General features: G+C 42.4%; 1 protein-coding gene across 1 annotated transcript; it reads left to right on the plus strand.

Annotated features, from left to right (window-relative positions):
- Positions 1-45,807: 45,807 nt before the first annotated feature.
- Positions 45,808-216,100, plus strand: LOC126457559 (nephrin). Its single transcript, XM_050093972.1, has 19 exons — positions 45,808-45,935; positions 140,507-140,686; positions 161,412-161,564; positions 170,325-170,516; positions 171,289-171,579; positions 171,772-172,071; positions 175,787-175,920; positions 177,380-177,533; positions 179,703-179,881; positions 180,383-180,506; positions 181,270-181,548; positions 184,026-184,316; positions 184,921-185,093; positions 189,244-189,485; positions 193,514-193,695; positions 199,548-199,730; positions 203,775-203,923; positions 210,847-211,006; positions 211,363-216,100. The coding sequence occupies exons 2-19, from the start codon at positions 140,548-140,550 to the stop codon at positions 211,698-211,700; spliced, it is 3,663 nt and encodes a 1,220-aa protein (XP_049949929.1). The 5' UTR covers positions 45,808-45,935; positions 140,507-140,547; the 3' UTR covers positions 211,701-216,100.
- Positions 216,101-288,358: the final 72,258 nt, after the last annotated feature.

A 288,358-nucleotide genomic window follows, 5' to 3' on the forward strand; every position in this document is an offset into this window, starting at 1 on the left:
TCCAAATGTACGTTGACGCTATATTAAGTTTTCTAATTACTTCACTGTCTCTGTTTGCCAAAAACAGCCACTATGGTTGCCATGTAAAATGAGTATGTTACAGTCTGTAGAAAAAGAATGTAGAAAACTCAAAGATCGAAGTCAACGACACTGAGAATTTGTTTGTGTTGCTTCAGAGGCAGAAGTATTTGAGGAAATCAGGTAATGTGCTGCAGTCCCCCGAATACTTATCCACGGATCGGTCATAAGACGGATTTGTGTTGCAGCAGTGTCCACAACATTACAGGTTGTAGAAATTTGTGGTTAATAATATAATTAACTATAGTAGATGCAAAGAAATATAAGCTCTCTGTCTCTCCATCCGTTAACAAACTGACGATCTTTTTATTATATCGTACAACTTCGTGAACTACAAGCATTCGGCTGTGTATACTAACCAGCTGGAATCTGACACCCCGAACGTGTGCGCCAGGACATTATCTGGAACTAATGTTGGTGTTCCTCGAGGAGTTTAAACCTGTTTTAGCCTCACAATCGTCCGCTCCAAACGCGGAATCTTGTGAGGAGGACACTGACACAGATCATGAAGAGAAGCCTGTGACCAGCATTAATAAAGACGTATTCATCATTTGTTCTTTAAAAAAATGTATGTCCCCGGGAAACTCTCACGTATGTTCCAGACAGCGTAACTGACGCTTTGCGCGGCACGTGTGCGGACCAGAAGTTTTCCTGTTTGACGACGTTTTCTTGCACAACAATCGATTTGGTCGCGATTAATTTGAACAAGCAACTGATTTGTTGTTCCAGAGCAATCAGTTTACGGCGTTCATTTTCCCCTGCAACGATAGTATTGACAGGGGCCCTGTGGCACTTTCACTGCCCGTGTGCTGGAGATCTCCTCTATCACTTGCTTTGCTTCACAGAGAGGGCTAGCGTCCGTCGTCCGTTTCCTTGGAGGAGGAGCGGACGGCTTCTCGTATCCTGGCTGTTCCAGCGCACGATACTAACGATGGCAGCGTGGCAACCGACTAGCCGGTGCCATTCGTTCGGATCATCACATCAACAAAAGCGTCGGTTTTTCAAGTCGCTAAGTCCAGCAGCTTTTTCCATCCTCGCCATATAGAGTCGGCCAAAAAATTTATCGCCAGTAATTATGATAATCCTTTCGTACTGTGTCACATTTAATATATTTGATCTTGTCTTCCTAATTTTCCTTGTGAATTAGTGGTCACAATGTTCTGATGAGAAAGAACATTCTTTCTGTCGATGGAATGCGCAGAAGCATCGGTTGATTGCTTCGTGTATTATTTAATACGCAATGATTTGCAGGAGTCGAATATGTGTGTAGTTGTATCGCACGAAACAGGCAGCTGCACTGAAGATCGGGCCGAGCTGACTCACAGAGTCAGCTAGAGGCTGTAACGTCTCTGAAATAAACTAACTTGCCGAATTACTAATCTGAGTGTAAGGAACGGGGGAGACATACGTTGCAGGTAAATGGAGAGATTTTTCTCGGTATTTCGGTTGAGTTCCGGTAAGTGTATGCTTTATCGTAAACCTCCTCCTCTTTCTTTCTTTGCTTGTGCCGTTCTTCAAGCGGATACGCAGGGTCGGCAAAGTTAATCGGATGTGGCAATGTTAGTTGAAGGGGTGGCCGGATGCCCTTCCTGCCGCCACCCCGTACCCCCGGTAAGGAATTAGAGTACCCTAACTGTCTGCGACTAGTGTAATTCATGGAATAGTGCGAAAGTGTTCAGATGTCTGCGAGCCATGTAACTGAGGCGGGACGTGGGGACCAGCCCGGTATTCACCTAGGGGGATGTGGAAAACCGCCTAAAAAACACATCCAGGCTGGCCGGCACACCGGCCCTCGTCGTTAATCCGGTCGGGCGGAATCGATCCGGTGCCGGCGCGCCTTCCCGAGTCCAGGAAGCAGCGCGTTAACGCGCTCGTCTAACCTGGCGGGTCGTGAACCACCTCCTCTAAAGTAGCCATTCTTGTGACGTGTTTAATGTATCTGTACCTTGTGTTAACATGCCTCCTATTCAGTTTGGTAAATTCCCCTACTTCTACGAAGACATTTCCAAAGCCTTCTTTCTCTTCGTCTTCTCTCTAATAGCTCTTCTTATTTTATTTTTCCACTTAAATTACAAGGCGGTTTTTAGCACCATATTTGAAATATTACCAGTTTTTACTTCTCAAGTTTTCCAAACTTGTTTCGTTTCTCGAAATACCTGTAATTCTCTAAAAAAAATGCTGGCAATAAAGGGAACTAATATTTCAGTGAGCGGAAAATTGAAAGTTCGTGTGATAACGGAACAGTGTCTTCGCTGCGTTTCTGAGGTAGGAGGTAGAGTGAAAGTGGTGATGGAGTGTTGTGGGCTCTGTACCTGCGCACATTAGATTTTGTGATAAAATGAAGGAGTTGACAGATATATACTACGTTATAAAGGTTTCAGGGCTGCGACAGTGAACTTAACAGCCAGTTTGCGACCTCTTTTTACGATGTTCCCAGTCTATGACAGTCCTGCTCTGAGGCAAAGTCCAACTGATACACAGTAAGACCTCTATCCGGCGTAAGCGCTGTCGACAACTAGAGAATTCTCCTCAGACAAGTGAGTTGCGCTGGATGTAGGTGTGTTGGCGACTCCGAGGAACACACTCGAAGACTCTATGTAGGAACTCTCCCAGGAACTCAATCTAAGACGCGTTGCTGGTTAAGCTGCGGCGCGCTGCTTGTATACTAGTGAGCAGCGATACTAAGATAGGCAACGTTGCTCTACGTGATGTGTGACGTGAAACGTAGTTCCGCGTCGCTGGGACTTCCGCAGCGTCAGAGGTTGCTGTCGGAGTCGTTTCGACTGACCGTAAAGGCTGTGCTGCTCACTCTCCGTTGCTGTTGGGAAGTCCATCCTGCTAGGATTGCGACTCGCCCTCACCATAGTTGAAACGTCCGAAAAGCGTGGGAGTGATGCGCCTGTTAAAGAGGGTATCACTCGAGATTTGTGCCCGAGTCAGTTCCCTCCCCGTGTGTCCTGGCGACACAGGGGCGCAGCCAGCTTCTAGTGCCGGACCACTGGCCACTACACGGCCGGGCAGAGCCGCACACAGAGGCGGACGCCGCACTATATCTGCGTTAGCCGGCGCGTGCAACCTGAGTGGCTGCACGTCCGCTGCCGCCCACACGGGTTACGGCGCAGTCCGCTGCGTTACCCGCCTACCGCCGGCAGCCAGCTGCATCTGCAGCTGCCGTATAGGGTGCTTCTTCACGAATAGAGTTCCGTCGTAATCACTCATACGCATACTCTTTAATAAGCATCGTGGACAATCTATGAAGATACCCTCAGGCAGTTATAAACTACAGGCCATTAAAATTGCTAGACCACGAAGATGACGTGCTACAGACGCGAAATTTAACCGACACGAAGAAGATGCTGTGATATGCAAATGATTAGCTTTTCAGAGTATTCACACAAGGCACTTCAGCAACTTAACCTCTTGCCTGTGTTTACATTCCGCGCTGACCAGTTGCAGCTGTAGCGGCGCATCGAAAGCAAAGTACTAATTAATTGTTTGTGTATAGTGGTTTATTTAGGAACTTTAGTAGTCTTCAACCGGTGTTCTTGGTGTTTTCTGGTGAAATAATTTCAGAAGAACCTTTTGGGAACTGTTTTCAGCTTCGTTACTGTGTCATTAGACGTTTGATTCTCTTTCTGTATTAGCCTTTTGTTATATTCACATTTGTTGTTTATTAATACTGTTAATAATAGTAGTTACTTCCCTTGTAGAGTAAGTTTGTGATTATTGTAGTCAGGTTTTTCACATCTTCTTATTGTAGTAGCGGAACTTAGAAAAAGTAAAATTTTACCATGAGTGAGAAGTGTGCGCTTTGCCGTAGGTTCGTGAGTAGTGGATTGCGGTGTGAGACTTGTTAGAAGTATTTTCACTGGGGGGAATGCAGTGGGGAAGCCAGTGGGCATTCTGGTGAGATCCTCTCCTGGAACTGCAGGTTATGTAGCAGGAGTAAGTTGATAGAGGAGCAGGAGCGTAAGATCTGTGCCCTTCAGGTGCAGTTGAAAAACGCACAGGAGGAGCTAGACAGGATGAGGAGGGAGAAGGGGGTTGGGGAATGGGAGCTGGCTGTTGGCAACAGATCTGCTAGGAGAAGAAGATTTTCAGATAGTTTTACTATTGGTGTTTTCAATAGATATGACCAACTGTCAGAGTCTAGTGGAGAGGAATATCTAGTAGTTATAGATATAGGAAGTATGCAGCAGACCTCAGTAGTTACTGTGCCTAGAACAGTTGCAAAGTCTAAGAGGAAGAAGAAGGTTCTGCTGTTAGGTAGTTCTCATGGCAGAGGTGTAGGCCAGCAGTTGCAGGAAGTGCTGGGGAGTGAGTACCAGGTCACCAGCATTGTGAAACCTAATGCAGGGTGGCTCAGGTGACTGTTAACATAGGGGGGTTATGTAGGGATTTTACTAAAGAGGATCAGGTAGTGATTGTGGGTGGGGCTGGTAATAGTATTGATAGGGATGGGGTGTATAACATAGATGGTGACCTGGAAAAGATAGCCACTCAGACTGGCAACACGAATGTGCATTTCGTGGAACTGTTTCAGCGTCACGATCGGCCTCATCTTAATACAGCCGTCAGGCGTAATAACATGAGACTTGGGGGTGCGCTGATGACAGAAAGCATGGGTCACATTTCAGTGGTGTCGGTGGAGTCTATCAGCAGGACGGGTTTCACTAGACATGGCCTCCACCTCAACAGGTATGGGAAGGGGAGGTTGGCAAAGCTTATAGGTGACAGCATAGGTGGGGTTGGTGTGATCACTCATGGGAAAATTCCTGCAGTAGTGGGTGTTAGAGCTGCACCTTTTTTAGATTGAAGTCAGCTGATAGGTATTCCTGCTTAAGGGAAGTCTCTCTAACAAGGGAATCACTTTTGACAAAGCTTAGGTATCCGAGTAATGAGTAATTTCATCAAAATATACAAGGTATTAGAGATAAAGTTAGTGAACTGCTTATAGATGTTGACTCTGAAATTATTGGTATATCTGAACACTTCTTAAATAAGGAGATAATTCAGAGGATTCCTTTACCAGGATACAGGTTGGCTGGCAGCTTTTCGAGGAGCTCTTTGCGGTGTGGGGGAGTAGCCATGTATGTGAAAAACGGCATCCCTTTTGAGTCAATTGATGTTTCAAAGTACTGCACTGAAAAGGTGTTTGAATGTTGTGCAGGTGTGGTTAATTTTAACGGAGCTAAACTTCTAACTGTTGTTATTTATAGATCCCAGACTCCGACTTCACAACATTTTTGCTAAACCTAGAGGAGGTTCTTGGCTCACTTTATAGGAAATACAAAAAGTTAGTTATATGTGGTGACTTCAATATTAATTGTATAAGTGATTGTGCAAGGAAGAGGATGCTGGTAGACCTCTTTAATTCATATAATCTTATGCAAACCGTATTCTTTCCATTGAGAGTGCAAGGGAACAGTAGAACAACCATAGACAACATTTTTGTTCATTCCTCATTACTAGAAGGGCATTCTGTTAGCAAAAAGGTGAATGGCCTTTCAGATCATGATCCACAAATTTTAACTTTAAAAGATTTTTGTGCTGCAACACGTGTTAAATATAGTCATCAGCTGTTCAGGAAAGCTGATCCAGTTGCTGTAGAGACCTTTGTAAACATTATAAAGGAACAAGAGTGGCAAGATGTTTATAGCGCTAATACAGTAGACGATAAATATAATGCTTTTCTCAAGACTTTTCTCATGCTCTTTGAAAGTTTCTTGCCGTTAGAACGTTTAAAACAGGGTACTAGCACAAACAGGCAGCCTGGGTGGCTGACTAGAGGGATAAGAATATCTTGTAGAACAAAGTGGCAATTATATCAATACGTTAGAAACAGTCAAAATCTAAATGCAGCAGCCCATTACAAACAGTATTGTAAGGTGCTTAAAAATGTTATTAGGAAGGCAAAAGTACGTGGTATGCAGATAGAATAGCTAAGTCTCAGGATAAAATTAAAACCATATGGTCAGTCGTAAAGGAAGTTGCTGGTCTGCAGAGACAGGTCGAGGATATAGAATCAGTGCGTAGTGGGAATGTCCGTGTTACTGATACGTCGCATATATGTACAGTATTTAATAATCACTTTCTGAATATAGCAGGTGAAGTAAATAGAAACCTAGTCCCAACAGGGAATCATATAGCGCTCTTAGAAAAAAGTGTTCAGAGACTGAAATGCTCCTCCATGATACTGACAAGAGGGAGATTGAGTTAATAATTAAATCACTAAAGACCAAGAACTCTGATGGATATGACAGGGTATCTAGCAGAATACTGAAGTATTGTTCTATGTATGTTAGCCCAGTTCTCAGCCATATCTGTAACTTTTCCTTTAGGAGTGGTCGGTTTCCTGACCGATTAAAGTACTCGGTAGTGAAGCCACTTTATAAAAAGGGAGACATTGATAATGTTGACAATTTCAGACCTATTTCTATGCCATCGGTGTTTGCTAAAGTTATCGAGAAGGTTGTATATACAAGGTTACTGGAGCATTTAAATTCACATAATTTGCTGTCAAATGTTCAGTTTGGTTTTAGAAATGGTTTAACAACTGAAAATGCTATATTCTCTTTTCTCTGTGAGGTTTTGGACGGATTAAATAAAGGGTTGCGAACGCTAGGTGTTTTCTTTGATTTAACGAAGGCTTTTGACTGTGTTGACCACAAATATTACTGCAGAAGTTGGACCATTATGGAGTAAGGGGAGTAGCTTACAATTGGTTCGCCTCTTACTTTAAGAACAGAAAGCAGAGGGTAATTCTCCGCAATATTGAGAGTGGTAGTGATGTTCAGTCCCAATGGGGCACTGTTAAGTGGGGCGTTCCCCAAGGGTCGGTGCTGGGGCCACTGCTGTTTCTTATTTATATAAATGATATGCCTTCTAGTATTACAGGTGATTCAAAAATATTTCTGTTTGCTGATGACACCAGCTTGATAGTGAAAGATCGTGTGTGTAATATTGAAACAGTAACAAATAATGTAGTTCATGAAATAAGTTCGTGGTTTGTGGAAACTAATTTGATGCTAAATCACAGTAAGATTCAGTTTTTACAGTTTCTAACTCACAATTCAACAAGAATCGATATTTTGATCAGACAGAATAGGCATATTATAAGCGAGTCAGAACAGTTCAAGTTCCTAGGCGTTCGGATAGATAGTAAGCTGTTGTGGAAAGCCCATGTCCAGGATCTTGTTCAGAAGCTAAATGCTGCTTTATTTACCATTAGAATAGTATATGAATTAAGTGACACTTCAACACGAAAAGTAGTCTACTTCGCATATTTTCATACGCTTATGTCGTATGGTATTATTTTTTGGGATAATTCTTCTGATTCAAAAAGGGTATTTTTGGCTCAAAAACGGGCTGTTCGAGCTATATGTGGTGTAAGTTCGAGAACCTCTTGTCGACCCTTATTCAAAAATCTGGGAATTCTGACATCGCCCTCACAGTATATATTTTCTTTAATGTCGTTTGTTGGTAGCAATATTAGCCTATTCCCAAGAGTTAGCAGCTTTCACTCAGTTAATAGTAGGCAGAAATCAAATCTGCATGTAGAATGCACTTCCTTGACTCTTGTGCAGAAAGGAGTGCAGTATTCTGCTGCATCCATTTTCAATAAGCTACCATAAGAACTCAAAAATCTTAGCAGTAGTCCAAACTCTTTTAAGTCTAAACTGAAGAGTTTCCTCATGGCTCACTCCTTCTATTCTGTCGAGGAGCTCCTAGAAGAGCTAAAAAATTAAGCAAATTCCAGTGTTACATTGTTGATTTTCTTCATTTAAACTTACGACTTGTCACCTGAATATGTTTTTTTATATTTCATTTTATCTGTTTCTAATATCGTGTTATAATTTCATGTATTGATCGTTCCATGACCATGGAGACTTCTCCTTAATTTGGTACCACGGAACAATAAATAAATAAATAAATAAAGGTTGGTGCCGGTGGCGACACCTACAACGTGCTGAGATGAGGAACGTTTCCAACCGATTTCTCATACACAAATAGCAGTTGACCGGCGTTGCCTGGTGAAACGTTGTTGTAATGCCTCGTGTAAGGAGGAGAAATTCGTACCATCACGTTTCCGACTTTGATAAAGGTCGGATTGTAGCCTATCGCGATTGCGGTTTATCGTATCGCGACACTGCTGCTCGCGTTGGCCGAGATCCAATGACTGTTAGCAGAATATGGAATCAGTGGGTTCAGTAGGGTAATACGGAACGCCGTACTGGATCCCAACGGCCTCGCATCACTAGCAGTCGAGATGACAGGCATCTTGTCCGCACCGCTGTAACGGATCGTACAGCCACGTCTCGATCCCTGAGTCAACAGATGGGGACGTTTGCAATACAACAACCATCTGCACGAACAGTTCGACGACGTTCGCAGCGGCATGGACTATCAGCTCGGAGACCATGGCTGCGGTTACCCTTGACGCTGCATCACAGACAGGAGCGCCTGCGATGGTGTACTCATCGACGAACCTGGGTGCACGAATGGCAGAACGTCATTTTTCCGGATGAATCCAGGTTCTGTTTACATCATCATGATGGTCGCATCCGTGTTTGGCGACATCGCGGTGAATGCACATTGGAAGCGTGTATTCGTCATCGCCATACTGGCGTATCACCCGGCGTGATGGTATGGGGTGCCATTGGTTACACGTCTCGGTCACCTCTTGTTCGGACTGACGGCACTTTGAACAGTGGACGTTACATTTCAGATGTGTTACGACCCGTGGCTCTACCCTTCATTCAATCCCTGCGGAACCCTACATTTCAGAAGGATAATGCACGACCGCGTGTTGCAGGTCCTGTACGGGCCTTTCTGGATACAGAAAATGTTCGACTGCTGCCCTGGCCAGCACATTCTCCACATCTCTCACCAACTGAAAACGTCTGGTCAATGGTGGCCGAGGAACTGGCTAGTCACAATACGCCAGTCACTACTCTTGATGAACTGTGGTATCGTGTTGAAGCTGCATGGGCAGCTGTACCTGTACACGCCATCCAAGCTCTGTTTGACTCAATGCCCAGGCGTGTCAAAGCCGTTATTACAGCCAGAGGGCCGGCCGGAGTGCCCGTGCGGTTCTATGCGCTACAGTCTGGAGCCGAGCGATCGCTACGGTCGCAGGTTCGAATCCTGCCTCGGGCATGGATATGCGTGATGTCCTTAGGTTAGTTAGGTTTAATTAGTTCTAAGTTCTAGGAGACTGATGACCTCAGAAGTTAAGTCGCATAGTGCTCAGAGCCATTTGAACAATTTGAACAGCCACTGGTGGTTGTTCTGGGCACTGATTTCTCAGGATCTATGCACCCAAATTGCGTGAAAATGTAATCACATGTCAGTTCTAGTATAATATATCTGTCCAATGAATACCCGTTTATCATCTGCATTTCTTTTTGGTGTAGCAATTTTAATGGCCAGTAGTTTACAACGAATCACCTGCACGTCCATGTCGTGTACCTACCCATTATGACAGTCGTATCAAATAAAAGACAGCCTGAAACGGACTAATGTTAGACCGACAGTTGACATTCATATCCAATTTACTAACCATGCTTAGAAAGCTCACGATAAACTAAAAGCTTCAATTACGAACCGGCCGAACGTGGGGATTGAACCTCTCGTCTATCCTCCGTATATACAAAACCTTTATCTGGCCTGACCTTTCTTGCGCTAATGATGCCTGGATATGTGGCCCATCATTGTTCTATCATTCTCTCCAGCTGTTTGATTGTCGTGAACTACGCCTTGCCTTACGCTACGTTTACCTTCCCCCCCCCCCCCCCCTCCCCGGCCCACCCAGATACATCATTTACCACCTCATCAATTTCTCACTTCTTCTTGCCAACACTGAACACCTTAGTACAACCCAATTTAGTCACAAACACGATTCCATACATGCCATTGTTGCTCCTCTAATTCTGGAATGCTACCGCGTTTATACAGACTCCTCCCGTCAGTTATACAAACGCACAATGAAATCGCTTCGGTATTTATCCGCCTTAACTCCTATTACTCTTTCCTGTTCCAGACCGCTCTTCCCCACCTCCCTTTTCGTCTTAAGCTGTCACTTTTCTCTTAATACTAGGCTCCGGCCCATCCCAGTCCTCCGTTTCTTCTTCCCGACCGTCACCACGTACCTACTCCCATCACAAACAACACACTCACATCCTGCTACCCTACATAACCTCAATCCATTCTTTCTCATGTCAAGTCTTTCCTTTTCCAGTGCATGTGTAATTTTTTATTTCAGTATCTTACACTTACTGCACTAACTTCTTATTCACAAACAAAAAAGTCAACGGTTTCATTTTTCACATCACGACCGAATATGACCGAAAGGAACTACCAAGGAAAATTCATCTGATATGACTCTGCTGGAATTGAACAGCCATTCAGAAACTCAGGTATTACAACATCCTCGACAATAACCAGTTATACTTCATGATACTTTAACGTTTGAACGAATTAACTTCACTAATCACTGTTTAAGTCAGACTGTCAACGAGGGCGCTTCTTTGCACGTTGTAAAGTTATGTCGGTTGCTATGTTACTATTAAGTGGTGAACTTCCTAAGAGCATTAAATTCAGTATAGACCCGACAACAGCAACTAGTTAGTGTAATTCCGGCAGTAATTCGATAGTGGAAGTGTTGTGGATTGGCAAGACAGCCAACCCACTATGAGAGGAAGCCGAAAGGCACGCGTTTAAGCTCACGCAGGCTGGCGTGAGGTCTGGAACAGGTCAAGGAAATGAGACTAACAAAACAACGTACGTAGCTGCTGGAATACTTAACTTTAATCCATAATTGGTGAACATCGCTCTTGACGGTAAATGTTTTACAGCATCAATAGTAACTGGTAATGGCGCCTTTCTAGGACGTAGCAAATGACGTAGCTGAAGGCTATGCTAACTATCGTCTCGGCAAATGAGAGCGTAATTTGTCAGTGAACCATCGCTAGCAAAGTCGGCTGTACAACTGGGGCGAGTGCTAGGAAGTCTCTCTCTAGACCTGCCGTGTGGCGGCGCTCGGTCTGCAACCACTGATAGTGACGACACGCGGGTCCGACGTGTACTAGCGGACCGCGGCCGATTTAAGGCTACCCACCTAGCAAGTGAGGTGTCTGGCTTCCCAATCCGCTGCAAATATTATCAGCGGAAGGCAGCAGTGTGAAATGCTAATTATAAAATCCGTCACATCACTAAATTTTGCCAGTTCCCGCAGCAAGTGACTTCATCGTAATAATAAACTGCAATGAACGCTAATGTCAGTAAGGGATGCCACAAGTATTTATGGAATTACAAAGAGAGACAGCAATCTGGTGCCACCCAGGAGTGAATGTTGTGAGTGACTACGCCGGTATGTGCGAAACAACAGTTTTGCACACACTTAGCAATAAATATTAATCAAGCATGGCGTTTACTGTATCATTCTATCTGTCTTCTTTTATAATCTCGAGATAGATTCTAATATGTGTGAAAGTGTTACCTCCCTATTATAATCTGTGAGAGTATCTCATCCACTAGACCAGCATGAACGCTTTTAATAAATCGTTCTTTGTTACCTTTTACAAGCATAGAAAACGTTTATGAGATTATTGCAATGATGTGAAATTGATGACCTATTCTTTCAAAGCCTTCAGTTGCTTAAGCAGTAGCAACAGCACCATTAAAACAGTCACTAGTTGCGGCAGTAGAACTGATTTCTATTGGGCATTGAGCATCTCTCAGGTTTTTCAGCTTGTAAGCTTATGACAAATTTAAGTGATAATCTCTTCTTCAAAGGCGCTTACTACGCACACGCGATCCACGTAAGTTGCTGCTAAGTGACGCTACTGTTCCATCGTAACAAGAACGAACTTTACCTACGAACATTGACATTCGTGTCCATTTCTGACCTTTTTACCACTCTTTGTCGTTGTCTTTTCGAGAACAAGTTAAACATGGCCATTGTCATTTTTGAGCCCTAGCTTACACTTATTTATGAGACGATGTTGCCTCTCGTGGCTTTCCATTTCTGTAATTGTCATTGCATGCAATCTGAATGTGTTAAATGCCATGTTTTGTTAATTCCCTTAATATGAACAGGCAGTCCCGTACTGAATAATCTCGGAAAAGACGCTTGAGAGGAAACGGATATCACTCTCGTGAACCAAGCCGTGCCGGACGGCCGGTCAAGTCAAAGGCAGACGCGCCTCGACCGCAGCTGACAGGCAGTTCTTCCGGCTCGTCCCAGCGACGGCTGCGTAGTGTTTGCCGCTCTTAATTGGTGCCGGGTATTACGGAATGGCAAATCAGATTTCTAGCCGGGTCACGGAAATCGAATAGAAATTACGCGTAGCTTGCCGGCAACGTAAACTCAATTTCCTCAGTCCTGTGCAATCACGAAAATGTTTCGCTGCGTTAATTCAACCGAAAACAGCGCGGATGTTACAATTAGTTGTTGTTGTTGTTGTTGTTGCTGCTGCTGCTGCTCTTGCCGTGTTTACGCCTCCGGAAAGTTTCAGGGACTTAAAAAAAGTGCGTTCAAATAATTAATTCTGCAGAAGCGTGTAATTATTTTGTCAAAGCATCGTCCTCTCATTATTCACTTCTGCGGGTGCTTGTTATTTTGAAAATTGTAATTAAATGCTATAATAAAAACGAACTGTCGTTCTTCATGTGTTACTGCTCTTCTGTATTAATAGGAAATATATGTATTCGATTTATATTCCATTCATTTCTCCTGTGGGTGCTTATATGAACAATGGCAGATGTTAGAGGAAAACCAAACTTATTTGCTCCATTTCACACGGAGAGTTGAGAATTTTAGTAAAATTCAGGGTTGACACGTCGATACATGATTTTCACATAATTACTGCAGACTGCCTAGATTCTTGGCGGTGATACATTCTTTGAAAAACAGCTTCTTACGTTTCAGGGTGAAGGTGATAACGTTTATTTTCAACATTTATGTTGCACCTAGTCTAGACTTAAAGAATACGTCTCCACTCGGAATAAGAGAACTACAGTATTCGAAGGTCGCTCGAAATGTGAAAGGAATAACAGTAATATGAATACTCACAAACCGCCACATTTTCCCATCGAACTTTCCATATGTCACCTCGATCATTGAGTCATTTGTCTATACTTCATATGAATTATAAATCGTCTGCTACCACATCGTGAGACACAATGGCTGTTAAACAAATAGCATAACAGAATCTATCGGTCTTCTAAATACGCAAGGTATCTACTCTGACTACGCGCTTCGTTGACTCGACACACTAGTTGCGTTCATAACATCTTCGTCATAGATCACAAATCTTCTAACAGTCGGCGAATGCTAAGATTTTTAATTTTGAAGAAAAAACAATACGTGAAGCTTCGAATTTCTCTTTTAAAACTATTGTTCTGAAATATCTTATTTGCCGTTTACCAGTCGTCGAGAGCTTACGAAGAAACATGGGGCACAAGTTACGGTAGGGCAAAGAAATTTTTTCTCTCGTTTTCAGTGGAACCATTCAAGCATCCATCTTAACAGATTGATGAAAAGCACAGAAAATCTAAATAAGAGGTTCTTCTTCCTTCCAAGCTGAAATGTTTCTGCTGTTCGATATAGATAAAAATAATTATTCTTCAACTGTTTTTGTCGATATATATATATATATATATATATATATATATATATATATATATATATATATATATATATATATAAATATATAAATTTTCTCCTGCTTCTGTGTTGGGTGCTTGTTGAGTACTCCTGAATCTTATTTACTCACGAATGCTTTCAGTACACCCTTTTTTTTTACTTACACGAAACTGTTCATTTTGGAGGCAGGTAACCGTGGCGTGTAATGCGAAATAAAATGAATAACTCACTCTAAATGTTAAGTTGTTCGTTCTACAAAAGTAAAAACACTGTAAGATAATGACCCAGACAACGATTTATTACTCTCGACACTTTCGTAGCGCAAATAACCAGGGTGCGAGAAATTACTGTACCGGTTTACTTATGACAAAGGCAATCTGCAGTATTACTTACATTTGCGATCAGCAGGAAGCCGTAACTTGTTTGCAAAAATCGCTGCACGTACTCAGGCTGTGTGCGATCTTTCCAGACATAATCTGACCGAAAGTATCCGGACATCTACTAGTGGGCGTTCGTGTGGTATGTGTCCACCCTTCACGTTTATGGAGCCTTGAACTTTCCTGGGCACTTTCAATGAAGTGTCTGAATGGATGTGGAGGAATGGCGTCATAGTGTTAGTCTAGAGCCGAAACCAGAAGAGGCAGTGATGTTTGACTCTGGGGACCTGGAGCGGTCGGCGTTCTAACACATACCAAAGATGTTCCACTTGATGTATTTAGATGCACGAACAGATAAAAAAGATCTCTACTGGAGGCAATGTACCCAGGTAGAATTTCGGTGCCCCTAGGTGCTCAGCACTGCCGTTCCCCCCCTCTGCCAGGTGTGCAGCTCCCAGGACGATCCCCCTCTAATGATTCCGGTGCTACGCCAGCACTAGCCTGCGTTCTGTGCGAACCTAAGTGAGCTGCAATGCTGCCCTTCCTGAGGCTCACGCGAGTTCTGCCCGGAAATCGCTTGCTTTATCCCGCTAGGCACGCCAGCCGGCCATCAAGAGAGTCGCTGCGTTTCCCCATCTCTACCTTCCTGCTAACGTCTTCATATCGCCCGTCACGAAAAACATCGTTTTTTTGTTTTGTTTTTTTTTTCTCCACGTCCCTGTCGCACTTTTGTGAACGAAAGAAGGTGCTAGTTTGAAGACATTCAGGTACTTGCAGACGGTTTTCATAATAATGTGAACACCAGTGTTCCTTACTCTTAGGTCCGTACGAAGTGTCAACGCCGATCTTTCGTGCACTGTGACTTCCGTTTGTTATTATGGTGTGACCAGGATCGCGAAGAGCAACAGACGGTATCTGCTACTACCAGTAGCGGATGTATATCGAGCCTTAATGATCACCGAACATTAAAAGAGGATTGTCAGAAAGTACGCTAGAGTTCACCTTCACGAAACGAAAAAAAGAAGTTTAGAGTTGACGCCCCGCGAACGACGTAGTCCTTAGGGAAAGAACACCTCTCGAGACTGTCAAAGATGGGTACGTAAATCGTCCGTTAACAAGCTCCACCTATAATTGTGTAATCGTGTAGTATTTCGTGATGTACACAACGTCACATATCGCTTCATTAAAGACGAATGCAACCAGACCGATATTTGATCTGGATGTCACTGGATATTACCACAACTTCTATCGGGCGACTTATCCTCGCGGGTCCTCCAGTACCCCGGCTAACCATTTGATTACACTTTATCGGTCGCTCTTGGTGTCGTTTATTTCAGAGGAGATATTTGGTCAGGGTAGATTTTGGGAGAATTTCTGAATGTTGTGTTGCCGGCATTCTACATCGCTATATCGAGAAATATTTGTTTCACCCAGCACTAAGAAAATGCTAAGCCCACTCTGTATGAATAGGTGGTGCTTCGTTGCATCACACTAATGAGAGTGGAAAAAAGTCCCTGTTCTCCCTGTAGCTATAAGCTCGTGCAGAGAAAAGTAGCCCATCTGAAGCGTGTTCATTTTGCCTCCTAGTCTAATGCATGGGTAAATAATGTTGCAAATCTTGTCTGATAAGTCACTTTAATTTGGCGGATTTATTGTGCATTCACTGTAGACGTAATAGCAACGTGAATTTTCCTTAAACTGCAGGTAAGGCAGTCAATAACGCCCCCCCCCCCCCACCCCACGTACACCCACTCCCCCACATTCGCCACCCCTAACCGTTCTCAGTTTTAACCTTCGAGTAATAACTTCAACGCAGACGGTCGCATGTCGCCACTCGACGCCCTACATGTTAAGACAGGTGCTCAAGGAAATCGAAATTTTTAGCAATTTGTCTTGCTAATTAACAATCGAATTAAGCCGGATGTTCTACCTGCTACCTATTAAATCCAACATGATCGCTTCTGTCAATTTTCTCTACATCTGATACTTGTAATTAGTCGGTTGTGTCAAATTTCTACACAAATTTCGCTTGGTGTCACAATTTTTGCAACTTGTTTAAAGATGTAGCCCCGTTATCACTTTAAACATTAGCGAACGAAACGAGAGCCATTTGAACAATTATTCTAATGAATGTTTGTGCAAAACTGCGAACATTGTGTGACGCAACATGTGCAGTTGTTTCCCACGAATTCTAAACAGGACTTCTTATGCATGCGGAATATTTGTAATACAAACAAGCGCCCTCCGCTTCGGGGCACGACCCGCGGCCAAGCCGCCCTGACATAACCGCTGCACACGAAAAAACTACACAAGCGCCAGCGACGCCAGTGAGCCTGAAACTAGTTGATTACTGGCAAGCTTGGGGTGACGTGACTGGTGACGAAATCGATACTTTAGAAGAAGAAATATCTACTAGCATCGGTATCACGATTCTTAGAGTATAGAAATCGAAACACAGTAAATTAATGTAACACAACTCAATTTATTGTTGAATTAAGATTATTTTCTAGAATTCTTTAATTAAAATGTAGTTTAAAATTACTTATTTTCCCTACTCATCCTCAGGCCTAATAGACTTTTACTGTGTTAGTTAAACACAATTTCTTGCCCTATACAAGTTCAGCATTTATCAGCCATGTACGGTTCAGACTGAAGCAGTATGACACTTCCCTATGAGCGCTAGGTACGCGTTGTGCATGCCCGACACGGAAACTAACTTCTGAACGCTCTCTTCCGTTCAATTACTATCCGGTTTTCGGAGTATAATAAACTGCTGACTTAGACAGACTGAGGTATGGCACTGTTTGTAGAAATACATTACGTCAGATACGGAAATAGATTTCTATATCTTGGTAGGTGACAGTACGTGCCATATCATTAGGCGGAGCTTTCTTTACAGTTCACGTGGACGCAGGTATCAAACAGCTTCTTCAGTGGGTGGATAATTTACTGAGGTTATCGCTTATGCTACTGTGTACTATAGTGGATTCAAAATTTCAGGAGGGGTGGGGGAGGATGGGGAAGGACAGCATTCTTTCTTGAAAGCTGTGCGGAAAAATTTAGCTGCAAATATTCGACGATTTAAGGAAAAAAACTGTGCCTCTGGTATTCACTTATAACTGGAATGAATCTTTCGTTGACACTACACAACTGTACGTGGGAACTACGTCCGTAAAATATGTTTTTACCTGTTATTTCCCGCTTCGTCTTCAGGTAAATAGGGGGGATTGTACCCTTGTGACATGTCCGTGACGGATTTCCTGTCAATAGTTCTGCCTACCTCTTTGTCTATTAGCTAAACATTCATAATTTACGGCTCACAGAAGACCGAGGCTCTGAAATGCACTGATTTTTGTTAGATGAAAGACGAAATTCATTTGACTATACTTACGTTTTTGCCCTCCGAAAAATGAGAATCTGAACCGTCCAGAGGAAAACAGTGAATGAAAAATAAAAGTAACGAAACTGGGCGATTATTTTCCGGAAGCTAACTGAAAGCAAGTAATAAGAAACACAATGTGTTTTAAGTATAGTTTCCAAACTAAATTCTCAGTTTCCGGCGGTAACCCACATACGTCGCTCTCGTGTGCAATTATATGGATACTCTGCAATTCATATTAAGTGCCTGACCGAGGCTTCATCGAACACTTCTGACACAATTTTTCTGATGTTCCACTCCCCAGTGGGGAGAGGGAAAGACAAGCGCTTAAATCTGTCCGTTCGAGCTCTGATTTCCCTAGGTTTCTTATGATGATCATTTCTCCCTATGTAGGTGAACGGCAACAAAATATTTTCGCATTCGGAGGAGAAAGTAAGTGATTGAAATATCGTGAAAAGATCTCGCCGCGAAGAAAAACGACTTTATTTAACGACTGTCACTCCAATTTGCATGTCATATGCGTGACACAATCTTTCCTTTCGCGATAATACGAAACTAGCTGCCCTTGTATGCTTTTTTCAGTGTCATCCGGCAATCCTGTGTGATAAGAATTCGCACAGCTGTATTCTCGCAGAGGACGGACAAATGTAGTGTAGGTAGAGGGTTTGTTGTATCTTGTTAGTGTTCCGCTACTGAGTAGCAGTCTTTGGTTTGCCTTCCCAAAAATTACATACTTGATGGTTGCAAGTTAAGTTGTTTGTAGTTGTTATCCATAGGTATGTAGCTCAACTGACAGCCTTTACATTTGTGTGATTTATCGTGTAGCCGAAATTTGACGGATTCCTGTTACTACTCATGTGAATGATCTCGCGGTTTTAGTTATTTAGAGTCGACCTCCACTTTTCGCACCATTCAGATATCTTGTCTGAATAATTTTGCCATTGCTTTTGATCTTCTGATGGCTTTATTTTAGGTAACTGACAACTTCATATGCAAATAATGTAAGATGGTTGCTAACATTGTCTCCTAAATCATTTATATAGAATAGCAACAGCAGAGGGCCTATAACACTTCCTCGGGCAGATATCACATCTGATTTACGGGATGACTTCCCGTGAGTTACTACGAACTAAGACGTTTCTGACAATTGATGACGAATTCAGTCGCATAACTGAGACGATACTCCATAGGCACACAATTTCATTATAAACCGCTTCTCAGGAATGGTATTAAAAGAGTTATCTAGATTTTAGAACCCTTGTTTATAGCAATCATTACTTCATGAGAATAGAGAACTGGTTGTGTTGCACAAGAACCATATTATCTGAATCCGTGCTACGTGCCATTATATCATTATCTTCTAGGTAAAGCACAGATCACACGCGTCCACAAGAAGGATAGTAGAAGTGATCCACAAAACTACCGTCCAGTATCCTTGTCGTCGATTTGTTGTAGAATCTTAGAATATATTTGGAGCTGAAACACGATGAGGTATTCTGAACAGAAAGACCTCCTCAATTCCAACAAGCGTGGATTCTAAAAACATCGATCACGTGAAACCAAACTTGCACTTTTCTGACACGACATACTGAAAGGCAGTCAGGTAGACGCAGAATTTTTTGATTTCTGAAAAGCATTTCACTCAATACTACAACTGCGCTTATTGTTAAAAGTACGGTCATGTGGAGTAGCAAGTGTAATTTGTGACTGAATTTAGGACTTTTTGGTAGGGAGGACGCAGCATGTTTTCTTGGATGGAGAGTCATCTTCAGATGTAGAAGTAACTTTAGTTGTGCCCGAAAGAAGTGCTTTGGGACCAGTCAAATTCATTTTATATATTAAAGACCTTGCAGGTAATAATAAATTAATCTCAGACTTTTTTAGATGATGATGCATTTTCTATAATGAAGTACTATCTCAAAGAAGAGCATAAATATTCAATCTTCATAAGATTTCAAACTGATGCAAAGATTGGCAACTTACTCCAAATCAGAAATGTAAAATTACACATTTCATAAAAAGTAAAAACGTAGGGTCTTATGACTATAATATCTATGAGTAATTTTTGGAATCGGCCAACTGATAAAAAAACCTGGGTGTTGGCACAATATGAAACGGACTGATCACATAGGTTCAGTCGCGGGTAAGACACGTGGTAGACTTCGGTTCATTGGAATAATAGTAGGGAAGAGTAATCAGTACACAAAAGAAATGCTTACCAATTACTTGTACGACAGGTTCTAGAATATTGCTCAAGTGTGTGAGAGTCGAACCAAATAGGATTAACATGAGATACAGAAGTATACCGATAAGGGCAGCACGAATTGTCGCAGGTTTGTTAGATCCGTGGGAAAGGTGACAGAGATACCGAAGGAACTGAACTGGAAGACGTCAAGATAGACGTAAACCATCCCGAGAACGTTTATTAATAAAGTTTCAAGAACAGGCTGTAAATTATGATTCTAGGAATATACCATAATCCCCTACCTATCGCTCACATAGGGATCGTGAGAATAAGGTTAGAATAATTACTGCATGCAGAGAGGCATTCAAACAATCTTTCTTCCCGCGCTTCGTACGTGAATGAAATGGGAAGAAACTCTAATAACTGGTACAGTGGGACGTACTCTCTGCCATGTACCTCAGGATGACTAACAGTGTATTGATGTAGATGTTGATTTAATTCATAACGTTCGAACAAATGTTGCAAGATTGTACAGCAAATCGATGCCAGTGATACTGGTCTGTAACTCAGCAGATTACTCGTATGTCCTTTCTTGGGTATAGGTGTGACCTGTACAACTTTTCCAGTTTGTAAGTACGGATCGCCAATCGCAACATAATGAAGGAGCTGTGTAAGATAAACGAAGGTTGGTAGGCATGTTTCTGCATTTGAAAGATGACGTCTATTCAGATTTCGCTACGAGAAGCTGGATGTTCCTTCCGCGATATCGCAGACGCGCCAGCGCGTTTGTGTTATGGAGGAGTAGGGGAGAGAGTGTCACGGACGTGATACAGGATCTTGGGTGGACATCACTAAAACAAAATATTTTTTCGTTATGGCGGGATGTTCTCACGAAATTTCAATCAGCAGCTTTCTCCGCCGTGTACGGAAACGTTTCATCGACTCCGATCTACATAGAAATGATCATCGTAATAAAGTAAGGGAAACTAGAGCTCGCACGGAAAGGTAGAGGTGTTCGCTTTTTTCCCGCGCTGTTCGACGTGGAATAATAGAGAATTATTGTGAAGGTGGTTCGATGAACCCTCTGCCAGGCACTTAAGTGTGATTTGTGGAGTATCTATGTAGATGTAGATGTGAAGCGAACATGTTCTGCAGGCTGTCGACATGTCTTGGCCCGCTTGCTCACGAGATCTGTCTCCAATCGAGAACAACTTGGACATCATCCGACGCCAGCTTTTAGCGTCATCCACAACCATCATTAACCGTCCCTGTATTCATCGACTAAGCGCAACGGACATGAACGCTATATCACAAACTGAAATCCGGCATTTGTTCGACACAACTCGTACACGTTTACATACTTACATTTTACATTCCGGTAGTTACACTGGTTATTAATGTTCCAGCATTTCACATTTTCAAAGGCTTTTCTCTGGCTTACATTAAAGTGTGAACTTGCAACATCAATCACTAAAGAATGTTACACACATAAATATATTCCGAAAATTTCATTAGTCTACACTAACTATTTCTTCGTGTTGGGATTTTTTTCCGTAAGTGTACATGATCGCTAAGTATGGAGTTGTTATATCAGCCTAGTCTGGAATGGGATCTAATTCATATACAATCTGGACCGAAAGACTTGCCTTTATTAAAGTGATTTGAATGGAAGTGGCTTGATAGTGTGATAACTATTTTGCAACACTAGAAATGGCTCACTGCATTCTTTAGTATTCTGGCGCTACTATCCACCTCCCCCCACATCCCCCCCCCCCCCCTCTGTTAAGTGCGAGAAAGAGAGCTGTCGTCAGACGGAAGTTGGGCAGTGTAGCGTGGAGCCCCTGCTGAGAGGTACGCAGGCGCGGGCTAACAGTTAAGTCCGGCGGATCAGCGGCGCCCGCCGATCGGCAGCATCGGCCTACCCCCAGCCACCTCGCAGCTCTTGGCGGCTCTCCACAGGACTACCCCACCTGGCGCGATATGAGAAATGCGCTCCGCGCCCGTCAGGCGGGTAAATTTAGGCAACTTTGTAGCGCTTATCCACCGGAGAAAATTACAACGAGCCGCTCTTTTCTCTACGAGATAACTCGCCCGCGTGGTTTAGCGCTAAGCCGAGGCAGTTCTTAGGATTGTAAGCTCGAGTTCGAGGCAAATTGGATTGCATAGTGCTCCAGAACGTGGACCTTTAGTTGTGTCGAAGATAAAAGACACACGCGAACCTCTGCAATTACCTTACACTGCGCTTCCTCTGTCAGTGCATGTGTAAACATAAGTCCTCAAACCCAAGATCAAGGAGAGTCTCATAGAGATTGTATCTTTTTTTAAAATTGAGCCTTATGCTAATAAAAACCCGAACAAGTGCAAGCAGGACTCGCTCACCGAGGGTCCCGTACGAACTTAAACTCTAAATGAACAGATCGATTTGAAACAGAAACATTACACAGAAAATGTTATTGAACTTATCCTCTCAACCACAAAATGGGTAGAAAAACAAAATCTACAATCATATCAGAGATCATGTTACCACGAAATTAAAAATAACAGCTGGAAAGCATAAGTTTAAGAATAAAACGACATCTGGAAATTGTCATAAACATTGCGCATTACAACAATGTCTGGCATAACTAACTAACAAAAAAATTGATTAAATTTCAAAAATTGAAATATTGTACCGAGCTGCGTACTTTACACAGACAGCAATCATGGCGAAATAGTCCCATTGTAATATATATATATATATATATATATATATATATATATATATATATATATATATACTGTAAAAGTAAGTGTATAGTGTTCGTCCCGCTAAAATTCAGAAACGAATCCTGGTGCAATCGAGGGAGTTATATGGTGTGGTAGCCCTTTATCCCCCCTCCATGAAAAAGGTTGCAGTTTTTACATGAAGGACGTGCTTTTGAAGGTACAAAGTCTGGGAAGTACCGCCTTCTCAAAATTTCTAGAGCACTCGAGAGTATTCTACAACATTCCAGAACGTTCGAGAGTATTTGATAGCATTCCACAACATTCCAGAATGTTCTGGAATGTTCAACAATGATCTTGGATGTTCTGCAATGTTCGGGAATAGTCTGGAACATTCGGGAAGATTCCAGAATATTCGAAGACATCCCAGAACATCCCAGATCACTATGGAACATCCCAAAATACTCTCAAATGTTGTGGAATGATCTGAAACATTGTGGACCATTCGAAACCTTTTTGGTATATTCTGGAATTCACCACTGCTGGGGCCACCATTTGGTAGCGGTATATAAAGCAAGATACGTCGTGGGTTCGAACGTCGGTTCCTTATCAGTGACGTAGGGAGGACCAGAAAAAGTGGTGCAGTGACAACGCCTGCTTCCAAGTGACTTCTTTTGATGTCACTGCGATCAGCACTAACAGAGATGAAATCGATTACGATTTTTTTATCCAGGGACAAGTCTATCACAGCATGAGATCATTACTACCTCTACTCAACGAATTCCATAAATTTCTGCAAGTATATTTCATCGGAAATGAAGAAACAGCAGACGAGATCAAAGCATGCTTAAAAAATCACATCATTGTTCACACATACAAAGTCTGCCACTAACAAAAAATATGACAGTTGAACTATTGAAAGACGGAACAACACCACATTTTGCTCAACAACTTTTACGAACAGGTGTAGGCACATATCCTACTGACTAGACGACCCGCCTCATTAAACTCAGCAAGGATTTATGCAACATAGCCACTGCAGAAAAAGAACTCATCGACCAAATTTATCCAAACATTGTTCACAACTGGACATTATCGAAGCCGAACTTATGCCTGGACAGTACAAAAGACGCACACTATTTTCGCCAGAATACCACTGATCTCTACTGAACTGCCATTCCAATTTAAAAGACTGCAATTTCCTCTCAAATTAGCCTAAAGTTTTACAATTATCAAAGCGCAAGGACAATTTTTAAAATATTGCGGCATCTACCTCAAAGACTCCTGCTTTTCTCACGGTTCACTAAACGTAATTTACTCCCAAGTAGGAAATTCGAAAAATTTGTTCATATATACACCGGATAACGAGATGAAAAATGTTGTTTATAAACAAGCATTGTAAATGCTTAGAATATGTTTACAATAAAAATTTTTTACCTCTTACACAAGTTGATCCTTTTATTCCAACTACAGCACAATCTCATATCAGCTCACTGAGCGAAGCCGGATACTGCAGCTAGTAAACAATACTCATATAATCGAATAAAGCAGCGTTTTCCTCTCCTAGCACAGTATATAATGTCCTTATATGACATACACGACTCAGCGGACTCAGATTAGTACAAAAAGGCTTCATTATGTGTGCAGAATTGTCCAACCATCCAGGGAATCGAGAATTTCGACAATTTTTGGCTGTTATCGGTATCGATACTGGCAGGATACCAAAATATGTGACATAAATGACCGTATCTTTTGATTGTATTGACATAGAAGCTAAGATTTTGTTCACCGCCAAAGGATCGTAGACTCCGGTATATGGCACCAATTTCAACTTGACACGTCTACTAATTCTTGAGCAAAAGGGTTTTTAACAGTTGGCAAACAGACAGACGGACGAATAACAAAGTGATCCTACAAGAGTTCCATTTTTTTCAGACTTAAGTACGGATTCCTAAAAACGACCTCCCCTTCCAGGCTGTGAATTCCCAAGGGATGCCAACCGGCTGCTGTGTCATCCCCTATCGTGTGGCGACATGCGGATGCGCTACGGAGGCGCATGTTCTCAGCACATCGATTCCCGACCATTTTGCCTACTTTTCAGACAGCGGAGCCGCTAATACTCAGTCAAGTAGCTCCTGAACTGGCATCACGGCGATGAGTGCACCCCGTACCAGTCTTTCCCCCAAGGAAAAATCTTCGCAGTACCGCGAATCGAACCCGAGTCTTCCGCATAGCAGTCATCTGAGCTCGCTTTTCAGCTAGAGGCGGACACCTGTATGCTACCGCTCTGCGTTTTTCGAGACATTGTTTATTTTAAAAAAAATGAAATGTCGTATCTAGACTTTTTGGATCACTTAGAAGGAGGAACACACATTTGATCTCATTAAAGTCATTCTGAGCGTACTGCTGCGTCATACTAAAATGAATTACCAGTTGGCTTCTGTGTCGGGATCTTCGTCCTATGTTTGTTTGACGATTTTTCTTGGCGTCCAGTGCTGGTGGCGGATGGAGCGTGAATTTTTGACAATGCTTGCCACTCGTGCTGGCGAAACGTCAGAAAAATCGCGAAAGAAACGTCGGCCGAAGAACTCGATACAGAACCGAACAGACAGTTTGTCAACAAGTAGTTAAGAAAGTCTTAACAATTGTGTACCTACTAAAATAGCGCATGTTTCGATGGTGTTGCAGTGGCCCTACTCAGGGTGCAAACTGCATTCGCCCTGAGGAAAGCGACCGAAACTTAGGTTATTTTAGTATTTTATAAAATAACCGGGCACTACACCCAAAAGTATTTTAGTGAGACACATCGGTAGCGGAAGTTTGCCTATTTATGTTTCAATGTTTCCTTTTTCTCCTGGTGATAGCATTACGTGTTTACCACGGAAAGGTTCAAATGGTTCAAATAGCTCTAAGCACTATGGGACTTAACATCTGAGGCCATCAGTCCCCTAGAACTTAGAACTACTTAAACCTAACTAACCTAAGAACATCACACACATCCATGCCCGAGGCAGGATTACGAACCTGCGACCGTAGCAGTCGATCGGCTTCAGACTGTAGCGCCCAGAACCGCACGGCCACCCCGGCCGGCATCGGATAACTAATGAAGAGGTAATGCGAGGAATCGGAGAGAAATCAAAATTGTGGGACAACTTGAGTACAGTAATGGACCCGTTGATATGGCACATCCTGCCTGAGCCATCAAGGAGTAATCAGTTTAGAAATGCATGGAAATATGCAGGGTGGGTGTAAAAGCTGTTGCGGAGGACAATGGCTAGTCTTCAGTTAGCAGCTTCGAGTATACGTAGATTTCAGTAAGATGAACAGGCTTGCACAGAATGGACTGGCTTCGAGAACTGCATCGAAACCAGTCTTCGGACAGATTGCCACAACAACCCTCTTTGTAAAGCCCATTTGCGTAGTTAAATTTTAACTAACGCATTTATTCCCATTACAGTTTAATCTCAACCTGTCCGGAGTGCACTGAAATACTTTCCCCGCATATTTTCGTAAAAATACGCAATAAAAATAAAGTATGGATTGTGCCACGCTGGTGAATTGAATTCTTTCTGACGGAATAACGCGATTAAATCTGGTAATCCTTTTCCAGCTTCACGGCAAGACGAACTTTTGATTTAAAAGCGGACACTGAAAATAGAATTCTCGGAAAAGCGCGCGGAGCAAACGAAGCCTTTTCGATTAAATACTCCTTTACCTGAAATTTCGCAGTATCAGAGATTTTCTGGTACTTTTCCGGGGCGTTTTATGCCAGCTACAAATGAGAGCTATTCGTCCAGTTAATATTCAGTTTGTTACAGTATGGACTTTCCCGTAAAATGACGTGAGCGACGCAGTGAAATTACGCTGTAATTGCTGCTTGTGGTTGAGTGAGTCGCGCTTTCACTGAAGTGGAGCACGGATTGCTGAAGTCGCTGACCGTCGATAAATTCTAAATTCTGTGAAGTGCCGAGGGGGAAGGGGGGGGGGGAGGCCGCAGGCTGTTATCACCCATTTCGTTTGCGTCAATCTGCTTATCTGAATAGTATTCGAAGGGCACGTGCGGAGGCAGTCAAATGAAAACTTAACCCTCGCCACAACGGACCCATGGAGTGGTTGCATTCAAAAGTAATCACCACACATATTAAGACATTTGTCACTCTGGGAGACGAGCCAATCAGTTCCTGTTTCACAGAACGCGGTCGGCCGCTGTCGGATCCACAACCGCACTTCCTCGCCCGTCCGAAATCGACGTCCACGCGTGTCTTCCTTCGGATCGCCAAAGATGTGAAAATCACACCGTGAAAAATCCGGGTTGTACGGAGCATGTTATGGTGTTTCCCAACAAAACCGCTGAAGTGTAGCCTTCATACGATTGGGAGCGTGGGGACGGACGTTATCGTGCAACAGGATGATTCCGTCCGACAACATTCCTGCTTGCAGTTTGTGCAGTGTGTCTTCGAGGCGCTGAGCACTGATGGTGTTTCCACGCCCGAGGAACTCGACGAGCAGACGAAACTTGCGTGATTTCCCTGGCGGAGGAGATGTTGGATGCTTTCACATTTGGCTTTGCCGTTTGCCCTGTCGGAATGTTATCGGACGAAATCACTGTGTTGCGCGGTAAGGCCGTCACCCACACTGCCGGGATATGATTCAGCGATTTGATTGGATAATACCACAATATCCTCCGTACAGCACGTATCTTTGACCTTGTGATTTTCAGATCTTTGGCAATCCGAAGAAAGTCTTGCGTGGACGTTGCTTGCCGACCCTTGTGACCGAGCGGTTCTAGGCGCTTCAGTCCGGAACCACTCGACCGCTATGGTCGAAGTTCGAATCCTGCCTCGGGTACAGATGTGTGTGATGTCCTTAGGTTGGTTAGGTTTAAGTAGTTCTAAGTCTAGAGGACTGATGGCCTAAGATTTTAAGTCCCGCCGGCCGGTGTGGCCGTGCGGTTGTAAGCGCGTCAGTTTGGAACCGCGTGACCGCTACGGTCGCAGGTTCGAATCCTGCCTCGGGCATGGATGTGTGTGATGTCCTTAGGTTAGTTAGGTTTAAGTAGTTCTAAGTTCTAGGGGACTGATGACCTCAGTAGTTAAGTCCCATAGTGCTCAGAGCCATTTGAACCATTTTTTTTGTTAAGTCCCATAGTGCTCAGCGACATTTGAACCATTTGCACGTTACTTTCAGTCGGACGAGGAAGTGCAAGAGTGTGTGCGGTTGTGGATCCGCCAGCTGCCGACTGCGTTCTGCCGAGAGGAATTGATCGTCTCGTCTTTCAGTGGGATAAAATGTCTGAAGACGTGTTATGATTACTTTTGAATGGAACCTTTCCGTGGCACCATTGTGGTGGGTATTCGGTTTTCATTTGACTGCACCTCGTACACAGTCGATTTTTCTCTCTCCGTTTGCGCGTGGAAGAGGAAAGGAAATGACGAATATTGCTACGTGGTGCACTCCGCCATGCACCATACGTTGGCTTGCGGAGTATATGTCTAAATACTGATGTAGAAGACGTGAATAACAACATTAATTCTGTTTTGACCTTTTGGAACGCCTATTTTAAAACAAACCAGTACAGATCGCAATAAATTATTTTTAATTCTGGTAACTGGCTTTGGCCTATACGACCATGTTCAGACAAAAGGCTCAAAAATATGTGATATTTCTAATGTTGTCGAGATTATTACTTGAGTTTAGTTCAAGATACATGAGGAACTACAGTTTCCTCATTCGAAATATCAGTAAATCGGCTTTTAAACCATTTTAGGGCGACGTATCTAATTCATTTAAATTTGCAAACGTATCTCTGAACGAACAGTTGCTGTGTTAATAACTGCTTCATCAACTTACGTTTTCGTTTAATAATTCTGCGGCGTTAAGAGACTCTAATTTACGTTGGACTCAGCAGTGTGTAATCTGGTTACCCAGTATAGGTCCTGAGTTTCGTTCAACGAGTCATTTATCGTTAACTTGGTCCTCTTAGTATTTCGTGAAAAATGCTCCTCATATCAAGAAAGAGAGGAAAATACGACTATGCAAGCGATAATTAACTACGAAGTAGTTTTTGTTTCTATTTATTAGCGACACACAGCGGTAGCACTGCCCGTGTCCCCAAAGATGCTTGTGCTAGCATGTACTGATCAGCATCGGTCACATCCGTAACCTCCATTACCGAGGCGTCGCGGTCTAAAATAACTAAAGTGTGAGCTGAGGTTAGATCTGTATAAATTCACTCGTGCAAAGCCCTTTCTCACTCCCTTATGTCCGTTATGGTTCTGTCACTTTGTGGTTCTGTCACTTTGTCCGTCGCCCATATGCTACTTGTTAATTTATTGGGATATTGCTCGTGACACTTCACGAAACAGCGGTTGTGATCAGAAACATATGTACACAGTCTAGCTGCCTGGTCGTACAGCACTCATTTTTTGAGGAGATGTTTTCTTGTATCACAGTTTTGAAAATACAGTCTGATAATTTTTTCAAGTACACGAAGACAGACTGTCGCAATAGTTTAAGTAAAGTCTCGTGTACTCTAAATTCATTTACTATACCACCACGCTGAAATGCAGTACTTGTCGATTGTTAAAATGTCTGTGTTAATGCAGTGTCTGCAGCTTCATTTTACAGTGTCCTTCAGACATACAAGCCTGAAGGAAAAGGCTCTGTTTGAAGGTTATAGCAGTGGTAAATATTACGAAATGGATTCGCTTTTTCTATGTACTGACAGGCGAAACTGACGATAAAGTATTTGTCTATCCCTTAGCGGGAATGGCGGAAGTGTGTGAGCGTAGGACTTGAGGACCTCGTGACATATTGAAGTTTGTATCGGTCCTGGAGGCGTGCTCGGGTAGCCGAAGTGGTTACGGCGGCCGCTCCCGATAAGCAGGAATCCGAATCACGGTCCGGCACAAATTTTCATTTGTCAAAAATAGCTGACGTCAGTACGATGCGAACTCATTCCGTAAGTTGTTGATGTAATGGCTGCCAAAAGCAGAAAAGGATATCCCCTTTTTATGGACGCTGTTATAACGTCCGCTGTGTGAGGTCGTATCCACCTGCCACAGAGTGTATGTTCGGTAACAAACCGCAATGTACAGTGTATCTTTGACTTCGTCGATAGCGCATTAGCTACCTATTATATTTAGAAGAAGGCTGTGCACAGTTACTACGTCTCGAAGTGCTGACACGCGCGTTCCTTTCTCCATTTAGCAGTCTGGGGTGTACCAGGTTGCATATGCCAATAGCCCGGTAACTGACTACCTTTTTCACAAACAAGCAAAGCTAGACACATGACAGAAATTTATACAGTGTGGCAGACGCTGCTAAGCTTTTGTGTACAACTGAGCTCCGCTTACGCGATTTCAAGGCACCGTATGGCCCAACGGCGTGTTGTCAGCGGGGAGCCGTGCGAACAACAAGCCAGCCGAGGACCCATAATTACTGGCCGGACGACCCGTGATTGGCGTGGACGTGGCCCTTAATTAAGAGCTGCTTTGACGTTGTCCATTCATACGGCAGACCGTGCCTGTCCGATAATGCGACGCCGGGGAAACTTCTGCCTCGGCTGCGGCACTCTGCAGTCAGCTTCCCACGTGACGTCTAACTGAGCCGTCGGCAGAGCACGGCAGAAGTTATCTCCAGAAGTTTACTGACACGTCGACGTCGAAATTAGAACGCGACTCACCTCTCCGAACTAGCAACTAACAGATAAGGATGTATGCGTCTGTGTTTATTTACACGTGATGAGGCTGTGCTTTGTTTCGAATGACCGGATGTCGTCGATACTGCAAACTCGGACTTCACTTCCTTCTTCGTATTTCGTTGTGAAGTGCAATCTCTTTCGAGCGAACTAAGAAACTTGACATCCTCAGAAATGTGATTGTTCGCTGCTGGACCTGGACATAACGAGTAATGTCGCGATCCGAATTTTTCGACCCAAACCCGCCTTGAGGCAAACTGATTTTGCCACTTCCCCCTTTAGATCTACTCCTTGTAAGTCATAACTTTTCTATTCTCCTATTTTGTGCTTCACACGTTTCTGCTTACTGTTTCGCCGGCCTTTTTTGCCAGAACAAAAATGAGTTCCGTCAATACAAACCCTACCGCCACTTAGGTAGGGCTTAGAGAGCTTTCATAGCACTTCTGTATATTTCTAGGACAGCATGCCGCTTTTGTTTCTGTAGTCACGCCAACTCATTGCGAGTATTTCTTTGTTGTTGTAATTTTGACCGACCTTCCGTCTTTAATGTTCTTCTTTAACCGCCTATACATTTATGCCCCCCTTCACACACACACACACACACACCACCACCACCACCTCCCCCCTAGCGCCACAATAATCACCACCACTTCTCTGGAAGCTATGTGATCTTGATTCTAATAAATCATTTATTGGGAAACCGATACAATCACAGTTTTGTGTAGTCAATAACGCAACAACCGGTTCATTCCATCTTGAGAGAGTATTTATAACAGCAGTAGTCAAATTATCATATATGGCAGAACAAATACAGCCTGAAGATAGCAGACGATGACGAAAATGGTTAGTTGGTCGTCGATTATATAAAATTGAAATTATGGCAAAGCTTTCCTAATAACTGCATCAATTTTTTGGAGTTCATAAAATACAAATGGTTTCAGTAAATCGTTCTTTTGAGGGTGTTATATCCTCGATGACCCTCTCTTGGGTGTGCTCCTGGTATGTACACTTGACGCTGTGGTCCTTGTAATTAAGCAAGTTTTCAAAAATGTATGACACCAGTAGACAATGCCGTATCCCTAGGGTCTTCAGCCTACCGTTCTCGCTCAGTTTTACCTCATCTTAAAACTCTTTTACTTTACCAGGCGGGTTTCGCTTTATTAGCTCCTAGTCGCGACTTCTTCTCTGATATATACTTGCTCGCCTACACGGCGCTTGAGCGCGAAATGCCAACTCTGGGCTCGCAACCGCAAGACGAACACATGCTACATTACGCCCTCTGCCCTATGCGACCGTATACTGCTACTATCACTGTACTGAAATGATCATTTTCACCTGGATTCCCAAAACAAATTTTATGCAACGGCGTGGAAACAGTTCAGTTGTTTTTGTGTAAAATGTATGTTTTCGTTCTAGTGTTCCATAATTTCAATAAGAATGGATTGTCAGTTATTCAGCACTGTAAGTAGATTCAGTTGGCACCCAAGGTCTAATGTTGGCGGCTTCGACTAGTATCAAAACGCACTGTGTCCCGGATTCGAACCCAGCCGCTATTTAAATTCTTAATGGCTTGGCTCTGAGCACTATGGGACTCAACATCTTACGTCATCAGTCCCCTAGAACTCAGAACTACTTAAACCTAACTAACCTAAGGACATCATACACGTCCATGCCCGAGGCAGGATTCGAACCTGCGACCGTAGCAGTCACGCGGTTCCGGACTGAAGTACCTAGAACCGCATGACCACCGCGGCCGGCGAATTCTTAATCAGCGACGGGTGCGGACTTTCGGTATACGGAGGGTGACCTTTGTTGTACGAACGGCTTTTTGAAAGAAGGCAGAGGGGCAGACATGGCTTGAGGCCAAGATTTGTCCACCTATAAAAAATGGTCGACAATGTAAAATGGCGCAAGATGTTCAAAATACTGGGAAAAATGGTTGTAAGCTATAGCGGAAGATGGATCGTATAAAAAATGCACAAGGACCAAGAGGTAACAAAGGACAGAAGACGGAGAAGGAAGAGGTCGGATTAAAAATGTGGTAATCTTTCGTCCCTACTGTTCAATCTATACCTCGAAGAAGCAATAACGTTTATAAAATTCAGGATGAAAAGATATCAGTGATAAGATTCGCTGATGACACTGCTGTGAGGGAAAACGAAGAAGAATTACAAGACATATTGAATGAAATGAAATGTCTAGTGAATACAGAATATGTATTGAGAGTAAAGTAAAAGCAGACGAAAGTAATGAGGAGTAGCAGAAATGAGACTGGCAATCAACTTAACATCAAAACCAAGAAATTAAAAAGTTCTACTACCTTGCAAGCAAAATTAAACATGACGCATGAAGCAAGCAGGACATAAAAAGCAGACTAGCACAGGCAAAGAGGGCATTCTTGGCCAAAAGAAGTCTACTACTATGAAACGTGAACCGTAAATTGAGAAATTAATTTGTGAGAATGTACATTTGGAGCACAGCAGTGAATCATGAACTGCGGAAAAACTGGAAAAGAAGGTAATCGAAGCGTTTGAGATGTGATGTTATAGAAGGATGAAGAAAATTAGGTGCAATGATAAGACGCGAGGAGGTTCTGTACACAATCGGAGAAGAAGGGAACACATGAAAATCATTGATATGAAGTAGGGACAGGGTCACAGGACATGAGTTAAGACGTCATGGGATAACTTTCATGTTACTAGAGGGAGCAGTAGAGGGTAAAAGCTGCAGAGGGATACAGAGATATAACTATATCCGACAAACAGTTGAGGATGTTGGATTGAAGTGCTACTATGAGATGATGAGGTTGGCACAGTACAGGAATTCGTGGCAGAAAACGGATAAGAGAAAAAGGGAAATCATTGCTCTCATACATTTAAATGTTAACCGATTTCTCCCTATCTATGTGTACAGCACTATTATTGTGGAAGAGTACGTGCGTCGTTGGACCAGAACTAACACCCTGGAATTACTGGCTCCCGTTTGTTTGCTGCCTTTGGTTGCGTGCAGGCCGCGGATGGGAGCTCAGCTCTTCATTTAGCTGGCGTGTGGTGCCTGTTCTTGCGTCTAGTCGAGCGTGGGCGCGCACCTCGACGCACAGTAGTCGGCGGCGAGATGCAGCGTTGCGCCTTGCGAAGGTGTCATCAGTTGGCGAGACGCGCCCCTGTGTGCGCCGCTTTGTCGCTGCATAGGAGGCGCACTCGCCGTTGGCAATCTCCTTTGGCGCTGTCGCCTGTTTGCTACTTGTTGCACCGCTCGCGTCCTGTTTGCCAGCCGTCGGTAAGGTGTGCCACGTAGAACAGGATCACAACGGAGAAGAGCGTGATGAAGAGTCTACAGGCATCTCACGCGCTTCCGACTGTCATTACTGAATATGCAGGTAGTCTCTAATACTATGCTGTCAGAATGTTTTCGACTGGCGAAGTGATACGTAGTTAAACAAAGGTACAGGAGATTGATAATATTATGCAGTACATTATTTTCTTGTCTCGAGTTCAAACACTAATGCTAAACTAAAGACTTGCTAGAATATCGTCGACGTCAAGTTCAGGAGAGATGGAGCATTATTTCGCTGTCAGAAAAGTGGGAAGAAAATCGGTCATTGGGTGCTTTGGGGAAAAAATGGAACCTCAAGCAACCTGGCCTGCGTGCTATACGAACCTCTATCGTCTCTAACAGAAGTTCATTGTGTTAAGCATTGCGTTACCTTGCTCAGTGCTAGATCATACTGACGAGCTATTATTTTGCACCGCGTGTTCCTGATGATCACAATATTTCCATTCATCTGTAAAAGGCAGTTTATAAATATCGCTAGATGAGTGTCCACTGTGGTCGTGGTATGCATTTATTCCAATCTTCTACTAGATCATCTCCTCGTTCCCCCTCTTTTTGTCCTCCTCTTTCTCTCTCTCTCTCTCTCTCTCTTTTTCTCTCTATCCATCTCCTCCTCTTCCCTTTCTCTGTCCATCTCCTCCCCCCTCTATCTGTCTCCATGTCCACTTCCCCTCCCGCCACTTTCTATCCATCTCCTCCTCCCCTCCACCCTCTCTCTCTGTTCATCATCCCACCCCAATAGGAGGTTGGTGGTTCTTACCTCACAGTATTTCTTTCCAGACAGTGAGGAGCATGTGTACAAAGTTTAGTTGAAACTGATCCAGGAGAAGTTTCTTAGCCGCTGCTTCACCCGTGTAATAATTTGCAACGTATGTTTCACATTGATTTAACATATTTCACACATATTTCACGTGTATCTCAGCGAATTTCGCCATGCAGCTTCGTTTCCACACAGCCCAGTGTGTATGAAGTCATCTCCAGAGTTATGTGTCGTATGGTGATATTATTTCGAAGATACATTCAGTGGTGTATGTGAATAGTCCGCGAAATGTGTAGCGAATAGAGTTAGTAGTCAAGAAGCGACAAATTATAGCATCATCTCTGATGCAGCAGTTACAGCGAAAATGTAGTAAGCGATTAACTTTTTTCTTTCACCATTTTGTGTAGGGTCTGAGCGAGAAAAAGTTTCCTACAGGTTTGAAATTGTGTATAAATTTTGTTGCAATTGACTAAGTGCTCCCATTCTCAAATACTGGATGAGTAAAGATTGGGTGTTTGTGCATCGTGAGTTACACTTCCTCTTCACCGCCATCCCTTTGATACATACGTATGGATTAGGATACAGTGCAAGTTTTCAGGAATTTGAAAATGTATTTATTTTTGTTGTATGATTCGTCGTCTAAGGTATGTTTCTGTGCCAAACCTGTTGTGTTTTAATGCAAGAGACGTCAGATTGGTTGGCTGATTTGGGGAAGGGGGCCAAATAGCGAGACCATCGGTGCCATCGGAGCAGGGAAGGTAGTCGACCGTGCCGTTTCAAAGGAACCATCCCAGCATTTACCTGAAGTGGTTTAGGGAAATCACGGAAAACTGATATCAGTATGGCCGGACGCGGGGTTGAACCGCCGTACTTCTGAATACTAACCCAGTTTTCTTACCACTGCGCCAGTCTGGTCGGTGCAAGAGGCGTCACTAGAAACTACAATAGCACCGTTAGTGTTTTCAAACAAGCAAACCCAGCAAACAGAACTGTTTCTACGTAACAGTAATTTGAAGGTGACTCAATGGAAAAGTTTACTTTTAAATTAAATTCCTACTAACTAGGACAATATTTCATACTAAAGTGATTGACGGCTTGTAACCTTAGATTCATAATTATCTTTTTTCTTCTGTTATCGTGTTCTGTTACACGTATTAGTTTTCGCACTTAATTATGGTACATAAAATTTGCAAGTAGTAACACCTACACCGAAGGCAGAAAATTGAATGCAGGATATTACATTAGACACACATCTTCCTATTCATCACTTTATTATTGCCGTAAATAATAATAATAATATTGTTTTTTGGACAGCGGTGCAGAACTGAGCCAATATCGGGATGCACGGCTAGCTACTGTTTCGCGAAGATCCTCACTACTGTTTCGTCGCGCTTTCAACATTTTTAGCCTGCATCACAGCGATGGAAACTGAACAAGAAAAGCGACTCAGAATATTGGCGTAACTGTCGCTTTACATGAGTGGTCGCTTCAAAGAAACTTTTATCCGAGGTCTGTTCACTGTCAACGAGTGTGGAAAATTTGCTGCCTGGAGCCGTCTCCCCTGGAAATATTGCTTTGCGCTTCCAGACGTCTGAATCATAAAAGAGGAGAGGGACTAGCTTCTTCCTCCGTTTCCCATCCACTTGCTACAGTTGCCAACGGCTGACGCAAGGACGGAAAGAAGGCATTCGTCAATTTCAATTCTCTATTGAATTTCGGCGAATTTATGTCCTGCTTCGTGACCGGAGAACAAGGAATTCGTTCTTGATCCGACAGTGTGCGGTATATTTATTCGATTTTTGCGTAGTTTAAGGTGCTCCAGTGCCTGCAAAATATTACGGCTGTATCGCTGTTTAACGAGCACGTTCGTGTCAACGCAATTACGGCGCAGGGAAGACTGGGAGCAGAAAATGACTGGCGGGTTGTGTGGGCGTAAATCCTTAACAAAATTCAAATATATTTATTAATCAGTTTCAAAAACTCCGAACGCATCCACCCGGCGACGCAAGCAAGGTATTCAGCATTCAGTTTACCAAAATGCAAATGCACACAGTAAAATAATCTGCGCCTTAGCATTTCACCAACTTGACAATAACGGTAGGAAAGAAATATTACACAAAAAATAATTTCAGAACAGTAAAATTAGAATAAGACATCAGAAAATAATCAGTCTTAATACACATACAAATGCCTGAAATATTCACAGTCAAAACTGGACGCCGTAGCTAACACTGCGCAAGCAATTAACAAGAAAGCGAAAATGAGCAATCCAGTACACTAGCCCAAGTTACTCACTGGTGGACACAATAACGAAAATAACAAAATAGTGATTGCCACTGACAAGTAATGATTAAAATTTCGCTGAACACAGCAATAGCAAACGAGATTTTTCCTACTTTAATACACTAGACCCTACAGTGACTTCGGCATAGTTAAAAATTGTGATCTCCTGGTAACTTAATTTGGCCAACCCAACCACACACGTCTGTACTACAGAACTGCACTGATCACAACCAGCATCATTTCCTTTAACTGTCGTAGTCAAAACACATCGCAGCTAACAGCATTAGACTCCTGGCCTCAGGAAACACAGGACGTGTTTCCTGAGCACACGAAGGTAAGCACTGTCCGCTGCTGCAAACCGGAACGGTGTCTCGTTTTGTCAGCATGCCACGGCTACTCCCGACTGCAAGTCCAGTAGGCTGCCTCGCTGCTTTGCTCTATGACATCCTGTTTAGCTAAGTCCAGTCAGCTGCTCTCCTCTAAAACTGCTAGCGGTGTCGCCTCGTAGCTGGCTGTCTTTTAACTGCCTCCATTCCGTCATGGCTCCACTCTGGCGGCAGCAGCGGCCACATTCAGCAAATGAGGGACCGCAGTCACGTGCAGCTCCTCCGGCCAGCCACGATCTGATATACACTGAAGCGCCAAAGAAATTGGTATAGGTTCATAAATGTTCAAATTTGTGCGAAATCTTATGGGACTTAACTGCTGAGGTCATCAGTCCCTAAGCTTACACACTACTTAACCTAAATTATCCTAAGGAGAAACACACATACCCATGCCCGAGGGAGGATTTGAATCTCCGCCAGGACCAGCCGCACAGTCCATGACTGGAGCGCCTAAGACCGCTCGGCTAATCCCTCGCGGCAAATTGGTTTAGGCATACGTATTCAAATACAGAGATATGTAAACAGGCAGAATATGGCGCTGCGGTCGGCAACGCCTATGTAAGACAACAAGTGTTTGGCGCAGTTAGATCGGTTACTGCTGCTACAATGACAGGTTATCAAGATTTAAGTGAGTTTGAACGCGGTGTTATAGTCGGCGCACGAGCGATGGCACACGGCATCTCCGAGGTAGCGATGAAGTGGGGATTTTCCCGTACGACCATTTCACGAGTGTACCGTGAATATCAGGAATCCGGTAAAACAGCAACTCTCCGGCAACGCCGAGGGCGGAAAAATATCCTGTAAGAACGGGACCGACGATGACTGAAGAGAATCGTTCAACGTGGCAGAAGTCCAACCGTTATGCAAATTGCTGCCGATTTCAATACTGGGCCATCAGGAAGTGTCAGCGTGCGAACCATTCAACGAAACATCATCGACATGGGATTTCGGAGCCGAAGACCCACTCGTGTACCCTTGATGACTGCATCTCACAAAGCTTTACGCCTCGCTTGGATCCTTGAACACCGACATTGGACTGTTGATGACTGGAAACATGTTGCCTGGTCGGACGACTCGTTTCAAATTATGTCGAACGGATGGACGTGTACGGTTATGGAGACAACCTCATGAATTGATGGGCCCTGCCTGTCATCAGGGGCTGTTCAAACTGGTGGAGGCTCTGTAATGAAGTGGGGCGTGTGCAGTTGGAGTGATATGGGAGCCCTGATACGTCTAGATACGACTCTGACAGGTGACACGTACATTTGCATCCAATCTGAGCGTTTGCATCCACTCATGTCCATTGTGCATTCCGACGGACTTGGGCATTTCCAGCAGAACAATGCGACTCTCCACACATCCAGAATTGCTCAGAGTGGCTCCAGGAACACTCTTCTGAGTTGAAACACTTGCGCTGTTCACCAAACTCCCCAGACATGAACGTTATGGAGCATATCTGGGACACTTGAAACTTGCTGTTCAGAAGAGACCTCCACCCTTTCGTATTCTTATGGATTTATGGACAGTTCTGCAGGATTCATGGTGTCAGTTCCCTCCAGCACTAATTCAGACATCAGTCGAGTCCAGGCCACGTCGTGTTGCGGCACTTCTGCGTGATCGCGGGGCCCCTACATGAATTAGGCAGGTGTACCAGTTTCTTTGGCTCTTCAGTGTAAGTGAGCACATTCGGCACGTCATGCATGACCCATTGTCGAACACAAAGACTCATCTGCTGCAGTCTATGGCGCCTGGCTCTGGCTCGAAGTTGACTTGGCGGTTCAGTTCCTAACTTCTCACTGTGACAGCACGCCTGTCCACACGTCATACTTCACGCGGCTCTTTTGCTGATGCAGGTGTGGTATTTCGTGGCAGAAGACAGCAGCAGTGGTGGCCGCAACCGCCAAGTGAGGTGCTAATACAACTGTGCCACGAGAATCGCCAGATCATGGCACACAGTATTTCTGTGCAACGTTTCAGCTATTACCACCGTCTTACCTCAGATAATTCTGCACTGTAGTTAGTATACTATGACTCTAAGACTTCTATGGTTAGGTTTCAGAGAAAAATAAACATCAAGAGTCTAATTTACATCGACGATAGGGAGTATAATGGAAAATAGACGTTTGTCGCCCTGTTTGCTACCAACACTACAGGAAGATATTTTACGTGGTGATTTCTATGAAAACCTTTTGAAGGAGAAGCAATTGTAAACTAACACAATTACGATTTTCAAGACTGATGTAATTGTTAAGACATTAAAGGAACTGAGTTTATTTGGAAGTAACACACGTTCCATGGTAAAAGACAGTCTTCCGTTTCAAGGTACAGGATGGTGCACGACTGACGAAGTATCGTTTAATCGTCCACGTTTTGTATAAATAGTTCTAAAAGTATGTAGCATTTTACTCCCCATAAAATTTTGTACCTGAAGGATCAACAATATATTCCAGATAGATTTAACATACGCTGTTTGAGACTTTCCCAACGTAATAACTGCTTTACTGGTTCACGGCCGTTGCGAAGGATAGTATTGTAGAAGCTGCACAATATTTTAACGAGACAGCTGCTGCTCATCTCCAGCTGCTTACTGACGTGTTCGTGCAGTGGCTTGCCAGTATACACGCTGGCTCGCCAGAAAAGCGCAGGCGCCAAGGGGCGGGGCTAAAACGTCATCGTAGATGAATCAAAGAGCACGGCGACATCCGATGCCCCCTGCCGAAGAAGCGGGTCACGATCTTCGTATTAGCAAAACGAGAAAAGCGCGGCCATAAATCGCGGCCCAGCCCGCGTGTGGGCAGAGTGTTGGCGCCCAGTTTAAATGTGCACGCATTAAAGCTTAAGAACAGCCAGAAGAAACGGAGAATTCCACGAGGATGATTTTTCTACCCTATGTTGGTGATTCAAGAAACATCAAATAAAATATGTCTTCCACCCTCCAGCGCGAGTGCAAACGTTGCTGGATTCTGTTAAAGGCAACCTAGATCTAAGGAGACCAGGGATATATAAAATCCCGTAACAGTGTGAGAAATCATATATTGGCCAGCCGCGTCGCACTGTTAAAGATAGATGCGTTGAAGATAGACGTCACAACAGCCAGAAAAGTCTCCTGTGGCTGAGCTTTGTCTCTATGCGGGACACAGCATGAACCACCGAGAGACAATGATCCTTTCGTCCGCTTCCGCGTACTGGAAATCCATCATTAAAGAGCTGTCGAAATACGCACTGATTTACAAACACACTGGATTTCAACTTAGCAAGGCATGGGAATCAGCATTGGTGGTACTAGGGCATTTTAGGCCACAGATGAACGATTACAAGTCAACCCAGACGGGTAATCGGAGTCTGCCCACTTAAACTGGTCGCCAACAATCAGCCCGCGCGCGCATTGGGCCGCGATTTGGGGCCACGCTTTTCCAGCGTCGCTTATACAAAGACCGTGATCGGTTTCTTCGGCAGGGGGCGTAGGATGTCGCCATGCTGTATGATTCGTTCAAATGGTTCTGAGCACTATGGAACATCTGAGGTCATCAGTCCCCTAGAACTTAGAATTACTTAAACCTAACTAACCCAAGGACATCACACACACCCATGCCCGAGGCAGGATTCGAACCTGCAACCGTAGCAGTCGCGCGGTTCCAGACCGTAGCGCCTAGAACCGCTCGGCCACCGCGGGCGGTTGTATGATTCGTCTACGATGACGTTGTAGCCCCACCCCTTTGCGCCTGCGCTTTTCTAGCGAGCCAGCGTATATACTGGCGAGTCGCTGCAGCAACACGTCAGTAAGCAGGTGTCTCGAAATACTGTGCAGCTTCCACAACACTGTCCGAAGCAATGTCCGTGAACCACTGAAGTAGATTTCATATATTACCCAGCACCTAAACGCGCATAACGTAAAATATTTACAAATGCTGCACAAAACAGAACCTCTTGTATAACAACAACAAACATTGTAGAAAATTGCGGAAGCTGCTTGTGAGCATGTTCAGTGCTCACGCCTCCATGTGCTTCTAATATCAGTCACTAGACTGAAGTACCCACCAAAAAAAGATCTAGTACTCTTAGGTACACTATCCTCGACGTAAAACACTGTCCGCTACTGAAGGTGAGCCTGAAGGCGAAGAATTCACTGGGCATTATTGTTTTCAACAGGAAGTACCGGGAATGTATACTTACAACTAATTTGGTTGCAAACAAGACACAATCGCATAACGTCGAAATTTGCGGTTATGTGCAGACATTTTCAGTACAACATACATAAAGATAGATGGGGGTAATAAACGAAATGGAACTGAAATATAAATAAAAACAAAATTCTAAATCTTTTATTTGCTACGCGTTTCGAAAATTTTCTTCATCATCAAGTGATAGTCCGGTGTTTCGCTCAGGTGCATTGCACCAGCGAAAGCAGCGATGCAGATGTATAGGCAGTCCTGTGAATCTTCGTTGCGTACTTTCCCCGAGAGCACTGCATGTGAACGTGCGTATTCACATTTGACCAGACAGACACGGAACAGGCTACTAAACATGTGTTTGTGCAGTTGCCCTGTTACTAGTCAGGAGACATGACGGATCCTTGTACCAAAATATTCTGTGAAATTTGTAGATGGAGTTCGGGTTCACGATATTTATGTGTATGAGACGCTGCTCAGCAGTCGCAATTTATTGGCCAGTCCTAATTGATCGGGAGTTGAAGAAAAGTGTACTACTTATAGGTGTAAAACTACTATAGGCCACTGCATATATGGATGTAAGCGTGTATTACGGTAGTTTGGTAGTTTTCGTAGTAGCTTTGGTCAGTTAAGGTCGTTCCTGGGTTACCTATATGTTAAGTGTGTTGAATACCTGTCTGGCTTTACCTCATAACGATCAATTTGTTTATGTATGCGATCAGTGTCTCACTAGATGTTCACATGTGTGTGAAAGCTTATGGAACTTAACTGCTAAGGGCATCAGTCCCTAAGCTTACACACTACTTAACCTAAATTATCCTAAGGACAAACACAAACACCCATGCCCGAGGGAGGACTCGAACCACCTCCGGGACTAGCCGCACACTCCATGACTGCAGCGCCTTTCTCACTAGAAAATCGGAATCGATATACCATCTAGAAACAGAGTAAGAATATACAAAGAGCTATGTAACCTATACAACAATTTTGGTCCACATAATTATCCTCCCGTCTATCACTTAAAAATAAACAGTAGTTATAGAAAACTGAAACTGTCAATGTTTAATTGAGGGTCTATTCGAAAATTGTCGATTTGTAATGTGAAACAGACGTATGTTGTAATGAAAATGTAGAAAACTTTATACATTTATTATATAGCGATAGAGAACGCAGTTTCCCCACAGGAAGGTAAAAGAGGCAGAAAACAAAAGTATATCAAACATCGCTTCAATACTTTGTCATACCTACATTAAACATGTTTCTGTTATTGATAAATAGCTTTCGCATTTGTCAGTTGTAACAGGAACTGTCAAAATGAAATTTATATTCTGTGAGGAAATAAAATACACAGTGGACTAACACTGAATGATGTGGGGTTCTAATTATGTGCAAAAGAAACGAAACGAACAAACTAAGAAAGAGAATTGGTGGTTCCCAGTTGTTCATTACACTTTCATTTGTGTTTCTTTCGATACCATTGCCACCACTACTACTGATAACCGTACCATTTACTACGTCATTTATGTAGTGTATCAAAACTACCGAACTGTAGTTTTGGCGCTGCAGTCATGGACTGTGCGCCTGGTCCCGGCGGAGGTTCGAGTCCTCCCTCGGGCATGGGTGTGTGTGTGTGTGTGTGTTTGTCCTTAGGATAATTTAGGTGAAGTAGTGTGTGAGCTTAGGGACTGATGACCTTAGCAGTTAAGTCCCATAACATTTCACACATATTTGAACTTTTTTTTTTTAGAATGGACCTCTGGTCTACTAAAAACCATGGCACCACATGTTTCAAGTGCACAACTTATTTGAGAGCTTGTGGGACAACTAAAGGACGCCTCAGCTTTCTGAAGACCCCTTCAGCGGTTGGCGCCTCTGGGAAGTACGTGGGAAGGCGTGTGGGATAGTTTTGTGGAGAAGGAAGGGGAGAGGGGAGCTCGCACGCGCTGCACGCTGCACAGCCCGGGGGCCTACGCTAGCGCCGGCCGACGCCGGCAGCGGCGGAAGTCGAACTTTAATCCAGTTAAAACTGATAGAGGCGGCCTTAAGCAGATTACGGCGCCCTGGCAGGTGCCGGCGTGCCCGCCTGCCCCCAGATACCATCTCGGCCGCCTGCGCTGCGCTGCGCCGCGCTGGCCGCTCCTCTGTACAGCGACACACCGCGACTTCCCTTCCCTCGTAGTTCCCTGTGGAACCGCCTACGCAAATAGCCACTCTCCCTGCTGGGCACGTGTTCCTGCTGTTCTCCAAATGCCCCGGAACAGCTGCGTTCTCCGTGTTCTCGTAGTGCCTTTTAACCGAGAGAGCAGGCCGGTGCTAGGCAACATTTCAAATCCCCGTCCGTTCTTACAGATGAATCGTGCAAACATCACGGACGCTTTCCATACCTTCTCCATTCCGTGCTTATGTTCCACCATTAATGGACCTCTCCGTCGCCGGGGCGTTACGCTCTAGTCTTTCTTTTTTTTCCGCTGTAATTCATTTTGCTTTTACTGTTTACTCTTGGTTGGTTATTAAACCGACTGTACCTTGTTCCTGGAGCGAATCTATGTCCCATTACTTTTACTACTGCGTTGTTGCACACTGAAAGGCCTGTTCGTATAGCGTAAAGCGTAACTCGGCAGCTTGCGAGCCGGATCGAATCTGCACCGTGGCTGGAATGGTTTTCAAGCGGTTTCCCACTCACCTTTTGTCAAATGCTCGGCTGGTCCTCGTATTCTGCCTCATGAAATGCGATACAAAAACATTTAAAATACGATCAACCAGTTAAGTTGTGGCAGCAGGAAGGGCATCCGACGGACAAGTTAAGTAAAATAAATTGATGTAAAGTAAAGCTGAAAGTGGAGATAAAGGAAAGGAAAGGGAAGGAACTGTTGATGTCAGTTGCATCGGGACTTTATGCGACGAGCGGAAATGTGTGCCGGACCGGGATTCGAAGCCGCGCTCACCTGCTTACTGGGCACTGAGCCACCCGAACATAGTGTTTGTCGCAAATGCACGAACTATCTCCGCATGGCTCCCGGTTGGCGCACACTCCCACCTAGTGCCACCTGTCCGCAGCCCCCTCCATGTCCTCCATGCTCGCTACTTTGAGATTGCCGCAGGCAGGTCGAACGTAAGTCTGCATCCGGACTGAGAATAGTCGATGTATTGCCTATCGAGGCGGATCAGTTATATGAATTCCTGGTGTGTTCTTTCGGACATGTCCGACCCATTCATATAAAACAAATTTTCCGAATCTGGGGTACAGTGGAGCCTATAGCTAAACGGGGTACACACTAACAACAAGGAACGAAAGTTGTTTTCATAATGAGAGAAAAGAGACGGTGAGCCACTGTGCAGATCCACAGCTCAACGTCCCCATCCATCATGAACGGATCAGCATGAGCGGTGTCTCATGCGCTCACTCAGTGACACACCCCTGCGGAGAGGTTCACTTTGAAGCATTTTATTTTTGCATTCCGTTCTCATCGAACGCTGTAGCTAACCAATGTATTTTCCTAATCCTGAGTTTACTTAGCAACTGCCGTTTCTCGTTCATGGGTTTGGTACATCCGCGTTACCTTTAAAGTTTACACTCATTCCCTTCTTCGAAAACGAGACTTCGAATGTCAGCAAAACGTTGCTCTTCGCGCTTTCACTGCGTGTATCGTTTCAGTGACCAGTAAGGCTACACCTAACGAGCAATACTTAACATTTTTCGTAGCTATTTACTCAAGGTTCAAATGGCTCTGAGCACTATGGGACTAAACATCTGAGGTCATCAATGCCCTATAAATTAGAACTACTTAAACTCTACTAATCTAAGGACATCACACACATCCATGCCCGAGGCAGGATTCGAAACTGTGTCCGTAGCGGTCTCGCGGTTCCAGACTGAAGCGCCTATAACCGCTCGGCCACAGTGGCCGGCTTTACTCAAGGAAGTAGAAATATTTTGTTTCACCTACAAATAGGTTCTATTTTTACTGCATAGTGTAAAATAATGTTATGATCGTGTGTTTTTATACCTTAAAGTTTTATGTAATTTTATATGATGCAACAGACCGAAAACAGGAATGTATAAAACAGGTGCGGATAAAAATCCTACGCCAAGATAGCAAATTTTCTTCATTGATTATCGGTATCGGCTAGCCATCTCCGTGTCAATATAAAATATTGTTCAGTGCGTGACAGTTATTACACATCGTCGTATTCTTAGAGGTAAGTCGCCCTAAACTCAGTAACAACATTTGATTTGTGATTAACGTTGTCAACTTACGTAAACAATTTCGATTTTTCATTTTAGGGCGACTTAGCTCTTAAGATTACGACGATGTGTAATGACTGACACACACTGAATAACATTTTAGATTCATTTGTAGATGGTTCGTCAATGAGGCGAAACCGATAATTAATAAAAAAAATTCATAATTTGACGTAGGATTTTTCCCACACAGGTTTTAAATCAACAGATCACGTTAACAGTGTCAAAGAGTAACACAGAAATTTATAAGCAAATTTCCGTCTGTTGTACACCAACGATAAAACAACCGACCACAAAACACGGTTCCTTGTTATTGAACTATTTGCAATTCAAGACACATTATTTGTGTGTAAATGTGACAAAAATAATTTTTTTTTCATCACGCCCTGAAGTTAATAGTTTTCGGTTTACATTTTCCTTAAGGTTAGAAAGTTCTAACCCTCTGTTTCTTACTCTCTTTCACCTTCTCTGTGAATTATTTCAGCTTCTGAGATGAGTAATGTGTAGCATTCCGGAGTGGCGGACGTCAAGTTGTGAGCGTGTTGTCGGTGTTGCAGTCGCGTCGCAGCAGCAGTACTTCCGCATCCTGCCGAAGGACGTGCGTGTACACGAGGGTGGCGAGGCGGTGCTGGAGTGCGAGGTCAGCAACCTGGGCGGCCGCGTCCAGTGGACCAAGGACGGCTTCGCGCTCGGTGAGTACCGCGCCATACCCTCGCTCTCCCTGTACCTTCATGTAGATGGGATCTCCGGCAAAACGCCCCACAATACGAGGTGATTTCGAAGGAGCGTGCAAAATTGGTAGGCATTTTTTGACGAGGTAAGTCACAAATAAAGTTTGACGTCCGAGAACGCATGTTAGGTGCATTCACGAAAGACAGTGCAATGAACATAGCATTCCAGTGGAAGCCATGACAACGTTCGTGCCATAGGACGTAAGTGGCTTGCAGTACCATCAAGTAGCAACGACATGACACTTCGTCCCACGAAAGCGCTTCCTCGAGCAGGGGAGGCAGTGTGTATCGCAGGGGAGCCCACATACATGTCGCCTTGCAGGTGCTGTGAAAGTACTGCGGTCGTGTGTAGACAACATATACTAATATGATCTAGTGAAAAATTGCCTCCACTGTCGTGGAGAACAGCACCATACTTTGGTGTGGAGTGTCATCGACTGAAATGTCTGTACAGGTGTCTGCATGGTAAGCTCGCTGGGCAAAATATTATTCACCCCCTAACCTAGTAAGTCTTCACAGTATGAAAAAATACAGTTTTAAAATTTTTCACGAAATTAATGTTTATTATCGTAGTAAGCAACTAATACAAGAAGAATTTGGCAAAAAGTGAGCAATCAATTGTTTTAAGGAGGTTATTTCACTTTAGACTATAATTTTCAAATTTTTCACAAGATCAGTCTTTATTGTCAGAGAAAGCGACGAACAGAAGAAAAAACTGCAAAAAAGAACACAGTGAGTTGTTTTAAGGGTATGCTTCCACTTTGGAACCACTGAGACATAGTTTCCAACCACCCACAACCTCATGTAATGTATTTGAATCTAGAGTCGCATTTGTCCTAGACAAAATCCCGCATCTCGAAACTTCCTTCAACTCACAACGACGAAAATAAATTATAGTCCTAAATAACAAGCAACAGTTGGTCTAAACTTGAATAAAGTTTTCATCGAGACTGCGTACTGCTCCAGTGGTTTCATTTCGAAACCACTCAAAAAACCAGTAGTACAAAGTCAAGTTTATTTCACAATAACGTTAGATACACACATTATCTGTCAGCGATCTCCTCAATATGGTCACTATAAAAAGTCGCATGTCACAATCTCCTACAATCACATAGCACAATCTCTGTGCCGACTGTTGCTTTGAATGCTATAAGAGACTTACAATTCACTACATTCGTAGAAGTACCTCAGCTATGTAACATGGCTAAGAACAATGGTCGTTAAAAGATAGTAACTGACGGGAGTCGAAGGGGAGTGTCACGCATTGTCACTGGCAATAGATTTCAAAACCATAGGAATTGTGTGTGTCAACGAGCGCAGATCCATCTCAGACAATTTCCGAACGAACATTCTGAGAGGTAGTGTAAGCAATGGACAGCTGGGAGTCGGGAGGCTCGCAAAACGCCATTGCTCGCTATGGCATAAAAGCCTTCACGAGGTCAAACAACACAAACTGGACATTAGCACACAGGTGCTGCACAAATATGTCCGACGAATCTTGATTTTTCGTCTGTCACAATGATGCCAGGCGTCGAATGCCCAATGAGGCGTTTAAACCGCAGTGTGTGCAAGATGCAGTTCAGGCCAGGGGTGGCTCTTTGATGTTTTGAAAGTGTTTTATTTACCAGGACTAGGGTCCACTAGTTCATGTTATCGCGAACATGAACCGTGTTTGATGAAATCTTCTCGGGTTATCAGCCGTGTCGTAACGTCGTCTTGACGGAACGTTTCGGCGAGTTTCCTACTCGTCAACATCAGGCGAAGTTGTCGACGCACCACAAGAAGACGACGCTTTGACTCGGCTGATACCCAAAAAGATTTCGCCGATCAAATTCGCCGAGAAAGCCTGCATTCCCGCATGAACCAGGATGCCTATCTCAATGTTATCGGTGACAAAGTATTGCACTTTCGTCTACATCTACATGAAGAGTGGCGGACACCGCCGTCTTCCAAAAGTGCAACAATCGTATTTACGAGACTGCGTGATACATTTTTTCGTTTGAGCACCAGTCGTGCGTTCTATGGAACCTACACTGATGCACACCTTTTTTTTTTAAAAAACACACACACACACACACACACACATTAACCAGGTTTCGATAGTTCTAAGACTATCTTCATCAGAATGGTTTAAGTTACATGAAATCACATAACTTTTGAATTTCAGTATTTTACAAAATGTGTAGATCTATCTGGAAGAGCGGGTGAAACTTAGCAGTGAAATCGACGCAGTTTGATACCTCTGCAGGATATAATCAATGAATCGCTTCAGCTAGATATGATATACGTGAAGAAGCTCGTGGACTGTCTTTCTCGACAAACTGAGGCCATTATCAAGGCTGGAGACTGTGTTTCACGGTGACTTAGCTTTTGTACAAATGTTGTGAATAAAACCGTCTATATCGGTTAATTCATTTCTTTAAACGCCGTTTCGACTATCGTCCGTCATCATATATCAAAAGGTTAGAACACGCAAAAAAAGCTTTAGTGTCGGTATTGGGAACCAATACGTATATTAATAGTAGGTATAGGTCTTTAATACTGAAACCGAACCTTGTTTTACAAGTTCTAAGCTTCTGATATCTGATGATGGCACTTGCCGGAACGGTATAACAAAGAAAATTGTTACACGATCTGGACGGTTTTATTCACGAAATCATTCACTATGATTGCTGACTCTCGAAGGAAATTAATTTATTGATTATTTTGTGTACGGTTTGAGTATAAATGAGATGGAATATAGGAAAGTGACGTTGCACTTGCACAAATGTTTTCGTTTCTCTTTTCCTTTCAGTGATAATTTCTCGAACTTTTTGAAACTCATCAACTGTATTACAAAAAGGCTGCTGGCAGCCAGTAATTGTTATTATTATATCGTCTCTATTTTTGACACAATTACGGGCCTCATACTTTCGCTTCAAAGTTTTTTTGAACTATGACGTAGTTGAAAGAAGTATTTGAATACTGAACGAGGTCATCCACAGATTTTTTAAGGTATCTTTAAAGCTTTGTATGCTTTGGATTATGTGCCATGATTATACTGTGACGTACGTAATGGGAAATTTTTAGTAAATTGTCATTTTATCATTGTAAATAAATAGCTGCGACGTTTACTACTATGACAGACGTGCTCGAAAACAGGAGGATATTAATTCAGCTACTCGTCTGCAGGGAGTCTACGAATTTCCATTTCGCGCTAAAGTGAAGATTACCAGTGTTGCGTCGGACATTCAGAATCAAATAAAAGTTCCCGCGCGTTCAGGAAGCATAATTGCGAGGCTTAGACCGTTCTACCGAAAAATCTGGGGCTCCATCCGATTAGTCGTGTAGCGAAAAATTTCGAATATTACGATTTACTTTTGTTGTGCGGAGAGTCAATTAGCGAAGTGCGGGCCCGAGGCTTTCCGCGCCAGATAGCCGCCGCATTGGCGGATTTATTCGGGGATTTGGCCGGCGGGTCGGCGAGGAGCGGCGCTGATGCCGGGCTGGCGATTAGTATGCCGGTCGCGGGCCGCGGCAGCTGGCGGCGCCAAGCTTGTTCAGCAGGCGCCCTGCCGGCCGCAGCCATAACGACACGCCTGCGAGCGCGCAGCACACACACACACACACACACACACACACACACACACAACTGGCGCGTGCCCACTGTGAACTGCGGGGTCCCCTCGTCCCTCAGGGGGCATTCGCGATGGGCCGAACCACTTTGCCAGCTGGCATGTTGTAGACGTGTTCGTTGGCTCGCGTTTCCCTGTGGGAAAGCGACAAGTGGCGGTCAACGTTTGCTCAGGTAGTGTGGGCGTACACCAATTGGCTTTCTGTGGCCTGCGGTCTCGGCTCACGAACAACGCTCGATCTATACTTCGATTAAAGTAACTCTGTGCTTGACGTTTCGGCGAGTCGAGAAGCAGGGGCCACCAATCAGCCTACCACAGCTCTCTCTAGCTATCCAGGTGCTAGCCTGGTCAGAATACATGGTCCATAAAATTCTTCAGGTTATGTGACCGGATTTTCAGTATGTAAAATCCCTTCGAATTTCGGCTACTGTTGCAAAAGGCTTTCCTCAGGCTGTTTTACTTACGGCTGAAGGAGAAAAACTTAACTTCTTCCGTACATGCTAGCGGATCAAAATTTTTTCGTAATCTGATAGGGTACTGAGAATGAAGAAGAGGGATGTAAGATGTCCTTCATTGGTATTTGCTTTATTTATGGTTATTGGTGGAAATAGACGTCCTTAATTGGAGTTTGCTTTATTTCTAACCATTGATGAAAACAAGCGAGTGAGAAACGGTCGGCAGTACTAGCGTAGCACTGTTTACTTGCTGCCTAGTACCGGCTGAGACGTGCCAGTACTCAGAAAAAAACACATGCCGAAGCGCAGATAACATCGGTCTTGCGTTATCGTGTTGAAAATTATCGTGACTGAAACCTGGGAGATACGGTGCAGCCACTGGCCATAACAGTACAGAAGTGTAACGGCTGCTGTCTAAATTAGCAGCTAAGCGAGCAAGATCTGGCAACGATTGTTTTCTTCATACATCTGCACACACCTGTCTGGCCGCACAAGTCATCCAAAATACGACGCGGCGCCACTCCCGTGCCCAGTGTGGTGGTTGGGCGCGCCACTGTCGACGTGCGTCTGCTAGCGCACCGAGGGAAGCGTAACAGCAGTCGCCGTGCTGAGAGTCCGTAGTGCGGCAGACGACGTCGCTCTGTCCTTACGGGTATTTGTCTTGCTGCGACTAAGTCCATTTCATAGCTATGTGATGTGGTTGTATGACCTTACACAGTCGATACTGCTAGTCGTGAAGGGCCGTTGTCGTCCGACATGGCCCTCTTGAACCCAGCAAGCAGATCACCTAACGATGAACAGCAGTCTCGATATGCCGCGTTCCTTCTGCTGTTGACTCCCGATGCTTGCAAGTACACTTTTAGCTTTCTTAGACAATGCGAAACACGATCTTCTCACAAACAAAGAACATTCCAATGCATATTTTTTCCTTATGCACTTAATGAAGATGGTGTTACTCCAACTCAATTTGTGAGCTTGCGCTGAAGTGCTCGTCATTTGCATATCGAAGCATCTAGTATACTAAATTCCGATTTCACGTTTCTTCCACGCCTCCTGTACCAGGACTACTCCGCAACAACACTCCCCCCACCACTGATACTTTTCGGTTCATCAGAATGGTACGAAAGTGGTGTAGCCAGCGATGGAATTATTCAAATCGTTCAAATGGCTCTGAGCACTATGGAACTTAACTTCTGAGGTCATCAGTCCCCCAGAACTTAGAACTACTTAAATCTAACTAACTTAAGGACATCACGCACATCCATGCCCGAGGCAGGATTCGAACCTGCGACCGTAGCAGTCGCGCGGTTCCCGACTGAAGCGCCTAGAACCGCTCGGCCACCGCGACCGGCTTGGGATTATTCTTCTATATGAAGTGTTGCAGTTAAATTTAGAATAATCAGGAAGTTATTGTTGATCATTAGGAAAAACTTGTGGAATTCACTGCGACTTTGTTCTATCATATTATATACATTTCATTCTCTAGCCCAGTTTTGGACCACAGTAAAAATGGTAACTTCTGAGGTCATCAGTCCCCAAGAACTTAGAACTACTTAAACCTAACTAACATACAGACCTCACACACATCCATGCCCGAGGCAGGATTCGAACCTGCGACCGTAGCGGTCGCGCGATTCCAGACTGAAGTGCCTAGAACAGCTCGGCCACCCCGCCCGGCGGACCACAGTAGAATTACCTTTCTTTCAGCTAGATACCAGGCGAGCTTAATAGTATTACAAACGGAATCCAAGTTGGGAATATTTCGGATTCCAGTTCCGGATTTTATCGTATAACCAAGGGAAACTTTGCAGAAATGTTGGAGAGAATATCGTGTTTCTAGACGCTGTCGGGATTAGCTTTTTGCGATAAAGGCTAACAGTTTCCGGAACCGTAAACTGACGGTTCTCAGCAGTGCACACGCGCAAGTCCAAGATGGTTTTTGCTGAGCTGCAGTCTGGAACCGCAAGACCTCTACGGTCGCAGGTTCGAATCCTGCCTCGGGCATGGATGCTTGTGATGTCCTTAGGTTAGTTAGGTTTAAGTAGTTCTAAGTTCTAGGGGACTAATGACCTCAGCAGTTGAGTCCCATAGTGCTCAGAGCCATTTGAACCATTTTTGTTTTTGCTGACTGAATGATATCCGCTGCTGATTTATTCATGGCGGATATCATCTGCTTGTCCATGAAGTCCAGTCGATACTCTGAACAGAGCTGGCGTTAAATTTTGATCATTGATAGAGTCTATGGGCGTAAATATACTCAGTAACTAAATTCGCTGTCGGTGGTCATTTTGCTGTATAATGCGAGGAATAAGGAAGTGTCAGTAGATGATCATTTCATGAACCGTATATGTATGCTCTGTTATCTTTTACAGTATATGGTCTGCCATCTCCTTGCGTTGTGAGAACGCTATTTTGTGGATGAACATCGGATCGCAAACCAAACAGACGTTTATACAAATATGTAGGCCTCCGCAGCCAGAGTCAGTTGTCATTAAAGTTTTCTATCGTACCGAGTCATAATGTAAAAACCTATAATAGAGGCCACTGTAATGGTGGGCGAAGTTTTATTTTCTGCAGCACAGTTTTTTACATTACGACGCGGTTCGACACTCAGACAAATTTTATGGCAGAAATATGTTGGTATGTAAACTGAAGGGGAGGGGGGAGAAAGGAAAGGGAAGGAAATAATGACTTCAGCTGCATCGGTACTCTATGCGGAATCAGCGGCGACTAGTGAATATGCGTACCAGACCGGAGCTCGCACCTGGGATCTCCTGCTTACTAGGCAGTTGCTTTAATCACTGCGCCACCCGGGCAGTGTTCTTCGCAAATGCGCGCCCATCGAGGTGAATCAATTACTTGAATGAGGTATTTGTTCTTCCTGACATGTCCGAAAGAATGGACATCACACATTCATATAAATAGATATTAGTTACTTAATTTACGAAACGTAGTAGTGATGGAATGAGATCTTCTGGCCAGGTATTTTTGCAAGTTATTACAAATGACCGTGCGGTTCTAGGCGCTACAGTCTGGAGCCGAGCGACCGCTACGGTCGCAGGTTCGAATCCTGCCTCGGGCATGGATGTGTGTGATGTCCTTAGGTTAGTTAGGTTTAATTAGTTCTAAGTTCTAGGCGATTGATGACCTCAGAAGTTAAGTCGCATAGTGCTCAAAGCCATTTTTATTACAAATGAGAGCAGCAGCTGTTTGCACAATGCTTAGACATTACTGAGAAAAAATCGGGGGAAAACGTAGGTGCCAGATTTTGTAGCTGCAGATTGGAGAAACGAATGCCGTGCCAGGAGAGGGCCATACACGGGAAGCTGTATATAGAGAGGACTTCCCAATTTGCCAGCAGGCCGTGCCGCATTAATATTTATTACAAACGCCGCGTCATGTAAAACTGATCGCTCGATTGCAGAGCGACAAATAATAAAAAACCGGACAGGAAAAAAAGAGCAACACAGCAAAAGAAGGAAAAAAACTTTGTCGTCGTCACCTTTCCAATTAGCCAATTCCGGCCATTACCGGTGCAGGCCCCTGCCCCCCCCCCCCCCCTCCCCTCCTGTTTTTCACATTTGCGCGCCGCGCCGCTGTCGAAATATCATCCAGAGAGGGCGCGCTGCCGCCAGTAAATTTGGCGCTCGTTAGCCGGCAACCGGCAGGCAGCGGCCATCGCGTGTATACGCGCCACGCCCGCTGTTAATGGCGTTTCCGTGTGCAACATGGAACGCCCGTCAGCGGCCGCGTCGATTTGCAGATAGACAGTCCGGCGCCGCACCACGCCGCGCCGGCAGATTTGGCAATAAATTTTTGTGTCACCTCGCCGCCGGCGGGTGGACGCGGCGCGACTTCTTGCTAGAGTCTGTCCTAGGGCCCAACTGCGGCAGCATCCGCCAGTATCCGCACTTACAGATGTGGACAGAAATATGGAAACACCAAAGACACAACACATTACCATGTACAGTGTCCGGCAAAAAGATCTCCTGTATTCGGAGAGGCCGCTGTTTCGGTTGCGGAGGGGATAAAGCTGTCCAGGGGATATCGATCGGTAGCGGTATACCTGCCATTTTCAGCAGGTGCAATGACTTGTCTAGGTGAGAATAGTGCGTTTGTTGTGGATCAGTATAGTATATCTACGACTGCTACTCAGCAAGAATTTCGCATTCGGTCAGAACATGGCACACATGACTCTGTTCCTAACAGAAAGGAACAGTTAGAGTTTGGGTATCAAACATTGGAACATCAGGTACTGCACTGAAAAGAAAATTTACAGGCCGACCTCGGACTGCAACAACGCTGGAAAATGTGGCGCGTGTGAGAGCGTCCGTCTAGCAATCTCCAGAGCGTTCGTCACTTAAATATGCAGCTGCCCTGGGATTCTTTTTTAGGAATGGAAGAAGAACCGTGCTCAGAGATCTTTACATGCACCCGTACAAAATTATGGTTACCTAAGAATTAAGTGAGGGATATTTTGAAACTCTCAGAGCTGTGTAATGAAATTCTTCAGAACATTCCTACTGGCGCTGTTTTGATTTTATATGATGAGGCCCACTTCCACTTATCAAGTACTGTAAATAAACAAAATTTCCACTACTGGGCTGCGGAAAACCCTCAGGTACTTCACCAGCGACCACTTCACAGCCATCCTGCGACCCGCTGATGTCACATGATACGAGAACTTCCTCCGACCTAAGTTAAACCACTTTGTTGGGGACCATGAAGAGGCAGAAGTCTGGTTCCGTAGGACAGTGCGACAGTTCACACTTGAAGGCCTTCTCTTGAAATTTGGAGGCACTTGTTACCTGAACGTCTTCTCTCTTCACGAGAAGACATCGCCTAGCCTCCAAACTCACCCGATTTATCTCCTCGTAATTTTTTACTTGTGTACCCTTAAAGGCCCAAATGTAAGAACATCGCCTCCACTGGCCTGCAAGCACTTAAGGAAGCAGTCACCCAAGAAGTGGCCGCAATTTCATTGGATATGGCACTAACAACTATGGACCTTCCGGGAAAGGCTTCATCAATGTGTCAACAGCGGAGAATGCCTTTTAGCGGACATAATTTTTGAGATCAGCTGACGTAAAAATCATTTATTGTTCACAAATGAAAATATTTTCTCTGTATCTTTGTCTGTTTGTAACTACTTTTTGAAATACGGAAGGTCTTTTTGCCGGACTCTGTATAATACGCTGACTTTCAGATCAGCTTCCAGTCATCTCGAAACGGATAAATACACATCCTGTGTGGTTTTCAAGCGATTCTGATACCATTCTTCCAGCAGAATAGTGTCATGTTGAGGTAACGATGATGGAGGTGGATTGAGGTCACGCACTCTTCTTTCTAAAGCAGATATCTGGTGACCGTAGTGGCCAGGGGAGTTGCCACAATTCAACCTCGTGCTCAAGAAGCAAGTCCTGGACGATGCGAGCTGTCGCCTTGGTACACAGCATCACCATCGGGGAACAAACATTGTACAACGGAAGGGACCTGATCAGCCAAACTGATCACATCATCCTTGACAGTAACGCAGCTTTGGAGGGTAACCACCCAGATTTGTTTGCACCTTATGTCAGTGCAGCTTTTGTCTTTGCTTTGCTCTCGGCCGGAGTGGCCGTGCGGTTCTAGGCGCTACAGTCTGGAGCCGAGCGACCACTACGGTCGCAGGTTCGAATCCTGCCTCGGGCATGGATGTGTGTGATGTTCTTAGGTTAGTTAGGTTTAATTAGTTCAAGTTCTAGGCGACTGATGACCTCAGAAGTTAAGTCGCATAGTGCTCACAGCCATTTTTTTGCTTTCCTCTCTACAGATTGGTGTATGTCCCAGAGGAGCATGAAAATCCGTGCAAAGTCGGACACAAAGAAAAATTTACGTAGGAGGGAAATTCGGTTTCACACATCTCTACATTCTTACTTATGCACCCACTGATAAGTGTGTATGCGTTTGCAAAGCGAGCAAATGATCACCAAAGGAATACTGTGGCAGAAGAACATATATTTCAATGGTATAACTGTAGTCAGCCGAGCCAGCGAACCCCAAGCAATACTTTCTGATTGAAGTTGTGTGAGTGATGATATGGCTTACCTCAACGTGATAAAAACCACCAGTTCATTATTTGAAGTGTTTACACAGGAACTTTAACTACAGGTAACAGAAATACAAACTGCTAAAATTTACGTGTGAAGTAACACGCTGCAGTGTAAGAATCTTAAATACGCGATTGCACAGAGAATGACGACTTGACAAATATAAAATCACCAAATATTCAATGAAAGAATTATACTATCTCATTTGGGGGATTACACAACATTTTCTATCCAGGAGAGATACCAGGAAAAGGGTGGAAAAGACGAAGAAATTTAAAAAAATACGACGTGAAAAATGATAAGTTGAAATTTGGAGAGAATACTTTCCGGGAAGAGTCGGACGACATAATTCACACTCCCCTCATGTCTCGCGAAATGATCACAATGAGAAAATTCGAGAAATTACATGTAATATACAGGGTTACCGACTGTCTTTCTTCCCCCGTGCCATTCGCAAATGGAACACGGGAGGTGGAATCAGTTAGTGGTACCAGAAGTACCCTCCACTACACACCGCCAGGCAGCTTACAAAGTTTTGATGCAGATGTAGTTAAAGTCTTCTGGCACCTGCTATTGGTACAGAACTGGGAAATAAGAATTTTAATCTGGACATCTGAGAAGAGCACCGTGTGAAATTGTAACATGGACTGGAGAAGGATAGGAGAGCAAAAACTTGAAAGCGACTGAAAGTAATTGCTACAAAACGAAGTTGAAAACTGGAGGATTAGCAAATACGAAATTAAGAGGCTCAAAATAACACTATATTGGATATCCTTACAAAAAGGTGACATACATTAGTGAACGTGAGAAAAATAGCCGGCCGGGGTGGCCGAGCGGTTCTAGGCCTTAGGTTAGTTAGGTTTAAGTAGTTCTAAGTTCTAAGGGACTGATGACCTCAGAAGTTAAGTCCCATAGTGTTCAGAGCCATTCGAACCATTTGAGAAAAATAGTTGGGGCAGATTAGATAGTGCAACACGTAGTATGACGTCGCAGAAAAGAAGTGCCTACACGCAGGAAGGCATGGAAGACGACTCGCAACTAATCGAAAGTATATGACATAATTATGACGTGGTTTGTTAACAGGATCCTGCAGTCGCATTTTTTCCCTTAACCATACTCTGAACAGCCCTAAGTGTTACATGGTATCTTTGTATAATTTGGGTACATGTTGTATCAAGACCTCTTTGGCATAACATTATGTCCAATCAATTCTTTAGTGCCATCCTGCAAACTATGCTGGGTAACAAATTACTTCGGCAAACGAATGCATGATTGGCGAATATGTTCGACGTTATCTTCACTGATTGGCGGTCTCCGTGTATTTACTCTTTTCACCGACTCTGTTTTGACACATCTTAAAAAATTACAAGTTTATCGCCCTACACCGTACTCTACTATATGGGTCTATAAACGTACGTCGAACTGCGTCGACACTACTAAATTCGACAAACCCTAAGAAGGTACTTTTACGGACGCTGTTGTGATATCACAGCAACCTACTTCCTGTCACAAAAGTATCTGCTATTGCCAGTATAAATTACGTTACCATCTTTTATGATAAAAACTACTCCCAAATTCGAAATGTTCCCAAAACACTATTACTGTCCCAAGTGCTCTCATTCATGTTGGGAAAAGGTTTATATACCACGACTCCAGATTCGCTTGAAAGCGATTGATTTGTGGAAAGTTCTGAAAAACTTAATTTTGCGTTTGAAAAAAAAAAGGAATATAGTTTTGTAATATTAATAGCTAATTGGTCCTAAGGCTTATTTCTAATAATCTCAGACGTGATGTTAGTTTATGGGAAAAAAATTATTTCATTCAAATAATGCAGTATACGTGAACTGTGATGTTGCGCAATACGGGATAAACGCAACCGGGCAACGTACGTACATTGTACCGTGATCGCGCGCTGGGTGCGTGGTCGATCATGTGAAATTATAGAGAAATACGTTTTCTTCTCCCATACTACTGGCTGTCCAGAGAACACCGTTAGAAAGAATTCTTGCCATTCCTGATCTTTGGTTGGCTATCATTTGAGGACAGAGAGTCCAGAACAGCCTCACATGGATAGGTGGCGTTAGTTTGATGGTGAATGTACACGGAGAAAGACCTAGGTGTTTCAGTTATGTGACATTGTTTTCATAGTGTTTATGTCTGTAGTAAAGTGTAGTGCACATTTCAAAGTGGTAAGCATAGCGATCCTCATTGCAATCAAGATGAGTGTTATCAATGAACCTACAATTGCAGGGACACAGCTATTGAAGACGTAAGGTGAGTGGATAGAATACTCCTGAAGTGTGTCTGATGTGTACATTTGCAAGTGTAAGCCTAAATGAAGTGCATGGCTGTTAACAACCAGTCCACATCATCACGTTTTCGGCATTAATGTGAAGTGAAGGTGTTGCAGCTTGGCTCTCAGACAGAAATAGGTTTTCCCATATGATGCCCCTTTTATTTGCCAGTGCCGCATCTTATTTACTGGTGCAGAAAACACTTAGGTGACAAAAGTCATGGGATAGCGATATCCACATACACAGACAGCAGTAGTATCGCATACACGGGGTATAAAAGGTCAGTACGTTGGCGGAGCTGTCATCTGTACTCAGGTGATTCATGTGAAAAGGTTTCCGAGGTGATTATGGCCACACGACAGGAATTAACAGACTTTAGATACGGAACCGTAGTTGGAGATAGACGCATAGGATATTCCATTTCGGAAATCGTTGGGGAATTAAGTACTCCGAGGTCCACAGTGCCAAGAGTGTGCCGAGAATACCAGATTTCAGGCACTACCTCTCACCACTGACAACGCGGTGGCCTACGACGTGAATGGGCTGTGGCAGCAGACGATCGACGCAAGTGCCTTTGCTAACAGGACGACATCGCCTGCAGTGCCTGTCCTGGAGTCGTGACAAGCAGACCTCACAAAGCCATGAACCCAAGTTGTCAACAAGTCATAGTGAAAGCTGGTGGTGGCTACATAATGGTGTGGGCTGAGTGTACATGGAATGGACTGGTCCTCTGGTCCAACTGAACTGACCATTGACTGGAAAGGATTATGTTCGGCAACTTGGAGATTATTTGCAGGCATTATGGACTTCATATTCCCAAACAACGACGTTTTATGGATACCAGTGCGCCATGTCGCTGCGCTACAGTTGTTGGCGATTGGTTTGGAGAATATTCTGGACAGTTCGAACGAATAACCTGGCCACCCAGATCTGCAGAAATGAATCCCATCGCACATTTATGAGACGTAATCGGGAGGTTCGTGCACAAAATCCTATACCGGTAACACTTTCGCAATGACGGACGGCTGTAGAGGCAGCGTGGCTCTATATCTCTGCAGGGGATTTCCAGTGACTTGTTGAGTCCATATCACGTCGAGTTTGTGCACTACGCCAGGCAAAACTAGGTCCGACACGATATTATGAGCTATCATATGACTTTTGTCACCTCAGTGTATCATCTCTCATTATGATGCCGAGCTGCCCATCTCAGAAACATTCGGCCATCGGAAATCAAATCAAGTGCCACTAGGACCCCTACGTGACTCCACAGCATTCTTTAGACCATGAAGCTAGTCAATTTGTGAACGTACACTACGTTGACGTTACGTGACGTCCATCTTCGGAATAAGGGAAGAAACGTATTCACTTAAATCGCTATTGTAATCGTTGATTTGACCTGATATAATGACGTATTGTTTATGTGTTTTGTGGCCATAGTCGTAATTTCGGCAGAGGTTGTCAGTCTTGGGTTGGGAACGGTGAGAGGAGCGTTTGTGGAGGGTGCTAAGTAGTTCCCTGGCGGATGTCGCTAATCTGGCTGCCGGCCCGTGAGCTGGAACCGCGGCATTAAGTCGGCCGGCGCTCGGCGACACGTCCGCATTCATCAGCGCCGGATTTATAGTTCATAATGTGGCGCGTTTTTAATTTGTTAATTGCGTTTCTCTTCTGAGCGCGTGCCGGCGCGGATTTTTCCCTCGCTTTCTTTAACGCGCCGGCCCGTGCAGTCGGAGGTAGAGGTCGGCGTTATTAATGGCGAGGTCGGCCGCCAGATTGGAAAATATTGTTACCGGGGCTGGCACTCAGAAATTAAACCACTTCATCTTTTGCACGTAGCGGTCGTCACCACCGCACCGCGTGTCACCTACCGACCGAAACTCGACCTAACAAAAGAAGCTAACTTTTCTTCGTGCTGATCGCATCTGTTAGGTGCGCAGCCTCCTTAAAATTTAATTTTCACGACGTGCCCTTATTATAACTAAAAGAAACGAGAAAAAAGAAGAAGTCGCGTCACGTACTTGTGTCCCGTGTGCTCGCTGTCATCCATCTTGAATTTAATTACGAGGCCGCGTCCCGTCTGACGCCGCTTCTCTCTTGTTGTTGTTATACGCGTTCTCGGAAGACGGGCTCGCTCGCGAGATGGTATTAGCACTTAAAACGGCAGGCCCGTTGAATGGCTCGCCTCCCCATGCATCATTCAGCGCCTTTTATGAGACTTTCTTTACGAGTGTATTAAACGGTGCCGGGGTACTAAGTTCTTTACACCGCCCTGCGCCGTAATTAAGTAGCGATATTCACTTAGAGTTCGTCGTAACTTGGCTTTAAGGAGTGCTCGGAATGTAACCCGTGGAGGGCTGCGTGTTATTCGACCCTCCCCATTAGCAGTGGTAATTTCGGATCCACGGCCTCTTTCAGGTATGATAAAAGTTAGCGTCGGAGCAAATAGATTACTAGCTGGGAGAGCGATGCACAGTCTGCATCTAATTGGTGTCTTCGCCTTCAGACTGGCCGCATAAACTGATATTCGAGCGACTTAAATCCACTTGTCATCTTTGCTGTTTCTGGATGTGAATGTCTGCTTACAGCAGTCGGAAACTCTGTCTCTTAAAAGCCCGTCAAATTTTAAAGTGCACGTAAATGGACACTATAGACTGTGTAGAATCTGACTTTGAAGTGCTTTTAATCATAAATATTACGAGTAATTGCATTTACAGCTTGTGGAAAAGCAGTAAAGAAGTAAATGAAAAGACATACTACAGCATGAATAAATGCTGAACAGTACGTGTAATTTTTTATTGCAGCTGTATCTAATTTGTATTACATTTGTGGCCGCCGTAGAGTTAATATTTTTAAATTTGTTAGGAATATTGTATTTGCGACTATTTCTACACGTATGTAACATACATACGGGAACTAACTACAATCTCAGAAGCAGGGCCCACAAATAATGTGAAAGTTAAGATAGCTCCAATAAAACTAATTGGCAGAGCTTCGGTATTTTGCATAAATCTCTTGCCGGATGTTACGAACGACGGACCGTTTCACCAAAGACACCGTTCAAGTTTGGATGCTCGACACCTCGTGGAAAATAAGCAGATAGTATAGCGAAAATTATAAGGCAATAGCGAGGAATTGACAGTTGCAAAATGTAGTATTAAGGCGAAGATCGAACAATATGTCTGGATGTCAGTTCAGTGATTTTCAACTACGTTTCAGCTACGTTTCAATATTATATCTGTAACGGTATTCCTGCTAAGAGTTTCGTGTCTGATGTTCTCTTCATCGACGGAACGCTGAAATCTAATCTTTCTTTTTTCCTTGCTAATGGGAAAAGACCTAAAGCGGAGTCGAAATCAAGAAGGTATCTGTAACGACTGTTTTATGGGAGAATTAAGGAAAGGAGAGTGAGAAACACAGAGAGAGAGAAAGGTAGATGAAAGTCAACAGTCATACGTTGTCTCTACTTGTGCTCAGTTTTGGGCCGTTTAATAGAATAGGTCTTAAGGAAGGAGAAACTAATGAAAAGCTGACGAGATTGTACTTTGATGGGGCGATTAAGTTTATTACGAAGAAAAACAGTTATTTAGCCCCATACTTTAGCACCTCTTTGTTGCTGTTAATCAAGAGCAACTGAAGCAGAGCTTGTGGTGTTTTGGAATTATCTATAGCATGGCAAAGCCAATATGAGTTTCTTATTCCAAAAGACATGCTGACTGTTGTGAATGATCACAAAGGAATAGAAACAGTGGTAGATGATGTTTCATATTTGGCAACAGGTGAGATTATTATTATTCTTTCCGAGGCGTCTGAGGATTATCTTTAAAGCCTGGCGTCGGCTTTCCCATTTCAGCTATCTAGACTTAAATTGAAAAGCCAGTACCACCTGAGATTAGTTGCTGAGTTATTCCTTCCGTTTATCATCGATTTTTATCCAAGATTGTACAGACTGTAGTAGAATTTAAAAATCTCATCTGAATAGCTTCTAATTCTGTCTGATTCGTTTATTGTCCAGTTCTCGCTGCTGTGTGCTAAAATGGTGACTGCCGACCCTTATCGAACAGTTATGACTTATTTCTTCATCATCAGTAAAAAGCCGAATAAATTCGTTTCGATGGAGGTGCCGCTTGACTACAAAGCAGTAAGTATAATGGAGCCCGCCCGCTTAGCCGTGCGGTCTAACGCACGGCTTTCCTAATTCGGAAGGAGCGCCTGATCCTCGGCGCGATCTGCCCGGCGGATTTGTGTCGAGCTCCGGTGAGCTGGCCAGTCTGTGGATGGTTTTTAGGCGGTTTTCCATCTGCCTCGGCGAATGCGGGCTGGTTCCCCCTATTCCGCCTCAGCTGCACTATGTCGGCGATTGCTGCGCGAACAAGTTTTCCACGTACGCATACACCACCATTACTCTACCACGCAAACATAGGAGCTACACTCGTCTGGTGTGAGACGTTCCCTGGGGGGTCCGCCGGGGGGCGAACTGCACAATAACCCTGAAAGAGTGGTTCGGTGTGGGGCGGCGGAGGGTGAAGTGGACTGCGGTAGTCGTCGTGGGGTTGTGGACCACTGCGGCGGGGACGGAGCCTCTCCGTCGTTTCTAGGACCCCAGTTAACATACCATGCAATACAATACAATACAAAGTATAATTGAACGATTCCTCCAATAGATCGTACGTGTATTTGTAGGTCACAAAGGACGCAATTCTTAATATCTACCGGCAATGTGCGACTGAATGACAGCGGAACGCGGTGACGAAGCCTTTAAATCTACATGAAGTTACTACATGGCGGAGGTTGCGTCGTACCAGTATTATCGGTTTTCATTCCTATTCCGTTTGGGTAGTGAGTGAAGGAAAAACGACTACATGCCTTATACTCTCCTATCTTATTGTCATAATCCCTGAGCAAGACATACGTACCGGCAGCGTAATAGCCACCCAGTTTTTGCGTGATCATCGGATAAATAAGAATATACAGTTTTTGTATGAAATAACATGAATGAAGAATATATCACATTCTTTCGGAAAATAGTCTTGATACACAAAATTTATAGATAAAGGAAAAGTTCGCACAGGTTAAAGTTAAGAGGAAGCAGAGTTTTGATGAGAGGCAGACCAGAACAACTTAAGTTTTTAGTGACGGTGTGTTATAGTTTATTTAATAAGAGCTGTGCAACAAATTAGTATCAAAGTTCAAGTTTACTTTAAACATCTCTCTTCTGTACCAGGCGTACGGTACAGGTACCCATGTTTTACTCTATCCTGAAGAGTGACATATCAGAACAGCTACATGAGAACAAACAGCGTAAAATGTAATCTGCATTAAGGTGCTATTCGATATTTTTGCTTACACACAAAGCATTGCCGTTCAAAAGGCAACTGGGGAACGAATCCAAACGTTTACCTTTCTAGCTTCTTGCCATCACGGGTGCCAAACCTAAATGAGTGTAGTACGTTATTTATCTTGCTCTGCAGAACCAGTTTATGCTCTCTATACAAGCGAGTGAGGTAGCGCAGTGGTTAACTGCACTCGTATTCAACTGGAACGTGATTGAATGGTTATTTAAATAAGGGCATGACGTTTCCCTCCCCGTCCGATTGTTTTCTCCGTCGTTAATGATTTCGACGTGACGGTATTTAAATTACAGTTTTATGTCAGGTTATATGTGCAGCCAAATTATTGTTGCAGGTACCTAGTAACTGTTCAAGCAGAAAAAGTTGAGGGTCCGAGAAAGCACGAAAATAATGATGAAACTTAATAATATCTGAAGTTTTGCAGTATGTATGCAGACCATAGTAAGAACAACTGCATTACCCATGCCGTGGAGGTCTAGTGAGTCCGTCGTGTATCGTACACCGTTTCGTGTCTGCGAACACATTGTGCCGTTGCCTCATTGCACTGCTATATCAGCAGATTATTGTTAATAAAATACAATGTTTACATTACTACCATGTCTCCGTCTATAATGTTACCTGTGGTGGGTACCAGGACACTCGATGAAGTACTGCTGCTTGATGATGTATTAGATTTCTCGGAAGTCGCTCTGTCAGTGTCGTTTCAGTCGTTCACATCTACTTTTGTAGACACGTTTGGAAACTCATGGTACACAGCGGTTGCTAAAGGTATTGAAACATTTCCGATCACATTGGAAGACTCATACTCTATGTATCCCGAACCTGCTTTCTGGTTATACGGAATATTGCCAAGGTGATGTCCACATTCTGATTTTTCTTTCCCAGTAATGCTTCACGTGGCAATGCCTGCGCTCTTTGCTGGTCATCAGCAACTGGCTCCCTGCCAGCCGGCTGTCTCCCGCATAGTGCGCGGCCAGGGATAGATGTTACTGCGTAGAGGAGGGAGGAGGGTGTAGCCACGGGTTTCCTTCCACTACCAAGAAACACTCCCTCTCAAAGTGAGAGATTCTGAGGCAAGCTTTCAGCGGTTCCAGTGCTGTTTGTTGCTCTACAACGGCAGCAGTTAACAGTGGAAACGAGTATGTTTCTCCTTGTAGTGACTTGCTTGGATGAGTCATTCAGAAAATTCGTTTACACGTGCACATCTGCTCTGATGTGCAATCCGAGAATCGAGGCCTGAGACGTTTTCGCTTCCAACATGTTTCCTATATTCTTGAGAACTGACGTCGGTTGTTTGAGTACGACGTCCCAGAATAAGACTTCCCGTTTCAGTTTGCGGATCCCCACGAATCGGCAAGGATGATTAGGGTTTAACGTCCCGTCGAAGACAGTCATTGGGGCACAAGTTCTTTTAAGGGAAGGATCACGAAGGAAACTGTTCATGCATTTTCGCATTTCCGATGTAAGAAAATCACAAAAACGTAAATCTTTAATCTCTGTCCCTCGGAATATTACTCTCATATCCTGCAAATTACCGCTGCGCCATCTCCTTCCATTACAACACTCGAAACCAGAGCGACAAAAGTTGTTGATTATACTCCGATCTGTTACTACTAAATTTCGGAGCATGGTAACAACTATGAGAAATAATAACTAGATATACGTGTGTGAATGTACTTTTTTCCCGGCATGGAACAATTTTTACAGAATAATTTCGTTAAAATCTTATAAGGAAAACTGCATGGCAAAGGAAACGCGCTATTCCAAAAACAGTGGACTGCTAACTTTCGAAAACAATATAGCTGCAGGCGACATGAAATCTCACATTACGTACACAGCTACACAGAATAAACACAAGAGAACCGGTAACTATGAGCGCAGTCGACTGCGTCTCGGAAAGACCACGATGCCCCTAGCAGCTAGACTGTACTGGTAAACAGTTCTCATTCCCCTTGGTGGACGGAGTTCCCACACTGCGTTACGTTTTCTACTCTCTCCACAACTAGTTTGCACGCTTCCTAGAGTTAAGCGCGCACAAGCGAGGGAGGTGTCGATCAGATTCCCTCATGTCTACTCGATTCCTTTCGATCATCGCGAACAGATTTTTCGACTCCTGGAACTTCTCGATTCTGCCCACCACTGTTAGTACTGTTCAAGTAAGGAGGCAGTTGCATGATGTGTTCTGCGCAGAGAGGAACCGAGAATACTTATCAGCATTACCATTGTTTGTAGGTGATGGTGCCCCTTACCGTTTAGTAAAGTCATCAGAAGATCAGTACGAATAACTGTAATTATGAAAAGTGGCAATTGACTCTGAACAATAAAAAGTATGAGGTCTTCCAGTTTCTGTCAAACAGTAAATAATACAAATTTAAAGGTTGTCATTCAACTAAATACCCACGGATTACAATTACAAGCAACTGAAATTGGAACGACCACATAGAAAATGTTGTGGGGTAGGCGAACTAAAGACTGCATTTTATTGGCAGAACACTTGGAGGATGCAACAAACCCACCAGAGAGAGTGCCTACATTACGCTTGTCTGCCCTTTTCTGGGGTATTGCTTCGCAGTGTAGGATCCTTACCAGACAGGATTGAGGGAGGACACCAAAAAAGTTCAAAGAAGGGTAGTTCGTTTTTGAGAACATTTAATATTGCAGCGCGTCAGAAATCGTGAATAATTTAATGATTATAAAGAATCCTCCTCGACTGCAAATTGAAACCGGATGTTTACCTAGAGTTCGGCGTTCCGTGGGCCGCGGGCTCTCAGGTAAACAGTGTCCACCGAATGTTGGCTGGGGTGAGGAAGCACGCTTCTGTCGTTTGAGCTAAGTACAGCTATTGACATGGTACACACGCACCGTTTATTGAACATTTTATGCAAGTCTTTTGCCCTTTTTGGGCGTTCTGTATTAATGTTGGACCATGCCTCTTTAGGCAGTGTGTCCCGAAGAAGGCGTGGCTATCCGCGGCGAAACCTAGGTCAACATCCGGTTTCAATTTGCAATCGAGGCGGATTCTTTATAACCGTTAAGTAGTTCGTTTTGTTTTATTGCGAAATAGATGGGAGAGTGTCACGGGTATGATACTCGACTTATGGTGACAATCCTTAACACAAAGGCATTTCTCGTTATGGTGACATCATTTCACAAAATTTCAGTCACTCTCTCCCAAAATGCGAATATATTTTGTTGACTCTCACTTTCGTAGCGAGAAATGACCATCGTAATAAAGTAAGAGAGAACAGAGCTCTCAAGGAAAGATTTAGGTGTTCATACTTCCCACGTGCTGTGTGGAGGTGGGAGCGTCGAGAAACTATCTGAAAGTGGTTCGACGAACCCTCTGCCAAGCTTTTAGATGTGAATTGCAGAGTGGTGATACGGACGCCGAATGTCCTACGCAGACAGTCCCGAAGCGAACGCTAGGAACCGACGCAGTAAAATGACGCTATTGGCCGATGCGTCACGTGGTACGCTGTCCCTCGCCCCTTTCCGACGTGCGCGCTGCTACACTGTGCACGGCCGCCGGCCCTCTGCGCGCGCCAGCCGTGGAGGTGGCGACGTGACACGGAGCGAGCGCGGGCAGCGGCACGTGGCGGGCGCCCAGCAGCGCGTACTCGGCCGGCGTCGCGGCGGCGGCGGCGGCTGCGGCGTCGTCGCCAGGCCAACCGGCGGCTCGGCCGCTGCCGCCCGCTGCGCGCCGCTATCGATTACCGCCTCTGCCCCGCCGGGCCGGGCTCCAGCAACGCCGGGCTGCCTGCGCGGGCGCAGCCCACACAGGCGCCGCCGCGCCGCGCTTTGCATCTCCGCCCGTCAGGCACCTACCTCTACGTCCGTACTCTGCCAGTCACGTCGTCTTTTGTGTCATTTGGAATTCGCGTCAGATTCTCCCTTGCCTCCCAACAGCGTTCGAATCACGAATCGTGCTCGTAAAGCGCCACTCTTGGTAAGCCTCTAAATGAACTGCAATATCGCCGATTTTACCTTCCTGGCCTCTCCACGATATATAGGTAGGTGTACGCAATATATTGATTCTTCTTGTACGTTCTCTTTTGTTCGACAGTAACCCAAACAGTGAATCACAACACCTCTCTTCCAGCAGCTTCCACTGGAGTTGGATGGGCACCTCCGTGACACTTCCCTGTAAACTAAAGAAACCCGGACTGAACGCACTAATGTTGTTACATAGCAGCTGTTTTGAGGTGATGTACACTACTGGCAATTAAAATCGCTACACCACGAAGATGGCCAAGCGGTTAAAGGCGCTACAGTCTGGAACCGCGTGACCGCTACGGTCGCAGGCTCGAATCCTGCCTCGGGCATGGATGTGTGTAATGTCCTTAGGTTAGTTAGGTTTAAGTAGTTCTAAGTTCTAGGGGACTGATGACCGTAGAAGTTAAGTCCCATAGTGCTCAGAGCCATTTGAACACCACGAAGATGACGTGCTACAGACGCGAAATTTAACCGACATGAAGAAGATGCTGTGATATGCAAATGGTTAGCTTTTCAGAGCATTCACACAAGGTTGGCGCCGGTGGCGACACCTACAACGTGCTGACATGAGGACAGTTTCCAACCGATTTCTCATACACAAACAGCAGTTGACCGGCGTTGCCTGATGAAACGTTGTTGTGATGCCTCGTGTAAGGAGCAGAAATGCGTACCATCACATTTCCGACTTTGATAAAGGTCGGATTGTAGCCTATCGCTATTGCGGTTTATCGTATCACCACATTGCTGATCACGTTGGTCGAGATCCAATGACTGTTAGCAGAATATGGAATCGGTGGGTTCACGAGGGTAATACGGAACGCCGTGCTGGATCCCAACAGCCTCGTATCACTAGCAGTCGAGATGACAGGCATCTTATCCGCATGGGTGCAACGGATCGTACAGCCACGTCTCGACCCCTGAGTCAACAGAAGGGGACGTTTGCAAGACAACAACCATTTGCACGAACGGTTCGACGACGTTTGTAGCAGCATGGACTACAAGCTCGGAGACCATGGCTGCGGTTACCCTTGACGCTGCATCACAGACAGGAGCGCCTGCGATGGTGTACTAAACGACGAACCTGGGTGCACGAATGGCAAAACGTCATTTTTCCGGGTGAATCCAGGTTCTGTTTACAGCATCATGATGGTCCCATCCGTACTTGGTGACATCGTAGTGAACTCACATTGGAAGCGTGTATTCGTCATCGCCATACTGGCGTATCACCCGGCGTGATGGTATGGGGTGCCATCGGTTACACGCCTCGGTCACCTGTTGTTCGCATTGACGGCACTTTGAACAGTGAACGTTACATTTCAAATGTGTTACGACCCGTGGCTCTACCCTTCATTCGATCCCTGCGAAACGCTACATTTCAGCAGGATAACGCACGACCGCATGTTGCAGGTTTTGTACGGGCCTTTCTGGATACAGTAAATGTTCGACTGCTACCCTGGCCATCACATTGTCCAGATCTCTCACCAATTGAAAACGTCTGGTCAATGGTGGCCGAGCAACTGGCTCGTCACAATACGCCAGTCACCACTCTTGATGAACTGTGGTATCGTGTTGAAGCTGCATGGGCAGCTGTACCTGTACACGCCATCCAAGCTCTCTTTGACTCAATGCCCAGGAGTATCAAGGCGTTATTGCGGCCAGAGGTGGTTGTTCTGGGTACTGATTTCTCAGGATCTATGCACCCAAACTGCGTGAAAATATAATCACATGTCAGCTCTAGTATAATACATTTGTCCAATGAATACCCATTTATCATCTGCATTTCTTCTTGGTTTAGCAATTTTAATGGCTAGTACTGTACATGAATCTCTTACTAAATTTTATGTTGTTCTTCCTCTCAGCAAAACTCTTCTCTCTGTCTTCCACTTTAACGTGCACGAGTTTCTTTTTTTGGGGACAGCGGGGCTGTTACACTCATTTCAACAGTAAGCCCTGTAAAATATGCCACGGAACTTTTAAAAAATCTATCATTGTGATACAATTACGGTACTTTAATTGTAAATGCATTCTAGTGTATAAAAGATCGAAATTCCTTTACACGAACAAAGTATTAAACTAAAATATGAAGAAGGGAGGCAGCAATCACGATATATAAGAACGGCGCGGCCATTCCACCCAGTCAAGACGCTATTCCGCCCAGTTTATATCAATGCCAAAACCACAATGATTTATCACAAGTAAATGTTTTTCGCCCTTTCGTACCCACACACTTCATGTAAGAAATGTAGCACACTCCTGGCACTTCATCCAGAAGAGCTGCCTACAGCACTTGTTACTGTTTATTTCATATCTTCCTCGGACCGCAAAGCGCTTAGCTTTTTCCTTTTGTGTATAAGGACCATTTGGAAAGAAACCAAGAAAATGCGTTGTCGAGGATTTCGCAGTAAAACATCACTTAAACTAATAATTTGACTGAGCGGAAATAGCCTCACGTATAGGGGCGAAGTAGCCCCATGTGCAGACATTTCGAAAGACGCGCCAAAAAAGCCAGCAATATTTGTTGATGCGCACACTGCTTAAGCTGTGTTTTATACAAGTAACTATGAGAGTTTAAAATTTCACGTTATTGTGCGTGGCATGCCTTAATCAGTAAGTTGTAGTCTTTAGCTATAGCAGTTATCCATTACTGTTCGCCTACTTCTAGATTTTTACCCTCTGTCCTGTCAGTAACGTAAAAGGAAACATCGTTACCACAACCAGATGCGGCGACACTGAGATACTGCCTCATACTGAAGGGAAAACGTCCTCGACTCTGTGAGAAACGAGCGCAGTGTTGCAGCATTTCTTATTTCAAGGGGATTAGCCCCCGGGCGGAATAGTCTCGCTGTACCCTGCCTGTTGTATGTATCAAAACTATTTTCCATAAGACTGCAATACATCTTCATTCCTGTTCTTTCCCATAAACACTCTACGTGTACCTTGAACTACATATTACGTGTAGTCAATTTCACAGTTTCGGTCCTTATTTCTTGAGCCTATTTGATGTCTGCAAAGAGTACAGAGTAAAAGATGCGGCAAGAATTCGAAGCTGCATAAACTTGAGTATGACATAACAGCAGTTAAAAAAAAATGCGACAAACCGTTATTTTTCGTAAGCAATCACGTTGCATCCTCCCTAAGTGTCTTCCACGTGCGCTCAAGTGCAAGTCCACACTATCTCGTATCTGTATGTTGCCTGATTCTTCTTGGAACCGAAGCTCTCGGAATTTCGACAATAAATAACACAGTCACGCACAAAGCCCAAAAGCATGCTTAGGATATAAGCATAGGGTGGAGAGGGGGACGGTGGCAATTCTTATTAGTTTCGTGCTGAACGGCGAAACAATTTTGAAATTTCACTACTAATGTTCGGAGTAAATTTGCTACAAGTCAGTACCCATTAAAGGTTCAGCCTTTGATAATAACAATACTCAGCTAACATGCCAGTCTGTGTAGAGCGGTCAAGATGAGAACTCGGTTGGTGAAGTCCATGTACTTCTGAAAGGAGGGGGGGGGGGGGGGAATTTGCTTGCACTGCCCCACGCTGGGTACGCCAATTACAACGCCTCTCTCTTGTGTCTGCCGCTGCCGTTGTATAGGCATGTCTGTGTCCTTCGTGATTGCTGAACGAACCGGTGACGAAACGCGCTGCTCTTCTTTGGACTCTCTCTCTCTCTCTCTCTCTCTCTCTCTTTCTCTCGATCTTTCCTTGTCAGGGTCTTAGACTCAGGAACAATACACAAGTATCAGTCGAACCATCGTTTTCTAAGCTATATCCTTTATGGGTAAACTACACTTCCTGACGATTCTTCTACTGAATTACTCTGTCATCTACCTTTCCTACGAGCTATTTTATGTATTAGTTTCACTTCGTTCCATACGAGCAGTCCCTAATATTTCGTGTATGTATCAGTTTCCAGTGACTGTTAGGCAGTCGTGTAATCAATCAAAAGTGCATATATTCTCTTATTTATTTTAAGGGTCAACCGCCAATCCCTGTATCGAGTGTGGTTCCTCTGCAAGACTTCTTCTATTTGGATACAGTTTTCGAGCGTTTATACTTCCATGTATCATTCTCTAGCAGCAGGACTGAGGTCTCGACTTTATCGTATATATAGTCACAATGTGCTAGTTCTAAGATTTAGGGGACTGATGACCTCAGAAGTTAAGTACCATAGCGCGCAGAGCCATTTTTGTAAAATCTTAAAGAGTCATCCGTGCTTGCGCATTGGGGTTATGTTCGGTGAGCTTGCTATACGTAACCACTCGCATAGCACGGTAGATAAAAAACGGAACTTGCATTTGGCAGGATCGGGATTGAAATACCCACCTGTTCATCATTATTTAGTTTTTCTGTAAACATTTTCAGGAGAATGTCGAGATGGTTCCTTTAAAAAGATCTCCCTTCGTCGAATCCGATGGTATATTCCGATGTTGGCGGCGTCACCGATGTTGGGTCGTTGAACACTGGTCTTCCTTTTGCAGCAGTTGTTTTCCTTATTCTGCATATAACCAACTATAAACCCATCCCCGCAGACGAGTTCGCTAATGCAGGTCTGTTCTGTGGCGTTCAACTCGGAGGTAAGCCGGTTAGATATCTGGTGGTGGTGGAAATTTTCACTGCCACTATTTGGCCGACGTGGGCTGGAGAGGTGCTGGCGTAAAGTTTCTGGTCTCCAGTCTTTGCGACAGCGTCCCGGATTAAATTCCAAACCACTCCGCAGTGTCTCACGAAGTGAGGACATATGACACTGTTCATGGTGATCCGTCCGCCGGATAGGGACGTTAAGCTCGACGGCCCTCTCGGTGCTTTTGGAGAGGAGTGGTTTATGTGCCGGCACCGAGTTTCTCCTTTCCTTAATCCGTAACAACCCATACCCAACACCACACTGTACATGTACTTATAACAATCTATCCGACACAGGTACACACTTGACACTTCATAACAGGTCGGAGGAAGACAACGCCAGAGCACCTCCACTAGCACCTTGCCACGAGCGGTGGTGCAGGATTCCTGTATCTGCTCCCCATACACTCATTCCATGAGTATGAGACTATTTAAAGCACAAACCTATTATAATGTAATATTGACTCATAGTTACGCGTCTTAAGGGTCTTGCTCCCATCATCTGTCTTTCCGCGTTTAAATTATCAGTCAGACATACCTGAACATGCAAAGCAGCAAGTTACAGAATGTAGTATTTTGGACAAAAGTTTTTGTCTTCTCGTCGCATCGTACTGTCTCACGGTCACCAGAGTGCCACATCTGCTTCAGCAGTTTCTCCTACGGGGTCTGCCTGCCATAATCGTAGTGGGAGGAAACAGATGGCAACTCGGTGCTTTCGTGTGTCGCAACGCACTCCGCGTTCACTGACCAAGCAATTTCTGCTGGTCGACGGCTGATAGCTTGTGAACGCGGCTGGAGACCCTGCTGAGTAAGAGGGACACACAGATACATTAACAAGCATTGATGCTATGCAACGGAACAGAGCGACGCGTGTTTGCTATTTTTAAAGGAAGGCGAGGAGTTCTTGTCCAAATGACTGTACATTATGACTGCTACTTTGCATGTCCAGGTACTTACGATTGATTGTTTAATCACAGACAGCATGATGAGAGATTGTCTCTGGAAATGTGTTAACATTCCCATATGGTGTATGGTATTCTCAATAAAGATAATGATGAGTACAACGATCTCTACCTCGGCTCCATAAATTGGGTAATACACTGGTGTGCAGAACTTAAGGACGAAAGTAACTTATGCATGATGTCCCAGTCGTACCAAGTACCAGAGCTCGATGAAACTTGAACCATATATACAAGGGTTAGTCAATTATTATCCGCATAGTAGTTATAAAATTTTATTGTAATCAAATAGGAAACTTACAAGAACATCATTTTTCGACATAGTCGCCTTGATTTTTAACGCACTTGGTCCATCGTTGTACGAGCTTCCTGATGCCTCATAAAAGAAGTTTCTCGGTTGAGCTGCGAGCCAGGAATGCACTGCTTCTTTCACTGCTTCGTCCAAGGAAAATCGACGGCCGGTTAATGCCTGTTTGGGTGGACCAAACAATTATTGGTCAGAAGGGGCAAGATCGGGACTATATGGAGGATGATCCAGTACCTCAAATTTGAGTTTCTAGAGCGTTTCAGTAGTGTGGGCAGCAGTATGCGGACGGGCGTTGTCCTGCAACAACACACCTTTTGACAGCAATCCTTGTCGTCTGCTTCGAATTGCAGGCTTTAGCCTGGCAGTAAGCATCTAATTGTAACGTACACTGTTTATTGTTGTGCCCCTTTCCCATAATGTTCCAGTACTGGAACTTGTGCGTCCCAAAAAACCGTAAGCATCAGTTTTCCTGAGCACGGTTGGGTCTTGAACCTTACCTTGCACGGCGAATTTGGATGTTTCCATTCCATACTCCGTCGTTTACTCTCGGGCTACTAATGATGGATCCATGTCTCGTCACCAGTAATGATCCTGTCTAAGAAGTTGTCCCCTTTGTTACCATAGCGATCCAAATGTTTTTTGCAGATGTCCAAGCGTGTTTGTTTATGCAACTGTGTGAGTTCTTTTGGGATCCATCTTGCACAAACTTTATGAAACACACGTCTGTTGTAGATGATTTCGTAGGCAGAACCATGACTAATTTGCAGACGATGTTCCACTTCGTCACTATTTAATCGTCTGTCTAAGAGAATCATTTCACGTGAACGCTCGATGGTTTCTTCATTTGCGGCGGTAAACAGCCGTCCGGATTTCGGCTCCTGATAGCCTTCCGACCACAAAAAACGGATCACTGAACGTTGCTCTTCTTTGGTGCAAATAGACAGCGGAGCAGCCATGATTAACAGGACGGCAGCGATAACGAAACTAACCTAGCAGCTTGAAAATTGCAAAGATATAACAACAAATAAACAAAGCATGCGTCATCAACGTAAAACGACAGTACTACCAAAATAAACAAAAATATAAATAAATTGCGGATAATAATTGACTTACCCTCGTTGAAAGAATTGCTACAGTGTAGTACAGAAGGTAACTGGAATAAATATACAAGCCGTGCGGAGCGGCCGCGCGGTTTGAGGCGTCATGTCACGGCCCCTCCCGCCGGAGGTTCGAGTCCTCTTCGAGCATGGGTGTATGTGTCGTTCTTAGCATAAGTTAGTTTAAGTTAGGGACCGATGACGTCAGCAGTTTGGTCCCTTAGGAATTCACGCACATTTGAACATTTTTTAAATATACAAGGAGACAAACAGAAATGACACTTTTGTTCAAAGACAATAATTACACTGAAGTCACCCCGAGGCATCGTGTACTACCGTTACTCCTCAGTACTCCCCCCCCCCCCCCCTCTCCAATCCTCCCTCTTTCATCATCGTCGTTCCTATTCAAGTCGGGAATGTCACGCTAGAAGAACGACTATTCGACTGTTGGTAAGCCTTAGTATGAATTCGATTGTCTCTAGATTTAACGTCATGGTCTATCCGCGAGAGGAGGAAGGAATATATTGATTGAATTTTCTAGGAACATACGTTGACGAAACTTTTACAATAAACAACAGCGTGATTGTCAACGCTTTTCTTGGGGCTTCTACCACTGAAGCCGAATAACCATTACCGCGACAACTACGAGCTCATGAACCTGTAACGGTGCGGGCTAATGTCGCGATGATTTTTCAACAGTTATTTTAAGTTCATATACTGCGTGCCGTGAAATGAAGAGTGTCACTCTTTGAAACTTCCAAACAGTGTTGTGTAAAAGATAGGTGAAAACTCAGAGCCTGCGTGATCTTGAATTTGAAATAATAGTAATCGTAAACTGGGATGGATCTTTTTTTCGTAACAAAACAGCGCTGATGCCTCGCAAACGTCCTCTGCTAACACTGCAGCGGAAGTTGCGTACGGACGACGTAACTGTGAGTTGCACTCTGGACTCGAAAGCGCGTTGTGTCGCAAAGAGAAAGCTGTGACGTGAGGGGCAGTACAAGACCTGGCCGTGTTTAGAATGACCTGCCTGTCCTGAGTAGCGTCCCGCGGCAGTGGTAACTATTGGACCTCCGCGGCCGTCTTTCACCGGAGCAGACAAAGGCGGGGAGAGGCGCCTGCCGTTCTGCGACGTCGCTGTCCTTTCTCTCCTGGCGCGTCGCTCTCGCTCTCACTCTCGCTTTCCGCGGCCGTCCTAGTCACCAAAAGCCAGCTGGCGTCGTAAAAATTTGTACTGCATGTTCCTCGTTTAATATATAAAAACAGCGGAGCAAATTCCGCGACTGCGAATAAAAATTGCCGCACGGCGGTGGACTTGGGCCGGCGTAGGCCGTTAAGCGCCGCCGGAAAGCCCGGTACCGCCTCTACTGCCCTCCCACGTATACACGGAGGCCTCTCCTCGCTTTTATTTTTGTTTTGTTTTTTCATTTTTTTTTCATACGCCCTCCAGAGCACAAACGGTTCCAACAATAAAACAGTACAACCGCTAGCGGCGCCTCTATCTCTGTCTCCCTCTCTCCTCCTCTCCGCACGTGGTGCAGTGGTGCAGCGTGAAAAGTTGGCCGCGGCTACGCGTTAACAACTTGTAGCGCTGCGCTGCCCGGCGCGCAGCGGTTTTAATTCGGCCCCTGCTCGTTATGCTGCCCGCGCACCGCGGCCGTCTGCGGTCGCGCCTGCCTTCTCCTTCGCCCTCTGCCTTTCCCTCTGTCCTCGCCGCCGGACGAACACAAATTAATGTACAACGCGTGCTAGCGAAGAAGCTACCGCGCACTTCAGTACGGTAATTATTCTACTACTGCACATTGCACCAATAATTATTCGACAAAAAATGTGATACAGGTTAGGAACTGCATCGTGCATATTTTTATTTCAACAAACGATTTCTGACCATAATCTGGCTACCTGTTTCAAAGGAGAACAATTACACGTTAATTGCGTGCAATAACTATACGTGGTGTCTGATAAAATATTTTTCATTCTTTGTACAGGGTATCAATTATACAAATAATATAGATACAAAATACAATTTAACTGTGCATTCCACAATTGTAAGAAGCAATCATTCTTGAAATAGTTTTAATATAACGTATGAAATCAAACACAGGTACATTTGCCTTCCAATGTAAATATTAACACGCCTGGAACAACGCTAGTACCTTGTCTATTGCTATAACTGCCCAAAGACCTTATGTCACTGGCTGTGGATTTTCAACTTCTGGCTATTCATATATTCTGACGATCAGCAGCTCCATGACATCATATTGTTATAAAATAATATAAAACTTTGCATGAACTGGGGTTTACACAAATTCTATTCAAATTAAAATATGGTTAAATTAAAGTGTTATAATACCATATATAGCGTGGCCAGAAACAGCTTGAAAAGCTTGTAAGGGTATTGCAGGGTAGTTTGTGCTGAGAAATAGTTGTTAAGATAAAGATTCGATACGTTGCACCACTTCCGAGTTAATTAGTATCAGGCCGTTGCGACTTTTTAACTGTTTCACGTGTGCGTTGGTCTTCGCGCTCGCGTGTTTGTTTGTGTGTGTGTGTGTGTGTGTGTGTGTGTGTGTGTGACAGAGAGAGAGAGAGAGAGAGAGAGGGGGGGGGGGAGAGTTGTTTTGTTACAACAGCTGCGTATTGTCATATGTTAAGTCTTTTGTATCGTACAGTTGTCCAGCACAATGAAGTTTCAAATTAAAACAGTCGAGAAATGAAAATACATAATTTATCCAAATCAAAATTACAAACGAATGAGCGGGTATTTAGATCAATAATACGTTGCCTTATTTGGTATAGAACACTTGAAATAACATCTGATGTACCACAATAAAGCAAACTTTTGTGGAACGGTAGAAAATTCAGCGCATTCTGAATCTCAGTTTGTGCTGATGTCTGCAAAAACATAGAAAATCAAAAAGGGAAAGAACTGAATTACGGGATGAATCCTATTGTAATCCAGGGTAACCTTGACCTGTTGTACTAAAAACGAATGAGCAGGTGTTTATATCAATAATATGTCATCTTACTTGGTGCAGAGCATTTGGAATAACACCCAAAATTTCGGAATAAAGTGAGCTTCTGCAGAGCGGTGGAAAATTCAGCACAGTCTCGAATCTCAGTTCGTCTGCAAAAACAAAAAAATAAAAAATCAAAGGAACTGAATTATGCGACGAACCCTATAGTCGTACGACGTAATCTTGACCATGTCGCGAAGTACAGCGGCGTTAACATCCAAACTGGAGCCGCTTGTTGCGTAGCTGTGAAAGCGTAGCAACTGGTTTCAGACAGGTCCTCCTCTAGCAGAAGCTGTGGTTCGCTTTTAATGTTATTTCGTTAGTTGATGTCCTGTTGAAACTACTGGATACCAATAGCCTATGTGACGGAGTAGCTAAAATACCCTAGCCAATGATGCTTCATATGTTTTGGATTAGGTGACTACTAAAGTCATGTCTTGCTGAGCTATGAAACTTGAAACACATCAGTATCGATTAGACTCACTAAGTGACCGTTATTGATTCACCCATTGTAGAAAATAACAGACGTGCAACAACTTTACAACCACAGCGTGATAGCGTTCGACTTATAATGGTACCAGGTTGTTCGTGTTTTTTGTCTCATTCTCGGAGGTAGCTATGGCGATTCTGCGAGTTATGTGGTCGCGGGGGAGGTGAGAGGGTTGATGGAGCTTTGCAGGTCCGCATTTGGCCTTTACGGGTATTAAGCACTCTCTCACTACCGGCAGAAAGTAAGGGTAACTTCTTCAATTTACAATAATCTTTTTGCAGAGCCAATACACACGTAGCATTACTGTCGACCTCTAAAATGAAATCGAAACACCTGTAGATGGATTGGATTTACCGTACTGTCGCTCCTAAAAATGTTGTTTATTTAGATAGAAAATTAAATGCAAGATCCACCCTCTTTTTCCTTGAACGACTTGTCGGTAATTTGGAACTCCTCTGGCCGTTTTTCTAGCCCTGTGCAAGGTAATGGAGATGACGAAGCTGCTATCTCAAAGCTTCGATTCAAGCGCTTGTGATAATTGACCGCAACTGAGAGGGCTGTTGGTTCTGCTCATTAAATTATGTGGGGAGCGTGTTGGTTCACGTTGTCGCCATGATCGTTCCAGCCTTCAACGCAAACCTGGCGAGGGGCGCTTACAACGTACTACACCAGGGATATGTGAACCATGTTTTTTTTTAAGAAATGTTACTTATCCCCCTCCTCCTTTCGCAATTTGGGTTGAAGACATAAGAAATGCGTTACAAGTTGATTCGAGGAACAAGAAATAGATCTAGGCAGAAACAGTGGTGTGAATTTATTGGCAGAACGTATGAAAATAGATTACCAGCACAAATTCTCGACTACAAACCTAATAGACGAGACAGGGGGAAGACCACGGAACTTATGGGTGAAACTTGTCGATTGGAATAGAGGAAATCACATAATCCTTGAAGAGAGAAGAAGACGGAGAACATAAAATGTATGATTTCAATATGCTGATTGAAAAACTTAGAGTTAGTGTAAACTGAGACTTACTGTAAACTTAGACTTACTGTAAACATGGATTTACTGTAAACGTGGACTTACTGAAACACTGTTAGTTTTTGAGAAACAGAAAACACTTTCAAAGATAGTGGCGGAGAATTTAAGCCGTGTCTTCTTGTGTGGGAGGCATGATTCTGATACGAAATCCCGTCCACGTAATCTTGCTGGAGATTTATTGGCTTTGAACTTACAGTGTTAGAGGACTGGAGAGTGCGGCGACGTTGCTGCGGCGGTGCAGCGTAGAACTCAGGGCGAGAGCAGCAGTAGCCGCCGGCCTGGTAACCGTAAGGAGGGGGGGGGGGGGGGTCACCGGCCCTAAACTTGCGGCCGCCATCCGTTAGCCTCGCAGACAACTGCCGACGACGGCCGGCATAAATCCCTGCTGTTTGTGTTGCTACGTTTAAGTTGCTTCCGAAAAGGTAGTGTGGGAATAATGATGATTTCCTGCCTTCACGTGCTTCAGTTTTATGCGGGTCGCTGTCGCATTAGGGGTGACCATTCATCTGCTCGGGAGCCGCCTCCCCGCAGCCTGCTTGTACTGCGATGTAGCGGCACAACGGCCGCACACACCACTGTGCCACGGTGTGCAGCCAAAAGTCAGTATGCAGTAGGCGCTTTCTCGTTTAATGAAATTTTCAGATTTTTATAGCACAATATGAGTTCTTTATCTATGGATTTAATTGAGTATTGCCGCTGTCTCCATTTGAGCGAAAAATGGGACAGCTCTTTGTAAATGTGGATAAATCTAAAATAACGCGTACAGTAAAGCACAGTAAAGGAACTCCAATACAAACTGCTAGTGCGACGTGGAAGGAATGCAAAGAAGCTCTGATATGATCGAAACAGATCGTAATAGTCATTACGAAAGTGTCACGGAGGTGGTCGGGGAATTCATATAGGAAAGTGGATGAAAGGGGATGTATCACAAGCTGTGACATTGTCGCGAAAAAACAGTGACCCGTGTATGTAATAAGTTTCCTTTAATTTACGTCTTTGGCCACAATCTTTTTGTTAGCAGATTACCGGTTTCGGTCTTTAATGACCATCATCAGATCTGCAGCAAAAATGGGAAAACATAAATACACTCGCAGATTGTCTACAGCTTAAAAACAATACATAGGCCATAATGAAAAGTAGTACTGATAATATATACGTTTGTGTGCTTTAAGTATGAAGAGGCATACCTGTTTCATAAGAACAAAGTCCTAATGTAGTGCAGCCATAGTGACATCGTCAAATGTTAAATGCGGAATCAGCAGCAGCAACGTCAAATACATATAAATAACATCAAAGGAACGAGTCATGTTTTCAGTAGCACTACTATTTAAAACAAGCTGCCGTACAGTAGCCACAAGACGTTTGTCTTGTAAGTTCACCAGATGTCGCTAATGTCGGCGTACACTAGTTTTCAATAATTGATTGAAACAGCGAAAATAAAGGGGGATACAACAGTTGAATTCTGTAATGAGCTTATAACGTATAAAAGGCATTACAGTAATAAAAAGCAATAACAAGAAGAACACGACAAAAGTAAGATTGTTAAAAAGAGGAAGAGTTAAGAAACAGTGGTTGACATACGCTCTAGTGCCAATATTCTACATAATGACATAAATATCAAACACCGTTGATAGTGCACCGGGTAATATTAAACAACCATAAAACAAATCGTTCAGGGAGCCACAAATGAAAGAATACATAGTGCTGCACATAATCAGAGCCTCCTGTTAGCGCTAACCCAGAATCCCGCACAGGCGGGAAGTGGTTGGAGGAACGTGACCACCAGAGGGCCCCTCGTACCCTACGGCACTCCGTTGCAAGAAAAGAATGATAAAATTCCGTAACAGTGGATGACTCACATTATCTGGTTAATGCAGTCTATGAAATGAATAGAGAGGGAACAAGAACATACTAGAGTCATGCGTAAACATACCTCCCTTTCAGTTTACGTTTTATTCGCAGGTTTAGGGTGTTGTTAACCTGAAAGGTGTAGTTCTCATGAAACGCTTCTGCGTAAATTTAGAGTACCGATATTTGTGGAAGGCCATACAACAGACCTGCTGCCACCAGCGTGAAGATGTAGATACACTGATGTGCAAAATTTAATGACGAAAGTAAGTTTCGCGTGATGTGTCCCTGCCTAGTAACAAACCTCCGCGAAACGTGGATAGAATTGCTTCACTGTAGTACAGAAAGTAACCGAAAGAAATACGCAGTGAGACGAACAGAAATGACACTTTTATTCAAAGACAGTGATGACGCTGAAGTCACCACGATTCATTACCCAATCGTAGACTTTTAAAAGGCGGGGCATGGTCTAAACAGCGCGTGTGATAACAAAGGACTGCAGTGCATACTCTGCTACGTGCTACCATGTTGACCACAATGTTGGTAATGATTTCTTGTCCTAGGGCGTTCCATTCCTCCACCAGCGTATATTCAAAGACTTTCAGATCAGTACGCTCATACACCATAACACCTACACCACCAAAACTATTATGTTTGATAATGCTACATGTACCCTCATGGCGAAAGCTGGGAACACGTAATGGACCCAAGAATTTTATTGAACTTAATCAGTTCGGTTGTCCAGATGTTATCGTGTGTGTGCCGGCCGCGGTGGACGAGCGGTTCTAGGCGCTACAGTATGGAACCGCGCGACCGCTACGGTCTCAGGTTCGAATCCTGCCTCGGGCATGGATGTGTGTGATCTCCTTAGCTTAGTTAGGTTTAATTAGTTCTAAGTTCTAGGGGACTGATGACCTCAGAAGTTAAGTCCCATAGTGCTCAGAGCAATTTGAACCATTTTTTGCTATCGTGTGGCGAGGCAGAATGTTGCATAAGCGTACTGACCTCCAAATCTTTTAACACCGTACACTCACCGGTCAATTTGATTGTGACGCTGTGCTCCATCCCCATGTACGTCTTTTCAGGATTGCGTCACAATACAGTATATCATAACGCTCATCACTTCGAAGTGCTGTTGTAAGGAAATAGGCTATATGTCGTTATATACTTTACTGTGCACTTGTGTGCAGTATTTGTTCTTGTAGGCATGAACCGGCCGAAGTGGCCGAGCGGTTCTAGGCGCTACAGTCTGGAACCGTGCGACCGCTACGGTCGCAGGTTCGAATCCTGCCTCAGGCATGGATGTGTGTGATGTCCTTAGGTTAGTTAGGTTTAAGTAGTTCTAAGTTCTAGGGGACTGATGACCTCAGATATTAAGTCCCATAGTGCTCAGAGCCATTTGAACCATTTTGTAGGCATGAAAGTTCTGTGGCTGACATTGTTTAAGTGTCGCATCGGCAGGGCAAGACGGCACCAAAAAGGTAACTTGGAGTTACAAAAATGGAGCAAATAACTAGTCGCTGGATGCTAGTATGCAAACAACTCTATTGGCAAAGTTGTTGGACAACTTTGCCAATAGAGTTATGACTCAGTCTGTTTCAGGGTTTCAGATCGAATGCATGAAATGTCGATGTAAGAAGGAGCCACTTGTCTCTCTGAGGTGGTGAAAGGGTCGCGCACACTGATGATGGACGTGTAACTTGATAAAGTGGAGTAACAACTTGTGACGAGGCCGGCGCTGTTCTTTCGAGCGTGCGCTTAATATAAAGCAGGTGGCAGCGACACGACCTCGGGCCTCGTTATTGTCAGCCAGGGCCACGGCGAGGAGCAGGAGGGGACCCGGCCCCGGCCTAATGGGCTGCGGCCGCGAAACCCTAATGAGGAGCGCGGCGCCAGCGATCAGCGCCGCTGCCGGCTTACGCCTACAGTACGGCGCCTGCTACACACTGGCCGGGCGCCGCCCAGCTGCGCTCGCACAGCGCTCATCACAGCGGGCGCTACTGAGGGACGCTGTGCGGACGCCTCCTTTCTGGTGACTCACCGGAGAACTCACAGAACACACGCCAAGTGCGCCTGGGTGTAATCGTGCACAGGGTGTGCGAAAACTCCCCTTACTCCTCTAACCCCTGTTTAGTATCAAATGTTACTATGGAGGTTGGTAGCTACTTTACTGCTTAACAATTGTTGGAATTCATGTTTACGTGATTTCGCAGCCGCACTCGAGTTTTAATTTGTACCCATGGCAAAAGTGGGCGGTCGTAGTTACACCACTGAGGAGCGCTTAGCGATAAGGGTGTGGATATATGATCGACAACACGCAGCGCAGACAATGAGACTGATTATCGGAGCATTCTAGGAGAGATTTAATAAGATTCCACCGCGAAAGGCGACACTTCTGGATCGGCAGAAACGTGCTTTTGCTTCTGGCAGTGTTAAAGATAGGCCGTGGAAAAAAATGGTTCAAATGGCTCTGAGCACTATAGGACTTAACTTCTGAGGTCATCAGTCCCCTAGAACGTAGAGCTACTTAAACTTCACTAACCTAAGGACATCACACACATCCATGCCCGAGGCGGGATTCGAACCTGCGACCGTAGCAGTCGCGCGGTTCCAGACTGTAGCGCCTAGAACCGGTCGGCCACACCGGCCGGCTCAGGCCGTGGAGTGGAAGGAAGAAGGCACGAGGAGAAACATGCGCCGGCGACTCTGCTTCGATTGAACAATCCCCTATGAGGCCGACCCGCAAACGTGCTTCAGAACTCGGTATACCGAAGACAACAATGCGAGATCACACGAAAAGAGACCTTTTAACATCAGACCTTTGCGACCGAAGTAAACGAGTTATCGGATACAGACCGGAACAGGCGAGTTTTAGCATTCCGTACTTTGCTAATTTCCAGATGCAGCCAACCGTGCCAGGATTGTACTTCCAGATAAATGTCCCATTTATCGAAGCTCACATGCCAGCAATATTGCCGTTTAGGCCGAAGAGAATTCTCATTACACAGTCGAGTTTAAAAGATTATGGACAGCGATGAGCCGGCCGGTGTGGCCGAGCGGTTCAAGGCGGTTCAGTCTCGAACCGCGCCTGCCTCGGGCCTGGATGTGTGTGATGTCCTGAGGTTAGTTAGGTTTAAGTAGTTCTAAGTTCTAGGGGACTGATGACCTCAGCTGTTAAGTCCCATAGTGCTCAGAGCCATTTGAACCATTTGACAGCGGGTGTCATCACATGTTTGGACCGTACTTTTCCGAAGGGACTGTGAATGGCGCAAATTATTTACACATGTTTGAAACATGCAGCATTCTCTCTGGCAGTGTGCATGTTCCTAAATGAACATTTTCCAGGACGGTGGATAGGTCATCAGCAACACCAGCTCCCTTGAAATGGCCACCAGGAAATCCCGATCTCTTCACACCTGACAGCCCGTTATGGGAGTCATTAAGACTCATGTATCTGCACGCTGTTACGCTACAAACGAAGAACTGCGTAATGCTGGTCAGGATGCATTTCACACTATAATACTGGATATGCTCAAAAATACTCATATCTCAAGAAGAACATGGAGTCGTAAGAAAATTTGTTTACAGCACTAGGGGGAACATACAGGTGTATCGGACACTTAATACGTAAGTAAGTGCTTGTGCTCTAACAAATCGAATCCATTAGCATTCGGTACTAGGGCGTACGGGGACTTGTCGCCAACCCTGTACTTAGTGTTACCATGATTTCGGTATAAACTTTCAGGGATGAAGGAGGAGGGCAAGAGTATCGGCGTGAGATAAGAAACCATGGTGCGGAAACGAATGAGTCGAAAGTTATAAACGGAAATGTGTTCTTATGGTTTTTCTAAACACTTAATGCAAATACGAGGACGATTCCTTCGAAAAAGAAAACGGCCGATTTCCTTCCCCATCCTTTTCCGTTCCGAGCTTGTGCTCCACTCTTATTACCAGGTCGTTATCGGGACGGTAAACCGTAATCGCATTTACTTCTCGTGAGCCAATTGCATATGACAACCATCTCTCACAACTACTTGCCAAGAAGGGCAAGGATTGTACACGGGGAAAACATGAATTACTTATCGAGAATATTTTCTTTGAAGTTATTTTCAAAGTTTATAATAAACAATTTTATTGTCAGTGACTTCAAATGGAAATAAAATCGAATAAGTAAATTTCGAAATAAATCCAGTACATGCAAAACAATTTTTTTCGAAAAATAGTAAAGTAATGTCAGTTATGTGGGATTCATGTCCAACCACGTATTCTGTGTGTAAGCGTACAAAACTACTTTATTGATGTCATTAAAACTATACGAAATTACAATTTTGAAATTGAGTGTGTGGAATAATGCCTTTCTTTTAACGTATCGACAGGTACTGTGTATAGCAACAGACGAACTATTGACCTGTTGCACTGCAAGTTGCTCAGTCTTCATCTAGCAAGTCTTTGTTTGTTTTACCAGCCAAATACCTACGAACGGCCTAATGTTGTTATTGCGGTATGAGTTCACAGATAATGGTGCAGTTTTGAATGTCGATTTGTTTTCCTCTCGTTCGTTTTGAGATTACATGTGACGGTTTAAACTACATACAAACATTAACGTTGTATCAGATCGATACGGAGCTGTTAAAAAAAATGGCTCTGAGCACTGCTGTGGTCATCAGTCCCCTAGAACTTAGAACTACTTAAACCTAACTAACCTAAGGACATCACACAAATCCATGCCCTAGACAGGATTCGAACCTGCGACCGTAGCGGTCACGCAGTTCCAGACTGTATCGCCTAGAACCGGGAGCTGTTCAGTAGGCAGCCACTGAAGTAATAAGAAGATGAAATAAAAGTGCCTCTGAGCCCGGGCTGGGATACATGCAGTGAAACATTTCTATGTAGTAAACGAGGAAAAGACAATGTGTGTAAAGATGGCCATCACAAGAAAATCAATAAAATATGGTTTTAAAAACATGTAGATATTTTGCATAATTACTCATCAAAATATACTATTATCCGCTGGAGTTACTGCGTTCTTCCACGACCCGCCTTCCGCTTCGCTTCCGATTACGGCAATGGAAGCAGGCAAGCAGGCAGTCCGTGGTAAAGTGGGCGCAGCTTTGCAACGGCCCAAGCTGCGCTCTCCAGGCGTACCACCACCGCCGCCGCCGCCAGCACCAGAATCACATAATTGCCGCCGAGAGCCGAGAAAGCGCGCCCATTTATCTCTTTTTGAGCTCCGCTGCAGCAGTGCGACCCGCGGAACTGAGGCAGGACGGAAGGAATTTAGATCGCTGCTGCAGATACGTGCCGTACGATAAAGATACTCATCGGCGAAACACAATGCGCGCTCACGGTGCACAATGCCTGCTCGGAGTAAATTGCGACTGCTGTAAAGTTGGCGGCCCTGCTGACCCTACACATAATGGGGTGCACCAGTGCGCACCGCTGCTAACTACAGCCGGCGTTCCAGGATTGCCTGGAATGTAATAATGACGAAACGGTATTTGCGTGAACGGTACCTGCAGACATGCGTGTATGATACGCGCCTTCCAGTGGAGACTCAATGCAAAGGGACTTTGATTTCAGAAATCAGTGTAGCTTCTTCGATGGCACAGACTGATTAAAATAACTTCGTGACTGACGCTGAGAATGGAAAGAACGGTGTTGGCAACTGTTGCATCTTATGCTAACACTATCACATTCTCTGTATCGTAAGTGAGCTAAGATAACTGGCACAAGCTACTCGCTTAGTTTTCAGTCACAGCGTAGTTGCCATTAACTGTTAATTGTTTTACACTTTCGGTATAACTAGTTGAGAATAATTGGTTTTGGTTCCTCAATTAAATCAACGTGATTCAGTTCCTCAACAGTTTTCCGGTTTACTGCAGCCACCACCAAAAATTATTCCTAGATGGGTCACTGGTTATTTTCTCTAAACTGTCCCCAGTTCTAGTACATTATGCGGAAATAAAAAACAAATACTTTCCTCATTTACTAGCAGTTGCAAAATGGTCTTGGAACAAGCTTTCTCGCGATGGATATAAAATTGGACAATGTGCACAACGAAGTTTTCGTTTCCAGCGGCATTCATGGGACATGCTGTAGCTACATTGGTGTTCTTTCGTAGACGATATTGCTCTTCCTTACTAATGTTATCCCGATATTTACCTTTACTTCTGTGAAAAAATTACATACAGAACGCACGTATTACATTTCATGTAGATATACAAAACTGAACACCCTGGAAATATTACAAGACATGTTTCTGCTGACTAAAATTGTAATATTACATATCGTTAATTAATTTTATAGTCGCTTAGGTGAACGTAAGGATCGCGTCGGTAATCGTACTCGATTGGGCAACGAAAGGTTCCGTTACTTCATTTATATTTTCCGCGCCGTACCGACGCACACAAGTAATTCACAACCTTCACTATATGAAAAACATTGACTCCTTAAGCCCGACAGTATAGTGCGCTTTAGCAACTCGGCGACAGCGTTTTCCATTACCCGTGGTAACAGTGAAAAAATGAATACAGATGGCGTGTCAGTCCTTTCATACAGGATTTTTGAGTGATGTTGGTACTGTCTTTGAAAAATGATGGTGAAGGAGGACAAACAATTCAACTAGGCATAAGGATCACTGGTTTGAAGCGAAAGTTAACAGCCAGAACGTGTTGCGGTATTACTCCACCAATGGAAGATGAGAGACTGTAAACAGATATTCACAGATAAACAGATGTCTTGTTCGCTTTCGGTTGATATTTGACTTAACCCCTTTCGTCTTCAATGATTTAGCATCGGCCATTGGCGAAGCGACGTCACATCCGGTGTTGGCAGGACACCTTTTTCGCCTATCGCAGTGCTTCATGTAATTCCTTGCATCGAAATGAGTGTGCATGTAATTTTGAATATTAATAGGGTCAGCTGAATATTTGAAAGTTCATCGTCTTGGGCACCGACCCATTCAGTGTCAACATGTTCGCGTGCCGTTTAGTTGTGGCAGCCGCGTCTGTGCTACCACCACTAAACAGTGGTGGCGGCGACGTCGGGGTAGCTCGTGTTTACAAACAGAACGACGTCTCTAGCGGCAGGCACCTAATAAAAGAGCAGCCCCGGAACGTGCGGGAGCCGCTGCAGCTAATGAAAGGCCCGGGGACCAAATGATTTCGCAGCGGAAGACGTATTGCGGCGAGACACGAAGTCCTGTAACCGTGCGGCCAGCTACACAATGGAATGCAGAGAGCCAAATATCGATCTAGTCAATAGTGCCTCTAAATAACTGTTTTATGTAAATGAAGAAAATTTGCACCTGTCTCGTTTCTTAGTTTTTTCGTATAATTTTTACTTTTCGCCTAAAAAATTAAAAAATACTGTATTTGGACTCGTGTGTGTTCTCCACTACACAGTCTTTCTCGTTCAGTTTTGAGGAAACTATTCGGTAAAATATTGGTCGCTTTCGCATTGTACAGTCTCACATCACAGCTAGATACTGAACTAGCTCTCTTTTTGTTATTGCTCATAGCTTTTATACTTCCAAATTAAACAACATGGTCCACGTATTTCGAAAAATTTACTGTAAAAAATGTAGTTGCGGCCAGTTTACATATGGTGTATTTCTGGTCATACATTGCTGCGTATGAATTGTAATTAACACATCGAAATTGTTTTTTAAGTTGGGAGGAGAGCAATATCTTCTTTCAGTATCAAGTAATTAAGTGATACGTATTAGTGGTTGGCCGCTACAGTCTACAGCGCATCACACGTAGTACAATAGTTGCACACTGTGTTCAGTTGCGCCACGTGGCCGGGCGGAATGGCCTAGCGGCTCGAGGCGCTACAGTCTGGAACCGTGCGACCGCTACGGTCACAGGTTCGAATCTTGCCTTGGGCATGGATGTGTGTGATGTCCTTAGCTTAGTTGTGTTTAAGTAGTTCCAAGTTCTAGGGGACTGATGACCACAGCAGTTAAGTCCCATTGGTTTATGAAGTCATACACGGTCGCACTCTAAGTTAACAAAACATTTATTTTCATTTTAAAACTAGTAATAAACAATCGCAGATCCAGTGGCAGAGTAATCTACTCTATGAGTAATTTTTTCTTGTCTGCACTAATACTTTCATTCATGAAACATTCAGTAACTGTTTTTTTTTCATCTATTGTTGAACAAATTATATGTGTTCCAGTGAAGAAAGAATTCTAAATCGGGTTTTGCTATTGACATAACCAAATAATGTTACGTACAGCATAATTCTGTATGCCAGAGAGACAGTCACCAACTGTGAAAGGATTTGAATCTGCCACAAACTTGAATGAAAGAAGAGGAAATGTGTCACTAGTGAGAAATAGAGATGCAAATGGGTGATTATTTTGTACATGAGGCCGGTAAAGTACCTGAGCACGACCGAAAAATCTGAATTATTACATAGCGCAGTATATGAACAGTGATATGCATTTCCCTTTACATGTACAATGTTATTACTTTTATTTTATCTCGATAGTCACCTTTGGCATAATGCAAGAAACTGATCTGATACTATTGACTCTTTCTCACACCATCCACAAATTATTGTAGAGCAGTGCTTAGTGAATTGGTTAGTTTTCTGTTCTATTTTTATTGATGTATGTAGCACTCTTTCCGATAATGTAACTGCCCAAAGCTGTCATGTGGCGTAATACATGTGATGCAACGGAACTGAAGCCATTATTGCTGGTTCTTCAAACAGTGTGGGACAGTATATTTTCTCAAACGTTGTAAGACTTTGTAATGAATACTGCCACCGATGCTTCACTTTTATCGGCCCTGCATTTAATTTATTGTACATATTTACAACAAAATAATTGAAAAATTACATATCTATCTCTATACCAAAAATAAGTATATTGCATGTTTTCCCGGTATCCAGACGTAAATCAAACACGCCGGGAGAATTTTAGCTATTGCATCACTTTCAATTTTCGCAAATATGCACTCTGTCTCAGTTTTTTGTCAAAAAAACTAATTATCGGATTTTCGCACAACTGTAGTTGAATTAGTCTATTTGACAGATGGTGTCAGAAGAAGCAAGATTAACTTGTCAACAACAGGAGAAAACTAAGAGTTTCTCTAATTTGTCAATGTTAATGATGCTTTGAATAAAAATGTGTAACGCATTTGGGGAAATTAAGTCGCTAATCCTGTTACAATTCCGACTGATCCTCTAACCCATAGTATTGTTATAATAACGAAGAGGTGAAAAGGAATACCTAACAACAGATTTTTTTCTATTTACTTGAATGTCCTGCAAAATCTAGAAGTTATTCATACCAAATGTCACGCCACGCCGAATCTTTCTTGTTTCTGTTCATTCATAGGTCGTTATGTTTCAAATCCAAGGCCTGTGTCGAGTACCTCTAGAAGACACATTGTTGAAGCAGAGTGTCCTCTTGCTACAAGGGAGCTATCGACCGTTTTATCGGCCTCAGAGAAGAAATATTCATAACGGCCAACAACATGTCGCTCTCTGCGTCCAGTGAATACATTCCGTACAGACTGTCGTGACGGGGTCGAAGCTTGGTCTACAAACATCACTGATTTTAACAGTTGTCCCTCTCGCCTAGTCCGCTTCAGCGCGCGACGTCTCAAGTAATTTCTCCACCGAGATTCACGCTTGCATTCTGCAACACAAAAAATTGAACTAAAGTGTCAAGCTGCTTAAAGTGGATGGCCGTCATGCGCTTAGCTAGCTTAGGCCAGCCGTTGGAAAGCCGACGGCATCAAAACAGGGAGGAACGTCGGAGCTCGCTGGCAACTTGCTTCGTGTCGCCTTGACGCGTAAACAAGCTCATTATCATGCTCTTCCTGCCTCCAAAGCGCTGCTAAGCCTTTTTGTTGTTGTTGTTGTTAATTGTTGTAAGTACTCATCGCAAATCCCTAAGCCTAGTCTGGAACCTTTTGCGCCATGCGGCAGGAAAATTAATCACTTTTTCAAAATTATAATAGAATCTATATTACCGAACAGCTACCCCCTTTTCACGGTTTGTGGTACACGGATCCAGTTGCAGGCTGCCGATCTAACGGCTTCTAGGGGCAACAAAAATTTCATTTTCAGTATTTCATATAATTATCGCCAGAATTTAAAATTATAAAAACAGTGACATAAATTACTCGTTAATAGGTACTAGGTCAAAAATTTAACACAAAAAGACAAGTATTACAGTAAGAAAAAGTGTATATGACTTAAGCCAGCTTACCTTACAGCGCACAAATCATCCAGACTATATTCATTCGGTTCAAAAATGGTTCAAATGGCTCTGAGCACTATGGGAATTAACAGCTGAGGTCATCAGTCACCTAGAACTTAGAACTACTTAAACCTAACTAACCTAAGGATATCACACACATCCATGCCCGAGGCAGGATTCGAAACAGCGACAGTAGCAGTCACGCGGTTCCGGACTGAATCGATTAGAACCGCTTGGTAACAGCGGCCGGTATTTAAGAATGAGAGCGCATAGCGACTTTCACCGAATTTTACACATAATTTGAAACTTTTACTAAATTTTTTCTCACTGAGCGCCCCCCCCCCCCCCCCTACCTCCGTCATCTACAGATTGATAAAAATGAAAAATGTTTATTTATGCACACGCAGTAAAACTTCATCATCAGGCACGGCGTTGTTTCTATTCATTCATAGGTCGTTATGTTTCAAATCCAAGGCCTGTGTCCAGTACCTCTAGAAGACACATTGTTGAAGCAGAGTGTCCTCTTGCTACAAGGGAGCTATCGACCGTTTTATCAGCCTCAGAGAAGAAATATTAATTACGGCCAACAGCATGTCGCTCTCTGCGTCCAGTGAATACATTCCGTACACACTTTCGTGACGAGATCGAAGCTTGGTCTACAAACTTCTTTACTACTAACTCTATTCGTAAAACATTTTGCAGATCGTATCCATTTACACCACTTAATGTACCGGTACCTCCAAAATTATATCATTTTACGATACATATTTCAGGAAATGCGACGTGATAAACATTGGGATCTGTGAAAAACTACGTTCTGCTTAAAATGGAGCTTATAAACATAATTTCAATTTTTTTTTTTTTTGCATACATGGTTAACGTCAAATGTTTAACACCTTAAAACTTATTGGTAAAGTAATTAGAAGTTTGAACGTATATTACTAATTCTTTGAAGGATAGGGGTTACTTATACATAATGATATGCTGTAGCACGTGGTAAGGCACAGTTATGTGTTCAGTAGAAGAAATGGCAGCTCTGTTAGCACGATGTAACCATACTTTAAGTGAAGGGCTGGATTATTTGCTAAATTTATTACATAAACTCTCTCTCTCTCTCTCTATATATATATATATATATATATATATATATATATATATATATATATATATATATATATATATATATTAGTTGTCAGGAGCCCGTATTACTAGCCAATAAACATATAATTATCCTTAGAAAGTATAATTTTAGGTCAAACATACCCTTTTTTGAATGGAGTGATGCTTCTTGACAGTAACAAACTCAAAGAATTGTAAACAGATGTCAGTGGTGTTTGCTGTAGAATTCTAGTGCGAGTCGCTTACAAAATATCGAATTTTGAAAAGTTTCCACACCGACACTTTTATTTTGAAAAGTTTCCATCTCGACACTTGTTTGTTCCATTCAACTTGAGTGGTTGGTTGGTACGATGTTGTTATGCTTGTTTACAGTGTGATTGTGTGTTCCTTGAGTGCACTGCGACTTGCTAGGCAGTCAGTGTGTGATAGCCCAAGCAGTAGGTCGTGAGTGAACTATGTGATTTAACAGCGTAGAAAAAGCCGACAAGCTCAGGGTGTATGGAGAGTACAGGAAGAATGTAGTTCGTTCTTGTAACCCATCACGCCTCTCTCCATCAAAAGCGTGATGGAAACGATTATGAGAGTCGTGTTAACTTCTATACATGGGTATTAAGATACGATACTGCATATGTGTCATGTATCTTGTTTAATGATGAAGCCACTCCTACCAATCGTGGCTAGGTAAACTGCCATAACATGCACTATTGGTCTGTTGACAATCACCATTGGCTTCGTCAGGTGGAACGTCAGCATCCATCGAGTGTAAACATTTGGTGTGGGATAATGAACCGTAAGTTCTAGGCCCGTTTTTCATAGAAAGAACTCTGAACGCGTCCAAGTATAGCAGCCTCGTAATAGAGCATCTTCCACAGATGCTAGAAGATGCTCCTCTGCAGACTAAGAGGAATATATGGTACCAACATGATGGCTGTCCAGCCCATCGTGCAAGAAGTACTACATCATGTCTTCGCGAATTCTTTCCAAATCGTTGGGTTGGAGCAGACGCCTGTACTTTTGACGCACGTAGAATTTTTCTGTGGGAAAAGCTGTAAGATGCAGTCTACAAGGACGTTCCAACTAAATCCGATGATATGCAACAACGTATTACTGCAGCCTGCTCGGACAGTTCCGCTGAAATGCTAGCACGTCGGCAGCAGTCGTTCCATATCAGTATCTTATATTGCTGCTGCCGGTGATCATTTTGAACACAACCTGTGGTGGTCAATGGTCTCGTTGCTTGTCAGAATCCACATAACTAGTGTACGCACTTGTGTTGTTCTTTAGTGTATTGTACAATCGTCTGTGTTGGAAATTTTCAAAATACGATTTCTTGTAAACAACTGGCACTAGAATCCTCCAACAAACGCCACTGACATTCTAATTTATCCTGTTTTTAATTTGTTTGTGTATAGGCATTGTTCCATCTAAAAAAAGGCGTATGATTGCATAGAGAGTTCACTTTCTAAGTATTATTACTGTCTGTTGATTGGCCAACAATACGAGCCCCTGACTACCAAACATTCACCGCACATCAGTAGTATTTTCCACTTCCGCAATATATGCGGTGCAAGTTTTAGGTGAATGTGTGTGTGTGTGTGTGTGTGTGTGTGTGTGTGTGTGTGTGTGTAAGACATATGATGTATGATGTAAACTGGGAACCGACGGCAGCCAGGTTGGATGCAGCCAACGCAAATCGAGAGTGCTAGTGATTATCATGTTACAGTTTCATTAAAATTAAGAGATTAATTTCATCCACTGTCGTGGCGACAGATGGTTCATCGCATTTCTGCGTTACATTAGCTGTGTTTGTTGGTTTTAAGATTTGTTCTGATCTGTGATCTCAATATAAACGCGAAAATAGTTTCATTTACACTTTGCCTCCGAGTTTAAGACAGGGATTGGAGCTACGTGCTATAGTGCAAGTGTATTCGATACGACAGGCCGCTAACACAAATAAAGAAAATGGCAACCCCTACCAGTTCAAATGAAAATGAAAGACAATCCTTTTTAGGCAGCTCTACGAATTATCTATCTAGATTCAAGAATCGAAAATTCCCATTAATTAAATTACAAGTAGTTCATTGCAAAGTTACACACCAAGGATTAGCGTACTGTAACCAGACTCTTTTTCCAGTTTACTTGGTTATATTTATCTGGCATACGCACAAATAGTGTTAAGCAGTGTAGTGGTATTTTGTAGTTAATGCAAGGTGCAGCTGCTTCCCTTTCTTAGCTTCCCTTTCTTTAACGTATGACTTATCTCGTTCCACATCGCTGAGGTCCTTTTCCTTGATGAGATCTACAGAACACATGATAACGGCCTATTGCGGGATGAGACACAAGAAAATAATCGCTGCCCAGCTCACGAAGGGACAGAAAATGTTTCACGCTTTCGTCGTCGTACAAGTCTCGAAAATTGAGTAGAGTTCAGATGCCCCGGAAGATGAGTGACAGATGAGTTCTTGCAGCATTTGCGGATATTCGCAGTTTCCTGTCTCAGGTGTGTGCCAATCTTGCGATGGGTGTCCTTCAGCACACAAGAGACATGTCACTGGAAGGATTTGTGCAATTAGCAAACTGTGTACCTTGCCTGGGACCGGTGCGTCAAATTGAAATCTGTACTTGGTCGTTAGTGATGAAAGACTCGGCGCGTCTGAAGCCTTCCGCCCCCTATTTGCAGCACGCGGCCAAGGAGCAGCCGAAGTGCTAAGGGGATCAGCCGGATTGGGGTCGCGCTAGTCCGGCTGCATTACGGATCTCCGAGTTCTCGCCTTAACCGCGATGGAACTAGTCCCGGGACTTAGGGCGCCGTGTCCGGCAGCTCGCTGTCGCAGACTTCCCTGCCCCCACCTCTACCACCACCGCCCTCACTGGACGTGAAACCCGCGAGGGCAAGTGCGTCCTGGAGACATCTGCATACTGGGTGTTGGATGTACAATTGAAAATATTTGTATTGGTGACTAAGGACAGTGTACTTACCACGTTACATGAGTATTTACTTCATTTGCAAAATTATAACTTTTAGGAGTAGTATGCTTTTAGGTTGATTAGTAGCTCGAGTACAAAATGGCAAGAGCTAATGAGACTGGTCAGCAGGTCAGGTGTTGAACTGTGGACACGTGGACGCAAACCGGTTAGTCTCACAGACAGGCGTAGTCCACTTATGAGGAGAACACAGTAAGTGCCATAACGCCATTCCCCAGAAATGTCGTCCAGTGGAACACGTGTCCCGGCTTATCCGCAGATAGTCGACCGTTTCTGAGAAAACGACTGTCAAAGTATTGGATGTAATTTAGGTGCCTTTGTGGCCCCATCAGTTCAGCCAAACAGGAGGCACTTTGGCCAGCGTCGCATCTCCACGCTTTTGCGCTCTGTGTTGGAAATCTGATTATTCTTGTTTTCTTTACTTCATTTTTTTTCATTTATTTACCCATGCCAGTAGGTTAGTACACAAATGTTTATTATCTAGTTAGGGGCTACAAGGGCTTTATAGTAGTGGTTCCTATCTTTTTATATTCGCATACTCTTATACTTTATTCTTATAACACTCCATATATTAATTCTTATATTTTATTCTTATGTTTATTCTTCAGAAAGATTTGATGCGCTTATATATTGTTTTACACATTAGTGTAGTAATCATCTATGGAACACGGGTAGATAAACAAAAAACATAACAAAATAAAACAGTTATCTGGTTTCGAAGACGGACCGCGAAAGTGTGAAGCTGCGACGCTAGCCGCCGTGCCGCTCCTCTGCTTGATTTCGTTATGCGCTAAAAGGCACATACAGTTCCTTGAAAACGGTCACTGCCATTTTCTCAGAAACGGTCGAGTACCAACGGATATGCCGAGATACGTGTTCACTTATTTCGAACCATCTTCCACAGTTCAAAGTACTTGCCGTGTTCTCGTTGTTAGTGGTGCAGTTACGACCGTGCAGAAAACTTCAGTTAAAAATTTGAAATGTTCAAATGTGTGTGAATTCCTGAGGACCAAACTGTTGAGGTCATCGGTCCCTAGACTTACACTCTACTTAAACTAATTTATGCTTAGAACAACACAGACCCCCATGCCCGAGGGAGGACTCGAACTTCCGGCGGAAGGGGCCGCTCAATCCGTGACATGACGCCTCAAACCGCGCGGCATTAGAAAATTACATGGCGTGTTTGCAGGAAGACTGTTAGAGAAAGGGAAAAAACATTAACGCGCTATTGGTGCGTATTAAAGAACTAACGAGCACAATACCTTCGCTTATACTCCTAACATCCTGAATATTGCAAACTACAGAGAGGTTCATGGCAGAGCGTACTATCATATGTTTGGGTTTCTTCCCGTTCCAATCACATGTGAAGCAGCGCGCAACAAGAGTGCCGCATTGTCAGAAAAGAGTGCATTCTCTCTCCTTCGTGCATACCTACCGCTGTGCGATTGGGAAACGCAAATCTAGATGGCTATTCACTGATTTGAACGCCACTACTCCCGGATAAGAGCTTGATCTTGACTCTTGAACTAATTCTCACGACAAATGTTACCTCATGCTTCACTACATAGTGGAGCGGTGTTTGGAAAGAACGCAACGGAGGCAGCGATAAGTCATAATTTCGAATAGGTACACCAGACGTGCTGAGCGTAACTGCTTGTAAGATCGCTGCCCATGAGAAGTAGTCATCCGGATTCGTGTCCCTCTCCGGAACACAGCTTTAACTTGTCACTAATTATCCTGTTCCGTACTATTCAAAATTTGAAAGATTTTTTGTTCCATTTTCAATCCTGAAGCTGTCAATACTACAGAGTCGTTGGAAAGCTTTTCTGGCATTTTGAATGGAAAGCAATCAGTGCCAGAGCTGATCCATATGGTTATCCGGACAGCTCAATTGGAAAGCGCAGTCAGAGTATCAAATTTCGAATATAGATCCGAGACTCGGTTCGGGGTATAGTTTTCAGTACTCATGGATAATCAGCTCTTGAAGGAGTCACATGCACATTGCAAGGGAAGGAGATAGCTTGCTGCCTCAAGCGGAGGCCCTTTTTGGATGTTTCTGTTAATTGTAGTTCACTTGAAACATTTTTGGTCAATACTGATGTCATGGCTCCCAAGATAGAAGTACTATCTGAAACTTTCATAGATTTCATTACTTTACCTCTGCAGAGCTCGGTGTTCTCGAGCTCGAAGTGTTTCTTGTAGTCTCCAGAATTATATTTTACTTCAAATATGATTTTTTTCTCGCTTGTTAAGTTTCCTTGGAGGAGAAGCCTCACTAGAGCCAGAAGGGTGAAGCAGCAAGAAGGCGTGCTGTCATCCCTTTGCAGCATCTACTATGATAGTTGTTTTTCGTAGAAAATGAGGTAAACGAGTATATTAATGTCGATAGTAAACCCTTCCAGATCACTTTGTTGTATAACATACTCCGGAATACGTTTCTCCTAATGCATTTTGTTTTTTTCTATTCGGTTTCAGATAATATTTTCTCCGTTTTTGCTAATCATAACAGTGTGAAAGCTCCTTTCTTAAGTTGTATTTGGAAGTAAAACTTAGGATTCAGAAGCAGCTTGAAATTGCCGAACGTTTACAAGAAATTAAGATGGGGATTGTAAACTGTACATTAAACTCTTTGATGATCACATTGCACGCAGTTTCTCTAAGGACGGCATAAAACGTACAAGGGGCGGTCAGTAAGTAAGGCAACACTTTTTTTTCTAATAGCAGGTGGGTTTTATTCAGCATTCCAGTACACCATATTATTCCCCACTCTTTTGGCTACAAAATCCTATTTTTCAACATATTCTACATGCAGTATAATAGCCTTACGTTACCTTATTGGGAGAGCCTGAATGGATGCCTGTGTGGTACCACTCCACTGGGCGACATCGGAGCCAACGTCTTGCTGCATCAATAATCTCCTCATCATCAATTTACTGCTTCCTACGGAGTGCATCCTTCATTTTGGCAAACAGATTGAAGTCGGAAGATGTGAGATGCGGCGTGTGGGGTGGACGAGGAAGAACGCTGCAATGGAGTTTTCTGAGCTGCTCTGGGTTGCGCAGACTTGTGTAACGCTTTGCGTTGTCACACAGAAGGAGAATTTGTTTGCATTTTTGTGACGACACGCTGAAGTTGTTTCTTCAATATCCTGAGGGTAACTAAATCCACTTCAGACTTGAGAGAGAACATCAAACAGAACAACCAATTCAGATTCCCGGAAGACCACTGCCATGACTTCACCGGCGGAGAGTGTGGCTTTGAACTTTTTCTGCGGAAAAAAGGTGGTGTGGCACCACTCCATGGATTGCCGTTTTGTTTTTGGTTCGGAGTGGTGAACCCACGTCTCTTCGTCTGTGACGATGTTCGACAGAAAACGTAATTCGCAATAAATTCCACACAAATGATCCTTAGTTGCTTTTTATGGTCTTCCGTTAGATGGCAAGGAGCCCAGCGCGCACACATCTTTGAGTACCCCCAGCTGGTGGACTAGTGTATTAATACTACCAACAGAGACGTCCAGTTGTGCAGCCAGGTGTTTGACTGTAACCCGTCGGTCACTTATAATGAGAGTGTCCGCACGTTCCAACATTGCAGGAGTCACAGCTGTGTGCGGCCGGTTAGCATGTCAGAGATCGGACAGGGTTGTGCGACCGTGTTACAATGATAGCAGATGCCCTGCCAAACGACTCGCCGTGCTTTTGTTCAGTGCCAGGTCTCCGTAGATGTTTTGCAATGGCCTATGAATATCCGCGATGCTTTGGCTTCCCGGCGAAAGAAACTCAGTGACAGCTCTCTGCTTGGAACGCACGTTCGCTACAGACGGCGTTTTAAAGGCTACGTAAAGCTCCGCCATCTTTCGGAACTTCATGAAACTATAGAGTCTGAAGCAGGAATATTCAACGATGTAACACAACAAATTTCGCATTTTTTCAACCGAAATTGGTCGAGAAAAAATCTGTATCATTACTTATTGAACACCCCTCGTAAGTTCACTTGATGAAACCGAACGTATTGAGTCAGAGAATTGCTCGCTGAGGGTGGGTGTATTGGGGGAGGGGGGCATATTCTGTAGCCAGCGTGGGGCCGGACAAACATTTGCGGGCGACTGTCTCGTGGTTCTTGTGTGGGGCACCTCCTGGAAGACTGAGGAGGGGGGGGGAGGCAGGGGGGGGGGAGGAAGGGCGCCATGCAGCACTGAGGAGGACAGCGGCCTGCTACATCTACATCTACATTTATACTCCGCAAGCCACGCAACGGTGTGTGGCGGAGGGCACTTTACGTGCCACTGTCGTTACCTCCCTTTCCTGTTCCAGTCGCGTATGGTTCGCGGGAAGAACGACTGTCTGAAAGCCTCCGTGAGCTGGCACAACTTGGCGCCAGCTTCCAGCTCCCAGCTTCGGCGGCGTGACGCTGACGTACCACCAACTTCAGCGCTCCCCTCCGGCGCCAGCAACATGAACGCCAAGTGCATGCGGTTATGGCTCTCGGTTTACCTCCGCACTGCTGCTTAGCGGTTGAGCAATTTTCTACATATACTTTGAATTGTGGCGCGCACATCTGCTACATTAATTTCAAACACTACTGCTGCAGTTTTTGTTTTCGCCAACCTTTCGACTGGTTTGACCGTGTCTACCATCTTCTCCTATGTCGTACCAATCTTTTAACCTCTTCGCAGCTATTTCACCAAATGTCTCCCACAAACTGCTTTTCATTTTCTAGTTTTGATCATCTTCTACTGTTTTCCCCCTGTTCTGACCTTCCAGCGTCAGGCTAACCATGCCTGCATGTCGAAGCAAATGTCCCTCTAACCTGTCCCTTCTTCCGGTATGTGTCTTCCATACACTTGCAACGCCCCCTATTCTTTTTCAAACTTTTTTCAGAGTCTCTTTGTCAATTCCTTACCAATATTTGATTTCAGTACAGCTCTTCTATTGAAAAAATCCTTCTTCTCCCGCGCCAACCTATTTCTGGTATCTTTCTTATTTCGGCCTTATCGTACGCTGTCCAGTCACATTAACTGACCACCTATCAAAAGCCAGAATATCCGCCTTTTGCAGTGCGGACCGCTGCTAGATGTGCTGGAAGAGAGTCACTGAAATTCTGGAAGGTACCAAAAATTATGTGGAGTCATGGCGACCAGTTCTGTGGCCAGCTGTGCTAGATTTCTCGGATGGCGATCCACGGCGCGAACAGCCACATTGAGATGCTTCCACAGATTCTCGATTGGGTTTAAGTCCGGGGAGCTTTTGGCTTGCTGAGTATGGTAAGTTCATCCTGGTGCTTTTCGAACAACACGCGTACACTGCGAGCTGTATGACATGTTGCATTGTCCTGCTGGCAGATGCCAACATGTAGAGGAAAAACTGAACAACATAGAGGAGTGGATATGGTCGCCAAGAATAGATACGTACTTGTGTTGATTAACTGTGCGTTGCAGAAGGACCAGATCACCCAGAGAATGACACGAAAACATTCCCCAGACGATAACGCTCCCTCCTCTAGCTTGGATCCCTCCGACTATTGTAGCAAAGTGTTTACTTCCAGTCGTTTTACGCTAATGGAGCATAGCACGTGATTCATCTGAAAAGCCCACGTGTATCTCACTCAGTGGACGTTCAGCTGCGGTACTGGCGTGCAAATTCCAGTCTTCGTCGCCGATGACCAGCAGTCAGCATAGGTCGATGGACCAGTCGCCTGCAGCGTTTGCTGAACGGTCAGTGAGGACACGCTATTGGTAGCCCCCTGGTTCTTATGGGCGGACAGTTGCGCAACAGTTGCACATCTATTCAGCCATACACCTCTCCGCAGCTGTCCTTTATCCCTGTCATTTACGGGCCGTGGTGCAACACAGCCGCCTCGGCGCCCGTTTTGAATTTCGCCATTTTCCCATGCACGGTATACTTTTACCACGGCGACAAACGAATAGTTTATAGACTTAGCCATTTCGGAAATGCTTGTACCCTTGGCTCTAAAGCCAATGACCACGCCGTTTTGTTCGTCAAGCAAGTCGCTCCGTTTCCGCATTATGACAACGACGGCACTGTTTTTCGCGTCCTCCGGACTCTATATTTACCCATAACTCTTCATTCTGTTTATCATGAAGTCATCTTACATTCTAAGTTCGTTTTGGTCTTCCTTACATGCGAACAGGCATAAGTAACGGTACCTAGAATTTCATGTAACCTAATATGCCATACGATAAGTAGGTTATTTAAATGAGCCGTCCTCCCTCCCCTCTGACTTCTTACCGTCACCCATTATTCAGTCATGCCATTCGCATTTCTGTTGCTTTTAGAAACACAACTGTGTGTTATCACTTTTCCGGCTCAGGCGATAATTTAGTATTATACAGACATTCAACATTATTCACACTATCAGAAGAATAATGATCTGCGTTGTGAACAGGGTAAAATATTTCATACAGCAACAGTATTTAGTAACTGCACGCTTTCCTTTTGTTGCAGAGCCGTGTTTTGTTACAGGTGTGAATATTCTGTTTTCTTATATGCTGATAGATATTAATTCTATGTTCAAGAGATGAATTTTGGTGTAACACCTTTCTATTAAGTCAGTCCGACATGTTCTATAATTATTGTACAAAATCCAGTAGTGAACGGGAAGTTGCTCAAATTTTAATATTTTACTCTCTCAGTCTTAATATAAATAACAGTTTTGGAAACATTTTTCTGCTAACATACGTAGCGCGAATTCCCTGCCGTTGAATCACAAAAAATTGGGTTTTATAACACACATGGATTACAACATCTTCAACAATAGTAGACTGTTTTTTGAGAGGAAAGACTGATCTGCTTCTCAGCGCCAGTGTCGGTATTCATGTTCTATATTCGAAAATAATTATAATTTTTTCATGCAGTGAGACACCTTTTAGTAAGAAGTTAGTACAGAAGCAAAAAGAGTTGACATAAAAGTAATTAAGGACGGTAGAAGTCTCAGATGGATATGACGGGTCTCCCGGCCAATAATGCCATACCGCCTGGAAGGAAATCGTCCGTGACCTTAATAAGGGAAGTGTTCTGGAGGTTCGTTTTCTAGATGAACCTGAAGCGGATGGCCAGACGAAGATTTGATTCTGGTCCTTCCGAAAACGATTCACATATTATGTTAATCACTGCACCAACTAGCTGCGTGTGTATAACACATTCAGCGTTATTCACAAGTACATCCGGGGTTACAGAAGACAACTACGCAGAAAGTAAAAAAAAAAAAAAATAACAGATATTAATGGACTGAGCATATCTCCAACTTTTTATTCATAATACGCACCGTGGACAGGCATGTTAGAACAAGCAGACAAGTCATCCAATCCGTGTTGTCGCAATGAATACTTCGCGTGTCCATACAGGCAACCCGGTGAACAGATAGCCAGAGCAGTCTGCTGTCACAACTTCTCAGGCAGTTCATTTCAGACTTCATTGAATTGCAAAGGAGTGACCGACTCCAGCCGCAATCAGGCGTCGAAATAATTAGATGGTGAAAGTTGAAAATTTGTGCCGGGCCGGAACCGAATCTCCCGCTTGACGAGAGCCGTTGTCTTAAAAGCCTCGGACATGCGGGTAGGCTTTTCATCTGAATGGCATTGTCCACTTCTCACAGCTGGTTGTGTCCACTGTCCATTGATTTACTCACCCGCTGCGCGTCCTGTATTCCTGCAAGAGGCACGGACCTATTGTGAATCCGCACTGAAGTTATCAAGGCAGTGATACTATATAGATTTGTGGTGTTCAGAACAGATACCGCACATCTGTATAGGGGTATTCAATGAACTGTATGCAAGTATTGACGTTTGGTACGTCACAAACGGTGCGTGTAACGATCAGCTGAAATGTGGGTTAAAGACTTGGAGAGATTCTCTATCCTTGACGCATGTCTATTTTCTGCATGTCTTGCAGTTTTCATATGGTCGCCTTCTGATGCCCCGAAGGAACTTACGAAAATCATATAACTACATAATGTAACTCATACTAGAGTTTGGACGAAGACATTAAAACTATTTGAAACTTCAGTACATTAGCCAGACGACCCGATACATAATAGCAATGAGTGAATTCACTAACAAATATGGAAAAAAATTAGCCAGGCTAAGTAACGCTAATTTTGAATAGAAGACTGTTAGAACAACTAGGGTGAAACTATGACGTCAGTGATGTGAACGGAGGTTTCTGTTCGCCGGGCTTAAAAATAAGAAGCCGCTCAGGGGCGCAGTGATGATGCTGTGTGCATCGACACCGTTCCTGCAATGGTAAAGATTAATTAGTAGAGCCCCGTGGAGAGGCCGCCGCTGTAGGCACTCAACATGATTGTCAGGTTAATGGTGGTAACACCCCTGGGAGGGGACAATGTTTACTCTGATGAAGCAGTAGTAAGGAGGGAACCTGTTCGTGCCCTGGTATCAGACGCTTTGTTTGTTGCCAGTAAGGACAAATATAATCAAGCATATTTACAAAAGAAAAACCATTAAATGGGCATTATTTCTTTGTTTGTACTACACAATTCATTTCTTAATAATAATCATACAATAAATAAATGTGTAGAAAGAAACATCAGTGAAACCATACACCGAGATCACTTTGATATTCATCCGTCTTGCTGTGAACAAACAAAAAACATATCTTTCATAAAACAATAATCAGATTTAATCGTAATGATTTTTTTTGTCTGTTTCTTCCTTTCTTTGAGCGCCCTTGTCTGTTTCTTGTAATTTTTCTTGTGCATTTCGGCTGAATAAGTAAGTAAAGCTGACATCAACCCGAAGGTTGGATCTTGCACCGCAGTGCTTTACTAAGGAACAGTCCGACTGTGGTAGCTCTTGTTTCCCTCCGACAGTTGAACTGACTACGCAAGTCGAACTTGAACCCCGAATCATGGCGTGTTTAGACCTTTTTCACTTTAAGAAACATTGTCAAAAATGAAAGAAATTATAAGTGACAGACTGTTCGAGGATCAAACTCACAACATTCGGATCAAAAGTCTAGCACTTTACCAGATATTTCCATTTACAAACGCAGTACTGACACGTAACTATTTTTACAAAATAGTTTTCGTTTAACAGTTTTAATTCTGTATAAAAGCTCTTACAACGAAACAAAAAGAAATTTAAATGTGATAAATCAAAGAGAAGCACATTTCGATTCATAATGACTCTGAGTACCTTTGTCTGAAACATTATGCCTTCTTGTAAATGTATCACTATACTTGTTTTTTAATTCAAAAATGGTTCAAATGGCTCTGAGCACTATGGGACTTAACAGCTGTGGTCATCAGTCCCCTAGAACTTAGAACTACTTAAACCTAACTAACCTAAGGACATCACACACATCCATGCCCGAGGCAGGATTCGAACCTGCGACCGTAGCAGTCGCACGGTTCCGGACTGTGCGCCTAGAACCGCGAGACCACCGCGGCCGGAGTTTTTTAATTGATCATTCACATATTCCTCAGCTTGCTTTGGAAGAGTATTCATATAACCGCCAAAACGAGTACACACAGATGATTCAGTATACAACCAAAAGTATCCGGGTACCTATTAGTTAGTGGACACTAATATGGGACGCGTCCCGACGTGCTAACACATCCCAAAGATGTTCTGGTCGGGTTCTGGGCAGGCTAGTCCATTTAAGTAGTGTTATTTTCCACAAATCATTGCCACACAGATGCTGCTTTATGGCAGGTGCACTGTCCTGCCGCTACAAGCCGTCATCATCTCCGAACTCTTTCTCTACTGTACGCAATACACAATGCTTTAAAATGTGTTTGTATCCCGCCGCATTTAGCATTTTGTTAAGCGCAATGGGGTAACACACCCTAACCTCGAGAACCACCTCTCCCTCCGTACTTCACTGTTGACAAGACACACGACTGCATGTGACGTTTCCCTGGCATTCGTCAAACCTAAACCCTTTCTCGGATTGCCACAGGGTATCGCGGGATTCGTCACTCCAAAATCACTCGTTTCCAGTCATCCACTGTCCTGTGGCTTCGTTCTTCACGTCACTTCAAGAACCGTTTAGCACTGACTGTACAAATGTATAGCATCTGACGAGATGCTCGACCATTGTAACCAATGATTTTCACTTCAACTGCCAACGCAAAGTCATTGTGCTAACTGGACTGCTCGTAGCACGTTGGAACTCACGAGTGATTCCTCCCATTGATTTCTTGTGAATTTTTAGTCCTGCCGTCCGGTATACTCGACGGTTCCTGGCCCCGTGCCTCGTCTTGGTTTAACTGCGGTTGTTACTTCGCTTTCCACTTCACAGTCACATCAGCATCAAGCTGAGCATGATTCTCACACATGGCACTGAGTAGGACTAGCAGTTTGTCATGAGGTGGATGTGTATGGATCGGTGGCTGCGCAGGTGTCAGGGCAGTAATCTTAAGGCCCGGAATTCGATTCCCAGTCGACTCTAGGATTTTCCTTGTCAGTTATCGTTTGTTTGGCCCTCTTAGTGGTTTGTTCACGTGAAAGTAGCAAACTGCGCGATGGTCCAGAAGCCATGTTCCACTGTAGATCCTCTGGAACTGGATGGACAAGTCAGCTCCTAAGTCGGAGGAAAGCGCGGGAATACTATCCACAGAGGACCACCCGAGTAAGGTATTGCGGTGTTCAAAACAACCTTCGCGGTGAAGACAGCTTTTCATTATTTACAAGGCGACAGTAAGACGTAGTTGTTTAGTTCATCGTCATTTGATTATAAATCGAAATGAAACACTAGAATATTCATTCAGCTCATACTCAGGAATTCACAAACTAGTACAATTCTCTTTGGATAAAAATATTTTCAATTTTTTGTTCAGTCTTCTGATTGGTTTGATGCAGCCCTTAAGTATTACTATTCCCGCGTCAATCTCTCCATCTCAGAATACCATTTACACCCAGCTTACTCAATTATTTCTCGTATATATTCTATCCTCTGTCGGACTTAGTGTTCTAACTGTAAAACGCACACCTAGAAACCGGGAGGTCGCGATGTCGAAGCCCAGTTGGCAGTGGAAATTTTCAGTCTACCGGTAATCTAGCCTTCACCTATCAGTGCTGTGACGAGTCGCCAAGAGAGACACGTGGTTCGGATTCCACGTTAAACTGTAGCTCCTATTTCCCCAGTACAATTACTGTGGTAGGTTAGGGACACGCAAATCGGCGAAGTGGTATCGAACTGAAAGACTTGCACCAGGCCATTGGGCCGCACGAAATTTATTGTTTCTAATCTCTGCATTCGCCTACAGCTTTTCCTCTATATAGGTCCCTGTAGTACCGTGGAAGTTTTCTCTGATGTCAAAGAACATTTCCTACCATCCTCTTCCATATCATACCGGGTGGTTATAATTAAAGTGCAACTACTCACGGGATCCAGTGTGGGGTGTGACTATCGTATGGCAGCGAAACTTGGTAGATGTGCTAATACGTTACAGCGAAACCGATTAACGCTGGAAAACAAATCAGTTCCAGTTTTAGCCACAGGTGCAAATCTGGCTCAGCACACCGTTTGTATGACGGTATGACATCCACGCTGTCATTTGACAGAACGTGAGACCCGTCTCCGGCCATCCTGGTTTAGGTTTTCCGTGATTTCTCTAAATTGTTTCAGGCACATGCCGGAATGGTTCCTTTGAAAGGGCACGGCCTGATTTCCTCCTTCATCCTTCCCTAATCCGCCTTGTGCTCCGTCTCTAATGACCTCGTTGTCGACGGGACGTTAAACACTAATCTCCTCCTATCAAGAGAGACCGTGTGCTGTTAGTGAAACCGTTTTATGTGAATGGCAGCAACTACAGTGCTTTACTCAGAGAATATCGCCGACTGGAAGGAGTGAGGAGAGACCTGATGTCATTAAGTACGAGTACACGGAAGTGCCAAAGAAACTGGTACACCCACCTAACATCGTGTAGGACCACCGCGAGACGCAGAAGTGCCGCAACACGACTAATGAATGTCTGAAGTACTGCTGTTAGTGAACCGACACCACGAATCCTGCAGAGCAGCTGTCCATAAATCCGTAAGAATACGGGAGCGGAGATCAATTCTGAACAGCACGTTGCAAGGCATCCCGAATATTTTCATGTCTAGGGAGTTTGATGGCTAGCGGAAGTGTTTAAACACAGAAGAGTGTTCCTGGAGTCACTCTGTTGCTACAGAGTGGCTTCTGGACGTATGGGCTATCGCATTGTCCTACTGGAATTTCCCAAGTCCGTGGGAGTGCACAATGGACATGAATGAATGCAGATGATCAGACACCCTGCAAGGTCCATGGATTCATGAAGTTGTCTCCATACACGTACACGTCCATCCGTTCGATACAATTTGAAAGGAGACTCGTCTGACCTGACCAGGCAACACGTTTCCAGTCATCAATAGTCCAATGTCGGTGTTGACGGGCCCGGCGAAGCGTAAAACTGCTTATCGTGCATTCATCAAGATTACACGAGTGGGCACTTTGGCTCCGAAAGCCATATCGATGATGTTTCGTTGAATAGTTCGCACGCTGACACTTGTTGATGGACCAGCACTGAAATCTGCAGCAATATGCGAAGGGTTTGCATTTCTGTCACGTTGAACGATTCTCTTCAGTCGTTGTTGGTCCCGTCCTTGCAGGGTCTTTCTCCAGCCACAGCGATGTTGGAGCTGTGATGTTTTACCGGGTTCCTGATATTCACGGTTCACCAGTGAAATGGTCGTACGGGAAAATCTCCACTTCATCGCTACCTCGGAGATGGTTCCATAGCTCGTGCGCCGGCCGACTGTAACACCACGTTCAAACTCACTTAAACCTTGATAACCGATCTAACAACTGAGCCAGACACTTGTTGTCTTATACAGACGTTGCCAACCGCAGCGCCGTATTCTGCTTGTTTAGATATCTCTGTATTTGAGTACGCATTGTTATACCAGTTTATTTGGCGCTTCAGTGTAGTTTAAAAAAGATTATAATGAAATTTGAAAACATGGATGAGCTTGGAGTGCCACCTGGAAGAGGAAGGCATCCTATCCAGGTGGAAATTATTGACGAGGTTTCTGTTACGTAACTGACCATGGAGCACGTGCCCCAGGTTGGTGTAGTGCTCGTGCAGTTTTGCGAGAATTGGTCATCCCTTGGTCAACAGTATGAAAAGTTTTGCGGTCTATATTACACTTCTAACCGTACAAGATACATACGGTGCGGTAACTGAAACGCCATGGTCCGCAACAACGATTTCAATTTGCTCGTCGGTTTCTGCACGGATCGAAGTTGATGAAATGCAGCTGGGCAAAATTTCATGGAGTGACGAAGCACTGCTTACACTACAGAGAGTAAGGAATACCTAGAACTGTCGAATTTGGAATTCTGTTAAACTGCATGTTGTGCACGAGGAACCACTGCACTTGCCGTATGTGACTATGTGGTGTAGATTAACAAGCACCTTCATTCTCGGTCCTTTCTTCTTTGAAGAGAATACAGCCAGAGAGCCAGTCAGGTGTACCGTGACGCCTGCACGTTATCGAGACCTCTTTGTATAGCATGTGATTAGTGTTGTAGAAGAGCGCAACTATGTGGAAATCACCGTTTTCTTGCAAGATGGGTCAACACTTCGCGTCGATCGATCAGTGAAAGATCTACTTAATGCAACATTCGACGAACATGTTATCTTCATAGGATTTCCGGATGCATACACTGGAAGATCACCCGATCTGAATGCATGTCACTTTGTCTTATGTCGTCTCGTTGTCTCTGTAGAGCTGTACCATGGGAAGCAAGGAGAAGATGTTGTTCAGTGGCCAGTATGCTCTTCCTACAACACAAACTGCACGCATAGATTAACTGGGTTCTTTATTCATAAGAATGGAAAGTTAACTCAAGACAGTCGTTGTGTTACAAGCTCTTTATAGTTAACGTTAGCCTCACTGCTGGTGAAGTACAAATTCCGCTATGAATACTATTCTGCTCACTGTGTGCTGCCTGTCTCTGAATTAGCGACCGACTCGCCTTCGGATCCGCAGCGGCGATCTAAATACTAGCGGCCGAGAGGGATTTGACGGCGCGTTTCCTTCGAGTCTGTTGTTGTAGGCAAGGTTCTAGTGGAGGTGGTTTGCCATTGCATTTCTCCAACCGTACTGGGGATGAATGGTGATGTTGAAGACGACACATCAACACCCAGTCATCTCGAGACTGGTGAAAATCCATGACCCCCCCCGTGCTCGGTAAGCGAAAACGCTACCGCGATACCACAAGCGGCGGACACTACCGATAGACCATGTGGGAGCAAGGCTTCCACGCTGCACACACACGTGTAACTTAAGGCACAACACACAGGAACACTGACATTATTGTAGGAGCAAAGCTGTTGCCGATCTTATGTTATGTCTTTGTTGCTCGTTGCTGTCGGCACTGTTATTAAAATAGCACTGATCGCTTTTCTAATTTCTAACCAATGCAGACTTTACGAATAAAAATTACTCCTTTAAAAAAATAAAATAAAATAAAGAAAAGGTTTGAAACTTCCTGGCAGATTAGAACTGTGTGCCGGACGGAGACTCGAACTCGGCACCTTTGCCTTTCGCGGGCAAGTGCTCCACAGTCTGAGCTACCCAAGTACGACTCACGCCCCGTCCTCACAGCTTTACTTCTGCCAGTACCTCGTCTCGTAACTTCCAAACTTAACAGAAGCTCTCTTGCGAACCTTGCAGAACTGACACTCCTGAAAGAAAGGCTATTTGGAAGACATGGCTTAGCCACAGCCTAGGAGATGTTTCCAGAATGAGATTTACACTCTGCAGCGGAGTGTGCGCTGATATGAAATTTCCTGGCAGATTAAAACTGTGTGCCGGACCGAGACTCGAACTCGGGACCTTTGCCTTTCGCGGGCAAGTGCTTTACCATCTGAGCTACCCAAGCACGACTCACGCCCCGTCCTCACTGCTTTACTTCTGGCAGTACCTCGTCTCGTCTCGTCTCTTTCAGGAATGCTGGTTCTGCAAGGTTCGCAGGAGATCTTCTGTTAAGTTTGGAAGGTACGAGACGAGGTACTGGCAGAAGTAAAGCTGTGAGGACGGGGCGTGTGCTGTGCTTGGGTAGCTCAGACGGTAGAGCACTTGCCCGCGAAAGGCAAAGGTCCCGAGTTCGAGTCTCGGTCGGGCACACAGTTTTAATCTGCCAGGAAGTTTCACATCAGCGCACACTCCGCTGCAGAGTGATAATCGGATTCTGGAAATAAAAGGTTTGTTTAAAAAGGAAAATCTTAGCACTGCTGCTATGGCTAATTGATATTTTCCTTTTGTTACTTGGTTATTAGTAAAAAATATAGAACACCTGTTATAACCCGAGACCAAATAAATACCGGAAAATACTGGTTATTCAGAACTAAAATACCGGTGTCGGTTTTAACCGGTCGGTTTTCCCTATCCCTACCTCGCGCCCAGGAGACAGTGGCATACGAAGCACTCTCCGGCGCACAAAGTAAGGTCGTCGGCGGAATGTGGGTGTAGAGAAGCAGACACGGGAGGTATGTTAACATATTACGGCGTATGACTGAACACTGCCCCAACAGAGGGCGGCGGGGTGCAGGTGAGGCCGCGGCGGAAGCAGGCCTGCCCCGGGGGCAGTCGGAAGGCGGCGCCGCTAATTGGATTCCGAGTGGAAGGCGGCGGCGGCGGCGTTACATAATGCCGGCGCTCCTTTGATGTCGGCGGCCGCCCTAATTTGGCCGCTGCAGCCCGCCGCCGGCCGCCGGCCGCGCTGATTCGATAACGGGCCCCTCCTGGATTTGCCACAAGCCCCCTTTTCGCCTCCAGTTCACGCGCTGCAGTTAACCTCGCTTCGTCAAAAGAAATTTCTCGCCTCCCCACTAGAGGACGAAAAATTATTGCTCTCGGGGTCGTTTAATACATTGCGCTGGAAACATTAACTGCTCCAGAACACAGTCACAACTCACGCGTGTCCTCGTAAAATGCTAGTAGTTCTGCATCTGTATTTCGCGAGCCACCTCGCGTTGTGTGGCAGAGGGCACTTTGCTACTATTATTTTTCTACCTTCCCTGTTTCATTTGTGTGTGGTGCGTGGGAAGTTCTCGTACGAGAGCTAATTTCGCTGATTTTCTCCTTCTTGTCATTTCGTGAGACGAATGTGTGAGGAAGTGTTGCCAGACTTTCTGGAAGATACTGTTTCGGAATTTCCACAGTAAAGCTGCCCGTGAGACACAACGCCTCTTCTGTAGCGCCTCGCACTATAGTACATTTCGTTGTTTCCCGTAACGCCTTTGAAAAGTCCACTAATTACGTGAATTTTTTTAAATTTGGACCCCTCCCCCGTTGGTGAGATTTGGTGAGATGTGGTAGGTCCCTCCCCCCTCCCCTCCTTCTCACGTAAGGTTTACCCTACAGTTTTTAAACAAAAAAATTTCTTATGTTCATGTATTTGCTTTATACCGCTAAAAGTACTTGACACATATCTTCTACATACTACATTTTTTCTGTAAAATTAGAGCGGAAAAAGATGACTACGTTTAAGGTCGTCAAAAGCGAGATAAATTAAATTAATTGTTTTGAAAGCTGACAAGCGTTTCTAGACATATCATGGTTTTTGCAAAGAATTTTCGCAAATAAGCAAATACAAATTAAGCTGCGACACCACCTTCGCTTATTCTTCACTCTGTCCATGGGCATTCATGCGCTTCTTCTGCTGCAATGACTGGCGAATTGACATCCATGTCTTTTGCTAGTACAGGGAGAAAATCATTAGACGTATCTACATGCTCCTCGTGCAGTCAATCCAGCCTACAGCCCGCGGCGACCATCTTCTCAGTCCGACGGGTGACCACACGCGTTGGTCCAACCCTGACCACAGGCGCTCGCGCGATTGCATGCAGCGCTGACTTGTGTTTCTGCAGTTTCCCTCACCGGCGTGGTAGGCAAATCTCCTAGTCAGATGTAACAGTTGTGTGGCAGTTGTTTCATATTGGGAACCCCGGGCATGCACTCGTGTGAAGCATTCAGTTCAGTTCAGAGAGGCCATTAAGAATGGTCGTCACTTTAATATTGTCTGTGCTTGGGATTAATTATTTAACACAAAATGACTTCTGTTATAATAATATAAATTCTCTGAATTTACAAGTTGACGTGACTTTCATTGTTCCGCCCCCTTTATATAATGTTTGCAGAAACTTGGCCGGACTCCTCCCCATTCTGAGCTCACGTAATTAATGGACGCCCCCCTTTCTCTTGTACTAGGAGTGGAGCTCCAGAAACAGGGGCAGGGGATGGCTCTTGGGGGTTGTACCTCCTGCCCCACCTCCAAAAACCAAATACTGTGCTAATCACTCGCTTAAACAAATTATTATGGTTACATTAAAACGTTTTATATATACTATTTTTAACTCTGTTAAAAATGCTAGGCTTCTGTGTGATGTTAAATGTGGATATGTAGGTCACATTTGGTGCAGGGAGAGAGTAAAAGACTGATCCATCCATCTACCCCAGTCCATCTCCACCCTCCCCTCCCCAGAACCGAATCTTCCATCCGCACTTGGCGCTTACAAACCCAATCCATCACGAAACGCCCCCCTTTAGTCGCATTGTATCTTTTCTGTTAATGCAAACTGGAAGGACCTAGAGTGACAATCAGTAATTTAGACTCAGGTGAACTAGAGTTTTGTAAGTCACCTCTTTCGTTGATTAATTATATTTCCGGATTCTTCCAATGACTCTCGGCCTCGACTCTGTTCTTCTTACAGTTAGTTTTGTGTGGTCATTACATTACTATGTATTTTACGATTACCCAGCCATTTTCCGCCAGTGTGTAACCGAACAATAACGGATCGCTTCAGTTGTTTGTGTTAAGTTCCCTGTGGTTTCCTGTGAATAACCTGAAACGAATTGATTCTAAACAAAACACTCGCATATACAGGATGAATCATAATTAATGGCGTAAACGCATTCGGTTGGAAGTACACGAAACTAGCAGCAAAAAATCTTCTAAACATTATCTCGAAGATGTGTACCTTAGGTGCTATGAGCACTTGTTGATCGTCGATACTACGAAACAAATCTCTTCTACTGCAAGCTCTTTGCTTTTCATATTTTGGGAGCTTCTGTATGGACCTAGACAAGAAAAAACTGTCTCGTAAACATGGTCTCTACAGTGCATACCTACTGAGCTGCGAGTATTTCTTTAGTAGAAGAGCTGTGTTTCACTGTCGCGAAAATGAACAAGCTAATAGTTCGTAAGGTATGCATTTTAGAATCCTTACTTACTACACTTGTTTGCTTATAGTATCGTGTCCTTTCAACTGTATGAGATTAAGCTGTTAATTACGATAATCATATATAGTCATAATTACAATGCTGTATGTGAATGGGAAAGTAGCTACGGTCTTCAGTAATTGTTACTAGCTATTGGAGGCCAAAACACAAAAATATTCTTTTAATTATTAGACAGCTATTACTAAATTTAACAGTTGCCGTACTAACCTAGGGTGTTGTGTGATGTCCTTAGGTTAGTTAGGTTTAAGTAGTTCTAAGTTCTAGGGGACTGATGACCATAGCTGTTAAGTCCCATAGTGCTCAGAACCAACCGTACTAACCTAACGTAATAACACTGAATCATCGTTGAAAGTGCTTGTTCATCCAATTCTCCTGATTTTCCAAGACAAGACTGATTTTCCAAGACAAGCCAAGACTAGGAAATCTTGTTGGGTGTCACCGTCTTGTCATTGGTACATTTCACGAATAAAAGGTGAAATTTCCACAGTGCATTCCATTCTCAGAATACAAACAAATTTCACGAATATTTGATTGTTCGGAGGATGTCACTAGCCACGGTGTTTACTTTATCTTACCGTATGTTTGATGCAACCTGCCTGATTGACCTAGAATGAAAAGTAAAATTGAAAAAAATGTTGGTCGAGGAATCACTCTTGATCCCAAGATATTTTTTTATTCGTGGTAACCGGTTTCAATCTTTGAAAATCATCATCCGACCATTTAGTGTCTCCTCTAGAGATCTGCAGAGGCAGCGAGCGGACCCAAACATCCGCCGGAAAGCACAAGTGAATGTGGTCTCTAGATGATCTTCAAAGACTGAAATCGGTTTCCGTGAATGAAATATTTTGGGATCAAGACTGACGACTTTATTAGAATGGAATTTATATCACTGATTTCCAACAATGTTATTGAAAGAAAAATAATTTGATCCGACCCTACCCCTCACGCTGTCAGAACAGTAATTTCAGAATGAACATCTCGCTGGCGACTGCGCCCGCACGTCGCTCTGAGGCGTAGGACGTGTGCGGGCTGGCGGGGTGGGACGTGGCGCCTTGCTTCCAGGCCTCCATTAGCAATGCGCCACGATGTTCCGCGCAGACTGCTAAATACAGTCGCGCACCTTGGATACGGGCCCAGACCTGACGTAGCTGGTACGTGACGTCGCATATGTCACAACCTTCGGCTGCGAGCTTTCCAGTTTAAGAACGACATGACGAAGTATGCCAACGTGACATCGTTGTTAACTAGTTGTTGCAGAATGGTGTGTAAAAAAACGGCATAAACCCGTAGTAATAGCGGCTGCACCACTAAAATAGCAGTACTGAACTTCCTTAAGCACAAAGACAGTGAATATTTAGTTAAGCACGTACACAAATGTCATTGGGGCACAGCGAACGTTAACCTTAGTCTTAATACCTGCAGCGTACCTTAGTCTTAATACTTCCAACGTACTGGAGTATTTTTGGTTTGCTGCGGCGTTAATCTGACGATATGCAGTTGTTTTTCTACAGGTTCATCGAACAATGATACCAGTGCCTCTGTGACGATGGTGAAGTCTACAAAATGTGCCACTTCATTTCTTATCCGTCTACGTAATTTTCGGGCAACGGGTTTGCCGCAGTGGATACACCGGTTCCCGTCAGATCGCCGAAGTTAAGCGCTGTCGGGCGTGGCCGGCACTTGGATGGGTGACCATCCGTGCCTTCATGCGCTGTTTTCGGGGTGCCAATTGAGGAGCTACTCGACCGAATAGTAGCGGCTCCGGTCACAGAAAACCATCATAACGACCGGGAGAGCGGTGTGCTGACCACACGGCCCTCCTATCCGCATCCTCTGTTGAGGATGACACGGCGCTCGGATGGTCCCGATGGCCCACTTGTGGCCTGAGGACGGAGTGCTGCGGAATTTTCAGAGACTCTATGAACAGCTTCAATTCTCTTCTTTTCCGGTTTCTTTGCAAATAAGCGCTTAAGCAGAACTTTCCGGACATATTTGTGCAGCACTCCCTGTGTTTATGTGAGACGGTTAGTGGGTAATGAAGCTAGCGCAGTCTACGAAACTCTGAGTGGAAGAGCTGGGTGTTACTGATTTCGTGTACAACATATTATACCTTTTTGTGCTTTCCCCTCTACACGAGTTGTCGGCCTTTGACACGGATAGAAAAGAAAAGGCGTCGACAAAAGCATCAGGCAGAAGGACTGAAATTCCTTTCGCCATCCGAACGTTCCCTGATGTTCACCAACCAAACAAATAAAACTATGACCTGAACCATGTCTGTATCCTCTGATGCACAAGGTGGTTCTAGTCAAACATTCGCTACCTGAGCCAGTGTAGATATAAAGCTATCCATCGTATGGGTACCCAGCTTTCTAGTAATGACGTTCAGACTGAGCGCTGCAGGAATTGCGATGTTAGTAGTGTTCGTGTCATGACTTGGCTCTACGCACCGGTACTGGTACGGCCACGAGTCACTTGTATTACAGTTGCTGACATTCAACATTAGACTGGACAAGGTGAGCAGGGTTATGCTCGCAAAGTTGTTTTACCAAAACAACATAAATAGTGCTGCTGCTCTTTCCGAGTACCGACGCATTAAAGGAATTCGGAAAGCTCTTCTTTACGCGGCGGGGTTGAAGAACATGATTTGAAAGTTCTACTTAACTGGCGATTTGGGAATTGCTCCTGGGAGACGCCGACTGACAATTGCGGCAGAGCTTTTTGAAGAAGCTACTATTGCATTAGTTGAAAATACAAGATGCAATGTGTGATCTTCAAGCAGTGCGCGAGCTGTATCACGACAGTTGAACGTTGCATGGTCCCCCATTCTAAAAATGCTGTGAACAATTGTGAAATGGTATCCGTTAAGTGCTGTGTACAAACTTCATAGTACTCATCAACTTTTGCCACCTTGAGGCAGAAATCGAGTAGACTGTGCTCTTACGTTTCTTGCAAAGGTTGAAGTTGATACCATCTGGCCTTCGAGCATTTCGTGGAGTGATGAAACACTCTTTACGCTCGTTGAGGCTATGAATACTCACATTTGTCGCATTTGGGGATCATCACAGCCAGCGAACGTTCATGATGTTACTCCACATAGTGAATGAGTCACTGTGTGATGTGGCTTCACGGCGCAATTCATGATTGGTCCATTTTTCTTTGAGAAACTCGGACCTCAAGGATGAAGAACATACTTCATGGGCGGCGCACATTACTGTGCTGTCCTTCGCCAACATGTGATACCTCCTCTACGGGAGACAGATGCTTTGACTCATCTGTTTTGATGCACGATGGCCCTCCGCCTCACATTGCCCGTGAGCTGACTCGATTACTCCGTAACGCATCTGGAAGAAACGTAATCGTCGGCCAATCGTTCCGAACTGCGTGGCCAGCAAGATAACCAAATTTGAACCCGTGTGATTTCTTGCTGTGGGATTACCTGAAGGTCTGAGTTCATCAATGGCACACTAATAAACGTTGGAGGTTGAAGATGAGCGTAGCGAGGGAGATAGCCAACATCCCAACTGAGTTCTTTCGGACAGTAGTAGACCAATATTTGGTGCGGTACCGGGCTCTCGTGGATGCAGGTGGTCGTCACATTGAGCAAGACATAAGGAACTAGTTCGCAATGTCGGGAATATACCGCATACAGATAGAAAAGAGTCTGTGTTGGAGTGACTGGACGTTAATCAATGTCAGGCCCATAGAACATAAACGGTATTGCAGGCTGCGACAGGTGGAGAATTCGGTCATGGCACAGCACTCACTGTGCGAGACCGACCACCCTATAAAAATCGCCGATGCAAGTTCGCGCTGTGGAGGGGAGCTCTCACGCCTTCTTGTTCATAAGCCATTGAAAATACAGAAACATGACAGTAGTCTTAATAAGAAATAAGAAAGCCTCTAGATATACGAATCCTGCTGCAGGCTAAATTGGCAATGACAGGCAAACACCCTGCGACGTTGGCGCGACAAGTACATGTAATATCACGCTCGGGCCCAACTCCAGGCCGCCACCAGCAGTGGAGGCAATGTCAGTCACTCGTGCTCGCAAAATATCACAAAAATGATAAAACAAACGCCAGCGTTATTATGAAGCAGCAGCAGCATCCCCCCCCCCTCCCCCCGCCCATTGTCGAATTTGACAATGGTGGGTCGACAGCATGCTGACCAATGTACATTCCTCATTCTCCAGTTGATGTTTACTGGTGTTTGCCCTTCTGCAGCCAAGAAAAGAATAGCAACACGATGGTCCTGTTTAGAAGCATTTGGCTGTAACGTCGCCATAGTTCACGTTTTCGCATTTACCGCACGCACGTCGGAAAGACACGAATGCCTCGAAGAGTGATTGCCTACATGTCGGTGTTTATATACCCGAATCGCACCATACACTGCAGAAACACCCTCAATCTGAAACTATTTGATCGCTCCTTATGTTAAAGTCATTAAGTTTTGAGATGACGCGTGGGAAGTAGGCACCCACAAGAGCCCGTATGTCTCACCAGCTGCCGCGTAGCATATCATACACAATTTTGAAAGTTATTTTATTGGCGTTTGCCCTGAAGACCAAACGACTACGGCGTACACTTAAGCAAATCGACATTGTCCCTTGTCGTTGGCCGCTATGCGCATATGCCAACGTCCGTGTAGCTCCTGGGAACACAGTCGAACGGTGTAGCTGATCCCGGCGGAGATTCGAGTCCTCCCTCGGGCATGGATGTGTGTGTTTGTCCTTAGGATAATTTAGGTTAAGTAGCGTGTAAGCGTAGGGACTGATGACCTTAGCAGTTAAGTCCCATAAGATTTCACACACATTTGAACTTTTTGAACACAGTTGAAACTTGGTGGCAGGAGGATCCTCTAACGGTTTCTCTTGAGGCAGATCGGACTTCTTCAGCCGAATGAAATCTACGCCCGCGTAGGAGTGCTTTCATGAGAGACAAAAATCGCATGGTGAGGGATCAGGTGAGTACGGAGGTTGTGGCTAAACAGCTACCCGTTGTCATGCAGGTTCCTCTTGGACAAGGGCAGAGCGATTTGCAGGGGTGTTGTCGTGTAGCAACAGCCACTTATTCCTATGCCAAAGCTCAGTACGCTTACTGCAAACTGAATCGCGCAAACGGCTAAGGATCTTCCTGTAGCGGGTTTTGTTTACGTGCAGCGTCTGGGATGAATTCCCGGCGAACAATTCTGTTTGCGTCAAAAACAGTTCAAGTATTACCTTATCACAGCTTTCTGTGTTGTCGTGATAGTGGCGTTTCCCAGGTGGCGGTTTGTCGCTTCACTTGCAGATCGTACTGGAAACGCCAAGTTTCGTCTCCAATTAAGATCCGGTTGAGAAACGTCGGAACATCGTCAGCACTAGTGATCAGGTCACCACAAATCGTCAAGCGATCATCACCTTAGTCTCTCGTCACGATGCGCGGCACACCGTGGTGGGTGAGACGCGACATACTCAGGTCATCAGTCATAATTTTCTTGCTTATATCGCGGCTGATCCCCTCTGCTCGGGAGCGGTTGGCACGCCCCTACATTGCGATCAGTTCGTAGCATTTGTAGCCGACCAGTAGGCACATCATACTCCAAACTGCCTCTGCCTTGCGAAAAACGTCGCTGCCACCTGAACACAACACTGCAATCAATGCATCGTCACCTTAAACTTGCTGCATCATTTGAGAAGTCTGTAGGGGTTTTGCTTCTGGCAGCGCTTGATGTTTATCCGTTATTCCAACAGCGACATGCTCGAGTCGCGAACCGCGCAGTAAAACCACCGTCACAACAACAACAACCGCAGCAGTGCGGGGAGTCAGCTGTCTCTAGCTGGTACCACACTACGGCGCCACCTATGTACTCTTGTCCTTCACACCAAGTACAGAACTTAATAACTGCATATATACACATCATTGTCGGAGTGAAATATGCGTTAGGGGCACTAAAATTTTAGGACCGACTTAGGGCTTTACCACAAACCTTTGGACTTGACACGCGACACGTATCCACAATGCGGTATCCCGGGTGCCCCTCGACAGCAGGTGACCGGCGCCCCCGGCTCGGCCACCTCTCAGCAGTATTTGTAAGCGGTACTCGGCGAGAAGCAGACGCGCGCTTCCTGTGGGCCGCAGCTGTTCCCGCGCTACTCTTTTCGCAGTAGGTGTGGCGCGCGTATAAATTTGCGGCACGGCACAGCGAAATTGGAATTCCAGCTGAAAGAGGCTCCTGTTTGAGAGGAGTGCCAGAAAGAAGACGAGAGAGGCGAAGAATTCGCTTTGAGCGCGGCGGGCTCCTCGATTAAAGCCGCCCCCTTTCAGACGCTTGCGCCTCGGCGCGCGGCGGTCGCTACAGTTATGCGCTAACGCAGCCTGCCTTATGCCGGCCGCGGCTCTGGGGTAAAAAAATACACGGAAAAAAAGAAAAAAGGTGGTCCCCGCCACGTTACAACGTTTTTCTGTGTTTAACAGTACGATCACACCACAGTCATAATATTCACCAAAAGGATAGCACAGTCTTCCGTTTCGTATTCCTGCTCCGTTTGTTAAATATAACACTCTTCATTGGGTGCCCGTAAGGGTCAGCTTCGGTCATTAATTCAAACACGGTAAATCATTGCGTACGCACGATGATACATTGTGATGTCGAATTTCAGTTCCTGCATTTTAAAACTGTTTCCTGTTGATCCTCGTGAGTATTTTTCTGTAGTGTTCGTGTTGGTAAGGAGATTTGGTCATTGTACCGATGCCGTAAGCGCTCTACACCTCTGACCCATCTAAGAGCGACTACATATAGCACGCACTGTGCGCTGGTGATATAGCGATCTTCAGCCGCTGCATGAAGGCAGACACTCTCCATTATCGACACTGTAGGTCGACTCTGACAATCTGCGCACTCGGGGCATCAAGTGATGCCTTAAATTCAATCCTACCAACACACAATTCTTGGAAGTTATTCGCCACACCATCCCTACAGCGCTACCGCCTACCAACATCGCACGCAGCCCTCTTCCGTGGAGTGACACAGTGTCACGTTAGACCGCCGTCTAACGCTGTTGTTGTGCTCTTCAGTCCAGAGACTGGTTTGATGCAGCTCTCCATGCTACTCTATCCTGTGCAAGCTTCTTCATCTCCCAGTACCTACTGCAACCTACATCCTTCTGAATCTGTTTATTGTATTCATCTCTTGGTCTCCCTCTATGATTTTTACCCTCCACGCTGCCCTCCAATACTAAATTAGTGATCCCTTGATGACTCAGAATATGCCCTACCAACCGATCCCTTCTTCTAGTCAAGTTGTGCCACAAATTTCTCTTCTCTCCAATTCTATTCAATATCTCCTCATTAGTTATGTGATCTACCCATCTAATCTTCACTTCCATACATTGCTACACCCCATACAAATACTTTCAGAAACGACTTCCTGACACTTAAATCTATACTCGATGTTAACAAATTTCTCTTCTTCAGAAACGCTTTCCTTGCCATTGCCAGTGTACATTTTATATCCTATGGATAATGGAATGTAGTCGAATTAAATCGCGCAATGCTGTGGGAATTAGATTAGGAAATGAGAGGCTTAAAGTAGTAAACGAGTTTTGCTATTTGGGGAGCAAAACAACTGATGATGGTCGAAGTAGAGAAGCATACAGACACACTACAAAGAGGGCAGAAAGGCGCACTGTGGTTTGTTCTCCGCCTGCCGAGTACTTTCCACAGAACTCAGCTGCCCGAAATGGAGAGTTCCCACGTCTGAGAGATGGTTTTAGAGCGTCTGCCAGCATATTCTGCGAAAAAAGCGGCGGTCGCACGATACGAACATTCTGATGGTAGGCCGAAAACTTCAGCGTAGTGGCCATTCAAGATGGCGACAACAGGCATTTGCAAAGACAGCTGCTACTGACATTAAATAAAACGAATGAACAAGAAGACCCAGCTTTCACTTTGCAAATATCGAAATATGAGACATAAATGGCCGTATCTTTAGACTGCACTGAATTAGAAAGTTAATTCTTTCTACACCGCCAAGGAACTGTAGACCACATTATTTTTCATAAATTTCAACTTGATGCCTCTACCCGTTACTAAGAAAAAGGGGTGTTAACAAATGGACATAGGCCGGCCGCTGTGGCCGAGCGGCTCTAGGCGCTTCAGTCTGGAACCGCGCTACCGCTACGGTCGCAGGTTCGAATCCTGCCTCGGGCATGGATGTGTGTGATGTCCTTAGGTTAGTTAGGTTTAAGTAGTTCTACGTTCTAGGGGACTGATGACCTCAGATGTTAAGTCCCATAGTGCTCAGAGCCATTTGAACCATTTTTTAGATGGACATATAGACAACAAGGTGATCCTATATGGGTTCAATTTTTACCGCTGATGTACAGAAACTCAGCAAAGTATAGGAAGAAACACATTTACAAGTTGCGAACTCCAAAAATATCCGGACAGTTATCTACAAGCCGGCAAAGATCTGTGCGACGACGACAGGGAAGAGGAGATCCACACAGAAATAGTACCAAAGTAATAGACAAACTGAAAGTTAATATTTCACTCTGGAACTGGATGTGTGCTGTTTAGTAACGCCCATGCAGATTAAATCTGTATGCTGGTCCGGGACTCGAATCCGGAACCTTTTCTGTAGAGAGCATTGCACTTACGGGGTAAGCTATTCGGGCGAACACACGACCCGTCCCGACACTTCCAATTCTGCCAATAGCTCTTTACAGCTTTCAAAGCATCATAAGTATGGTGCGGGAGAGATTCTGTGAAGATGGACAAGAGGTACAGGCAGAAGAAAAAGTTGTGAGAATGGGTCGTAAGTTGAGCGTGGATAGCTGAGTCGGTAAGAGCATTGCCCACGAAATTCAAGTTTCCGGTTTTGAGTCTCGGTGCATCACTGCGGTTTAAGCTGTCAGACAGTTTGTTAAACTTTGAAGGTTTCCATGACCGAATTTCTCAGTTGTTGGTGAGTCTTCCATGTACTTGCGGAAAAGTGTACATTGGAACTACCAGGAGAAGCGTGAGTGAAAGAACATAAAAATCTAGGGAAAACAGAGAAATGAGGTGTAACGGAGCTTGCTCCTCAGTCAGGAAACCATGAAGTGAAGTTTTCTGAAACTAAAATTTTTTCTGAAACCAAAATTTTATGTACAATGACAAAGTATTATTCACTGCTGTACAGGGAAGCAATCAAATATACAAGCAAGGGAATAATTTTAACAGAAGAGAAGAATCCGTAAAACTTAATAATATATGGGCAGTGGCTCTGCAGAATCGATAGAGTTTTATATTTGACAGGCGACAACCGATACTTAAGTTTTATCTCTGACAAAGATTATCTCTTCTGATCAGGAGTAGATTCGCTTTACACAGAGTTCATGTCACTCTCCAACGTTTGACTCCTCAGGAGGCAAGACTCAGCGTCGCCACGAGTCCCTCCACAGTGTCCAGCGCATCTCTGGATGAAACGTCAGGGACCGAAAAGTTTCTTGGACCAAGACCATACAAGTCGGAAGACGCATAAGCAGCTAGTTTCTTAAACTCGTCCGACGGACAGATCACTCAGCCTCGTCCCATGCTCTCTCTTTACATGCAGGTTGAGTCGGAAGCCGCCGGCACTGACGTTCTGGAAGCCATGAACAAATTTCATCTCCTTACGTCTCCTTGCCAGCTTAAGCCTGGCGTAGAAAATTTTTTCCGACACCCAGATTACAAGTTACCACCTCTCGGTTGACAGCCACCATATCAAAATTTATTTAAAGTTTTTTACTATGGCACCATTCGATTTCCGGACCTGTGGTCCTTAAACTTTATTCCTGAAATTTTATTGTGAAGAACTTTCCGTATATAGACTTCTGGGAATTTTATTTCACTCACTACTAATCTGGACATTAATTCTACATACATAAAAAATACCTACTTTACTGTAATCGTAAGGCTATCCTCTCGTGTTAACAGAGTTCCATATTATCAATAATTGTAGGGAACATTAAAGTTTATCTACCCGTTAACATGTAGGTTAACCTTCCCGTCCTTTTGATTCGTGTCTCCCATCTGCCTCAGAACTGTGTGTTTGCCGTACTTAACGAATGGAATATCTGCGGTGAACACGAAAACTGGCTTGTAAGTGTCTCGTAGATGGCTAGTCGTCTTAATACGAGTACCAGTTCATTAATCCGAGACCTGGATTGGGCCTGAAGAAACCTTACATCTCTGCCACGGAAACTATACTGTATGACCAGGCCGATAGGTTGTACGAGCCTTATTCACAAGTACTTCTCAGGTTTCAGAACACGACTGCTCAAAAGCTACAAGACATACCGAAAAATGACACATATCAGTGCATAGAGCGTCTCTCCAAGTTCAGATTCGTAATACCCGCCATGGTGCAGTTGCACTAGGGGGCAGGCGTGCCAGAACGCGTAGACAAACCATCAGCTCCCCCTACTGTCGCATCTCATTAGCGAACAGGTAGCCAAAGTGAGCTGCCTTCTCAGGCTGTCATGTAAGCGACTTCAAGTAACTGCACGCGGATACTGACGTTTCACAAGCGCTGACGTTTCACAAGCGGAGTTCACATTGAGCTCCTGTAGTGTGTGAGTGTGAGTTAAAAAGTTGAAGAGCTGCTCTGTCCACTCATATGTATATACTTCTGTATGTCTTGGAAGTTTTCACGTAGCCATTTTCTGAAACCATACAGGTATTTATGAATAACCCTGTAAATATCACAAAAGGAAGTCAATGAAAGTAAAAAGGTATTATCAGAAATCGAAAATCGTCAGTGGGACCACATTTAATTTTAGTACTTACTTGGAATGGAGGTAGGACGTTTTGTTGAAGGATAGAAGGTTAGGCTCTGAGTGCTATGGGACTTAACTTCTGAGGTCATCAGTCCCCTAGAACTTAGAACTACTTAAACCTAGGCCGGCCGCGGTGGCCGTGCGGTTCTAGGCGTTTCGGTCCGGAGCCGCGCGACTGCTACGGTCGCAGGTTCGAATCCTGCCTCGGGCATGGCTGTTTGTGATGTCCTTAGCTTAGTTAGGTTTAAGTAGTTCTAAGTTCTAGGGGACTGATGACCTCAGATGTTAAGTCCCATAGTGCTCAGAGCCATTTGAACCATTTGAACTTAAACCTAGCTAACGTAAGGACATCACACACATCAATGCCCGAGGCAGGATTCGAACCTGCGACCGTAGCAGTCGCGCGGTTCCAGACTGTATCGCCTGGAACCGCTCGGCCACCTAGGCCGGCTAGAAGGTTAGGGTTTAGTGTCTTGACAATGGAATGGTTGTTGCAGATTAATTATGGAGCATGTGTTCAGTTAATCGTGGGTAGTGACGGAAATCGACAGAGGGCCGTTTAAAGTATCCAACCCAGACAGTCATCTTAACTCTGCGTCTGGTAACGCGCTCACCAGTACCTTACATTCACGCCCACTCTCAGTATTTAACTGTCTTCACTAGCTTCGCCCCCTCCGGCATTGCAACACGTCATCGTCGTCAAGCTGTGTCTTTAGAAATTACTTCAATATTTTAACCGCGAGATAGTTACTACCTTGTTCGTGCACGTTTTGTGATGACTACGTCATTGGCTGTAGGCATCTTGCTTCTCGGAGGATCGGAATTCCAATAAAGAAGAGAAAAAACTAACGGATGTTAACGGGTTCCCGAACGCGATCCAGTGGTGAAATGTATCTGAACCCAGCGACTGCTTTAGTGCTTACGGGGGAGAGCATTAAGCACGGGCCATTTAAGAGTGCTTACGGATGCTGGAGGCACCTCCGCGGGGCGCACCGGCGTCCACGCGCCGCCGCCGCCGCCGCCGTCGTCGGCTCCGCTGCGGTCCCCCTAATTGCTTTAATTTAGTAAATGGCGTCCGCAGGCCGGCGCGCCTATGTATTATGGACGGAGCCAACTGCATTATACGGAGGGGGAGAGGAGTGGGGGGGGGGGGGGTCCGGCTCCATTACAGCGCTGCCTGGACGGCCAGCCAGAGCAGGTAGCCTGTACACTCGCCCCTTCCGCTCCCAGCGCGCACCACGCGGTTTCTTGCCGGACTCACACGGCCCTGATAAGATTCTTTCGTTCCGTGATAAAAAAAAAGACGCTTCTCATACGACTTGTGTAATTACCTCGTTCTGTGCGCTTCCACCAACTTCGAAGGCTGACGCTAGCAGCGCACGTAATACAGGGTGTCCGAAAAGTCTTTCCCTGATTACATAGATTGATAACTCAGGCTAGAGGTAAAATACAAATATAAAACTGGTGTCTAATTGTTTACAAAGTTTTTTTTCACACATCAGTAAACTTCCACATGAGCACCCTTGGTAGCACGTAGCACATCTAGGCTCTATTCAATTTCCGTCCTCACATTAGCCAACATCACTGGAGGGATCGATTCAACGACTGTGGTTATCCGTTGCCGCAGGGTTTCAAGATCTGGTACACGTGTTCGGTAGACCTCGTCCTTGACATAACCCCATAAAAAGAAGTCTAATGGGGTTATGTCAGGAGAGCGTGGAAGCCAAACCGTTGGCCCATCACGACCAATCCATCGCCCAGGAAAGGTCATATCGAGATAGGCACGGACGTCCAAACCCCAATGAGGCGGTGCACCGTCTTGCTGAAACAAGACATTGGGGTGATACTGAAGCAGCTGAGGAACAGCATACAGTTGCAAAATGTCCAGATACACTGCAGATGTGATGGTAGCGTCAGCGAAGAAGAATGGCCCGATAATTCTATCGTGCAATAGCGCGCACCAAACATTCACCTTTGGATTGCCTCTGGTGCACTCCATGACCTCGCCAGGGGGTTGTGAACCCCAAATGCGCACATTATGGCGATTCACTACTCCACTGACAAAAAAAGTCGCTTCGTCGGAAAACGCAATTCGTTTGAGATAACCATCATCGTCCTCAATACGTGATAGCATTTCGACCGCAAAGTCATATCGACGTATACTGTCATTGAGCAACAAGGCCTGAACGATTTGCACTTTGTATGCACGAAACAACAAACGTTTGTGTAAAATGTCATGGAGAGAGTTTTTCGGCATCTGTAATTCACGTGAGGCCCTGCACACCGATTTCTTCTGACTTCGCAGAAAAGACTGCCTTACAGCTTCCACCCTGTCAGCTGAGGTTCTTGGTCGACCAGACCTCGCAAGGTCAGCAACCGATCCTGTGTTCTTGGACCTCTCATACCAGGCTTTAATGCTCTTGACATCAAGTAGATTCCTTCCAAATGTTGTCTGGAAGTGTCTCTGCACTGTGGTTGGTGATTGTGTCTCATGGTACCACAGGACACACTGTACCTTCTCCTGATTGGTTAACATGGCTTCTTGGGCACTGCACCTCATGGACTACTTGCGTACTGCGAACCCAAAACAAAAAAACTTAGATAGTTGTAAACAATTCGACACACGTTTCATATTTGTATCTTACTTCTAGCCTTAGTTATCAATTTATGGAATCAGGGAAAGACTCTTCGGCCACCCTGTAGACCGTCTTAGAACACTCCAAACAAAATGAAACACCACACTGTTGACAGGAATATCTTGATTTCCACTTCAAATGAAGGGGGCAAAAGGCATGTCTTTTTCTTTTTTCAGACAGTTCATTCTTCGATAAACAATAGAGTCCATAGCTCCAAAACAACAAAGTTTTCTCGGAAACTTCTCGTCATCTGTCGCAGTCCAGGCAGCTGCAAAACGATGTCGTGTTGCCTTGTTCGTACGTTAGTTTGCAGCTGCTGGTTTCGCCATAGAAAAACTTTGTTCTTGCCGAAGAAGTAAGTTTCTACATCGTCGTCAGCTTAAAAACTTCATCACTTTCAGTTTCCTGCTCCGAATTTGTGTCGTGATCACTAAATATCTCGAAATCGGGGGCATTATCGCTGTGGTCTAAGTCTTCATCTGAGGATTCGCTGATTCCTTCTTCAACATCCACATATAACTCACGTAAAAGACATGGCATAGAAGATTCAACAAAAACAGCGCCCGCAAACTCTGTCGTACGTCTGTGAGACCTCTCAGGACCCAAAAATAAGAAACAAAGCACTGTACAAGGCAAGAGTTCTGGCCCGAGTGGCTTGCCATCCAATAGATAAGTAAATAGAAGGGTCCATTTCGCAGGGTTGTGCGAAATATCATGAGACAGAAGAATCGTAGCAGTGTGACAGACATGGACCTATAGTACTTGAGGATTAAACGGGAACCCGTCAGAAAGAAGGTTTAAAAAAGATTGTAGAAATTTAACCATTCCCGGTTTCGGATTTACTGTAACTCGTTTTCAGATGGCTCTTACGTATTCCATCGCTTTCCTGACGAGGCCTCGTTCTGCACTTGTTAATGCTTTTGTGATGTGGTGTGTATTTCTGTGCGACGAATACGTCGTGTATTTGCGTTAGACGTTTTAAAAGTAACACATTTTCTCACATGCACTATGTGACTGCTGTTAAATTCTTTGGGAACTGCTTTGGTTGTTCAGTAGATGAGAAGTGTTTCACAGTAGCGAAGATGAACAAGGCTCATTGCTCGTAAGGTATGCATTTCAAAGTGTGAAAGCAAAGGGAACAGATTTGTTTCACAATAACGAAAATGAAGAACTGCGCATAGCTCTTACGGTATACATTTTAGAGCCCATGTTTAGTACACGTTTTTTCTTGTATTGTTACATACTTTGAAAATTTGTCGGTGGAGATCTGATTCGTCTTATATGTCCTATGGAACGTAACTTTTGAAACATCCTGTATACACCACTGCACCGAAACCAGTAACTAGTGTACAGCGATGCCTAGCAGGAAAATAAGGAAGTCTGTAAGAGCCATCTGAAAATGGGTTTGTACTAAATCTGTCTGATCTATATAAACTTCCTTAAATCATACTTATTGCTGTTGCTGCTTAAATTACGAGGGAAAATCAAAAATATTTAATTGCAACAGTTAGCTACACCTTCAAGCTACTTCTCTGCATAGCTGCAGCTCCGACTTAGACAGCTTTAGTAGCGTTGTACCGACTCTCCAGTACCCTCGTCATACAAGGCAGTCGCATGTACTTTCTGCCACTTCTCTACGCTGGTCTGCAGCTCGTTGTCTGTGTCAAAATGGTGTCATAGCCAGTGGTCCATGTGAACAATGAGGTGAAAATCAAAGGGAGCCAAATCCGGGCTGCATAGTGGGTGATCAAACACTTCCGTTCGAAAACGCTGCAGGAGTATCTTTGTTGCAGCTGAAGTGTGCGGTGGAATATTGACATGTAAAAGGACAATGCCTGAGTCCAATGTTCCTGTTCACTTGTTGTGTATTGCCCTTCGCAGACGATTTTCTTGAATTGCCTGGGCCACTCGCTGAATAAGATCGTCGGTTGACAATCACTTCCTTCCCTGATCGGTTGCGTCATGAACGCCTGTACGTCGTGCTTCAAAGCTCCTGCACCATTACCGCACTTTTCTGTTACACATGTCAGTTATGTTACCCTTGGCTGTATGAAAATCAGGCGGAACCAGTCAGCGGGAAGAAATCAGATGACAGCACGCACTTCAAACTTGCCGGGAGACTGATATTCGAAGTAACTGTATGTGCTCACTGTGCGACGTGACGTGATCGACGGGCGTATTCGAGACGCTGCGCTTCATCTGATTTTCACTGTTTTAATTTCGGGACTGACCGGATCGTAAAAAAAAAATGTTACACACATATACAACTTACAATTGTTCTACAGCCATGGTTCTAAATGTCTCCACTTTCGGCAAGATAGTGCACATTGTTTACTGTGACGAGATGAAAAGAAGCACTTTTTTATATGGCACATATGGCTCAGGTACACAGTTTCCCCGATAGTGGCTGATGAAAGTTTTCATGCTAGTGATGTTTAGAAACGGTATTCAAATTGCCGTGCGGTTAATGTTGTTTTAGAGATATTGCTGACGTCCTGTGGATTTGTTTTTGTGGGAGATAAAGGTTTGGTCTAAGACATATCGACTGAGACTTCAGGAGAAATGGTTACCCGTGCGCGGGACATCGTGTTAGTTAAGTCGGACGTCATCACCGGCCCAGAAACTCCTACATAAAACCAACGAGAAGGACCGTAATTACCTCCTGGTCGTATCGCGATGGCACCAGTTATATCGCTCAGGAAACCCGAAAAGTGAGGAATCTGCTCGCCGTGCATCGATCACACGAGGTACAAATCCTGTAACTTTACCGTAGCAGAACGGGTTTCAAATGACTACACAGTATCAATTTACCTGTTACATGTTTGAAAATACTGCTGGAAACTCTAACATTCTGCGTGGTGTCTGTTTGTTCTAAGTCGTGTCTCCCTACCACTTTCGCGCAACGACGCTCTGAGCATGTTTTTTAGGGAATTGGCTAGTTTGAACCTGGGACCTGTTGCTGGTAAGGAGACGCCAGACCACACATGACATGTAGAGTTCAGAAGAGTTCAGTGAGACTAGCGATGATATAATCAAATACTTAATGATTTCAGCGTCAGCTCCACTGCACTCCCTGTAAAAGAATCTTAATACTAACTAAATTTAGTGGAAGGGGTTCAAGGCTTTCCTATTTTTAGTTAGCTGGTAAAATAATGTCGAAAAAGCAGTTAAGTTTACCATTGGAAACTTTATTCTACTCACAAAACATTGTTTATAAATTGCACTATTGATAAAAGGAAATATTTTAAAACAGGATGATTAAAACCAACTGCGTTCAACAAAACTGTGAACGAATATTCCCTGAATGGGTTTCCAAGTTCTACAATGGATCGAAGGATGACCTATGCCATATCACATCTATAATCTAGATTGAAGTTAAGTTTCATGAAAGAGAAAACTATCAAAATGGCCTACAGTGACCCTCAATTATCTTTAATTACTTTTTTAACTTGTAAATTACAGTGGCTGATGTGGCTTCTCAATAATTATACACTCCTGGAAATGGAAAAAAGAACACATTGACACCGGTGTGTCAGACCCACCATACTTGCTCCGGACACTGCGAGAGGGCTGTACAAGCAATGATCACACGCACGGCACAGCGGACACACCAGGAACCGCGGTGTTGGCCGTCGAATGGCGCTAGCTGCGCAGCATTTGTGCACCGCCGCCGTCAGTGTCAGCCAGTTTGCCGTGGCATACGGAGCTCCATCGCAGTCTTTAACACTGGTAGCATGCCGCGACAGCGTGGACGTGAACCGTATGTGCAGTTGACGGACTTTGAGCGAGGGCGTATAGTGGGCATGCGGGAGGCCGGGTGGACGTACCGCCGAATTGCTCAACACGTGGGGCGTGAGGTCTCCACAGTACATCGATGTTGTCGCCAGTGGTCGGCGGAAGGTGCACGTGCCCGTCGACCTGGGACCGGACCGCAGCGACGCACGGATGCACGCCAAGACCGTAGGATCCTACGCAGTGCCGTAGGGGACCGCACCGCCACTTCCCAGCAAATTAGGGACACTGTTGCTCCTGGGGTATCGGCGAGGACCATTCGCAACCGTCTCCATGAAGCTGGGCTACGGTCCCGCACACCGTTAGGCCGTCTTCCGCTCACGCTCCAACATCGTGCAGCCCGCCTCCAGTGGTGTCGCGACAGGCGTGAATGGAGGGACGAATGGAGACGTGTCGTCTTCAGCGATGAGAGTCGCTTCTGCCTTGGTGCCAATGATGGTCGTATGCGTGTTTGGCGCCGTGCAGGTGAGCACCACAATCAGGACTGCATACGACCGAGGCACACAGGGCCAACACCCGGCATCATGGTGTGGGGAGCGATCTCCTACACTGGCCGTACACCACTGGTGATCGTCGAGGGGACACTGAATAGTGCACGGTACATCCAAACCGTCATCGAACCCATCGTTCTACCATTCCTAGACCGGCAAGGGAACTTGCTGTTCCAACAGGACAATGCACGTCCGCATGTATCCCGTGCCACCCAATGTGCTCTAGAAGGTGTAAGTCAACTACCCTGGCCAGCAAGATCTCCGGATCTGTCCCCCATTGAGCATGTTTGGGACTGGATGAAGCGTCGTCTCACGCGGTCTGCACGTCCAGCACGAACGCTGGTCCAACTGAGGCGCCAGGTGGAAATGGCATGGCAAGCCGTTCCACAGGACTACATCCAGCATCTCTACGATCGTCTCCATGGGAGAATAGCAGCCTGCATTGCTACGAAAGGTGGATATACACTGTACTAGTGCCGACATTGTGCATGCTCTGTTGCCTGTGCCTATGTGCCTGTGGTTCTGTCAGTGTGATCATGTGATGTATCTGACACCAGGAATGTGTCAATAAAGTTTCCCCTTCCTGGGACAATGAATTCACGGTGTTCTTATTTCAATTTTCAGGAGTGTATAACAGAAAAATCATTGCATTTCAGATTTTAACTTCTAGTAGCAAATGTGAATACCACGAAGTTTATTTGACGATCGACACTAGTATTACGTAAAAATAGGATGTAACAGATGAGACTTCTGCAGTTCTGAGTGAAGCCTTATTGCGGCATTGCCTGAGTTCATTACCTTGTCGGTGTTTAGGCAGCGTCAGGAGGCGGCGGGCGGCACAGCTCCACGCACCTCGCCGTCTCGGAAGCAACTCTCTCCTAACTTCTCCTTACTACAATTTACCGAAGTTGGTTTAAAAAAAAGATATCTGGCTGTGTTTTCAACTGACCAATCAGGGTCTCAATGTTAACCTTAAGCTCCGCCTACAAAAATTCTGTATATCCAATGAGATACGTTATACTTTTCGTGGAGGGGCAATGTTTTTAACGTTTGCAACGTAACAGAGACGGGTGTAGTCTCACGCTAAAACTTTCAGCTGGTGTGGTCCTTTTAGTGTTATCGTAAGATCTATACTGTTCTTCTGGAGGGCTCTATCTTTTAACATGGGCTGGGGTGTGGTCCTGGCGGTCGGCTGGCGACGTGGGTGTCCGACCCTTATCGTAGGGCCTCCTAGCCTACACGACTCTGCTCTCGGCTTCTGTTCTCGTTTCTTCCCTTGGAACTGCGTCTGTTTCACGGTGGGAAGGTATGACATGCATTGAGGCGTTCTTGTATTAGTCTGTGGTATTCCATTTGCTCACTCGTTGATTGTATTACTTTGGTTAATTTAATGCCAGGATTTATTCGGAGCTATGTGACATACTGCCAGATTTGCTATCATGTCAGGGTTTTCATGGAAGGTGTTGGATTTGCCTGACACCTTACAAAACAAAATAAAAATTCGAAAACAACACTCGTTTTCCCCACTCACCATTGGCGACTGGAAGAGGGAGAAAGGGCGCGTGTACTTGTGAGAGGGTGAGAGGGAGGGGGGGGGGGGGATTTGGGTTGAGTGAAAGTTGTACACAAAGTTCCCTCCGTCACGCTTCGTAACGTGGCTTGGCGAAGTCATTCTTATCTCTGGCGTTTCTCAACCCATTTGGGTGTACCGCACTTTCCTGTGTAGACTATTCCTCCGACATGTCAGTGAGAATAGCGATTGCAATACGGTGGAGAGCGGTTTAACAGCTGTCCAGATGATAACGCGCTTCTGTGTCATCAGAGCGACAGGCGTGCCGTTAGAGAGCTCGGCACGGACGGGCGGGCGCAGTGAATACAGTTGGAATCGGGCTCGGCGTGCGGCCGCGCGGCAGTTCGATCCCCATTCAGAGTATTTTAATAATGGCTGTCGGCGGTGCGGCGATTACAGCGGCGGCAATAATGCGGCAAATATCGTTAATGGCGGAGTCGCTAATCTATCAGCGGCGGTCGGGGCGCTTGTTGTGGGAGGGCGAGCAAACACCCGTCTGGGGACTGGCGGCCCGGCTAACGCTACAATTAAATGTTAACGCCGCCTGTCCGCACTCCGCCAGCACTCCCTGCTGCCGGCCCGCCGCTCACACCAGCTGAGCCCTGATACTTGTCGCTAACTGAAAACTGCGTGCACGGCTAGGCGCTGCTCTCTCTCTCTGTCTCTCTCTCTCTCGATATATATATATATATATATATATATATATATATATATATATATATATATATATATATGTACGGCCAAACTTTCAGGAAACATTCCTCACACACAAAGAAAGAAAATATGTTATGTGGACATGTGCCCGGAAACGCTTACTTTCCATGCTAGAGCTCATTTTATTACTTCTTTTCAAATCACATTAATCATGGGATGGAAACACACAGCAACAGAACGTACCAGCGTGACTTCAAACACTTTGTTACAGGAAATGTTCAAAATGTCCTCCGTTAGCGAGGATACATGCATCCACCCTCCGTCTCATGGAATACCTGATGCGCTGATGCAGCCCTGGAGAATGGCGTATTGTATCACAGCCGTCCACAATACGAGCACGAAGAGTCTCTAGATTTGGTACCAGGGTTGCGTAGACAAGAGCTTTCGAATGCCCCCATAAATGAAAGTCAAGAGGGTTGAGGTCAGGAGAGCGTGGAGGCCGTGGAATTGGTCTGCCTCTACCAATCCATCGGTCACCGAATCTGTTGTTGAGAAGCGTACGAACACTTCGACTGAAATGTGCAGGAGCTCCATGGTGCATGATCCACATGTTGTGTCGTACTTGTAAGGGCACATGTTCTAGCAGCACTGGTAGAGTATCCCGTATGAAATCATGATAACGTCCTCCATTGAGCGTAGTTGGACGAAACTAAAATGAGCTCTAACATGGAAATTAAGCGTTTTCGGACACATGTCCACATAACATCTTTTCTTTATTTATGTGTGAGGAATGTTTCCTGAAAGTTTGACCGTACCTTTTTGTAACACCCTATATAATGGTGCTGTTTCTCAATTCATGTTACGCACTTCTAGAGGTTGTACAGGGGGCTTAGTAGATCGTTTTACAGAAACGTCATCCAACGACGCTGCAGAGCGTCATAGTTATAGGCGCCGGTGCCTGCAAGTGTATGTACGAAGGTGAGTCAAATGAAAACTTTAAGTACTTTTTTTAAATATTATTGAGTGTGCAGAAGTGGTACAAAGCTGTATCACTTTTCAACATAATCTCCCCCACGCTCAATGCAAGTCCTCCAGCGCTTACAAAGTGCTTATATTCCTTTAGAAGAAAATTCTTTTGGTAGTCCGCGCAACCACCCATGCGCCGCGTGGCGTACCTCTTCATCAGAACAGAACTTTTTTCCTCCCATTGCGTCTCTGAGTGGTCCAAACATATGGAAATCACTCGGGGCAAGGTCTGGTGAGTATGGTGGATGAGGAAGACACTCAAAATGCAGGTCTGTGATTGTTGCAACTGTTGTACGGGCAGCGTGGGGCCTTGCATTGTCATGTTGCAAAAGGACACCTGCTGACAGCAATCCACGTCGCTTTGATTTGATTGCATGCTGAAGATGATTTTTTAGAAGATCTGTGTATGATGCACTGGTGACAGTGGTCCCTCTAGGCATGTAATGCTCCAAAATGACGCCTTTTTCGTCCCAACAGAGAGTCGGCACAACCTTCCCTGCTGATGGTTCTGTTCGAAATTTCTTTTGTTTTGGTGATGAGGAATGGCGCAATTCCTTGCTCGCTCTCTTCGTTTCCGGTTGGTGGAAGTGAACCCAGTTTTCGTCCCCAGTAACGATTCCTGCAAAGATGCCATCACCTTCTCGTTCAAAGCGCCGAAGAAGTTCTTCACAAGCATCAACACGTCGTTCTCTCATTTCAGGATTCAGCTGCCGTGGCACCCATCTTGCAGACACTTTGTGAAACTGGAGCACATCATGCACAATGTGGTGTGCTGACCCATGACTAATCAGTAAACATGCTGCAATGTCATTCAGTGTCACTCGGCGGTTTTCCTTCACTATGGCTTCAACTGCTGCAATGTTCTGTGGAGTCACAACTCGTTGTGCCTGACCTGGACGAGGAGCATCTTCCACTGTAGTCACACCATTTGCGAACTTCCTACTCCATTCATAGACTTGCTGCTGTGACAAACATGCATCACCGTACTGAACGTTCATTCGTCGATGAATTTCAATAGGTTTCACACCTTCACTACGAAAAAATCGAATAACAGAACGCTGTTCTTCCCTGGTGCAAATCGCAAGTGGGACGGCCATCTGTATACCGATACTGCGTTGGTATGTGTGCATCTGCACTATGCTACCACCTACAGGCCATTCTGCACTCTGTTTGTAGCACGCTTACCAACTTAGAGGATAACGGCGCGAAATTCCGATTTGTTATTACAAATTTAAGGTTTTCATTTGACTCACCCTCTTATATACATGGTGAGTTCGTGATGATGTTACAAACTTTCTACGATGACTGAGAAGAATAAACGTATCAATTTGAGGTAAGGTTCCCCGTACCAGAAGCGAACGAGTCGAAAGTCAGGAATACACCTACCGGTACAACTGTCGCTAAGATTGTAGAGTAAGCAAGTTTCAGAAGTGGAAGTATGGACCAAGAAAGGAAAAAATGTACAGTAAATGCGTACTTGAGGAGCTATATTTACTTATTCACTTCGCTACCGTGAAACACATCTCTGTTGAGCAAGTGCTCATAGCTGTTAAGGTATGCATTTTAGGGCACATGTTTACTCGACGTTTCTTCTTGTTCTGATCCATACTACCACCTCTGAAAGTTGCCTGCCCTACAGTCTTAGCGACAGTAGTGTCGATAGGTGTATTCCAGTGTCAAAGGTATCAGAGCGGTTTTCGCTTATGACTTTCGACTCAGTAGTTTCCGGTAGAGGGACTCTTACCTCAAACTGATATATTTATCCTTCTCCATCATCCTAGAAACACGGAATTATCTTGTACGTATATACATTTATAGGCGCCCTCTCTAAGCTCTTGAAACGTTTAAGGTTATTAGTAGTTGGAATAAATAACGGCACCGTGTGCAAAAAAAATATATTTCGTACCACAAGCGGTATCAGGCCATAGGCCATTCTCAGATTTAATGTTGCGGCTTTTGGAAAACTTAATTTTCCAGGATCACAAGGAAGAACACAATGCTAAATAGCCATCTTCCAATCCTAAAAGTATAGAGAAGGCTAAAGGCCAGTATTCATAACGTAAAGAGCAGACTAAATTAATGGTTCCATATTAGTTGGAATGGCACATACTACGTAACAGAAAGCAGTCTCTGTATCGACTATGAAAGCGAGACGCTTTGTCACAATCACAATTACAATTCGAAAGTGTAAGTTAAAATAGACTAAAACATACAGAAGTGATCCACAATTATCGATAAAAAGTTATGTACTGAGAGATTTTTAGAATACACGTACCTCAGAAATTGTAGTTTCTATATACGCCATGTACCATATCATAATGGTATGAGGCAACGTAAGGAGCCATCTTGCCTGTTGACAGTATCGGGAGAAGCTATCCAGCGGAAAGCAACAGGCAGATTGGCCAGTACTGTTTGCACCGACGTTTGATTCACTGAAGCTGCCATCAGGTGGCAGTTCAGTAACAATACAATAAAAACAGATGTAGAGTACATTACAATGTTTAGCATGTTAAAACATGGAAGCTACAGAAATAGTTAGAGCCAATGGATTCCGATAGTGCATTACACCTAACCACATGTAAACAATTTAACGTAAAATGCCCGAAACTGCATCCTACAGCAGTACGTCTAAAATCACAAAACTGATAGACAATACGCTTACACAGACATTCAGACATTTTAAAGATCATCTCGTGCAAAACTGAAATGTCAGGTACTTATGACATTATCAAATTATTTATTTATTTAACACATGACAATATAAATTAAAGTGCGACTAACATACACGAACTGTAAAAATATATGGGACTGTAATCCTTCAAGGATTGTCTCTCTCAGTTCAAAGAAATCTTCTAGATTTTCACGATAAGCTCGTCTCCTACAGCTTCTTACAAGGTGTTTGATGGTCTTACGTTCATTGTCACAGTGGCATTGAGAACGTGAAGCTATCCCGATCGGTGAAAACTTTCTGCACAAATGCCATGGCCTGTACGAAACTTGTTAATTGTCTTCCAAGCTCGCCGCGGTAATCCCATGCCGACTGGCCTTGTACCAGCTCTTATGAGCGTCTTATATTTCTCGTGGGCAATGCTGTTGCACGTTTCTGATCGTGTTGAAATCCACTGCTTGCAGCGATTCTGCCTATATGATGGGTGACTGCCTGGATTTCAATGGGCTCGTGCAGCGACATCAGAGTGAATTGGAAGGTGCGGAATTTTCAATAATTTTTCATAAACCTTGGGAAGGGCATTCTGTCTTCGAATATTTGGTGGTGCAATGTAGCTTAGATATGGTAAGCAGTGAAGAGTACTAGACCCGATGCAGCGTGTCAGTGCCCTCAATGCTGCATTTAGCTGAACATAGATTTTTCCACATATGACATATTAAGCCACACTGGAGAACAGTAAGCACCCTGGAGCACGGTATTCATTCTCAAATGATAAACAAGAATATTGTTCCGAGTTCATTAAGTGCTCGAACACACTAAGCAAGACTCCTGTCGTATTAGGTCATTGGTGATCACTTGAGAATGGCCTAGGACCTGAAACTGTTGTGAATTAAATAACGTTTTGTGCAAATGAAGCTGCCATGTATTCCGAAAAGTCGCAATATCAGTGGTCAATAGTGAATCTAAACTTAGCCTGAATACTTTCGAAAGGAAGAGCTAGAACCTCACTGCGATTGTGGTAGGTGACATAATTGGTTGTTCCTGAAATAGTTTTCCGCTAAACCGGGAGTCCAGGAGTACTCTATAATTGTTGTACTATGGCGGAATCGTGAACATTATAACTTATGGTATATTAATGTTCGCATTCTGCATCTACAGGGTCAACCTGAACTGCAGCGACTGAATTTCGGAGGATGTCCAGGGATATTTCCTGGTTATTTTGGTGTACAGGTCACGTATTGTCCGACTACTCGTTCCAAAGTAATAATTAGATTTATTCGGTTTGTTATCACAGTTACAGTCGTTTCTGTGAAAATACTTTCACAACACAAAGAGGGGGACAGCAGCGCTGGGACACTTCCAGGAGATTTAGCTTTGCATTGAGTCGAGTATTATCCTTGCGGTAGAGAAATAGGTTTTATAAATCTTCAGTAATTCGAAGTTGTCTAATTCGGAATTCACGATAGTTGTTATCACAAAATGGAACCCTTGCCTGATAGTGTCGGGCATCAATTGCTCTAAACCCATTCTTTGTAAAATGTTCGGTGCATTCCTTCCCTTCTGATTGGCTTCACCCGTGGGAGAATTTTTTTATCAATGTTGGTCACCGACACACTGCAAATATAAAGCTTGCTCAGTCCTTCGACCGATGTTTATTTGAAGGTTTTCGTGACGTTCCGCCAGCACGAGTGGCTGACATTGTCAAAGCTTCGCTCTCCATTATTGGTGGTGGAGGGTGAAGCTTTGACAATGCCAGCCAAATCAGAAAAATCTTCAAACAAACGTCGGTCGAAGAACCCGAGACAGGAGCCAACATGCAATTTGTCAACAAGTGGCCATGAAACCCTTTACAACTTTGTATTTACTCATTTCGCTTGCTGAAGCCCACATGATGAATAGCATTGTGATCGTTTAATAATGTATTAAAGTGCCGTACAGAACAACGCAGTAAGAGAAATTATTATTGGGAGTTACTATAACCTGCTCGTATTGCGTAACGCGCAGGACCTAGGTTTCGGAACTGGGGGTGAGACGGACCCAGAATGAATCCGTGTGGTGTGTTAACGACCGTCGACTGGTACACTGGCCAGCCTGAGTGTGGCTTCTAGGCCGTTTTTTACGCTCGCTTAGGCAAATGCTGGGCTGGTCTCTAAATAGCGCCTCAGTGAAAACGGTGCACAAACAGTTACAGTACCTCAAAGTTTCGGCGATTCACAGACAGGTGGCGCACACGACTTCCTTCCTAGGTTACCGTGACGATTGTGGTTTCAGGAAGGCATTCGCCCACTAAGTTAAATAATGAAATAAAATTTGACGAATCCTGACAGAGCTGACCCGTGCTAGACGGGAGAAACGCTAGCAAAAGGAAAAGAGGGAAGTTGGAAGCTAGTACATATAAATTTAGAAGATAAGATGAAAATATATAATACAGTCCTAGCCGGTTCTTCTGTCCAGAGTGTTACGACAAGAGTTTGGCATTGCTAAGTCGACTTTTTAAGACATTGAGAAGAATCGCAATAAAACTTCGAACTTTGAGTTAAAACAAAAGTAGGTGGGAAACGACTACCGGACCAACGCTGGCCACCATTGACGATGCTGTCTGTGTACACCTGGTAGAAACAACAACGCTGTGCCGGAGTTCCCGTTAGAGCAGCCGAACTGCCGGCTGCAACGGGGAAGATTTGCTGATAAATTAAGCCCAAAAAGTTTCAAGGCTAATACTGAATGATTGTTCTTTCGGCGATCGGTACTATATTTCTGAAAGAAAAATATATGGTGGAAGTTTAAGAGCAGACGTAGCATCTGTTGATCAGTTTCGTAAAGAGTGAAAGCCTGTTTTAAAAGGGGAAATTTGTCTTTGGCACAGATCTATAACGCAGATGGAACTGGCTTGTTTTGGAAGTCCATTTCCCGACAATATACAGACTACAAAGAAGGCCAGTTCATACTCCTAATTTCAGTCTAGGATGACTAGTTTAGAAAACATTTCTATGATTGTGACTTGCAGTAATTCGGATTGGGACTCAGTCCAATTAGACCGAATTTGTAAGTTTCACTGTATTTATAGATGTGTAAGACGCCTGTAAATTAGAATTGTATCACTTGACAACAACCGCGATGATAGAGATTGGTAGCGGAGAGTGAGAGTGTGTTGGTGACGCTGTTGCAGGCTTCTCGTCGGTGATCCCGGGCTTCCCGCGCTACTCGGTGATGGGCGACGCGCGCGCCGGCGTCTTCAACCTGCGCATCAGTAACGCCACGCTGGACGACGACGCCGAGTTCCAGTGCCAGGTGGGGCCGGCGCGCCTCCACAAGGCCATCCGCGCCAACGCCCGCCTCACCGTCATCTGTGAGTACCCTCTCTCCTTCACTCTCACACCGGTGAAAGGCCTGCATTTCATATGTCGCGGGGAAAAGTTAATTCTGTGTCGTGAATGTATAGGGCTTTCAAAGGCTCTGCGGCAAACATCTAGGGACGATAGGTCACATCGTGGGGATCAATTTCTGTTACACTCAAAATGTTCACTAACGCTTCCCGGTGACGCCACGCATGGTTTGAGACTGATTGTGCACATGAAAGGCGGCATGGAGTAGGAGCCCTGCGGCGGTCGTATGCAATGTGTGTTGCCTATCGTCCAATCATTTGCTCCACGTGAAATGCAGCAGGCCCAGCAAAGTTAAAGTTGCTGATGCGCTAATAAAATACCTTTTTCTGCGTAGAGACACTCATTCTTATAGTTTTCTTGTTGAAAATGACTCTATAATTCCTGAGGGTATTTTAGTTCCGTCGATACAATAAAAAATATGCGTGTTTTACTCACCAGACACGTTTCCCTTTATTGACGTAAAGCATCATCAGTGGTCTGTAATTAGAGATATTTACAATTTGATTTGTTTTTAAGATCGATAAACAGTTCGTTACCAATTTGTTGGATTTTACTAACGGTAAATTCTGCTTAGTTTCTCGCCTACATCAGGAATGCCGCCTGCTACTACGTGATTGGTGCCTTTCTTCATTAGACACTGATACTTGTAATCTAATTTTTCGTTGTTCTGTAGAACTATGCATTTCTTACGTATTACGCAGCGTACTTGTTGGTAGACTACTGTTTACTGTTTATTTTTATACTTCTATGTGTGTATTGCATTTTGTAATGTTGCCAACATAACGTTGCCACTAGTTTGTCTTTCACCTACACTCTTTAATTTTAATTACATGTGAGTTATTCTATTTAATTGTGTTGCTGTGTACTTACATATTTTGTAAGAGTTCTGAAGGAACAGTGATGGAGGTTTAAAAAACAAAATAGGTAGGGGGGGGGGGAGAAGCAAGGATGAGTGGACATAAGTGCATAGTTGTGTGATGGAGAGTCAGTAGGAGGTAAAGGTGAGGAGCAAGAAGTGAAATGAAATTGGGGGAGTCAGGGGACGGGATGGGGTGGCAGAGAGTGAAGGATGGAAAAGACTCTTTTCTTTTTCAAGCGATATTTTCAATTATTTACATAGTGTGTGGTATCCAATATTTATTTGGTCATTGAGTAACTATCTATTTTGTGTTAATGCTTTGACATGTGGAAATTTTCTTGGAGGGTGAGTAGGTGTCCGTCTTTACTAATTCTTATGATGTTGTATCTTTTGCAATATTGCTTAATCTGTGGTATTCCTCTTTTAGATAACCTGCAAATGTTGTGTGGTGTGTTCTTTATATTTTGTGTCGGATGTCCCTCCAGTCTTTCAGTATATATTTTTCACAGTCTCTGGATAAGTAGAGTGGAATTCGCAAGTTATATTGTATAGCTGGTAGTAGGTTAGTAGGAAACCACTTTGCGAATGTTTGCGAAGGCATTTCCAGTTCCATAATTTGCCTTACAGCCGACGAAAAATTCCCAAAAACTTAGGTAAGAGCGGCTTATGAGAATTATTTCTAATTTGACATTGAGACAGAGTAGAGTCAATGACTCACTCGAGTTGAGGAAGGAAGATTAGGGTTTAAGATGTCGTCGATATTGAGGTCATTGGAGACGGAACACAAGCTCGGATTGTTGCAAGTATGGGGAAGGAGATAGGCCGTGCTGTTTCAAAGGAACCATTCCAGCATTTTCCTGGATCGTCTTAGGGAAATCACGGAAAACCTAAATCAGGAAGGCTGGAAGCGGATTTGAACCCTCTTCCTCCCGAATGCTAGTTCACTGTGCTAACGACTGCGCCACGAGTCGCACAAGATATGCAGTGTTCCTTTGTCGGTGTCGATCGCAGACGATTCAGTGGACAACGGTTTGCGTCTGCATCAGAGAATAAAAACCGGGGAATTGTGTAGGGAAACCAAGTGATGCACATTTCCACTGCTGCTTGCCCTAGATGCGTGCTTCCTATATACGTCAGAGCAGAAGCTGGAAAATGTTCAAATGTGAAAAAGATAAAGTATAAAAAAATTACAATGAAATAGGCCTACGTGCTTACTTTCATTAGAATCTGTTCAACTACCTTTGCATTTATATCCGCTATTTTTTTATTTCAAATTCTTCACAATTTTATTTACTGCCACTAGTACTTTCTAAGAATCAGTCATCCGCTACATATCAATACAAGGAGCTGAAGCCGTGAAAACAACAAAACATATTTTAAAAATAGGAAGGGCACTGTTTGTAATTAAAGGAAGACAGGAAGGACCCAGTTATTGATCTTATACACTGCCGACGGCTTATGGCGCTCTGCTACCAGCTGAGTGGCGTTTATACATCTCATGTTCAGTAGAGACGACACGCCGAACAGGGGAACCTCATCACACCCACTGTCTACAAAGCCTTAATCCACCCAAATCTACACTCCTGGAAATTGAAATAAGAACACCGTGAATTCATTGTCCCAGGAAGGGGAAACTTTATTGACACATTCCTGGGGTCAGATACATCACATGATTACACTGACAGAACCACAGGCACATAGACACAGGCAACAGAGCATGCACAATGTCGGCACTAGTACAGTGTATATCCACCTTTCGCAGCAATGCAGGCTGCTATTCTCCCATGGAGACGATCGTAGAGATGCTGGATGTAGTCCTGTGGAACGGCTTGCCATGCCATTTCCACCTGGCGCCTCAGTTGGACCAGCGTTCGTGCTGGACGTACAGACCGCGTGAAACGACGCTTCACCCAGTCCCAAACATGCTCAATGGGGGACAGATCCGGAGATCTTGCTGGCCAGGGTAGTTGACTTACACCTTCTAGAGCAAGTTGGGTGGCACGGGATACATGCGGACGTGCATTGTCCTGTTGGAACAGCAAGTTCCCTTGCCGGTCTAGGAATGGTAGAACGATGGGTTCGATGACGGTTTGGATGTACCGTGCACTATTCAGTGTCCCCTCGCCGATCACCAGTGGTGTACGGCCAGTGTAGGAGACCGCTCCCCACACCATGATGCCGGGTGTTGGCCCTGTGTGCCTCGGTCGTATGCAGTCCTGATTGTGGCGCTCACCTGCACGGCGCCAAACACGCATACGACCATCATTGGCACCAAGGCAGAAGCGACTCTCATCGCTGAAGACGACACGTCTCCATTCGTCCCTCCATTCACGCCTGTCGCGACACCACTGGAGGCGGGCTGCACGATGTTGGGGCGTGAGCGGAAGACGGCCTAACGGTGTGCGGGACCGTAGCCCAGCTTCATGGAGACGGTTGCGAATGGTCCTCGCCGATACCCCAGGAGCAACAGTGTCCCTAATTTGCTGGGAAGTGGCGGTGCGGTCCCCTACGGCACTGTGTAGGATCCTACGGTCTTGGCGTGCATCCGTGCGTCGCTGCGGTCCGGTCCCAGGTCGACGGGCACGTGCACCTTCCGCCGACCACTGGCGACAACATCGATGTACTGTGGAGACCTCACGCCCCACGTGTTGAGCAATTCGGCGGTACGTCCACCCGGCCTCCCGCATGCCCACTATACGCCCTCGCTCAAAGTCCGTCAACTGCACATACGGTTCACGTCCACGCTGTCGCGGCATGCTACCAGTGTTAAAGACTGCGATGGAGCTCCGTATGCCACGGCAAACTGGCTGACACTGACGGCGGCGGTGCACAAATGCTGCGCAGCTAGCGCCATTCGACGGCCAACACCGCGGTTCCTGGTGTGTCCGCTGTGCCGTGCGTGTGATCATTGCTTGTACAGCCCTCTCGCAGTGTCCGGAGCAAGTATGGTGGGTCTGACACACCGGTGTCAATGTGTTCTTTTTTCCATTTCCAGGAGTGTATTTTCCCAGTGCCGAGTGGGTTGGGTTGGGTTGTTTCGGGGAGGAGACCAAACAGCGAGGTCATCGGTCTCATCGGATTAGGGAAGGACAGGGAAGGAAGTCGGCCGTGCCCTTTCAGAGGAACCACCCCGGCATTTGCCTGGAGCGATTTAAGGAAATCACGGAAAACCTAAATCAGGATGGCCGGACGCTGGAGTGAACCGTCTTCCTCCCGAATGCGAGTCCGGTTGGCTAACCACTGCGCCACCTCGCTCGGTGGCCGCGTGGGGTAGCCGCGCAGTCTCAGGGCGCATTGCCACGGTCCGTGCGGCTCACCCCGTCGGAGGTTCGAGTCTTCCCTCGGGCGTGGGTGTGTGTGTTGTCCATAGCGTAAGTTAGTTGAAGTTAGATTAAGTAGTATGTAGCTTAGGGACCGATGAAAAAAAAATGGCTCTGAGCACTATGGGACTCAACTGCTGAGGTCATTAGTCCCCTAGAACTTAGAACTAGTTAAACCTAACTAACCTAAGGACATCACAAACATCCAAGCCCCAGGCAGGATTCGAACCTTCGACCGTAGCGGTCTTGCGGTTCCAGACTGCAGCGCCTTTAACCGCACGGCCACTCCGGCCGGTTAGGGACCGATGACCTCAGCAGCTTGGTCCCATCAGACCTTCCCACAAATTTCCTATTTGCCCATGTCACATGAATCTTTCACTCTACCAAAATTACGCCATGCATTCCTCCTCGCATTCCGTTTCCGTCTACTATACTGCACTAGGGGCGTGTAGTTACTGACTTCCCTTCTCTCGACACCAAGCTCGGTGTCGTTACAGCCCTGATTATTACCACTTATACTCCGTCGCGGTTGTACCAACACCAGGCCCCCACAACCGCACGAGTGGTCCACTGTGAAGAGCGGACAAATTGAATAGCTGGCCGGCGGCCATTAGAGTGGTAAACTGACGCGCGGATTTCGAATGTTTATACATCGCTTTTGGTTATAAAATGCCTTCCCTAGCGTTAGGTCACAAACAGAATGCCTCATTTAAATACGTTACTACAATATAGTTTTTAATTTATGAACAAACAACAACTAGTCACTGTTTATGAATTTATATTACGTAGTACATGGAATCTGCCGTAGCTACAAGTTATGCACTGGACCCCTAGCATTTTTCGTAGTTCATTTACGATAGATGTACGCAAAATGCATCAAAATACTCGAAGATTTGCCCACTATGTTAATAGATATTTTCTGACTCTACCTTGCTTTAGATTTTATGACGAAAAGTGCGTTATATATGGCGTAGTGCTTTGGCAACTCACGACCAAATTATCAAGTTTCAACCTAACCTAGACCATGGAAACACTACCGATCAGCCAGCTACAACAAACAAGACTTCAGGCAGGCATCCAGTATCGCATTAGTCACAATATTTACTTTCGAAGATGTACACTTCAGTTTATATGTGTGGTTTTTTCATATAATAAATAAAACTCAACAACTGTTCCATCGAGAGAAGTTGTGAAATCAGATTACAATTACACACATTCAGTTGCATTTTATAACGATAAAAAGCCTGCTAACTCAAATTTCGTGTTGCTTGCAACTCAACTTTTATAGTTAAAATAAAATGTGGTTCACAAAGAAAAATTTATCTTCTGCTGTATATGGTCTGGAAAACGAAAGATGGATGGAACAGCATCATCTTTCAGCTTTCTGTGATTTACGTAATTTTCAAGGAAACAACTTTCTTCAAAATGATCGGAACATATAAAATGGTATTCTGTCGGTCGGAAATCTTGCCTCCTGACAGCGTGTAACCATTTTTGTAACAACTGTGATTTTGAGAAAGGAAACCTACAAATATATGCACAGACATTATGCTAATACCGTGTTACAAAAACATTTACTAAGCAAGTGCACTGACATACAAAACAACTTAAAACATCCACATACCTGTGAAATGTAATATTCGTTCCTTTCTCGAATTTATGTGTACAATTAATCGCTGCACAACTCTTCACCATTGTACTTCTTTTGATTGGAACGTACAGACAGTAGAATTACGAGTAACAAATACTGTATGTACGCCCCAACAAATATACAACGTTGAATCAGGGTCTTCATAAACAACAGTACTACACAACACATCAGACTGCCACCACTATAATGGCGTCCAGCCGAAGGTTCAAATTATCCCGCGACTGCAGCGCCATCAGTGAGTCTAGTTATTTTTTACAAGGTCTTTGACCAACACATACCCGCAACCTCAACACCGAGCGAGGTGGCGCAGTGGTTAGACACTGGACTCGCATTCGGCAGGACGACGGTTCAATCCCGCGTCCAGCCATCCTGATTTAGGTTTTCCGTGATTTCCCTAAATCGCTCCAGGCAAATGCCGGGATGGTTCCTTTGAAAGGGCACGGCCGACTTCCTTCCCCATCCTTCCCTAATCCGATGAGACCGATGACCTCGCTGTCTGGTCTCCTTCCCCAAAACAACCCAACCCAACCTCAACACTACACACACTCCACATCTTATCCCAACGAGACGTTATCCGCCTCCCCCTACCTGGCTATGAAGTCAGAGTTCTATCCCACTTTCCAGTTGCAAAAGGATTCTACTCTCCCTCATCACGTCAGTACGTCTCTTCGCCTTCATCCTTACTTCCCTCCCTCTCTTTCTAAACGATGAGTTTGGTGTCCTCCTATGGAACTCTTTCGCGGCACATCTTATCCAAACAACCCTCTTTTCTACAAACTCTTTTCAACAACCCTCCTCATTTTCTGCCCATTACCTATAACTTCAGTAAAACGCAGTGCTCCACTTCTTTAAATGAAGACTATCCTCGACTGACTGTATTCGAAAAAGGCAACATAGTCTACCTAAAATCTTCGATGTCCAACCGCCTGTTCCAGTACGTTTAAAACATGTAAATATTTTACACTTTTTAGTTTTTTAGAAACTATGTTTGTATGTTTTATAAACAGACTCGACTGAATAGCAGCAGTCTACAGGTACTTCTGCTAGCCCACCCTCGCACTGATGGGCGAGGGAAAGAAATAACAAAAACGAAAGAAAAAAGTGTTCAGCAACGGCTCTATTTTTAAATAGCATTTCCTTCCTTCGGGGTATAGCAGTGGCTGCTGCAGGCCGTGCAGCGTCACTTTCCGGACTTCATTCATTTTTTTATGGTTTTTCTTCCTGGATTTGGCGTGGAACGGAAGTATTCCCCACTGCAAGTACTGTACACGTTGCCGGCCACAAAACGTATAAAACTTCATACTAATAACACGTACTGGCTACTTCACGAACTAGATGTCAATTAGAGCAATTCTGATTTACAGGAAATTGCCGCTGAGATACCCTTTCAAATAACGATCCGTGTTCCAGCAACTTTTAATGTGTTAAGCTGACAGTTTTCGGAAGTTTTGGGCAATCAATCAACGTCTTGTTGGGGAAGTTGTTTGCCTGCCTTGGCCAGCTTTCGATTAGTGCGCCGAACTACAAGCACACAACTCGCCTGCTGAGGGACGCCGGCGAAATTTCAAAATCTCTGTCTTCACGTTAGGTGCACGAGTGCTGCAAACGATTAAATAAATACTGAATAATAAATAAAACTGATGTGTCGTATGAGAACGGGTATTATCATAAACTTTTACGTTTAAAGGGAACTTGGTTTCAGTCTGACAATTCCCTCTTCTCGAATGATAACGACATTATATTACCGCCATTACGAAACCGAATGAATATTGGCTACTTACTACAGCTGCATCTACGAATGCGACAAGTGTACTTTGAAAACCAAGAAAAGTGTTTTACCCACGTTACCTCTTCTTGTGCTTTTATCGCTGCGTAATTAACTGAAGTAGCCTTGTCTTAAATATTTCAGTATATAGGATAACGTATGCCAGACTCAAAATTCCGAAACACTGACACGAGCTTGGAAAGACAGTGGAACGTATCGAGTACAAATCGATTACATTAACCTTGTGCGCATCTACCTTTCGCCCTCACGGCGTGCACACCTTCTTTCTGAACGGTGCAACCATTGGCATTTATTGTAATTTGTTATTATTGTTCAGTAACAGGCCCACATCGCAGAGCTCTATATGTCACTTGACATCTTCTAAAGTTGAAAATGCCTCCACATTCACGTACTGAAAAATGACTGTATGCCACTGTATGTGTCAATCCCTGTGCTTTATATACGACAGTGGCAGCAGACTAATTATAGCGTTGTATTTCTGGACTGTGGCAAAGTAGAAACAAAAGTGATTCGAAGCATTTGAGATGTGGAGCTCCAGACGAATGTTGAAAATTAAGTGTACTGATAAGGTAAGAAAAGTGGAAGTTCTCCACAGAATCGGAGAGGAAAGGAATGCATGCAGAACACTAACAAGAAGAAGATCAGTGATGTTGAATATAAACATGAACTAAGTCTCTCGAGAGATTTAAGTTTCCCGTGGTGTCCCTAAAGCGATTAAAATGAATGTCCGGATGGGTCCAATGAAAAATACGTGGCCAGTTTCCTTCCCCGTCACTTTCCTACCCCAAGGGATCAGAGCCTTATCCTCCTTCCCACTTCCTTTGCCTTCCACGCAGGAGTGCTAGGCGTAGACTGCGTCACGCGGCTTCTACCAACATCTGCCCTAAATTAAACGAAGCAGACAGTGTCGGACAGCGGCTAACCGTCGCACACTCTGACCCAGCCCAGTGGCAGAGAGCCAGTAACTGTGAAGGTTAGCCGCTGTGCTCGATACACAGCACAGCACAGCACGGGCAGCTGTGTCTGCGATTGCGCGTCCCCACCTTCCTGCACCGCAGCCGGAAAAAGGGGAGACGAGTACGCGCGATTGCCTTCCCTTTGGGCTGTTGTGACCCAATTCGACGCCTTCGCTGAGTGCAGCAGCAGCGGCGGCTCCGGATTCGACAGGAGATCCGCCTCCTTCCAGTAGCAGACATGTCCGGATTTTTTGCGGCCACGCCAGTAAATCGAACAGGCCCCAACTTTTCCAGCTTGGCACAACTGCAGCTGGCTGACGCGTGTCATGTGAATCAGTTCGTTGATAAATGAATGATGACGGAATTCGACTGTATTTCTCACTCTTTCATGATATTTCCCAAATAGTTGTACCTAATGGTTCGATTCGTCAATGTATTTCTCCTACTCATTTTAGACATTGGATTAAAAGAAATGAATTCCAATTTCATCACAGTCGTACTCTGATGAAGAAACTAATGCCCTGTTCATAAGTTATGCAGAGCATAAGCTACCTCCCGCACCCACTTGAATTGCATTCTGAAATAAATTAGCTTGTTGTTTGGTCCTTAATGAGTTTGTTTCGAATTTGATAATGAAATGCAAAAAAAAAAAAAAAAAAAAAAAAAAAAAAAAAAAAAAAAAAGCGTACACACACACACACTCGCAGGTATGTTGCACTGGAAGTTCGACATCGTACGAGTACATGGTTTCAGCATGGTGGTTGCCCAGCGCATTACGCAATCGAAGCACGTGACGTATTAAACCGTGATTACACATGGTTGGGGGATCGGCAGAGGTGAACTTGTTAATTGGCCCGTTAGGTCGCCGGATTTCTTTCTGTGGGAATATTTAAAAGATAGGATGTACAAGCAAGTGCCAATAGGCCGTGAAGACATGGTCGACCGCATCAGAAACGCCTGTGCTGACATTCCCGCAGATATGCTTCTGTCCTGTGTACGGTCATTTGAAAACGGGATCACTAAGTCTATCGAAGTTGGTGGTACTTCGTTTGAACATTTACTCTGATTGGAAAAGTTGATTAGCGTTCGCCTCGAGCCACGGCCACAGTCGCGCGTCGAATAGTCCCCTGTTCGATATGTCGGAGGGAAACAACATTGTGAGTAGATTTCTTTAAAGTCAGTACCTCCATTAGACTGTTTTTTATTTGCAGTGTTACATTTACACGATCATGATTTCGGCTTTAAAGTGCCATTATCAAGTTTTTTAATGTTATACCGTGCCTAAGATGGCATACTGTCGTATTTAAAATACTGACTTTAAAGAAATATATTATGACTGTGGCCCCACATTATGAAAAAATTATTAAATTGCGAATAGAGTTTTCAATTAGAAGTTGTCAAATACTGGCCTGTCCTACCCTAGCAGTATGGAGGTGGGGGTCTCACGTCCCACTGGATATTCAAGGGCCGTTCAGTTGTTGTTGTTGTGGTCTTCAGTCCTGAGACTGGTTTGATGCAGCTCTCCACGCTACTCTATTTTGTGCAAGCTTCTTCATCTCCCAGTACCTACTGCAACCTACATCCTTCTGAATCTGCTTAGTGTATTCATCTCTTGGTCTCCCCCTATGATTTTTACCCTCCACGCTGCCCTCAAATACTAAATTGGCGATCCCTTGATGCCTCAGAACATGTCCTACCAACCGATCCCTTCTTCTGGTCAAGTTGTGCCACAAACTTCTCTTCTCCCCAATCCTATTCAATACTTCCTCATCAGTTATGTGATCTACCCATCTAATCTTCAGCATTCTTCTGTAGCACCACATTTCAAAAGCTTCTATTCTCTTCTTGTTCAAACTATTTACCGTCCATGTTTCACTTCCATACAAGGCTACACTCCATACAAATACTTTCAGAAATAACTTCCTGACACTTAAATCTATACTCGATGTTAACAAATTTCTCTTCTTCAGTAGCATGTCGTAAATTACGTTTGTGTACGAATTTCTATTCCTCCGATTACAGCGCCATCTGTGGCAAAACGAAGACAATCCTTCAGACAAAACGTATGTGGATTTTGCCGTAGAATCGCAATCCGCAATAAAAAATGGGGGTTCCCATTGAAGATTTCAAAATTGGCCTCGCCACCCACGCACGGGGTGGCATGGCGGGTTCGGTGTGATATCGTTTGATGTCCCCATCCGAGACAAAGAAACTGGAATTATAGCTTATATGTAGTTTTCGAGATATTTCAATGTCTTCGGTTAAAATGAATACCCTGTACATGTACGCGCTGTAACAAATGCCGCGCGGAGTAGCCGAGCGGTCTGTGGGGGGGGGGGTCTTGTCACGGTACGCGCGGCTTGCCCCGTCAGAGGTTCGAGTCCTCCCTCGGGCATGGGTGTGTGTGTCGTCCTTAGAATAAGTTAGATTAAGAAGTGTGTAAGCTTAGGGACCGATGACCTCAGCAGTTTGGTCCCATAAGAACTTACCACAAATTTCCAGAAACAAGAAAATTTAACAAATATGCGTGAAATGTGCCTGAAAAGGGAGGGTGCTGATGATGGCTTCCTGTTTGAGCTAGGAACATGGGATAAAAGTTTTTGGTTTAGCCCGGACCAGCGGCCATTTGTATAGCCATTCGGGCGTCCGTGTTCCTGTAGCTATGTTACAGTATATACAGCAAGGTTTGAACGACGAACCGGAGCTGGCGCTCAGACAAATTGTGCGAATCGATTAATTCATTTTGCAAAATATTTTAAATGGGATGAAATGAGTGCTGAGCGAATGGCACGATTTGTATGCAAAACAGTTCGGATCTTACGTGCAAAACGTCACTTGTAGAAAACTTCGGACTAGAGCGAGGCTGACGGTTCACATTTGGTCCACCGGTGTGTCCGATCTTAGTCTGATAAGTTTTAACAACTTGAAAAATTCTTGCTTCGTTTCGAATTTACATGTTTTCCTGGGAAGTTTTTCAAGCACCCCGTTTCTATAGTTTCAACTTCTATGAATTGGTCGAAACTTCGCAAGTAGGTAGATAAATGGATAAAGTCAAAGCGAAGTTTTTCTTATCCAATAATGTTCATCCGTTGTCGTGGTACGATGTAAGTTAAATGTAGCACGTAAATACGTTCATCCGTGAACTGAACGCGCGGAAACGGTTTAACGTGAATTAAATAAATAAGAAATGGATTCCTGCGATAAAATTGAAAACTCGCTTTCAAAAATCTAGCTTCATTCGTATTTTACGTGCAAGAAATACGTTTTTGTGAGTTTTTGGGGCGCACCACTTCTATGTTTCAGACTTGTGCGAAACGGTAGAAATTTTGTAGGAAGGTAGACAAATACGTGTAATTAATTGCTGTCCTGTTGTTTTGTGAAAGGTTTAGCCGTTGCCACAATATAAGCAACATGGTTCGAAAAATAATAAAAACATACACTGGATCAGGCATGTCCCCAGTCAACAAAAATTTCAAAATTATGTCAGAGTGAGATCTGGGAAGCAGAATTAAAAACGCTCCTATCGTAGCACCAAAAAAGGCAAATATGTCCTGAGCAGAGTTAGGGATGGAAAAAAAGAAGTACTAGCTTTTCGACTTACTTGACAGCTTCAGATAAATTTAAATGAAGGATCTTGACATATTCGCTGTGTTTTACGAGTTAAACCCACTTCCACAAAGCAGCGAGTTTTCTTACACCCACCTCCTGTTACTTGTACGGGGAATGATGTAAGAACAAATAGACACAAATTTATGTGTTTCTAGAGAGTGGAATCCATCTACAACAGGAAATATCCTTGAGTGTGGGTGCATCTATAATAGGAAATATCCCAGAGTGAGAATGCATGCATCCTAAACCTTAATGACACGTTGTATCATATTGCATGACATGACTAATGCCATGTTGAATGACATGTGTCATGTAATACGACGTGACATCATGTGTCTTGTTACTTTACGTGACACGATGCATTGCATTACATGACATGGGTTCTAATACGAACAAATAAAAACACGCGAATATATCAAGATGTTTTGATTAAAAAATCATAATGCGACAAATTAAGCCATTACTGGAAAGGTGTTGGTCATGATGTATGATACAGGCAGCGCTGGTCATTAGTGCTGAGTATCGAGGTCCACAACTAGCGTGTGTATTTCTATGTTCATTTCTTATAACCCGCTTGGACTATTATGATGTGTATTTAATTACGAGCACAGTTTCGGCTAGTGTCCCGTTTTAAAGTAACAGCTAAAAGACCTATTCATTGTCAGGGATACATTGACTTCTAAAAAATTTGTGAGCGCGAAATTTAATATTAAAAGCTATACCACTTTGTAACTTTAAAAAAATAATTTGACTTGTGCAAATTTTTGAGCATAGAATGTCTGCTAAAATAGCTTTGATGTTTTTGAAATTTCTGTTGCTACAGCTGTTACTTGAAAAATGCACAACAGCCCAAATCTCAATCTTAAATACACTTTTTAATGACAGATCAGGCGGAAAATTTCATTACTAAAATAATTTTCAGTTGTGTTCAAGTATTTTAGAACTATCATATTTCAAAGTAATTACGTTTAAATATGTAGATTTTCTTACTGTGGTAAGTTGGGTTGGGTTGGATTTAAAGCGTAGTGTACAAGTCAGTGCGTAACAGCTTCTCTCGATGATCCGAGCTTTATGAAAGTGTACTACCAGACGTAAATACTCTTCTAGTTAAGTGAGGGTTACTATGAGCGGCAGTAAGGAATATTCAGAATGCTTTATGACTTATTGATCTCAGTGACTCTCGCAGCATTTGGAGCACGCCTCGGCACTGTAACAGTATTACGATTAATAACAACATATTATGGGATGCATATGACGTGAGTTGTTATTCGCGTAGCTATTTCAGCCCGTTTTCCAAAAGCTATTGAATTTAAGTCATATGCTATGTATGATATGCTATGTATGATAAATCATATTTAATATATTATGTTCTGGACACGTATAAATAAATAAATAAATTTAAGTCGATTTCCATTCAACTCCCAGGTAGGCTACTGACGCAGTAGGTGAGAGTGTTCTCCATGCAGTATACATAGATATATCTAGACGGTCCAGCCGCACAATTACCTATGTAACGTTACCCATTTCTCAGTCCCCTGGTGAAGAATCTTGAAATAAAGCAAAGCTGTCTGAATATATGGGAATAGCTAAAGTGAAAACTGCCCACGAGGCGGGACCGTCAGTGCGAAGCAAGACTTTTGCCGGTGGAGCTGTGAGGAACAAGTACGAATGCCAACTAAAGAAGTTAATACAAAATTCGCTAAACAGATGGCTATTTCTTTCATGCCACAAACGGTGACAGCAAAACAAAAAACCGTCACAGTTGGTAGTTACAGATGTTTAGTCTAAAAATTTCTAGATCGTTTCTCAGCATCAAAATACAATCATGGAAGTAACAAGTACAGTCAACGCACATTTATCTGTGGAATGAAAAGTCTTTCATTTAACTTCTGTCGTCATTCTTTCGGTATAAATAAAATTGTATAATAAAGAAGAGGAGATTGGAATGTTCAGTGGTACGAAGCGTACGAATTTATTGCGAGCAGTGAAACTATTTATGTGGCTTTCCGACGTCACCGGAGCCGTGTAAAATTAATTGCGGGTGGCGAGCCCTAGAATTCAATTATTTGCTGTGATTGTGAGCAGCCGTCGTCAAATGACATTCTGCACATAGCTGCGACGCGCGGAATGTGTCGGGGCAGCCCCGCCAGCGGAACGGTGGCGGCAGCCCGTGCGTTTCCGCTGCTTATAACTAACTTGCCGTGAATATGCACCTCTCTGGACTGCGACGGGACGGCACGCGAACGTTTCCAGCTGGGTGGGGGCTCTCGGGAAGTCACGAGCCATGCTGCATTGAGTTGTTAGAAAGAATCTTAAAACAAACACTATTTAGGAATGACTTTTTTTGTCCATACTGAAACGTCCCCTTCGAAAAATGTATTAATTACTGTGCTGATAAACCTCTTACGTTATTTGATTTTCAAACAGCTGAGCAAAACTGACTGTACTCAGACATTTCTCTCTTTACTTATTCTGATCATCACTAAACTGACACACAATGTTTTTAGCGCAACGCAATCTGACTTTCAATAATCCCTACAAAAGAATGGCCCTGACTAACAATAACCTATACCTTTCATGAATCACTTGCCTCACAAAAATCTTCGTTACTCAAACTATTGCAATACAGCGTGCGCCAATACTGCCAGCTGAATAAAAGATTCTAACTACTGAAGGTACTAACTACTATATATATATATTACATTATTACAAATGATTGAAGCGATTTCACAGCTCTACAATAACTTTATTATTTGAGATATTTTCACAATGCTTTGCACACACATACAAAAACTCAAAAAGTTTTTTTAGGCATTCACAAATGTTCGATATGTGCCCCTTTAGTGATTCGGCAGACATCAAGCCGATAATCAAGTTCCTCCCACACTCGGCGCAGCATGTCCCCATCAATGAGTTCGAAAGCATCGTTGATGCGAGCTCGCATTTCTGGCACGTTTCTTGGTAGAGGAGGTTTAAACACTGAATCTTTCACATAACCCCACAGAAAGAAATCGCATGCGGTTAAGTCGGGAGAGCGTGGAGGCCATGACATGAATTGCTGATCATGATAACCACGACCGATCCATCGGTTTTCCAATCTCCTGTTTAAGAAATGCCGAACATCATGATGGAAGTACGGTGGAGCACCATCCTGTTGAAAGATGAAGTCGGCGCTGTCGGTCTCTAGTTATGGCATGAGCCAATTTTCCAGCATGTCCAGATACACGTGTCCTGTAACGTTTTTTTCGCAGAAGAAAAAGGGCCCGTAAACTTTAAACCGTGAGGTTGCACAAAACACGTTAACTTTTGGTGAATTGCGAATTTGCTGCACGAATGCGTGAGGATTCTCTACCGCCCAGATTCGCACATTGTGTCTGTTCACTTCACCATTAAGAAAAAACGTTGCTTCATCACTGAAAACAAGTTTCGCACTGAACGCATCCTCTTCCATGAGCTGTTGCAACCGCGCCAAAAATTCAAAGCGTTTGACTTTGACATTGGGTGTCAGGGCTTGTAGCAATTGTAAACGGTAAGGCTTCTGCTTTAGTCTTTTCCGTAAGATTTTCCAAACCGTCGGCTGTGGTACGTTTAGCTCCCTGCTTGCTTTATTCGTCGACTTCCGCGGGCTACGCGTGAAACTTGCCCGCACGCGTTCAACCGTTTCTTCACTCACTGCAGGCCGACCAGTTGATTTCCCCTTACAGAGGCATACCATCGCCGAATGGAGTTAGCAGTTGGTGGATCTTTGTTGAACTTCGTCCTGAAGTGTCGTTGCACTGTTATGGCTGACTGATGTGAGTGCATTTCAAGCACGACGTACGCTTTCTCGGCTCCTGTCGCCATTTTGTCTCACTGCGCTCTCGAGCGCTCTGGCGGCAGAAACCTGAAGTGCGGCTTCAGCCGAACAAAACTTTATGAGTTTTTCTACGTATCTGTAGTGTGTCGTGACCATATGTCAATGAATGGAGCTACAGTGAATCTATGAAATCGCTTCAATCATTTGTAATAGCCCTGTGTATATATATATATATATATCAGTCATGATATCCAAAATTTTGCTATCTCTCTCCCCCCACATAACCCACTGCTGGCGGCTCACCTCCAACTGTGCAACGCTACGCGCTGTTCACATCCAACTGCCCAACACTACAATAGCGAATATTCCAACAATGCCAATCAGCCACAGACTGCACACAGCACAGCCAGTGATTTTCATACAGAGCGCTACGTGACGTTACCAACATAAAAACCTAAACAGCCTATTTACAATACTACCACCTCCAAAAATGTGGAAAGCAAAGAGCTAGCAGCAGAAGAAATTTGTTTCACAGTATCGAAGACGAAGAAGTGCTCATGGTTTTTAAGTTATACATTTTACAGCCCATGTGTACTAGACGTTTTTGCTCGTTTCTCATATCCGTGAACATTCTGTTATATCCCTGAATACTGACCTTTCCTCCTGGGATACCACGTGTATTAGAGACTTGAGAGACTTTCTTGTAATGACTACACAGACAGCAGTTGCCTATCAGCATGTTAAAATGGACAGTAAAAATCAAGCAGGGGAAGGATCTTGTCCATGTGCACGTTTATATTCCTCCTAATAATACCACGGCGCAGTCACATGCTCACAAGAATCTCACTGAAATTAAGTTAATTTACGAGTATATTGAGCAATATACGTCACACTATACATGTATTAAAAATCCGTACTGCAGTTGTCCAGCTGGAGGTGGGGCATAACGGAAAACTATCTTCTCACTCTTTACGTGATGGTAGTTGCAGGGCAGCAATTTGGAGCAAATGTCTCTAAAAGACAGTTAATTAATTCTGTCGGTTGCAGCAGCAGCTTCTGAGCTCCATGAATCACAACCAGATATCATCAGTTATGAACAACAGTGGGTCGAGAGAATTGGGGACCGCCAAACATCTAAGAGGATTGTAACAAGGAACACAAATATTTCTGTATTATGGTCTGAGATGAGCTGACTGCAGTCTTTACACTTCCTGTCATGAGAAAATCACTAAAATGACGTATTAAGAGCCGAGAGCGTTTCAAGTGCAACATCGATGATTTGCGTCTTTAACCACTTCGGACATAGCAGCAGATGGAGCTATGTGCGAGGGCTCTCGGGATACGAAACATTCGCTGCACTGAATCAAACAATAGGTCAGTATTCTTGGACTTCCGATGGCTAGAAAGCTACCCGTTTCTCGTCCACCAATAGGTCCGTCAGAATGAGCAGTACAATTGAAAGTCCGGTGCAATACGAAATTCATTCTGTATTATGGTTTTTAGTGGCAGATGAACTTCAAAACTGTTGACATTCGCCGCGAAATATGTGATGTATACGGACCGAACGTAATGACAGACAGTGTTGTGCGTCAGTGGTGTCTTTTTTTTTTTTCGGAGAACGATCATGATGACAGTAGTGGCTGTCCCTCCGAATTCACCAACGAACTTGTGGAAAAAAAAAAGAAACAGAGAAATTCAAGAAACCCGGCGTTTCACATTATCTGAGCTATCGGACGTCTTTCCGCAGATGTCTCGCAGTTGTTTGTATGAGATCGTGGCGAAACAATAAGGATACTAAAAGTGCTGTACTCTTTGAGTTGGAAAACTCCTTTCTGAGATCAAGACGTAACGAATGGCTGCTTCCCTGGGCTATATTTTTCATTTTCATTGGAAGCAGAAGGCCAACTGAACAGAATTGGTGATCGATGACCAGACATGGGTCTCATACGATAAGGTGCACGCAAAACATCGGTCAGTGATGTGGTGTCAAACCGCCTCGCACACACACACACACGCACAAAAAAAAAAAAAAAAAAAAGCATTTCAAAGATCTGTCAGCCCGATCGGTTATGGACACAGAATTTTGAGATTCTAGAGGTTTTTCTAAAAACTCTATTTTACCTACTCCAGTATTTTAGTTAAAAGACTAACGAACATTGCCTCCCAGATAGCACTCGTACTATGATGTGTGCTTTTTGGTGTAGATCTACTCTGACAAAGCTGTAGTCTTGTAAGATAACAGTGAAAACACCCATAAACAATGTTGAGGTGTGGTTTTCAGAAATAAACGCACATATGTCAACTTCTCTCCTGACCTTCCTAGTAATCCAACTTAAATATCGCCGGACGTCTACGAGGTGTATGAGAAAAGTAATGAGGTTGACTGTGGATGATATGGCAACGCTGTGTTGTTCTGCTTGTGTAGCTGGTGTGTTCATCCTTTCCAGATGCGCAGTCCGACTAGTTTCAGCACCCCACAGCCGTCGCGTGCTTTCTGAGAGCGTCATTAGTGAAGTTGTGTTTTTGTTACGTGTGAAACAAAGGAATTTAGAGCAACTTCATGCCGTCTAGTTTTGTGTTAAGCTTGGAGAATCAGCAAGTGTAATTGATTTGAGAAGTTCAAACAGAGCTATGGGGAGGGTTCTTTAGAAGAGCACAAGTTTTTCTCTTGCACAAATCATTTTCGGGAGGCCAAGAACTCATTGAAAATGAACTTCTTTCAGGATGATCCTCAACTTCAAAAACTGACGAAAACGTAGAACGTATACATGCTCTTGTCAGATCAGACCAACGTTTAAAAATAAGGGAGATGGGTGACTTCTTCAACACTTCACCGTATACTACATTTTGACCGAAGTTTTGTACATAAGAAAGTTTGTGCCAAAATGGTGCAAAAAACCCGCAGCTGAGCAGAAGAACAATCGAAGAAACGTTTGTCTTGGTCTTCTTGAGAGGATTGGCAGTGACTATAAAAATAGTGTGATCACAGGTGATGAACCTGGATTTTGAATTCGATCCTGAGACAAAGCGGCAAAGTGAGAAGTGGCACATAGAGACATCTCGTGGAACCGACATAAGCTCGAATGAGCAAATCAAAGACCAAAACAATGCTGACTTGCTTTTTTGACAGTAGGGGTATTTTCTGTAAAGAATTTGTTCCTCCAGGACAAACTGCCATCCTAGTGCTTTACAAAGACGTCTTTGAAAGGCTCAGGAAGAGGTGAATCGAGTGAGACCAGACATTGCAGACAACGCCCCATGTCACATGGCCACTTCCGTCGCGAAATTTTCGATCTAAAAAGGCACTCCTGTTGTTCCACAGCCCCCCATATTCGCTGATCTGAGTCCTAGTGACTTTTTTCTTTTCCCGAAACTGAAAAAAGTGTCTTAAAAGGACGTCATTTTGGGACTCTGAAGAACATTCAAAAAGGGGGTGATCGACGTGTTAAAGGCCCTGCCGCCGCTGCGAAGACTGGGAACTACGACGGTGTATAGCTGCCGAAGGGAACTACTCTGAAGATGGCAGTATTGTTGTTTGAAAAAGTGAGAACTTTGGTAGATAAAAAATCACTATCTTTACTTTTCTCACACACCTCTTGTGAGTGGTTTCATAAGAAAGAATCCTGGGTGGATTTAATCCTTTATCGTCTATTCAACAGTTGTGCGTAATATCTCAACTGCAGGACAAGTGCTTTGACGTATGAGTTCGTGTATTTTATTTAACATGGTAGACATAATTATGTTGCTATTTCTCATGGCAAGTGGCAGCAACATGGAAAACGATGGAAAGCAGACATTGAAGTGATAAATTTTCCTTGACTCATAATGTATAATGGTGCACAAAGGGACTCTACAAGCTTCCTCCGGAGTTCATACAGAATACAGCTGAAAGTGTATCTGTCCGAATCTCTTAGAAGTAGATTTCACAAGTAGTTTTGTACCCTCTGTAAGAGCGTGTGTCACTGTTCGCGTTGAAGGGAGGAAAGGTTCTTATTGAAAATTTGTGGTAACGTCTCATGGGACCAAGCTGCTGAAGTCTTCGGTTCCTAAGCTTACGCACTACTTAATCCAACTTAAACTAACTTACGCTGACAACGCACACACACACACACACACACACATGCCCGAGGGAGAGCCGTGCGGACCGTGACAAGGCGTCCAGAGACTGCGCGGCTACCCCTCGCGGCAAAGGTTCTGAATTTTTACTTTTAGTTCTGCCTATAACCATCTTCACACTTACACACACACACAGACACACACACACACACACACACACACACACACACACAGAATACGCTTTACCATATCTAGCTCCAAGTTTGAGTGACCTGATGTGTTTTATTGCAGTGGAATATTTAACAAATGCTGTACTTTTTTTCTCAGGCGATCCGTTATCCGACTACAGCAAGAAGAAAGGATTCTTTTTTCCGATGTTCATAAATAAGAGGATTGTTGAGAAAGCCATAGTAGTTTAGCCAGACATTTTCCTTGTGTAGTCGTTAAATTCGTAAACCGAATCGACAGGTTATTTATACGCGCCCATATATGTAGATTAAATTGTATTTCTTCCCATATATTCTCTCATCTCGTAGTCCTCATATTTTGCACTTAACGATTTTATTAATATAAAAGTGTCTCACTTTGTCTTTGCATTAGCTGCCGTTTGAAAACGCACCCTTATTCCTTAATGTTTAACTAATTTCTGTTTCAGCTCCTCCGTCTTCCATAGAAATCGTCGACCACCCACCAAATTCGAAGATAGAGATAAAAGAAAACGAGGAATTCGAGCTGGTGTGTCAGGTGAAGAACTCTAAACCGGCCGCTAAGATAATATGGTACCGAGGAAACGTCGAGCTCAAACTGGGTGAGTACAGTGCACGCTCCTTTGTCCTACTCGTCTAAATATTTGAATGCGTCTGCTGCTGAAGCAGGAAGTTTCCAGGCGAGTTCACAGCATGAAACGAGGCAGAAGTGGAACGTGACTCAATGAGCGTAACCAGTACAATGTCTGATATATAACAATGATGTCCAAACACATCGTCGCCGGAGACACCACAGCGATGAAGGTGATATATGGGACACATACATGGGTCCATGTTGACCGAAAAAAAACTAATGTGGTTTGATAATACATCCGCCATCTTGCTTCCGAAGGCAGGGCAAGTTTATACGGTCCAAAACAGGACCATCGCACATTTCGCGCTCATCTGAAGAATTAATCTCACATAAAGACGAGGAATAAAAATCAATGGAAACAAGGACAAACAAATCGGCTGTTCGCACAAAACAATATCTTCTTCCGCAATTACAAAAATTACCCTGGAACTGTTCCAAGTTACAACATTGTCATGTACCTTGGAACAAATGCCCTATTCAAATTTTAAGTGTTGTAGTCGAGAATATCTTCTGAATACTGTATTTAATCAGCGGTACTCTGCTACACACTAATCATCCGTAAGTGAAATTAGATTAACAAGAAGTATTATCAAAAACGAGTTAAAATTTAGCAGGATTTTTAAACAGAAGCTATTGGTACCTAACACAAATTTCCATTCTGAAAATAGAAATGTGTGTTAGGAAAATTATTAACACATTAGAGAAAATTAGTTCATTTGCAGATATCACGCGTACCATGGTAGCAGACCTTTCTCCTTGTCGAGGTACAAGATGGTGCACGAACGACGAAGTATGGCCTGACCATCACACATTATGTAACTAGTTTAAAAAAATTTTCACCATAAAACTCTCCAACTGAAGAATTAACAATATCCTCTAAATAGTTATAGTATATTATACAACATCTATTTGTCTCACAACAACAGGAACAACAGAAATGCAGGAAATAACTTATGGCAGTTTCTAGTGCGTATTCCTAAAGACACTAGACTGAAACAGCCGCCATGGAACATCGTGTGTTCCCTAAGTACACTTCTAGCAGATACAGCTCTCTCCCATATAGTCATTCAACTTTAGTATCGCTTAAACACAGCAGTTGTTTCAGATTCTTCACGAAACATAGTAAGAAGTTCCACTTGAGTCCACTACGTGTGGCTGTCTATTGTAACGAACCGCACACGAGGCAAAATGTGGACTGTCACTAGGGACACGAAACGTTTGCATATGGACCAGAATTATGGTGATCAGTTGTGGGCATTAGTTTCGGATATAGTTCGTACTCTGTTTGGCAAGCTATTCTTGTAGGCATTAACAATACACGAGTAGGACTAATAATGTTTGCCAGTGAGTCGATGGTTTTTATTTTAGTAAACCCCGCCCAGCACTAAAGGTCTAAAATTAGAATGGCAGAGACTGCTTCTGCAGTACATGTATTTGTGTAATAGTACTGTCTGAATATATACTGTGTAGAGAAGCTGTAAGCAAGGAAACAACAGTTAGTAACTGACATACCGTTTCGGTCATTTAACCTGAAATACGTATTCATTGTAAGAAGTTAGCGATCGTAGTAGCTTCGCGTCCTGTTTGCACATGGTCGTCCGTCCTACGTATCAAAGGACGAGTACGTTTAATCTACTACCAAAGCGATGAACTACTATTGATAATTAGCTAGAGGGATTACTGCCTTGCTTCAGTGTACAAGAGATTTATTGCACATTGTCCTGCTCGCATATGTCAAGACTGCAAGCTGGACGCCCCCTCCGTCTGGCATGAGCTACAGTTTGCCTTACTACGTGCTGGTGCACAAGCCGCTGCACGTCAGCTTTGTTTAAAAGGTCTTCCGTGATAATGCGTTTCTTTCTCTGTGATAGACAGCTGCTTTACGCAGCAATGTACGCTGATGCGCCAAAACTTTATGATCGTCAGCTTAATAACGTGTTGATCAACAGCGGGAACGCAATAGGATGCGATTATGCGTGTCATGGATTTGACAAGTCCTCGGTGGGTTACTGGACGTATGTAGCACCAGATGTCTAAGCACAGGAGACGCAGATCCCGGAAATTACAGGCCGGTGGTTTGCGGAGCTGGCGCCCAATAGCATCCGTGGTGTTCAGATCAGGTGAGTCTGGTGTTATGCCCCACGAACCACTGTAGCAAGATGTTGGGAATGTGACACGGAGAGCTACCATGCTGAAATATGCCATTTTCGTTGGGGGAGGCAGCAAGCATGAAGGATCCGCAATGACACTCACGTAGTCCTTAGCTGTCGTAGTGCCTTCGGTTACTTCCACAGGTCTCGCGGAAGCCGAGGTGAAAGTCCCCCGTAGCATAATACTGTCACCAGTGGGCCGCGTCCGCCGCGAGCTGCACGTATCGAGCCGAGCAGTCGTTCGCATTGACGTCGTGTCCGGGCACGACTATCGACCTGGTGTCGAACACCTTGTCACCTACTCGGGACTTCACCGTCCTTCAACCACTTCCGGTAGGTACACACGAACGATCGTCCAGCTTCTCAGTTTCTGAGCTGCTCGCCGCCAGGCGCCGGACAATAACAATCTGCCCCTCGACAAAGGCGCCGATTTCAACGTATTTACCCCATCCGCGGCCCGTATCGTCGCCGAAGTGACTACCCATTCTTCTCTGCTCTTTTCACAACTCCTAAGGAACAGTTGCTATGGAAAAGCCGACAGTTGCCATTGAACAAGCAGCCAATAATAGTAAAAGAAAATGTAGAGGGCGTGACTTGCTAACTGCAGCGAAGGCTATTCAAGGTAGTGCACGCAGTACGGTGCTTGATGAAGGTTGTTGTGGAGACGATTAGTGCTACATTCCGTATGGTATGGCAACATGTCTGCAAGACACCGTATCAGTGCTTACGATCGTGGAAGAGCAGCTGGACGGCTCTGAACCGGTTAAAGTGTCAGTACTGTGGTCACAGTAATGGATGTACCCAAAAGTGTCACACCGCAAAAAAAAAAAAAAAACTATTAAAGTGGAAATGCTATGGGGAAGAAGACGGAACGCCCCACCGCAAGAGGATCGATCGATACGTAGCCCTAATGGAGAAAAGATATTGATATTCACTCCTAGGCATGTCGGTGCAAACCTTACAACCACTGCTGTTACGCGTGTCGCTGCCAGAACTTTGTCGTGGTGATTAAATCAGGCTGGTATGTATGCTCGAAAGCCTGTTAAATGCATCCCACTTCAAGCACGCCGTCATCGAGAAAGAATTCGTTGGTATAGAGAGCACGTTATTGGGGTGAGCAACACTGGTCGGGAGTGATGTTCTCCGACGAATTCTGTCTTACCGTGGCAGTTAGTGTGGAGAGAGGGAAGGGGGGGGGGGGGCAAGGGGGCGGGGGCGGAATACGTTACACACCACAGAATGTCCACGGACTTCATCGGTTTGACCTAGGCGTTATTGTGTGGGCAGGCATTGCGCACAATGGTCGAACACCGCTGCATATCTTCGCTCGTTACAGCACAGCGGTATTGCACAGAGATTATTCTGGATCATCGCCGTCTGTTTGGGGGCGTGGCAGGCCCCGACTTTCTGTTTATGGACGACAATGCCGGCTCACACAGGACCGCTGAGGTGTCGGACGCACTAGAAAATCCAGATATGGAACGGCCTGAATACCCCCCCCCCCCCCCCCCCAGGTCACCCCCGGACCTAACCCTATACAACATGCCTGGCATGCTCTCGGCAGACATGTTTCTCAATGAACACCACCTCCCCAAACCGTGCAGGAACTGGAAACCGTCTTGAGACGGGAGTGGGGTGATATCCCCCAAGGGCTCCTCAAGAGTTTGGCAGCACCTTGAATAACAGGGTGCAAAATAAGCATTAGTGTCAGGAGGGCATATTTCTGACTGAGAGTCCGATATCGGCCTTTATGTTGCGAGTCTGACCTGTGTCAAACACGAACGTTATTTATGTCTGCTACCCGGCGTTCACATGTGGTGAAATCTGTACCATTTTTCGTTATAAATACGCCACTCCATTTCTATTACGTATGTACTATGTTTCATGTCGTCCATCATTGCCTGCGATTATTCCTCTCCAACAGCGTTTCTGTTCTGTAGCATTTGTCAAGAAGTGTACTTTTCATACCGAGCCACGTGCCTGCAACGCCACTAGGCGGCATTCAGTCTTGCGATGGGCACTGGTCGTAATGTTTTGGCTCATCTGAGCATCAGAGTTTCATGCTTGTAGATTCTCTACCGGCGGAGGATGTAATATCGTAAGATAAAAGAGTGGTTCATCCAGTGGAAAAATTTGGTACTCATTCTTACAAGGGAATGGTCCAATAAGACGTGTCGAAACCAACCCTGAAATCTTTTACACAGGAAGAAGACAACGAAAGAAATGCAGTGTCAGAATTATAGCTGTTAAGAGGCACTTAAAGTATTAAAAAAATAGCCGAAAATTGCCAAATTCGTAGCGTGCCATGCGGCGATAGAAATGTACACTCCTACTGGCGCTGTAACAACTGCGCATGCAACTGGACACACACACACACACACACACACACACACACACACACATAGCACGCGCGCGCGCGCTTTAGCAAGGCATGCCTGCTAATAGTATCTTTTTTTTCTTCCAGTTTTACTGTAATGTGGAAGCCAATTAACGTTTCCAATTTAGCAAAGATGAAATATGAAGAACGTGGCTTCCAGCCGAAATCACCTACTTCTCCTGACGACGTACATACGTGTCATTTGCTGGTTGATTTCCTTGACATTCATTCGAATGATATCGACATTTCGTCTGAAGTTGTTGTTATGTCAGAAGAAATAGGAAATAACTGTGACGATTCCACGAATTGTGGTTCGGACGACGTCAGTTGTGCCAGTAACAGTTCTGAAGAAGAATACCTTCAAACCATAAAAAAAACACATACTGCAACAGCTTTCAGTGACAAAGAAAAGGCAGTGAAATATTGGTTAAACGAAGGAGGGAAAAAGCGCTTAATGCAGTGTGCAAAGGTGTTTTCGTTTCGTAGTATTGGAGCGTGAACTATAAAAATGCGCCAAACGCAAACCCGAAACCATCCGAATGAAAAACTGTTTGAAAGATTTAGAATTGCTCGTGAGAGTCTGTACACCATTACCGATGGAGATCCACGAGACTGGGCCCTCCGAATTGCATCTGATATGAACATCGTCAATTTCCAGGCTTCGTCGACCTGGCTACGCAGGTTCAAGAAATCGTACAGAATAGGAAGTCGCAAAATTACAAAGTTTACGTCACGTAAACGTGTAGAGCAGCTGCTAGTGATAGACAGTGCTGTAGAGAAATTCGTAGCCGACGTAAAGACGAAACTTGGTGTTATCCCCGCAACTGCGGTTTATAACGCTGATCAGTCAGGTTCCGTGAAAGAACTGCGTGCACATCTTCTCAGTGGTAATCAGAGAAGCCAGGGAAAAATTTCTGTTCAATCGTCGTTGCCCCTGTTCTTACAGGATCTTTTGCCGGCCGCAGCCATGTCGGAGACTGCTTATTTTACCGGGTTCCTGATATTCACGGTACACTCGTGAAATGGTCGCAAGGGAAAATCTCCACCCCATCGCTAACTCAGAGATGCTGTGTCCTATCGCTCGTACGCCGACTATAACGCCAGGTTCTAACTCACGTAAATCTCGATAAGCTGCGATTTTAGCAGCAGTAACCGATCTAACAACTGCGCCAGACACTTATTTTATGTAGGCGTTGCCGAACGCAAGGCCGTATTCTGCCTGTTTACATATCTCTGTATCGGAATAGACATGTCTATACCAGTATCTTTGGCGCTTCAGTGTAGTCCCGTACAATGCGGAAGTTGTCTACATTGTTGGCCTGAGATTCTACACCTAAACTGGTGGGAAGAAAGAAAGAAAGAAAAGATTACCACATGTAGGTGTGGTTGTATGTCCCAGATCTCTCAGATGTGTTTCATTTGGCGAGAAATAGTGATTTGACCGACCAACGAAAACTATCCAAGAGGGGCCAGGATTCTGGCTTGGGCATTTTTTGTGTAACTAATTCGGTGAGTTTCAGTAAGTATCGCATAGGAACTTATTGGAGAGGAAGTGCTCAACATTAGTGTATCACAAACGTTTGACAGTTAACCACCTAAGTGTTAGAAGATAATATTGCTTTAATACCCAAGAGAGAAGCATATTTCATTAGTAGAGCCTATGTAGAGAGTACATCTTTTGACAGTAATTAGTATTAATATGAACGCCACCTTTATGATTGAACAATCTTAAATTACACCTCATAAGGATTAAACTCAACGAGTTAAGAAATAAAATATACCAATAATGTTTGGGTCATTCTGAAAGTTAAAAGTCATAAACACACAAAAATCAGAGCCATTGATCAAATTTATTTTGTGTGCCCCGGTAGCTGATTGGTCAGCGTGACAGACTGAAAATCCTAATGGCCCGGGTTCGATTCCCGGCTGGGTCGGAAATTTTCTCCGCTCAGGGACTGGGTGTTGTGTTGTCCTAATCATCATCATTTCATCCCCATCGACGCGCAGGTCGCCGAAGTGGCGTCAAATCGAAAGACCTGCACCAGGCGAACGGTCTACCCGATGGGAGGCCCTAGCCACACGACATTTCCATTTCCATTGAATATCAAGGAAAACGAGGACTGGTAGCCAAAAATACCAATTATTAATGTACCTCAATGTGAAGGAACAGGGAATAAACATGAAAAGCATTTATTTAACTTCAGTGTTACCCATAAGTATTATTTTCTTGCTTACATAACTTCTCATCTCATCATTTTATTGCATTATTTAAATGACTTGTATTCTTTAATGTTGACTGACAGTTAAGGGCGAACAATATGTTTTTTTTAGAGCCACATCCCAGGTTGTTTGGGTAAAGTGAAACTTAGAGTCAGCTTTTGATTAAACAGATGTGAAACCTTCCTGAAACAACCATCAAATATGCTGACAGACCTGACTCTTAACAGACCTTGTCTGTATTAGTAGTTTGATGTGTTATTGTGCAGTCATATTGACTCCACAGTCTGTAACTCTATGACTACTTTTTGCACAGGGTTGAAATGACTGGGGCTCTGTTTGGACAATATTCTGTAATCCACCATGACTGCAAAACTGCCTCAATACCGAGAATATGACATAATTCGCTGTGAACAACCTGATAACCAAACAAATTCAAGTTATGTTTAGAAAGACATGAAATATCTGTAAGAAAGAGAAGCCTATAACCTAGATTCTAAGAAAGAGAGAACAAGTGCTTACACACTCCCGTCATGCTAAACAAATATACTAAACCCACAGCATTCATACATCACGAAGGAAAGTTGTCAGTCAGTGCAAAGGGAGAAATCATTTCTGATTGGCAAATGAACAGCAGGTTGGGGTCTCATAGTCAATAATATCACATATTCTTCATTCATTTCAACTGAAAAATTTGACCGTGATATACTGAGCAATCAGTTAAGCATGACCATATTATAAATTTAAAATTCAAAACTTAGTGGTGATATGGCATTGACATAGAGGTTTTCATATAACCCTATTCGTTGCTAGCACATAGCAATGCAGTAATCACAAGGTAGTGAGTATTAGTGTGTGTGGGAAAGATGTTGCCGTGTAATGCCTCTTTGACTTTACAAATTGTGCCCAATTTGTCAGGTGTTGCAGTGCTGCTGACAAATTAAAATGCAGTCAAACTGCCATCAACACATACGAGACAGACAGCTGACACCTTGATGAACAGTGAGAACTCAGTAGTTGAAGTGCAGGCACAAGAGATGAGGGCTAAGAGAATATCACCTCTTAGCTGTAGCTGTTAAGATTTGTAAAGACTTACCTCAGCTGTAAAAGGGTTGGGGAAGGCTTTGGCTGTGACCTTCCTAATAGGAAATTTAAATCCATATTGCCATATGTGGATCTGAAATCAGCTCCTTCACTCCAAATGAAAACCCTGTGTTTTTTCTGCTGCACCATTTGGCTTGGTTCTTTGTTGGGGAACAGTATTTGCGCTATAGACACAATATGGTCCTATAATATTTACACACAGAGCTGGACAATAATTTCCTATGAAGGCTATTTTGAAAACCTACAGAATACCACCAGCAGAATATCACCACATTGCAATGATGACAAGCCCAGGTCAGTACCTCACTGAGAGAAGTACCATGCCAGATAGTCTGAAACAGAGTCTTACCCCGTGGGTCACTTAACTTCTTTCTTTTAAGAAATGCTGAAGACAAGTTTTTACAATTATGTCAATTGTTTCAGTCTCCGGAAATCCATATTTTATGACCTACACATAGTCTTCAAAAGAAAAATAAGTCCTCACTTCCCCTCCACCTCCCCCCCCCCTTTTTTCTGACGTATGAGCTCTCACTGGGTTTTTAAGGGTCTTTTAAGATGCTAAGTAGATTTGCCCAGGCATCACGTGAGTCTTCTGTCACTTTCATTACTGAAGTTTCGATGGTACTAGAACATTTCTGTATAAACTATATATCTGCTTTAACATACGCTGTCTTCATGCACTAACAGGAATGTTGCTTTTAGATATATCCTTTCACATTTTTAGATGCAATTTCAGTGATGCATCAGAGAGTTAATGGTCCATGATTTAAGCAAATCTTTTACGTTGTTACAGTAATGGTGAGCCTTGCCTATAATTGCAGCATTGTGTAGTTTTAGTGACTCATAAAAATAATTACTTTTACTTTTTTCTCTTGTTCAGAGAAACGTGTTGATACAACAACAGAAGTGAATGCTGGTGCCAATGGACGTGCAAAACGCTATAACGTACTGAGTCGAATCAAGTTGCGACCAACAGCAGAAGATGACTATGCAGACTATACTTGTGAAGCTCGCCATGAGGCTTTACCACCTGACATGCCACTCCGTGTCACTGTGCAGCTCAGTGTCCTCTGTGAGTTATCTCTGCATCTTTAAAGTAACATTAATCTGTATTTGTTTTACACAATGTAGGACTCAATTAATTTTGTTTTCCATACTTGTAACAAAATTCTTCAAGTTAATGATCAATAGGTCTTGTTCGGAGACTTAGCCTAAGTACCTGATACATGTTGACAAATCCAATAGTGAAATCCACATGGTTTCCTCAGTTCTCATACATAAATCAGTTTATCACACATATTGGTACTATATACTATGTTAAAATATGAATGTAGGAGTTGGATGGTTTACTACTTCATTCTACAGTAAAATAAACTCTTGCCTAATTTGTAATTTGTTGCAAGAGCTATTCTTGAAAACTGGAAGTAATGTGAGAAATGCTGGTAAGTAGAGATACAAAGGTAAAAATGTGATTGACATTTGTGTAGTGTTGCTACATTCTTGTGATTTTATATCTGCATTTCAAAATTCAGACATCTTCAATCAGAATTGACAAACAAGCCAAAAAAAATTTGCATAGAGAAAACGAGATTTCAAATGTGACTTTACACTGATAAAAATAAATAAATTAAATTCAAGTGACAGGTGATTCAGTTTTAATTACTTCATTTAAATTTGGTTTATAATAAGAATATTATCTGTGAACTACTCAACAAGAATATTTTTACAATAACTGAATGCTTGCATTGTGCAGTGAAGCTTGCAGTATACAATTTGCTATACTTTTTCCTCAAAAGAGTTTTTCTTCCCAACATTGTAGGCACAAACATGTCAATGTGTTGCAGATCCACCAGGCGTACCATACATTGAGGGCTACACAGAAGGTGAGGTGATCAGACGAGGCCAGACAGTTGAATTGGTTTGTCGATCTCGAGGAGGGAACCCGCCAGCACAGCTCATTTGGTACAAGAATGGCGAGCAGATCCGCATGGCTTACCGTACTGCTGGTCGTCTCTCTGAAAATGTGTACTCATTCACAGCTGATGCTAGTGATAACAGTGCACACTATCGCTGCCAGGCATCCAATATTATGAGTCCTGCTCCACTGAAGGCTGATGTCACACTCACTGTTTTATGTACGTGGTCACAAATGCGAAGTTTGATTAAAATGACCTTAAATGTTCCTTTAAAAGACTAAACTTGTATACAAAGTTCTCTGTTGTATGATTGTTGACCTGGGGATGTTGTTGTATTGCATCACAATAGAGTAGCAATTGCTATTAATTTTTTTAAAAAATAATTGGTATCCTCCAACACTAATGTTGCAGTTGCACCAGCACAGGTGAGCATCTCAGGCCCAACAGAAGCACGTGCTGGTGATGAGGTGCAGCTTACTTGCACCACAGCTAATAGCAACCCACCTGCTGAGATCAAGTGGATGGTGGGTGGCCGCCATGTACGCAATGCCACACAGCGAGTGATTCCCTCACCAGACGGCGGACACATCACGACCTCCAACATCACTGTAACTGTTGCCCATAACCGTCGTTCAGTTGTCGTCATCTGCCATGGTCTCAACATGCAGCTCACTGAAAATGTTGTCAGCACACACACCATCAATGTGTTACGTCAGTACCCCATTAATATGCTCACTTTAAGTCTTTTGCACTCCCAGCATGTTACAAGCATAGTAAAATAGGCAGCTGCAACAACAGACTGCATGGTAAACTAGGACATTTGTTTGGTTGCAGTTATTTTCATGGTTTGCAAAAGTAGCTTCTTTTGGCATGTGTCACAATTTTTAAGACTTGATATTTCACAATTAGCAGTTCTAACATCAGTTTTGTTGTCCAGGCACTGTTCTGTCTGCATTTGCATGTGCATGTAATCTGTATTGACTGATTTAATGGAAGAATGATTGTGTCAATATAGGGAAAAGGTGTTTCTTGAGAAGGACCATTTTTCCTAAAATTAAGCTTCATAGACTCATGTGCCTGATATAAATCACTCCGTTTTGTGACTGTGATTTACAACACATTTAATTTTAATTTTGTTGTATCATTTTAGCAACCAAGTAGCTAATCTAACCATCTAAAGAATATGATTGATTCCTATGCCTCATTTACCTCATAAAACAGTACTTGACTCATGTTGACTATAAAGACTAAATGGGTGTTATGAGAAATAACAGAGTGACTAATTTTATTTGAATGGCAACTCATTACATCTACTGTATGACTAAATTTTTTTTCAATGTATTTAAAAGGTGGAGTTTCTGTGATGTCCTCCACAATGTCATAATTTGTAATTAGTTCAACTGGACTACTACTATTTGTAGCTAGTTATGAAGGAGTTTTTATGTGGTGTCTATTTAAATTATTTCCTACCTTTTCTGCTTGGGATTGTCCTGAATTGAGCCTCATTTTTACAGTGAATAATATTCTCATAATGGGTATGACAACTTCGTAAGTAGTATGTAGTCTTTTGTTTATGCATAGTAATTTCAAAAATCACAGGATCATCGTACACTTGCAGATAAAGCTTCAGTACTAAAAATCAAATAGAAACAGTCTCGATTGTGTTTTCAGATTTTTTATTTGTTAGTAGCCAGTTTCAGTCCTTTCCTCAGACCATCTTCAATCTTTCCCCCACCATTATGGCTGCTGGTTGTGGCAGACAGAGCAAGACTTGTAGAAGTAAAGTAACTTCTATGGATATCTCTCTGTATGCCACCACCAGCAACCATAATGGTGGGGAAAAACCTGAAGATGGTCTGAGGAAAGGGCTGAAACTGGTTAATAACAAATAAAAAATCTGGAAATGCAATTGAGACTGTTTTTATTTGATTTTTAGCATTTTATACTGATTGCTGTTCTCTGATTACAGAATGCTTTCTAAAATTTTGAAAGCTTTAGTGGTTGAGGTCAGATTTACATTTACAATTTCAGAATGGTAGCATGGGGTGCTGTGGCACCAGCTTAGTCGAATGGGGTGACTGCACAGGCAGTGGTGAGTGGCCAGCAGATTTTGTCATGGTGCCAACCACAGAAATGCATCCCATGTGCTATGCTTTTTATGAACAGCTACCACATGTAAACAGCAACTCACCTGAATCTAAATATAGTCAGAACTGAACTGACTTCACAGATGGACAAATATTCAGCAATTGTATATGTTTATGCAGGAGATAAATAAACTCTGACATAAGTATGTCTACACAGAATACATGAAACATGGCACAACAAATGAAACATGAGGTTCAACAAATGTTAAAGGTGTTTGTTGAGAAGGACCACTTTTCCTAAAATTAAGCTTCATAGACACATGTGCCTGATATAAATCACTCCTTTTTGTGACTGTGATTTACAACACATTTAATTTGGCACTGTTGATTTGCAAGGTTGGCAACAAATTATAAAGCACACTGTCAGTGCAAAATGGACTGATTTCTACTGATTCAGTAATAAGGAGCTGACAGGATTTTGTTGCTGTGCAGTTTGCTTAATGCTCTAAGAATAGTGAACTGTAGTGATTGAAAATGGATACAAATCAAATTCGTGAATTTGTTGAGGAACATGCATAGGAGTTTGCAGTTTCCAATTGGTTCACACAAACAATAAGACACCAAAGAATTTCTGCCAGGAAGTTTGACTGCATCATGTTACACTTCAATTTCTTCTACACAATGGACAATTTGACCCAACTGCCAGGATCTTCTGGTTTTCATGGTTATCTGAAAACATGTGAACACTAGAAGATCCTGAAGAAGATCCCAGCAGAGAGGCTGAAACGTCCATTGTGTAGAAGGAATTCAAGTGCAACATTATGTGGCCTAAAATCCTCGAAGATTCCACCTTCAATGACCGTGGCCAAAAAGCCTGCAGACGAATTGTAAGTTAATGGTTACTCATGAAGCAGAGGCCAAAAACAACTGTGCAAGAGGAAAAAAATATGACATCACAGAAGCAAATTTTCGTAGGTGGCATTGGGTCAAGATTAATTTAGAAATCATCTGTTTTATGTGCTAAACCTTCAGTGGACCAAATCGGGTAAGATTTCATGAGTTGGAGTAGCAGGTTGTTCTGTATGCATATGAGAAACACAATTAAGGCTTCCTGGCTACTCAAGAAAATATCAAAATGAAGACACTGGAGATAAAAAAAGAGGAATTTTACTGTTGCACGTGATGTTTAATTCAAAGCAAGAACGAGCGGTGTTTGATGATGATGGAGAGAGTAGGGTGTAGGAGGCTATGTAGAACAATGCTTGCTCAATGACTTCCAGTGGCTCAGTTAGGGTCTTGGCTTTTTATGTTCACAGTATTAGTTCCCATTGCCTGGCTACAGGAACCAAGACATGTGGACATTCTCACAAACTTTCTACATTTTTTTGTAGCATTAGCATACCTTGATGTAGCTGCAGTATTTCAACAGGTCATTGTATCATGTCATTGATTTTTGGTTTCACACAGGTAATTTTTATTAACACTCCAGTTAATTCATGATCATAACTTGTTCAATCCCCCCAGTTCACCCAACCTTAACACAGCTGAGCATTTATGTGATGATGTTGATACCTGTGTGTGCTTCATGAACTTGGCACCAGATGTACAGTAACAGATGTGGGTAGCACTGCAATATGTGTGGATCAGTATCTTTCCAGATTGATGCATCACCTCGTGGAGCCCATGCCTCAACATGTTACTGCAATGTCGAGGGCTCACACAGAAGCAGGTTGCTACTGACATCTTTGGTGTAGCATTTTTCATTGTTTGCTGCTGGTATGGAGATCCAGGCTTTGGTTCAAATGGCTCTGACCACTATGGGACTCAATTTCTGAGGTCATCAGTCCCCAAGAACTTAGAACTACTTAAACTTAACTAACCTAAGGACATTACACACATCCATGCCCGAGGCAGGATTCGAACCTGCGACCGTAGCGGACGCGCGGTTCCAGACTGTAGCGCCTAGAACCGCTCGGCCACCCCGGCCGGCTATCCAGGCTTTGATTATTAATTACTCTCTCCTTTTGCTGCAGTTGTATTCTCCAGAACAGAGTTGATTCAGCCTTGCAAGTTACTCAGAGTACCTGATTGATACAGAACCAGTAAAACATAGACAAGGCATCAAAATTGTTTCAGATAGGAAAGCTTGCACCAGCCTCTGAAAAGCATAGTATTTTCTTGTCTTTCCTTTCCAGTCTGAAGTGTATTGTCACCATATCAGTTTTATTGACATTGTTTTTAAAAGCATATGGTTTCTCAAAGTTTAAATGCTCTCTTTTGTTTTGATCTATTTACAAAATTTTTCTTTACTACAAATATTCTCCTCTGTTCTCATGCAGATCCCCCAGGACCACCAATTATACAGGGATATACTGAGGGAAGCATACATGCTGGAACTGTTCAGAAAATTTCCTGCATCTCATCGGGGGGAAATCCTTTGGCAACTCTAACATGGTACAAAAATGACAAAAAGGTAATACAGTTTAATACAATTTTAGGAAATGTATGTCAGACTGTCCTAAATGATGTTGTATATTTTATTTAGAGTGTTGCATTTTCCCTCTTTTCATAAGTTTGTTTGTTTATTTATTTATTGTGAGCCAATATCAATTGGTTACAATTTTTTTGTCCCTGTATTCTGAATAAGTCAAAGCCTTATTTACTAAAGTCAAAGCCTTATTTACTAGATTTACATATTATTTTCTGGTATTAATATCTACACCATTTTTTCTAAATTTAGTCAAGAGAACAACATTACATACATGGACTATACAAAAAAACAATTTGCTAGTGCAATACATAGATTAAGACATTTACAGTTTGTGACACATTCTAGGATCCGAGATTCATATATTTTTAGAGAAAGGGTCTTCCTTCATACCAGTGTACTAAAGCTAGACTCTCCTCTATTGACTACCCAGGACTGTTTAGGAGCCATAATTTTAATTTGTTTTTTAGTTCTATAATGGGAAATTTGAGATATTAGGGTGTATGCAATTCAGTAGTTTTATGCGTGAATAGTGATGGTTTTTCTCATAAAGTGTGGTTCTATGAGAGAGATTGTGGAGTCTCTCTCTACCTCTAGTGTTGTGGTTGTATATTTCTTTATTAAGTGTTTTGTTACTGTTTATTGCCATAATGATTATCTTAAATACAAACAGGTTATGAACAGTTGGTATTTTAAATTCCTTAAACAGATTTCTGCAGGATTCTCTGACACATTTCTTTCCCATAATTCTAAGTGCCTTCATCTGTAGGATAGTAATCTTTTCGTATTACCTTTACTGCTAGGTCCCCATAGCTCCATTCCATAACTTATATGGGATTCAAATAGTGCAAAATATATTTGCCTCAGAGTGGTAATATTACAAAAAGGTGTCAGTATTCTTAGGGCATATGTTGTAGTAGATAGCATCTTGCAAATATCATTTACATGATCAAACCAATTTAACTCTACATCAAGTGTCAGGCCAAGAAACTTGGTCAAGTATTCTTTTTTAATGTATTTATCCGCCTTTAAGTTTGGTTTTCATGAGTTTCTTGCCTCCCAAGATCAAATTCAGTATAGATTGATTGATCTATATTTAATTTTAGTTTGTTTTGATTAAAATACTGCAGAATTATGCCTGCTGCAGTATTGGATTCCACTACAAGTTGCAAATAGCGAGGATTACGGCATATTAATGTGATATCACCTGCATATAATATAGCTATATTGGGATTTGTTATAGACTGAATATCATTAAGAAAAATAGTAAAAAGGAGTGGTCCTAATGTTGGCCCTGTGGAATACCAAAATTAATGTCAGTGGTGTTTGATTTGTGTGCTTCCTCTGTAGTGCTAATAGACACACACTGCTTCCTGTTTGTAAATGAACAAAAGTAAAGTTACAGGCAAATTACTGATGAACAATTTTTACTTCTCTTTTTTAGATAAGCTCAACAACAAAAGTCAGTGATCGTTCTGTATCTGCTGAAATAACCATTTTAACAAATGTATCTGACAATGAGGCAAGATACAGATGTGAAGCTTCAAACTCGGCAACTGAAATACCTCTGTTTCAGATTATCACATTAAATGTGTACTGTAAGTATCCTTATGTGTGTATATTGGTTTTATGAATAGACCTCATATCATACATATATGTCATAATAAATAGTAATACCATAATGTGGGCTGTAGACACACACACACACATATATGTTGTGGGTACTTCAAACAACTAGTCAACTGAATACAATACAGTACAGAAGTGGTAGGGAGCTGGTTTGGGAGTGGTAAGACATTTAAATATCAGGTTATTATCAAAACAATTAAATTATTTAATGTAGAAAATACACAATTTATTAGTGGGGGTATTGGTGACTAGTGAATATGTTGGTAAGACCCAAGGCTCAACACATCTCGAAATACATAAATGTAATATCAGAGATATCGCTGCATGTTGACAGACCAAAATAAAATCACCAAAATAGTTTAATGTACTACAAAGTTTCAGCAAAACTTACTAATTGCCATGTGGTGTTACTTTTTAAAGGACAATTCAGAGATGTATGAGGAATTTACATTATAAAATTATTTGGTGAATGCCACAATATCAGTAACCCCCCTTTCTGGGTTTGTTCCTGAATTCATTAAATAAGGCATTAAGTAATGGCTAAACTATTCTGTAAGTAGATTTAAACACCATTCTAATAAAATATAAAACACCATAGAATAAAACAGAGCTGACAAGCACTGAATAGGTAATACATCTGGGGAAGTTGTTCACATTTAATTTTACAGAAAAATTAGACATAAAGTGCAGGCTTTTATACACAGATAACCAAACCATGCTACCCAGCAACACAGGGAGTAGGCAACAAAATCAAATTACAATCCATTTGCAATACAAATCACGGCTATGTGTGCAGAAAAGCCTGGTAAAAAAGTACCAACGAACACCTTTGCTCACAACAGAAAATCGGAGGAATTACCACAATTACCAGGCAGACTTGAAAGAAACCAGGATGCCGTAGGTCATATATCAGTTAAGAACAAGATTACTGCGCCCTCAGAAGGCCTCACCATATACTGCCCTACCATACAGTCCACACTAGGAATACACATTGGTACCCCAGACAGGCTCACTTTCTCCAGCAGTACAGTTGCTGACAGTTACTCCAACTAGTGTGATGGTGCCAACTAGTGTGATGGTGCCAATAACACCCACAGGGCATGCCCCTGCCTTTCATCTCTGTTTGTCTCAATGGAGAGCTTATGGGCCCTGGGCAAAACCAGACCTCCAACTTTCCACACCGCTGCTAGCAAATCCTTCTTGCTTGCTGAGCACACCATTGTATCAGTGTCCGTCGCTACCCACATGCCGTCTTGCAAGCAGGCATCCTCTGGTATCCCAGAAAAGGGGCAGAGACATACCCAGAGAAGTACAATTGATTACTGAGTGCCAAGGATGTTGTGTGTGAATGGCACAACAATATTTTAGTGTAGTATACCACATGAGAAATTCCACCCTCCTCAAAAATAACATGTCTGCATACATTTTGTAACTGTTCAGCGCTCATAAGTATCCCTGTTGACTTGTCTGGATCTGTAAGGTATATATGAATCAGATAAAACCGGGAACCAGTCTAGTTTTTTTTTTCATTTGAATATATTCTTGAATGTGTTAATAATTTTCTCATGATCTGCCAGTGTTACTGACCCTATTGATGTTGTTTACCTAGTAATAAGCAGTAGGTGTATTTAGTTCAGTAATGTGGAAATAACTTTAGAAAAATTGAAAGTTGTAGTTTTGCAAGATTTACCTAGTGCATATAAAATATGTGAAATAGTGTGGAATAATTGCGTATTGCAACAAAGTGATAGAAGAATATTAAGGCATATAAAACATCAAGAGAAAAATTACACTGCTGAAAATGTGACACACTTACTGAAAACCTGAAAGCATGCTAAGTATCTGTAATCACAGTGTGAATATATCATAAATGTCTTAGGAATGTGCTTACAGTAGACATTACTTTATAATGGAAAAGTTTTGTGACAGAGATTTAGGGGGGAAAATCTTGAACTGGTGTAAAGTGTGGCTTAATTTTTATGTTAATTACCATAGTTTGAAAGTTGATACAGGAATCAGATGATTAAGAAACAAATGTTCTTCACATCAGATGTAACAGAGAATTATATGATATCATTATAATGGAGAACACAGGTTCTAAGTATGGAAAAATGTATTTGTATTCTCTGTTTCTTTAGTTCCTCCAGACCATGTGGTGATCCGCAAGGAGCCAGAGAAACTAACACCTGGTGTGAGAGCAACTCTGACCTGTGATTCGAGCTCCAGTAATCCTGAAGCAGAATTAAGTTGGTGGCGAGAGGGCATTGCTGTTCCAGGAGTCACCAATGTTACTCGCCCTGGTCTGCATGGAGGCAAGGTATTACTAACAGTAACTGTATTTTAACTCCAGTGGTGTGATACAGATTTTTTTAAAAAAATAATAATAATATTTTTAAGTTATAGTTACTGTTGCCTTTATATCTATTAGCTTTTTTTTTTTTTTTTTTTTTTTTTTTTTTTTTTTTTTTTTTTTTTTTTTTTTTGCCATGTTGAAATCTTGCTCAATTATGATTATCATATCCCAGGAGAGCTTGTGTCTATACAACTACTAGTGAGGTGGCACAGTACTTCAAGCACTGAACTCATATTCAGGAGAGCAGGATTCAAATCTCCTCTATTATTTTCATGTATATCTTTATTCAAGGACTCTTACTTTACAAAGATTGACCTTAGACTTTTTCCTGTTAGTATTCACATAGAATCGGTTATCAGCTGTGGCTTTTTTTTACTTGTTGCTGCTCCCAGTACTGTTTTTATTATTGTTTCTATTATAATTGTAGTGATTACTATTGGAACTGATGCTATTGTCTTCCTGCAGGTGTCAAGCATAATGCTAAATCTTGACGTGACTCCAGAATTGGATGGCAATGTATACACATGTCAGGCAACAAATACAGCAATGCAGAGGAGTGTTCATGATGCCTTCACATTGCACGTTTTTTGTAAGTACTATCTCACTCAGACCAGTAGTTCAGGACATTACTAAGTGTAATAATACAATACTCGTGATAAGAAGGTTTTATCACATTTTGTAGAAGACTGCAGCTGCAGATTATCTGCAGTATTTTCAGTTTTAAAAAACAAGAGAGTTACAAATTTTTCAATTCATGTGTGGTTAAGTACAAATATATATATATATATATATCGCCATTTATAGTAACTGTATGATGTCTATAATGCCAAGCAGGTTTATTCGCTATGTTCAGACTGCATCATTCAAGATGAGTCACAATTTTTTATCAGTTTTAATTTCAATAATATTTGTGATTGTAAAATTAATATTTGTGATTGTAAAATATCAGCAGATTCTTGATGACATTATTAATGTTTTAGGTGTTACATTACATTACATCTCATCACATCACCAAACATTAGTTTGTGTGTTCACATGACAAAATATGTCTGATACACTTACTATCAGAAGCTGTTTATATGAGTAGTAATGATCTCAATGTATTAACTGAAGGAGCCAATAATGATGGTCATACCAAAAATAATTTAGGACTGGTACTTACAAAATAACTACTGCAGTAATTTAATTTTTGTAATCATACCTAGCCTTTTTGTCCAGTTACTTATCACATTGTAATGTTTTTGTGAGTATCCCAATCTTGGAGCGCTTTTTGCAAGTTTTGTATAAAATCTTTTTTTCCTGAAAATGTCTTATGTTGCTAATGAGTATAAAAAACTGTTTCCCTTTTGCAGATAAGCCAGTCTTTGAAGAGGCTCCAAAAGACATGCAGACTGGTGTGGAAGGTGAAAGCCTTGTACTGTCAGTGAAAGCAAAAGCACACCCTGGAGATATAGTTTACACGTGGACAAAAGATGGAAATGTTGTAGGGAAAAGTGATGAGTCTCGTATCATAACAGAGGGTCCAGTGTTGAACATTACCCAACTACAGAAGGATGATGCTGGCTCTTACACTTGTGAGGCAATTAACAGTGAAGGAGCTACCTCAGTCACCATTAATGTCACAGTCCAATGTAAGCATAATTCATTTTATTGATTTTGCTTGTTTATGCTGCTTCATTACAGCTTTCACCTCATGTTGCTTGGTACAGATTGATTTATTGTAACATTCAGCTCATTAGGGACCTGGATTGACAATTTTCCTAAGCTGAGGGTATTTTGCCTGTCTCTTGCTCATCGGGTGGAAGAGTTCTGTCATGGCTGGCTCTCCCAAGGCTATCAGTAGTTCTAACAGAATGTTGTCTACTCCTGGGGCCTTGTTTCAACATAGGTCTTTCAGTGCTCTGTCAAATTCTTCATGCAGTGTCCAGTCTCCTTACTCATCATCATCTACATCCTCATCCATTTCTATAGTACTGGTCTGAAATGCATCTCCCTTGTATGGACTTTCTATATACTCCTTCCACTTTTCAGCTTTACCTTCTTTGGTTTGTACTGATTTTCCATCTGAACTCTTGATATTTGTACCAGTGTTTCCCTTTCCTCTAAAGGTCTCTTTAATTTTCCTATCTATCTTTCCCCTAGTGATATATGCTTCTAAATCTCCTTACATTTGCACTTGCAGTCAATTTCATTTTTTTTGTCATTTTTATTCCCTTTCTCCTGCTTCAGTTACTAAATTTTTATATTTCTTCATTTCATTAGTTAAATTCAGTATCTCCAGTGTTACCCATGAATTTCTATTAGCCCTCGTCTTTTTTATCTATTTGATTCTCTGCTGCTTTCACTATTTCCTCTCTCAAAGCTAACCACTGTTATTCGACTGTATTACTTCCCCTGTTCTTGTAAATTGTTCCCTAATACTGCCTCTGAAACTCTTAACATCCTCTGGTTCTTTCAGTTTATCCAGGCCTAATCTCCTTAAGTTCCTATCTTTTTGTAATTTTGCAGTTTTCATCTTCATCTGCATTACACCTTTAATCTACAGTTCATAACCAATAAATTGTGGTCAGAGGCCACATCTGCTCCTGGAAATGTCTTACAATTTAGAATCTGGTTCAGAAATCTTTGTGTTATTATTATACGTGTAATCAATCTGTACCTTCCAGTGTCCCCAGATATCTTTTACATATACTGCCTTCTTTCATGATTCTTAAACCAAGTGTTAGTGATGATTAAATTATGCTCTGTGCAAAATTCTACCAGGCAGATTCCACTTTCATTCCTTTCCCCCAGGCCATATTCACCTACTATTTGTCCATCTTCTTCTTTTCCTACTATTGAATTCCAGTCCCCCATGACTAGTAAATTTTCATCTTCCTTAGCAATCTGGATAATTTCTTTTATCTCACCACACATTTCTTCAATCTTTTCATCATCTGCAGAGCTAGTTGGTGTTTTACTGCTAGCTGTACTGCTGCATTAAGTGTGGGCTTCATGTCTATTTTGGCTACAATAATACATTCAGTGTGCTGTTCATAGTAGCTTATTTGCATTCCTATTTTCTTATTCATCGTTACCCCTGTTTGATCTTGTATTTATAACCCTTTATTCACCTGACCAGAAAGCCCTGTTCCTCCTGTAACTTAACTTTACTAACTCCCACTATATTTAACTATAGCCTTTCCATTTCCCTTTTCAGATTTTCCAACCTACCTGCCCAATTAAGGAATCTAACATTCCACACTCCGGTCCATAGAATTCCAGTTTTGTTTTGCTAGATAAGACATCCTCCTCAGTAGTCCCCACCTGGACATCCGAGTGTGGGCAATTTTTCCTGTGGAATCCATTGATACCAGCACAGCAGGGCCATTTTGGTTGATGTTACAAGGTCAGATAAGTCAATAATCCAGACTGTTACCCCTGCAGTTACTGAAAAGGCCACTGCCTCTCTTGAGGAACCACACATTTGTCTGACTCCTCAACAGATAACCCTCCACTGTGGTTGCACCTTCAGTATGGCTACCTGTGTCGCTGAGGCATGCAAGCCTCCCCACCAATGGCAAGGTATATGGTTCACGGGTGGGACATTGAATATAGGCAATAGAAAATTTATCTGTATCACTGAGGCATGCAAGCCTCCCCACCAATGGCAAGGTCCATGGGTCCTGGGGTGGCATTGAATATAGGAAATAGAGAATTTGTATGGAAGACCAAAACAAAAGTATATCTTTAGTTTCACACAGTGTAAATTGTTCTAGATAATACTTTTCACATGGAACTCTCTAGAAAGTACTCAAAACAACTCATTTTGTTTATTTAAGTATGTAAGTAAGAGTAATAAACAAGAAATATAATTGCTCCTGGTTAACATTAAATACACTGAGTTGATTGTTAATGATAGTTCAAAATATCATGTCCCAAACTGGGGCTGAAACTGAAATGCCTGTTTTTCACAGACAGTGTTCTACCGACTGAACCTCCTTGTGAAAAATCTTCCCATAGTGGGCAAATGTTTTGGCACAGTGATTTTATTTGTCATAGTTGTTCAAACACTCTTCCAAGACCAGGACATTTCAGTTATATTGATTGTATTTGCTTGTTTTCACAGATGCTGCAATTGTCAGGGAAGCGCCAGAGTCAATAATGGTGGCACCTGGAGAAGATGCACATTTATATTGTGTTGTTGATGGAAATCCTCTAGCAAAAAAGCACATCACTTGGAAACACAAGGCATTCTCTGAAAGCGATATGAAAAAGCGAACTAGCTCATCTTTCAGAAATGGCACTTCATATTTAGATGTCGTACAGCCAACAAGAGCAGATAATGGTCTGTTTTCGTGCATTGCAAACAATGGAATTGGGAAACCTTCAAGCAAGGATGTTCATTTAATTGTAATGTGTAAGTATCACAAACACTACATTATAGAAGTAAAACTGATATACTCACGTAATTATTTAGTGAAAAAGTAAATGAAAATGGTGTAAGTTACACTATGTGTGGTTTAGAAAAAATAATTTACTCTCAGTTCTCTGGAGGGAATCATGCGAAATAGGGCTGCAGTGGAGTTAAATGCATCTGTAGTTCTAGAGCTCTTAAAGCACATTTTTGTTCTAGTGCCACCAAGTTTTTAAAGTTTATTTTGAAGCTAAAGAACAATGAACTTCATATGGTATGTTTTGTTGGTTGCTACTGATCTTCCTATACGAAGTACCAGCAAGTGTTCTGTTGGTTGAGACTGAGTATTAAAAAATGTAAATGACATATGATTATTGTTTGTGTTACATTGTTTCTGGTTTTGTATGTTGGTTTTTATCATATGAACAAATTTCTCCTCTGATTTTGGTGAGTAGGTACTTTCCTTGCTGTTTAAACATTTTTACTACTTTATTGTAATTTGAATGGTGTATTACATTTAGCTGAACTATTTCTATAGCTTTTATGGTATAATGAAAATATTCATGAGAAAGATTACATTACATGTTATTTCTTTGTCTGTTTACAGATAAACCAGAGATAGACAACTCGCCTATGTTTGCAAAAGGTGCCAGCAATACTGGTGATACTGGACGTCTTACATGTAGAGCTTCTGGGGCACCCAAAGTACGGTTTGCATGGGCCCGGGAAGGTTCCCCAATACCTACAAACACAGATAAATATGATGTGCAGTTTAGGCAGGTAAATGATTAGTTCACATTTTTCCCCAAAATCATAATAAGCAGAATTTATCTTACACAGAGGAAGCTACATGAAAGAAAATGAGAAGAAAAACCATTTCATCCTGTTTGTGTTAAATTATAACCCCCTTTCATGGTCTCAGAATTAATGTTTTTTTTCTCTCTTAACAACATTTTGGTAGCAGCCCTTGCAAATTTTGTACGTTTTGAATGTTTATTCCCAACTGATGTTTGCATTTCCATAGTTACAAATTTCTTGCCATTTACACTTATTGGTACTATGCAGTGAAGAGAAAGAAAAACAGAACATGTAGTTAATAATGACACTGGCATGACATTGAATTTCAAGTAGTGTTTACAAGCATTATACAATAAACTTACATAAAATGAGGGAAAGGCAACCACTTGCCTACAGCAGATCAGTGCATGGAGCACATTATCACATAACAGGAAATAGCATTTACACTAGCTTTCAAGCACTAGCTCTTTTTAGTGGGTGTGCATTTGGATATCTGTGTTGTTGTGTGTGTGTGTGTGAATGTGTGTACCATTGCTAAAAAAAAGGGCTAGAGATTGAAAGCTAGTGCAAATGCTGTTTTCTGTTACATGTTACTCCGCTCCACACACTGGGCTACTATAAGTGAATGATTGCCTTTCCCTTATTGCATGTATTGCTCCATCCATTAATTTCGTTTATTGTTATACACAATGAACTTTCTTGGAGCTCTGGTCTCTCTAGTTCTGAATCAGTAGAAACCATTTTAAAGTTGGGATAATTCCTGCCTGTATTTCGTTGTCTCCTAACACTGCCAACCAAACAATAACTATACCCTGTGTAGTGTTGTTTTTAGTATGTTGCTGAACGGTGTTGGGTTTGGCTAGAACTTGGCTGTCCGAAACAAATAAAAGTTGGCAATGAAAACAAGAGCTAGGTTAGCACCTTTTCCAGATGACGTAGGAACTACCTCTTAAGTCTCACAACTGTACTGCCTCTTGCAAAAAAAGTGTGAACTACATGAGAATTGCTGCCATATTGTCTCATTAAAAAATACATTAATTTTAATTTGTAGGGAGATATTTTAAATACAATCATAAGTGTCACTCATTTTTGACTCTTCCTTCAAAATCTGTCCCAATTTCTGAGGTATTGGTTAGGGTAGAGTATGACAGCACAGCTAAAATGTGACTGTGCATTCTGCTCTATATTAGGTCGTACAGAATTATGTTTCATTATGCTACCACATATCAAAATATGTTTAGCTTCATGATGTAATTTAGAGAACATAATTCTGTCACTGCGTCCACCACCTAATCTAATCAATCAGCATCACATGTTGCTAACTTCTATCCTGTATTATGCATATTTTTATTCTGTCAGAGAATTTCTGAATAGGTAACAAAATTAATTGTAACAGGTACCTAATTTTAATTTGCCTACTATTTTGCTAATATTGTAACTTATCTTTGACCTATCCAATATCAATTGTACAATTTGTGCTATATCATAACAATGGACCAATAAAAAATCAAATCAAAAACATATTTAATTTGAACTGCAGAAAGTTTCAGTGAGATATAATTATTATTTACAGTTTGATGTCATACATTTGTAAGTAACATATTTCTAGGTTTAGTACTTGCTTTTGGACTTCTAAATTCTTGGTTTAGGTGTTAAAACATTTGAGCATATATGTCTTCTAGAAAATGAGGTAGAAAATAAATCACCAGAAGGAACTGAAAACAAACTATAATTTTGGTTCTTTTTTGTCAAAAATTATGAACTACCAGCTTGTTCATAAATGGAAAACTTACGTATTTGCTTGAACAGTTACTTCCCACAATTTACACAGTTTTTTCAAAGTCATCTGAAAAATGTAAAAGAGGGATTTCATTCATATTTATAGTAACTGTATGATGTCTATAATGCCATCTTTATTTTCAACCACAACAGTTTTCTTCTTTTCTTATGTTGGTGTGTACTTCAGTGCTACTACCTCTTTGGCGACAGATGATTACATATTTTCTTATGGCAGGATCTTGGAGCTATAGCAGTCTCACATTTTAATTTGGGCTTGGAATCGTCAGAGATGACAGTGGTATTGAGAAATTGTTTTTAAATAGTACTTGGAAGTAAAATCATCAGGTTATTTTATATAATCTATGAGTGTAAATATTTAAGTATGCAACCAGTAATGGAAATTCCTGAATGGAGCAGTACATACAATAAGGAAAAGGCAATCAAATGGTTCAAATGGCTCTGAGCACTATGCGACTTTACTTCTGAGGTCATCAGTCACCTAGAACTTAGAACTAATTAAACCTAACTAACCTAAGGACATCACACACATCTATGCCCGAGGCAGGATTTGAACCTGCGACCGTAGCGGTCGCTCGGTTCCAGACTGTAGCGCCTAGAACCGCACGGCCGCCCTGGCCAGTATAGGCAATCAATCACCTGTAGTGTATCGATGTGTGGAGCACAGAGACACAAAACAGAAGACAGCATTCACACTAGCGTTTGATCACTAATTCCTTTCCTAGAAAAAGTACACACATTCACACACATTCACAACCACACGGTACCAAAACGCATACTCCTGTGGCCGTGGCAGGTCTTACTGTGGCCGAGGTGTATGTTTGTGTGTCTGTCTGTGTGAATGTGTATACTTTAGCTAGAAAAAGAGAGAGTGCTAAAAAACTAACGTGAATGCCGATTTCTATCATGTGTTTCCGTGCTCCATCCATCAATATGCTATATGTGAGTGGTTGCCTTTCCATTATTTTACGTATCTAACCATTTCCGCACATATATTATTGGGATGATTGTAAAATAACACCAAACTGAAAATGGAAGTGGGTGACACAAACTGCTAATTATTTACAACATAAAATCTGTAAACCTTAAATTAAGAAGTTAGTTGCACATTGTGTGCTCAGTAAACAAAATTTAAATGACAATGATCATAGACAAAAAGGGTACATTTAGGGCATTAGCTGATTCCGTTTCTTCGTTAAGGCTACTCATTTCAAGAGAGTAACTGCCACATTATCAGATTATGTAAGACGTATGTTTTCACAGAATGGAATTCCTGAATTTGAGTAGGAGTAGTTGTGAGCTAATTGGATACATTTCCACTGCAGGTTTCATGCTTGTTAGTTTTAGATTCTTCTGCTTGCTGAATGTTTATTTGTATTTAAAAAAAGTGAATAAATTCCATGTCTAAAGAAGGGTGGTGAAAAAAATATTAGCTTAACAACACAGCTCTCCACAGAACCACATCACGGATAACAGTTTACCTGTCTGTCATATGACAGTATGATGCAAAGAGATTCACTCTATGTAGGTCAATGGCACAGTGTAACATTCTTTAAATAACAGCCAAGAAATTTTTATGGTTGGTAACACATTTTGAGTATTTCTGTATGAAGTTCCTGTCCAATCTCAGTCTAAGTTCTTTGGAAATCAGTGACTGCAGCGCTGGTTTTAATTTGTGAGTGTTTTTATTCTATTATCTCAATTCATTTGTTCTACCAACTTCCATTCATATTTAGATATATTCAGTTTTACACCAAATGTGAATAATAACTATACTGATGGGGAAGAAAAACTGAAAATTGTACAGAAATAGGTATGTGAGACACAGTTAAAGTTGTTAATGGTTAGTTGAATATATCCCAACCTGTCTCAGTATCACAACAGGGTTTATGACAGTAAATGTTTGTTTTCAGTGATCACTTTCACAAGCTATTTGAGTTCCTGCAGTTTGCCAACATAATATTGTGAGACTGTATTTGCCTCTAGCAGTTCTTAAACATGTACTGTGTTCTTTCATCCTAATAATGCTATATTGTTACATCTAATGTGTTTAGTCATAAAAGTATCAAAATAAATTTTAAATAATTTTGTTTGAAAGATACTTGAGCTGTGAACAAAGTGCATTAATGAAGCAGTAATTCTGGAGTAACTAGGTTGTAATTCATAACTACCAGAAGTATGCAAAACATTACACTTTTATTACTGTTCTTCAGTTCTCACTTAAGGGACTTATTTCAAATTTGCTAATAGATATGAAATATAAATTCTTTATGATGCTAAACTGGACCATTAAGCGTATTACAGTATTAGACAATTACAAAATTTTCAATTTCAGGTGGACCTAGTTACTTACGAATCAGCACTCCTCATCCATCATGTTAGGCCATCAGATTATGGAAACTATGAATGCATTGCTAGGAACAACATAAGTTTTGCCACAGTTACTGTGCGACTGGATGTAACATCTGCACCTGACACTCCTTCGGCATTGACAGTTCTCAATGTGACTCATGATTCAGTCACTGTCTCTTGGGTTCCAGGATTTGATGGTGGAGTGCAGCCAACATATCGCATTCGGTAAGAGCATAAAAATAATGGTGCTACGTTTAGTTTTAGTATACAAAAGATTGACTTCAGTTGTACATATTATATTTTGAATGTAGATTTAGAGCAAGGTATACTTTTCACAAGAAGACAAGTGTGGCGTTATTCTACTACACAAAAAGTTAATTTTAACAAACTTAGAAACAGATCTGTGCAAACGAAGGCTTAGGTTGTACAATAAAGTATAATCAGTCCGATTAAAACCATACATTACCAGATGACATTTTCAGTCCGTCAGGAAATCACAAAGTCTAAATTATTTAGTTTGCATCATAACAGGTTCTTTACATGCAGTTTTAATGTAGTTTTGCACAGAGAATTGTCAAAATATTTAAGGAAGTTGCCTGTATCATAACAACATAAATAGCTTAAATGTCTACATGAAATACTGGAAAGGAGCAACATTTTTCCTCTGTGTGTAAGGTTCTTGATAATGAAAAATGAAACTGAGTGGATGTTGTTGTTGTTGTGGTCTTCAGTCCAGAGATTGGTTTGATGCATCTCTCCATGCTACTCTACCCTGTGCAAGCTTCTTCATTTCCCAGTACCTACTGCAACCTACATCCTTCTGCTTAGTGTATTCATCTCTTGGTCTCCCTCTGCGATTTTTACCCTCCACGCTCCCCTCCAGTACAAAAATTGGTGATCCCTTGATCTCTCAGAACATATCCTATCAACCGATCCCTTCTTCTAGTCAAGTTGTGCCACAAATTTCTCTTCTCCCCATTTCTATTCAATACCTCCTCATTAGTTATGTGATCTACCCATGTAATCTTCAGCATTCTTCTGTATCTCCACATTTCGAAAGCTTCTATTCTCTTCTTGTCCAAACTATTTATCATCCATGTTTCACTTCCATACATGGCTACACTCCATACAAATACTTTCAGAAATGACTTCCTGACACCTAAATCTATACTCAATGTTAACACATTTCTCTTCTTCAGAAATGCTTTCCTTGCCATTGAGAGTCTACATTTTATATCCTCTCTATGTCGACCATCGTCAGTTATTTTGCTCCCCAAATAGCAAAACTCCTTTACTACTTTAAGTGTCTCATTTCCTAATCTAATTCCCTCAGCATCACCCGACTTAATTCGACTACATTCCATTATCCTCAAATAGCTCTTGTTGGTGTTCATCTTATATCCTTCTTTCAAGATACTGTCCATTCTGTTCAACTGCTCTTCCAGATCCATTGCTGTCTCTGATAGAATTACAGTGTCATTGGCGAATCTCATGGATTTTAATTCGTACTCCAATTTTTCTGTTGTTTCCTTTATTGCTTGCTCAATATACAGATTGAATAACATCGGGGATAGGCTACAACCCTGTCTCACTCCCTTCCCAACCACTGCTTCCCTTTCATGCCCCTTGACTCTTTTAACTGCCATCTGGTTTCTGAACAAATTGTAAATAGCCTCTCGCTCCCTGTATTTTACCCCTGTCACATTCAGAATTTGAAAGAGAGTATTCCAGTCAACATGTCAAAAGCTTTCTCTAAGTCTCCAAGTGGTAGAAACGTAGGTTTGCCTTACCTTAATCTATCTTTTAAGATAAGTCTTAGGGTTAGTATTGCCTCACGTCTTCCAACATTTCTACAGAATCCAAACTGATCTTCCCCGAGCACAGCTTCTACCAGTTTTTGTATTCGTCTGTAACGAATTTGTGTTAATGTTTTACAGCTGTGACTTATTAAACTGATAGTTCAGTAAATTTCACATCTGTCAACACCTGCTTTCTTTGGGATTGGAATTATTATATTGTTCTTGAAGTCTGAGGGTATTTCGCCTGTCTCATACACCTTGCTCACCAGATGGTAGAGTTTTGTCAGGGCTGGCTCTCCCAAGGCTGTCATTAGTTCTAATGGAATGTTGTCTACTCCTGGAGCCTTGTCTCAACTTAGGTCTTTCAGTGCTTAGCCAAACTCTTCTCACAGTATCGTATCTCCCATTTCATCTTCATCTACATCCTCTTCCATTTCCATAATATTGTCCTCAAGTACATCGGCCTTGTGTAGACCCTCTATATACTCCTTGCACCTTTATGCTTTCCCTACTTTGCTTAGAACTGGGTTTCCATCTGAGCTCTTGATTTTCGTACAAGTGGTTCTCTTTTCTCCAAAGGTCTCTTTAATTTGACTGTAGGCAGTATCTATCTTACGTCTAGTGAGATAAGCCTCTACATCCTTACATTTGTCCTGTAGCTATCCCTGCTTAGCCATTTTGCACTTCCTGTCGATCTCATTTTTGAGATGTTTGTATTCCTTTTTGCCTGCTTCATTTACTGCACTTTTATATTTTCTCCTTTCATCAATTAAATTGAATATATTTTCTGTTACCCAAGGATTTCTACTAGCCCTTGTCTTTTTACTTTCTTGATCCTCTGCTGCCTTCACTATTTCATCTCTCAAAGCTACCCATTCTTCTGCTGCTGTATTTCTTTCCCCCATTCCTACCAATCGTTCCCTAATGCTGACCCTGAAAGTCTCTACAACTTTGGTTCTGTCAGTTTATCCAGATCCCATCTCCTTAAATTCCCACCTATTTGCAGTTTCTTCAGTTTTAATCTACAGTTTGTAACCATCAGAGTGTGGTCAGAGGACATATCTGCCCCTAGAAATGCCTTACAGTTTAAAACCTGGTTCCTAAATCTCTGTCTTACTATTATATAACCTATCTGAAACCTTCCAGTATCTCCGGGCCTCTTCCATATATACAACTTTCTTTCATGATTCTTGAACCAAGTGTTAGCTATGATTAAGTTATGCTCTGTGCAAAATTCTATCAGGCAGGTTCCTCTTTCATTTCTTAGCCCCATTCCAGACAGAATGTTTCCTTCTCTTCTTTTTCCTATTATCGAATTCCATTCGCTCCTGACTATTAAATCTTCATCTCCCTTCACTATCTGAATAATTTCTTTGATCTCATCATACATTTCATCAATTTCTTCATCATCTGTGGAGCTAGTTGGCATATAAACTTGTATTACTGTGGTAGGCATGGGCTTCATGTCTATTTTGGCCACAATAATGTGTTCACTATGCTGTTTGTTGTAGCTTACCTGCACTCCTATTTTATTATTCATTATTAAACCTACTCCTGCATTGCCTGTATTTATAACCCTGTATTCACCTGACCAGAAGTCTTGTTCTTCCTGTCACCGAACTTCACTAATTCCCACTACATCTAACTTTAACCTAACCATTACTCTTTTTAAATTTTCTAATGTATCTACCCAATTAAGGGATCTGACATTCCACGCTCCAATCCGTAGAATGCCAGTTTTCTTTCTCCTGATAATGACGTCTTCCTGAGTAGTCCCCGCCTGGAGATACGAATGGAGGACTACTTTACCTCCATAATATTTTACCCAAGAGGATGCCATCATCATTTAACCATACAGTAAAGCTGCATGCCCTCAGGAAAAATTACAGCTGTAGTTTCCCCTTGCTTTCAGCTGTTCGCAGTACCAGCACAGCTAGGCCGTTTTGGTGGATATAAAGAAAATAAGCCAGTGATAACTGCTGATATGTGCAACATCTCAGAAACTTAGCTAACTATAAGTGAATACAAAAATTAAATTGCTGGTTTTGTTCATTATAGGGAAGAGTGGAATTTACATCTAGATTGCAAACTTTAATGTCAGTCAACTGATGATATTGTTCGGACAATAGAGATGCAAACACATTTTGTTGGAGAGGGGGATTATGTTAGAGTTTCATGTTCTTAATATCCAACTGATCTACTGAATGTGATGATTTCTGTTATTGCATTACTCAGAGCACTCTGCATGTTTTAATCTTGCTTAGTATTTAACAATTTTCAGGCAAATGTAGACTATTTACTAGCATTTGACTTTGAGCCAATAATTTGCATTTGATTTCTTATTATTAATTTGGATCAGTAAATTTATGTTGTTTTTTTTATGAGTATTTATCTCTAGTGATCCTTTTGTCTATTTTGTGATCCATTCTGGACTTGCTTATAAAATTATTTTAGGTATCGTCCCACATCAGCAACATTTGAAGGATACAAATATGTGGATGTAACGAAACCGGATTCTAACACATATGCAATTACGGGACTCGATGCAGCAACCGATTACACTATTAGTATAATGGCCTTCAACAAACTTGGTGCTAGTAAATACCTGCCAGATCTGCTGCGTGCAAAAACTTCAAGTAAGTTTCTCTACTGTATTGGTGCTGTGCATAAAGGTTTGTTAAAAATGAATAAACACACCTCATATTTTATAAATTGAATTGTGCTTTGTGCTGATGAACACCACATTTTTGGACTGTTTTAATGCAGTCTACAATACAAAAGCTGGCATTTTTGCATGAGGCTGTACCAACTGCTAGTCCTAGGCTGAGATATTTAATAATACTAAAATGCCTTCAGTTCTTATTGGTTATTGTTTTTGCTACATCTGCAATTTAAAAAGAAGATACAATTGTTTATACTGCAATGTTTTCACAAATGAAGCTGAATGTAATTCAAAATTGCAACATTGAATTTATGATGGATGCTATACTCTGCTTTGACTCTGCATATTTCTTACCGGCATCAGTGGAAAACCTATGCATTTGTGTTCAAGTATCACAAAACTTGGCATTTTCGTTATATGCTACAGGGCTATAAATTCTTGTTGACAATCTGCTGTTTCTAGTGAAATACATTTTATCTGTACACTATAGGCTTTATCAAGAACAATCAATTTCCTTATTATATAATTGGCACAAAATATCCTTATTATATAATTTACACAAAATTCTGTATGTGTTTCTATCTGTGCTATTCAGCTGTAGATATTTTTTTCCCTATGCGAATAATGTATTTGGTGCCCTCCCACTTGCCTCCTTTCCACAAGAAGAAACCACTCAAAATTGTAACATTGCATTATTCACAGGGATTATAATGATGTCAGAGTGAAAATTTGTTTGGAGAAAAGACCAGTTTCATCAGTATTGAAATGTTTTTCCTTGTGATCTTTAGCAACAGGTTTACTTTTTATGCACTGTCTCCACAAAGTTGGTTGCAAACAATTCTTTGATGAATGACCCACTAATTTGGCACTGTAAAACAAGTAATTCATACACATCCTCTGCTTTGAGATTTTCCTGACGTGCAGTCTACTCAGCATAAAATTCCATTTTTCTACATAGAAAGTAGATTTTCTAATATCTTCCTTCATTTCACACCTAAGAAAGTCTCACTAAAAGTTCATTGAGCAGTTCCACTTCATTATACAGAGTATGTGTTACTCTCCATTATTAACATTCTCTGTGTCAACTGTGAAACACAGTGTAGATGTCAATTTCTATCTGTCACAATTTTAGAACAATTAAGTAGAGTTAACAGATTGTGTAACAAAGATTAGGGAATAAGTGCATTTTCTGTATTGACAGTCTGTGCAACATTGTACAATGATAATCACACTATCAGGTTAGGATTGCTATCAGACAGCATAACTGTTGGTTGCGGTGTCCATATTATGTTGTTAATGATAGAGAGAGAACTTTTCTAAGAATATGTTTTTGTCTCTGTCATTAGTTACTGTGCTACCAACCTTTTCAAGCAATGAAATATGGCATCAGCTGAACATATATTTCTGTTTTGTTTTCTTTATAGTTTTCTTTACACTCTAACTGCTTACAGTTATGTTTCCAAGTTTACAGTGTATCTTCTCACATGTCTCAAAGCCATGTCTTAATTGTTTTGTGTAATTCAGCAAATTCTACTATATACCTGTAATTATTTGCTTGAAACTTGTATTTATTTTTAATAGCTGCCTTGTACCATTTGAGATTTTATTTTCCTTTGTGTTTTATGTACCTGCAATGTATTGTGCTGTTTGCACAAGTACCTTAATTAAATTATAGATACTCCAATCTATCCTTCACTCATGATCAAATTAATTTCATGATAAACTACTCCATTGCTGTCTTCAATTGTAAATGTCAAAACATATTTGGAACGTAATATGAGAATGAATTGCTAAATCTATGACTGAGACAAGAGATTGCAGGTTTCATATGAGCACTGAAGTTGTGTATCTGTTTTGTGAACAGTCACAGAGATTTATCATCATGTGTTTCTTAGAGCATTTGTGAACATATCTAACATCAGTAGTTGTTCTTTGCTTCACAAAAATTGTGGAAAGTTAACTTTGTGGTCTGTCAAAGCACTACATTTTTGTGGCCAGGCGATTGAATTACATTAAATTTAGTATGGAATTATTAACTAGGAAATCCCACAGGATGGGTGTAGCCACCTAATTGGAAAGAGTGTTCTTTCTTCACACACATTGCCCCCTTTCCATGCAGATCTTTGAGAGTTTTATCCTACATGTATTTGTAGAATGTAGGTGAGTGTAATGGATGCATATACATTGCATTGTTAAGTTTGTGTTGTACGATGACAGAAGAGAGGGGATGAAACCCAGTGCCAACACATAAGGCTCCCAGCACCCCCCCCCCCCCCCCCCTCCCCCATTTGTTTTTAGTTTTCTGACTGGTTTGATGCAGCCTGCAGCCATTTTAGTCTCTTGACTTCCTACAATTTTTAACCTCTACAGCTCCCCTTAGTATCATGGAAGTGATTCCCTGATCCTGTTTCTTGTCTATATGTTGTTTTCTTTGCTGATTTTGTGGAGAACCTTCCGATTTCTTACCTAACTAGTCCACCCAATTTTTGACATTCTTCTGTAACTGCACATCTATACATTTCGATTTTCTGGCTTTTCCACATTCATGATTCACTACCATACAATATTGTGCTCCAAACATACATTCTTGGAAATTTTTCCCTCAACTTAAGGGCTAGTAGATTTCTTTTGGCCAGGAGTGCCCTGTTTGCCAGCGATAGCCTGCTTTTTATGGCCATTTTGCTTCATTCATCATGGGTTATTTTGTTGTGTAGGTAGCAGAATTTCTTAACTTCATCTACTTCATGATCCCCAGTGCTGATACTAAATTTCTCACCTCAGTCTCATGAATTAGACTGTTCATTCGATTCAACAGACCCTGTAATTTTTCTTCAGTCTCAATGAGGATAGCAATATCAACAGCAAATCTTATCACTGATATTCTTTCCCTTGAATTTTAATCCCACTCTTGAACCTTTCTTTTACATCCATCATTGCTTCTTCAATGTATAGATTGAACAGCAGGGTTGAAAAACCACACACCTGTCTTATACCCTTTTCAATCCAAACACTTTGTTATTGGCTTTCCATTCTTATTATTCCTTCTTGGTTCTTGTAGATGCTGTACATTACCCATCTTTTCCTGTAGCCTATGCCTATTTTTCTCAGCCTTTTCAACATATTGCACCATTTTACATTGTTGAATGCTTTTTCCAGGTCCACAGATCCTATAAATGTGTCCTGTTTTTCTTCAGTCTTGCTTCCATTATCTAGCGCAATGTTAGGATTGTCTTTCTGGTGCCTTTACCTTTCCTAAAACCAAACTGATCATCATGTAATGGATCCTCAGCTGTCTTTCCCATTCCTTTTTATATTATTCTTGTCAGCCACTTGGATGCATGAGCTGTTATGCTGGTATGTGCGATAGTTCTTGCACTTGTGTGCTCATCGCATCTTCAGAATTATGTTGATGATATTTTTCTGTAAGTCTAATGGTATATGTCCGATCCTGAGATGATGCCGTGGCCACAGGAGTATGCCATTAGGTGTCGGTATGGTTGTGTGTGTGAAAATGTGTGATTTTGCTGGAAAAAGAGCTAGTGCTTGATAAACAGTGTGAATGCTGTTTCCTGTTGTGCATTTTTATGCTCCAAGAATTGATCTTCTGTAGGTGAAACTATTAATTAAAATTATAGACCTTCAAGGTTGTCCAGAATGGAGATTTAAAAAATTATGAGACATGTTTGTTAAGATTAGTGCAGTGGTGTTGCCCTCAAGCTGCCATAATCGGAAATGTAGAAGAACTGAGAGTTTGTAACCCAGTAGTAGGCTCGTTTCAAATATATCATGACCTGTTCCAGATTCCTGACATGGTTTGGAGAGTAAAAGAATGTAAGGTTAGGAATTTGTGGGTAATAGACAATAAGGAGAAACTGTGGGACATAGGAAGCCGATTTATTGAGTAAGTGGGCTGTCAGCTTTACTATGGGAATATTTATGAGTGGTTTTGGACTGGGGATGATATATTGAATAAAGGACAGAGGAAAAATGAAAATAGACTACTGGTAGGTTTGAAAACAACAGTAAGGAAGATAGTATTGCTCGATGCTGTTTCTGGATCAGAACATTGTTTCATCTTTTTATTCAACATAAACTTATTCTGTCACTTTGTAAGCTTGTATTTCTGGGAAATATAGAAGAATTACATACTTATTAGCTAACTTTGATATTTTTTCATTCATTCATTCATTCTTGCACAACATTGTATTCATAGAAATTGTGTAAAAAGAATCTTGATGGATATCAAATACATCCAGGATTGTAGTGCACATCTGTCTAAACACACAGGGAAGTCACTATTCAGAAAGAAAATGTCTATTTTTCCAACTTATAGCTGTACCTTCAGTTTTTCGATTATAAATATTTTTATTTTATTTTGTGCATGGGCACTTATCTCACTATTTCAGAATATTGACACATTGTATGTAGCTCACTTCAACACTAACAATTTCTTGTATTCCTACAATTCAGGTATTCAAATAATTTTGTGCTAAATTCCATGAGGTAATTTGTGAGTATGAGAGCAGAAATACAGTTTGATAATGATCGGAAAACACAAACACAACTTAAATGTGTCACTGTTACGGTAACATAACTTTCAGTCTACTGTCTATTATGTTGTAATGTGTTTCTTGCTCAACCCTTTTGTTGTGTTCCATTTGTTCATGGTGATAAGCTAATGCTAAGAAGTAGCAATTGCTGTATCTTACAGCTGTGTTTCATTTTTTCTTTCTGTATTATTATTGCCAATATAATATTTGAACATTTGGCACTTCATTTATATTATATTGCTTGTGTTATTTATTGCACATTTTCAATAACCTTGTATTCATTTATTATAATTTGAGAACACCAACTCCTGTCATTTGCCAGGAATTGCTGCAATACCAAATGTTATTTGCACATTTTTGAAAGCTTTAGTATTTGTCTTGTTCAGTAAATTTAATCTACAAATAATTTTAAATTTGTTTTGTACCTTTTCTTTTATAAACAAACATCTATATCTGGTGGATTCTACCACTGCTGCTTTTGTAGAAAAGTGCAATATTTATCAGTGAAAACATGATCTTTGTATTTTCAACTGTATGACATCTGCAGTTTGTATTTTCGTTGATAAATCAAGGATAAATTGATCACCACATCCTTTCTCGTATACATTTTCTGGTCAAAACCAAAATAAACGAAGATATAACCATAATACATGGGCATGCTTATAATGTAATGCTTTTATTGTTAAAGAGTAAAGCCCCAGATGTGAAATGCCACCATAAAGCCAGACTACTGTTTGCACAGTGGTGCTCAGTAGTATTATACATCAATGTTCCCAGCAAATTTTGCACTTAAATTTCTATGGTGCATAATCTATCACAGTCACAGTCTAAATACACTTCACTCATGGTGGCATTCCATTTATTGAGTCTTGCAACCATTACACTGTCATGGCAGTTAAACTGGATTAGTGTCACTTTCTATGGGAGAATCATTTGCATAGCTGCTGTGATAGATCAGAGCCTTACTAATGACCCCTCCCCATCACTAACCCTCCACCCCATGTCCGTCCCTCCTCTGCAGGCGAGGGCCCTCCCACGAGCCGTGAACTGGGACTCGACTCTGGGGGAAGCAGCAGCGGCTCCAGTGGGGGGCCGAGTAGCCGTACTCCGGGGCTTGTTGTAGCTGTTGCATCAACAGTGGGTGCAGCACTACTAGCCTTGAATGTGGCACTGGCAGGCTGGTGTTTGCGCAGGCGTGGGGCGGCTGCCTCAGCTGGCCGTGCTGCAAAACGTCTCACAGCAGGTGAGTCACGTCATTTATCTCATGTCCTAACAGGTGGACCTCCTGGGAAATCAGGTACTGCTGGTGTCGGGATTGGCCCTGATGTGCCTGATGCTCTGCTCGGGAAGGCCGATGTTCCACGCCTCGTCATTGTTGGTGTTTCAGTGACTGGAGCACTACTTGTTCTCTTCAACATTGCTCTTGTTGCCTGTTTTGTGTACAGGAAGAGAGCCAAGGGTAAGCGTACAGGTATGTTAAAAATGTTGCATTCCTAGAATTTGAGCTGCTAAGCCATGGTTGTAAAAGGAATTGTAACTAAATGAAAATGAATGAAAAAGATTCAGTTTATAAATGTATGGCAGTCACAGTTTCAGAAATATAAAATTGACGCTAGTGTAATAATGAGATGAATGAAGAATTTCTATTTCTGTAACATCAGATAATAAGTGATGTAAAAAAGAGAAGTGTTATGAAGTAAATCTATGTACTTAGTAGTGCTGGAAAGACATATGCAACAGTACAGGATAAACATTTTTGGTGATATATTGCAATATGATGATTGTCACAATAATTTTCTAATAACCACATTTTCCAATTTTTTTGACATAATATAGAGACTAAATTTCTTCATTTGATTATGCGAACATAACATATGAGTAAAAAGGAAAATGTAGAAAATTTTAGCAGAAAGGTTTCATTCAGCAAAAAGCATTTAGAGAAATGTTCAGGGAGTTGTTGGGATCTAAAAATCCCTCATATGCAATTTCAATTCATGAGAACCTAATGTCCCAATCTTATGGGAAATAAAAGTAATGAATTAGAGAACTGGTAGGGTAGTTGTGTTAACAGAGTAGAATTTGAACAAAGATGATGTTTAAAATAAGAGAAAAGAAGAAAAATATAGAGAATGGATAACAAAAAAATTTTCAAAAAATATGCATGTCAAGAGATGCAAAAATAATCCATTACAGCATTATAGTGAAACAGAATGCCTCTGAGCAAGTAAATGCCTAGCACTGAATTATAAATTAGACGAACTAGAAGTATCGGAGAGAAGAATCATGAGCAAAATTTTAAGTCCAGTAAGAAGCAAAGAAGTAATAATGAAGTATATCAAAAGTTGGAAAAAATTACAGAAGCAGTAAGGGAAAGATGACAAAAGGCTGACAAAATAGATTCTCAGGTATCTCTGGAAAAAGAAATTAGCAAGGTGTATGTCAAAAGTTAACATAGATTTGGAAATACACAACATAGATGCATAGAACAGAGCAGAGAGATATTTTCAGAAATAAAATCTAAAAGTTTGATTCATTTAATGGTAGAAGCAGTAAGAGAACATGTGAGAAGTGATATAAAGAAAGAAAAAAGAGACATAGTGAAAAGATGAAAGAATATTTGAGGACTGAATGGTGACCTGCTAAGACAGTGTTGTGTTTTCATATTTTATTTATTTATTTTTTAAATGTGTGCATAGCCTCTACAATTGGACAGTATTTATTTTCCTTAGAACATGTAATTGGTTCTAGAGTTACAACAGTTATGAAAAGCTGATTTTTAATCATGTGTCTCCTTCTCTTATTCAGAACAATATAACTGATATTTATTCAAGTTTTGTATACAGAGTGGGTTTATTGTGAGACATAATTAAAAATCTGAGTGATACGAGACTTACTTGCACTGTAGATTTTATGTTCTTTGTCTGAATAGTGAAAAACACTTTTACTGTCTTCATAGTGACTTTAAACGCTGTGTAAACATTAAATACAAAATGTTTGAAAAAAGAAAGCAAGAAACTAACTGTAAGGGTGCCATAGCAAGTTTAGCTCAAATAAATAAACAGTGGTCCATTAACAGATTTGTAGGTGATCTTGATTTTTGTTTGCTCTAATATTACAATGTTAAACATTTGAGGATTGAGGAAATGCAACCACTCATTTGCAGCCGAATGAGGGGCAGCAGCCATAGCCACATGTAACAGATCAGAAAATCTGGATATACACTCTTTGTCCCAGTCTGAGTATTCTTTCTCTCTCTCTCTCTCTCTCTCTCTCTCTCTCTCTCTCTCACACACACACACACACACACACACACACACACACACACACACACACAAACACAAACACACACACACACACTTGCTCTGACATTAGTATTATAGGGAGTATTATAAGGGAGGAAAGGCCATGAATGGTGACTCTCAGGGAAGGGGGAAGGGGGTAGTGACAAGTGGGAGGAATGAGTTGGAAAACTGCAGGAGAGGATATGCTGAGGACAAGTGAGTAGGAACAGCACCATTGAGGATGGCTACTACCACAGATTGAGAGTGGTCTGCAAGTAAGGCAACTGACTGTACCTTTCTGCACAGAGAAAGAGGGAAAATACTACATTCTGTCATGAGTTTGCCTTTTCATGCTATCATTTAGGAACAGACAGGCAATGATCTGGGTACAAGCACTTGCCAGGACATGACAAATATTATTATTTGTTAGACTATTGTCATTCCGGTCAGATACCTGAAACCCTTGCCTTCAATGTTCTCAGCATTGTTCATTGAATGCCATTAAAATTCCAGGTTGCTCTCATTCACAAAACTAAGTTGGCTGTGTGAGGTATATTAATATTTAATATTGTGGAACATAAGATTTTTCAGCAAAATTGTCTAGTTGTCTACTTCTTTCTGCTAACTGCGCCATTTTTTGGTGATTTGGAAGATGCACAGCCACTATCTATAATACATTTACTTAATATCTGCTGCATGGTTCTCTTGTCAGTCCAATTACCAATGGCAGCTGCCAATGATGGGGCAAGCACTGTAGGTGTATTCATCTTCTACTTTTGACACACTTGTGGAAAAGTTACAGAACTTTGTAGCGTAGCTCGTATGTCTAACCCTCAGCACCTTCGTTTTACCATCATCCATAACAAATATTAAGAGAACAAAATATGCTCACTAAAGTGAAAATCACCAATAAATGTTGAGAGCACACTATGTAAAGCATGGCCAGCAATATAATTTTGTTGGCTCCAGCAGCATTGGATACTGCACACCGCTAATGTACATTTCCCTACCACCCACCTTTCTTAGCTTAGCAAGTGGGATGTTGAGAATGGAAGATTTGCTGTAGGGGCAGTTCCTACATATGCATTTCAACAGCATTTCTCCTGGGTGGCAGTGGGGATCAAAATTGCATAGGCACTGAAGCAGGTGGTGTAGGAAGGAATTAAGTTTGGGGTTTTATCACCCTATTAATGATGAGATCATTAGAGATGAAGCGCAAGCTGAGATTGTAATGGAAATCAGCATGCCCTCTGAAAGGATCCACTTGGCAGCCATTCCAAGTGATTTCATAAAAAAATGAAAAACATAAATCTGGATGGCAGGATGGGAATTTGAAATGGCAATCCTCAGAAATATGAGTCCAGTGTCTTATTGCTGCACCACCTCACTCAGTGCAGTAAGTAAAGTGATTGGCACTGCAGAGTACAGCAACTACAGCAAACGGGATGCTTGAGTAGCCACTGCCTTTTATGGTTGCCATACACGTAAGTAGGGAGCTGGTTAGGTGTCATACACACATAAAGTGCTGTGCAGTCATTTGAGTGCAGTTGGGAAATGACAGCTGCTTTCATGTGGAGCTCTACCTGTGGTTGGAGAAAAACTTTCGTTACGAGGCTTGTCTTGAGCGAGTATCTGTGGTGGGTCTTGGACCTGAGTTATTGACAATGGACTAACCAATATGATACATAGTTTGATGTATAGGTTGCATAGGAATGGACTAGAATATTGCACAAGTTTAACAGGTGTTAGGTTTGCCGTGGAATATGAAGGTAGGATTTACTCATAAGGTAGGATTTGCTCATCTCAGGTCATGATAGGAGGTTGCTGAAGCCCTGATCATGCCTGAGGTTTTTTTTTTATCTGTTATGTGCATCTGTATGTTGTTCACCATTTGGCTACAGATTATTGAACATCTTTTTCTCCTTTTTGCTTGTGTTCTATCAGTGTTTGTTGTGTCGCATTAGGACTTACACGACATGGCGGATCATTTGCTTTGCTAAAGGGGCAGTGTGTTTGTCATGATATTGTGATATGTCATTGCACTATGTTACTTATATGTCATAGTTGCTGTCCATTATTATTTCTTTAATAGGAGACTTTTACTGCTGATTTGTTGTTTTAGTATTATTTCTGCTTGACTTTTTAAACAATTTCACTCTTTAATATTTAGTTACAAAATACAGTGATCCACTTTATCGAATGCTTCTCATGTTGTATTTCAGCTGCCAGCGAACAGAGCAGCAGTAAGTCGGCAACCATTGAAATGTATGCCCCTAGCAGTTATAATGAAACGGTCACTGGTGAAACACTAAGTTCAGTTTCAGAAAAGAGTGAAAGCTACTCAAATGGAGACAGCAATCAGGAATATCTAGTAAGATTTAATTTAATGCTTACTCCAATTTTTGATCCACAAACAAAAAATAATATATATAATTGATAGATGTTAACATACAGCAGTAAGATATTAATTAATGGGCTGTAATTTTTGTGACAGTCTCTTAATTAGGCCAGTGTTCACCATTTTTTGACACCTGTTAATGTGTTGTGTTGCAGAAAAGTGCTAGTAGAACAATAGCATAATGTGAATCAAAAATAACACCCAGTCTACAACTTTACATGTGAATATCTGTCATTAACTGTGCTTCTAAGATTTGTGTGTGTGTACTCTTGATTATAAAGATGAGAATAATTGCTATGGATTGTTTTAAGTATTAACTGCTAGTTTTATACCACAGACTCCATTCAACTTAAATTAACATCTTCCTCAAATATGTTTATAAAAATATTATACATACCAAGAAGTGGTAGGGACATAGACAAACAGAAAGTCACAAAAATTCTAACTTTTAAAACAATAGCAAATTGGAAAAAGCACATGGAGGCAATGGGCCTGATCAGTAATTTATTAGAAAAGTGATCCTTGACACAGAGTCAAGGAAAGCACAGCAGTACTGAACAAGAGAAAAAATAAACTACCAATTATTTGAAAAGAAAGATGATTTTAAGTCTACCGACTGCAACAGCTGGCAAGGAACAAGTAAATGAATAAAATATCACAAAATATTTTACATCACCATCATTCATTCTGTATCTATTGCTGAGTAAAGGGCTTCTCTACATTTTTCTATGGATTGCCGTTTTCAACTACATACACCCATGCTGTTCCTGCCTGCTTTCTAATGTCAGCTATCCATCTTCGCACTGGGTCTTTTTGTATTTGTTGGATTCCAGCAACGAACTTCCCTGATCCATCTGCAATGCATTCACATGTCACACCCATCTCCAGTTCATTTTGATTACATCTCCCATTCCTGTCTTTTTCCTGATCCATTTGTTTTTATGAAATGTCAAGTACATATTTGTAGATGTGGGTGGCTATTATATGCACCTGTTCAGTGTAGTCTTGTTTCTACTGTTATTTTTGAAGGAAAAGGGAGGAATGAAAATCAGTGGTGACACATAGCCTATTCTTCTCGAAGAGCTCAAAGCTTAACATGCCCTTCCAATGGATGGCGCACCATTGACATGTTCTCTCTTCATAAACCACTGCCAAGAGGTTTGGAATTTAATCCAGGAGAACAGCAACAAAACTGATTATTAATTAATTTATGCCACTATCCCTCACTGACCAAGTTCCGATGATAAGAAATTCTTCAAGAATTTCTACACCACCGCATCTTAACAACCAGTAAGTGCAGTAGTCAGTGGACAAGGATGATCATCATCATCATTTTCTGCTATATTATCAGGTCCTTTGTGTCTCCATTTCGTGTGATCCACTGCTTCATTCTTAATGCTGGTGTATGTGCTGCTGTGCATCACATTGTCCATGATCTGAAATCTCTTCCTTTCTGTCCTCCTCTTTCCTTCGACATATCTTCCTAAGACTGTTTTTATAAGACCATCCTTAATATATGTCCAATCCAGTTTTGTTTCCTTCTACTTATTACATCCAATAACTGTCTTTGCTTTCCCACTCTTCTTAATATATGCCCAATCCAGTTTTGTTTCCTTCTTTTTATTACATCCAATGACTGTGTTTGCTTTCCCACACTTCTTAGTACCTCTTCATCATTTGCTCTATCCCTCCAACTTATTCTTTCCATCCTCCACCATGTTCACATTTCAAAAGCCTCCATATTGTATTTATTTTCATTCAATAAATCTTCCCTATAGCTGTAATGGTACCCTCAGTATCCTGTAATTACTTTTGACCTGTTGCTAGGAGGACCATGTTGTCTGCAAACCTCCAATACCATATTCCTCTTCCTCCAACATTTACAACATAGACAAAGATAATGTCGTATATTATTTAAAAAAGACTAAATTACATCAAAATACATACAAAACTAGGAGACCTGTAAAATGATGCTCATGAACATTTGACATGAAAAATATTAAGGGATATGAAAAAATAATGAAATGAAATGATCGTATGGCATTGTTGGCCTGGAGGCCTCATGCGGGGGAGTTCGGCCACATTAAGGGATATAAAATCAGCTGATACAAATAGAAATGAATGAAAAAGTTGAGAAAGCTATTTATACTATGAAGAGAGAAAGGAACAAATTGACACCAAGCCGTGGGAGGGGGGGGGGGGGCACAGTTGGGGGGATTGATACTAGAGAGGAGAAGCAGGCCTCTGCTTCAAGGGAGACACATCAGGATTATATCAAAGGGGAAAAATTATTGAAACTACTAGCAGTTATTTATTTGTGAGATGAATTGTTGTGCTTCCCTGATGCTGTATGTGGTTTTTATAATTACCATACCCCATTTTTTCTGTTGATCAAGCCTTTGGCTCTGCATATTAGAATAATAATGGCTTTGCCTTTCTCTGTCATGGGCTGAACTGTTAAAATATTCTTGTTGCATCAAAGTACAATGTTATAGGAGAATGGAAAAGATCAGAAATGCTAAAGTGATAATAAATAATTTTAAAATTATATCAAATTGGTAAAAAGTATGGTAGAAGATCAGGATGTAACATCCTATTAAATGAGGCCATTAGCGGTAGAACAATAGATTAGGATACAAAAGGATAGTGGTGTTTGTCTTTTCCACAGAATCAGCTCACCATTTTCACGAAACTATTTAGAGAAAGCACGTAAAATGGATGATGATATGAACCCAGATTGACTTGAAAGGGCTTTTACATCCTTAACCATTGCTGCACCACACACAGTCTTAACATTTTGCTCTTTGGGAATCCTTCCTGTAAATATTCACATTTTCTTTTGTCTATCATAATTTATTGTAGCAGTTAGTGAAGTAATCTCACGTCCCAGAATTTCAATATTTGTCTTCACAATCTTTGAGGCACTGCTTTTCCTGTCTCTACTGCTGGTATTATAGTATTTGTAAATATATATCATTCATTCAGCTGTCTATTAATTCCAAACACAATGTTGAAAAATATGATAGGATCTGTAATAAAATGAAATTGAAACAATGGCTAAAGGGAGTCAAAGTAAGGTAGGAATTGATCCCTCCTTCTGAGCTCTGAGAGATGTTACAAATGCTCTATTAATAATGCCTGTTTTTTTTTTTCAGCTTTTCCATTTGCCTACCTATAGTGTACATTTGTATTGTTCAGATCTGCCTATAGTTTATATAAAAGGCATTAATTAAAATCCATATAATAATGTAGATTCCCAAATCCACTACCTTGATTAAATTACTTGTCTTTACTTTATAAATAACGAACTAAAACTTGAAATACTATTTGTTTTTTATTGTTCAGGACAATAACAATAACATGAGATTTATACACTGAAATATCTCACTGTCTCAGTGAGTCAATGTTGCCACCTTCACCCTAAAAAAGATACAATACGGTACAATCTTGGAAAAATGCGCATACACATCTGTGGCTTGCAAAGCATCTGCTAGCTGCACTCATCAATATCATGACAAGACTGTCACCATAACTGCCCAAGTGCCAAGTGCAAAGCACCTCCCTTCAGAGGAGGCTCTTGCTTTTATTTTAGTGGTTTGTGATGTTGATCCTGAGGTGTCAGACAAGCACTACATCAGAATTATGATGTGTCACATGACTCAAATTGAGCATCACTTAATTTTAAGCTATGTTGATGGCTAATCATACAGATAACTTAGTGCATCCAAATGACATTGCTAGATGCACAAAAGCTGAAAGTTCTGTTCACATGCAAATTGTGTTTATAATGTATTGCTAGCCTCCATGCTAGTCTGTCCTATGTAAGCTTTCTCATCTCTAGACAACTACTGCACCCAACATCCATTTGAACCTCCATACTGTATTTACAGCCATGTCTGTGTCTACAGTTTTTACCCACCACACTTTGCTCGTTTGCCAAATTGACTATTCCTTTATGGCTCAGTATGTGTTCTACCAACTGATTTCTTCCTTTAGTCAAGTTGTGCCATAAATTTCTTTTCTCCCCAATGTGATTCAGTACCTCCTCATTAGATATGTAATGGACCCATCTAATTTTCAGCTTTCTTCTATAGCACCACATTCGAAAAGCTTCTATTTCCTTCATGTGTGAACTGCTTATCATCCACATTTCACTTTGCATAAGTCTCCATCCCATACAAATACCATCAGAAAAGACTTCCTAACACTTAAGTTTGTATTCAATGTTAACAAATTCGTCTCTTTTAAAAATGCTTTTCACACTATAAACAATCTGCATTTTATACCCTCTATACTTTGGCCAACATCAGATATTTGACTACCCAAACAGCAAAACTTACTACTTTTAGTGTCTCATCTCCTAATCCGATTCCCTCAGCATTGACTGATTTAATTTGATTACATTCCTTTACCCTTGTTTTTCTTTTGCTGATTCTCAAAATATAATCTCTTTTCAAGACATTATCCATTCAATTCAACTGCTCTTCCAAGTCCATTCTACCTGAACTTTAATTTCCTTTCCAAATTTCTTCTTGATTTCCTTTACTGCTTGTCCGCAGCTCGTGGTCGTGCGGTAGCGTTCTCGCTTCCCGGGTTCGATTCCCGGCGGGGTCAGGGATTTTCTCTGCCTCATGATGACTGGGTGTTGTGTGATGTCCTTGGGTTAGTTAGGTTTAAATAGTCCTAAGTTCTAGGGGACTGGTGACCATAGATGTTAAGTCCCATAGTGCTCAGAGCCAGCCAGCCAGCCTTTACTGCTTGTTCAGTGTGCAGATTGGAGAACATCAGGGATAGTCTACAACTTGCTCAATTTCTTCTGAACTATTGCTTTTCTTTCATGTCCTTTGATTCATGTAACTAGAGTCTGGTTTCTATACAATTGGAAATGTTGTTGTTGTTGCGGTCTTCAGTCCTGAGACTGGTTTGATGCAGCTCTCCATGCTACTCTATCCTGTGCAAGCTTCTTCATCTCCCAGTACCTACTGCAACCTACATCCTTCTGAATGTGCTTGGTGTATTCATCTCTTGGTCTCCCTCTACGGTTTTTACCCTCCACACTGCCCTCCAATACTAAATTGGTGATCCCTTGATGCCTCAGAACATGTCCTACCAACCAATCCCTTCTTCTAGTCAAGTTGTGCCACAAACTTCTCCCCAATCCTATTCAACACCTCCTCATTAGTTATGTGATCTACCCATCTAATCTTCAGCATTCTTCTGTAGCACCATATTTCAAAAGCTTCTATTCTCTTCTTGTCTGAACTATTTATCGTCCATGTTTCACTTCCATACATGGCTACACTCCATACAAACACTTTCAAAAATGACTTCCTAACATTTAAATCAATACTTGATGTTAACAAATTTCTCTTCTTCAGAAACTCTTTCCTTGCCATTGCCAGTCTACATTTTCTATCCTCTCTACTTCGACCATCATCAGTTATTTTGCTCCCCAAATAGCAAAACTCCTTTACTACTTTAAGTGTCTCATTTCCTAATCTAATACCCTCAGCATCACCCGACTTAATTTGTCTACATTCCATTATCCTCGTTTTGCTTTTATTGATGTTCATCTTATATCCTCCCTACAAGACACTATCCATTTCGTTCAACTGCTCTTCCAAGTCCTTTGCTGTCCCTAACAGAATTGCAATGTCATCGGCGAACCTCAAAGTTTTTATTTCTTCTCCATGGATTTTAATACCTACTCCGAATTTTTCTTTTGTTTCCTTCACTGCTTGCTCAATATACAGATTGAATAACATCGGGGAGAGGCTACAACCCTGTCTCACTCCCTTCCCAACCACTGCTTCCTTTTCATGCCCCTCAACTCTTATAACTGCCATTTGGTTTCTATACAATTTGTAAATAGCCATTTGCTCCCTATATTTTACCCCTGCAACCTTCAGAATTTGAGAGAGAGTATTCCAGTTAACATTGTCAAAAGCTTTCTCTAAGTCTACAAATGCTAGAAATGTAGGTTTGACTTTCCTTAATCTAGCTTCTAAGATAAGCTGTAGGGTCAGTATTGCCTCACGTGTTCCAATATTTCTACGGAATCCAAACTGATTTTCCCCAAGGTCGGCTTCTACTAGTTTTTCCATTTGTCTGTAAAGAATTCGCGTTAGTATTTTGCAGCTGTGGCTTATTAAACTGATAGTTCAGTAATTTTCACATCTGTCAACACCTGCTTTCTTTGGGATTGGAATTATTATATTGTTCTTGAAGTCTGAGGGTATTTCGCCTGTCTCATACATCTTGCTCACCAGATGATAGAGTTTTGTCAGGACTGGCTCTCCCAAGGCCGTCAGTAGTTCTAATGGAATGTTGTCTACTCCTGAGGCCTTGTTTCGACTCAGGTCTTTCAGTGCTCTGTCAAACTCTTCACGCAGTATCATATCTCCCATTTCATCTTCGTCTACATCCTCTTCCATTTCCATAATATTGTCCTGAAGTACATCGCCCTTGAAATAACCTTTCACTTTCTGTATTTTAACCCTGCTATCTTCAGAATGTTAAAGATTGTATCCCAGCCGACAATGACAAAAGCTTTCACTAAATCTGCAAGTGCGATTAATATCAGTTTGCCTTTATTAAACCTATATTCCAAGATAAGTTGTGGAGTCAGTATTGCCTTGCATTCATCTACATTCCTCAGGACCCAAACTGATCTTATTTAGGTCGGCTTGTTGCATAATAGAAGATGAGTACTTGAAAACATAGTAAAGTAAACTACTGCAAATGAAATATTTTCACACTGAAGTGACCCCAAATCTATTTTTTATCATAACAGTCAGCATGGCTTATATACATTCAAAGAGTAAATTAAATGTAGACTGTTGTATATTTGTGTAGCTGGTTTAAATAAACTTAAATCAAATTTCCTCTCTCAATAGGAAGACAACACAAAACCACCAGCAGCAAGTACTTACTTGATTGACCAGATGGAGTATCCTTACCAGTACCCTGCTTATGAGGTCCAACATCAGCCAAAGCCTCATCACGAGGAGGGTTCAGAGACAATGAACAGAAATACTTACAATCCCAGTGTAGAAGGTAACAGAACATGTACTCTGATAACAGTAATAGGTTGTGCAGGGGCTCTTATTTTCTTAATAATTCAGGAATGCATTCGACTTTGCACATTATTACATTGTCTTCTGCAGTTAAAATATGAATTTATTGAGAAATGTTGTGTAAGTCTTTAGGTATAGCACTGTGCTCCTTGTTCTTTTCCAGTAAATTTTCGTCAGCTATCTTGCTTGCAAAACCATATTGATTGAAAGAGGCTGATTGTGATCATGTTTTTTAATCTGAATATTGTGTTAACCATCACAAACAATTTTGAAGCATAAACTAAAATGAAATTGTTTCAGTGCAAGTATTTGAATTTCTAACTGGTTTCTTTGCAGGAGCAAAATTGCATTATGCGACACTACCACCACCGCCGAGCCATGCAGATGGTCCATACTACAACATTTCGCCTGATGCCCGTTATGTGGCATATCCACCACAGCTTGAGTTTGCACATCTGACAGGCTCCTTGCGGCGACCGACAGCTGCTGCTGGTATGGGAAGTGCAGTGCGTGCGCCGTCTACTGTGCCGCCTCCTGACGTCACAGTTTCCCACAACCCTCCTCCTGTTCCTCCGCCAGCTGTTGTGCAGAATGGTCCCACTCCGCTACTTTCGACATTCAATCCTAATCTTGGTTACCCAGCCTCTGTAGAAGCTGAAGGACATCTAGTGTGATTGTGCTCCCTTTGAATAGAAGAGCTTCATGTGTGGTCTCTTTGGTGGTTGCTGATTCCAGTGGAAACTGAAGCTTGTGTTTTCAACATTTTTAAGAAAATTGGTTACAGTTTTATGGAGTCATATAATGACTGAAGTGTGTGTTAATATATGTGCCAAAGGCCTATGAGAACTTCTGGCACTATCGGTTTCAAAATGCTACATTCTGAGCATTAATGTGTATAAGAATGAAGAGTTTACTCTAGAACAAATCTCTTTTGTTATGAGATGTCTTACACAGTTCCACTTTCAAAAGAAATTTAATCTGCAGGAATTCACCGCTAGTGAAGTAAATTTGTTGAAAATGTTGTGTAATTTTATAAGTGTGTTGGACTGTTTCTAGGGACATTGAGGATCATTCAGTTTAGTGTATAGTGCAGATGGTGCTGTTTTGTTGCTGTGAATTGCTTACTACTTGCTGTGCTCTGTGTATGGATGGAGTGTGAACAAACTTCCATATGAAAAAAAAAAAGAGTTCATAAGTGTGAGGTATTGACAGTACAATGTAAAATTACTGCGAGGTGCTGGTTTGAACAGAATGTGACGCTGTTCTCATATTGTAGGAACAGTTTATCTTGAGCTACTTGTGTGATAGAACAATAATAATTTATAAACTGCGTTGAACATGCCAGCTTCGTTTTTTGTAAGCTGCTGAGACTTCTATCAGTATGAGATTTTTATACTCGATACAGATTTGTGTTATACACAAGAAAGAATCTCTTCTGTATAGAAGTTTCACTGTAATTATGGTGATCCACAAACAGCTCAATCACCTGCAGAATTTCAGGTGACTCCACAGTTTTTGCATTAAGACTGAATAGTTGAACTTAGATAAACAACACAGTTGGATACATGTAATCTTCCACTTAATGTCTTTTGATCTCAATTTTCTTGTTTGTATTTGAGGTATCTTACTATAAAAGCATGTTGTAGGTACATATATTTCAGTGTGAAAAATTTTATTTTTTCAAATTACTGCTGCTTTGTGCATGTACAGAGATCTCCTTGTGAAAAGAAGATGTCTTCACTGGGTCTTGGAAAAAGGCCCTTTTTGCATTTGTATGCAATCTAGAAACAGTTCTAAATTTCACTTACTGTTTACCTGTAGAAGTATTTTAGATTGTTTTCAGTGACAAAAAGTAATGGATATTTGCTATTTAAAATTTCAGTATTGAATTGATATTTACTTTAATTATATCATTTATTTTAATCGGAATCTAACAGCCAAAGATAACTGCGAGTACACTGGCTGTATATGAACAATGAATTCATCCGGAAACAGGGCTGAAATAGGAAATGTTGTATTTCTCTAAATATACTGTAACAGTAGAACCTTTAAATTTGTTGCTATTCAAACTACACAGCATCAGCACAGATTCATACTAGATGGGCCTGTAAACTGAAGCCTGTTGAGTGCAACACAATTCTCTTTGAGACAGTTTTACATTGTTTTATTCAGAATGTTTCATCCTTCCATCATTTCTTGTATCTTGCACTCATCCAAATCTGTATCAACCCCATCTAAATAGAAATGATGTATTATTCTGCATTATGTGTAATATCTCTTTGTTCATTTTTCAGTTAACTTGTTATTTTTCAAGGCACCTTCTTTCAGAAATTAGAAGATTCATCTTTCACAGCTTGTATCTACCACTAAGATCTTACTTTTAAATGATCTGAAATTATAATTCTAAAGTTGGTTGTCAGTAGCTTTGGAAGGGAAAATGAGATGTCAGTTGGCAATGTTTTGCTCGTGTGATATACTTTTTCATTTTTTCGCCTGACTATATATGTTCATTCCATGCTGTTGACTATTTAGTACTAAAGCACTTATACCTGTTTAATCGTGATTATCTGAATCTTGTGATCCAAAGTGACTGATACCAAACACAGAACTATCTTTTCTTTATCACCGTCAGTTTCAGGTATGCTGTTACAGTTCCTTTTGTACTCATGGTACTGAGGTCAGAAACTTTAGCAGTGAAAGATTAGCAGTATATTGAATACTTCCTCATATGTCAACCATGTTTCTGATTATAAATAAATTTTGATCAATATGTGTGTATTTGTTGACAATACAGTCTTACATCAAATGCAGTGTAAGCCTTAATACCTTTTACTCCATTTCCATATTTTGCATTTTCTGCTATACAATAAATTTGTTTGTCCATAGTATTTCATAGTTGCTCTTCATGAAAAATTATTAATGTAAGGAGATATAATAATCCCTTAAAAGAATTGTGATAGTAGCTGTAAGTAAAATCAATGAAATGCTCATCATATCTTACAAAAGAATTGCTGGAATATGTGTCTTGTAATAATTGGATGTAGACTAATATGTTAGCTACAACATCAGATGAATCAAAGAGGCCTCCCAACTGAAATTTCCATGTGCACTGCAAAACAGTGGTTCTTGAATTTGTTTTGGATTCTGATTGTTGTTGCATCAGGAAGAAGAGTAATAGTTTAATTTTGTGATGAAATCAGCTGTAGAACACTTCAAATTTGCTAAACATCTGAGGAAATTCCCCTGAAATGTATTTTTTTTTAATTTTCCCTCTTTAATGTTGGTATGATCACTGATACATTAATTTGAATCTTATACACCTAATGGTCTTTTTTATTTTAGTGCCAGTACTTTGAGTGAGCATCATTTCAAAAATAAATCAGTATTACTGTGTAGGTTATCTTTTTGCAGTTGCACTTTGAAATTTCTCGAACAGTCTCTTTCTTGAAGAGTAACACCCCTTATTCATGAATATCACACAGTTTGATTTGCTTCAAGCAACATAAAAAGACACCATTCAATATAAAATTCAAAGCAATTCATTAACATAATCACCTATATCAATATTATGTTTACTTTGTACAATTTTGTAATGGGGCATGCTAAAATAGGTTTTTCATTTTTTCTGATATTTTTAACATAAATAATAAAACATTTTTCTTTTGAGATTACCTCCCTGAAGTGGGAAGCTATTTTCAGTTTGAATGTTTACTGTATCACAAGCACCAGACCATCAGCTCATATGAATAAGTACATTTTCAAATGTGTTGATGTGGTAAGCCAGTGTAGTTGAACTACTGTGCACCACATAAAATATTTCTTCAATATTATATTGTATTTGTTGCACAAGCATTTCAGTTACAAACTACTGAGCCACTGAAAGTTGGTATATGGGCTGTGTGAAGCTAGAACAATTAGTAAAAAAATTATTTAAACATCTATTTTGATTTTCAATCTTGTAATGAATTAAAGCATTATGTAATCTAACTGTAGTGTATTCTGGTATAACTTCTGCTGCATTTTGTGTGCATGGTTTCCAAATTGTGAAAGTGATGTGAACTATTTTCTGATGTGTCACTGTGATATCTCCATATGAAAAAATTTCAAGTGTGCTAGGTTCTGAATGCAGCAAAAGAAATTCCTACAGGAATACAAACTACCTTCATTGTAATTTTGCAGTTCCCGTTTTATGAAAAATGTTTGCTCAATAAATGTTTTGAAATGTGTTTGTAATAATCTGATTAGGTAAAATGTTGCCGTGTTGAGTACAGATACAAAAATGTGTTACAGCTGTGAACACAGTGCTCTTCCGTAATTTTAATTGCAAATTTGTACAGGTATGCTTCTAGTTAATGATGTATAAATTATATAGCAGTACTGTAATTATAATTGATACTATGGACAATGAAAGTTGAAAGAATTGTATTTTTAATACGGTATTCTAATTTAGCAGATATTAAAGTGTACAGAAGTCACTTGTTTGACTCATTATTCAGAGTTTGTATATAATCACATACCTTAAAATAGTTTGAATGTTAGTGTATATGAATAGTCCAAATGACAAAAATAATATAATTTTGTTCATCATCATACATTTACAGAAACTTAATATCTGCTGCCTCCATGTAAAATGTCATTTTATAATGTGTAATATATTATGTGCAGTTATTGATAATTTTGTTTTTATAACCAATATCCACTTGCAAAAATATGCCATAACAAAATGGAGTGCCTTGTAGTAACTGGCTTTGTGAATATAAAAGAAAAATACTGTCATGCTCAGTACGCAAATATTGAGCATTTCCCATTTCTTCCTGTGTATATCAGTCTGTTAAATACAAATTTGTTGTATAACAAAATCTATTTATGTGTTGGACGTTTTACAGTTTTTGACCTTGTATCAGTATCTGAGTGCCTGGAGAAACTGAAAATATGCTCTTGTATCCAAAATGTGTTTCCTCAGAAGCTGGTCAATACTTCAGAGCTTTATATGCTTCTGTTTATGATTACAGAATGTAGAATGAAGGCTGGATGTTCTTCCAGCATGCCAAATAGATTTTTATACCATTAGCAAGAGGAATGTGTTTCATGATTTTCGCCTTCTTTCATTAAAGAGGGAGTTAAAATGAGCAGCAAAAGGAAGGGAATCAATACTGTAGGACTGGATTCCATCTCAATGCTCACATTAATCAATGTTGATTTCCTCCCTCATTTTATGTATGGCTACTCCTTCCTCCATTCTTTACCCTACATTATTCCTTCAAGAATGGCAGACTTCTCGTGGGATGATCCATTTTAATATAGCTTTATTATTTGATTTCAGTCACTAGCAGTTTATTAAAAAAAAATGAGTTCTTTCTTGTTTACTACTTGTACAATTTCAGGCACATGAGTCAAAATCATATGAGACTAGCCAATTATTGTCACAATTATATTTTAAAATAGCCACAAGCATTTAATTATTTTAGCTATTGTTGTTTGTGTTAATGCTTTCAGAATACATCCTGCAACAGGCAGAATGAACTAAGAGTTTAAAATTGTGTTATCCATTCTTTTTCAACACATAAAAGATTGTAATGGGTGGTTTATTTCAGTGATAAATGTGAACAGAAATAAGTAAACATGTCTAGTTCAGTCAGAACAAGCCATCTTTAGATCGTGAATGGTAGATTACAATGTAGCATGTCACATTTGTCACCATGAATGACTGTGTCAACACAAAGGTCTAAAAGAGTGTTTTAAATAAAACATTAAATCAGTACAACCTCAATACATTTCAAATCAGGCAAACAGGAAAACAAACCATTCAGCATTTTCTTTTTACAGAGAGTGAGCAGTGAACTCTGTATTTCTCACTCCATTTTTATACTCTAGGGAAAAATTGCATTTTATAGTTACTGAATTTCCTATTGTTTTACCATACTCACACAAAATCATATGGCATGCAACATTCAGTCCTATAGTAGTAATTAGGACTTCATACGTACCTGTATGTTTTCATTTATCAATACTTATTCAAGTGCTCATTCTGGTATACAGAGGGCTTTTAATAAGAAACTGTCCTATATTTATACACTTTCGTGGTATGTCTTCATTTTTCCAACTACGGAAAAAAGTGTTCTAAGATTATATTTTAGTGTTCTAGATTTTATGAATTAATGTTACAACCATGGAAATACTAGGATGAAAACGGCAAGAAGAGGAAAGGCAGCTGCTCCCAGCAGTTGTTTTATGAGTGTGTATCATAGTAATCATCAACCATTTGACATACACTGTTGGATAGAGCTGGTCTCTAACTTTTATACAGTATTATTCTCTTCAACTATGCACAAACATGTTGCTGTTTTCTTCTCTTGCCCTTTCAAGTTTATTTTAATTAGTCATAATTACATTGTCAGCTTCTGTTTGTTGCCTGATCCATTTTTCTTGTTTCCTTGGTTTTCCTAGTAATACTCAAAACCCTTTCCACCATTGCTCAGCAACCCTCAGTGTTTGCATGTCAAAACTTGGTGATGCATATTCGTTTTAATCTTTGTGTTTATGACACATAACAAGTTTAGTTTTGAAAACTCTTTTTAGCATATCAAAATCACTCCAAACCATTTTTACTCATCTGCACATGTTTCTTCTACTCCCCCCCCCCCCCTTTCCAGTGGTTATTATCAGTTGCTCTAAGCACAAATGGGGGAGGTCAAGTTGATACTATAACATATATTAGATCACTTTATTATAACTTGAACAAGATGAAATACCTAATTTTGAAACAATCCACTGCCATAGGAATGTCATGTATTTTTGATACTGGCACTGAAAAGTAACATATTACTTGATATGGTTCAAGATAGTAGTCTATCCTCTCAAACTTCAGTAGTCTATAAACTTTGCTGCAGTTCTGTCAGATACAACTCTCACATTGTTGACCATATAGTGAGATGATGCTACATCTTTAGCAACAACTGCAGAGTGGGCTTGTAATCTACCCCGCCCTCACATCATTTGTTGATTCTCACTGTCTTTATCATTAACTCTTTTAATAAGTTCTGAGAGGAGTAAGATTTACAATACTCTTTTTACTTATCTTCTTTTCTTGTAGTTGGCTCCAGTTCTTCAAGTCTAGGGGCTCATTATTGAAGCTGAAATTTTTGACATTATAGGTTCTCACGGTTGCAATTGGCATAAAAAATTTGAAGTAAGCCTGCACTGTATTTTTTGTTTTCACAAATATTTTACTCTCACATTTTTCTATATCACTCTGTCTTTTGAATTTTCACATTAACAAAGCCAAAATTACATTGTTATTCCAAATTACAAAAACACTTCTGTTCACATCAGATGCATGCTGACTACTACTTTACTCTGCGGTATTACCAATATTTGAAAGGGATTATAAATTCTCTTGACAAATGAATTTCTATTATTATTTTACAAATGAATCCAGAAATAAACATAATAAACAGTACTAAATTGCATAATTAATAATAGAAATTTTAAGTGTGCGAAATATTGCATTTTTTCAAATGTTTCTAAAAGAAAATAATTTCAACTGTACTTTCAGAGTTAGTACATATCGATTGTAACAAAGAAAATGAAGTAATTTCTTTTCACAGATTTTAGCCTCAAATACACTCCTGGAAATTGAAATAAGAACACCGTGAATTCATTGTCCCAGGAATGGGAAACTTTATTGACACATTCCTGGGGTCAGATACATCACATGATCACACTGACAGAACCACAGGCACATAGACACAGGCAACAGAGCATGCACAATGTCGGCACTAGTACAGTGTATATCCACCTTTCGCAGCAATGCAGGCTGCTATTCTCCCATGGAGACGATCGTAGAGATGCTGCATGTAGTCCTGTGGAACGGCTTGCCATGCCATTTCCACCTGGCGCCTCAGTTGGACCAGCGTTCGTGCTGGACGTGCAGACCGCGTGAGAAGACGCTTCATCCAGTCCCAAACATGCTCAATGGGGGACAGATCCGGAGATCTTGCTGGCCAGGGTAGTTGACTTACACCTTCTAGAGCACGTTGGGTGGCACGGGATACATGTGGACGTGCATTGTCCTGTTGGAACAGCAAGCTCCCTTGCCGGTCTAGGAATGGTAGAACGATGGGTTCGATGACGGTTTGGATGTACCGTGCACTATTCAGTGTCCCCTCGCCGATCACCAGTGGTGTACGGCCAGTGTAGGAGATCGCTCCCCACACCATGATGCCGGGTGTTGGCCCTGTGTGCCTCGGTCGTATGCAGTCCTGATTGTGGCGCTCACCTGCACGGTGCCAAACACGCATACGACCATCATTGGCACCAAGGCAGAAGCGACTCTCATCGCTGAAGACGACACGTCTCCATTCGTCCCTCCATTCACGCCTGTCGCGACACCACTGGAGGCGGGCTGCAAGATGTTGGGGCGTGAGCGGAAGACGGCCTAACGGTGTGCGGGACCGTAGCCCAGCTTCATGGAGACGGTTGCAAATGGTCCTCGCCGATACCCCAGGAGCAACAGTGTCCCTAATTTGCTGGGAAGTGGCGGTGCGGTCCCCTACGGCACTGCGTAGGATCCTACGGTCTTGGCGTGCATCCGTGCGTCGCTGCGGTCCGGTCCCAGGTCGATGGGCACGTGCACCTTCCGCCGACCACTGGCAACAACATCGATGTACTGTGGAGACCTCACGCCCCACGTGTTGAGCAATTCGGCGGTATGTCCACCCGGCCTCCCGCATGCCCACTATACGCCCTCGCTCAAAGTCCGTCAACTGCACATACGGTTCACGTCCACGCTGTTGCGGCATGCTACCAGTGTTAAAGACTGCGATGGAGCTCCGTATGCCACGGCAAACTGGCTGACACTGACGGCGGCGGTGCACAAATGCTGCGCAGCTAGCGCCATTCCACGGCCAACACCGCGGTTCCTGGTGTGTCCGCTGTGCTGTGCGTGTGATCATTGCTTGTACAGCCCTCTGGCAGTGTCCGGAGCAAGTATGGTGGGTCTGACACACCGGTGTCAATGTGTTCTTTTTTCCATTTCCAGGAGTGTACATCATGTACAAAATCATATGAAATTCTTTTAGAAAAACAACTGAGATAATATTAACCTATTCAAAGTTCTAAAATATTTTTGGTATCAACTACTTCTGTTGAGGAAAAGTAATGCTAGAGGAGGGTGTCCCTATCCGAACACGCCCCCCCCCCCCTCCCCTACAAAATTTGGAAACAAAGTGTTTACAATATTTTTTGACATATATAAGGTTTGACAAACAGTGTACAGAATGGTGCCAAAAGATGGAATACAGGTGTATAGAAGTATCTGATACATAACACATTACAGAAAACATAAGAAAAATATCTGCTGTACAATTCATAATCTATAAATACACTATGTGATCAAAAGTATCTGGACACCCCCAAAAACATGCATTTTTCATATTAGATGCATTGTGCTCCAACCTACTGCCAGGTACTCCATATCAGAGACCTCAGTAGACAGACATCGTGAGGGAGCAGAATGAGGCGCTCCGCAGACCTCACGGACTTCGAACATGGTCAGGTGATTGGGTGTCAATTGTGTTATACACCTGTACACGAGATTTCCATACTCCTAAACATCCCTATGTCCACTGTTTCCAATGTGTTAGTGAATTGGAAACATGAGGGGACATGCAGGTCGTTGTGCGTAATAGGCAGACATCTATCCAGAACTTCACACATGAATTCCAAACTGCATCAGGATCCTCTGCAAGTACTCTGACAGTTGGGTGGGAGGTGAGTAAACAAGGATTTCACGGTCGAGCTCCTGCTCATAAGCCACACATCATGCTGGTAAATGCCAAACGACGCCATGCTTGGTGTAAGGAGTGTAAGCAATGATTGATTGAACCACGGAAAAACCTTGTGTGGAGTGACGAATCACGGTACACATTGTGGTGATCTGATGGGTGTGGGTACGGCAAATGCCCAGTGAACGTCATCTGCCAGCGTTTGTAGTGCCAACAGTAAAATTCTGAGGTGGTGGTGTTATGGTGTGGTCGTGGTTTTCATGGAGGGGGCTTACACCCCTTGTTGTTTGCATGGCACTATCACAGTACAGGCCTACATTGATGTTTTAAGCACTTTTGCTTTCCACTATTAAAAAGCAATTTGGGATGGCAACTGCATCTTTCAACACAATCGAGCACCTGTTCATAATGCATGGCATGTGGCGGAGTGGTTGCACTACAATAACATCCCTGTAATGGACTGGCCTGCACAGACGCCTGACCTGAATCCTTTAGAACATGTTTGGGATGTGTTGGAAAGCCTACTTTGTGCCAGGCCTCACCGACTGACATCAATACCTCTCCTCAGTGCAGCACTCCATGAAGAATGGGCTGCCATTCCCCTAGAAACCTTCCAGCACCTGATTGAATGTATACCTGCGAGAGTGGAAGCTGCAAACTCCATATTGAATTCTATCATTACCAATGGAGGGTGCCATGAACTTGTAAGTCACTTTCAGCCAGGTGTCCAGATACTTTTGATCACATGGTGTATGAACATTGCATTCAGATTTTCAAATCTTCAGATTTTCAAATCTTTGAAACATTCTGTCACAAGACAAATGATATAAAGTCAAAACAACTACATTACAACACTGAACTATAGAAATAAGTGCAGAGGCAAGGTAAATTACTAGAATTACAAATTGCAAGTTTATATCTATAAAGTCACACCTTCAAAATCTTCAAAAGAGAAGAGAAAAAATTCAGAGCCTAAATGTATGACAAGTGAGCTGTCTCAAAAAACTCACAACAACAGGTACAGACCAGAAGAATATACTCAATCATGAGTGGGAATATAACAAAAAATCAATCAGCCACATATACCAGAAGTATTTTAGGATATGTTGACTCATGAAAGGACAAAATAATGGAAAGATATCAGGGCCTGGGCTTACGATGTGGGGACCAACCCATAAATCCAAACTGCACTGGGTACAGACCAGCAAAGATGTTTTGACACAACAAAATGAATAAAGTTCATAATCATATCAATAAATTCAGTCATATGTAAGGAGTAATTTTTGGACACATCTACCCTCAATCAATTGTCACACACTCTCCTTGAATACACCCACACAGTTGCGATGACTAGGAGTACCCAAAACAAGAGTTAAGCATGAGTATCTCCACAACTCATGTTCCAGTCAGATACAATATTCCAGTACTCGGGATAAATATAGGTAATCAGAGTCAAAAATAGCTTTGAATGATGATGTAGTCGAGTAGCTTGAGGACCAAGATCAGTGTATGAAATCAGACATGTATACATCTTGCTGTACTGTCTATACTCGTAAATGTCTTCCACACTATTTACTAAGTGTTCATATAAACTAATCTATGTACATAGTGGCCTAGAATATTCATTTACAATTGATAGAAAATGCATACTGATTTAAAGCTACATAATGTATTGGGAATTTAAACCCCCTACTTGAAAAAACATACATTAATGTAAAATGACACTGTCTTTGCCAGTACCTGTTTTCTTAAACAGATAGTTCCATGAGTTCTTCATATAGGATAATTTCTTAGCTAACAATTTACAAATATCAGTTACAACACTGATGTAATTGACAGACGTTTGAGTACAATACCAAGCACCCATGAACTGTTGTAAGTTGACTGGACCAGCAGGATACAGCCATAAGGCAATGTGGGAAGTGGATCTACCCACATCTCTCAGTTTTCTTCCTAGATTTCTGATCACATGGTCCAACGGACAGGGTTTCTTCCATCTAGCATTCATATCAAACGAAAAACATTGTTTTGTGCACTAAGTATGCTGTTCAGTTCCTCCCTCACATCACATGGCATATGCTCTGCCTATTTATATTCCAAAAGCAAGTATATAGGATTTATGTCAGATAGGATTAAAAAGTGTTCACATATGAAACTTTAATAAAGAGAACTAAATGTAATGAAATAACTGCACTAATAAGATGATAAAGCACAAATCTATTACAAATCATATTTATATTGTTGTGTGAACCTCCAAACACAGTGTGTCATAGATTTAAAATCAGTCAATAGATAAGATAGAACTTAAGAAATCACATCATCTTACATACTATATTCCTGAAAAACAAAACACAAGTATACAGTCGTATGAATCTGAAAACATAGTGTATATTTCCTTCCAGCCTAGGGATCATTATGCATCCATGTTCAAAGTTCCTGTCTTCTATACTAAAAGTTAACAGTAATTGACATTTTACCAATTTGCTTTGGTTGCCAGTAGTTCCTCTTATCTTTTTCACCTACAATGGGCATTTCCACAAAATTCTTACTGTACTTAATCTTGTCTCTAAATTTTTTCAGATATACCACAAATGAGGCTACCCGTATCGGGCCTACAGATAACTCACCTGTTTGGATCATTACTTTGCATGACATTAATGATTGTCAATGTCATTCACAAAAAACTCTGAAACTTCATTATTATTAAACTCAACAAATACTTGATACTCATCATCATCATATTCCTTCAAAATTACCTCATCAACAACATTACTAACTAAACAAGTCTCATCTCGATCAAAGGCACTTACCTCATCTACATTCATTTGCAATAAGCTACAAGTCTCAGACTTACAAACCTCAGTTATTTCACAGCTCTCATTCACATCTACATCAAAAATATACATCAATAACACAGTTTTCTGACCAAGAAAAGAAATCATTAGTATATACTACATTAAAAGTTTCACTACTCTCACGTTCTGGTTTGTGACTAGTTCCTACATCACCATAATTAAACATAGTACCCAAAAACTTTTGATCAAAACACAAGTGAGAAGTCTGTTATTCTTTCTGCTCAGTTTCAGATACCTGTGCCATATCACTAACACTGTTATTATCGTCTAATTGCAAGTGTAACTTAGGGATCCTGTGCTTGTTGTGTTTCCTTATCCCAAAACTGTGGACCTTCATTGAGGCAAACTGCCATTTCCCGAGTAGTTACTTCTATGATTGTTTCTTCTATTAAAATGCCCATGGTTATCCCCATTATTCCCATGCTGCTGATTTTAAAAATTTATGCCTCTATTAACATTTTGATCCTGATAGAAGTTACCATTATCTTTGTTTCAGTAATTATTCCCATTGTGATTTCTATAATTATGATTATTATGGTACACACTTCTTTTTACTGCCCTATCCAGCCTGTCAACTTACAGTAAAAATTGTTCAAGACAATTGTCAGGTCCGTGTACTAAATCCCAATTCAGTTTTTCTGGTAATCTCCTATTTAGTGAATTAATCAATGTAATTTTGTCAAATGGTTTGTTAAGGTGTGTTAATTTTTTAAGTTAGTTCTTACAAAACTCTTTCAAAAGTATCATCCCTATTCCTATAATTACAACCATTCAAAAATTCACTTTTAATTCTCCCATGCTCAGCTTTATTTATTTAAAAAACTTTTCTCAAAACTTTGATATGTTTCCCACTGACTTAAATTTAAATTTACCCATGATAGTGCTTCGCCGTCAAGACATCTTTTAACAAATTTAATTTTTTGATTGTCATTCATGCCTGACACAAAACTATCTATACAGTGGTGCAGAAAATTCACTGGATGTAAATTGTCTGATGGAAAACTTTTGATAGGAGTGTTGGACCATGCAATACCACTGTTTGCGCAGACTTTGGTTCTCTTGAATTTCTTGAAATGCTGAAATTTTTTGATCTCAAACAGTTACATTAGTTTGCATATGTTTTCAATGTTTAAAATTTTCTAGTCTAAACTGGTGATGTTTTGTTCCAATTTTTTTTTTTTTTTTTTTATGAACTCATTTTCCAAAACAATAAATTTATTTTCTAAAACATCAATTTTTTTACTTTTTAACCTTTCTAACAACCTGCTTTAAGGCTCTGAAACCTGATTACTAAGTTGGTCCATTTGGTCTTGCAATCTGCCCATTTTACTATTGTTTTCAGTTTTCAGGTCATTTAATTGTCCTTGTAGTGAAGTAAATTTTTCAGTTAACTGATCATTAACTGCACTAAATTTGCTATTGTTGTCTGTCTTCATTACCTCTATTTTTGCCAAAATTAACTGCAAAATATCAGTTTTTACTGTTTCTTTGCTGACTATGATTTCACTCAGCTCAAACATGTCCTGATTGGATTCTACAGCTTTTACTCGTACCCTCATCTCTGTTCATTTGTTAACAAGCACACGAGTCCACAAACAAATTAACCTCACAAATAGTTTGTTCTTATCTTTATTTTTTAATGTCCATGGTTATAGTTGTAAAGGCCTCTTTCATTCAATCTGGTCCGTCATTGTTGATAGTATACCATCACTGTTGATAATATTTACTTTGGCGGGCAACCTTCAGTCTTCTTTCTTCACATGATCAGAAATCTGTTCATACATAAACGGCAAATGACACAAATCACTCTCCCTTCTTCTGCAACAGACACGACTTCATTGTTAGTCAATTGATCCCGGACGGGATAATGCCACCACTTGTAATCTACCCCTCCCTCGCATCATTTGTTGATTGTTGCTGTCTTTATTGTTAACTCTTTTAATAAGATTTGAGGGAAGTAAGATTCACAGTAAGCTTTTTACTTACCTTCTTTTCTCATAGTTGGCTCCAGTTCTTCACGTCTAGGGGCTGATTCTTGAAGCTGAAATTTTTTGGCATTATAGGTTCTCATGGTTCCAATTGACATTATAAATTTGAAGTAAGCCTGCACTGAATTTTTTGTTTTCACGAATATTTTATTCTCTCACATTTTTCTATATCAAACTGACTTTTGAATTTTCACATTAACAAATCAAAATTACATTGTTATTCCAAATTACAAACACATGTCCGATCACATCAGAGGCATGCCCACTACTGCTTCACTCTGTGGTACAACCAATATTCCAAGGGGCTTACAAATTCTCTTGACAAATGAATATCTATTAATTTATATTATTATTTTATAAATGAATCCAGAAATAAATATAATAAATGGTACTAAATTGTGTAATTAATAATAGAATTTTAAGTGTTCCAAATATTTCATAATTCCAGATGTTTCTATAAGAAAATTATTTCACTGTACATTCAGAGCTAATACATACCAATTGTAACAAAGAAAATGAAGTAATTTCTTTTTACAGATTTTAGCCTCAAATATAATACATTGTGTACAAAATCGTATAAAATTCTTTTAGAAAAACAGCTGAGATAATATTAACCTATTCAAAATTCAAAAATATTTTTGATAACAACTATTTCTGTTGAGGGAAAATAATGCTAGAGTAGGATGTCCCTTTACAGGCTGAGTGGGACTCTGCTCTGACATAAGTCTTCACCAGCAATGGTATATTGAAACTCTTGAGGGCGTGTCTACATCATTCATCATTGCATCTGGCAGCAACTGTGCTTGTGGGTCCATCACAAGGTACCGTCCTTGCCATGGCACCTTGTTCTTTAGATGATACCACAATTTTAGTGTGATTATAACCCATTTTCTACCCTACTTTCACGTTTTTCCCATTAAGTTCTTCCTCTAAGTGTTAAAGTTGATCTATATGATACATAGATGTTACCACATTATTGGCAGACTAAAGAGGGTCCAGAAGTTATATACACAGGGTGGTACATTGATCGTGACCGGGCCAAATATCTCATGAAATAAGCGTCAAACGAAAAAACTACAAAGAATGAAATTTGTCTAGCTTGAAGCAGGAAACCAGTTGACACTGATTGGCTATGATTGGCCCACTAGATGGTGCTGCCATAGGTCAAACAGATATCAACTGCATTTTTTTAAATAGGAACCCCCATTTTTTATTACATGTTCATGTGGTACGTAAAGAAATATGAATGTTTTAGTTGGACCACTTTTTTCGCTTTGTGATAGACGACACTGTAATAGTCACAAACATGGTTCACAATTTTAGACGAACAGTTGGTAACAGGTAGGTTTTTTAAATTAAAATACAGAAAGTAGGTCCATTTGAACATTTTATTTCAGTTGTTCCAATGTGATACATGTACCTTTGTGAACTTATCATTTCTGAGAACGCATGCTGTTACAGTGTGATTACCTGTAAATACCACATCAATGCAATAAATGCTGAAAATGATGTCCGTGAACCCCAATGCATTTGGCAATATGTGTAACGACATTCCTCTCAACATCGAGTAGTTCACCTTCCGTAATGTTCGCACATGCATTGACAATGCGCTGACGCATGTTGTCAGGCATTGTCGATGGATCACGACGACAAATATCTTTCAACTTACCCGACAGAAAGAAATCCAGGGACGTCAGATCCGGTGAATGTGTGGGCCATGGTATGGTGCTTCAACGACCAATCCACTTGTCATGAAATATGCTATTCAAAACCGCTTCAACTGCACATGAGATTTGTGCCAAACATCCATCATGTTGGAAGTACATCGCCATTCTGTCATGCAGTGAAACATCTTGTAGTAACATCGGTAGAACATTACATAGGACATCAGCATACGTTGCACCACTTAGATTGCCATCAATAAAATGGGGGACAATTATCCTTCCTCTCATAATGCTGCACCATACATTAACCCGCCAAGGTCACTGATGTTCCACTTGTCGCAGCCATTGTGGATTTTCCGTTGCCCAATAGTGCATATTATGCCGGTTTACGTTACTGTTGTTGGTGAATGATGCTTCGTCGCTAAATAGAACGCGTGCACAAATTCTGTCATTGACCCATAATTTCTCTTGTGCCCAGTGGCAGAACTGTACATGCTGTTCAAAGTCATCACCATGCAATTCCTGGTGCATAGAAATATGGTACGGTGCAAACGATGTTGATGTAGCATTCTCAACAGCAACGTTTTTGAGATTCCCGATTCTCGCAAAATTTGTCTGCTGCTGATGTGCGGATTAGCCATGACAGCAGCTAAAACAACTACATGGGTATCATCATTTGTTGCAGGTCATTGTTGACGTTTCACATGTGGCTGAATGCTTCCTGTTTCCTTAAATAACGTAACTATCCGGCGAACAGTCCAGACACTTGGATGATGTCATCCAGGATACCGAGCAGCATATATAGCACACGCCTGTTGGGCATTTTGATCACAATAGCCATACATCGATACGATATCGACCTTTTCTGCAATGGGTAAACAGTCCATTTTAGCATGGGTAATGAATAACAAAGCAAATACCGTCCCACTGGCGGGATGTTACGTGATACCACATACTTATATGTTTGTGACTATTACAGTGCCATCTATCACAAAGCGAAAAAAGTGGTCCAACTAAAACATTCATATTTCTTTATGTACTACATGAATATGTAATAAAAAATGGGGGTTCCTATTTTAAAAAACACAGTTGATATCCGTTTGACCTATGGCAGCGCCATCTAGCGGGCCAACCATAGTGCCATCTGGTTTCCCCCTTCAAGCTAGATGAGTTTCGTGCTTTTTAGTTTTTTCGTTTGATGCTTATTTCGTGAAATATTTGGCCCCGTCACTATCACCCTGTAAATGAACACTTCGTCTTGAAATGATGAGAATCATTTCTGTGATAGGAATCTCCTTGCTTTAAATTTTGAATTTTTCTGTATCTTGATGAAGTCTGTTGGCTGATGCAGCATTGGTTTATATATTCTTGAATATACTAACATAATTTGAATCATGGTTTTCCCCAGGCCTACTACTGCAAATGTAGTTGAAAATTAATCAAAAACTTCATAAAAATCAATTAGTCACAAGCTACATGATAATTCATAACTATTGCTCTGCTTTAGCTCTTGCTAATAGTACATTTTACTGTATCCCCTTCTAAGGCAAGATTTTTTTTCCAGATTAAAATCCAATGTATTCTCTGAATAGGTAGTGATAATTTTACTAACTGTATGTTACAGAGGTTGAAATGATAGATCGATAGTTTTTTATGGGTTATCTTCTACTTTTATTTGGAGCAGGAAATTGCAGCATTGTTCCAGTTTTGAGGAATTGTCTTTCTTTACAAACAGCCTGTAAAATATTTTGCAAGCTCATTTTATATTACTTTGCCTAAATTTGTATTGAAACATCATTATATGTGACATTATCCCTTTCTTCATACCTCAAATGGTTTTATATAACTAATTTGGTATTTGTTCTGAATGTCATTATTTTCATTATTGACTAACTATATGTGTGATTTATCTCTTGAACTATTCAGATATTTAAAGAAATCTTGGAATTTCTATATGTTTTGTCTTTGTTGTGAGATACTGCACCATCTGCTGTTTTAAATTATTTTGCTTTCTTTAAGTTTTGTTATTTTCTGTTGTTTCCTTCACCATAAGTTTTAGTTTTGCTTTAAAAGTCTTATTGCTTGCTTTACCATACTTAAATCTTCTCAAAGATATTTATTAATAGTTTTGTTTCATTCAGCAAATTCTCGTATTTGTATCACCTTCTATTGATGAGCATTGTTCTGCAGTAACGTTTTGACAAGTTTCCTATGTGTCATCTGCAGGCGAAGTGTCAGGTTCATGTCCACTGTGTGTATTTATAGCTGCTGGACCACAAGCTGCCCTGCCTTGTCTCCAACAGCTGTGCCAATTGCACATGTCTGGAATGGTTGTTATTGACAATAGTGGGGAGAATCCTGGACAGTAGTGGGGGGGGGGGGGGGGGGGAGACCTCGTGGTATGCTGCAGGGTCCCTCCATTGCATTCTGGCGCTGTCCATCTGTTCCATTTGCTGCCTTCATTACCTTAACATGAGAGCACTCTGGCGCATTCTTGCACCCTCCACATCCCTGCAGATCTCAGTTGGAAACTGCTATCCCAGTTGACAAGATTGCGACTGGAGATCTGCCTGTTTGTCCAAGACAAACACGTCTCACATGTTCTGAGTTGTGCTGCAAAATACACCATTGCATCTGGCCAATGTATTGTTAACCACATTCGCAACTGATGCTATGGACTCCAGGAGTCTGTAGTGCTAATATGTCTTTTATTGAGGAGTCTGTAGTGCTAATTTGTGTTTTATTGAGCCAAGCATATGTTTGATTTTAGCCAGTAATCAGAAAATTTTTCTGATGTGTCTTTTCTCCAAAATCCTGGCAGTCTTGGGCATGGATGGTCCAGCATTCAGAAGGAACACCAGATGCTTTGCGTCTTCTTTCTTTCTTTCTTCTTCTTCTTTTTCTGAGCTGGAGAGCGCATCTTACCTGTGTCTCCAAAAGATTTCCCACAGATGCTGTAACTCAGTGGGTAGACCATCTTTGTCACATATGCCTCGTGCACTTTGTTCTAAGGTGGTAAACACAGATTTCTGTTGTGTTAGATCATGGCAGCTAGTGGGGTTTAGGTACAGGTCCATGTGCATTCATTTCCTGAAAAGGATGTTCCATTGTAAAGTCAGTTTTCTTCTTTATCAGGATATCAATGAAAGATAGGCATCCATTTTCTTCCATCTCTATAGTGAGCTTTATGTTGTCATGAATGCTTCAGAATGATGCTGTGACTCAACTGATAATCTGAGAAAGCCTGGATTCCCAAATATCACACCTCTGTGGGGAAGAGATCCAGCACAGCTTGAAGAAGCTGCTGAAACTTTTGACTCCAGAAAGCAAGTCTCCTTAGCAAATTGGCTTTCTTACAGTGATGTCAGGACGAGGACATGATGCTGCAGTTTGTTTACATCTGCACCTGATCAACACAATGAGGACATAACATATTCTACAGTGTTCTAATTAAGCCCTGGTGTGGGAACATACCCACACCATGATGCTTGAACTAGACAAAATCAGGTGTACTCTTCTCACCTGCCCCCTGCAACTGACATCCAGTCTCTTATCCTGCATATGTGGAGGGTGGATAGTAACTTTGCATTTGGTTAAATCTGCAAGCACAATGGAACCTTGAAGCAATGCATCAAGTTCCACCAACTTCCATGGGTTCATATGCAGAACACTGCCACTAAGGGCTCAAATTCCATCATCAATTTGACTGGAAAGGAATTAGTTCAGGCAACAAAATCTCAGGGTGAAAAGTTGGTAAAGGCAATGCAACAGTACTGTTATGATCAGTTGACTACTGCGAGAAGATTGATGTGCTATTACAAGACGTAGCCTACAAGCAACTAGAAAACAATCCTATGCCAATGGTGACAAGGAAGACCATTTCACTCCTAAAAAACTCAGGATATGGTCAGTAAGTTGTACCCAAGAGCATCGATACCACCACAGCTGTATGGCCTTTTAAAGCCACCATGGCTGTATGATTTCCTAAAGACCTACAAGAAGGGAGTTCCACTATGTCCAATATTGGACACAATAAACTCACCAACATATGGGATAGCTGAACACTTAGCACAGCTACTGAAGCCTCCCGTGGGTCACACCATAGCAAAAACTCAATGGAGTTTGTGAAGGTGCTTCAGGAAATGTATCTGGACAAGGGAGATGTGGCCAGCTTCAATGTCACATCACTTTTCACGTGGATACCACTAGAGGACTCCTTGTCATTACAAGGGAGCCACTTGACTGACACACTGTGGAGTTGTTCTGTCATGCGCTCACTACTGCCTACTTCCAATGTGGTGGAAAGTTCTACCAACACTTCAACAGAGTCACCATGGGAAACCACCAAGCACCAGTCATTGCAAAAAAATATATTAAACACTTCGAAGAAATGACTCTGGAAACCATGCACCTGAAACCAGAGGTGTTGCACTGTTATGTGGATGTCACATTCACAGTGTGTCATGGCGAAGAAAACCTGCAAGGATTTCTTCACTACAGCATACATGACAGTAGAAAATTCACTATGGATGTAGACGAAAATAGATGCCTACCTTTCCTCAGTATCTTGACACAGAGGAAAACAGATGGGACATTCTGTCTACAGAAAAAAGTTGCACACAGACCTGTACCTAAATGCCAGTAGCTGCCACCATCCAACAGAATGAAAATCTGTGCTCAACACCTTGGTGTGCAGAGCATGAGACTTACGCACAAAGGAGATTCTTACCCACTAAGTTGTGGCATCCTGGGGAAACCTTTTGCAGGAACAGCTACTCAGAGACGTGCTCTCCAGCCAAACAAGAGGAAGAAAGAAGATTATCCAGAAGAAGACAGAAAGTGTTTGGCATTTCGAAACATTCTCAATGAAAGACAGATTAGGACTATGGACACTTGAAGTCTATAGCATCAGTTGTGAATGGTACAAACAGGACAACTGCCAGATGCAACGGTGTATTTCACAGCTCCACTCAGAACATGTGAGAAGTGTTTGCCATGGTCAAATGGACAAATCTGCAGGTAGAGCACAACCTCAACTAAGGTCAAATAATTGCTTTGAGCAGACCAAGGTGCTGAGCCAGGTAAATGGATTCTGGAACTTGATCATCAATGAGGCAGTGGTTGTATGGGTCCATGATAATCTCGTCACTCGGGATGACAGTATCCCACTGAGCTCTACATGGGATGTGGAGGTTGCAAGAATATGCCATGAGTGCTATGATGTGACCTCATCAAAGGCAGCAGATGGAATAGACAAGCAGTGCCAGGATGTGACTTCCAGCCATTCAGTATGCAGCAGGTTCTCCCATCCCGCCCCAGCCCCATCTGTGGCTCTCCCTTTCATCATCTGTGATACCACTTCCAGAAGCATGTGATAAGCGCAGCCGTTGCAGTCGAGGCAGAGGAGCCTGTGGTCCAGTGGCTATAAAGACATGCATTGGACATGAACCTGACACTTTGCCTGAATATGAAAAGTAGAATACTTGTCAAAATGTTGCTGCATAATGACGCCTTGACTCAGCTGATAACCCAAGGAAACTTTATCATTGAGATTCATCAAGAAAATCTGCTTTCCCAAATGTCATCTTCTCTTTTATAGCTGTTTTGTTCCATCTGAGATTTTCTTTTCTTTTTATGTTCTTCGTACCTGGAAATCTTTTACTGTTTGTATTAAATATTTGTGTTAAATAATTGATTATTTTATTTATGATAGTATAATCTTCATATTCCGTGATGAGTAACCTCTTGCATAATGTACTCAGGTCTTCATGCAAGTTCTTAAATAAATTATCATAGACCACATTTCTGACTTCCTGCTTGGTGAGTGTTTCTTTCTAACTATGTAAACTCAAACAATGGAAACTCCTGGTAGGAATGTCAACAATGTAGGAAAAGATAGATTGCTATGTATCATAAAGAAGAGTCACCAAGTTGTAGATGGGCATGATTAAAAGACACTCACATATAGCTTTCAGCCACAGCCTTCATCAATAAAGACACACACACATACACACACAAGCAAGCACACCTCTCGCACACACGACCACCAACTCCAGAATCTTGGGATGGATTGCAACATCACATGGAGGGGGTGGGATAGGAATAGTAGTGTATGGGTGGGAGAGAGACGAACAATGTATGGTGGAGTGTGCAAGGACTAGACTGCCAACAGGTGCAGTGACAGGAAGTTGTGGGGCAAGTAGGAGGGGGGAAAAGGAACAAAAAAGAAGAAGAACATGGGATAGTTAACATCTGTCTTCAAGAGTCTCCAGTTTGGTCCCTTCAGTATCTATGTGACACTATCCTATGGGTCAAACAAACCTGTTACCATTCGTGCTGCCCTTCTCTGTATACATTCAATATCACCTGTTAGTCCTATTTGGTATGGGTCCCACGTACTTGAGCTATATCTAGAATTGGTCACATGTGTGTTTTGTAAGCAATCTCCTTCATAGACTGATTGCACTTTTCCAGTACTCTACCAATAAACCACCTCCTTTACTGATGTCTGAGCCTATGTGATCATTCTGTTTCATAGCCCCACAGAGTGCTACACCCAGGTATTTCTATGAGTTGGCCGATTCCAGCAGTGACTCACTGATATTATAGTTATAAGATGCTATCTTTTTTGTCATTTTGTGCAGTGCACAATTTTACATATCTGAACATTTAAAGCAGGTTGGCAATCTTTGCACAATTCTTAAATGTTATCAAGATCTGACTCAGCACTTAAGCAGCTTCTTTCAGAGAGTACATCATCATAGATAGCTGCATCATCTGAAGAAAGTCTGATGTTACTATTAATATTGTCTACAAGCTTATTAATATACAACATGAATGGCAAGAGTCCCAACACACTTCCCTGGGGCACACCTGAAGTTACTTCTAACTCTCCATCCAGACAATGTACTGTGCCCTTCCTACCAAAAAGTCCTCACTCCAGTCACAAATTTCACTTGATACCCCATATGATCATACTTTAGACAATAAGCATAGGTGTGGTACTGCATCTTGTAGATAGGTGTGACCTTCGCTTTTTTCCAAGGAATGGGCTTGTTTTTTTGTTGAAGGGATCCATGACAGATTCTAGTTAGAGGAGGGTCTAATTCAGCCACAAATTCTTATAGAATCTGATAGGGATTCCTCCAGGTCCTGGAGCTTTGTTCAATTTTAATGATTTCAGCTGTTTTTCAACACCACTAATAATAATACTTATTTCATTCATATTTTCAGTGGTACAAGGATTAAATTGGGTCAGTTCCCCTGGGCTTCCCTTTGTAAAGGAGCATTTGAAAGTCAAGTTAAGCATTTCAGCTCTTATTTTGCTATCCTCAGTCGCAGTTCCTGCCTTATTGGCTAGGGACTTGACACTAACTTTGGTGCCTTTACATATGACCAGAATTTCTTTGGCGTTGTGCAAAATATCATCTGACAATATTCGTTGAAGACATCACACATTACTCTCTTGATAGCCAAATGCATTTCATTCAGAGTCTCTTTATCTACAGCCCTATGCTTTGTTTTCCACCTGTTACACATTAATCTATGTCCCTTTAGAAGTTTCTCTACAGTGACTGTATACCATGAAGTGTCCCTCCGATTATGAACTATATAACTATATATAACTATACAAATTAAGGCCCATTTAATACGTTACAAACCTAAGTGTTCAATAGTTAAACCAAAGAAAAAAAGACACACTTTTTGTGGGAAAGGTAGGCATGCAGGCATTTTTCCAGCCCAGCTACTTCGAAATTCGTAGGATCTTTGCCCCATGGCACTGATTTATGAACTTCTGGTATCAGCTACTTGTTAAATTAACAACTGAACTTAAAGCGTGATATTGGTTATGCACTTACATACAAAGCAGAATTTTGTTAAAGCAGACAGTTAGCCATCAACTATGTGATAAAAACATAGATTTAAAGTTTCAAAAGACTGACCCACCTCATATCTCGAAAGCTTCAAAGCGCAAACAATTGACACAACACACCTAACTCTTTCATGAAGATGCAGGGCTACCACACTACACTCACAAGTAGGAAAAACACTACATTCAGATCTTTGCCTCATGTGCACCTTTGCCCCCGCCTACCATATATGAACTTACAGAACATGCGTCATTACATGACAGAAAATCCCCATTAGTACAATGAAGAGCTGTTGCATAATCTCAAGTCTGGCATTTGGAATATAGTATCTGGTGCCTGTATTGTAACATGATTTTTTCACCAAACTGCTGATGCTCATTGCTAAGTCCAAACACAGTTTAATCCATATGTGGATGAACTCACAGACATCTGTATGGATGTTTTCAGCACAGTGGAGCAAAGTATTGGAACAAAGTTTGTACAAGTCCACTCGGGATTGTAGCCAGATGTATACAAGATGACGGCGATGACGTCATCCAAGATTGCGGGAATGACGTCATTCAAGAGTGCGGATTTGGGCAGGAAGTTTTAATTTTGGCAAGAAAGTGCTGTGCCCCCCTCCTCTTCCCCAGAAAAAACGCAGGAAGTTCAAATTCCAAAAGGATAATGCATCACACCACAGTTATCTATACTAACCTAAGAAAATCGTACGAAGATAGGACAGTTGGGCTACCACCACTAACCTAAGTCACCCGACCGCCACCTCTTCATAGGAACTGGCGCCAAGTTTGAATTTTGGCAGGAAAGAAAGGTCACTTGGGGTTCTGCTACCAATCTAAGAAAATTGCTCCAAAAAAAAGGACGTTTGGACTAACCTCAGTCACCCAATCGCCACCTCTTCCTAGGGATTCGTGGGAAATAGAATCAGAGTGCACTGGGCTGCTGGAGGTAGGAAGAAGTGTACTTTATTTATTTCCGAACAATTTATTTAGGGATGGAGTATATTTACACAGTGATACAGAACACACGCTCTGACATGCCACACAGCATACAGACCTGCAAACTACTCCCAAATAACTCATGTATAATGCTCTACACACTTGCCTCCTAATTGTAAACTGACAAAATAAAGCATTACACAGCCTACAGACAGGCAAACCACTCATAAATAATGCAATACATTTACATCCAGAGACCCAAACAATGTCTAAATTGTCAGAATAATAATCCATCTAAAAGACTCTGCAAACATGCTTGCTAATTGTCAACTATCAAAATAATGCACCAGTCTTTATTTAAACAATTATAGTCAGCACCACCATCCAGTGTGTTCGCCAGGAGGTCTGGACTCCAACTGACTTAGTGCACACTACCACCAGCAGAGGGCACTGTCGTCTGTGACCTCATCTGATGAAGCAACTACCGTTATTCAAGATGGCGGCATACATTGTGTTTACCACAAGGCCTAGTACATATTGCCAGCACCACGGAGTGCTACCATGGACTTGGAATGAATTTTTGTGAATGCCACGCCCACCTGGACTTGGAAGGAAATAGTTAAAGTCTCCACCACGATCCTCAACCGACCACCACGTCCCCTTACCAACCTACTTTGTTGGGCTAACCTACGCTAACGTCTACTAATGTACGCTAATGTGCACTAACGTGTACTAATTTGCACAGCGCATGATGTCATCCAAGATGGTGGGAGAAATAGCGGGCAAAGGACTCTGTCTATGATGGACAAAAATTTTTATTTTGCAAGCAATGTCTCCACCACAAGATCTAGACTCCATCTGACCTAGCACACATTACAGCCAACAGAGTGTGCTGCCATACCTCCTGTGACGTAATACAAGATGGTGGTCTGTAGGGGAGAAATGGCGCGAAAATGACTCAGCCTGCGCTGGGCTGCTGGGCAGAGTAAGGAAGGCGTGCACTCTATTTCTTTTCTAACAAATTAATTAGGAATGGTATATATTTGAACACTGATACAAAACACATGTTCTGACATGCCTGGCATCACCCCACACAGCCCACAGACCTGTAAACTACTACTAAATAACACTTTCCAGACACACAAACAACTCCTAATTTACCGAAATAATTTCAGTACAGACATGCAGACTCCTCCTAAATAATGTACACAGTAATGTGTAGACACCCTCAGTACTCATAAACTGCCCAAATAATGCACAGCACAGCTTACAGACCTGCTCGCAAAATAATACAACAGACACACAATCAACACACGCAGACACCATCCGCCACCCCCTCTCCAGCAGAGCACACTGGAGGTTAGCGGCAACCCTAGCGAAGTGACGCTGCCGTCAGCTGTCAAACTACATGCAGATGCCCTCAGACATGAGGCAGCGACATCCCATTCATACCTGACTACAAAGAAATTCCTATCCAAATACATGTTCACTTAGGCACCGATGTCGGTGCAACCAACCAGGGACACGCACGCTGTCACAGTCGTGAGTCACCGCCAGAGGCAGGTGAAAGCTGCATCTATTTTCAGGTATACTGCCACTGTTATACTGATGTCACAGAACTTCAAGACACAGCCCCCATATGCGAGACACCTCCAGACAGCACTTGTCTTTACCATCGATGACAGAGTAGCTACAAACCTTCGCAAACGCATCTAACAATGTTCTCAATCGTTTACTCATGTCATGTGACTATGTAAAAACAATAAGAACTTAGTCGACCTTGCATATATTGTCCCAGAAATAGTTAACGCTCGCTTTATTCATGTCTCAACTTGTATGCACGAAAATTCTTGCCTTAACAGAACCTGTTAACGTCGGATGCAGTCTTCCCAGTGGTCCTAACCTGATAGCCTTCCTGCCCTCAACATACGCAAATGTTCTAACCATTTCCCAGCACAAAGAACCTGAATGAATCGAGCAACATAAACTTGTAATTTTCGAATGTTGCACACTGCTGCTATGCGTTTATCTGTTTCCTTGTAAGAGGTATTCGCCGTTACTAACGATCATTTTATGTAGGGCTGATGCATGTATAGTGTAATTTCCGAACCATGATTTGATGTGAACAGTGGGCGCTATACATCTCCAGAAAGCTGTATTGTACTCGTATCACACTGAGTCAATGTTTTAAGGAAGTAATTTTTTGTTTTGTTTTTACGGTTCGGTAAGACAGTTTATGGCAGAGATATCGGGAAGAAGGATGTATGTCCTGCGGTTGAAATATATTTCTTACATTGGAATATTTCCAGTGCTATATTCCATTTGGCTGATAGGTTGGAAACACATGTGATCTAACATTATAGCGCGTTTTAAGTGCAGAACGTTGTAGCCTTACGAGTGCGTATGTTTATGTTCTTTCTTACCAATACCTTCCAGGTACCGATCCTAGACTCTAGAACAATATTTTAGAGTTGATAGCTTGGTTGATTTAATTAAAAATGCGCCGAACTCCTCTGTCTGGAGATCAATCATATATAAAAATCATTCATTTCTTGTTCTTCTTAACCATGTGCTATTACAAAACAACACTTTGAAATCTGTTACTGTACATCGATAAGGAGTGCTAAGCTCCTTGACATGGGCGCATCTAGAGAAATTTCATGCACTTGGATAGATGAGGGCTCGGAAAGCTCTATTCGTTCACAAGGCGTGAAGTGTAGAGGTCTACTTCTGATCGGTTGCAGATTAATTCGCTAACGGTTGTGGCGAAATAAATAAAAAACATTTCGTTTTTATTGTGTTTTTTAACTTTAGAATTTTTGAAAGGCTTTTTTAGGATTGTATTGACCGGCTTGAATGCGGACAAATACAGTGCTGCGTGAAATATGCCTGTAATATAATTTACCATTCCGATTAATTACATTTTGAATTCTACGTCATTGTTGATTTAATCAGAGTTCTCACCTTAGACGTAGAATTAGTCCTTCTGCCACAATATTAATTCATCAGTCGCCATCGAAGCTCTTCTCTTTGTTGACCGTGTGTATCTTCCTAAGTCGGCATCGGTTCACTTCACGAAGACGGTGGAAGCCAAGGAATACAATGCTACGTTGCTTTAAATAATTTTCGTAACACTTCGATACTTCTCACTATTTTTTTATTCACAAGACAATAAAACTTGCTCAGCTCGTCGCACAAACCATAATTACTAACAATATGGCTGCCTTTCCGCAGACACCAAAAATTATGTCCATCCTCCATGAGGCAACAATCGAAAGTGTCCCTTAGCTCCTTCCTGGAGTATGAAACAAAAGAGAATCCAATGTGAACATTACAAAGATTATAACCTACATGCCTCTCAATTTAATCTTTGGCGCAGCCTTTAAGGTATTGTATGTCTCTGCGTCGGAATGTGTCATTACAACTGCCCCCCTACTGTATACTGTCACTAGAAAATTTTATTTGGTTGACAGGATACAGTAGTCGACCTTGCAATTGATAGGTTTGGGGGTCTTTTATTTTCAAACTTCATTTCTATTGTCTCATTTTCACGGCACTGTGAATTCTTTGGTATTACTGAGTGTGTGTCAGTTTTTGGTATACTTATGCTAATATTTACAAACCTTAATCCTAATATACAAAGTTTTGGTCAATACTGAGAAAACGACATCATGTGGTAAAGTTTGTACAATAAAATATACAATGAATACAACGTTATTTACAAATGTTTCCTTCCTCACCAGAGGTGAAAATTAAGTCCTTGTATTGCTTTCTGTATTTATTCTGGGGCGACGAGCTTTGTTCGCTAGACCCAGTGTTGAATATGGGCGGGTGATACTCGCGCCTGATTGTTTGGTCGTCCGTTAGCTGGCGACGTTGGTTGAATGCACGCGCCCGTGCACTGAATATACACCGACGTGCAGGTACCGTCGAGACTTCCGAACCTCAGCATGTGTGTGCTTTTTGTAGTTCCTTCCAGTACTTAGACTGGATATGACGAGGTACACTGGAATATGTGCCCCGAAGAACACACCACACTATGTGCGAGGCGGAGGACGATCCCGTCGATGCAGCTCCAGGTAAGAAGCGTACCGTGTCAAACTTGTTTGGCATTGTCCTTTCCTACTGTGACGCCATGGGTAGTTTGACGATACAAGCTTCAATTTTCGATGTCACTTGTTTAGGCTCGCTCACACTTGCAACGTAGCACTACTTTGCACAATTTTAATTTCTACACACACACAGTATTGCGATCGAAACTTCCTTTTCACTACACTTTTTTTTCTTCGCATTAACCCCTTTTAACTATTGTACTGAGATTCATTCCCCTCAATACTTCTGGTCAATGTACATAATTTATAAGTCACGGGACTTGTCATGAAATACAAAATACATCACATACAATGGAATAACATATAATACATACAATACATTGTTTACATTAACTACAGGAAAAAACTATCGACTAAAATTGAAAAAATTTTTGACCACTCATAGTGGCTTCTTCGTCTTGGATTTTACTGACACACACACTCGCCTTTTTCCATTAATCTGTTAGAAGGAACAAGTCCTTTGTTTTCCTTCTTGAACTCGAGTATAAGTTAAGGTTTACCTCCGTTACGTATTTTTCATACGCAACGACATGCATCAGCATGCAGAGAATACACCTGTAGCCGCTCCACTGAAGCTTGGGAAGGCAATTTTCTACCTTCTACTTAGGGTAGTGGTAACGACTACGTGTATGCTACGGTTTTTTGCGTATAAAATCTGAAAATGCACGAAATAATCATTTATATGCAGCATAACCCTAATATGTACAGTGTTTTTGGGCGTAAGCACATTCTGGTGTGCTTGTAAATCATTAACCCTAATAAAACTTCCTACCTTAACATGGACATATAAACATAAAATTTTGAAGTTCAGGGTGTAACTACTATTACTATGTACAGAGTTTCATAATAGCGGCACGCCCTTGTTTGCGTGTATCATCTTCAATTAAAGTGCGCTTATAGGCGTCTTGTGTTATCATGGGAGAAAAAATACAGACATTTTTATGCATCGGTTGTCATGAAAATCTATGTACACGAACAATCAGACTTTCATTGCTTCAGTGCAGCATGAAATTCTTTATGACGTTTTTGTTCATAATTCATTTTATAGACGATTCCTTTGCTTACAGGTCGTCGATCACACTACTTACCTGTTTCTCGTATAGCGGCGATATCATTTTCATTCTTTGTGACTGTAAATTGTTATATGTGTGGAAGATATAATTTTGACATGATTTTTCCTTTCATGTTTCAAGTGGGTAAAGTAATTCATACCTTCCTTTTGCATACATGAGTGAAGCATCGCTAATGTTGCACTTTGTATCAGGTTTTTCGCATTTTCTCGTAAACTCGTAAAGTCTTACGGTTTTAAGTTGTTTCTTGACGTTAGGTATACCTGTTTATACGAGGTTGTCTTACAGTTTAACTTTCCTTATACACTTCTACGTTGTTTAAGTTCCGTACATGTACAGAGCTTCTTTCGCCTTTCACACATTCATACATACGTTTATACACAAAAAAATATCTACCACTATAATATACACTTTGCTGGTGGGGCCCTTTTTCGGTACCCTGCACCATTCCTTCAACATTCCAAAATAATTCAGGGTGTGCTGAGCATCGTCCCTTATACTCATAATACTTACAACTAAATATTTCTTCTTACATACATAACTGCCTTACAGTCCATTAATGCGCAACATTCCCTATTTTCCTCCTTTACACTTTAGCTTTCGTACATGTACCCTCGTGTATAGCTTATATATTCTACAAAGTTGTTTGCTGAGTGCTTCAGGTGTTTCCTAACGTTAATGTGTGTCTCTCTCTCTATAAACCCTAGGTATTTGTTTTGAGGGCGATTCAGTTCGTTGCTCACGTTGCATAGATCTGTTTATTATTTTCCTATTTTAAAGCTTGTGTCATTCTCTTCCTTAGTCACAAAAATTAACGCGTTTACCTTGTTGTTCATTCTGAAAATCGCTCGCTACTGTGTAATGTAAATGCATGCGTTACCTCTTTTCTTTCCTCTTTGCTGCTTTTTCCCTATATGTAGTTGTGTGTTGTTCTCGTGTACATAGCCTTTCTTCCGGTTATATATCTGCAGTATTTATTTTTATTTTTTTTTCTTTCTCCTTCCGTACAAGCTAAGATTTTTACTCAGTATAATATAATATTACAATACCGTCCATGACCAGTATGTACTTGCATGTTCACTTTTATTACGTAGTACCAGCTTATAATTAAACTTTCTAAACTACTATTTACAAGACTTGTGTACCATTTACTTTCTTGTTTTTGAATGGCTTTCATCTCTGTGTCTCATAGTAAGCATGGTCTCAAAACTTTTAAACGTTCCGCGCAAGCGCGCTATGTACCACGACTGGACTGTAGGCGCGGGTAAAACGGCATTGTTGGTGAACACTATTCGTGATAGCCACCGTCGTGTAATAGTCACGTGACGCCTGGACTCTACCGCGCATGCGCCTTCTTGCTCTGTATACACTCAGCTGATCGGACAGGGAAGGGGGAAGATTTCTCACCGGCTCGCTACCTACAGCGCGGCCAATGACCTCGTCTTGACATGCAGCTATCGCGTGCTCATGAGCTGAGCGTTGGATTGCAACTTCGAAGCGTGGTTTCTTGCTCGTCTCAAGCGAACAAACTCTGACCTTCGCGCTAATTTGTCTTCGTTCCTCTCTCTTAAATAACTGAGTTAGACTACAAAAGTACCGTATGGTTTATTTTATAGTGTTAAAGACTCACAGTAACACATGTTTCATTAGGTGTGGTTAACTATGCGTTGTTCAGCTGGCATATGCCCCCAGTTGATTACTAGTTTCGATGTTTAACTGAAATTTCAGTTATGTTTTCTAGTTTAATGCATGTTTTTCACTAACTGACTGTCTTTTTCAATGTACTTCTTAAACTACGAACACCGGACTTAAAGGTCTTTTTTTTTTTTTCTCTCGCAAGTTTCTTAGGTTAATGACAGCAATTTTACTATGTGATCCCAGGTTGTATAATTTCAATTTTTCTAAAATAATATATAACCTTTAATGAAAAAATTCCTTGATATCCTTGTGGGGGTATAACCCTTTCATCTTGCCCGTTCGTGTGTTACCTAACAGATAACATCCTGGGTGGGGTTTGTCTATTATAATGAAAGGGCCGTCGTACAACAACTGCCACTTTTTGTTTAATGCCTTAATTTTAGAGGATTTTGGGTGGGTACGTAATAGTACTTCCTGTCCAATGTTAAATTCTGTAACCTTTCTTATCTTTTTGTTGAATTGTTTTTTCCTTATTTCTGCTTGTTCTTCCATCTGTAGCAATGCTTGACGTACCTTTTCGTCTAGTGTTATTTCCTTTGTGGCTAATTTAGGTAAAGGTTTAGCCCATTCGTCAAGTTCTGTGCCTTGAAACATTGTGGGTGTAAAGCTTGTTGAAGTATGAATTAAATTATTTACAATATGCTGAAAGGGGGCTATGTATTCCACCCACTTTGTCTGTTTATTTGGTATATAAGTTCTTATAAAGCGATTAAATTCTTTAAAATTTCTCTCAACCGGGCTCGATTCTGGGTGAAATTTGGATTCCAATAAATATTTTATGTTTTGAGATTCGAGAAATGTTTTCCATTTATTACTAGTGAAGTTTGTTGCATTATCAGTTAATATAATTTTCGGTTTTCCCACTAGTGGTATGTAGTCTTCCATCATGCGTTTGATTATTGATCCCGACAGTACTGCTTTTATAGCATACATTTTTAAGTACTTTGTGAAGACATCATAAAATGCGATCACATATCTAACTCCTTCCCGAGCTCGTGGATATGGTCCTGCTGCGTCCACGGAAACTAGTTCTCTTGGTCTAGTTGGAATGATAGGGTGTAATACGTCCAAACAAGATCTATTAAGATGTTTAACCTTCTGACATATTGTACACTTTTTTATTATTTGTTCAATCCTGCGTCTGAGGTTCGGGAAGTAACAATACGTTGATATTTTCGCTGTACATTTTGATACCCCATAGTGTCCCCATACTCTATGTGTGTGGCTTATCAAATTGTCTATGTATTCTTCCGGGATGCAGACACACCAGGTGTTGGATTGTGGATTGCGCCTGTAGAAAAGAACATCGTTTGACATTGTGTAATATTGTTTCAATGTACTATTGTCATCTGCCTGCAGTTTTTGCATAACTTGTCTCCATCTATTGCCTTCCTTTTGTAGTTTGCTCATGTCTTTACACATCTTTCTGTAATATGGTTGAAATGTGCCATCATGCATCAGAAAAACTCTAAAATCGGAAGTCTGTTCGATCAATTCATTGAACTCGCTCAAACCTTGTGGCAAGCGCGATAATGCGTCGGCAATTACATTCTGTTCACCCTTGATATCTGTTCACCCTTGATATAAACTATCTCGAAATCAAATTCCTGGAGGAATAAACACGAACGTGCAATCCGTTTGTGCAACAATTTGCATGTGAGTAAAAACGATAGTGCTTGATGGTCACAAAACACTCGTGTATGCCTTCCCCAGAGATAGTACTGGAACTTGCGGAAAGCCCACACTACAGCTAACGCTTCAAGTTCAGTTGCCGAATAGGCTCTTTCACATTCCGTTAACGTTCTACTGGCAAAACTAATTATGTTTACTTTCTGTTTTCCATTATCATCTACTAATTGGAACAGACAAGAGCCTAATCCCTGACATGAGGCGTCCGTGCTCAAACAAAAGTTGTAGTTCATGTTAGGATGCTTCAGAATGGGTGCGTTTATGAGTGCCTGTTTGATTTTTACGAAATCTTCCTCACATTTTTCTGTCCACAACCATGTGTGGTTTTTCCTTAAAAGGTTGAGTAGGGAATCACTATTCAGTAACTGTTTGGGCACGAATTTTCGAAAAAATGACGTGAGCCCCAGAAAAGCTTTCAATTGTTTACGTGTTTGTGGTGAGGGGAAATATTTTATGGCATCAAGCTTTTTTGGATCTGGTAAAATTCCGCCTGGTGAAATAATGTGGCCTAAAAATTTTATTCGATCCCTTCCGAATTCGGACTTCTTAAAATTTGCTGTGACGTCATATTCTCGGAACTTTTGAAACACTTTGTGTACCAATTCTACATGCTCTTGCCAGGCCTCCGTGGCTATCAAGAGATCGTCTACATACAACGTCACTTTGCTAATCAGTTCTGGACCCAATACTCTGTCTAAAGCCTCTATAAACACCCCAGCACTCACTTTGAGTCCAAATGGTAGTACTTGGAATTTATAGCTTCTGCCAGCATGAATGAACGCAGTATATTTTCTGCTATCACTATGTAGGGCTATTTGCCAATACGAAGCCTTCATGTCAACGGATGTTAAATACTTCACTCCATGAAATTTGAGCAATTGCTCATCTAAGTTCTCCGGCCTAGTGCGTATTGGTACGATGATCTTATTAATTTCCCGCGCATCAAGTACTAATCTGACTGACCCGTCAGGTTTGCTGACAGCTAGGATGGGACTGCAGCACGGTGAATGCGAAGGTTCTATCACCTTCCACAGAACCATTCTATCTATTTCTTTGCGAACCGCTTCCTTCTTTGCCCATGGTATCGCATATGATTTATGGCAGTACGTTTTATGTGGGTAGACTTCCATTTTGTATTCATACTTTTTGATTATTGTCGGCTGTTTTCTAAAAATGTCTCGGTATTCATAAATAAGATCTGCTAGTTCATTTTGTTGAGTTTCTGAAAGACAAGTGGATTTTCCTACCTTCTCGTGGGCGGCCTGTTCGTTAATTATTTCCGTGTCTAATTGTTCGGGGAAAGGAATATCTATCAATAAAACTTGCCTTATGCTGCTGTGTAAGGCGTGTGACCTTGAAGCGGACTTCGCCGCTGAGCGAGGCTGTCGGGCAACACGGGCCCTAGTATTACTAGGCCCGTGTTGCTGGAAAATCAAGATTGCGCAACACTGATAAGGCGCGCTGGCGCTGTGCGCGCGAGTGGAGGCAGGAAGTTCTGACGTCATGTGGCTTGATAACTGTGCCTAGAGGCAGCAGCATGTTCATTCGACTCGAGGCAGCCGCACGAAGCACATAGCCATGCCTTATCGTTACTTCAGCTTGTTTCTGTAATTGGCCATTACGATCTATTGTTGACTTTACAAGATTGACCTTCACACTACGACTGCCCACTCGGAAATAGCAAAGTCCACTGCCTATGTCGAGGTTCACTTTATACTGCCGGAAAACGTCCATGCCTAAAATACAATTGACGATTAACTTGTCAACGATTAAGAATGTACAGTTTATCGTGACATCGCTATGGTAACAGGTATTTGCGTCTGCCACTTAATACTTTTTGACTTGTTACCTATAGCTGTCAAGATTTTACAATTTTCCGTTGGCAACACTGGTACTTTTAATACTTTCGAAACTTCTTGAAGTAAACTGTTAGAAATAATATTCGTAGATGCGCCTGTATCTAAAATTACGTTGGTAATTATAGTTCCTATCTTTGCTGTTATTACAGCCTGCACGAGGTCACTTACCTTGTCCGTAGCTTTCATCTCTTCTTCACATAGATCATCTTCTACGGTCGCATCCTGATCATATCTTAAAAATATTTGTTTAAGATGTAATGTGTGCTTGTTTGTGCCCCCTGTTGTCAAATCGGTCGGCCGGTGGGGGCTCATTACGACCGATTGTTGTTTACCGGGGGAGACAACGGCGTTGCTTCAGTACTGTCCGTTACCTCTACAAAGTGTAGTGAGTGGTTATTCTGTCCCCAATTAGTTTCCGGACAGCTGCGTGCAACATTTTCTTGCGACCGGCCGTCGCTATTCCTCTTTGGTCTGTCATTCCTATTACTGTAACTATTGTAATTTTCATTTGTGTGCCGCCTTTCATCACGCGGGCCTGACCAATCATTCACGTGATTTCTATCATTTCCACACCGGCGTGGACCGTAATCTGTACTATACCTTCGGTCTCCACGTCTCTGCGGCGCCGAATTCCTCCGAATTCCGTATTCCATTATTTGGCCTTGTCGCATACGGATGCCAACTGTGTGGGTTTTGTCCACTGCCATTAAAATGATATCTGTTACCGTTGTTTTGATTGGTTCCGGAATATTCATTCCGATTACTTGTACTCGGCTCTTCTTCGTATATTAGATCAATTGAGTCAAGCACGGAAAGAAAGTATTCAAGGTCGTTCTCCGGTATGGTTACCAATTTTTCACGTAAGTTCGCGGGTAGTCTGTTTTTCAGAATTTTGAGAACATCTACGTGCGGTATTGGATTGTTCCAATAGCGCGTCTTATTCAAGTACTTTTCGAAATACTTTCTCAACCCGCCGTTTTTGAGGTTGAACGGTTGTGGGCTGAATACCTCACGTCGCAGTCTTTCTTGGATCCCAGCAGACCAATATTTCTCCAAGAAAGCCCGTTCAAATTGTTCGTAGGTGACGCACTGTTCAGCCATGTATGTGGCCCACAAAAGTCCGTCGCCTTGTGTGAAGCCTACTACATATCTAATCTTCTGTGCCTCAGTCCAGTTTCTTGTTAAGACATTTTTAAATGCTCTTACAAATACGACTGGATGAGTTTTTCTGTATTCTGTGGAGAAAACTGGAAACTGTCTATGTTTCAACAGGCTCTCATCGACTACAATCGTCGAGATGCAAGGCGACACGCCTACTGCCTGTTGCAGCACCGCGTTTGGCGAATAGCCATTGTTTGCCTGTGCCGGTGCGTGCACATACGCCGGACTGGGCGCGTGATGTTCTGCGTTATTGACATCGTAATCTAGCACGGGCGAATAAGTGTCGCGCTGCCTGTTGCTCGACGTAGGCAAGTCATTTGAAACATTCAGTCTACCAGCAATTTCCTTGCGTATTCTGTCCTCGGCTACTTTGATTTCATTACCTAATTTTTCAAAAAGTTTTGTTTCCCGGTCAGTTATTGATTCATTTACATTACCGTTTTCTAAAGTTTCATTTATTTCGATAATGTCTGCGTTGATACGTCGAGTCTCCTGTTTCAGAAAACCGACTTCTTCGTTAACTTTATTAACTTGGTCAGGTATTTCTTCACATGCGGACTGTATTCTTGTTAAATTTAATTGAATAGGCTGTACGTTTTCATGTATTTCTTTTTGTACGGTTTGTGTTTGATTGTGTGTTTCTACTATTTCTGACAGTTCCTGTTCCTGTTTGTTTGTAAGATCTGACAATTTCTTTTCTAAGTCATTTGCCAATATATTGTTTACACTATTGACGGTTTTGATGACTTTGTCTTCGATCTTTTGATCGATTTCATTGGTGAGTTTATTTAAGCGTTGATCGAAATGTCTGTGTATGTTTTCAAATTGCGTGTTTACACTTGAAAACTGCTGTTGGAACCCAATTTCCATGTTTGACAATTTTGTGTTTGTCATGTTGTGGCTGACTTCTAGATTCGCCAGTTTTGTGTTCGTTGTGTTGTGGTTGATTTCTAGATTCGCCAGTTTCTCGCTCACGTTTGACATCAGACTGTATAATGCCTCAAGCGTAACTGACGAAGCTTGTGTGTTTGTATTTATGCCATTATTTGTTGCCATTGTTTCTCTGCCACGGTCTGATTGAATCGAAACCGGGCTAGGTTCACTGATTTCACGCGAAATACTTTCATCTGATCTGGTAATCGATGCTTCATCGACTGTGCACAAGGTTTCATTTGCAAGTGGTTCGTTATTGTTAATCCCTGTGGAGTGCAATTGAATTGTATTTACTTCTACATTATGTTGTGCTGAAAAACTAATTGCGTCATCATTTACGTCACTATTGTCAGAATCGGTGACGTGTCCATGAACATTTGTCAAATTAAAGTTCTCCGATTCCATTGTGAAGATATTATTTTTATCTGAACTTTACTGTTAATCTAAATCTTTAAATTCTCTCGCAGTTGAATTAATAAAAGTATCTCGCGATTGTTATTTGTTGCGCGTCGGAAATTTACAAGATGGCGCACTACGTCTTCTAATTCTACGATTGTTGAACATAAAAAAGTAATTATCAAAGTGTAATTGTGTGTTGCCACAAACACTACCAGGATTTTAATATGGAAAGGAAAAGGTTCTGCTTTAAGTGGAGCTAAGCCAAGGTGCAGCCGCTGCATGCGTTTGCGCTTTCCTACCTTAATTCCGGCTCAGCTGCGTCACTCACGATTACGGTAGTTTTGTAAATCCTTGTCCTTGTTCCTTCTGGTTATTGTGCCATCCGTTTATACAGTTAATATTGTTTTCACCTTATTCGTCATTTTCCATGTGCGTCATGTAACAGAAAAACAGTAATTAGTACAAGTACATTTGTAGCACAACAATGAAGTACTTACTCTTTGTTCCACGAGCACTGTCCCTGTCAGCGGTCGCCAGTGTGGCGAAATAAATAAAAAAACATTTCGTTTTTATTGTGTTTTTTAACTTTAGAATTTTTGAAAGGCTTTTTTACGGATTGTATTGACCGGCTTGAATGCGGACAAATACAGTGCTGCGTGAAATATGCCTGTAATATAATTTACCATTCCGATTAATTACGTTTTGAATTCTACGTAATTGCTGATTTAATCAGAGTTCTCACCTTAGACGTAGAATTAGTCCTTCTGCCACAATATTAATTCATCAGTCGCCATCGAAGCTCTTCTCTTTGTTGACCGTGTGTATCTTCCTAAGTCGGCATCGGTTCACTTCACGAAGACGGTGGAAACCAAGGAATACAATGCTACGTTGCTTTAAATAATTTTCGTAACACTTCGATACTTCTCACTATTTTTTTTTTTCACAAGACAATAAAACTTGCTCAGCTCGTCGCACAAACCATAATTACTAACAATATGGCTGCCTTTCCGCAGACACCAAAATTTACGTCCATCCTCCACGAGGCAACAATCGAAAGTGTCCCTTAGCCCCTTCTTGGAGTATGAAACAAAAGAGAATCCAATGTGAACATTACAAAGATTATAACCTACATGCCTCTCAATTTAATCTTTGTTGCAGCCTTTAAGGTATTGTATGTCTCTGCGTCGGAATGTGTCATTACACGGTGTAGCAGGGCGTGTTGGTCAATGACAGTTTGAGGAGGGTCTTTCACTCCCTAATTTTACCCTAAGTCAGAGAGAATGCTCTGTGACTCCCATAAGCAGATAGATAGATCGTAAATTAGAAACAATGCTTGATGTGACAGAAATATGTGGAGCACTGTGTGGTATACTTTGATGATTTATGTGTTCGAGAATTAACACTGAATGGACGTACTGCACAGTCATCTATTCATGTTTTCAATGATACTCGCAAATTGGAGGAGGGGTGGTTTAGCTATGATACTGAAATTGGGGGAAACATGCTGTCACAACATTGGCAGGTGTTGATGTTACTGTAAAATTGCTGAAAGTGTTCGCACTATCAACTGTGATGATTATTATTGGAGTACATTGATGGTGTCTTTTTCCATCCCATCCGTGCACTGGCATGGTATTGGTCACCACATAATGATTGACTGATATCGCTTGTTTGAGTTGGAGAGAGAGTTTAGGCGGGTGGACTGCACCGAAACAGTGATCGCATACATGGCTGCAATATGAGGAATCAGTCGAAACGGAACGTAGAGTTAACAGCTATTCCATCAGTGAGAGACATGAGTCTAAACGTAGAGCTCGTGAATCACGTCTGGACTGTAGTTTGGAGACTCTACACTACGCGAGCAAACTCTCCTGGTTTCCTTATGTTGTAAGCGTGTTTTATTTAAAATCAGCCGATGTGGTGCGTATTATAGCATTTGCCGTGAAAACATCTACATCTACATCTACATACATACTCCGCAATCCACAATGCGGTGCGTGGCGGAGGGTACCTCGTACCACAACTAACATCTTCTCTCCCTGTTCCACTCCCAAACAGAATGAGGGAAAAATGACTGCCTATATGCCTCTGTACGAGCCCTAATCTCTCTAATCTTATCTTTGTGGTCTTTCCGCGAAATGTAAGTTGGCAGCAGTACTCGAGCAGTACTCAAGAATAGGTCGTATTGATATTTTATAAGTGGTCTCCTTTACAGATGAACCACATTTTCCCAAAATTCTACCAGTGAACCGAAGACGACTATCCACCTTCCCCACAACTGCGATTACATGCTTGTCCCACTTCATATTGCTCTGCAATGTTACACCCAAATATTTAATCGATGTGACTGTGTCAAGCGCTACACTGCTAATGGAGTATTCAAACATTACGGGATTCTTTTTCCTATTCATCTGCATTAATTTACATTTATCTATATTTAGAGTTAGGTGCCATTGTTTACACCAATCACAAATCCTGTCCAAGTCATCTTGTATCCTCCTACAGTCACTCAACGACAACACCTTCCCGTACACCACAGCATCATCAGCAAAAAGCCGCACATTGCTATCCACCCTATCGAAAAGATCATTTATGTAGATAGAAAACAACAGCAGACCTACCACACTTCCCTGGGGCGCTCCATATGGTACCTTCACCTCCGATGAACACTCACCACCGAGGACAACGTACTGGGCTCTATTCCTTAAGAAGTCTTCGAGCCACTCATGTATTTGGAAACCAATCCCATATGCTCGTACGAGTCTACAGTGGGGCACCGAGTCAAACGCTTTCCGGAAGTCAAGGAATATGACATCCGTCTGATACCCTTCATCCATGGTTCGCAGGATTCATGTGAAAAAATGGCGAGTTGCGTTTCGCAGGAGCGATGCTTTCTAAAGCCGTGCTGATGAATGGACAGCAACTTCTCTGTCTCGAGGAAATTCATTATATTCGAACTGAGAATATGTTCGAGAATCCTGCAACAAACCGATGTTAAGGATATTGGTCTGTAATTTTGAGGATCCGTCCTTCTGCCCTTCTTATATACAGGCGTCACCTGCGCTTTTTTCCAGTCGCTCGGGACCTTACGTTGGGCAAGAGATTCGCGATAAATGCAAGCTAAGCAAGGAGCCAATGCAGTAGAGTACTCTCTGTAAAACCGAATTGGAATCTCATCAGGACCTGACGATTTATTTATTTTCAACCCATTCAGCTGCTTCATAACCTCAGGGATGTCTATCACTATGTCCTCCATACGGGAATCTGCACGAGACTCAAACGGTGGTATGTCTGTACGATGTGAAAGATTTCTCAAATGCTAAATTTAAAATTTCAGCTTTCGTTTTGCTGTTTTCCATTGCCAGGCCAGACTGATCAGTGAGTCACGGGATGGAAGCCTTCAACCCGCTTACCGATTTTACGTAAGACCAGAATTTCCTTGGGTTTTCAGCATGATCTTTTGCTAAGGTATGACGGTGGTAGTGGTTGTATGCTTCGCGCATCGCTCTTTTTACAGCAGCACGAATATCTACTAACTTGTGCCTGTCCTCATTCTCCCGATCTTTGTTGTACCGCGAGTGCAATTGCCTTTGCTTCCTGAGCATTTTCCGAATTGCGCTGTTAAACCACGGTGGGTCTTTTCCATCCGTAACCCACTTTTTCAGCACATACTTCTCCAATGCGTGATTTACAATGTGTTCAAAATTTGCCCATAATTTTTCCACGTCCATCGTACCGGAAGTAAATGAAGTCGATTCATTTACCAAGTGGCATGCTAACAACTGCTTACCTGCTCTTTCTAGTAAGAACACTCTCCTAGCCTTCTTGACCGACTTTTTAACTTTCGTAACCATAGTCGTAATGACATCATCATGATCACTAATCTCTGTCTCAACACTGACACCGTCGATGAGGTCTGGTCTGTTCATGGCTACCATATCTAAAATATTTCCATTACGCGTTGGCTGTCGATTTAGCTGTTCAAGACAGTTTTCGCATAATGTTTTCAAAAGTAATTCACACGACGGCTTGTCTGTACCAACTGTAATGAATCCATAGACATCCCAGTCTATACTAAGTAGGCTGAAGTCGCCTCCGACTAATATAGCATGATCTCGGTACTTCTGCGATACAGAGTGTAGACTCTCTTTGAATGATTCTAGAACTGTCATGGTGGCACCTGGTGGCCGGTAATAACACCCAACTATTAACTTTATTTCTTCTATCCCTGTTAAACGTGTCCAGATAACTTCACAATCACGGTCTACTTCGACCTCAGTAGACACAATATTTTTGTCAACTGAAATGAAGACACCAGCTCCTATGGTGTATAATCTGTCCTTCCTATACACGTTCCAACCCTCACTAAATATTTCAGAACTTCCTATCTCAGGGTTCAGCCAGGTCTCAGTCCCGAGAATAATTTGCGCACCACAAGATTCCTGGAGGGCAGTAAATTCAGGAATTTTTTTCCGAACACTCTGAAAATTTACTGCTAATATCTTGATAGCTGAAGTGTCTTTACACTGATCGCTTCCTGATTTCCCTGCCTGCACGTCGACTGGTGAGTGTTCATCAGGACACCTCGCACTACTGCCTAGCCTAAAAAAACCCCATGTACACGCCACAAGTACTCTCCTACCCGAGTAGCCGCTTCCTTTGTGTAGTGCACCCCTGACCTATCTAGGGGCGTCCTACAATTCCCCACACAATAGCGCAAGTCTAGAAATCTGCAGCCAAGACATGATTTACATTGTGCAACATCTAGCTTCCTGCGAAAAGCCATGGATCAGAACTTCTTAGTGTTAGTTCAGAACCTGGCACAGGCCTCGAAGCCATGGCAGAAAAACGAAATGTTTGGCATTGTACAAGAGCGTGTTAGAAAACAGTGTTTCAAACAACTAAACAGGACCAGAGGGAGCGTCTTTTGCGACTTAGTATAGTCTGTGTGATACGATCATTCATCTAGAGTAACGGTGATCAAACTTTAAAGTATCCTCTGCAGTTCCTGTGTATTTAATAGGATCGTGACACACAGGAGGCAGTAGCAGCAGCAGTTTGAGTTGTAAATTCGGTGAGGGGCTGTGTATACCGTTAGGAATGCTTGGATGGATGCACGCTGCGCTATTCTGGGGAGCATTGCAAAATTTCTTTCTCCTCGCTGGAGCCCCACCACAGCTTTGCATCACCGCCCCAGCATCAGCGCCTGGGCGACTTCTATATCAGATGAAGTTAGTTGAGCTTTTATAGTTCACAATTTTTGTCTGTTGGGGGGTAGAGAATAACGATGATAGCATGCTGAATGATTTGAATGGATGCAGATCTGCTTCGGGCTGTAGTATCTGTATCTAGTTTGGAGACATACCACACTGCGTGCATTTCTACCGAATGGTCAAAACAGGGTCCTGTTGCAGTAACTCAGGTCGTTCTGTTTCTACATGGGTTGCAGAGGGTGGTGGATATGTCTTTCTCCGACTTGTGCACAGTACTGACTTAATCTGGAACGATCACATGCAGAAAGCTGTAGAAATGGAAGCAGTTGCAAGATGCGTAGGGGGTGACTAGAAACACGTTGGAATTTGACTGTAGTAGCTAGGTTCAGGAAAGGTAACTCGTTTAGAGATATGAGAGTGCCAGAAATGTGATTGAGTAGTGGCTGCAATCATTAAAGCAATTGTCAATAGGATCCAATGCAGGTATGTGCTTGAATGGAAAGACCGGATTCCAAATCATGGATATCATTTCTAGAGGATAGTGTAACACTGGAGATCTGGGAAGCTAGTGTACATTTTCTTACGACATCAATCAGCACATCATCTACTACTACTGTTTGTGTTTGTTCCTTCTCAATCAGTAATCACCTATAACTCAGTGGATATATTGCAGAACCTCTGATATGGTCTCAAGACAGAATGCGCTACAAAAACTATAGAAGTATCTATCTGGGGGCGGTTTGAGGGAGTCGCAAATACCGCTTACATACCACATTCCTCAGCTGAATCAGTTTCAAAATGCAGTAATTTTATGACGAGGTTGCATCATGGGCTGATAATATACATTCTTACAATCATCATCACTGTGTTTGTCCAGAAAAAAAACACCTCATTCAGAGGTAGTGTCGTACTTCTATTCGTAAAGTGGGTGTAGCTTTTAAAGTGGATACTTGTGTGTACTTGTAGAACCAAGATCGCTTGTGACAGTAACATGCAGCAGTTGTTGAAATCGGGTTTTTTAACACCAGCCGGATACATTTCTCTTTCTAAGACACAATGATAGCACTCGCAGGGAGAAATCTAAGAGACAGGCACACCCATCACTGATTTTCGGTCAGTATTATTTTGTATCGTATCAATCAACTATTGATGAAGTATTATACTTAGTAGTAGGAGATGCATGATATGTTCACATTTGAGCATCAGGTATATAAAGTATGTGACTGTGTAAAGGAAACGACTATGTCCAGTCGTAAGGAAGGTACATACGTTTCCATTTCCAAAGCCACAGCCTTCAGCAGGGTGTATTTCCGGTTCTTCGCTCATTGTTGAATGCCGTTCAATTGAGACCACGATCGTAACATTTAATTGTAAATATAATGATAAAACATATATGAAACGGATTTTCTAGAATGATTCACGTTTCCCGTTAACGGCAGCATCCGTCCGAAAGCAAAGGCCTGTTGGAGTGTAGGATTGTATCTGAGTTAACTTTGCCATCCTCTATATCGAATAGCGAACTAATACTTAGTATGCGCTGGATAGATTTCGTGATCAAGTGGAAATTTGAGAATGAATACGGAGGTGCGTTTGAATTGGACTGTTATTCCCTCCCATGTAAATTGTTCGGTTGACTGCTTCTGCACATTTCGCGCCTTTATTTAGTTGCGAGAAGATCGATTGTGGGGTGTGCATCTAGTAGGTGAAACAGACGTTTCCTTGTTCTCTAGACATGAGGAAAAGCTTAGTTGGTTTGTAAATTATAAGAATGATTTTGAATCTGTTACATCAGCGAAATCAGTATTCGCGGGTGGGAATATCATTTTTCATTTGTTTGTTTCTAGTTACTGAGTGGTCTCACACGCACGCTCCACATAGCTAAAGTTTTATATGTTCGGAATTGCGTTGCGTGAGCGATCGGGAGGCTACTGCTGTGTGCTTGATATCGAGAAGTTCCGCAAAAATGATATAATATTATGGTAAACCATGCAAAAATACTTCTGTTCTTGTATTCAAGCCCCTGTCATCAGTGGGAGAGCAGTGTAATTTCCATATTTGACAATAAGTATGGCACTTTGCGTGGTTTACTTGTCGCTGAAATATGGCGATCAGTATAAAATAGTTAATTGCCGCTGAAAGTCTCATCTTTAGAAAGAAAGAAAAGGTGGACGGTGCTTCCCTAGGACTGAGCTGGTGTGAGTGTAGGTATACCATAATTTTTTTAGATGCTGTACAGATCTAAAAGATCTGTTTGTATAAAATGTGTATATATTGCATTGTAAAGTCAATGTGGATTATGTTGTGTAAAATGTGTATATATTGCATTATAAAGTTACTGTGGTTTATGCTGCGGCATGATTAGAGAGGATGACTGTGTGTCCTATCGTATAGATTCAGCACATCGATAACCACGAGAGATTTTTTACATGGAAAATTATGTGCGTTATAGATACTGAGATTTGTTCCTGAAGCACAGCTGTCAAGAGGAGACATTATCTGTACATCAATCGGTGTCAGACTGTAACAGCAATCGTAATATTTAATTGTATATACACTGGTAAATATGTTCCTGGCTTCCAATATCCTTGTGAGAATCGTATCTACTTAATGGTCTATAGACAACTTTACAGGTTTAACTGTCAATGCACTTTAGCGATCTGTACCGAATAATTTTACCGCTGAAAGTCCGATCTGCAGAAAGAAAGAAAAGGTGGATGGCGCTTCGATACCAAGACACAACAGCAATTTTGCGGGTAAATTCGATAAGAGCCAATCATAATGCTCAAGTCATTCAGATCCTTTGTGCTAGGATACAGGAGCCTCTACATAGTGGTGAGAACATTTGCACGATGACCAGTGTGGCTAGCGGTTCTAGGTGCTTCAGTCTGGAACTGCGCAACTGCTACCCGCAGGTTCGAATCCTGCCTCGGGAATTGATGTGTGTGATGTCCTTAGGTTAGTTAGGTTTAAGTAGTTCTAAGTTCTAGGGGACTGATGACCTCAGATGTTAAGTCCAATAGTGCTCAGAGCCATTTGAAGAACATTTGCGTATGTTGAGAGCAAGAAGGCTATCAGGTTAGGAGCGCTGAGAGGACTGCATTCGACATTATCCTGCGTTATTTTCGTAAACAGGTTCTGTTAGGGCAAGAATTTTCGTGCATACAAGCTGAGACACAAAGAAAGAGAGCGTTAACTATTTCTGGGACAGTGTACAATTTCCGCAAGGTCGACTAAGTTCCTATTTTTTTTTTTTTTTACATAGTCACGTGAAATGAGTATAAGATTGAGAACATTGTTAGATGTGTTTGCGAAGGTTTATAGCTACTCTGTCATCAACAGTAAAGCCAAGTGCTGTTCGGAGGTGTCTTGCATATGGGGCTGTGCCTTGAAGTTCTGTGACATCAGTATAACAGTGGCTGTATACCTGAAAATAGATGCCGCTTTCTCCTGCATCCGGCGATGACTCTTGACTGCACACGTCTTCCTGGCCAGTCGCGCCGACATCAGTGCCTAGGTGATCACATATTTGGATAGAAATTTCTTTGGAGTCAGGTATGAATGGGATGTCGCTGCCTCATGCCTGAGGGCATCTATGTGTAGTTTGACAGCTGACGGCAGCGTCACTTCGCTGGAGTTGCCGCTAACCTCCAGTGTGCTCTACTGGAGAGGGGGTGGCAGATGGTGTCTGCACACTTTGATTATGTGTCTGTTGCATTATTTTGCGAACAGGTCTGTAAGCTGTGCTGTGCGTTATTTGGACAGTTTATGAGTACTGAGGGTGTCTACACATTACTGTGTACATTATTTAGGAGGAGTCTGCGTGTCTGTACTGAAATTATTTCGGTAAATTAGGAGTTTGTGTGTCTGGAAAGTGTTATTTAGGAGTGGTTTACAGGTCTGTGGGCTGTGTTGGGTGATCCCAGGCATGTCAGATCATGTGTCTTGTATCAGTGTTCAAAAATACACCTTCCCTAATTAATTTGTTAGAAAAGAAATAGAGTACACTCCTTCCTTACTCTGCCCAGCAGCCCAGCGCAGGCTGAGTCATTTTCGCGCCGTTTTCCCCCTACAGACCATCTTGGATTACATCACAGGAGGGATAGCAGCACCCTCTGGTGGCTGTAATGTGTACTAGCTCAGATGGAGTCTAGATCTTGTGGTGGAGACATTGCTTGCATAAAAAAAAAAATTTGCCCATTATAGGCAGAGTTAGTTTTCCTGCCATTTCCCTCCACCATCTTGGATGACATCATGCATTGTGGAGGTTAGTACACGTTAGTGCACATTTGTATACATTAGTACACATTAGCGTAGGTTAGCCTGACAATGTGGGTTGGTAAGGGGACGTGGCGGTCATTTGAAGATCGTGGTGGAGACTTTAACTATTTCCTTCCAAGTACAGGTGGGCGTGGCATTCACAAAAATTCATTCCAAGTCCATGGTAGCACTCCGTGGTGCTGGCAATATATACTAGGCCTTGTGGTAAACACAATGTATGCTGCCATCTTGAATAACGGTAGTTGCTTCATCAGATGTCACAGACGACAGTGCCCTCTGCTGGTGGTAGTGTGCACAAGTCAGCTGGAGTCTAGACCTCCTGGCGAACACACTGGATGGTGGTGCTGACTATAATTGTTTAAATAAAGACTGGTGCATTATTTTGATAGTTGACAATTAGCAAGCATGTTTGCAGAGTCTTTTAGATGGATTATTATTCTGACAATTTAGACATTGTTTGGGTCTCTGGATGTAAATGTATTGCATTATTTACGAGTGGTTTCCATGTCTGTAGGCTGTGCAATGCTTTATTTTGTCAGTTTACAATTAGGAGGCGCGTGTGTAGAGCATTATACATGAGTTATTTGGGAGTAATTTGCAGGTCTGTATGCTGTGTGGCATATCATGTCAGAGTGTGTGTTCTGTATCACTGTGATAAATATACTCCATCCCTAAATAAATTGTTCGAAAATAAATAAAGTACACTTCTTGCTCACTCCAGTAGTCCGGTGCAGGCTGATTCCATTGCCCACGAATCCCTAGGAAGAGTTGGCAGTGGGGTGACTTAGGTAAGTGGAGGTAGGCCAGTTGATCTATCTTCCGGCAATTTTCTTAGATTGGCGCCACTTCCTAGGAAGATGTGACAGTTGGGTGACTTGGGTTAGTGGAGGTAGCCCAGTTGTCCTATCTTCATGTGATTTTCTTAGGTTAGTGTGATGCATTATCCTATTGGAATATGGATTTCCCACCACTTTTATGGGTGAGGGGAGGGGGGGGGCGTAGAACTTTCCTGTCAAAATTAAAACTTTCTGCCAAAATCCGCCATCTTGAATAACATCATGGCCGCCACCTTAGATGACATCATGCACTGTTACCAAGTCTACATGCCGCCATCTTTTATGAAGTCATGCACTGTGCTCAACTCGACACACCGCCATCTTGGATGAAGTCATCGCCGCCATCTTGGATACATCTGGAAAGACTGCAGAATGGGCTCATATGACCTTTGTTCCAATACTGAGCAACAGTGCATGTGGTGTTCGGTGAGAAGAGGACAATCATTAGAGACATGCAATCTCCCAGCCACTTTGATTGACTGATCCTTCCCTCTGGGACTTTTACCTGCGAGGCAAACTGAAGGGTCAGGTGTACTGTAAAATCCTTATCCACTGCAAGAGCTGCAGCAAAAGTCTGGAAATACTACTGCTGCTATCCCTCAGGCAGAGATGGTCTGCTAACCGAGCGAGGTGGCGCAGTGGTTAGCACACTGGACTCGCATTCGGGAGGACGACGGTTCAATCCCGTCTCCAGCCATCCTGATTTAGGTTTTCCGTGATTTCCCTAAATCGTTTCAGGCAAATGCCGGAATGGTTCCTTTGAAAGGGCACGGCCGATTTCCTTCCCAATCCTTCCCTAACCCGAGCTTGCGCTCCGTCTCTAATGACCTCGTTGTTGATGGGATGTTAAACACTAACCACCACCACCACCACCAGAGATGGTCTGCAAATCTTACAGTTTGATAAATTGAGCTGAGCACTGTATCGACATCAATCAGTGATGTGGCCATTTCCAGCATCTTCTGTGATGCTAATTAACCGTGGTCAACGTTGAAAACATTTTAAGGAGCACTTTCATTGTTCCCAATCTGCAAGACAAAAAAAGAAAAGAAAAAAAACGAGGCACCACGAAAGATTTATTCGACTTTGATGGAAATCGCTAGATGTGATGTACATGTACAAACAAACTAATTATTACAATTTCAGAAAAAATGGATGATTTTTTCTAGAGAAAAAGCTTGACAAATTGAGCAAGTCAATAACACGTTGGTCCACCTTTTGCTCTTATGCAAGCAGTTATTCGGCTCAGCACTGACTGACAATGTTGTTGGATGTTCTCCTGAAGGATATCATGCCAAATTCTGTCCAAATGCTGCATTAAATTCTAAAATTCGCGAGGTGATTAGAGGGCCTTGCCCATAGTGCTCCTAACTTCCTCAAAGCGGGCGAGATACAGCGACCTTGCTGGCCTAGGTAGTGATGAGCATGCACGGAGACCAGCACTAAAAGCACTCACCTTGTGTGGGAGGGTATTATCTTGCTGGAAGTAAGCCCAGGCCGGTTTGCCACGAAGCACAACAAATAGCTTGTAGAATACCATCGACATACTGCTGTGCTGTAAGGGTGCTGCAAATAACAATTAAAGGGGTCTTGCTACGAAATGTGCACCAGGCCATCATTCCTGGCTGTTGGGCTGTGTAGTGGGCAACGGTCAGGTTGGTATCTCACTACCGTCTAGTGCGTCTCCAGACAGGTCTTCACTGGTCATTGGCGCTCAGTTCGAAGCAGTTCTCATCAATGAAGATAATTCTACTCCAGTCAATGAGATTCAAGACTTAAGACATGTCTGGAGACGCCACGTTGGGATATTATCCTGACTGTAGCCTGCTATACGGCCTGACAACCAGGAGTGATCATCTGGGGTGCTTTTTCATTTTGCATCAGGATCCCTTTGGTTGATATCCGCGGTACCCTTATGGCACAGCAGTATGTCGACTACATTCTACGCTCTGTTTCTTTGCTCGTCATGGCAAGCCATCCTGGGCTTACATTTCAGCAAGATAATGCCCTCAAGTGCACTGCGAGATATTCAACTGCTTCTTCTTCGTACTTGCCAAACCCTACCTTAGCCAACAAGGTCGCCAGGTCTCTGTCCAGTTGATACCGTTTGCAGCATTATAGGCAGGATCCCTCTCTGGATTTTTGACTATCTAACGCACCTGTTGGACAGGATTTGGCACGATATTCCTCAGGTGGATATCACAACTCTATCAGTCAATATCAAGCCGAATAACTGCTTCCACAAGGACGAAAGTTACCCAACGTGTTACAGACTTGCTCAATTCGTGAAGCTCTTTCTCTTTATAGAAGCAATATGACGTCCCCAGTCGATAACACTCATTACTTCGTGAGAAGAAAGATCTAGTTGAGTTTCACAACAACTGTGTTTTTGGATTCCGTTTCGGATGTTGGTCAATAAATCGTTTTCTTCGAAGTGATTCATAATGTTCGAGCACAGTATATGTTCCAAAATCGTACTGCCAATCGACGTTAATGTTATGGGTCTGCTATTCAGCGGATTAATCCCATTTCTTTTCTTGGGTATTGGTGTGACTTGTGCTACTTTCCAGTATCTGGGAACCGATCGTTCTACGAGCGAGTGGCTGTGTATGATTGCTAACTATGGAGCTATTGGATCAGCATACTGTGAAAGAAACCTGACTGGTATACAATCTGGACCGGAAGCCTTGCTATTCTTAAGTGTTTTAAGCTGTTTAGCTACACTGAGGATGTCTACTTCGAAGCTATGTTGGCTGTTATTCTTGATTCGAATTCTGGAATATTTTCTTCTTCTTATTTTGCTAAGGAATTTCGGAAAACCATGTTTAATGACTCTGTTTTACTGGCACAGTCATTGATAACATCACCACTGTCATCGTACAGTGAAGGTATGGACTGCGTCTTGCAACTTGTGTACTTTACATATGACCAGCATCTCTGCGTTTTCTACAGATTTCGAGACAGAGTTTCATTGCGGAAACTATTAAAACCATCTCGCATTGAGGTTCGTGCTAAATTTCGAGCCTCTGTTAAACTTCACCATCTTAGGGATTTTGCGTTCTTTTAAACTTGACATTCTGTTTTCGTTGTTTCTGCGGTAGTGTCCTGATCTGTTTTATGCACCATGGGATATCGGTACCATTTCTTATTAATTTATTTGGTATATATCTCTCAAATTTCGTCGATACTATTTCTTCAAATTTAAAACACATATGGTCTACGCCTACATAATTAGATTGAAGGAGTGGAGACTGTCTCTAGGAAGGTGTCAGACGAAGTTTTATCTGCTTTTTCAAATAGATGTATTTTGCATTTATTTTTGGTGGATTTGTGTATTACAGTATTCCGTCTAGCTACAACAGCCTTGTGCTCACTAATCCCTGTATCTGCCGTGATGCTCCTTATTTGGTCAGGATCATTTGTTACTAAGAGGCCAAATATGTTTTCGCAACCGTTTACACTTCGAGTGAGCTTCTGAACTAGTTGTTCAAAATAATTTTCTGTGAAATGATCCAGCACGATTTCGGACGACGTTAAATACGTATTTTCGCCAACACATTGAGGGTAGACTGTAGTCACCAACAACTATAAATGTATGATTGAGGTATCTGTTTTAAATAACACTCAAGTTTCGTTTAAGCTGTTCAGTAACTGTGTAGTGTGAATCAGGGGGTGGGTGAAAGAAGCCAGTTATTAATTTATTCCGGTTATCCATACTAGCTCGCAGGAACTATCTAATTCAGTTTCACTACCAGGTAAACTACTACTGACATTTCAGCAAGATAATGCCCTCAAGTGCGCTGCGAGAGTTTCAACTGCTTCTTCTTCGTCCTTGCCAAACCCTACCCTACCTCACCACTAGCTTCGTTTAATCTATCCTTTCTGAACACGGTTACGTCCTTTGTTAAAATTTTAGCTGAACTTATTTCCGGATTTAGCCAGCTTTCCATACCTGTAACGATTTGAGTTTCAGTTCTTCTTATTAGCGCTAGGAGCTCTGGCTCTTTTCCAACATAGCTACGACAGTTTACAACTACAATATAGATCGTTACTGTGTCCACCCTCTTCCTGTGTTCATCCCGCACCCTTTGAAACTGAAGCCCTCTCTGCACGTTTGTGAGACCTTCTAACTTAAAAAAAGAAAAACAGCCCAGTCCCTTCCACACAGTCCCTGCTACTCATGTAGCCGCTTCCTGCAAGTAGTGGACTCCTCACCCATTTAGTGGAGCCTGGAAACCCGCCACCCTATGGCGCAAGTCGAGGAATCTGCAATCTGCACGGTTGCAGAACTGTATGAGCCTTTGGTTCAGATCCTCCATTCGGCTCTGTACCAAAGGATCACAGTCGGTTCTATGGACGGTACTACAGATGGTGAGCTTCGCCTTCATCTCGCAAGCAAGACTGGCAGTCTTTCCTACTTTAGGTAGTTGCCCGATACCAGACAGAATCTCTTCCGATCCAAAGTAATACACATTGTTGGTAACAGTATAAGTCAACCTTCGTTCTTCATGAGTTTCAGAAGCACCCAGTCCACATCTGGAATGACTCCTCCCAATACACACATAGAATGCATAATGGATTCTGTCCCCTACTTTGTAGCCATATCTATAAGGGGTCTCATTACATACCTAATGCTGGAGCTTCCAACTACCAGTAATCCCACTCTCTCTAAATGCCCAGACCTTGCAGGCCAAAAGGATTCCTGTGGAGCAGGCCGAGCGACTTCACTTGGCTCTGGGAGTTCATAAGTCAAGATATTGCTTGAAACCTGATTGTCACATGAACCGTGGAGCCCTCCCACAGGCTTCTCGAGAAGTGCCTGTCTACTGGCCACACCTTGGAACAACCTCCCACTCGACCGTGGGTGAGTCGCGCAGGGTACCCGTGTTGTCTGAGGTGCCTTGTCATGGTCTGTGTGGCTCCCCCCGTCGAAGGTTCGAGTCCTCCCTGGGGCATGGGTGTGTCTGTTATCCATAGCGTAAGATAGTTTAAGTTAGATTAAGTAGTGTATAGGCTTAGGGACCGATCGGTTTTCCACATCCCCCTAGGTGAATACAGGGTTGGTCCCCACGTCCCGCCTCAGTTACATGGCTTGCAGACATCTGAACACTTTCGCACTATTCCATGGCTTACACTAGTCGAAGACAGTTGGGGTACTCTAATTCCTTCCCAGGGGGTACGGGATGGCGGCAGGAAGGACATCCAGCCACCCCTTCAACTATCATTGCCACATCCGATTAACTGTGCCGACCCCGTGGAACAAGGCGCAAGCAAAAGAAAGAAAGGCTTAGAGACTGATGACCTCAGCAGTTTGGTCCCATAAGACCTTTACCACAATTTTCCAATTTTTCGACCATGGGTGAGCAATCATCCTCAGAGCACGCAGTACCAGGTGTGGTCCCTGCCTGCCGCCGTTGGATAAGCAGCTGCAGCAGCAAGTCGTATACTCCTAGCTCACTCATTTGTTACATAGTTTAATTCTTAATTTCTTTGCGTGGTTTTAGTACTTGCATAGTTTAATTCATAAATTTCGGGCGTATTATAGTATTTGAGAGTTGTAGCATCGCGTTTTAGTACCTGAATAGTGTAAATTCGCGTAGTCGTTTGTCTTTTGTTTTTGTTTTGAACGGCCAGTGTCGGCTGGTCGCAGTGAGTGTGCTCCCTGCCGCCGTTGGATAAGCAGCTGCAGCAGCAAGTCGTATACTCCTAGCTCACTCATTTGTTACATAGTTTAATTCTTAATTTCTTTGCGTGTTTTTGGTACTTGCATTGTTTAATTCATAAATTTCGGGAGTATTATAGTATTTGAGAGTGTAGCATCGTGTTTTAGTACCTGAATAGTGTAATTTCGCTTAGTCTCCTTCCGCCGCCGAGCAGTGTCAGCAGTGCGCAAGTAGCAGCATTACTGCATTTACTAGGCAATCTTGTATTTTAATAACCGTTTAAATTTTGTCGATTTGTTTGCGCTCTCTGTAGATTAGTTCAGACGTTCTTTGCAAAACAGTTTTTAGCATGGATAGGGACTGCAACTGCTGTGTTCGGATGCAGGCTGAGTTGGCATCCCTTCGCTCCCAGCTTCAGGCAGTGTTGGCTTCGGTCACACAGCTTGAGGCTGTTGCCAATGGGCATCACTGTGGGGGTCCGGATGGGGGTTTGTCGGGGACGGCCAGCTCGTCCCACGCATCCCCTGATCGGACTACGACTGTGGTTGCCCGGGATACTGCCCGCATTGAGGCTGATCCCTCACCTGTGGTAGAGTGGGAGGTCGTTTCAAGGTGTGGCAGGGGGCGAAAGACATTCCGGAGGGCTGAACGGAAAGCCTCTCCAGTTTGTCTGACGAACTGGTTTCAGGCTCTGTCTCAGGCTGATACTGATCTTCGGCCTGACATGGCTGCTTGTCCTGTTGCAGAGGTTGCCCCTCAGTCTGCAAGATCCGGGCAGTCGCAGAGGGTGGGCTTACTGGTAGTTGGGAGCTCCAACGTCAGGCGCGTAATGGGGCCCCTTAGGGAAATGGCAGCAAGAGAGGGGAAGAAAACCAATGTGCACTCCGTGTGCATACCGGGGGGAGTCATTCCAGATGTGGAAAGGGTCCTTCCGGATGCCATGAAGGGTACAGGGTGCACCCATCTGCAGGTGGTCGCTCATGTCGGCACCAATGATGTGTGTCGCTATGGATCGGAGGAAATCCTCTCTGGCTTCCGGCGGCTATCTGATTTGGTGAAGACTGCCAGTCTCGCTAGCGGGATGAAAGCAGAGCTCACCATCTGCAGCATTGTCGACAGGACTGACTGCGGACCTTTGGTACAGAGCCGAGTGGAGGGTCTGAATCAGAGGCTGAGACGGTTCTGCGACCGTGTGGGCTGCAGATTCCTCGACTTGCGCCATAGGGTGGTGGGGTTTCGGGTTCCGCTGGATAGGTCAGGAGTCCACTACACGCAACAAGCGGCTATACGGGTAGCAGGGGTTGTGTGGCGTGGGCTGGGCGGTTTTTTAGGTTAGATGGCCTTGGGCAAGTACAGAAAGGGCAACAGCCTCAACGGGTGCGGGGCAAAGTCAGGACATGCGGGGACCAAGCAGCAATCGGTATTGTAATTGTCAACTGTCGAAGCTGCGTTGGTAAAGTACCGGAACTTCAAGCGCTGATAGAAAGCACCGAAGCTGAAATCGTTATAGGTACAGAAAGCTGGCTTAAGCCAGAGATAAATTCTGCCGAAATTTTTACAAAGGTACAGACGGTGTTTAGAAAGGATAGATTGCATGCAACCGGTGGTGGAGTGTTCGTCGCTGTTAGTAGTAGTTTATCCTGTAGTGAAGTAGAAGTGGATAGTTCCTGTGAATTATTATGGGTGGAGGTTACACTAAACAACCGAACTAGGTTAATAATTGGCTCCTTTTACCGACCTCCCGACTCAGCAGCATTAGTGGCAGAACAACTGAGAGAAAATTTGGAATACATTTCACATAAATTTTCTCAGCATGTTATAGTCTTAGGTGGAGATTTCAATTTACCAGATATAGACTGGGACACTCAGATGTTTAGGACGGGTGGTAGGGACAGAGCATCGAGTGACATTATACTGAGTGCACTATCCGAAAATTACTTCGAGCAATTAAACAGGGAACCGACTCGTGGAGATAACATCTTGGACCTACTGATAACAAACAGACCCGAACTTTTCGACTCTGTATGTACAGAACAGGGAATCAGTGATCATAAGGCCGTTGCAGCATCCCTGAATATGGAAGTTAATAGGAATATAAAAAAAGGGAGGAAGGTTTATCTGTTTAGCAAGAGTAATAGAAGGCAGATTTCAGACTACCTAACAGATCAAAACGAAAATTTCTGTTCCGACACTGACAATGTTGAGTGTTTATGGAAAAACTTCAAGGCAATCGTAAAATGCGTTTTAGACAGGTACGTGCCGAGTAAAACTGTGAGGGATGGGAAAAACCCACCGTGGTACAACAACAAAGTTAGGAAACTACTGCGAAAGCAAAGAGAGCTCCACTCCAAGTTTAAACGCAGCCAAAACCTCTCAGACAAACAGAAGCTAAACGATGTCAAAGTTAGCGTAAGGAGGGCTATGCGTGAAGCGTTCATTGTATTCGAAAGTAAAATTCTATGTACCGACTTGACAGAAAATCCTAGGAAGTTCTGGTCTTACGTCAAATCAGTAAGTGGCTCGAAACAGCATATCCAGACACTACGGGATGATGATGGCATTGAAACAGAGGATGACACGCGTAAAGCTGAAATACTAAACACCTTTTTCCAAATCTGTTTCACAGAGGAAGACCGCACTGCAGTTCCTTCTCTAAATCCTCGCACAAACGAAAAAAATGGCTGACATCGAAATAAGTGTCCAAGGAATAGAAAAGCAACTGGAATCACTCAATAGAGGAAAGTCCACTGGACCTGACGGGATACCAATTCGATTCTACACAGAGTACGCGAAAGAACTTCCCCCCCTTCTAACAGCCGTGTACCGCAAGTCTCTAGAGGAACGGAGGGTTCCAAATGATTGGAAAAGAGCACAGATAGTCCCAGTCTTCAAGAAGGGTCGTCGAGCAGATGCGCAAAACTATAGACCTATATCTCTTACGTCGATCTCTTGTAGAATTTTAGAACATGTTTTTTGCTCGCGTATCATGTCATTTCTGGAAACCCAGAATCTACTATGTAGGAATCAACATGGATTCCGGAAACAGCGATCGTGTGAGACCCAACTCGCCTTATTTGTTCATGAGACCCAGAAAATATTAGATACAGGCTCCCAGGTAGATGCTATTTTTCTTGACTTCCGGAAGGCGTTCGATACAGTTCCGCACTGTCGCCTGATAAACAAAGTAAGAGCCTACGGAATATCAGACCAGCTGTGTGGCTGGATTGAAGAGTTTTTAGCAAACAGAACACAGCATGTTGTTATCAATGGAGAGACGTCTACAGACGTTAAAGTAACCTCTGGCGTGCCACAGGGGAGTGTTATGGGACCATTGCTTTTCACAATATATATAAATGACTTAGTAGATAGTGTCGGAAGTTCCATGCGGCTTTTCGCGGATGATGCTGTAGTATACAGAGAAGTTGCTGCATTAGAAAATTGTAGCGAAATACAGGAAGATCTGCAGCGGATAGGCACTTGGTGCAGGGAGTGGCAACTGACCCTTAACATAGACAAATGTAATGTATTGCGAATACATAGAAAGAAGGATCCTTTATTGTATGATTATATGATAGCGGAACAAACACTGGTAGCAGTTACTTCTGTAAAATATCTGGGAGTATGCGTACGGAACGATTTGAAGTGGAATGATCATATAAAATTAATTGTTGGTAAGGCGGGTACCAGGTTGAGATTCATTGGGAGAGTGCTTAGAAAATGTAGTCCATCAACAAAGGAGGTGGCTTACAAAACACTCGTTCGACCTATACTTGAGTATTGCTCATCAGTGTGGGATCCGTACCAGGTCGGGTTGACGGAGGAGATACAGAAGATCCAAAGAAGAGCGGCGCGTTATTTGGTAACCGTGATAGCGTTACGGAGATGTTTAATAAACTCAAGTGGCAGACTCTGCAAGAGAGGCGCTCTGCATCGCGGTGTAGCTTGCTCGCCAGGTTTCGAGAGGGTGCGTTTCTGGATGAGTTATCGAATATATTGCTTCCCCCTACCTATACCTCCCGAGGAGATCACGAATGTAAAATTAGAGAGATTAGAGCGCGCACGGAGGCTTTCAGACAGTCGTTCTTCCCGCGAACCATACGCGACTGGAACAGGAAAGGGAGGTAATGACAGTGGCACGTAGAGTGCCCTCCGCCACACACCGTTGGGTGGCTTGCGGAGTATCAATGTAGATGTAGATGTAGATGTAGTTGAACGATCGGTGGATGCAAGGGTCTTGCTGGACGTCCATAGGATCACTCCATTTGGCCCCCTGTGGTGATGCTCATTGGCAACAGCCTCAAGCTTCATAACTGGAGCTGTGAGCGAGGAGTCACCAACTCGGCTCTCATCTAAACACAGCAATCATAGTTCCTGTCCGTACCAAAAACAAACTGATAAATACTCAGACACGCACGAATAGTATGAGTTGAAGCTAAAGAACACTAGCGAAATGTAAAGTAAGTCGCTTCTTTTGAGCTGTGTCAGCTCACAGTTCTCGAAATATAATTCGCAAACGAACGGTGTAATCACGTTTATCAGCAGCAGGAACGCAGGTTGTCTCTCACTGATGGTCTAGCCTACACTATGAGAGTAAAGGTAGCGGTAACTGAAGAAACGAACGTATGAACTGATCAAGATTTGAATGTGAGATACATAGAGAGGTAGTCAGACACATACTGCTTCTTCCCAACACAGATGCCACAGAAACATACCGCATTAAATATATATCCTAGCCCGTATTTTATTACACCAAATGAATAATTTCAATGTTTTTAGGGCAACTAGAGGCTAACACCACACCTGTTTAATAGTAAAAACATGGCTCTTCTATTCGTCACTTCGTTAGCAACATAAAACTGTACACTACAACCCCAGTGTGCGATTTGCAGGGGGGGATGGGGGGAATCCCCCCCCCCCCCCCCCGTCTGCATCAGACCATCCCCTCCTCTGGTTTTCTTTTATGCATCGCAACCTGGGATGTTTATTTCCCACGCACTGGAGTAAAACTTTACATATAATTTAAATTTATGGAGCCAAACACTGCAAGTTTTTAATACAGGCTTACTATTAATACTATTAATATGTTTGCTTATTAATTTTGAAAAATTGTTATGTAGTAGTTAATCATTTCAAAACATTTAGAACTAAATCATCATTCTCATGTTGTCACTGTTGCTTTCGTCTAAGGTGCGCCATCCGTTTACTTGCGAGGGGAGTAGTGAGGCAATCATACCGCAGCAGTTGTACCGCAGAGTTGGGTGAGCTGGGGGCTGAAATTCCCACCCCGGCCCCTGACCGTCCCGGTACTTGCGCGAACATTTACTGTTAGGCCGCCTTTTGGCAACGGTATGGCGCGAACTAACGCGCTTGGGACGAAAGCACAAAGTAGTGTGAAGTGAGCAACGGTACCTACCAGACGGGACACAGGCTCCCCAGCATCGCGTACTCCAAATTAATTGGTGCCGTTCGTTCGTTGCCTCGTGTCCGCCAAACACACGGCGATCTTCACACGTTCCCGCTTCAGTAGCTTCATTAGTGAGTTGAGTGCGTCCGGGCCTGTAAGAACTACGAAATTTCATGGTATCATTCTGATGTGTTGGCAAATGTGCCAACACCTTGTAGATTGAGGAGGCCGAAATGCACGCTATCTAACGCAGACGGGCGTGAATTCTGGAACAGGATAAGTATTGAATGCTAATAAGAAAAGTATGCAGCTCCTCGAATACTTAACTTTTATTTATCCTTGTTGTGAATACAGCATTCTTGATGAGACATTTCATACGATAACTATCAAACTATGTAAGGCTAATGGCGCCTTGCTAGGTCGTAGCCATGGACTTAGCTGAAGGCTATTCTAACTGTCTCTCGGCAAATGAGAGAAAGGCTTCGTCAGTGTAGTCGCTAGCAAAGTCGTCGTACAACTGGCGCGAGTGCTATTCTGTATCTCGAGACCTGCCTTGTGGTGGAGCTCGGTCTGCGATCACACAGTGGCGACACGCGGGTCCGACATGTACTAAATGGACCGCGGCCGATTTAAGCTACCACCTAGCAAGTGTGGTGTCTGGCGGTGACACCACATTCCTCCCCCGCCAGCCGTGGGGAGGACCCCATGTTGACGTATGCGACGAGGTGGGGAGCCTAACAACAGGCGAGGCCGTGCCACCCGCACCCGGCCATTCGGTCCGAGGGGAGCTAGGAAACGCCTGAAAACCTACTCCAGGGTGCACGTCAACATGCGGTGTATGCGCCCGTAAAGAGACAGGAGGGGCCGATGGGTCGACCTCCATTGCGTCGGGGTACCCGACGCGCGAAGACGCCATGTGGTCCGGAGCGGGCAAGAATTCCATGGCGGAGGACAGCTGGTCACGGGAAGCGATCGGCGGCGCGTGGCCCAGGGAGGCGCTTGGCGGCTGCAGCGAAGCGTCGAATGCGGGCGGCGCCGGCGGGAGAACCGGCGGCGGCGGCGACGGCGGCTGCGGCGGCGCGTCGCCATGGGGCAAAATGGAAGGCATCGTCGGTAACACCTGGGGATGAGGCGAGCCAGTAGATGGGTCCCCAGGGCGCTGACCGGACGGCACCGTCGCTGAAAGCAGACGGGGAGCGGCAGATCCCGTGCGACGACAGAGGCACAGCTGATTGAGATGCCGACGCACCTCACCAGAGGCCCCCAAAATCAAATACATCGCGCGGCCGAGGCAGCGAAGAATGCGCCCTGCGAGCCAACGCCGTGACCCACGATAGGTGCGATAGAATACAACGTCGCCTGGAGCAAAAGCAGGAGTCTGCCGCTGCACAGGAACCTGATGCGGCGGGTGTAGCAAAGACATCAAGGTTCGATGAGGACGACTGTGGAGCAACTCAGCCGGCGAGCGACCATCTCGGGGCTGAGAGCGATACGACGACAAAAATAGCAACAACGCGTCCTCCCGAGAATGCGAGTCTTTCAACTTCAACATCTGTGACTTGAAAGTCCGGACCAATCGTTCAGCGGCACCGTTTGACTGAGGCGAAAACGGCGCTGATGTCAGATGTTGAATACCACTGGCCTGGCAGAATGACTGAAATTCTGGGGACATGACTTGTGGGCCATTGTCGGAAACAATAGTCTGCAGAAGACCTTCAATGCATAAGATAGCAGACAACGCTTGGATGGTAGCGGAGGACGTCGTGGAAGACATCCGGACAACAAAAGGAAAATTACTGAAGGCATCTACCAGAACCAACCATCGAGCATTCCAGAATGGACCAGCAAAATCGATGTGCAAGCGTTGCCAAGGGGAAGTGGCTTTTGGCCATGCAAAGACTTTCCGCGGTGGTGCGGATTGTTGTTCGGCACACGCCATGCAAGAAGAACACATATTCGTAATCACAGCATCGATTCCGAACCAAGTACAGTGCTGACGAGCAAGTTACTTCGTTCGCACTATACCCCAATGTCCTTGGTGAAGAAGCCGTAAGACAGAGGACTGTAACGAACGTGGGACCACGACTCTGGACTGATCATTATCAGAACGCAACAACAAAACACCACGTCGAACAAAAAGTCTCTCCTTGTGAGCAAAAAATCGGCGAACCAACGGATCCTCGATCCGAGACTTTGACAAAGGCCATTGCATAGCAACAAAACGCAAAACGGTAGCAAGGACAGGGTCAGCAGCTGTGGCTATAGCTACACGACGAAAATCAATCGGAAACGATTCGACCACGTCATCGGTTTCCGAATCAATGAACATGCAAGCAAGTTCGGAAGAATCGAATGCTTTATCCTCCGCAAATGGGACAACGCATCGGCGTTTCCGTGCTTAGCAGTGGACCGATATAAGATATCGTAGCGGTAGTGCGAGAGGAAAATAGACCAGCGAATGAATTTCTGCGCTGTACGTGGAGGTACAGGCTTGTTCGGTTGAAAAAGCGATGTCAAAGGTTTGTGGTCCGTGATGATGGTAAAGTGACGACCATACAAGAAATCATGGAACTTAGTAACACCAAACACGAGAGCCAAAGCTTCTTTCCCTATCTGTGAATAATTTGTTTGCGCAATCGAGAGCAATTTTGACGCAAAGGCAATAGGGCGATTATGCGAGCCAACTTTGTGCGCAAGCACAGCACCGATCCCGAAATCCGATGCATCTACCATCAACAAAAGGGGTTTCTGGGGATCGAATGGGGTAAGGCAAGTATCAGAAAGCAAAGCCGATTTCAACTGGCGAAAGGCGCGTTCGCATTCCGTCGTCCAGAGAAACGGAACACCTGTACGGCGTAAGCGATGAAGCGGAGCTGAAATGGAAGAGGCATTGCGCACATTCACTCACACCTTGTGATGCTAAATCGTGTAATGTTCTTGCGACCTCAACACGCAATGTGTGAGGAACATTGCGCGCTCTGAAAAATTTCGGTTGCGCGTTTACTTTGAGTTCCAAGTGTGCTTCATAGTTCTTAGCGCAACCAAGGCCCGGTGCAAAAATGTCTGCAAATTCTTCACACAGACGAGAAACACTGTCTGAAGGCACAGTCTGGTTCACTGATAGGACTTGATTGACTATAGGCATGTTAAACAACTGAAATAAATCGAAACCAAACAAGTTCACTGCAGTAGACGAACAAAGAACGTAAAACAACACAAGTTTTGTTTGTGCCTTGTATGTTGCAAGAAGAGTGCACTGTCCTAACACAGGGATCTGCTGTCCTGAATAACTTTTTAACTGAACATTTGCGGCACGCAACGGAGGTTTGCCCAGTTGTTTGTACGTGTCGTGATTGAGCAATGAAACTGCAGCTCCGGTATCGAGCTGGAATGGTATGACCTTGCCATTAAAGTCCAAATCTACAAAAAGTTTATTGTCCTGCTGACGACAAGAGCGACTGTCTCGTGCAATTTGAACAGACACTGGTACAGTATCACTTGCTAATTGACGTGATTTCCGGTGACGTCGACGCACAGTATTTGTGGGATGAACACAGTCACTGTTAGAGAAAGTGGCACTGGACGAAGCGGAATTAACTACATGAATGTCCATGGGCGAAGGTTCACGAGCCCGAGTGTCCTTGGTTCGATTCCGGCGCGAAGCAAAGGGCCTGGAATGATTGTGATTGTCTGATCTGAGCTTTTTCTGGCAAACACTTTGAACATGTCCTTTCTTATTACAGAAAAAGCAAATAGCTTGGCGTGACGGGCAATTGTCACGCGAATGTCTAGTTGCACACCGCGGGCGTGATTTCAGCACTGCATTTGCTCGCATTCGCGGGACACGTGGTTGTGCGGACGTGCGCGAAGGCTGTTTACAGTTCCTTGCAGCGCGCCCGGCGGGCCGGTTAATGCGACACACAGCTGGCGAAGTTTCAAATGATTCCTGAGCAAAGTCAAGTGTGTATTGTCTATCCAATATGTCTATCACTTGTTGAAGGGAGGGATTGACTAGTTTCAATATCTGTTCCCGTATGCGAACATCAGAAACGTTCTGTGCAATTGCATCATGGACCATTGTATCTGAATAAGGAAGGCCACAGTCACATTCAAACTCACAATCCCTAGTAAGGCCTTGCAATGTTGCAACCCACTCCCTATTAGTTTGACCGGCCGTACGTTTGGTACGAAAGAAAGTATACCTCTTTGCAACTACATTAACTGTTTCTTTGAAATTGGCGTCCAATGCCGACAAACTTTCTTCGTAGGACAGAGTTGCTACGTCGCGTCGGGGAAACAATTTCACTATCACACGGTACGTTTGCACGCCGACACAAGACAATAAGTGAGGCTGCCGCTCGTTACCTCGAATTCTGTAGGCGGTGAGATGAAATCCAAACTGGCGTGACCATTCAGTCCAGGTCTCGTGCGCCGCGTCAAAATTGCGAAACTGCGGTGCAACTGCATGTTGTGGCTGCGGTAGCAGTGAAGCGGCGGCTGCCGCATCGGTTTGAATGGCACGTTGACCCTGGATGAGCTGTCCAAGGGCATCCAATAACCCCTGCGTCTGCTGATTCTGCAAGCGATAAAATTCGGACAGTACATCTGGCGAAGCCATGACACAAGTAAATGTAAGCAATTAGAAAGAACAAAACCCTTTCCGTTGCCTCGTCGCCAATGATGTGTTGGCAAATGTGCCAACACCTTGTAGATTGAGGAGGCCGAAATGCACGCTATCTAACGCAGACGGGCGTGAATTCTGGAACAGGATAAGTATTGAATGCTAATAAGAAAAGTATGCAGCTCCTCGAATACTTAACTTTTATTTATCCTTGTTGTGAATACAGCATTCTTGATGAGACATTTCATACGATAACTATCAAACTATGTAAGGCTAATGGCGCCTTGCTAGGTCGTAGCCATGGACTTAGCTGAAGGCTATTCTAACTGTCTCTCGGCAAATGAGAGAAAGGCTTCGTCAGTGTAGTCGCTAGCAAAGTCGTCGTACAACTGGCGCGAGTGCTATTCTGTATCTCGAGACCTGCCTTGTGGTGGCGCTCGGTCTGCAATCACACAGTGGCGACACGCGGGTCCGACATGTACTAAATGGACCGCGGCCGATTTAAGCTACCACCTAGCAAGTGTGGTGTCTGGCGGTGACACCACACATTCAAACAAAGCAAAATTTCTGATTTCCGTAAGAGCAGTGCATTACCTGTTACGTGTACAAACTCTGACAGTCAGGATACTAACAGTACCGCTAAAAGAGTTAAAATAGACAGTGAATGTAAAAAATAAAACGGTAATCATGGTGCTAGTATAGGGGAAGAGACTGAATCTCCGGTGACTGAAAACTGTGACACGTGTCAAGGTAGGAATGGGAGTAACAGTACTCTTGAGATTGTAGTAGGAAATTGTGTTGCCTTATCTCGTTTTCAAAACTGGCAAAAGACTAAGCCGTGGCTGTACGTAAATGACAAAAACTTAGTAATATGCACAGTGTGTTCACAGGTTCGTGAACTTAAGGTGGAAAGCAGTGAACGTGTGCGTATCGATAACGCGTTTTTAGCTGGGGTTCCTGCTAATAACGCCAAAAAACTAAATGATAAAATCGGGGATCATGCAAAGTGCAAATCACACATGAAGTGCGTAGAAATCACGAGTATAAAAGAAAAGAAAAGTTTAGAAAAATGCGTGAATGAAAGTGAAAAGTTGTGGGGAAAGAAGCATCAAGAAAAAGTAATCGCAACTGCTTCATTGTTCAGATCTGCATATGTAATAGCTAAACAGAAATTATCATTCAAATCGTATCCTGCAGTAATCGAACTACAAAAGCTTAATGGTTTATCAGTCGGCAATATGCTTCATTCTGACCATTTTATGCCGAAATATTATTATGTTTGTAGGAGAAGAAATGAAACAGAATCTTGCTTCCTTCCTTGTAGAATCGGGTACAAACTTTGGTATCATGATGGACGAAGGTACAACGGTTTCCAATAAAACTTGTTTAATAATATATTTACGTTTGTCCTTTGAAGAAGTTGCTTGCAATTAATTTTTGACATTGTTGAATTAGAAAGTGGGACAGGAGAATGCATTTTCAGCACACTGTTAGCCGCTCTTGAAAAGTATGTATGTAATGTATTTGTAATGACAAATGATGTACTAAAAAACCACCTTGTAGGTATCGCAACAGGTGGTGCCTCAACAATGCTTGCACCTTACAAAGGCGTAGCCGCTCTATTGCGTCGTCATTTACATAAGGATTTAACTGTCGTTCACTGTATGAACCACAAAATGGAATTAGCTGTCGACGATGTTATGAATGATGAAGCAGATGTATACCATATACAGGTTTAAGGTTTTTTTAGTTCCCTTGTATTCTGTGTTTTCTCGAAGTCCCAAAAATCAGAGAATACTACAAAGCGTTTCACAAGAATTATCCTCGCAGCTATTAAAACTAGGCCGTATTTTTCGCGTACGTTGGGTTGCTTCCTCATTTAATGCTGTTCGAGCTCTTCTTGAAAGTCACAGTTATCTTGTCTATCTTTTTGAAAAACTGAGACATGATGATTCCCGATCAACTCAGGAGAGATTTAAATTTGAAGGTTTACTAAACATCTCACAAAGTGGTTGCTTGTAATGGAATTAGTTATGCTTTATGAGGCCCTAGAAGTTCTGCAAGTATTATCATTCTTTATGCAGAACAGAAATTCTTCAGTCCTTAAAGCAAAACAGGAAATTGACATGGCTATAAGAACTCTTGAAACACTGAAAACAAATGATTCGCCACGAATTAGGATGATAGTACAAGAGTTGGAGGAAAAGCGTGCATTCAAAGCGGTATTAATTAAAGAACCATCTTGTGATGAATATAACAGATTTCAGACATTTCGGAAGAAATTTTTTCATTCTTTGGTAGACAATATAAAAAACCGCTTTGAGGACCTGGATTTCTTTTCGGATATAGACGTATTAAATTCAGATCATGGCATTCATGTGATTATGAACGTGTGTTTTATGGTGACATGTCACTTTCTCGCTTGTGTAATAAGGTGGATTTTAAATTACGTGAAAGCACTTGTGCGCCACTAGTTAAAGATTTTCGAATCTATGAAGAAAATCCTCAACACATGCCCAATTCTGTGAAGGAACTTGTGAAAGCAGTCGAAGTTATACCTATATCAACGGCCGAATGTGAACGCGGGTTTAGTGCCATGAATTTAACACTGACTGATCAGAAAAATCACTTACAAATTCCGACACATTCAAATCTACTTTTTATTTCAATAAATGGACCTCCACTGCATTTCTTCGATGCAGAAAAATTTGCTGCAAGGTAGATCAGGTCTCAGCACCATAGCGCCCTTGACAAACCAACAGGCAAACCCTCGAATCTTCTGGAGCAGTATCATTCATCTCGTCTCTTCAACTAAACTCTGTAAGTTAAAATGACAATTGTATACTGTAGTACTAGCTGAAGCGGCCACACTTTGCTGTGGCTTTGTCATAATGCGATGATTTTACAAATTAACATTCACTTATAATTTCAGTGTTAAAATTAAGCACAAAACAACACAAAAATTTTAATTTTACATTTTATTCATCTCATATTTTAGTATAGTTTGAGTGTCGTATATTACATGAATCATTTACAAAGTTTTTAATTAACAACGTATGAAGATTTATTAATTGCATAAATGAGGTAAATAAACTCGGAATTGCCCAGATGTCTATACCTTCCCCCTATGTCCGTCTCCTTCTTTTCCCACTCCCCATCTTCTCCTGCTCTTCTTTCTGTCCATCTGCTTCTCTCCTCTATCACCTCCTACCCCTCCGTCACTCTCCCCTTCACTAAGGTCAATTTCTCTCCCCCTCTAAGTCAATCTCCTCCTACCCTCTCTTTCTGTCCCTGTGACATCCAACATTTACATATTGAAAGCAGTAATTTGCTTCTACAATTGCCTTAAGGACAATGCTGAATGTTTTTTTGTAGTTGATGTATTCACTTCCAGTATTCGGAGGACACATAATTTGCACATGTTTGCCATTTATGGGTCCTATGCAGTGAGGGAAATTCCACTTCACTTCGAAATTTCTTGCTACCTTCTGCCATTCTTCAGTATCCTTTGGAATCTGAAAAGTAAAACATACTCATTACTTTCCCTATTTTTTCAGACTGATGACGCAGAGGACACAGTATCAAAAGATGACGGTGATGTAGCTCCTGAAGAACATGTACCTCCCACATATGTCAAGCACATATTTTCAAATGTTCTTTTTAAAGCTGCCTTGGGGGAGTATGAACAGCAAACTCCGAGCATCGAAACATTGGTTGCAAAACCTAGCTGTGAAATTGTATATGTGGACAATAATAACTGTGACGAATTTGTTCAAACAGAAACAGAAGAGCTCGTATTAATTCGATTTTAGAAACAAGTATTTTTTAACAGTTCTTTAATATCCATTTAATTTGCTTAAAATGCCAATAAAACATTACTTAAATGAAATCTGTATTGAATGTTGCGTGCTTACCTTTATGTAATTCTTCAACACCAATGAAATAGCTTCACATACTTCTGGCACTATGAGGGAAATAGCAGAATATGATACTTTAAATAAGTACATTAGTAACTTGTATGAATCGCCAGCGGCTAAAAATCGTAATGTGATGGCCCATCGAATTCTTGGTGAAATAATGTCTTGGATGTTGTTATCTTTCTTTACAATTAGAGGTGTAGTTAACTGCAGTAAGTAATTAAAGTCGTCACTCATCATTCTCGTAAAATTACTAAATAACGCACCAAAGTGTGCTTCTAGTTCCTAGGATACTATTTCGTGGACCTTCTTTAAATACTCTTGTCTTCCACCATCGTTTTCTTTTCCTTTGGTTTTCGTTTCCGTTGTGAGCTACATGTGCAAGTACCAAGTAGGCCGTCGCTGCGATCACTTTATCACCCATTATACTGCAAGACCGACACCCGTGTGGCACAAGTTCTGTTGCTTTGGTATAAATTAACCTGCCGCATGTAACATACGCCGCAAGATGCTGCCTGTTGTAGCATGCTACAAGACGACGCTCGTCACATTTCCGTAGCATGCCACAATGTTGCAAGATATCGCCCCAGCGTAAACAAGGCTTTAGAGCCAGGTCTGTATTGTATGGTGGATGTGATGTCTTGCGTACGAAACTAAAACCTGCAATCAGATCCAAACGTCGTGGAAAACTGTGAAGAGGTGTCATCCTGCAGCAAGATAACGCTCGCCCGCATTCTGCCAAACGGGCAGCCGATGCAGTAAAGGAGTTGAGATTCGAGATGCTGGAACATCCACCATACAGTCGAGACCTGGCTCCAAGCGATTTTCACATGTTTGGACCCTTAACGGAAGCACTACAGGGAAGAAGATTTGTAAATGATGAAGAAGTCATTGCTGCGGTGCAAAATAGGTTACTGAGGCAATCGAAAAACGTACTTTCTGGTGAAATAATAAAAAAAACCTCGTTAAACGTCGAGAAAACTGCATTGAAGTACAGGGAGGTTACGTAGAAAAATAACGTATATTTCAGTTTTCTATCATCAGAATAAGTACAGCGTTTCACAAATGTGCCTTTACTTTTTGAATTTCCCTCGTATACCTGTATGTAGATGATTTTGTAAATAAGCTTTACCTATAATGTACTTTTAAAGATATAACAAGGGATGGCTTTTCTGATAGTGCATACGCGTGAATAGTGAGTTTCGGCATTAACATCTATTTATAAATAACTGTTTAACCATGGGTAACGCCACGGTCCAAGCTAGTAACATATACAGCGGCAGCTCTACATGAAGATGCCAATAGCCCTGGAAGGCCGCCGATCGCGGGCCACGGCGCCGCCCATGACCCCTGTGTCGCTACACAGTCTGTCGAAGAAGAGCACTGCCGGCAGAAAGCACCTCCCCCACCCCGCCAGCCCCACCAGATTCACAGAGCACCCTGGACGACTTCGAGGGATGCAGTTTGCTGGAATGTATAATTATACTAACCCCCTAAGACATCCCACCCCCCCCCCCCTCCACCACTGGTAAAAGCACAAATCGCACAGTGTACAACCCTGAGTAGTCTTGTAACTACAGGGTGTCCATAAAAGAGCTCCCTGATTTCAAAATTAAATATCTCGAAAACAAAGATCGATAGAGGAATGCAGTAAACGGTATGTTTATTGTGAAAGCTGTAAGAAGTTTATACAGCAGTTTGAAATAATAGTTAGCCCGCATCTCGTGGTCGTGCGGTAGCGTTCTCGCTTCCCACGCCCGGGTTCCCGGGTTCGATTCCCGGCGGGGTCAGGGATTTTCTCTGCCTCGTGATGGCTGGGTGTTGTGTGCTGTCCTTAGGTTAGTTAGGTTTAAGTAGTTCTAAGTTCTAGGGGACTTATGACCACAGCAGTTGAGTCCCATAGTGCTCAGAGCCATTTGAACCATTTGAAATAATAGTTACAAAAGCTGCTAACAGATGGCGCTGTACGCTGGACAGCTCATATCAGCATACATAAGTGAAATAATCGTATGAAAACAAACTTTGCAAACAATCACATCACAATGTTTTTAAAATGTTCGCCATTGGCACTACAGAGGTGGCGCAAACGAAGAATGAAATTCGCCATCACATTTCGTAGTGTCTCAACCGAAATGGATTCACATGCCATAGAGATCGCCGATTCAACCTCGTCCACCGTGGCGGGATGCTTCGGGTAGACCATGTCTTTCACTGTGCCCCACAAAAAAAAAGTTACAGGGAGTCAAATCCGGCGAATATGGAGGCCAATCCATGCCTGCACCAGTAAATTTGGGATATTCCAAAGCAATGAGGCGACTCCCGAAGTATTCCTCAAGAAAGCGAAACACTTGTTCGGTCCGATGTGGTCGGGCTCCATCTTGCATAAACAGTTCAGTGCCTGGTCGATCCTCTAACGCTAGCTGTGTGGTGACAAATTGTTCCAAAATTGCAACTTAACGTGCACCAGTGACCGCTTCTCGAATGAAAAAGGGCCAATAATGCCTCTGCTGCATACTGCAGCCCACACAGTAACTTTAGGAGAATACAGGGGTTTCGCTTCACACCAATATGGCTTTTCGGAACCCCAAAATCGCCAGTTCTGCTTAATCACGTATCCATTCAGGTGGAAGTGTGCTTCATCTGTAAACCAGATGCAGCCAACATCAAATCCTTCACTATCAATCATTGTGAGCATCTGATTAGCAAAGGCAACCCTTTGTTGCACAGCTCATACGGGTATGGCCTGGTGCGTTTGAATTTTGAATGGAAACATGTGTAGGCTCTTTCTCAGTATTTTCTGCGTGCTGGAAAGCTTCAAACAAGTCTCAGATGCAATTCTACGGACGGACGACATTGGATTTCGCTTAATAATTCCAGAAACTCTGGCGATATTTTCATGCGTAACTGCGATTTGCTTGTGGACAACATGTCCCACTAGATCATCAGTTACGCTGCCTGTTTGTTGAAATTTTGCGAAGAGCGTACGAATGGTTTTCGCATTGGGTCCTTTTGGAACATTAAATCGTGCTTGAAAACTTCGCCTTGTTGCTGTAGGACTCTCTTTTAACGTGTGATACTCTAGCACCAGAAAAACGCGTTGTTCAATGGAGTACATGGTTTTAATCTCTTCCTACGGTACGCTAACCTCCTTTCACGTTTCAGTAGTGGAACTGATCGCTCTGGGCTTCAGATCACTATTTATACTAGGCATTACGTATGGCGATTACAGCGCCATCTGTTAGCAGCTTTTGTAACTATATTTCAAACTGCTGTATAAACTTCTTACAGCTTTCACAATAAACATACCGTTTACTGCATTCCTCTCGATCTTTGTTTTCGAGATATTTAATTTTGAAATCAGGGAGTCCTTTTCTGGACACACTGTAGTAGACAAAGTTAGACAAAGGCTAGTGATGAAATAAATTGCCAAACACGAACAAAGACTTTGGCAACCCAGGACATTTGTGCCATATCGGATTATTTTTCCATATACGCAGTCCGTCGACAATGGATACGGATCATCTACACCTCCCGCAAACTCGATCCTCCTCACCTGCTGGTCTCTCCCATCCCTCCCGCCCCCGTCCGCTGCCCTGCCGCGCCTGTACTTCCACGTCCCACCTGCTCTCCATCTTTCCACTCTCCACACCCTCTCCCAAGGTGGCTTCCGCCAGCTCCCCCTCCCTGATGATGCCCTTCTCCCCTCCATCTACCCCTCCTACCAACTTTGATCCTCCCTCCCTCTTCCTGTGTTTGTTTCCTTTGGGCACCCTCTCTCCCTTCTCTCCCCCTTCCTCCCTCCGACCTTTCTCCCGACTCCTCCCCGGGGCTTCCCCTACCCCCGTCCCTCTACTCCTCCTCCCATCTTCTCTGCCATTGGCATCTCTGCTCTCCACTCTCCCTCCCCCTCACCCCTCTTCCCCCCTTGACAGGTCCCCGGACTCGCACATGTTACGTGGACATTTGCGTGCCGGCGATCATCGCCATCAGTTTCTTGTGTGTGTGCTGTCGTGTTTGTGCTAGTGTTCACCGTCACACTCCTACTTTCACCTGTGCCATCGAATCATCAGTGTTTGTGCGCCGTGCCAACGTGTTTCAGTGTAATTTCATCGAGTGTGAACGGCTCCGTGTTTTGTATTTTTGTATGTCTACTGTTTTTTACCCGTCACTCTAACTATTATGTATCTTCTTACCGTTTTTTTATCATTGGAAAATAGAAGGCTGAAGAGCAGCGCACGATGCTGCTGCCAGCCTACCTATGTATCTGTATAGGTATGAAAATTACAATAAAGTAAAAAAAAAAAAAAAAGCCGTCGACAATAAGTTGACCGATACAAAGGAAACCATTACGAGTTTAAAAAAAAACCTTAAACGAATATGCATGATACCAATTTACTTAAATCGTGGAACGGCAGAATCGAGATATTACGTCTGCACGAACGTTTGGATTGAAACGTACACTAGCACAACTGACTTGCCTGCGCAGCGCGCACAACTGTCGGGCGTCGGGGCGGCATCTCGCACTGCCTGCAATCGTCAATTGTCGACGGCGTCTCGTTATTCGCAATAGAGACGTTAAAAATATGTGTACAGGGGAGCGTCCAAGTGTTTATGACGCTGATTTTTTAAATACAGATAAAACTACCTACGCACCAATCCTCATTTAGTGAATTTTAACTAAGATTTATTAACAAGTATTTTTTCCTTTCAATCAAACTTCTCCAGAACCGAAAGCAAGGTTCCGTTATACCCCAGCTCTTTGTGCAAAAAAACTCTCCAGGACGCCGCTGGCTTGTATTTCACACATGAAAGGAATAATTTTTCTGTTTCCAAAAACTGCCTTTACGATTACCATCTTTTGCGTTAACTTTAACTGCCCACTGTTTGTATCTTTCTTCAGGTATAGGAAATATTAGTGTCATAAAGCCACCTTTACTACAATTTTTACGATCAACCACGCCCATACAACACTTCGTAGGAATGGGAGGCTATTTCTTAGGGTACGGTGTATTTTTTATGTTTTGGAAGCGAATGGCGATTTTTAAGCAGCCATGATAAAGTTCCCATTCTGACCTTGTTAAGGACCTGCATAATACCGACTTTTAAATCATTTTCTTGAAAGAAGTCCACCTGACTACACTCCAGTTGTTCTCTCATATCCCTTCCCCGAAAGCTAGTGAGCGCCTTCCCCCCCCTCCCCCTCGCTCTTGCCCACGGGCATGGGCACCCTTGCTAACGGTCAATAGCAGAAAGACCTGGAATGTCTCTTTATTGTCCTTAAAAAATTACCAAGTGCCATTTATTGAATCTCCCACCAATCAAAATCTAGTCTACAAAATTGGTGAGAAAATCTACACCGATAATCATCGCTGGAAATTCGACTTACGACATAATTATTCTTTTTTTTTGAGTTATGTAAAATGGACCAAAAAAGGACATGCAGAAGTGCACCAACGCATATTGTATTTCTAAGTACAAATAATTTTGCCACGGAATAAGAGGTAGTAGGAGCTCTAAAATCGTCCTGCAGCACTGGCCATCGTGCATTATACTTCTGCCACAGCAAACGCAGAACACGTAAAAGCAAGATCTTGTGTACTCTGAGCCAATCAGTGCCGACATCAACATTGCCCCCCACCCCAAAACGCTGCTCTCACTCACACATTCTCTCTCTCTCCCTTCATGTACGCCCAGATTCTAATGACGTAAAAAAAAAAAAAAACAGCGGAATATTAGAGCCTTCATGACCTAACAGTAATATAAATATGACTTTGAAACATCTGAAAAAACCACGAAGTACACTCAAACCAATAACAGCTATCCAAACAATAAAACTAAACTAAAACCACATTTTTGCTACTGCACCACTTGTTCAAAGTATTCCAAATTAGCTAACACGTCCCATCAGTCTTGAGTTTATGCGTAGCTGCATACTTGCACTGGATCATAAGGTTCATTTTAAAGTTTTCCATTTTCGAAGATCTTCTGTTGTCACTGAGGATGGTTTTGCACCTGGAAAAGCTTCTCTCCACATCACAGGACGCCACAGGAGTGTATCTGAAGACGGTGAGGTCACTACCGCGCGACTGCTACGGTCGCAGGTTCGAATCCTGCCTCGGGCATGAGTTCTAAGTTCTAGGGGACTGATGACCTCAGATGTTAAGTCCCATAGTGCTTGGAGCCATTTAAACCATGATTCCGCTGGAGAACACTTTGCAATTCGTTGTTTACTTTGTCAGCCACATGACCTGGAGCTCTACCTATTTCACTCTGCACTTGTTACACAATGTCCAGGGCGTGACACAGTTGAGTTCCAGCAGTTTCCAGTCGTGTGCAGGACTTAATTTCGGCTTTAAAGATGTTCTGGCGCCTTCCAGGGATTTTTTGTCACTGGAACAAGTCGGCACAGCATTTAAAATAGTAGACGTTTATTGAACCGCAACGTAACTGTATACATTAAGCACTGGTCGTGTGATGGTGGTAGGTCGGTAGGACCTCATGACACGAAATTAAAATCAATGTCAATAACATTGTAGAGGATATATTGTTTATTTATATAATTTAGTTTGCATATTCTTTATTTAATCAGTTTGCGGGAGACAGGGCTTCTCCCCTCCCCTTCCCCACTTATGAATTGGTGGGGAAAAGAATCAGTATGTGCTGAGCTACTGGAGGGAAAGGATATATCGGATTGTCGTAGGGCTGTCTACCCTCGTCTGCTTGTGAAACGGCGGGAAAAGGACTGGAGAGGAAAGTACTGTCTTTATTTTGGGCAGGAAATGTGTTCAAATGACGGGAAGTTGGTGTTGGACAGAGAGCCGGTTAATAAGTGTATTATCTGTAAGCGTACATAGCGTCCATAGCCTCCTACACGAGGAATGTAAGGAAGTAATAATGCATTAGCATAAGGGGAATACGTTTCAGCAAATAATAGTGGTGCAGCAAGATGAACTGAGAATGCCTTTCGCAACTCATAGAAATTCTGGCTGTGCTGGAACTGTTCATGTTTTCTTTTTTTTTTTTTTTTTTAAAAAAAAAAAAAGAAGGGCTGATGAATCCACAGTGCAGCAGACAGTTTCATCCTATTCCACCATCACAAACTGAATGAACCAGAGGTGCTCCCCTTGGTGTATGGGGGCTTTAAACGGGTTTTGTTCTCCTTTCCGATCCCGTGTGTGTATGTGTCCACCTTGCAGTGTGCCTAGTCCACAATACCACTCGAAATTGGAAGGTACAGCCACTGCCGGAAGAACTGCCTCCTACCAATCTACAAGTGTATAGCTGCTGGAGAACTTGTGCACAGATACATGGTAAGAAGGGACAGGACAGCAAACTATCACTGAAATGCAGGAAGAGTTGCCTCCTACCGATATACAGATGAAATAGCTGATGAGGAACTTGGACACGCACACACACACACACACACACACACACACACACACACACACACACACACACACACACGGTAATAAGGGACAAGGCAGCAAACTATCACTGATGTTGAAAGGCCAATATAGACTACCACAACTGATGGCAAATGATTCATTGCTCTGATCACACATCTTAATTGTCATGAAGAAACCACCACTCTTACAACGGATGATAATGCAACACACACACAGGGAACTGAGAAAAATCATTGTACTGACACAGCTACAGCAAAAACCGACCCAGAAGGTCTCGGCAGAAGGCGGCAGCTGCACATGTGTTCACCTCGATGCCTGGATACAGAATAAGCAGCTTACAACCAATCTTGCCTCCTGTCCTACTTCTACCCTCCCTCCCTCTCTCTGCCATCAAGCAGGGATACCAGTTTTCCATTTCTGTTCTATCTTGTCACTGATTGTACACAAAGAGGTTCATCTGCTGGCAGTGACATAACGTTTCTAGTATGCAAAAATCAGTCACAGATGGACAAAAGACTCAAGAAGAGGACGTGTCCTGCAATCCATTAAACGTATTTTTTGGAAAGACTGGCCCTCCTGGAACAATAGCAATACATACAACTATCCATCATGGAATAAGAACTGAATGGTGAACTGGAGCATGCTTTCAAAGGTTCTGATGTGTCGGTACTGTCTGAGTGGTCCTCAGCTAAGTAAAATCAGATTCATGTCGGAAATACATTGAGATAATAATACAAATCTGTGTGTGTGTGTGTGTGTGTTCTCGTGCACTATGGAAGGATGATTTTCCTGCTGTACAGACGGCGAAGGAATAGAGGATGCTCCTCGTGGAGTAAGACACTGTATTTCTGCCTGAAATGTTGCAGTTCTTAACCGCTCCACTGCTGTAATGTCAAATTACTTAATTTAAAAAAAGTGACTCAATAAACACAAACACTCATTTGCTGCATGAAGAATTACATTGCGTATCCACCAGGCGTGATTCTTATGCTCCCTACAACGAATATTGTACCGACGGAAATCAGGGTGTAGTCCTATGTTTTTAAAACGAATACTGTGACAATGCTAACAGTGGATACAGTACTAAAAATCAATGAAAACTCCAGCTAAATAAGTTTAAACTTAATCTCCAGGTGTGATTCTTATGCTTGCTACAACACATATTGCACTGACAGATATCATCTCACATCGTGTACAGGGTGTAGTCTTTGCTTTTAAAACGAATACTGTGACATCAACAGCGTAAATAGCGGCTATAGTACTAAAATCAATGACATCTCTTGCTAAATAAGTGTAAACTCACTCTCATGGTTTGAACTTCACTTGCTACAATGAATATTGAACCGAGAACATAGAATCTTGGGTTGAAAATACCACAAAATTAAACTTGACTCCTTCCAGCAGTCTCTACACATATACCCAACTAGTATATTCCACACCCAATGGTGAGTACAAGACTTCAGCAATATAGTGAGTAGTAGGGCAAAGTTTTTACAGGTGCATTTTGTCAGTGCAGGTTGCATACATCAGGGGCAGGTATGCATTCAGGAGCAAATCTGTTGTTCTCCTTTGATTGACATGCCATTAACATATTGTTCTCCTTGGATTGACAGGCACTTAACCTATTGTTCTCTAGCCTCTGCCCTCCCAACCCTCAGGAAACCTCCCCCCTCGCTGCTACAGGTACACTTTCAGGTCAGAGTTATTGGAATAGCCCCTCTCACTCTTATCAGTTTGATTGATTACTTAATTAAATTAATCAGTTTATTAACCTCTCCCCCACAGGTAAACCCCTCCCCTACCACTTTCCCTCCCACAAATTGGCTGGAAAAAGATTCAATTGATCGATCATTTGGAGGGAATTCAGTTGTAGTGGACGGAATATTGTTTAAACAATTTGGACAATGTGTCGAATATTGTTTATTTAAACAATTTAGGGGATTCAAAGCAGTGTATGGAATATAGTTAATTT

The sequence above is a fragment of the Schistocerca serialis genome, chromosome 2, assembly GCF_023864345.2.
Source record: "Schistocerca serialis cubense isolate TAMUIC-IGC-003099 chromosome 2, iqSchSeri2.2, whole genome shotgun sequence".
Classification (NCBI taxonomy): domain Eukaryota; kingdom Metazoa; phylum Arthropoda; class Insecta; order Orthoptera; family Acrididae; genus Schistocerca; species Schistocerca serialis.

Coding starts and splice junctions, on each gene's coding strand:
- LOC126457559 (XM_050093972.1), top strand. CDS start 140,548: ATGGGCGACGCGCGCGCCGGCGTCTTCAACCTGCGCATCAGTAACGCC. Junction 175,921..177,379: donor GGTACAAAAATGACAAAAAG/GTAATACAGTTT, acceptor TCTCTTTTTTAG/ATAAGCTCAACAACAAAAGT. Junction 179,882..180,382: donor CTGGTCTGCATGGAGGCAAG/GTATTACTAACA, acceptor GTCTTCCTGCAG/GTGTCAAGCATAATGCTAAA.